The sequence below is a fragment of the Zosterops lateralis genome (assembly GCF_965231275.1).
Source record: "Zosterops lateralis genome assembly, chromosome: 7".
In the NCBI taxonomy this organism is placed as follows: domain Eukaryota; kingdom Metazoa; phylum Chordata; class Aves; order Passeriformes; family Zosteropidae; genus Zosterops; species Zosterops lateralis.
In genome coordinates this window covers 26,223,728-26,473,460 of record NC_139767.1, presented here as the reverse complement: position 1 = coordinate 26,473,460, position 249,733 = coordinate 26,223,728, and the positions used below count along the sequence as shown (strand labels likewise).

The 249,733-nt window shown below is 38.6% G+C and overlaps 3 protein-coding genes and 1 long non-coding RNA gene across 8 annotated transcripts; 1 reads left to right on the top strand and 3 right to left on the bottom strand.

Moving 5' to 3' along the window:
• Positions 1-34,857: 34,857 nt before the first annotated feature.
• Positions 34,858-50,344, top strand: LOC310911681 (leucine-zipper-like transcriptional regulator 1 homolog). 4 transcript variants are annotated; one of them, XM_083865492.1, is made up of 10 exons: positions 34,858-34,882; positions 35,472-35,579; positions 41,354-41,443; positions 42,572-42,804; positions 43,559-43,638; positions 44,432-44,510; positions 46,022-46,068; positions 46,831-46,951; positions 47,862-48,048; positions 48,387-50,344. In XM_083865492.1, the coding sequence occupies exons 4-10, from the start codon at positions 42,663-42,665 to the stop codon at positions 49,051-49,053; spliced, it is 1,323 nt and encodes a 440-aa protein (XP_083721618.1). In that variant the 5' UTR covers positions 34,858-34,882; positions 35,472-35,579; positions 41,354-41,443; positions 42,572-42,662; the 3' UTR covers positions 49,054-50,344. The 4 variants fall into 4 exon arrangements, with proteins under 4 accessions (XP_083721618.1, XP_083721617.1, XP_083721620.1 ...); XM_083865491.1 differs by lacking the exon at positions 34,858-34,882 and having other exon boundaries at positions 35,370-35,579; XM_083865494.1 differs by lacking the exons at positions 34,858-34,882; positions 41,354-41,443 and having other exon boundaries at positions 35,370-35,579.
• Positions 50,345-57,404: 7,060 nt separating this feature from the next.
• EPB41L5 (erythrocyte membrane protein band 4.1 like 5) lies at positions 57,405-106,019 on the bottom strand. The gene is made up of 25 exons (XM_083865340.1): positions 105,832-106,019; positions 95,359-95,463; positions 90,869-90,911; positions 89,679-89,757; positions 87,178-87,222; positions 86,816-86,868; positions 84,182-84,302; positions 83,684-83,771; positions 82,977-83,065; positions 82,736-82,805; positions 81,911-82,080; positions 81,338-81,444; positions 80,639-80,666; positions 78,341-78,383; positions 77,928-78,043; positions 68,394-68,560; positions 67,802-67,896; positions 62,618-62,746; positions 61,980-62,041; positions 61,254-61,364; positions 60,596-60,689; positions 59,581-59,664; positions 58,702-58,737; positions 58,177-58,310; positions 57,405-57,517 (listed from the first exon to the last, which is right to left on the bottom strand). Exons 1-25 carry the CDS (start codon positions 106,009-106,011, stop codon positions 57,460-57,462), a joined length of 2,307 nt encoding a protein of 768 aa, XP_083721466.1. The 5' UTR covers positions 106,012-106,019; the 3' UTR covers positions 57,405-57,459.
• Positions 106,020-109,288: 3,269 nt separating this feature from the next.
• PTPN4 (protein tyrosine phosphatase non-receptor type 4) lies at positions 109,289-220,768 on the bottom strand. 2 transcript variants are annotated; one of them, XM_083865005.1, is made up of 27 exons: positions 220,704-220,768; positions 179,900-180,054; positions 173,247-173,354; positions 170,352-170,394; positions 170,177-170,255; positions 166,425-166,469; positions 166,126-166,178; positions 163,962-164,082; positions 162,794-162,881; positions 161,805-161,893; positions 156,341-156,404; positions 149,992-150,164; positions 146,152-146,220; positions 139,268-139,402; positions 137,888-138,046; positions 133,263-133,422; positions 130,271-130,354; positions 130,129-130,185; positions 128,676-128,832; positions 127,049-127,215; positions 125,516-125,606; positions 125,368-125,429; positions 124,455-124,601; positions 122,039-122,167; positions 120,474-120,622; positions 117,277-117,412; positions 109,289-116,018 (listed from the first exon to the last, which is right to left on the bottom strand). In XM_083865005.1, the coding sequence occupies exons 1-27, from the start codon at positions 220,714-220,716 to the stop codon at positions 115,932-115,934; spliced, it is 2,820 nt and encodes a 939-aa protein (XP_083721131.1). In that variant the 5' UTR covers positions 220,717-220,768; the 3' UTR covers positions 109,289-115,931. The 2 variants fall into 2 exon arrangements, 1 of the variants encoding a protein (XP_083721131.1); XR_014590518.1 differs by lacking the exons at positions 109,289-116,018; positions 117,277-117,412; positions 120,474-120,622 and adding an exon at positions 122,772-122,890 and having other exon boundaries at positions 122,076-122,167.
• A 1,943-nt stretch (positions 220,769-222,711) lies between these two features.
• On the bottom strand, positions 222,712-227,027 carry LOC310911400. Its single transcript, XR_014590507.1, has 3 exons — positions 226,928-227,027; positions 224,766-224,949; positions 222,712-224,211 (listed from the first exon to the last, which is right to left on the bottom strand). It is a non-coding gene; the product is annotated as an uncharacterized lncRNA (long non-coding RNA).
• Between the last annotated feature and the right edge of the window lie 22,706 nt (positions 227,028-249,733).

Here is a 249,733-nt window from a genome sequence, read left to right as displayed (position 1 = left end):
AGAAAAAAAGGTACTTGTGTGGCTCTGAGAAACAACTGAGTACTTCAGGACTGCATAAAAAGGAAGTATCTTCTGAATTTTTCCTCTTTTCAAGGAAACACCATTTTCTATGTTGTTTGTAAGTAAACAGGATTTACATCATCATCGTTACATCATCACCAGTTTCTCTCCCTACCTCAGACTGGAAACCACCAGATTTTTGTTAACTCCTTGTGAGGAAAAGTAAAATTATGAAATTAAGGTATTATGAAAGGTCCTGACTACAGCAATTCTTTCCCTCTGCCTTATAGATTTTATCAGAACTGCATCAATATTCATCCTGCACTAGAAGCTGGCAGACTGAGAGCTATTTGCTATTTGATGCCATCCACGCAGAGAAAGAATAAGCAGAGAAAAAAATATTGCCAAATGTGAAGGAATCCTGTTTTACAGCTAACACTTAAATTAGCCAATACGTGGTATTTCTAGGATTAAACAGAAATGGTTTTTAATATAGATTTTGTACACTTTTATGTGGTCCTAAAAACAAATGAACAAGAAGACCCAAGCAAAAATTAATTAGCACTGTTTTCTATTTATTAACTGTCTCCATGGCCATCTTTCATGCCATGTGGGCATTGTGGTGGATTTCAGCAAATTGTATCCACAATTAAAAACTGCCAAGAACCTGGGAAGCTGAGTGTTTTCAAACTGAATGCAATACAACTCTCCTGCACATACCACAGTGATGACATTTCCCCTTTCCCCTTGCAAAAAAGAGGGTCAAGAAATGAACCACATCTACCCCGCTTCTGAAAATTGTTTAGGGGAAACCTCCTTCTTTGTAGTAATCCACTCATGACAAAGAACATTTGTGTGATGCCACATTTTGAATTATTATGCATGTTGCCTGGTATAATCTCCATGGTTACAGATATATTTTTTGCTTCGGTACTTTAGGAAGAAAAATTGTATAGAACAATTTAGGGGAGAAAATTCCTTTTCATTGTCATTTATATTTCATTTATTTTATTCTATGTGCTTTCACTTTCTAAACAAGTAACATTTCAGTAGAGATGGAAAAATTTTTCTCCGGCTGTTGCTTTATCCTGCCATAACATCATTTAAACTGCAAATTCTTGGAGATGGGGACAGTATTTTTTATGCATATATTTAGTTTCTAACCCACTAAGAATGTAACAGGGCACTGTGTGTCACTGCCAGAGTCATAAACAACAGTAAGTGTGGTGGGATGACTGAACAGTAAATATTTTTTCTTTGCAAAGATTAGGATTCATGCTTCCCTTCCGAGCAGTTCTAAATAGAAATTAGTCGAAGTTAGTTCCAGAAACTGGTGATGGGAAAAATGTAAATCCCAAATATTTAGCTCTTTTCCTACACCATTTGCACACCTAGTTATTCTTTGATAGTATTCATAGGGGAAGCAGAGGAATGGCTGGGGAACAGAAACACCACCACCCCCCCCTGTATTATCTGGAATGCTGTGATGTCCCATTTGTTCCCAAAATACACACTTTTTTGTATGTGCAGAGCTGAGCTGCCAGAGTCAGTCTAGGCTCAGATAACTTGTAAGAAGAGGTACATGTACATAGTGTACCCTCAAACAGAGTTTGTTCTAAATTAAAAATAATGTAGTCAAAAGTGATTTTCTATTTGGGCACAGATAGCCTAACAAGAAGTACATTTTACAGATTATTTGTATACTTAAGAGAATGCAGCTGACCTCACTGTGATTTATGAACTTCAGCTTTCAAAAACCACAAAGCAATAAACTAAAATATATCTGAAACAAGCAATAGTAAATGAAATATGACTCTGGTTTTGGTTTTGGAGGAGATTATGGTGTTTTGACTGTACCATTCACTTTATTTTTGTTACAAACAGCCAGAAGTCACCACACTAAAATAAAGTTCACTGTCAAATAACCTTTCCATTTCAGATGCAGCTGGGATTTGTCAGGATCATATCACAAGGTCATTTTTAAGGAGATTCTCACTGACATTTTGTGAGGTAAGGGATTTCACATTCCAGTTTTACAAGTGTTACACTTCTGATCGTCATGATTATCAACACCATGACAGATTTAGGGCCTGATCTTGGAACTTTTACAGAAGGAGCTAAGTTTATTTTAAATAACTTGATAGCCAAGAATCAAAAGAAAATAAAGGATCTACAAAGAGTTAGAAGAGGTCATTCCATGGCCCAAAGCCAAGATCAGTTACACATATATAATTTTTGGCATGCAATTTTTTAAAATGCAGATAAGATTATGGTATTATCATAGTTTGTTTAAAGTACAGGACTACTTTATCATAAGAAAAAAAAAACCAACAACATTTACCTTAACTGTCACTTTCTGCAAATTAAGCGTATTAATTTGTTGCATACTGGACACAGCCATGAGATTTTTTTTCCCCTTTTTTTGCAGGCGTATGATTAATATTCAAAAAAATCATTACTTTTTTCATTCTTTATAGTTCTTTTCCTCTTGCAAATAACACCTGATTTTGCAGTTGTTTTTGTAGGTCATGTTTCCTACACTCTCCTTCCCCTTTGGACTCCCTCCAGCTGCCCCATGTTTCCTGAAGTGTACTGCTGAAGCAGGTACATTCAGTAAAGCTTTACCTGTGAAATGTAGATTAAAAAGTGTGCTCTAGTGTCTTATAGATCACACTGAAGCCAGTTTGGTAAAAAACATGAATTATTACAAAAATAGATAAGGCAGGAGATTTTTTTCAGAATAATAAGCAGCTAACACAGTTGAGGATTTACCTTCCTGAGTTGAACAGCACTGCCTTGTTGAACAGCTGCTGTTGGAAGGTGATGTGAGCGTACTTGAAAAAAATTTAGCATGCTAATTCATGCTAAAAAAATTCATGCGATCTTGTCGCCCTTATTTTTAAATCAAAATTTCCAGATTAAAGTATTGACAAATATATTACATTAATAATGAAAATTACTGGCTTTTATAGCAGCCAGCATTCTAGCAGTGTGGGAGCAATACTTCAGGAAGAAAAAGATTTTTCAATTAAAATTATATTATTTTTAAGTATTTACTTCTATCTACAATCTCTAATTAAGTTGATATGACTTAGAACAAGGTTAAAATGTCCTTCTGAAAATTAAACCAGATAATTTTTTATATAAACATATTCTGACCATGAAAGCCCTTAAATTTTACTTTACTATCTTCATTACTGTAAGTGCAGTTTTCCCTTTTCCATATTTAATCACAACATCTTTTGCAAATGTTTGGAAGGTTTGATGCCCCTTCACTGTTTAAGTGGCAATAGAATTTTTTTTTTCCTAAAGCACCTCACAACTCAAGATCTCAAGAGAGATCTTGGCAACTGAATTTTGTAACAGTTTTTGTTATGACAGTATTTTACCTATTCAAGAATAGCACTCCTTCTAGAATAAATTCTGACACAACTCAGGTAAAAAATATCAGACTTTTCTTGCACCTACAATGTAACTTTGCACTATTGTGCTGGGAAATGTCTGATTAAAGAAGATCTAAATGGGAACTTGAATGGAAAATCTCTTCTGGAAGTTCCGTACGAAATTGTTTGGATGGTGAAACAAGTGACTACAAATTTTGTCTACAAAAATTCCTCTTCAGCTGCACTTTGCTACAGATACTACTCCTTAAATTTACACCATATAACACTTCACTGTTTATTAGTTCTTGTATTTAAATACAGAGTTGAAAACCTTTAAAAAGTGGGTAAACTGGGTAGTAAACCTGTAGAAACTTATTCCACCAGTGAAGTTTATGAGGAGGTATGTGTGCCTATGAACACATTAATGTAAGTATCATATTGTTATGGCATTGTCCTTGACTAGAGAGCTTGTTAAGCACATAATACAGTCATATGATAATATTGCTGCATTTGAGAAATTTTCATTCTTGAACTGAGTGTTCATATGTTAGTTTATAAAGCATTCTTTTCTAGAAAAGACACATTACTTGTGGTTAATAAGTCTACAGTCTACAAAGAGCCCCTCCTATTTTTCAGTGTTAAATTGATAAGGATACAATATGCTTTACATTAGAAGATTAAGGAAAGCAATTTCAAGATAAGCATGCATTGTATCCTGTAACATTTGGGGTTTTGAATTGTTTTTTATAGTTTCAGTGAACAGTAACACACACTTAGGATCTGTCAGAATAGTCAGATATTAACTTTTTAGAAAAGACTATTTGCTAATATGTCACTATAAGCTAATTATGTCACTAATAGCAAAATGTGATTCAATATATTAATAGGTTTAATAGGTTTAATCAATATTCAATCTGCTAACCCATGAAAAATACATTGTAATTTAAAAAAAACCCCACTCCATTCTGTCTTCTGATGTCACAGTAAATCTCTTACTCCTTTGGCAAAGCTTGGGAGGAGCTGTGCTGGTTTGTGGGGTCCTCAGTCTACAAAAGTAATGTACCTTGGCCAAAATATAGGTACAGGACTCTCTCAGTTCACATCCACAGCATAAGCTTCTCTTCAGTCCTCAAGTTTTGTTATTTCATTATGATGCATTTCTGGAATACTATAAAAAAATAAAACAAGGGCACTGCAGTAAAATGAAGACTAAAAAAAATGCCAAGAGCCAGGAGGTTCTGAGTTGGGACTTCTGATACTGTGGATAATGTGAGCAAACAAAGGGGAAATATAAGGAGAAAGGAACCTATGAGGGGAGAGAGAGATATATATCTATGTGGGTATATATAAATTTCTAATTTAATAATTGAAACTGTTGTAATTTTGCCCAACTAAAACAGTGTTTAAGGGTCAGAAATATTGCTTGTGCCCAAAATGCATTGAAGCTACGCAGGATTTGTAGCACAAGAGAACTGCGTTATGTAGTCACAAGCAAATCCACCCACTCTTCTACCTAGCCTAATGTCCTCAAAATAAATAACTGAAATCCCAAATTCATCTCATATTTGCAGCCTAAAAGAAGCTGTTTACTGGAAAAGAGTGAATATTTCCTTTAATTTAGTCTGGCTTTTTCCTTCCATTGCAGAACCATGTTTTAAGACCTCACAAGTTGTGTTACAGATTTGGCTAGAGCAGAACGGCCAAAGATTGGCTTCTTTGGACATTTTTTGATAAAATACAGTTTATTGAATAGTATCATCTCTTTGCTTTCTCAAATCTTGTTTTCTTGTTTTGACATTTTAATAGATGAGCGTAGAATCTGTGTGTATCATTTACTGCAAATCTGCACCTGTACTACTGCTGAATCAGTGTGTCTGTAATGCAAATGCTGAACAAATTAATGCAAGAAGTTCCATCTATTCAGAATAAAAACCTAAAATTTACAGTAAAAAATAAACCTATGTCTGCATCTTCTAAAGGTCCTTGAGAACTATGATTGCCTTTAATCATACAAACCACTTTTGTGCAACTTTGAGATCTTTAGTAAGAAGCTTTACACAACCTTTCAGAGAACAATAAATCAAACTTTGACTTTTCCAAATTGCTTTGCTGTACTCAGGCATGAATTTCATCTTAAAGCTGGATTTCTTGAAGGGCAGCAGCAGACCTTTAGCCTATTTTTCCTGATCTGATTTTCAGTAGCAGAAAATGAATTGGTTTGATCTGGCTCACATTACTACAGTTATTTCCTTTATAACTCTTGCCATTTTTAGGCTTTCCCTTTTCTATGCAATAGTTCACTAAGATTTTAAATGGAATTATAACCAGGTCATAAGACATAAAAGCCCTGCTTTTCCCCCACGTTTTTTCTCCTATACCAATTCCTGTCTGTGAAAACATCTGCAAAATTCTAAATGTCATTTGATACAGATTTAATCACTAGAAAAATGGTCACAATGTGGAGAGGTGGCCCATAACCATTTTTTTTTCATTCTCTGGAAGCAGTGCACAATGCATCAAAATGAATGTGGAATCTTCCTTTAGTCCTTTCCAAAAAAAGCAGTCCCTTATGCTCTTTGGAAAGCAAGAGTGCCATGGATTTGGCCATTGTGGCTGCAGAGATCCATCATGTCAGATGCAAAATGCAACAGTCATGTCACGTCCATGCTAGATTCAGCTTGATGTAGTTCTGCCTTTTCAGTTTCCTTTCACAGAGCCTAAGCAATGTGACCACCTGCTGAATCCCTCTCTTTAGCATGTAAAGAATCCTTTGTTTGGATCAGCTGGGCTTCTTTGACTTCTTAGCTCAGAAACAGTTTCCTTGTGGCTTTTCTTATACCTCTCCAAGGGTTTCCTTGGGGTAACTTGGGAAACTTTCAATTCAGGAAAAGATGGTAAATCTCAATTCCTTTTTCACTGAATTGGGTATTTTAGTGAATTATTGAGTCTGCTTCTCAGAAATGGGTATAAATCAAAAATAATCTTTCCTGTCAATTCCCAATCGCCATAAGTGTAAAAACAAGGTGTGATTGCCATGATTTGTCCTTGGTTGCCGCATCTACAGCATCAATTTCACCAGCAACTTTCACCTTCTCCCTTCTAAAAGCTTTTAATAAAAGGGCTGCCCTCTTACCATGTTAGTTGTTATAAATGCAGCTGTCATAAAGGAGGATACTGCCTGATTTTACAGATCTCAAGGTCACAAATCAACAATGAAAAGGGCTGTAAAATTTATGTCTCTAAAAAGATGGTTTCCATCTCCCTCAAGCTAAATATAAGTTTCTTTTGGCTATGGAAGAAATAAGACTTTTTGTGCTTTTTCAGACAGCTAATGGAGAACCATGCTCACCTATCCCTTTAGAGACCTCTTTCAGTATATAGCCATAATTAACAGGAAGACCAGCCTTTAAAGCTGACCTATAAAACGTCTCTCATCTTTTTAAGATGCACATTCCTCCTCCATCTAGCAAACTTCAACAATGTGTCACAGGTTTGGATCATGGAGAGGCTCTAAAGTTGCTGCTAGAAGAGGTATGAAAATATGCTAGTCCAGATTAGAAAGTGCTGAACAGCAGACAGAGTTACGATACATTAGAAGGCACCACACTTGTGGCTACTCCTGATCTTATTTTAGATCCACACCACAGAGTCATTTCTTATTTGTATTTTGGTCCATGTGCACTTTTAGCTCTCTGGGAAGCATACTTTGTGTTCCAGCAGATTTTGAGTCAGTTTTTATTCTTATTGACCAATATTAATTCTAATTCCGTTTTTGTTAATTCCAAACTTTTGACTATTCATTTTTCAGGAGAGTGTCAATGGCTCTTTGCTCCAGGACATAACTCATTTGTATTCTCAACTCACTAAAGTAGACTTTTCCAGCCTGCTGGAGACACAGCTCTAGTTATTTAGGCAGCCAGAGCCCTCATTCAAACCTTGGGTTTTGAGCTGAACCTTTTTCTCATATGCTCCTAATGTTTTCCAAATCTACCAAACCAGTCTGCTGGCAGCCTTGTTTCAGTTGTATAAAAAGTGTTTTAGTTCCAGCTCTTACTCTGTTCCATGTACAACCATTTCATTCTAATTCTGCCAAAACTTTGCCACCCTTGTTCTAGTTCCTGTTAATAAAATGCAGTGTTTCCTGGTCTGCATCCTGTTAGTGCTGACACAGTCTCCTCATATCCAGTGTGGGTTCATCCCACCAAGGACAGGAAATGTGCTGCTTTGCTGATTCAAATCCTACCAGAAATAATGTGGACAAAGAAACTTTTAAGAGGGATAGTTTAGGTAAGAACATGACAGTTGGGAATGTAACAGTCAAAGTTACAAACTCAAAGGGACAAAATATCAGAACTGTCTTGAAAGGCCTTGATAAATGGTAACAGTAATAGTAATGAAACAGTCTGAGAATTTAGCCTAATATCACCTTTCTTCTTTGAGTGTTTTTCCCTAAGGTTTTTGCAGTGGCTTTTTTTTATCTGTTTTGGTGTTTAGTTTGGTTTTGGTTTAGTTTTTTTTTAATGTATTCCTGTCTGTGTTAATTTGTTATTTATACTGGTTTGAGCACATACCAATTTAAATTTATATTATTTAACAAATGTTCTACAAGGATTTTTGGAATTTGATGTTGCTAATATTAACTTTGTGTGGAATCACCTCATGAGGTTGACAGTTTTAAATCTGCCATTTAGGCTGCCATTTGTGACCAATTGTCCAAAAAGACAACCAAATCCACTTCTAAACAGTTAAAGCAATAAACTGTGTGATTAACTGTGGTGGGTTCTTGAAACATTAATATTATAAAAACTGCCTGTTGAACTGGCAATTACTAGGCAAGAAGTGAAGGATTATTTGGGCACAAGAAGCTGAACTCTGAGGACTCACCTTGGCTTAGGGGATATGGAAGTTCTGCGTAAAAAGACAAAACATTGTTATTCAAACTCTGCTACTTAGTCACACTAAATATATTTGAATTTCACAAATTATCAAATGGTGTGCAGTAGTTGTGCTGCTGGAAGAATGGAAGTTCTCAGCCGAGAATTTAAAAGGGATGTGGCATAAATATTTAAGCCAAGGCATAGTACAAAAAAGTGAAAACTGAGCAAATGTGCTTGATAAAGGGAGACAAAACAAAGACAGGTAAGCCCTCAGGTTCTTCATTTCACAGCTCCCTTGAGGAAATTAGAAAGTCACAATGTAGGAGAGTAAAATTTAATGGGCACTTTGCACAGGCAAATCCAAAATCATGGCTTCTTTTTCCTAACTAAATCTGAATATCTTTCTTCTTCAGCAAGGTTGGGTAAGGGATTTGCTGTGTTAGTAGAGACCCTTTAGCTGATTTAGCATGACTAGGCAGGATGCTCTCCTTCCGCTGAGATTGCTAACGAGTGTCAGGAAGTATTGCCTTCCTTCCTGGCTCCAAGCTTGCTACCTCTACAACATCCTATGCCTCTTCTGGCAGGGCTTCCTTGCCAGAATACAGAGCAGGCAGATATGCACACTATTAAAAAATAGAGGATCCAGACTTTTCTGGTGGATAATCTACTTTCTTCTCCTCTATTGTATAAATAACCATCATGTTTTATCTAGTAGTGAGTTTTTCAGTTGTGAATGACCAATCTGTAATTAACTTTGTGATGATAATTATTATAGCAATATAAAATTTTGGGCATATAGATTAATTACTGTTTTGGAAAGCAACAGTTTTGACACCTTTGGTTTAAAATATGCTGTATCAACAGATTTGGGTGTGTTCAATGCACCTGCAAAATTTTGAGTATGTTCAAAATACCTACAGTTGTAGTTATTTTCTTTCAATTCTAACTGTCACAATCACATTGTAATATGTAATTATGTAATATGTAATAATCATCTTTAATGATGGATTTTTCCTAGTGATAACTCAGAGGAAATAGTTTCTCCATGCAATTTTTCATAGAGTAAATCACAGAAATTTTCCAAAGTTTTCACTGAAAAAAATGCTACTGTAGAGCAAGAATTTAATGCAACCCCAAATAAATATGAGCCTAAATACGTGACCAAATGTAACTTCCTGAAGCTGTAACCTCACTAGAATAGTGCCTGGTTTGGGAACCTTTTTACACTGTTACATAGCAGATGTGCACTTCTGAGCTTTATTAACAGCCTATGACACAAGGCAGCACAGACTCAGCTTTGTCTTGCAGACTAAGCCTTATTTAATGTTTGCATAGTCTAAGATCTGTAGTATTACTGGCTCCTCTCCCCTTCAGTCCTCTCTGTTTCAAGAGCTAAGACCATATTCCATTCCACTGACTTCAGCACCAAATCTGGATATACATTGAGATGGCAGAGTAGAATTTGACAGCTATTCAAGATGGAGCTAATTTGTACTGTAAAATTGCTTCTTGTTTCCTTCTCAATCTTCACTATTAGCTCAGCTGATAAGAGTATGGTACTAATAACAACAAGGTCGTTGTCTGATCCCCATATGGGCCAGTCTCTTAAAAATTGGACTCGGTGATCCTTATGGGTCTCTTCCAACCCAGAATGTCCTGTGATTCTGTGATTCCAGAAAGTTACAGACATAAATGATGCCTTAAAAGGCATAAATGGTGCTTAAAGAAAAATGCCCCTTCCTTGTGGAAATTATAACCAACAATAAATAACAAAACCACAATATAAAGAACTACTGCCAGGAGGCAATAGATTCTTTCCAGAGACTATGCTTTCCTATGGGACATGCATGCACTTAGTCATTCTTAATCTACAATCAGTCCAGATAAAGTACTCTGTTTCTTTTAAAGATGTAAATAGCAACGCCTAGTGGATTAGCATAGAAACACCTTATGGAAGAAATGCATCTTAGGAAGGATTTGAATGAAGATAGTTTTGAATGTGACTTCTTCCAGAAATCTTATCAGGAAAGATTTTACATTCAGAGAAGAATAGTTGCTGCCTTTTCATCACAGTTATTTTCTGAAAAACAAGCCCTGAAGAGAGATAAGGAAACTTTCTTTTAGACTATTCCTATTATCAAATAGCAACTTCGCTCCACCCTTCCCTTGTATTTGGCTTCTTACAGAATGCCTGGAGCTGCTGTTTTGTTCCAAGATTACCTTCAGAAAAATCCCCTGCCACTATCAGACATGCTAACAAAAGAAAGACGTGTATACTCCTTCCAAAGAGGAAAAATGTAATTAACTGCCATGGATCAAAATCTGGAGAGGTAACTCCCCCCTCATCCCGTTAACTTGACTGAGATGACAATCAATAGCAGTTCAGGACTGTGATTTCATACCTCCTACCATTCACACTGTCGTACTTGGGCAGTGAATCTGGCTTGAGGGGAAACTGGGTGGAGCGACAGGCTGCAGGGGAAAATGACTGTCCCTCGCTCCCTACTCTGTGTCCCATCCCTCTTCCCCACCCCCCAACAATTAGCAAATGAGAACAACAGTGGTGGAGAGGTGTTGCTGTTCTTACCCCCTCAGCAAAGAGATAAGGCAGCAGGCCATCTAGGAGTGTTTCTTTAGCGTGTCCAAGCACTCAAAAATCATTCAGACAGAAGCACAGCAACAACTTCTCTGTATCAGGGCGCTACCCTTGCCCATTTCCTTCTCTTTGGGATGAGGCAGCAGCTCATCCTGAGAATAACCATCACTCCTTTCCTTCTCTTTGGGAAGAGGCAGCAGCTTGCTAATTGAGATTTCCATAGAAGAAGTGTTTCAGACAAGACAGAAGATCCTGCAGACCAGACTGGGCCCAGGGGCTGCATTTTGAACCATGCTGGTCTAGAAGCTCCAAAATTCATCTGCGTCAGTCTGGCTGCATTCACTGACTGTGCTCTGAGTTAGGTCAGTGTTAAGAGCTTTTGGAGATCACTGTTTATATCTGGACATAAAGACTCTTATTCCATCCTCAGTCTTTGTGCAAACCTTCTCTTTGCAATAGGACACTGCTAACAGCAGGGCTACACAACCCTTTCAGGATAGTCTCAGACACTGGGCAACATTACAAAGGAAATTGTCATCACCCAAGAACTTCACACACAGTTTGTGGCTTTTGGAGTCATCAGTCCTTACTAGAAACAGAGACCAGTATGAACAGGCTGAAGAATTATACTGAACTCCTAATCCTGAGAGTTGTAGCCAGTTTGATTTTTCCTTGGTTACCCCATTTGTTGTCACAACACTTCATGGGAACAGAAACCCAGTGAGCAAAGCATTGGATTAGTAAATTAGTAATTTAACTGCACCCTTAGCACTGGTCCTTATGTACTGTGACAATGGAGATTTTTGCGTAGTATTATGAGGGAAAGAGTTGTGTCACAGTGCTGAGGTGGGAAATGTACTGTTTATGATTGTGGTTGATACTGTGTTGCTGCAGCATAGTTTTAGTAAGAATAATGCTGCAACATAAATAGTTTTAGTAAGAATAATGCTGCAACATAAATGTTTATTTCAGCTGGGAATATATCTTGTTTGTTAGGCTACAGGAGTAGAAGAATTTCCAACATTCAAGCTCACAAGATGCCTTTTAAATGAAAACAGAGACTTGTCTGACTGAGACTAAGATGACCCAGACTGAAGAAGTTTGGCATTTAGACCACAGTAGTAGCAAAACCAGATGACAAAGCAGAGCTTTAAAAAGCCTCTCAGATGGAAAAGTTTGGGATGGAAAGGAAGTAAGAGGAATAGAGGGTGTAGCTTTTTAAGGGGAGGAGATAGGAAACAATGATGCTATTGTGGCAGCAGAGCTGATGAAGGTCAGAGATGATAAGCTCTGATTTGCATTCTTTCAAAACACTCATACAGAGTTAGTGATTTTTTAGTGAAAGATTAGGGACATTGTGGCCAGAGAGTTTGCTGTGCTTGTATGATTGTAATCTACACTGTTTTAGTTTTTCAAGCAAAAAACAGTGCCCTCAGCAATTTCATGCAAAGGACACCTGCTTTGCATTAGACTTGCCATAAGCCTTCTGAAGAATTAGCTATAAACCTTAAGATCTGCATTTTACAGGAAGCTCTGGGAAGGGTCAGTCCAAGTTCTGGTGTCTGGAGAAGTCACTGGAGGACATGGAACAGGCAATGAGGCTGTCAGGTCTAACTCTATCCAAGAGATACTAAGCAGAATATTTCCACTTTAAATACATGCTTTTGTGACCACCTATGGAAGAACTGTGCCAGACAAAAGAGACAAGTGTCCCAAGGTCCATAGCTGGACCTTGTGAAATTAAGGGGTAGTGATGAGGTAGTAATGAGGGGTATTCCTACAGGGGGATACATGTTAAATTTCTTTTACAGAAATTGCTTATACGTATCTATCTCCTAGGCAACAGTATTTATCTACGTTAACATTCTTTATCTACTACTAGATATATAGAATATGCCTAAGTTCAGTGCAGTTTAGATTCCCTTCTTTGGATTTCCTACAGCTTGCCAGAATGCCTGCTTCTGCAGAAACAAAGGTTAATTAAACACATCCGCCCATTAGATCAAGGAGTGAACATTATTACAATCTGGCCCCAAGCTACCTTCTTCAGCTGTCAACACTGAAAGACACTTGGAACTACAAATTAGTCCTCAAGCAAAACTAGCTTCAGCAGAAACCACTTGTTTTATTGAACAGAGGTCTTCCCCATATTTGCAGATTTGGCTTGGACTTGTCTCGCTATACCTAGTTCCAGCAAGAAACATTCTAGGGACATTTTGCAAGTTGTGTGATCCAAGGTTCTTGGACCATTATGGTGCCATGTTAACACATAATAAGGAATGTTAGGGAAAAAATCCACCTTGTCTGCATTGCTAACAGCATCTTTTATAATAATAGAGTTTAAGGTAACTCATATTGGATTTTTGCTTAGCTTTGCCCCTTTCACTGTGCTTGGGCCAGTGTAAGAGCTTGGGAAATAAACTGGCCAACTCAGTTTTTATGCATTTCTTTGCACTTTCTTTTTCCTTTCATTTTCTGGCTCTTACATTATAAGCACCAATGCTTTCTCAATTCTGTGAACCAAATCTAAAGAATAACACATTAACTATATGAACTCTTTAGAGTAGCACTATGGCCCTACCTCAGTTTCCCTCCTGCTGTCACGGGGACTGAAGTCTGGCAGCACATACCTTTCACAAACATGTACTGTTACCATGCCTGTAATCCCCACTACTTGAAGAACTGACATTCTTAAAATGTTTTCTTTCTGTGCTGAATCAACAGAACAAAGCTGCAATAGACCTGCCAGAGACCAGTGACTAATAATCCCATTACTTAAGGTAGGCAGGACACACAAGGTCTTCTCTGAAACTAAGATCTTAAATAATGTTAATTATGTAAAAAAGCACAATATCTACTTAATTGTAGAAACTGGCTTGTATCTATTCTCTTCAATGATAAATGAAGCAAGTATAACTCTTTGCATCCAAAATTCAAGGCCCCTATTTTGTCAAAACTCTTCTCAAATGTGATAGTGTATTATGATCCCCTATTCTCATTCAGATTATCCACAAGTGATTTCTGCTTGTCTCAAGCTGACTCATTCTTCATACTTATTAGCTGAATTGTTAATGAAAAGGAATCTCTACCCATGAACTGAATGTTCATGTATATAATTTCTACTGGTTTGGCTGGTTTTGATCAGACATGCAGATCACGGGGCTTTTTTCCTATTCCCAATCTGCAATAGAACACATGGGCATCTTGTTTTGAAGCCTGTTTTTCACAAATATTGTCTAATGTTTGATTAAAATTTTCAGCTTCTCAAACACTATTACCATTATACTTTATGGGTTAATAATAGGAACTAGAGATAAAAGGAGACACAAATGAAGAGCTTCTAAAAAAAAAATCAGTTATTCTTGGGTTTGGTTTCGAAGTCTATAAAAGTCACAAAATTGTCTTCTTTGCCCAATTTGTACTGGACAACTCCTGCCTGCTTTTCAAAAACCCTTTGAAAGGCAGCATCTCTGTCCCTGATAGCAGTACACAGACACATTGCTGTCTTGCAAACTGCTCATCACTTGGCATCACGATATATTCTGATGTCTCTAAGAAAAACCTCTTACTCTCTAGCAAAAGCAGAAAGCAAAGTTGGAGTGGCACTCTGATGGGTCTTGGACAGCTGATCACCGATGACACAGCCCTAGTGGCAAAGTGCAAAATATGCTCATAGCTAATATTTGAAGAGAAAGATAAACCCCAAAGGAAAACTACATGGTAAACTAGAAGTATTGACCCCAAAGAGGAAGCAAAATGTCCTTCTTGGAACATCTCGCCTTGGCATCTTACCTGAAACATTCTGTCTAGCCTGTGATTCAGTAGGCAAGATGTGACAATCTTCTTTACAAGTACAACACGTTAAATTACTTTAGAGTTGTTTCTATAAATACAGCATGCCAATGCTAACTGACTGATTCTGCCACCTAGGAGCTTTATTTGCATTCAGCAATGAAACACTTGAATTTTTAAGATATTCTGTTGTTAAATTCAGTTAAGTTGTAAGGCTGCCTACACCACAATGCCCTATTCATTGCATGTGGCAAAAGTCTTTATAAAAATCTTGGAGCCAACCACAACCGACCACTGCTTGTCTCACCCACACTAAAAATACTGTATGATACAAAGTATTGTATAAGGCTGTGTAACAGACAGCTGTGTCTGTACTCATGTTTAATAGGGAGCAAGCCACAGTAATGTTATTTCTTCAGTCCTCTTTCCTGAGCCTCTTTAAGTCTTATGCAAAGTACATATTTTCTGGGCCATTTCGTCTATCCTATGCTGAAGAACACTATTAAACAGGTAACATGGCAAGGATTGGAAAAATTTATATGTATCTTATCAGCATAAACAAATCTGTGGACTGTGCTCAGGAAAGCTCTAAAGCTGCTGGAGCATTTCATTAGCCTGAACATCGGTACAGTTCATTTAAACAAGTCTTCAAGGATCACATCTCTTTCTCAACCTGTTTATTCAGAGATGACCCAGCATGTAGTTCAGTACTGCACTTCTAAGCACATATTTCTTAACATGCTCTTGCTCTTTTGTGCTTCAGGATACATTTTCATTTAATCATGACAGCATAACCAGCAGTCTATCTTTTGCTTTCTGTGGGCCAATAACTTTAGTGTGCTCCATTAATTAAAGCTATGGGTATTATTAAGTGGAAGAGCCCTTTACTCATGAGAGGATGAAAAAAAGTTACATTGACTGAAGGAGATGCTATGAGTTTTAAGGGCATTTTCAAAGTGCACTTTTTTTTTTTTTTTTTTTTTTTTTTTTTTTTTTTTTTTTTTTTTTTTTTTGGGAGATCTGCTAGATTATATTTTTCAAGTTCAGGATCACTGTAAGCATGTAAACAAAACATATTGAGCTAATAACCTGAAGCAATATCTGAACCAGAAAGACAAAAAAGTCCTAAGCAAGGAAAACTTTTGTAAATATTTCAGTATTGCTTAGGTGATTAAAACATAATACTCCAACATGAAATTGAGAACAATTATTTTAATAGATTAAGGATTCCATTCAACTTTAGAGTTAACTCTACTTTGATGATTAAAATACAGAGAAAAAAAAAACAGAAGACAAAGTCTATTTTCAGCATTAGCACTGACTCACCATGTGATATTAAGCAAGTCACTTAATTTACTGCCTCACTCTCTGTCTCACCTGTAAAATGAGGGAGCCTGCCTCACAAGTGCTGTGTGGGATTACTTAATTAAACATTTGCTGTGCATGTAACATTTCTTGAATGCAAGGTGCTGGAAAATTTATTTTTCAAGACATATATAAAAAGGATACAAGAGCAGAATCAGGTAGTTTCTATAAAGGAAAATACACATCTCTTTCATTTGATTCATTCTTTTCTTTGGATTTTCTAAAGCACGACAACAAAATAATTAACTACAGGAACTGTTGGTAAGCAACTGAAGTGAGCTAATAGGTGACATCAATATTGGCAGCAGCCTGGGCTGCTGTGATCACACACTGGTGGAGTTTGCAGTCCCCAGGGATATGGGTTAGGTGAAGAGTAAAGTCAGGCCCCTGCATTCTAGCAAAGCAAAATTCCAGCTCTCCAAGGAGTTAGCAAAAGGTGCCCCCAATAAACTTCCCTCAGAGGAAAAGGAGCAGAACAGAGCTGGCAGACTTGGACATTTTCCACAGATTGCAAGAACTCTCAATACCCAGGGTAAGAAATCAGAAAAGGCCATGTGGGACAGGGAGGAGATTTGTGATACTCAGCATGGCTTCATTTAGGGCAAGTGGCCAACCTAGTGGCCTGACTACATCACATATTCTAGAATTTTAAAACTCTGACTGAAGTCCTTGAAATAAGCTTATAAGTTGAAAAAAAAAAAAAAAAAACAACCAAAAAAAACCACCAACCATTGCCACAAACTAGACAGACCAGACAATAAGTAGGAATAAAAATATATCATTATTCTTCAGTTGATCACACAATTGAAATACTAAGCTGAGATTTTTTCATGATGTATAAGTAAGTTTACATCTCATGGAAGAGAGTGGCAGCAATTAAATCCAGAGAAAGGAAATAGTATTTTTTTTAACCAGAATTTTTACTGAGCTCATGGCCACACAACTTTGTTGGAACCAAGGTCTCAGTGAATTCAAGAAACAAACATTTCTATGGAAATGTGAACATCTACAGTGATATTCTATAAAATGAAAGAGTTACAAATCCCTCATGTTGCACAGTACAAGCCAATTATTAACTGGAAGACATGTAAAAGTACCAATTGGTAGGTATGTAAACAATATCACCTGTGAAGCCTATTTCACAGCTGATCTCTCTGGATTGCAGCTGGATCAGAAGTGTAGAAGCATTTGATATCAGGGACAAGGTACTCTGCAAACCTGAGATATTCTAGAATATGTGGTTTTATTGCAAAGGTCGTGGGTAGAAAGGGCCTTCCCTTCAGCCTCCAGCCTCGGCTGAAGGGAAGTCCCAGAGAGAGAGAACGAGAGAGAGCAAGAGGGTAAGCTGGCAAGAAGAGGGGAGAGAGCTAGAGCAACGTGCCAGGGGTCAGAGTGCAGGGGGAAGAGAACAGAGGTAAGAGCAGGGAAAGGAGAGTGAGGTCCAGAGGGAAAGAGCGAAGAGGAGAGCCAAGAGAGCAGGGACCAGAGAGGTGAAGAGAGAAGAGCAAGGGAAAGCCAAGAGAGTGAAGAGGGCAAAGAGAGAAGAGGAGAGCCAAGAGAGCAGGGACCAGAGGGAAAGAGCAAAGAGGAAAACCAAGACAGCGAGGTTCTGGTTACAATACATTATATCTCCTTTTGTGATGAATATTCTAATTTACACTGATCAACCAATACAAGACACAAAACCCTATAGAATCTACATACAGCCTATAAGAACTACTACATTACCATGTGTTATATTTTAAACTCTAAAAACTACTCTTTAGACTTTTCTGTTTTGCTACATTGACCTTTGGATCCCTTGGCCAGCAGAAAGGTATTGTTCAATCAAAAGGGATTCTCCTTCAGCTGGCTAGGCTATTGTCTTTAGGTTATATAGTAACTAAGACTTGGTATCCTACAACTCAAAGTAAGCTTTCATTTCGATTACAGGTTTCATATTTTCAGAATCTTTTGCTAAGCAATCATATTTATAAGGTTTCCCTGATTCATCTTTCCCAACAAGAAGCACCTGGTACAGGTCACTGTGGAAGGCAGAACCTTGGAGGAGGTGTTGTAATGGTCACCTCTGGCACAGCAATCTCCATGCTACTGAGGCTGAGCAGCACACAGCACATCTTTAGCATCCTGCTACTCTTATCGTAGCCACGTTATAGACAATAATGTTTGTCAGGTTTGTTCTATCATAAAACTAACTACATCAGCATTTTTTTTAACCAAAGAGGAGTTTTTACCACACAGTGCAGTTTAGCAGACAACAAAAAGCAATGCTTTTTTACTAGCACTGTGCTGTGACCCCTTGAAGGAGCTGATCAAAACCACAGTGAGCAAATCAAAAACACTAAGTAATGTGATCAATGATGTATGCAAAGGTTATGTGTTTCCTGTATAGCTGCTCACATCACCAAGGACTTTTTTGAACACAATTACTGTTACCTTAAATATTCACAAAAATATTACTGCTGCTTTCTGTGAGTTCCATCTAATCCTAGACTGAGGCCTTTATGTAAAGCATGGTCCTAAGTCCTTTACAGCCTTGGAATGAAATTAGTGGTTGGTATTCTACAAGGAAAACAGACACAGGAAAATTCAGATGCTCTATCCTTTTAAAAGCAACTTTCTAGGTTAAATAAGTTCTACAAGTTTATTTGGTAGATATAAAAGCATGTCATTTATTTACTTTCATTATAACATTTTTTATGTGCTGAAACATGGTTCATACTACCTTACTAGTACATATATTAAATATTATCATAAATCATATTAATAACTATTTTATTGATATATTTACCTAGTTTCTACTAAATTATCATGTCAGAGAGATGTAGACAAAACCTTAGCCCCTCCACCAATGGTAGCAGAGCCTTTAGCTCTGTGTTTCAGAGCTACAACCAAGATGGAAAAATGCAGCAGTAACATCACCACAGGTTATAGTTATACTAAAAAGAGTCAATGACTCACTGTTAATGTTTACTTGGTCTGCATGCTTTAGGGATGACTGAAGATTATTGAAGACAATTATTTCTTTTATTCTCCTTTTATTTTGCTTATTACTAGCTAGTACTACTGCATTCCTTATAAGAAACCAGATTAAGAATAAACAAGAGGTGCTTGTCATCCAGCATTAGTCCAGTACCATGTGCTTGGGCACAGCTGCTTGTATATACATTTTAGCCACTTTTTTTTTCCATCTGTCTGTCCATCCACAGCAAATAAGTATGTTGCCTGGCACAATACATGTACCTTTTCTACACCTAGCCCACACCTTTAATCTGATATCTGCACCCTGAGAGCCTCCCATCTTGCTGCTGTTCCTTTTCTCACCCCAGCCGGGCCAGGGAACTCACTTCTCCACTTCAGTGTCAAAGACCCAACAGCAAGTTTTCCTTTTACTTTTGTGTCCCAAACTGCACATAAATGTAAATACACAGAGCAGTGATCATTCTCTGATGCAAATTTACAATCTGGATTATTGTTTGCTTTCTCAGCTGATACTCACTGTGCTTAAAGGGTCATTTGTCCTAGAGCAGCAGTTTCTTAAGGAGTATGAATTAGGCAGGCAGGAGGTGGCAAAAAAAGCTCCACTACAGTTTCACAGGCCAGTCCACATGATGACTGTAGCTGGAGACTCCTCCTAGTGCCTCAGAAAGTTACAAGAAAAGGGAAGGGCTCAGGATATGATATCATGCACTCATTCTAAAACAAGGAAACTGTTGTAGATAATTTAAAAAGTAACAACTTAAAAATCCTGAATGGCCAGAAAGAGAAAATTACTTTTCTAATTCATCTTTCGTACCCTTTCCAGTGAAAGGTTTCAATAAATAAAAATTACAAACTTAGAAAATTATGTTTGCATTGTTAGTAGGATGAGCCTAAGAGACCTGTTACAACTGAGCCACCTCAGAGCAATGCTTGCTGCTGCCTGTGTCAGAGCTCAAGGCTCAAGCTGGTTACCAGCTCTGTTGAGGCAAATGTTCCCTCCCAGCCCCAACACAGCTGGCTCTGCAGCCACAGCTGGGGCTGTGTAAGCAACAGGGACCCACGTGTATCCACTCCTTGGCAGTATCCTGACTTGTGTATTGCCTTTCTCAGCAGATGTAAAATCTTCTAAAGCATCTAAGTGATTCAGGAATCCAATTAATATTTTCTAAAGCAATATAAGCAAACAGTTTTTCTAAATCTCATGAAAAGTCAATGTGATTTTGTGCAGATTTGCAGGGTTAAGTTTTATTCTTTAGATCCTTTTCTAATTGCAAGTCTGCTTCAGAAATAATAATCCATTTGCAGGGATATATTACTATAAATTTTTTTACCAAGTCATTGTCTACAGCTTTTAAAAAAGAAATTGGTAAACATTTGAAGCAAAGCAGATGTCCTAACTTAGCACAATTGTTCTTTACCTGGATTTTGCTTTGAAGTTTTCTGGTTTTATTTCAGATCTGAAGCAGCATTTGCACACTTGGAAGCTTCTCTGTCCTTTCCAGCTTTATCAATTCATCTACTAAGCAACTCATTTTTCTTTCAAGTTGTCAGAATAATTTTGTTTCTGATATAATCCCATAAAACATATAAATCCCATAATCCCATAAAATTTTCATAGGAAAATTTAGCCCAGATTTCAAGCAAGCAACATTTTAATGCTGTGTTAGGAATTGCTACATTCTCTATTATGGCCATCATTATGCTTGCCTTTAAAATTTCTTCTTTTTTTATTAAATATTTCTAGTGATTTTGTTCTCATCCAGAACTCAACATCCCAGACTCAACATTAAGGCCACCCATGAGTGACATATTATTGTTTATCATAATTTTCAACCTCCTCTATTGGTTTTAGTTTAATGGCTGGGATTTGGAGGACCCTTATCATATTAAATCAGTTTAGGGATCAGGCCTATTATGCTTCAGTCTTTGTCACTACCCTTCTACTTAGCTGCACAACAGGGTGTTGCTCTTGCAGCTCTATTGTTAAAGAAGAAATATTTTGCTGCCAGATTTCTTGTTCTATTTGTGCCTTCTGTTAATGGACTTTCAATTTCAGCAACTTGTTCTATTTAAGAGGATAAGGGAAGAACAATACTTTATAAATTATTATTTATTAAACAGAAGCTGGTATCATCAATGCTCGTTTAGCTGGTGGTGATGCATCTCCCAAACAAACCAGCAGCAGTAGTAAAATAAACCAGAGCACAGAACCATTTTCTTCATAAAGATTCTGGGGACTTTTTAACTACTTGTACTCCGGAATGAGGATCTGGGAGCAATGACTTCTCAAATTGTTTATGAGTTGGAGGAGTGTGATTTAAGATCATTAATACATTAAATTTTGTAGAATTTGGGAAGTCCTTCTAAAAAACCTGTGACGGAGTATACATGTATATTTTTGTTTCTCTGCTCTCATCTTGATTTTTAGTAGTACTATAAAACCTATATAAATGATCACCTGGATTTGAGAAATTTCCTAAAAGACTTGTCACAGCTCTGGATTTGATTTTGACATTTCATGTATTCACACACTGGACTGCAAATGATACTTTTTAAGTGTTCATAGGACGAGGGAGCTGGACCTGCTGCTTGCCATGAAGGGGGCAGGGGCAGCTCTGGTGTTCTCCTACTCCTCTGTGGCCCCAAGAGGGTTAATCTCCAGTGAACATCTGGCTGCAGCACCTGGGTCATTGCTCAGCCCAAGCTCTGAGGAGATGGGTACTGCCTGCATCATGCTCCTAATCTGAATCTGCAGCAAATAAAACAGATGGTGCATTGGAATATTCCAGAGAATATTCTGAAGACAACACACCTATTTCTAACCAAGCTTTGAGGTCAAACAGATGAAATAAGCCTTGGTTAACCACAGCCACATTGGTGTTCATTCTCTTCTTGATTCTCTGCAGATTCTCTGCAATCTCTGATTGCATCCCGAGTTATTTCAGTGTGAGCATGAAAAGCAGAATAACTAACTGTGCACAGCTCTGTTTTGTTTTGTTGTATTTCATTTGCTTCTTGCCAGAAAACAATTTTTTCTTAAATTCTTGTGTGTTCTCCCTCTTCCTCTTTTTCTTCAAGATTTAATTAGAATTATGAAATAATTTTGATTAAAAGGAATCACTGGAGATAACCTCATCCTTTACCCACTCAAAACAGAGCTTTGTTAGGCTCTGTTACCTAACCTCAAAGTTAGGTCAGGTTGCTTAGCACTTTGCCTGGTCCAGCTGTGAATATCTCCAAGGGTGGACATTCCAGTCTCCCTGGGCATCCTGTTTAAGGGTTTGACCACCCTCACTGTGAAGTCCATGTGAAGTGTGACTCATGTTCCTCTGTACATCTATAAGGCTGGGAGGTTTCCTTACACTAACATACAGCATCTGGTAGAAAACAGGGAGGGGAGGGGAGGGGAGGGGAGGGGAGGGGAGGGGAGGGGAGGGGAGGGAAGGGAAGGGAAGGGAAGGGAAGGGAAGGGAAGGGAAGGGAAGGGAAGGGAAGGGAAGGGAAGGGAAGGGAAGGGAAGGGAAGGGAAGGGAAGGGAAGGGAAGGGAAGGGAAGGGAAGGGAAGGGAAGGGAAGGGAAGGGAAGGGAAGGGAAGGGAAGGGAAGGGAAGGGAAGGGAAGTAGTTTCAATCTTGGGAATGAGGTGGAAAATATTTATAGCATGGGGAAATGAGGGTAATCCAAGATTTTACATTTTTAGTAGGAGAGACAGTGATGAGCAGAAGTAAAAGGAATCATGGCAGTGAGGGAGAAATGCAAGGACTGCTTCACAGGTCAGGCAAGGTCATGTGTGGGAGGAGAACTTGGATGATGACAAGGCAGGACCATAACTGAAGTGGTCACCACCCCCAAATTTGGGTACCTCTTACAACCCTAAATTAATCTTCAAGAGTGTGTCATAGCTAAAAATATCTTGCCAGTTCTGGCATGAAGTTGATTGCAGGAGCTTCCAGAGTATTTTGCTCTCTTGGCTCCCTGTGCAATTCCAGTTGGATAGCACACTTCACATTTAAAACAGTGCTGATGTTTTGGTCTGCTGCTGTTCTGTTCCAGAGAAAGTTGCCTTTTTGAAGAGCTACAGGTCCTGCAGCATGCAAACATAGGCAGCACAAAACATTTATACAGGGCACTGTTTATAGATAACTCCAGTTTCAATCACAGTTAATTCTCTAAAAGCCTGCTGGACTAAAAATGTTTTATAAATATATGCAGATATTCTTCTTCATAACAATACCAAGGAGTTGGAGCAATGATGAGAAATTTTAATAGTCAGCAATATGAGGTAGAAGACATTTTCCAATACTGATAAAAAGGAGAACAGAAATTGAAGAATTATTTTCTTTTGTTGGTTATTTAATTGTTCAGGAAAATACAGTGTGATTGCTAAAACTGCTCTCAGGTGTTTTAAAGCAATACTAGCAGCAATTGCACTTTGCAATAGCAGAATGCATAGAAGAATATAGATGTGTGAAAAGAGGGAGAAGATCTTTAAGAAGGGTGAGATGAGTTTGTGTTCATAAGAACCGAAGCCTAGGTGATTTATAATAGGAAATCACTTTTAGTGATGTAAACATGTTAACTGATGATTTCTCCCAACACTGTTGTGAAGCAGGGAAAGATTATGCCTTGTTTTGACAGATGGAGAAAAGGCTAAGTTCTTACCAGGAACTTTGCCAGCTCCTTTCAAAGTAGTTTCCAAGGAAGATCTTTCCCTTCAGAAATCTTGAAGCTACAGACATCTCTCAGAGCTTCCCTCCGTTACCATGGGAGAGCAGAGATGGTCAAGGGTGTTGAAGGTACTGGCCTGGCCTTTTTGGAGCTCTGACTGGATTCAATCTGAACAAAGAACAAGCAGAAACAACCTTTTCTATATGATGACTCACCCTGCCAGGGGAAGATTAGTCAATGGAAATTTGTGTGTGGCTGTGTTAGTCAGTAAATATGTACCCATCCCTGCACAGGGCCAGGGGCAAAGCACCAGGGCACTGGGAGTGGAAGCCTGAGTGGAGGAGTCACAGCTTTTTTGCTGGTGGCACTCCAGCTCTTACTTCAACAGAGGTAAGAGCAGAGGAGTCCTAGGCTGATTTCCAGCAGTGTAACATGTGTAACATGTGAAGGATGTCAGGTGCTGAGTCTCTGCTCTCCCATTTATCCCTTCTGCTCAGAATCTGTCCAAGGCATACTCCAACCTTTGCCCAAAACATGCTCTTTTCACCTCATCTGAGGTCAGTACAGGACTGTTAATTTTCCCAGCTCTTTTCACAAGGAAAATTATTCACTCTACAACTCAGGTAATTATAGGTTCATTTTGTACTGCCTTATTAATCAGTAAAGTGGTAATGTGGTAACCAGAATCTCACAGTGGTGAAAGTAAGTAGAGATTTAAGACGTTCTCATTTAATAAGTGTTTGTTTAAAAGCCAGTCTGATTCTTTTTCTTTCTGGTCATCGACCACACTTGCATCAGGATAGTTCATATATATGGTCAGGTGTACCTTGGCTTTGTCATTCTTTCCCAGAAGTTTCTGAAATAGAAAGAACTATTTGTTAGCCAAAGCAACTCCAGCTCACATTTTCCTAAGACTAATTTGAACATTGCCAGCAACATGGTATATCCATGTTCACATCCTAAATGTAGCCTTCACTAGAGATCCAAACAGAAACATGCCAACTTGTCTCTACAATGAAGTATTGTTGAAACAAATGTGGAGATAAATGGAACCCCAACAACATTACTTTTTACCTTTTGATTCACCTAAAATTTTAAGAGTTTAAAACCTGCAAATTCAATCACATAAATAAAGGCTGCTAATAACTTACTGTAAAATATTTTCATTAATCTTAATGATTATAAGATCATTCTGCTCCCATATTCTCTCCACTACTCCTCAATTGTAGGACATTAATAAAGTTCCTGCTTCCACTGTATCTTGATGAAACAATAACCAATTACAACCCCCAGCAACACCAGCCCAAACCACTGGACCCAGTTTCCAAGCTCCTAAGGTGATCTGAGCAACTTTAAAAATAACCGTTCCTGTATTATTTCAATGGCACACATATATACTGAGAATCCCTTCCTGACCCCTAGCAGAGGATCTTCAGAGGGGAGCTGAGCTGGGAGAGCCCTTTGCCTATTTATTCATTACTTCCTTAACTTAACTACCAATGCCTACAAGCTTCTAGTTTAGTCTGTTTAGAGGGGAAAGGGAAGACAAAATCCTCTTGGTTAGCAAAGGATTTTCTTTATCATCACTCCTTACTCTTAGAAAAAAGTTCCCAAGTTACACATCTTTGCAAAATAACAAGTCATTTGTCTTTTCTCAGTCTACTCTCACTCCCATGGCTTCCAGGTTTTATCAGCATTTCAGGTGAGACGGAATGCCTCCTGTTGCTCTCTGCAGATTATCTGTCTTAATATTTGGCAACAATTCCCACTCATTTGCAGAGAAGCCTTCCTCTTTATATGCAGGCTGCCTTCCTTAGTTATATGCCCCAGCTGAAATACTCCAGCACTGTCTGCATCAATGGAATTTGGGTTTTTTGTGGAGTTAGGATGGGAACAAGATATATTCAGAGATTACACCCTTGACTGCCTGACATTGGTCTCTCAGTTTCAGATATTGCAGGCTGAGAGGTCTGTCCTGGTCTGAGCATCACAAACGACTTAATCCATATTTTTAGTACTGACTAGAAGAAGACAGAATGGCAAACCAAGCACAAATGGGCTCACAATACAAAACCAGTGTATAACTCAATGCAGATTTTTTGCTTCTCTTAAGTGCACTTCATCTCTCATAATAAAAGCTATTGGGATGACAGGCAGTTACTGCTTAGGGTAAGAACAAAAGGGAAAGAGGAAAACATGACTCAGAGTGGGTTACTTGTTAAAGAAACTCATTATTTAAATATTAAAATAGGAAACACATTGTAGAGAAAGAAAAGGTTCCATTTAACTGCTTTTCACATTTATTTCTTGTAACTGAAAGCTATCAGGCATCACCTAGTCTAATTAATCACATCCTGAATTGCCATGCATAAAATAAATTTGTTCATTCGGAGGATCAAAAAAATATATAAGGCTGTGTTGTATGACTTCCTTCTGTTTCTTATCCACATATCCTGTATCTCAACTTCTCCTAATGCAAAAGGATGTCCTGTCCTGAAATTAGGTACCAAACACATTTAACCAGTGTAAGTTTCAATGCCAGCCCACCTTTTCAAAGAAGATAGAAACACAAAAATAAAATTCATCACAGATTATTTGACTCTTAGCTAAACCAATTGCATATATTAAAATTAAAATTTCAACCACCGAGACAGTCTTTAGCTTAATTTTCACTGAACTGTCTACTTTGCCCAACAATGTACCTTTTGGGGCAGAACATCTTCCTTGGCTATGTTCTGTTGGGCCACTAGATGTCCCTCGTTCCTACGTAAAGCTCCAGGTAGGAGACAATCCATGAGGAAAAGTGGGACTCGGGTGGAACTCAAGCAGTGCAGAAGCACGCTCGTGTTCACATCATGCAGGAGTTTTCTGTAACAGGTGCTGGTCATTTGTATCACACCACTGAGTGTGATTCTGTAAGTCACAGCATTTCCAGATACTGGTGCTCCAAACAGACAATAACATGAACTGTGTTCAGACAAATTACAAAATCAAGAATCACCAAGGTTGGAAAAGGCCCCCAAGATCATCAAGTGCAGCCTTCAAACAAGTATGACCATGCCTACTAAACCACATCATAAAGTGCCGTGCCTACTTGTTTTTTGAACACTCCCAAGGATGGTGACTCCACCACTTCTCTGGATAGACTGCTCCAACTTAACTCATTCAGTGAAGAAATTCCTAATATTCAGTCTCAGCCTCCCCTTGCACAAGGAAGTGCATCTATGGAATTACAAAAATCAGATGAGACTGAAGAAAGCAGATAAAGATAGCGTTGAGGAAAATAGACTAGAAACCCAGACATCACAGAGTAAACTGCATCATTCCATTCCAAACTATACTTTGACAACAGCATTTTCCATACACACATTATTATATTTTTTGCCATTCATGAAGTAAAATGACATAGTCTCTCTTGGCAGTCAGACTAGTTCTTATTTAATGAAAGCATACATTTGTCTGTGGTCTAGTTGGGGTTTGGAAGGTTCATATCACCATGTAGATTTAGATAACTCCAGTCTAGCCAAGGAATAGTTATGTCAGTATCAGACTATGAATGCTGGGCAATATAAGCAGAGATATGGCAGAGATAACAGCATTTGACTTACACTGGCAATGATGAAAGCAGAGTCAAACACTGCTCTGGAGGAAACAAAATGTTTCACCAAGTAAATAGCATGAGGAAGCTGCTTGCAACTGCCCACGAGTTGTACAACTCCCTTTTCCCTTCCTGCACCCTATCTGCCTTTTGCAAGTTTCCTGATCCCCATCAGTTAATTTATACCATCAGCACTTTGCAAGACCCTGCCACAGAAAGTGCTGCATCTCCAATTCTGTTTTGGAAACTCTTCCTCAGATTAGGACTCACTTCCTCGGTATTTTAAATTCACGAAGTGGAAGGGAAAGGTCACATCTAAGGAAAAAAAAAGAAGAAACCCTTCCTCTGGATTAGCTTTGCTTTTTAAGTCTTCTGAGTGATGCCAAATTATATCCATATAAGAAACAGGACTCCTATGGCCTGTTGGCTTTTTTATGTCACCAAAATGTTCCTGACAGAAGGTCACAACATGTCCTTTTCCAGTTGTTTTCAAAACAGAGGTGCTGTCATTTTTCTGTAAGGATACATATAGAGGGTTCTGCCAACTCGGTGTACTTGTTACCTAATTTTAATGCCACTGACCGAATGATATAGATTTTCATTGCTAATTAAATATCAGATCATGGTGCATAATCTCAATGTTATTCATGCTTTTAACACCTGATTATTTCAGGGGGGGCATAAGCAGCTAAATACATTTATGAGTCTTGATCCTATTCTTAAAAGATGAAGGGGGGAAAAATACACAGTCCTCAACATTGTATTTGTTTGTCCAAGGCATTGTCAAAGCATGGAGAGCTGGGAATGTAAGAACTTAAACCTACACAATATGCTTCTGGTCTTCTCTACAGGAGGTCTTTGAATTCTTCTTCTGATTCTCCCTCTCAGCTCTTCTCAGATTGACTCCACCGGAGTGAGTGATGGTTGAAAAGATGGTTATATACAACCATTGCTGGCCCTCTGATTGCTGCATCCAGTCTGGAGCTGTTCAGATCAGAATTAATAACAGTTGCAACCAATATATTGTGTACTGGTGACCAGTTTCCACCAGACCATCTATCAGCAATACCAGAGAGGGTCAAATCCAGAGCCCAGTGGCCATCAAAGTGAAATGTTGTTTTGTTTTCAGTGGGATTTGTATCAGATTTTTATTTCCACTGATGAAAGATAAACTATTTGGAGGCTAATAAATCTTACAGCTCCACATAACCCCTGGTGTTCTTTCCAATGCTTAATAGCTCTGCTTTCACCAGTTATCTAACTCAGTCTGAAGCTAAATGGATTTTCACAGGCCAATACACACATTGCACAGAATCTCCTTTCCCCTCCTGTTTACTCATGTTGTAGGCCATCTTTTTAATAGGAAACTGAGAACTAAGAAATTCAGAGAACAGAATGACCTATTGAACCAATTTTGCTCCACAGCAGAGCTGACAGGAAAACGGCTGCCTCAGCTCAGAGTTCCAGGAATGGAAAAACAGATGTTTCTTAACTGCATTTAACAGATGCTATTCCAGCTTGAAACAACATTTTAAAATGCAGATCTCAAAAGTTTTATGTGTTTCCAAAGTATTCAAAGAATGGGAAAATAGAAATTTCTTGCAAAATCTTCAAGCAGTGCCAAGCATGCCTTTTATTCTTTTTTTTTTTTTTTCCCAAACCAATTTTTCCAGTTTAGCATTCCTGTGGGTGATACATGCACCTAAATATGCATTGGTGCCTACATGCCTTAGATAATCAGATCAGGTAGATTAACACTGCCACAAAACTTGCATGTGACCTTGGGCAAATCACTTGATTTCCCTGGATCTCAGTTATCCACTTGTACCACCTAGAGCTTGTAACTTTTCCTTGAGAGCATCTCTCTCAACTATCAATATCTACAATAGCTAGTACATAGAAACTACAAACAAGAACATAGCCCTGGGAAATTGCCATGAAATAGATTTTAAAAATTAAATTAACTATCAGCTATTAAGTGAATGGCAAGGGTACATAAACCAAAGTGGGTGAGACACAGGATCTTTGTAGGGGAACCTGTCAACTAGGAATGCTCTAAGTCCCAGAATCAAGTATAAAGATAGAAGGGCAGGAATGTGAGAGGACAATAGTTTCCAGCCTATTCTCTGAATAGATTCAAGTTGCTGTGTTATTCAACCATTACAGTAAAATCTTAATTCAGAATTAAAAAACAGGGAGGGAAGGAAAGGCGACCTGAAACATTCTTACCCTGAGCCCATCAGGTTTGCCTTGGAGTACATTTAGCCTGTGGAAGGAACTCTTCTGTCAAGCATCACAGAATTTGTGGGTTATTATTCTCATATGACAAACAGAGAACTGAAGTGACAGCAAGGAATAACCAAAACCATACAATAAAGATCGCAAGTCCATGGAATTATGCATTTCCCAAGAATAAGCTTTAGCCCATATTTACACAGTTTCCTTCTTCCAGTTATGCCAAGTAAATCACAAGAGCTGGCTGTGATAAAACACTCTTGAGCACTTCCTTTCCTGGCTGAAACCAGAGATATGCTACCAGCGCCGAAACAGAAAACACCTCAGCTTAAATTGGTTAAAATTGGTTACCACCATGATAGTTTTGTTGAAAGTGAAGGTAGAGAAGATGACTTTACTTCCTTCCTTTCAAGAAGGAGTTCTTGAACTTGTCAGATATCCCTAATGTTTAGAGTGCTGTGCAGTCTGGGGTTGAGGAACTGAAGCTCTTAATGGCAGAGAGTGTCACCTTCTGTACCAACAGAAAAGGAGCAGAAGCACAAATTTAAGGAAGATATTTCCCTGATGTTCAAATGTACTTGCAGAAATTTCCTGGTGTTCTCCCATACACCCCACTGATACACAACAAATATAGAGAACATTAAACTAAATGGGTTACCTTTACTAAAGAGTTACTGTGAATAGGATTATACTCCACTAGAGAGCTAAAAAATCACCATTTTTTAACAGTGCAGATTTAGTCCAAAATTGATTCCTTTTCAAAAAACCTAAAGACTTCCTGAAAACAATGTTGACTTTTACAGAATGATTATTCTGTGTGGGGAAAAAAAAAAAAAAAAAGCCATTATTCAAATATTTCAAAATAAAAGCATAATATTTGGGATTAGAAATTATTGAAACACTCTGCAAACATTTTAAATACATAGACTGGAAACCTTAAAACAAAGACTTCAAATGTTGACTTTCAGAACTAAGGTAACTTCTTGTTTTAAGCCAGCCATAGTAGAACTTTCTTGTACCTTTAAAGAATACTGTGTATCATATAGCAGCCTTAAGGGTAAAACCACTGGTTTGTAACAAGGCATTAAAAGTTAGTGATTAGAATGTAGAGTAGAACAACTCTAGTAGAACAATTTAGAGTAACAACACAGAAGAACTGATGCTGGGTGCTCTTGGTCTTTCATGGTCAGAGCCTTTATTCTTGCTTCTTGTATTTGTGTCTCATAAATTGTTCAAAACTTTATCAATTGAATTAACAGTCAAAATAGCGCTTCTCAACATCTGGTTCATTTTCTTGTCCCAGCTATGCTGGTGCAACTCTAAATTAAACTAAATACCTTACGTGGAGTAACTCTAAATTTATGATGGTATTCGGAAGAAGTGGACTTGGTTCCTAGTCTTTAAAAGATGTCTGTGTTTGCAGCCAAATAAAATCACACGTGGTTACAGCCTCTATGGCACAAGATTGCCATCCAGTGGTAATTCCCAAACCTGTATTTGCTTGAAGGCATTCCCGGAGAGTTGACCAGCAGCCAGTGCTGCTTATACCTACCAATCTGCTAGCTGCAAATCCAAACTCTTGAGTAGCTATTGCTAGGCTGAGAGGAACATTTCTGTTAAATATTGATAACTTACCTCTTTAAAAAAAACCAGCTTTCTATATTGAAATAGTTTAGACAATGAATGTAGATTTTTCCTTCCTTAAGAGCAGGATCATGCTGAAGGGGGAGGTACAGCTGTATTCAGAGGTACTACCACCATCCTAACGCTGCATCTCAGCTACTTTTCAGCCCCCTCTGCTGGCATGGCATCAGTCAAATCTGAGAGGAACACGTTAGTGCTCATTTAAACATCCTTGTACAGAGCTTCACCACCTGCTCTGGAGTGCCAGGGCAAGGGATGGAGTTGAGACTGTGAGTGATCAAGCTTTGAGGCTGGGTTCATGTGGAATACTTTACATACCCAGACATCAATATGGCTACTGGTATCTCTGATCTGCAAAGAACAGGCCCTGAACTCAGACCTTCCACTTCCTGGATAAATGCTTTACCTGCTCGAGTAGATCACAGAAATGTCTTTTAGAGGGAACAGGTACAGCTGCAGTTGTGAAGACTCAGCCTGACTGGCATCTGTTAGAGGGGTTTGAGGATTGCCTCTTGAACTGAGCCTCCCTGGGGAACTGAATAAAGCAACACAAAGCTTTTAGTTCCTGATTGAGCTGAGATATGAAAGAGTGCCAAGCTGCTAACCCTGTTGAACTGGTGAGATCTAGGTACACAGAGAGGCTCTATACAGCAGAATATAACTTCTGTATAAACAGGAAATGTGGTTTGGGAATCTAGGCGTGATGCAAGGTCAGACACAGCTCACTGGGGTTTTTCCACCATCTCTGTTTTAGACTTAGGAGCTCAAATTCTGCTCCAAACACTTATTTTTTGGACTTGGCCTATAGCCAATAAAAAAAAAATCTGGTTAAAACCCCCATGTATTTCATGCCAATTGTACTGATCTACCTTATTCTGTTTCACCCTCCCCCCACCTGTAATGTTTTCCTTTGTATTTTACTATCTCTTGCAACGCAGATGTGTAGCAATGATTATGAATGATTCATGGATTTGTTTGGCCTGATTGCCCACAGATTAAATAATTTCATACAATGTTCCCATTAGCATTACAGGCATCTTACTTCTAAACAGGAATTAAGTTATCTGGGGTTGTGGAGGCACCAGTGATGTTAATACTTGCATGGCAGAGCTCATCCCAATGAGCAGCTGTTTCTGCCAGGTCTCTTTAGGAGATGCAGAAACAGGAAATACTTTTCTTTCTAGGTAAAATTCCATTTTGATACATCTTTTGCAGTAGCATGTGAAATTAGATGCTGAAGGTTCAGACTCCTCCTAAGAGCAAAAGGACAATGGAGTTTCTCCCTCTAACTTCTAAAAGAGATCAGTGGGGTGCACATAAAGCTGAGAATTTCACATTATTTTTATGATCATTTACTTCTACTTCACATTTCACTCTGTTCAAGAATGACAAAGTATACACTAAGTTAGTACAAATAAACTATTTTACCTAGAATTTGTCTAACTGAAGTAGTAATTTTGAAAATTATCTGAAATATTAACAAATGTGGAAAATATACACAAACATTTTGCATTGAAGAATAAAGACTCAAATGCTGAAAATGAGACTCATTCTCCTTGACTAAAATGAATGTGATTTGATTATGAATTTAGTGTGGTACAATTGCTTTGAGACAAGGAAAGTGAGAAACTGGTAAATCAGCTCTTTGTGTGCTTTGTAGCAATTATCATATAGATTTGTGGTGGAATAAAACAAAGAGTAATTGATGTGTCTTAATTCCACAGCAGGTAAGTCAAGAACAACAACAAAAAAGTATCCTCAAGCATTTTTCAAAGCAGTTTGATTAATTTTCTGCTTATGAAACCCATGCTGCAATCCACAATTCATTCAAAATTTAAAAAAAAAAAAAAAAAAAATCAGAAAAAAAGGAAGAAAAAGAAAAAACAAAACCAGAAAAAATAAGTCCCCTCTTCAAAACAAAGCAGAACCCAAATGCTTATTATCAGAAACACAGATATTACTTTGTGTCTATGGGATCGATACAGTCTCCTCACACTTGTCCAACAAAACAGCACAAATATTTTTCTAGTCTTTTCTTAGGTAAGCTGCTTTCTCCTAGATAAAATTTTACTGCTGGCTCCTGTACACAGGGAAAAGAAATTATCTTCTTGAAATGCAAGTGCTTTGTCAGTGCAAAAGGCTGCATTGGGCAGTTGCAGCACCAGGATTAATGACTTCCTGGCAAGAGAAGCTTTGGAGCAAAGGTGGGATACAGAAACAATCACAATTTACATTTTCTGACACCTTTGCTGGGGTTTTCTAGTCAGGAAAAAAAAATTGATTGGGGGTGTCTAAATTTAGTGAAACCTTCATACTGTTCATATTTGATCAGACTAGAAATGAAAAGACAACTGGCAAAATCTCACCCTTGTAGGGTGCAGAGCTCCAAGGAAGAGCCAAAGACAAGTGCAGATCTGCCACCTCCTGTTTCTAGTGTGGACAATACAACGACGGAAATAATTAGCTAATCTTTCATTTAAATAAAGCGTTTTGGGGGAAAGGCTAAAAATAAACACTGATTCATTCCTTGTCAGGGAAGTTTCTTCTGTCAATTATCACATTGTTACTGCTGTTTTTAATCTAGTCAGATGGTGAGATTGGCAATCCTTTCTGCAGGGGCTTCTGGGTGTTATTTTGTGGAGAATCTTACTTGAAGGACTGATTACTGCTTTTATGGGAGCCAGTGGGAGTTTGGCCACAGTCCTTCACGCATGTTAATTTGAGGGACTTCCAAATGTTAGCTAATGATCTCAGAGTTCTTTTTATGAAGTATGTGTGGGTTTGTTTTGGGGTTTGGGTTTTGTTGTTGGGTTGTTGGTGTTTTTTTTAATTCCTAGGAGAACACAATTAACGCTGGAGAAAGTGCTGCACTGTAGCTCTGGGCTGGCCTCCCAATAACACTTGAGTTCTAGAATGAAAAAATTCAGACGCACACATCACTACCACAGTCTGATATATAATACACAATATATTAAAATCAAATGTATTTGTATTATTTACATAGTCCATACCATATGCTTTGCATTGCTATAGACTGGGTGTATCTGTTTGCCTTCACTTGCATCTACCTAAAAAATTATTCTCTTTCTCTTTTTTAGGAACGATACTAAGGGGAAAGCAGTAGCCTCCGCCTCAAAGCAGGGAAATATGTCAGCATGGAAAATAGATGCACGTGTGGGTGGGGGAGTTTCATTCCTGTTTTTTGAAGCCTTATGTAGCTGTAAACGAGAACCAGGCGAAAAAGAGAGCCGGTGGCAGCTGAGCAGAAAGCCAAGGACACAAGTCCGAGCAAGCGCTGGGGCTGCGGCTCAGCGAGAAGCGTGCAAAACCATCTCTGGGCTGAACGCTGACTTGAAAGGGCTTGGAACGGAGCGCACCAACAAACACCGCTCTTCGTCCTCCCCCTCCCCACCGCCGCTACCACAGGCGAAAAAAACCCAAAAGTTATAGAGATGTTTATTTCTGGCTGCGTTCAGGTCAGAAACGAGATTGTGCACTTTCCCCATGACTAACAGGTCAGTTAATGCCTACGAGGCGTTGCTCCCGCGGGGCACACACCCCGCAGGGCACACATCCCGCAGCACTGGGCGCATCCTGGGCTCGGCCCCCCGTGCCCCAGGGACAGGGACAGGGCTCGGCCCCGAGCGCGTTCCCACCCGCGGGCAGCGGCGCCGCGCAGGCTCCGGGCGGGCTCCGGGCGGGCTCCGGGCAGCGGCCGCGCCTCCGCCCGCGGCGGGGAGGGGGTAAGGCCCGGGAGGGCGGGGAGCCCGGCTGGTGCCCCGGGGAGGGCGGGGGATCGCTGCTCTGGGCTCCCGGCAGACGGGCCGGGCCGCTCCGCCCGCGGCTCCTGCGGGGCTCTCCCCCCTCCCTGCCCCGCCGGGCTGAGCGCCTGGGGCGGGGGCTCCGAGGGGAGGCAGCGGGCTGGGGGCGCCCCTGGCACAGGCCGCCTCGCCAGGCTGCTTGTCCTTCTTTCCTTTTCCTCGCCCCCGTTCCTGTGGGGACGAGCCCAGCCGTGGGGGGGCTCGGGGGGCGCTGAGGCCTTGCCCGTGAGCGGGGGCACCTGCGGCAGCCCGGGCCCGCCGAGGGGCAGCCCCGGGGGAGAAGGGGCGTGAGGGGAGGCGTGAGGGCACCGAGCAGCCCCCGGGGAGAGAGCAGGGGTATGAGGGGAGGCGTGAGGGCACCGAGCAGCCCCCGGGGGAGAAGGGGCATGAGGGAAGGGGTGAGGGCACCGAGCAGCCCCCGGGGCACAGCCCGGCCGTGGGGCTGCCGGACAGCGGGGCTGTGCCGCAGCTGTGTCTGTGCAGCTGTGCACAAACTGCCTTTCGCTCAAAGGTACCGACAGAAACAAAGCGCAGGAAAGGAAGGAAGCGCCGTCAGCGCTGAGCAGCCCGGAGACCGCTGGGGACAGGGACCCGCCGCTTCCCGCGATCTGCGCTGGAGGTCTGTGGTAGGAATTGCCAGAGCTCTTGCTGCCCGCTTCCACTTTAGGAGATTCACCACCCTCCTTTTGCTCAGTCCCTTTTCCACAGTCAAAGAGCATAAAGCACAAAATGCCTTCTATCGAGCAAAAGACAAACAAAGAAATGCAACCATCCAAAACCCAAGCCAAAGTGCATCTGGCTTGGGATGAATGCTGGACCATGTCAGCTGGGAGTGAGAATTTTTCAGGAGGCTGGACTCCACTCCAAAACGGACCCTGTCATTTGGAGTCTGAATATGAAAACAGCTTGCAAAACATTTTTTCAGGCTTCTGACAAAAGAGTTGGTCCTTCTTTTGCTCTGGTATCTAGGCTACATTGTGCAGGCTCATGCATATCACCGGTTTTATTCACATGAGTAATTCCATTTGAATTTGGAGCAACAATGCGTATGTGTAAAGTTACTCATATGCTTTCTGTCTCTTTTATATATTGAAATGATGTGGGTTTGGTTTTTTTCCATTTGATGGTACAGCCCAGTAACTATTGGCATCAAGGTTATAGTGAACCATCACAGTTATTATTACTGTTTGTCAGCTGACACCTTTGTTTTCCTTGCCAGACTAAAATGGAACCATTCCTGTCTATGCAATCTATTCCAGCTATGCAATTATATCATGTTTTTGCGCAAACATCTTTCACCTGATGGTGTAAACTCATCTTCCCCATAAAAGAACTTTTTGTACTCAGCTTTTCCTCCAGTCATGACTTACAGTCATTCCAGTTGTGCCATCTGAGTCTTTCTCACACAAGTCTCTCATGACTTCTCCCATACAGAATAATCTAAATTCATACTGATTCTAACAGGATATCTGGATGTTTTAATATCTGCCAGCTGGAACTTTTTATTATTCTCATTGCCAAATGCTCTCTCTTTCCTCCTTGATATTTCTTCAAGCTACAGTTTCTGCTATTCTCATAACCCTGTATGTCTTCTCTATCTCATTGCTGCATGTTTGTCTAAGGGCAAAATGTCACGGGGACAAGAAAAACACAATGTCTATCTTCCATGAAGTGTGGCATTAAGTTTTAAGTGTGACTGAGTGTTTTATTAGATGCTTCTTTTCCTCAGTCAGGGCATTTAAAGAAAAACCAAGTAAAATTCAATGCAGGCTTTTTGTTTTTAATGGAAGATAATAGCTTTTCACTGATATACTCTCAGCTGTCAGGTATATACTCTAGTACCTTAATTCATGCCTGAGGAGAGTAGTCAGGCTGAGCAGCCACTGACTCCTTTGTCAACCAGAGTCTTTCTTCCTAACCTAGAAAATTTTGTGAATTAGTGTGAGTAGAGTCTCCCTTAGGAAATAAAGTATTTTGAAGTTACTTCAGCAGCAGGTCACAAGCTGTCAAGAAGATGCATTCAGTCACACCTAAGGACAGATTTATTAGATTCAATCTCCAGGGCACCTGCCTACTGCATCTTGAAAGAATCCAGCTAGTTAGTTTTTGTGAAATCCCCAAATGATGCCTTCTAGGAACACTGAGAACTGCTATTTCTGGGGGAAGGGTGATGACCCGTGCATCAAAATGACCTGCTCCAGCAGTGACAGTACAAATTACTTCCAAGGAAAGGGTAAAAGGCCAAATACATCTTAAGATTGCCCTGCAAACATGTTGGGAATTTCTCATTTCTTTTATCATAAAGTCTGAGGACCAGGAACTGTATTTCCTCCCTCTGTCATATCTAGAAGATGCAAAATCACCTGTTTGTCTCTGGTAATTTCTGAAGAGCAGCTTTGCTGCAGCAACATTTCACAGTCAGGGTGTCTGTTCCATTTAGGTGCAGATCCCACAGCAAAGACTGAGTTCTCCCTAAGGGTAGAGTCACCAACAGCACCCTAAATAAGATTTGAAAAGCAGATTAGGTTCCAGAAGTAAATATCCTGTTAAGGACCATAAATAAATAAAACCCATACACACATTGATTTTGAGCATAAACTTTTGATCGGACATGGCTGCTGCTGCCCTGGGTTTATATATCCATAACAAGCTATATTTGTGCCACCCATGGATGTGTATTTATGGAAGCTCTTTCTCAGAAACTTCATTCAGAATTGACATCCAGTTAAATGATTAATTGCAAATGTAAATTGTAATTAACAGATTACCTCGGGAGATCTACTAATCAAAAGTATATATTCTAATTTTTAGTTTATAAAAAAGCCCCATTCTTAAAAAAAAAAAAAACAACACCAAAAAACAAACCTATCAAACAACTTACAAACAAAAACCAAACAAAAAATCCCCAGCAAATGAAATTTTAATTTACTAAGGAAACTAAGGTGGCAAAATGGTATTAACTTTCATCTGTACCATAAAACATATTTAAATACAGTGGAAAAGGCAATTTCCTCATTCATATGCTAGAAGTGTATATAAAAATGTAACAACCCCAGAAATACTTTAAATACTGAATTTCTTTTTTCCAGATACTTCTTCCTCCACCACATTTGGGAAATAGAATAAATATTTACTGTATTATTCTAAACCAAGTAATTTTGTATTTTTAAACTCACAAATAAGAAATATACCTAGCATATAGAAAATAAAGCTGCATATATTTATATTTATTTAATAAGTTAACTGATTACTATTTAAGAATTCACTTTGTAATAGAGATTAAATAATGCTACAAAACACTAATGACTAAAGGATTTTCATTTCTGGGTGAAAGCTTATAGAAAAAACCAAAAGACAATACATTAATAATGTCAATTTGAAAATTTTAATTTTGGAATGATACGCAAACATAAATTTATTATGAACTTCTAAAATTAAAGCTTTAATATTAATGTGATCTGAATTAAAGAAAAGCAATATCTTGCCTGCAGAGCTCCAGAAACAGGCAGTGAGCTTTTCTCTGGGAGAGATCAGTGAGGTTCTCATCTGCTGTGCAGTGAAGGTGCCAATGCCCCTGGTGCTGTGGCTCTGCTCCCTCCAGAAGGAGCAGTTTCATTCAGAGCCTTACAGAGTATAGAAACTGTCATTATATCTGCCTGTTTCAGAAGAGTTGCCTCCTTTAAAATACCTGTTTGTGTCAAAAAGCATTTTGAAGCACTGAGCTATAGCAGTGATAATGTTTAAAAATACTGCCCTAAACTTGTTAAAATTCAACTAAGAGTTACTCAAATAAAGACCTCTGTTTTTCTGTCAGTTTTAGTATGTCTGCTCTAAGCTTTATGCAGACAACAGGGTTGTTATTGTTTTACTTCAAAGTACCTGTCTTTCTTCTGAACCCTGAAATCAGGATGGAGCCATGTCTTCTGCTTTGATTTGTCATTTTACAAACCCCCTTTCTGTCCTTCAGCTTCTCCCTGTAAGAAGCAACACCTCTTTCTGTTCCCTTCCTTTTGTCTTGACTCCTGCACTTGTAAGCTCAGTCATTGCATGTTTTACAACACGAGGCAAAGCCAGGCCCTTATTTCAGTTCAGAATGGTAATAATACAGAACTGTCATAGACACCCTACAGTCCTAAGAGCCATTCACACTTTCAGGTTGAAGCTCTGAAGCCGAGCATCTCTGAAAATTACTTGCTGTATTTTGAAAAAAAAAAACAAAAACAAACAAAAAAACCAAAAAAAAAAACCCCAAAAAATCCACAAAACACCAAAAAAATCCCCCCAAAACAAAACAAACCCCCCCAAAAAACCGAAAATAACCCAACAACAACAACAAAAAAACAAACCAAAAAAACCCTCCAAAAACCCCAGAAAAACACCCCCTCCCCCCAAAAAAAACCAAAACAAAACAAAAAACAAACAAACAAACAAACAAAAAACCACAACAAAAAACCAAAACCAACACCAACCAAAAAAACCACCAACCAAACAAACCCACCACAGAAACAGTTCAGGTTATCTTGAGTTTAGGAAAAAACATAAAATCAAAAACCAGAGGATACTAAATTTACCACACACAGTGAAGCATTGCAAGTAAACATGATATACTGAAAAAAAGTGCCTTTTTCTTTATTCTAAACAAGTTGGGTTTGCTTCTAAAACTTTGTAAGGGCCTTGCAAGTCTCCAGAGTTTCCTCATTCATGCAGGCAGTCCCATTAAAACAAGACTTACAATAAAACCACCTCTAGAGCCAAGGTTTCTAGGATAAGTACAAATGGGAAGATGTGTTATTATTTTTGAAAAGCAGTAAAACATCAAGTTGCCTAATGAGAAAATGCAGTGTTCTGCCTGAAAAGGTTCAAGGCTTGAGTTCAGAAAACTGGGTTATTAACAAAAACCCTCAAAACAGAACAAGTTTTCCTACTTGGGCCCCTCCCCATGTGAGTGGTTTCATATCTCATTATATTCCAAAAAGCTTGATCATTTTAAAAATGAAACTTTTCTGAGTTTATTGAAAACAGATGGAAATGAATCAGGGGGCTGAGACAGAAAAAAGCTTTAATGAAGATCTATTTAAGCAATACTTTAAATAAATAAATCATTTGTCTGAGAAACCACATCTCTCAGAAATATAAATAATTATATAATGAACATATAAACTACATTTCCTGAAGTAATTCCTGTCTTGCTACATTTCCTGAATTATTTGTATTATGAAACAGTAGTGGGGCGCCATTAATTGATACACACTCAGTGCTATAGTTACTGCAATAATTGCAGCTCTCCAGGCCCTCGACTCAGCTCCTCCAGCCCTTTAACAATTGGGATTGATTGCACAGGAGCTATTTTTAGAATGGAATGGCAGAAGACTTTGGAGAGCAGCAGACATTTTTGTGTGTGCTACAGCTGTTTTGGAAAAAAAAAAAAAAAGTTGAATAAAAATGTTCAGAGTTGTCTTTGGATTTTTTTTTCTGAAGTCAGAGCTTCCTATTGGATAACTGATATTGTATCAAGTTGAAACTGAGGTCAGTGGTGCAGACACAGAGGACAAGGCTCGGTGACATTGTTCTCAGAAGAGGAGCAGCTTTTCTTTGGAAATGGGATTGCTAAAGTTGACAGTAGATGAACTCTGGTGGGTTGGGTTCTATAGACAGGCAATCCGGGAGTCAAATTTGCAGTTTAAAATACAATTATGAAAGACAAGATTCATGATTGATTTGGTGGGGTTATCTCCCCAGCTCAGAAGGGGAGCAACTTACTGATTATTGGGATTGTAGGTCTTGCTTCCAAGAATGCTTTAGCTGAGAGTGAATGGCCGAGATTCACAAGGGTCAGCCGATGCTCGAAAGGTGTGACTGGGAGGAGACACCCATTCAGTTCATCCCAGCTCGGCCTTTTGTTATCCCATCCTGCTCACCTGCCTTATGAGAGTTCAGCTGGGCTAGATAAACAACTGGACAGGACTCTGGTGCTAATCTGTTCTATGAAATCAGGGCTGTCATCAGCTCTGAATGTTTGTACAATAGGAGGCAAGGCTTGGAGGAAGAAAAACAAGCAGAAATATGTAGGAAGGAGGATAACCAGCTTTATAACTGAGGAAAAAAAAAAAAAAAAAAAACAAAAAACAACAAACCACAAAGGAACAAGCCTGTTTTACCTTTGTAAAGTATTAGTAACCTATCACCCTTTTCAGAAAATGATACCAATACCAGTAATACCTTGGCACTGTTACACTGCACTGCATCAGCAAATTTGAAGTGTTGTACTAAGGAAGTGACTGTCCCCATTTAGCTGTGGAAGTGAATGATTTGGCTGTGGTTGCTCAGAAGCTTGGCAGAGTTAGGGAGATAATCCCTGTTTCATGCCTTCAGCTGCTTTTCCCTTTTCAACAGGATGCCAGAAAGCATTATGGACTTACACACCTATAATGTGTCATTACTTCATATCTGCTAATTCCCCTGGACATGAGAATTGCACCCTTAGTAAGTGCCACCCATCTTTGTATTCCTTCAGAGAAAACATACAAAGAATATACTTCAGTTTCTACAGTAATAGCTTACAATACTGGTTTGTATTTAAAAAAAAAAAAAAAAAAAAAAAAAAGAAATTGAAGTAGTTAATCTTGCCTGAATACGCTGCAAGAGATTCTCTAGCATCTTTTTGTCACTGAATATATTCCAGTCTTAAAAGGTAAATTTTAGAGATTATTGGATGATAAATTAAGTTAGGTACAATGATTTCATATTAATATGAAATATAACTAGTTTTTGTGTCTAGCTTGTTTTACTGTAATCTTTGTTCTTCCTCAAGGTAAGTACAACTTGCCCTGGACTTGCACATTACCATTAGGTAAATGACTCTTCCCTATTGATTTCCATCCTGGCTTGTCAATGCAGCTGGAATCTGGCTTCCACTGAAGAGTCTTGGAATTGGGAGACTTTGTCACCTCATTTGGTGATGTGCCACCTCAGACACATTACCAACACAAATTCCAAAATTTGGTCTCATGCTGGTGGGGGTGGGGTGTGCTTTGTAAAATAATTTATGTTAAAATAAGCCACTGTTTTGAAGAGAATTAATAGAAGAATGTTTTCCTGGTACTTATGTCTTTGCAGAACACAGTGACATCTTGTGGCATGGGAAGGGCTGGTGTAATTTTTTTTCCAGATGCATCCTCATTTCAGCAGGTTTATGGATAAAAGTCTAAACAAATTCTGAACAACTGCTAATGCATTACTTCCATCTGTAATATTCACTCTTTCCAAAGAGTGAATATTCTTTTTTTAAAAATACAGGCTTTTCTAAAGTATTCTTTTAGTTGTGAAAAAAGACTAAGCCCTGGTATTGTAAATATAGTGTGTTGGAGCTTCATTTCAGTTCACTGATATTCCTTGGAAAACTTTCAGCTCCAGGAATGTTCCTGTCCCAACCTCACTGATACAAGAATCTGAGTCAGAATTTCGGGTGCCTTACTCAAGTTAGTGTATTAACACAGATGGACAAAGTTGTCCAGTGTTGCTTTTGATGGGATTGAAAAGAAAACAGCAACATTTTATCATAAAGTGGAGACTTTTCTTTTTCCCTTTTTTGTCTTTTTGCATCCCAAACAGAGTTTAGGCCCTGTCCCTGATATTTTGGGCCCCTCCTCTGACATGGCTGCCCTTTGCCAGCTGATCCTTGGATAGGAGCCTGGTTATCAGCATGAAAGGAAGAGCGGCGGGCGCGCAGCAGCCGCGTCCGTGTGACCGCTACAAACACGCCTGTGCCGCCTGCGGGGGCTTTGTGTATCTCTACGGAGGGCGCGGCTGCACCACGCTGGGGGACTTCTGGAGGTACCACACAGGTGAGCTGCCCCTTCTCTTGCATGGCAGGGTTAAAGCCATTCTACAGCCAGTCACCGTGAAACTGAGGATGCTCTGTACTCAGCAGATTAGCCTCATTTGAAGCCTTTCTGTCACAGGGATGGATAAACTGCTTTTTGGGCAGATGGGGGGTATTTGCTTCTCTTGCAGTATCCCACAAAGTTTTGATTTCAGTTCAGTTCCTTTTGGTTTTGGGTTTGTTGTTTGGTTGTTTTTTTTTTTTTTCTCCACCAGAAATACTGAGTCATTTAAAATATCCTAGTTCTAGCAGGGGATATCAATGAGCTTTCCTGACTCTCTAACACAGCAATAGTTCTGCATGTAAAAGTGCACAAAGGGAACATGTGAATACAGTACCTTGTAGGTTTGTAGTATCAATGCACTATCAGATACAAGCTTTTGTATTTTCTGACTTGATGTGTGGCTTTCCCTGTTCAGTTGTTGCTGGAATAAATCAGAATTGTGCTGGGGTTCATGCTCATGGAATTGTCAAGTTTTGACATAGGTAACAATTAAAATACAAGCAGTGACAATTATTATATTTAAATGTAACTATTACTATTTAAATTTGCTAAATAGAAAAATGCATATATTTAATTTTTGGGAGAGCAGAGGAAAGATGACAAAACACTTCATTTTAAGCAGCACAGCCACATGCAAAGCCCACCTTTTCACTTTTTCCTACTGTTTATATATTGAGTGCACCACTGTCTTAACTTCAGCTTTGGTTTATAGTGAAAAATGAATGGGAAATGTTGGATTGCTCAAGAGATGGTCCAGAAGAACTGGAAGAACATTCAATGGTGGCTTATAAGGTAGTAGACCAACCAAGAATATATTGTCCCTATCCTCACATTTTATTTCCTATTCTACAGTACAATAGAATGTCATAGGTTATTATTTAGTAAAATACTATGCCCAGAAAGCAATTTTGTGTTGGTGCAGTTCTGGATGTAGCTGTACCAATGTTTGGGAATCTTTCTGAACAGAGTGACAGTAATTCAGCTCTGCAGCAGCCCCCTGGTTTCCTCAGTCAGTGCTCAATAAGTAGCAGTAATACCAGATAAAGACCCTGGCAGCACATTCTCTGACTTATCTGTGCAGTTGTAACAGTTGCTCTGAATTCATTTGCATGATCAGCTACGGCATAAAAACATTCACTACAGAACTGGCATAGAAGAGGGACGGGGGAGTGAAGGAAAGTAAGATTTCCAGCCCTGCCTGTGAGAGGAAGACAGAATTTAGGATATTAGGAGCTACGTCACAATGAAATATTTCTATAAATGTGCATAATCCAATATTACCTGAGCAATGCCTCAAGAGAGCTCCAGATTCCCAGCCCTGAAGCTGCCCCAGGCTGGCAAGGAACGAGCGGTTCTGAAACGCCGTCCCTGTTAAACAGCAGAATGTTCTTCAGGGCTTCCCACTGGGAGAGAATAAAGAGAGAATAATTAAAAGTTGGTGGCTTTTTGGGATTAGTTGTTAAAAGATTATCATATTGTTAACTATATTTTGCTGATAGCAACGTTTGCTTTTAAGAATTGTTTTTAAAATTATTTTCATGCTATGTGCTTTCCTGTAAGTGACAAATATTTGTGCATTTTGCAGGGCAGCCTGTATATTTTTGGTGGGATGGTGGATTCTGCTTTCACACAAGCAAAAACTCCTCTCTGGATATATGACATTGGTATGATACACAATAGCCAGTCTTTTCCATAGGACATTACAAGTCCCTAGGCAGTATTAAATAGTAAGAACCAAACTCTTTTCTGCTGCTTGTAACAGAGCCTTCCCTAAGCTTTACAACAAGTCATGTGTGTAAAACTGTGTGCATATTTCCCCCTCAAAATTAGGCTATTAAACTATCAGAGACACAGGTCATACTTCAATTAGAGAATATTTTATGGGAAAATTTTATGTATTTTAAGGTTTCAGAATTTCCATTTTTCCCTCTCTCCTTCTGAAGTTTATTATTTAATCATAAGATCTGATCATTTATATATTATTTAATTTTTATTTTTTATGCTACATGTATTTTAAAAATCAAGCTCTTATGGAAGAAAGTAGATCAGTAAAGTATATCTCATTTTGTCGTTTTACTGAAGAAACACATAAACTAGAGCAAGAGAAATCAAATATAATTAAATAAGAAAGTGGGAAATTAACATCAGCATTTTATAACATGAACTTTTTTCTCCTAAGAACAGATATTTGGTATCTCAAAAGTGTGTATTCTAATAAAAACAGTGCAGCATTTGAATTTAATAGCAATGTCATACACCATGGATTCTCCCTTTGGAAATCCTGTGTACAGAAATGGCTGTTATTTTGATGTCAGATCGGGAGGGGGGAGAGAGAGAAGCTCAGTTCTTTTTGAGCCAATAAATCTTGTGTTAAGACCAAGATTTAAGTTTCCTGGCTTCTTTTGCTACTTCACTATGTAACCTTAAGGCAATGGGGTTTTTTCAGTCCTTTCTTTGTATTTTCCACCAGTTGTCTGAGGTAACCTGCTGGAAGAAAGAAAACCCTCAGAACATATTTTAAACGAGAAAGCGTCTTATTACTCACAGTACCTACCAGTAGAAATTGGAAATGAGTTATTCAACATTGGTTTGAGTCTAGCTGTTTCATAGTTATTATTTAAAATCTTTTGGCAAGAATGGCTTTATGTAATGCAAGCCTGCACTGATTTCTCATTGTACCTCTGGTGCTGGGTTATCTGATATTTGCTCTCCTTCACGGTGATCCCAGATCTGTGATTGCTGGCTGTTATTGGAGGGCTATTTAATGGGCCTATGAAAAAAAACAAGAAAGAGTAAGTCTGCCATAAAAAGGTGTACGTGGTAAGCAGAAGGAGTCATACATCCACAGGGAAATCTGGGGTTCCTACAAGTTCAGAAAATGATGAAAATCACAGGTTACTTCTGCATTATGAAATTTAGCTTTAGGAAACAGGAATACAGTGTGGTACCTGTGTGATTCTGTATCAGATAAGGATAGAGGGAAACTGTTCAAACTGTGTCTCCTGCAAGTCTCTCAGTGCTGCTGTCTTAGCGGGATTTCTTCAGCCTTGTCAGTAGAAAACACCAGGACGAGACTTCCTTGAAAATGAGCTGTGCAATTTGAACAATTGCTGCGGGAGGAGTGTCCCCTTGTGGTGCGGGATCTAAACTGCGCTTTATTAACTCAATCCCCCAGATTCCGCAAGATGGACAGAGAGCTGCAACGAACCAGCAGAGACGGAGGTAAGGAGCCAGGAAGTGGGGAATGTGTGAATCAAATGCCTGTTGCTTTGTTGATTAAACAGATTGCTTTGAAATATGTTCCCCCAAACAGTTCCAATCTCATCTCTTCAGAGACATGTGGCTATACTTTATTTCTTTGCACTTTCAATAACTTAAGGCTTTTTCCTTCTTCAAAACAGTGTTTAAAAATACTGCTCTTAAATTTTAAGTCCTATATAAGAAGTTAAGTCCTCTCCTCTGCTGCTACTTCTGTTTTTCTGAAATCCTTATCAAGAAAACTAATTTTAAATGGAATATTGCAACCATACGTGAAGCCTGTGCTTTTAAAAGTAGGGTTGTGAAAACAGATTGGCAGCCACGCTAATACGTTTTGGAACGTGAAGTGCTGCAGCATTTTTCATTTCTTCAGTGTGAACACGTGGACTCACCAAGTTACTGCCACTTCTAATTGAAACCCGAGTGGAAACGTTTATGGCTTGGTCTTTTGAGATTGGTTTTGTATCACTACACATTAAGAATCACTCATTTTTTGCTTCTGAAACTTCATTATCATAATGCTTCTATACCTTGAAATTACACCCCAAATTTTTTTTAAGATGTGACACAGTTACCACTTTGCTTACCTGTGCTTGATGGAAGATTCAAGAGAAAGTTTAGGACTGCAGGGTCATTTGTGGGGAAAAAAGAAAAGTGTATTTCCAAGACAGATACTGCTGCTGATATGACTTTATAGGGTTTTGTCTTATTTTTGAACAATTCTAGAGCTCTGCACCAGCTAACAGAAAAGGTCACAGTGCAGTTGTGTACCATTCCAGCATGTACATCTATGGGGGATACTTTGGCATCAAAGGCATTTCTCAGGAGTTTTGGGAATTCCATTTTGGTAAGTTAAAAAAGCAGGATAAGGTTTTGATCCAGTGTAAAAACAATGACTGCAGGAGGAGAGCATGGCTTCCTCTGCTAAGAAAATTATTATCAGTAGAAATGCTCTAAGTTAGTTTTGGCTTCTCTTCTACAACATTTAGTGATAAATTGTGTCAATTCAATTAATTGCTGGCTGAAATTAATTAGACTATTACACTGAAGTAAGTTTTGCAATATCTGCCAGCTTTACAACTAAAAATCAGGGAGAATGTTTGTTTGCTAGTCACTAAAATTCTTCAAGGATTAGTAAAAACTTTCAGATACAGCAGAGACCCTGATTTCAGCCTATTAATGCCATTTTTTTTATCTCAAATCTCCAACTGACCACAGGGAGCCAAACCTGACAAGAGATATTTTATTAGAATATTCATTACCAGTCTGATTGTTGCAAACCAGATGATTCCCAGAGATTTCTGAAATGCATAACTTGTTATCTGATGGCCATTCTGTCACGATTTTGAAACAAATTATGGGTTTATCTCATCCTTCCTTCCCTTATAGGAAGAATAAGCATAAACATTAATGAATTAATGTTTTTGTTGACTGATTTTCCTCCTCTAACAGGCAGGAAAGTATCTTTCTGTCTCAGAGTCAATGAACTGACAAAGCTGTAGGAAAAACTGCTCTGTAAATAAAATTTCTGTGGCATCTGTCACACAGCATCTGACATTTTCATTAAAAGTTTATTTCAAAACTGATTTTTTAAAATGCACTTGTTCAGTGTCAGAATTGAAGCTGTTAACTCATAATAAGCTTAAAGCAGAAACCCTTATTCTCCCACTGAATAGTTACCTCCTCCTGGAAGTAAATCCTTTCTCAAATAGTCAGGATGAATTTGATCCATCTCTAAATCAGTATTTTTGTTGCAGATACAAGGAAGTGGTTGTGTGTCTCCAGCCCCTGTCCCGGCAGTGGCCCTGGGGCTCGGCACGGCCACTCGGCAGTGGTTTTTCACACAGCCATGTACCTCTTTGGGGGGCTCATGGGGCTCACGGAGCAGAGGGACTTGTGGAGGTGGGACTTTGGAAGCAGCAGCTGGTCCAGCATCAGAACAAGGTAAACTGTTCTATTTGTTACACTATAAGAGCAGAGAAAGAGAATTAATCTTACTCTCAGATACTGTGTGTGGGTGGAGAGGGAGACGATGCCCTCTCGGTAATTGTAGGGATTGTTCAGATCAGGATGCAGTGCTGCTGCCATCCCTGGGGCTCCACTTGGCTTTGCTCGGGAGAGCTGTTGGCAAGGCGTTGATGCAGCTGTCAGCAGTGTAATTTTGATGTCCCAATGCAGCTGTTCAGCAGTCATCCTTCTGAGTCAAAAGGAAAACAGAAGCTAAAATCAGCGCTAAGTTTCTTGTTGGTCTCCCCTTAACTGCTGGTTTCTCTTACCTTCAGCCAAGGACCTCCTCCGGTGGTAGGTCATGCTTCAATAGTCTGCAAAGACTCTATGCTGATTTTTGGTGGAGGGATTTCGAATTCCAGCCCTAATGATGACCTCTGGAAGTATCATTTCCATACGCAGACATGGAAGAAGCTTACTGGTACTACAAAGGGAAACTTTTCTCCTAAAATGTATCACTGCATCTTAGGAATTGGTGTGGATTTCCAAACTACCTCAGATTTCACTGATACATTCCCCAGTCACTGTATGAGTGAGCAGAAGGACCATCCCCAGCTGGTGCCCATCCCGAGGCTCTCTGGCTTTTGCAGCTACTTCTGCCCCCAGCCCAAGGAGCAGAGCAACACCATCGAAATGAAAACCTTCAGCCTGCCCCTGGAGCCAGCAGAATTCCCTGCCTTCCAGACCTTTTCAGAGACAGGACTAGGCCCAAACAGAGACAGGAGCTGTTTGTCCCAGGACAAGTCTCTCCATCTGTTGGCCTGTTCAGGAGAGGCTTTTGCTGCTGCTCAGGCTGTGGGTGAAGAGGAGAGAACCGACTGTGGGCGTGCAGCCACGGAGGGTGAGATCAGCAGTACCAACACACTGCTGCTCATCGGGGGCAAACCTTTGTCCAGCTTCTCTGAGATCTCCTTCAGGCAAGTGGAGTTTGATTGCTTGTGATTGCTTTGCTTGCAAAGTGAAGGAATAAATTTCCACCACCGTGGCAGTAGGTGGAAAACCAACTGCTTGCAACTGTCTTCAGCTTCCTATCAGCACGCTGGGGAAAAAAAAATAATTAAACCTTCTCATACTTGCTGCGAACAGATTTTTTACAATGTTAACAAAACCCGACATATATTTAAGTCACAACTTGCATGTAAGTTGTGATTTCTGAGAGGAGCTTGTTGGAATGCTGCTCTTTTTGTTACTTTTCTCCTGGTCACTTCATACCCTTTCAAATTGCAATGGCCGATGCTGCCTTGAAAATTAGAACTGCAGTAACCCATACAAGATGCCATTTCAGGGGCAAAGCTTGCTCATTTTGCACTGGCATAAGAAAGAAATAGAGTCACATTTGAGGGATTAATTAGTCTTAATAGGAATGTTCTCTAATATTTTAAAGATTTTATATTCTTGAGCGTTCTTTGCACAATGTATTTGCAACATGAGATAGCCTATGACAAAGGAACCCAACAGACAAATCAGCAGCTAGAAGATCCTCAAGGATTGCACGTAACCTTGAGGAAGTGAAACAATGATTGCCTCCTGAAAATCATCAGCAAGGACCAGAGAGGGCATTATATCTGTAAAACAAAGGATGTGCCAAGTGAGTGTTGGCTTTAATGACCGAACACAGAATCAAAAGGGTTTGATTTCCCACAGCGGGGTGGGGAGAGAGCAGAAAGAGAAGGGCTTGACAGAGTGACACAAAGCATGGGCTGTTTTGACCAGTAACTCATGTTTTAGCCACAAAGGGACTTCTGCTTTTCCAACTCCATCTCTCTTTTATCACCCTACATAGTATTTGTGACACATCTCCCCTCTGTATTTTTAAGTTCTGAGCTCATATTTGGTTTTTCTGAAAAGAAAAAGTGCTTGTTTTGCAAGGTAATATTGTCCAGCGTTCAAAGCATTTATTTCCATAGAAGTTACTAAACACTGGCCTTCTGACAGAGTATCAGCTGTCTGTAAGAGCTGCTGGTATCTAAAATTACCTGAAAGTGTAAGTTAATACTTAAAAATATTTGAAAAGTTCACTTTTCAAAAGTTTCATACAAATAATGACTTTCAAGTCATTTACGGATTTCAAGAATATTTACAGATACTTTCATCATCTCTTCACAAGTAACTGTCACATGAATTGAACAGGAAAATTATAGCTGGATTTGCAAAAAGCAGCTTAAGAGTTATTTGGACCATCCATGACCGTTACCTGGAAATAGAGAGGATTGTACATTGCCACGTGAATAAAACCTGCTCCATTTCCTATCACTGTGTCTTTATTTTCACCTTTATGAGTGTAAAATATGTATTTTCAAACTGAACAAAGAACTTACCTTTCTGACCAAGGAACACAATTCTGCAAGCCCCAGTCATTTCCTTGCACTTCAGCCGGCTTTGAGGACTGCCTAGGCTTTGAATTTCTCTTTCAAGAACGAGAATTTCCCAGTTTGAGGAGGTTTGTTTGGAAGGGACATCAATACAGCAACTGAGCTGAGCATGTACTCAGCACTGCAATCTTAAATCAGCAGCTTGTTTTCCTTGTGCTGACTGACATGTCTGTTTTGGCATTATCCTGAGAGCTGCCGAAACATACAGCCTTTTATCTAGGATTGACAAGGGAAGGAAATTTAACTGGAAAGGGCAACAATAAACCAGTGACTTTTCCAAGTCACGCGAAGGCCTCCTGGCAGGTAGCAGTATCCTGGGGATGTGCAAGAGCCCCAGGAAAATGCCATCCAGCCTCTGCCATTCCTTTCTTCCTGCCCCCTCAAACTCTCTTCCCTTTGGCAGCCCCACGAAGGGTTTAACATTTACTCGGAGCCAACGCAGACGGGACACGAGCCAGCCCAAAGGCAATGGCTTGGCACGGGCAGGGAAAAGCAGCTTGGAGTGTGCCCATCTCCCCTGTTCCCTCCCCTGGGCTCTGCCCGTGTGCCAGGTCAGGTGGGGCAGCAGCACGGTCAGCACCACGCCCACTCCCTCCCCTAAAAGATTCCAAACCCCTCGGGCCAGCCCTAAGCGCCCCGCAGTTCCCTGTCCAGGACACAGGAGAGCAGGGGCTGGGAAAGGCCGGGCTGGAGGGATGGGGCTCAGGGGAGGCTGAACCATATTTGGGCCCAGCAATGCTGTGCAAGGGGAGACAGCCCTGATCCTGAGGTGGGGCTCTGTGCCACAGCAGCTTTGCTAAACCACTGGGGGCTCTTTCTCCCCTTGTGGCCCATTCCCAGATGTTCAAAAAACAAGAGTGAGCTCAAGCTGGAAGGGAAGGGGGTTGGGGTTTGAAGTGACTGCATCCCACACAACTCATATTTCAGGTACCCTCCAGTCTCCAGACCTGGGGACACAATCCTTGCTCACACCAACTGTGACACTTCCTGGGTCACACTCCCTTTCAAACCTCAGCCAGTGCTATCAGCTACACCAAAAGAGTTCTCAGAGCACCTCGCTCCTCTTTTCCCACTGCAGTCACCTTTTCCGAGAGGGAGGAAAGAGCCTTTGTGGATATGCTTATGATATTTCTCTGTAACTGTAGCAGTTAATGAGAATTCATCCCGGGCCCAAGCGAGTGACTAAAAGCTGCCGCCATCTGAAAGCTCGGCAGTGGCCTGCATGAAATAATGAATGGAATTACTCCAGCTAGTGGCAAATATTTAGAAACAAAACAAAACACACCATTTTTGGCTGGGACTGAAGGGGCTGCCATTGAAGTTGGCTGTTTCAAATGCCTCTGAAAAGCAGGGAACCTTGCACGTATCTGATATACTCAGAGGAATTCAATCCATAGAACAAAAGCAAAAGGATGCAGCATTCTTGGCAACCTCATCTGAGACACAAGATGTGCTGCTGTATCATAAATTGTATATAAGGGAACAAATTGATCAGTGTTAAACCTCTTAACAAACTCATTGTCTTTAACTGACATTTGGTTTCTGAACATAGTATGAAATGCATGAATGGCAGAAATATTTTCTTATAAAATGCAGATATTCAAAGAAGGTTTTTTCAGTTAATAATAGAAAAACCTAAAAGTTTCATTGTTTTGAGTTGTAAGTGGATTTGAAGAACAATTCAGGGATGTATCAGTGGGATCACAGTTCGACCTACACAACAAATTATGCCACAAGAGAAATTATTTTCTATAAAGTTAGTCATTAGGATGGAATAATTTATTTTCCTTTTGATACTTTCCAAATAGTTTTTGAGAAACAAAGATGATCAAAGGGTTTAGTTGCCCTTTGCTGCCTTCTTTAGCATTTAGCCAAAGGCAGGGTTTGGGAGTAAACAGTTTCCTTTAAACAATCATTAGTGGTGCTGTACTTGAAAACACAGCCCAGTCCCTTGCTGGAGACAAGAGTGAGGGTGCTCAGTTAACTGGCCTGCACTGGAACCACACTGGGCAGCTTGGGCTCCCCTTCTGGGCACACGCCTGCGATTGTGGACACCTGACAGTCCTCCTGGCCAACCTCAGTTCTGCTGGAAAAAAGGCATTTCATTCTTTAGCATCTACCTGCAGCTTAGGTGCTGTCGTAAGTTATGCTTTAACTGACAACAGGCTAAGTTTAGAGCAGCAACCCAGTGTCCCAAGCCCCAGCTGACCCACCCTTAGAGCTGTGCCGGGGTAACACAGGGAACTTAAAGATGACTCTGCAAGACTTTCGCACTGACATAGTGTATTTAAGACAAAACTATGGTATAAACATTCCAAGACTAGGTTGAGTGGACTACAGATCTATTTGTTTCCATGTACAGTTTCAATACAGATCTCAGTGCAGTGCCTAAGACAGTTCATATGTCACCAGTGTTGTGAAACAGAAGCAAGAGGGTGCACTTCGTTTTATAAAAAACTGAACAAATAAATTATACATTGAGAGCTATTGCCAAGCTTTACATATAAAAAGTAAAAATACAGTAGTTAGTGCAGCTTTAACAAAACGAATCTAGCTAAAAAAATATTCTTATATACTTTAAAAATAAGTTTGTCCAGTTATATAGGTAGGGTGTATGTGTGTGTTTATGGAGCAGAGTGCTCAAGCCAAGCAGTCTTAGAGTCAAGGAGGCGAATTCTGCAGAAGAATCCTGTGGCTCCCGGCTCTATGGGTGTGGCAGTGCTGCTCCTCAGGCCAGCACCAACCCGGAGCCGGGACTGGCTTTAAGGGGCCGTGCAGAGCACCCGCATCTCCTTCCCGCACTGCCAGGAGGAGCCACTGCAGCTCCGCCTCTGCCACGGCACTGGGAGGAGGGTGCTGAACTCCTCTGTGCTGCCAACACCTGCAGCAAACACACCCGGGTCACACCTGTGTCACTGAAAGGCCATTAGCATATACTGGTGTATTTTTTGGTTGAAAAGTTATGATTGTCCAGCTGCATTTGGAAGCTGTGACATTACAGTGTCTAACAGCTACATATATATATATGTATATAGATACTACAACTTCCTAAACTCAGAAACACTATGTGCCCAGACAGAGCTTTAAATGCTAACTGGCTGTGGAACAGAGCTGCTATCACTTCACCAGTAGATTTGGATTGTACCAGAATATGTTCACAATGTGAAAAATAGTGCTGTTTGTGAAGGACATACTCATCCCAACAGCATGTCTTTGCTTCATGAAACGAGAAGGAAGGAGCAGGGTGCAGACAAAAGGAGAGCAGGCAAGGACTGCAGTTTGTACAGAGACCCACACATAGCAGCACTGTCCACCTGAGCTGCTCTAACAGGGCTGCAAATTTTCTTGCTGAAGTTGTGTCAAAAAATTGTCCAAAACTGTCTTATACAGCTGTCTGTGTTCAACAAAGTAGGAGTAAAATTTAAGTTTAAAATCAAATACATTCAAGCTAATTCATTAACCATAACTCATTAACAGGTAATTTATGTCATATAACTTATATGAAACTCTATTACCACTGACCTAAGAAGAGATTCCCTTAATTCTGGTGTAAGAAAGCCTCAGCTCCCACATTTTAATGCCCATTTCCTAAGCCTGTAAATGCACGTAGCACATGCAGACTCTGATGGTCTTAAATGAGTGAGACTGAAATGCATCTCTTCCAGGTTAATGAGTTTGAGATAAAGGCTGGGATGCGGTTATTATAAACACCAAGATTTCTATAAAACCTTTTACTCCACAGAATGTGACTGTAGTAAAATCACTTTTACTTTTAGATCCAATCACTTAGCATTCATTCATTCATTCCTGTCAACTCTTACAGCTTTTAAGTGGGGGGCAGACCTGCCAACATCCTGACACTAGATTCACACAAAAGTTTTATTTATAAATCTCTTTGAATAAATACTGAAAAATAGACTTTAAGAAAATACTTGGACTCTACAGGAAATCAATCAATAGCATAGCAATGGTAGGAAAACCCTTTTTTTTCTCAGTAGCACACAGGCATTTACTGATACTTTGTAACACTAACTGTAGGAACTATTATCCCAATTGGTGTTTGATAAATGCAGGTGATGAGTAATGCTATGTTACCTGTTAGTCAGTCATGTTGTAACACAGTACCTCTAGATGCAAAGCAGAGCAGTGATGCCAAATGAAGATGTTCACATCACAAACCTCTGTCACCTTGATCTCGCCAGGCCCCCTATATAAGCAGTGATTTGGTTAGCTAAGCAAGCTACATCAAGATAAATTGAGTGAATATTTGCTCCAAGTATCAGATATTGCTGGGAAGAGTTGGGTTTGTAGCCCCAATTAGATATTGCAGATTCCCAATTTACTAGTTGAAATGTTTGCATTTTTATGTGAAATTTCAAATATTAGTCCTCTGAAAATTGAGGAAAGCCTCACCTCTTTGAATTTTCTCTGTGTGTGCATGTGTGTAATTACAACATTTCCCTCCAACCACTGCTACCTTGACCATGGTGAAATAACAGTTGGTTATTTGCAGCCATTTAGATTTTAGGAGACACACTCACTACACGGTATTTACTTGTTATTTGCTGTGATGGCTTGGGAGGAATCTAAGGATGGTATTCAACACGCAGTGCTGGAAAACTGTAAACTTCTGTTATTCCAGTTTTGGGAGGGATTCAAGCTGACAGTTCACAGAGCTCCTGAACCCAATGGGAAGAGCCAAATATCAAACATGCCTAAGAAAATGCTACTGCATTCTGTCTATTTACAAACCCAACACATGTAGCTGGCGAATGCCAGCTCAGCTGCTGAGCAAACAGATGAATAGCAAGTGCCAAGTTTCCACACACAGTCCTGGCTTTGTGCAGGAAGCAGACTGTTGCAGCCATTGCTTCCCTTTTCCTGCAGGAACTTTGCTGGCAACTGCATTATTAATCCAGACTAAGACATTTAATATTCGAATCAGGAATCATCTAGGTTTTAATAAGCAGTAAGGCTCAGATTTAAAAGTATAAAAAAAGCCAATACTCAACTGGTACAGCAATGAGAGAGCTGAAGGGCTGGGAGCAGGAACCCTGTGCCTGGTCGTCCGGCAGTGCGGGAGCGGGACGTGCCCACTGCTGGCTGGAGGGGCACCCGCAGCACCTGCCACCAATCCTGAAATCCTGGTTCCTGAGGCACTGGCTGCCAATCACTGCCTGCAGTCACTCTGGTATGCCAGTCCTAGCAGCTTTCTCTGGTCCCTACATTCCTCTATTAAGGCCTCAGGGGTTTTGAGAAGTGCCAGCAGGCCATCTGAAATCCACGTGGCTTCTCCCTTAACTTGCATTCAGTATCTTACAAAGAGCACGAGAGCAACAGCAGCATGAACACCTTGGTCTGAATGCAGCAGCCTTGCTGGGCCCAGCTTACTTGCAAAACCCAGAGTGGTTTGGTCCAAACCTTTGTTTACACTGAGACATGTGCACGCAGCCAATGGGCAGAAATGAAGTTGTGCATACAGGTTCCAGAACCAATTTTCACATTTAAGTTTGTTTCTAAGAACCACATGCATGTAAGTATTTACAAACAGCAGCACTATGAAGAAAATACTCTCCAACCTCAGTCATATGTACGAACCTCTCCCTCAGAAAGAAAGACCAGTTTAATCTGTGTTTCCCTGCTAGATGTGGGATTCACCATCTTTGTTTCTCCTCCCTCTGACTCTGCATTACTTTTTTCACAGGCTATATCCCCAGGGTCCAGGTGATGATACTGCTGCCCAGAGCTCAAATGATCTCTGAACTGTGTGCACTGTATCCCAAACTTCACCTGAGCACCCAAAGACCTTCACCTGCTCTGTGAAGTGTGTGCTCTTACCTTCCTTCTACAGAGAAGTGAATTGCTTACAGGAATTTTTCATCCTTTTTTTCCAATTTTCACCCTAGTCTTTCTATTGTTTGTTCCACATACAACTATAAGGTGACATTTGGAACAGGATTCAAAGTGGTGTCAAGAACTGATCTAGTTGTACCTCATGCTGCAAAAATATCTGGAAAGTATTCCTAAAGCACAGCAAATGGAAAAAACACTCAGAAACTGCATGAAGAGAAATGAGAAAATTATTTTCCTTTCTAGTCCTAGAAGACAACAATACTAATCAATAAGCAGCTCCTGAATTAATTTGCACTCACACCTTCACCTGCTTTGGCTTTTAAAACATACATATCTCTAGTCTAAAATGCATGTATTTGAAGCATGTAGGAAATGAAATGATCAGTATCAAATGTGAGAACCTCTGCTGTATTCTGCTAATGTTTGGCAGGTAATTTGCATTTTCCTGGTTGCAATGAGCAGCAGCTGAAATCCAGTCTACATAGCTGGTCACTGATAGGACTAGATTTTCCTGCTTTCCAGGTACTGTAATAGGGTGTGCAAAGATTATTTAGGGGGTTAAGGCCAAAAAGGAGAGTATGTGTTGGTAAAACGAAGGAGAAACAGAGGGAATAATCACACAGAAGAAAATGTCCTTGGCTGTAGGGGACAGTCACCAGCACGGAGAGTCCTGTGCAGGACACGGCCACGAGGTGGCCCTGCGAGTTCTCCTCATGCCTGCTGTTCATCATTCCACAGCCATCAGGGCCCCGTGCTCACAGCCCACAGCTCTGCAACACCTTCCAGCAGCACCAGAGCCAGCTCAGGGTAAGGAACAATTAACCCAGCACGACCAGAACACAACTGTTTTCTTTTCCTCAGTTCAGAACTAGCTCCAGTGTGACACTTCACTTCTCCCAAGGCAGACCAGATGTGCATGTGGTTTTACATCCCGGTTCAGGCTGCAATTCCAGTTAGATTGTGATAAATGTAGAAGTCTCTTCCTGGATCCTGGCAAACCAGCCGACTGTCTGACTCCTGTTCAGCACGAGTTTCATCCCAAGCAAGTTTTTGGAAGGATCCCTTGGAAATATGTTAGAAGATTTGAGTTTTTACAAGGTGAGAGTTCCAGAGACTCCTTCTTCTAGAGCTCAGTGGTGAGTAAACATTTTGTTCTTATTGTAGCATCCTCAGTAACTGGGCTAAAAGGGAGGGAAAAAATAAGGCTCTGTAAATACAGTCCTCCAAAAAGGTCTGCCATGATGGATTACAAGAGAGTATTGCTTCAAGGAGCACTCATGGCTGTTCCCCTTGTATCTTAATGAGGCCAACAGACAAACCTTTCTAATGGACAAGTGCAGAAGAGCACACTGAATGAAATGTAAACCAAGTAGTGCCACTGTCATTCTTTAAAGAGGGTCACTGCAAGGCCTGATCATCACTGCCATCATTCTGCCTCACCAGCATTGCAGAATGGAATAGCAGGGGAAAAGGCTTCTACCAATTTGGTTTTTTGACACTCTTATAGCTTGGAAATAATTGGGGGGCACCCCTCTCCACCCCCACCAATCCTCTGGCAAGTACTGAAACATTGTAAAGAGATTTCTCAGAATTTTTTCTGTACCATAACTTTAGTCCAGCATTAGAACATGTCAGCAGATAAGGAAAGGAACTGAAGTGAAATTATAATACACACACATCGGTTTATCTGAAATATTTCAGCTGCTATAAACTGAGACAGAACTACAGTTTATTAGCACAGCAAAACAAGGCACTGTGTCTAAATGGCCACTATGACTATGTCAGTGGAAGCAGTGAGAGTGCCCACACAGACTTGTGGAATGAGCTGAGGAGAACCCACCTTGCAAGGACTTCGGGTGTCTGCTGGGACGGTGTCAATCCAGCTGAGGACATCAGGGTCTCTGTGCTGCCTTTCACTGCCTTCAAAGATAAGGCAACATTATTTCCCAAAGGCCCGTTGGAAATCAGTCCCGTCTGAATGGGGAAGAATGAAACAAGAAACTCAAACACCAGCCAGGACAAGACAAGCTAACTTTTAAAATATGATTTACTTATAAATGGCAAAAATAGGATTCAATAAACCCCAGCCTGGGCTTTACTAAATACAAATTCTTTAAGAAGTTTTATGGCATTTATCTGCAGTAAAATACAGCAAAAATGAAGTTTAGCTATTAACAGGGTATGTTGTCTGATTTACTCCAGCTGAATTAGTTTGCTTTATTTTTGGTCTGGAAGACCTTACTTTATAGACCTTCAAACTATTAAAAATTATTGTATTTTATTATTTAACTTGAACTCCCATTTCTTAATCATGACAAAAGCTTTCGTGTTTTTTTCTTTGTTAAGAAATGGACAAGTAACTCACTGGCACTAACCACCTCGGTGTTACAATGGGCTGAGACACCTACAAAAAGCAAACAAAAGCTCAATTAAAAGGTTGAAGGTAGCTGAGGTAGTTGTCAAAATAGCATTGCCTCCCAAAACAACACCTCCCCCAAAACAATCTCAGATATTTGCCCCTCGTTAGCCTTTGAATCGCGCTAGTGATTAGATGGAGACGCGCTAGTGATTAGATGGAGACGTGGCACCTACTGAACACAGAGCCAGACACTCACTCGGAGCAGTTTCAACTCACTGCTCCCTTCCAAAGGAAAGAATTCATCATCTTTTAGTGCTTTGTGGATAACCTTAATCCAGAGCACACTACTGTGAAGAATTTAAACGTCCTCCTTCTTCCCCCTTTCTCTTGGTGCATACAATGTAACTCCACTTTGCCAGCACAGATTATAAGAGATTTCTTTTTATCTATATAAAAGGCTTGATTAGTACTACAAGTTTACTTTTCAAGTATTTGTGTGTTTATCCATATTTATACAGACATATAGACATGTATATACATATTCCCATATAATTTCTGAATCGTGTATTACTGAACCCTTATGTATCCCCAAAAGTGTGAGAAGCAGGGTGGCACTTGCAGCTCTGCTAAAACAGAACTAGATGACCCTGTGGCACACATACAGGTTCACTCTTCAGGTTCCTTCATTTCCCCTGCAAAGCTGTAAAGTCTACACCCCTACAGCAGCCACCCTGCAGCTGGGGGCAATGTGAACAGTGATCCCTGTCCATCACTTCTTTACACTGCTGCAGATCCAAGCCTGGCAGACAGACACTAAAGCCAAAGAAGAGTTCATGAGTAAAAATCACTGTTATGTGCAAAGGAAGAAGTTTGGGTTTGAAATACATTTACCCGAGGTGTGGCTTCTGTAAAGTCAATTAGATTCTCTGTCTGTGATGTTAAGGAAACGTCCTGGTCATCTGGAGTGCTCTATGGAATAAATCAGTTTTGAATTGAATTCCCAGTAGTAACCACATAGGTCTACTGAATACTCTAGTGTCTTCCTGAGTTATAGACCAGTATCTTTAATGAACACCACTTTTTATCAGGCCTATTTTTTCAAGTGTTTCCATTTACCTTTTTTAATAGCCTTTTAATTTCCCTTATTCTCAGTAAAGTACTGGAAACAACATCATTGGCCTGTAAGCAAGCAGTGAAACCGTCCCTTCCCCTCTGCAAAGGTGGGGTACTGCACCATTCAAAAGGTCAGCAAGGTCTGGAGTGGAGTGTTTGAAGTTGGTGAAATTCATGATTATTCAATGGATCAACTACATAATACTGGTCTAGAGGCCCAACAGCTACAGGGCAAGGTGTTTTGGTCATCCAGAACAACCTGTCAGTCTGCTCAAGTAAAGGCAGCACAGGTCCAATGCTATTGGACTCTGCTTTTCTTTTAGAGAGGGACAAAAGGAAGTTTAATCCCCAACTTCGAGGTCTTCACGGAATCCAGTTAAAAATTACCTTAAGGTAACTAGAATAACAAATGAGCATCTAAATTTAAACTTTTCCTTCTGTGGTTCTTTTGATGGGAACTGCCTATGTCAGAATTTCATCCCTACTGTCTCCTTACTGGAGCATAAGAATCATTGGGATGTAAGGGGCTCCCCGCCAGTGTGAGAAAAACAACCAGTTTAGAAAAATTAAGAGTTACGCCATGAACCGGAAAGGACAGGCAGAAATGGCCTTTGGAAAGATCTGTGCAGTGTCCCTGCCTGCTTCAGAAAGCACTCTCTGGCATTCCCCAGGGCCTGGCATTCACAGAGTTATGAGAGGCATGCAGCAAGGTCTGCTGGGCTTGCCTGGAGGCATCGGGAGCTCAGAATGTGACACAGAAACCTTCCAGGCTGGCAGGTGGTGATACCTTTGAAACAGCAGCCTCCTCAGCTGGAGCCAGATTAGCTGGAATTAGCAGGTCCTCGTGGTTAGAGTCAGCATTGTCCTCATTCAACGTATTACTGAAAGGGGAAAACATTCTCATCAGCACCCTGCCTGGATAGCATGGAACAGGAATGCTTCCCAGATAGCTCAAAACCTTGACACAAGTTCCACGGAGGCAGATAAAAGACTGATGTTTGTATGTTAATGTGAATGCCTTCCAACTACCTCCACAGATTCCTGCTCTCTCTCACAGTGGTTCCAGCTACAGCTGTGTATAGACCCAGCAGTATCGACATGTTCTATCTCAAAGGAGTTTCTTCAGCCCTTGTGTCTAATTTGCCTGAAGCCTTTCCTGTCATCCTCTTATCTCCCTCTTTAGAGCCAGGGGCAGCAGGATGTCAGGAATCTCAGTCCTTTCAGAAGATGAGAGAGATTCACTTACTGCTTGCAAGGATACTCACCCCAAGGCCTGGCCTACACTGATTAACTGCTGCAACAGTAATTAAAAATGCATCCATAAACCTGCTTAGTTAGATGTAGCCTAAATGCTCAGCAACTGCTCCTCATCTTTTCAGGCTTTTTCATCATAATATCCACGTGGTCCCCTCACCCCAGAAACACGTTTCTCCAGAATCACTTACGGAACAAAGGCGTTTGAAGCAGGGATTGCTCTCAGCAGCTCTCTTGGATCTTGAAATACCGGACTGGTTGCTGGGGGACTGCTCTGTGATTTGCCTGACAGGATAATGCTCCTGGCACAGACCAACAAAAAACAAACAAATAGAAAACAGGTACAACCTTCCATGGAAAGCTCTTTATGAATCACTTGTTACAACACAGTTTAGGGACTGCTAATGTACGTTCTATTTGTACATTTTATTTGCAGTATCACCCTCTGCTCTTTGAGGTCTGCCACATGTGCATCTTCACAAATGCTCAAGAAGTCAGACGTAACCTTTTCAACTTTTTCAATGCCTGCAATATTTTCATATTTAATAATTCTCAGGAAATTGTCATTGTCAGGGGTTTATATACTTTTTTTTTCTCCACTAGTAAACATCTACTGTGAACACACCCATCCCCTCTCCCTACACTGAAGCTGTCCACATTTCAGAATAATTAGTGATTGAAATTGGTCATCAAGTATAGGAGAATAAAGAGCATCTGTATTATCTTGTATATAATAAAACTTAGCAGTTATAACCCTGGCTTTCATCTCAAAACTACTTCACACTCATGAGGTTAAGGTACCTTATGCAAGGTAAAATGAAAAGACAACTGAGCCACTGGCAGACCACACTGAACTGCAGGTTCTCAGTTCTGTAGTGGGGTAACTACGCCATGTTTCTTACAGAACTATTCACTACCTGGCAGCAGCTTCCTGAATATTGGAATTCTTGACACCTGTCATGCTGTCTTCTTTTCCAACCTGAGAGGAAGAAATGAATAGAGACATAAATTTCTGATAACCTGTTTCCATCTTGTGTCAGTTCTGAGATTCACAGTAGAACTGAGTGTCTCTATCCCAGCAAAAAAACGTGCTGTTCATCTACAGCTCAGGGACTTAGAACATCAATTTCATGTGACAATTTCAGTGCAGAAATAAAAATAATTCACCAAAGGCAAATAAAATACCATTATTTGCTAAGGAATTTACTACAACATGCAAGAAATCCAGTCTTAGTGACAGAATAATTGCTTGATTAGAAGGAAACCTTTGGAGGTTACCTGTCTTGACCTCTCAAACTAGGGCTTGCACAGAGTCTTTTCCTGTTACCTGTTGAGTACCATCAAGGACAGAAATTCCTCCTTGGACAATCATTCTAGTATGGGACCATTATCACTGTGAAGAAAGGCTGAAAAGCCTTCTGACTCTGCCTTGGACAAGGCTCTTGGAACACCCTTATCTGCACGGGTAGCAGACCTTTACCTTCTCCAACATCGGGCAATTGAAGAGAAATAAAACATTTGAGAATGTCACAGCTCTGTTCAGTTGAGTATTTACCTTGTGCACTGCTTCTGCCTGGGCCTTCAGGATATTGCTTTTGAGATCTGCTGGAAGCCACTTTGCTGCTATGATTGGGCTCTCAATTGCATTGTTAAGACATTTATCTGTCAACTTCACCACTTCATCCTAGACATGAAAACATTTTAATCAGAAGCAGTTTCCACATGGACAAGTCTGGGCTGAAGTTTATCAACATCTCTAAATAACAAGGCTCTGAAGACAGACAAAAGTCAGCAGATTCATACTGAAATTAAAAAGCAATTTTTTCCTTTATTTTGGAACTCAGTTGTAATGCCACAGCAACACAAAGTAAAAAAAAGCACAATGCTTAAATGTGGATATGCAAACTGCTGTGCTAAAAATACAGTGTGCAAGAAATGAAATGCATCCTAAAACTGCAGCCCAGTTTACTGATAGGAGATCAATATCACAGCCATTATATCATGTCAGTGCAGCCTAAGTAAAAGTTGGTAATTTACTCTCAAATGCAAGTTGGAAAGATTTTTAATTTAAAATCCACTTATAAGTTAGACCAAGAGTTTAATTAACGTGCTACTAACTACCTCTCCCACCACTGATTATATCAGAGCAAACTGGCAGCCAGATACATAATGAAGAGAAGTAAGAATGAGATACCTTTCACTACAGTATATTTCATTATGAGAACTGCGTTTCTTAATTATAAAATGTTAATTAAGCATTCAATCTACTAATTGCTATTTGATTAGTGGCAGAAGTTAATTAGCTGAGTGAAAACTAAACCCTGTGACCTTCCTTCTGAGGGTACAACTCAGCAGGGGGAGACAGAGTCCTGCTTTCCTCACCATATGCCACGGCCTAGGGCAGGCTCTTCCCGGGAGGCAAGAGCTGCAGGACTGCCTGGAGCAGGGGCAATCCTGGTGCACTTCTACCCGCACCAACTGCAGCGTGCCCAGGAGGAATGAAGCCCAGTGCAGAGAGAGAGCAGAGCAGGAGAGTTAGAAAGAGGTGAACACCTGTCCCCCCACAGTTCTCCATCCACCTTCAGCTTTTTATATTCCCTGGAGACACTGGTGAGAACTTGCAGTTATTTGATCTTTAGAGAGGGGAAAAACATTTACTTTTTTGGCCTCCCTCTAAATCACCTTTTGAGATATCCAAATAGGATCTTAGGAGACTATCTAAAGGAGAATACATTTTCAAATTTTGACCCCATCAGCAATGAACTTCACAAAATATCCAAGGGTCACTGTCAACATAGAAAGCTATAAGGACCAACAACCAAGTGCTGCTAATGACTATTGCCAGCAGAGGTGCACCTTCACATAATTCATTAAGATTAACAATTATTAAACATTTAAGTACTTTTATTTTAGAGAAGCTGCTGGAATTGTCAAAAGGAGTAATTACAACTGAATTATCGTTATTTGTACAGCTGCAGCAGCCAACTGTGATAATCTGTAAGTCTTTACACTGGACCTCACTGAAGCAGATGCCAGGTATGACAGTACAGTACCTGCACAGCATTTTGAATGCATTATTCCACTAATACAGTAAATCTGATCATTTTAACTGAGCACAGCAGTACACTGGTGCTTGAAGTACCATTTTATTGTTTAACTTCCTCTCAGCTTCTTCCACCTGATCAATTTAATTTGGTCACTCTAGTCTATTAACAATTAGACTCCCTACTTTTGAATACTAATACTAATACTTAATACTATCACAGAATATTCTAATTTACCAGAGTAATAAATTTCATACTGCCAAGGAAGTATTTTCCTCAATATTAATGACCCATTTTTTTCAACCCTATTTTGCACTTGAAAAAAGCCTAGGTGTCTTACAGGTTTTCTAAATGAAAAAAAGCATGTAGCTAGAGGGAAAAGCATCCAACACCTGCTAATGCCTCAAGACATCTAATTTACAAGACATTTTAGTTTTTCACACAAAATGGTAAAGCTGCTGGGGTTTGTTGTTATTCTAGCTCATTAGGAATATTTGTTGTTCCCATGGACTAGACTAACTACACTTGTACTGTGTTCTTCAATCAAAACATGGAGCTAGGCAGTGATGCAAAAAGGCAAGGAAAGATTAAAGGCAGTAACAAGGCATGTGATCCCAATCCTTTGTGCTTTTGAGTTGTGTTCCTGGTGCCACTAAAAATCACTTCGTGCAGGAAGATGGAGTCTAATACAGGCACGTTTTTGAGCATCTTCCATGTATTTACAGATCACAACAAATTCAGAAAAAGTAAACCCTCATGTCCTTGCATTTCTGACTTGGGAGCAGACTTCGAACACAGGCAAACAGGGTGAACCTTTATTGTTCATCTCCCTTCAGAAGCTGATGAAAGCAGAGCGTTGGGGTATTTAAAGCTATTTGCTCTCTTTGTCAGATCTGGTCACTGCACTAGTGAAAGCTGGGAAAGGACAAAGTCTCATTCTTCCATCCCAACAGATTTTGGCAGTGAGCAGCAGAGAAGAATGAAGCCATTCATTCCCTCCCTCGCTTCCTCTTTTTCTCCAGAAGAACAGGGGTAGCTGGATAAATATTTCCCTATCAAAGAAATCAATGAGGATTGATTGATTGAGAGTACAGAATTACATAAAGATGACTGTCAGGCCATCTCTGTCCCCTGATAGAAAACAGTTAAAGATTTTTAATTAACAAAGCCGAAGTGAGTTGGCATATAACAGTGTCATGAAGTTCAGGATGCAGCTCTACCTTCATAAGCAGAAAGATAACACTTTCCCCCAATGCATTTTACCAAACCTCTGTAACAGTTTCTACATGTGCTGAAATTCGTAATCACACACCTTCAGAGAGAATGCTGCAATACTGCATTCCCTCTGAAATAACAGTAAGCTCCAGAACCTAAACTTATTGCAAGGTTTTAGTGGATATATTGCAGTCCCATGCAATTCTGCCAGAACAGGATACCACAAACACTTCTTTTACTAACAGATAAAGAAGAAAAGTAAGTACAGGAGAGGAGCCCATAGGTATATTTTATAACAAACACCATAAATGAAAGCTTCTGTGTTTTCAAAAGTAGCCTTCAAAGGCAGGAAAGAAAGTATTTTAACAGTGACTTTCAGGTCACCAGTCTCTTAGGACTGGTTTCCAAACCATTAAACTTCCTCTCTGAAGGGTGTGCTCATTTGGTGCTACTGTAACCTACATGTCTTTGCAATCTGAAGCATTGGGAATTTCAAGTATGCAGAGAGTCTCTAATATTTGTCTATCTTTTTTAAACAAACACTCTCAAGTGACTACTTGGTAAGCTACATCATAGGCAGAAAAGTTTTATTCTATCTCTTCCACCCTAAAAAAATTTCCAATTATCTACCCTTACATTTGCATTCCCTTCTTGAAAGCTGAACTGTGTTTTACCCACCTATTGGCATACTGTTGATCCATACTTCTCTGTTATGCAATTGTTGTTGCTCTCTAATCAGGTTACTGTCCCCCCAGTATCTCCAACCTCTAAAGTTACTCGGCACTTCATGTGACAGCAGCTGGATGTCTGTGACTGTTCTGTATTGGGATCTGTTTGTTAGATTAGCTCATTACAGGAATCTCAGCTTGCTTATTATAAATCAGTCACTGAAAAAAAAAAAAAACTGAAACAGTTCTGGTCCATTCTCTTCAATGAACTAATTAAATGTTTTTCTCCTCTCTCTCTCTGAGCTAAAGTGGAGCTAAACACGCCAAAATATTCTAAAATAAACTGTCTTCATTTGCTTTAGCTTATGTAGAAGCAGTGTTGCAGCATAACAGGGCCTACAGTCTACTGACTAATCTCCTTAGAGACGGGGTAATCTTTGTAATGCACTCACCAAGCAGAGAGGAGCACCAGGCAGCCCTGAGAGCAGCCCTTAAAGGGGACATGAGCCAAGCAGGCTGCAGCACCACCCACAGCAGCAGCCTTCCCTCACATGGAGGTGGAAAACAAACACTTAGGAGTGGGCTTAGGTCAAACACACACTGCTACACACCTCCTCCTGGCACCTGGTTCTGTTACTATTGAGGGAGCAAGAAAAATCATAGCTGCTTCACTCAAAGTTAGATAAATCCTCCGGCCTCCCTGCAAGGGAGGGTAGCTTAAACAAAGATAACACTGTCAGGTGTTTCACTCTCTCTGCTTACCCAAAACACAAAAATCTCCCAAAGCTTTTGCATCAGAGAAAGCAGAGTAATGGAAAACTGAATTTCATTTTTAAAAGGTCATTAAAAAAACCCAGAAGAATATCCTGTCTGGGGGCAGTTGTCTGATAACCAGTGAATCCATCAAAGTTCACAGCTATTGTAAGGGAGGATCCTGGCCTCTCTATCCCTTCTAGTAACACTACTTATTTTCACCATGGCCCTGGCATTTCTTTGATCCTTTCCCTGAACCTATTTAACTCACTATTTACCAACTTAAAGAGCAAACTGAAAACCTAAAGAAATCCAGCACCTCAACAAAAAGTTCAAAACAAAGGCAGAAAAAAAATCGCTTGTCAGTTTGTAGATACATTTGTTCACTGAAACCTGCAATGATTCCTGGCAGTGAAAGAGGAGAGAGGGAAGCTGGGGAAGAAAGAGTGAAGAGGAAGGAGGGAGAAGAGAGCTCTCACCCTGTCCAGGGCACTCAAGCTTGTACTTTGGCTCAGCTGCCCGTGAAGTGCTCAGAGGGATTTGAGAGCAGTAAATCAAACCACATCACCGCTCTTTGCGTAAACACAGAGCACTAACACCTACATCAGAGAGCAGGTACAAACTGTTACTTAACAGGAGGGATGGATCATCAGCAAACTTGACTCAAAACAAAACGTCAGAACAACCTTCTCAGAACTGAAAAATGCCAGGAAAGCAGCTCAGCCCTTCCAGAAAGAGGATGAACCATCCAACACCACACAGGTAGTAACCTACAGATAAAGACAACTGAGAAATATTTCAAGCATTTATGCCTTTTACTCCCACTGATTTTAGAAAATCTCACCAGGCTGCAGTCTGCACATGTACCTCTGCCCCCATCTTTCTCTCACTGCCCTGTCACACACAGGTTTATATATCATAAAGCCTTTGTATTTCCCTGTATTACTCGCTCATAGTCTTAGAAGTCTTGCAAACAGGCCAAGGCAAGTGGAAGACTCTTCAGAATGATCTGAACAAAATTCAGGACAGTAGCAGGGGGAATGAAGGCCAATTAATTACCTGTACATTTATGTTCACGTTGGGACGCTCAGTCGGCACGGGGCTGCTGCGCTCTGTCTCCAGCTGTTTCAGTTTCAGGAATGTGTCTTCAAATGCTGAAAAAGACAAGAAAGATATCATCTTCCTCATGTTACCATGGAGTTACTTGACTTGTAACTTGCACTATATTCCTAAATACAATTACATAATTTTGAAGTAGTGCCAAAAAGCACAGGGGTGGGGGAATCTACTTGCTGAAGCTCTGATGCAAATATCAATCCTGCAGATTGTGTGCATCAAATCACAGCACTGCACTCCTGGGAGCTCCTTTGCCCAGCCATCCTCCCAGGGAGCAAACAGAGAGTCAATTGCTTAGATAGTGGCACTTTATTGTACTTGTGGAAAAAGTCACATCCAACAAAAAACTGACTTTTCCCTTGTATCTCTGTCCTTGTTGTTCTAGTAATGAGTAAAATTGTCCTTATGCATATAATCTAAGGGAGCTTCCTAAAACAGTTCCGCATTTTTAGTAAGGAAACAATCTCATATCAACCTAATTATTTAATCGTGGTCTCACACATCATAATAGGGAAAAATCTGTCAATTTGCTTACGATCAGAGTCTGCTTTTTCTGCAGCAGTTTCCTTTGTGCCAGGAGGAGGGCAATTCACAGCCTCTTCTGAATCTCCCGTTGCCAAGCCAACAACTGGACGGCCCACGGCATCATCCACACAAGTTTCTGGCAACTCTGCGCTGTCTAGCAAATCAACAAGAGGTGTGCTGCAAAGGCAGAAAGATGGGCAGAGAGATGCAAAATCACATTACCACTCTTCCTGTAACAAGAAAAAGCTTTAAGACATGCAATCTCTTTCTTCCAAGCTGTCTTCTGCTGACCAGTCACAATCTAGAAAAGTAGTAACTAACAGACATTGGATTTCAGCAAGCTTAAGAAACATGAAAAACAGAGCACTTCATGTCTGTATAAGTGACTTTGTAACAGAACAGGTCCATGTTGCCTGCTGTGGCATCACATAGCAGTGGAAAAAGTGAAGAGAGAAGGAGGGAAGTTTTTATCCATGAAATACACTTTTTGGAACAAACACTTGAAGTTTTTCTAGGTACCTTTAGGATTTTCATAAGACAAAAAGAAACGTTAGGGGGAGGGAAGTTGGTATCACACAAAGCTGTTTGTACAGTACTTCACCCAACACTGGTAAGCAGAACAGAGGGCAGAAGGGTGCACTGCACAGGACTGCACTGACACTTACTGTCAGGCATACCTAGAACCAGTTCAGTTTTGTTAACTTAGGCAGAGCCATGAATGAAACCGTAGCAGTCACAATGTTTCAAGAGAACCACAGCATGTACTCTGTACTCTGTCAGGATCACTTGTTTCACCTCTTTTGGTTTCTGGTGGAAATGTCTCCTTTTAATTTTGCCCTATGAGCTGCATTTTCAATGAACAAGGAAAAACAATTATAAAAACAAAAATATTATGATGCTTATGTTGTGCAAGCAGTCAGGAATCTCATACATTCCCCTAGAGCTTGGGAAAAGCTAAAGCCATGCTAACAGCAAACTAACACACAGAGAAATCACTGCTGCACAATGCAATGGTTAATCAGACAGCCTGTGCACAAAACTTCAGCTTTACAGCTGCCCAGTTCAATCAACAATCACTCTCACAGTTTGGCTGCAATATTGATTTAAGAAGAAAACCCTATCTATCAAACCCTTTTGTAAATTCTGTCCCAAACAGGGGAACAATGATATCAAGCCCATACCCACCACAACAGAACAGAACCTACTCTACAGACAAGGGAAGTTTTCTACTTGACAGTTTAGACCAGCTTCTCCCTAATCCCTACCAGGTTAGTGCCTCATGCCTTTCTCCAGCCCCTGGAACCTGGAAGCAATGCCATGTTGCCACTACAGAGGCCCCAGGAAAAACTCCTTCCCTTCCAGCTCAAGCACACAAAGAACCTTTTTAATGTTAAATATATACCTCTGAAACACATTACAGGATATCGCTGTTCTGGTGCTAATAATGTACGAATCATTGTAAGTCAATTAATTGCTGTAAGGCAAATTGAGGTCACTGGCTTGATTCTCTTAAAGCAGTGGAATAAGAAGGTACTAGCAAAGCAAATAACAGGAAAATTTTTCAACCTCCTGTGCCATCTCTCTCTGCACCACTAATAGGAAAAGGCAAACAGCACACAATCTTGCAGAGAGGGAATGATGGATACAGAGATTAATTTTCAGAACTAACAAACAGGAAGACATGCTCTTCCAATTAAGGCAACAAAGAAAGTGAGACTGAATTCCATATACCTGCATTTACCCCCACACAAAGGGAACTTTGCATAGTAAAAAGTGCTGGGCTTTATGTCTTCAGATCAACTTCTACTATCATATTTTAAGAAATACCCTCTGGGAAATGCTGATGAAAGATACCAGGAGTTCCAACCATATAAATAATTATGAGTATAGGAATAGTGAAGGATTGTAGTGCATGTGAATGTTTGTCAACCCATTAATAAGTCATTGCATGCTCAGGGACCTCACACAGTTAAGGGAGTAGGTACTGCATTACCCCTTCTTTTTGCCTGGCCCATATATTGGTATAAATATGTACCACACAGCATTCAATGTATAACATAACTGAGAAAGCTCTCAGTTAAAAATGGTGTGGGTTTTAACTTCCTAGTTGAAAAGCAAAGCAATACCTCATGCTAGTTTGTGAAATACAATCTTCAAAATACAGTAGCCAAGTCCTACAAAAGAGGTTGTTCTCCTGGAAACAATCTGATTTTCAACAGCATGAAGTACCATGAAAGATCATTTATTTTTTCAGACTGGTAGTGACACAGAATAGTCTCTCACATAGACTTTGCAAAGTAGGACAATAGCATGAAATTCTTTGTTAATTTTCTTAGCTTTGGGGCAACCAATGTTGTATGTGAAGGTAAGAAGAATAGTGAATTTGAGCCTTTTCAAATTGTTTTTGCCTAAACAAAAATGCACATTAAAAAAAACCCCAACAACAACAAACCACACACATACACAAAAAAGCTCCCTTTTACAAGTGAGGAAAGCAAAGGAAAAAGCCCTGGGAATGCAAGATCCTAGAAAAGGAGACAGCTCACACACTGAGTTTGTAATCAAGTCCCATATTCCAAGATTTCTGCTGTCTCCCATTTGTTCAAAGATAATTCCAAATACTGACATAGCGTAATATATACAAGCCAACAACTACAGGAAAGGAAAGGAAATGTGCTTAGGAAAATGTGCTGACTGCAGAACCTTTGGGCATATTAAGCAAAGATCTGCCACCACAGAAAAACATCCATGTGCTTCCTCATTGCAATTCATAGAGGACATGACCTGATCCTGTAAAAATGCAGCTTGGTGGCGCTGGTTTCAGTGTGATACAATTTCTCTGTCTGCTCTTGACAGCTGTCACCCACCCTAATAGAGACCAGGATAACAATTCTCCCCAAGTCATGAAGTCTTATCAAAATAATCCCAGCACACAGGAAAATGGGCCCTCAGGATGTATGCAAGAGTCAAAGCCACGTGGCAAAAACATGCAACAGATATCATACTGAAATAAACCAGTTCTAAAGGCAGATGGGTTTCAGGCTGCTTCCCCGTTCTGAATCTGTCATGGAAAAAATTTGCTACAAAAACCTGAGCTACAGCTTTGATTACCAAACATGCTGCAAATTCCAGGGCAGTCCATGATCATCAGCAGGGTCACCAGCCCTCTGCTCAGCACTGGTGAGACACCCTGGAGGGCTGTGCCCAGCCCTGGGCTTCCCAGGACAAGAGACACATGGATATACTGGAAGGAATGCAGCAAAGGGCCACAAGAACAACAAAGGGTCTGGAGCACCTGAGCTCCAGGTGAGCCTGAGAGCTGGGACTGTGTTCAGCCTGGAGAGGGCAAAGATCAGGAGGATCTCACCAATGTGTATAAAAAACCTGATGGAGGGAGTAAAGACAACAGTCAAACTCTTCTCAAGGGGGCCCAAAGAAAGGACAAGAGGCAATGGCCACAAACTAAATACAGAAAATTCCACTCTAAAATATAACCCTAACCACAAGAATAAAACCCTGACTTTTCTTCCCGTAAGGTTGGTGAAACAGTTCTCTGGAGAGTGTGAAGTCTCCATCCTTGGAGATACTCAAAACCTGGCTGGCATGGTCCCAAACAACCTGCTCTTACCATGGGGTAGACTGCCTGATCTCCAGAGCCATCCTCCAGCCTCAACCACTCTTTAATTCAGCGACAGCTACACAAAACTTCTCTGACACCCAAGGACTCAGTCACTACTTGCAGTGGCCTGACCTTGACAAAAGCACATCTGAACTTAAAATTGCAATAAAAGAGTGATTTGATATTGCAGCAGTGTCCTTGCATTTTAAATACAAAACTATCCCAAATTCCTCCATTCAAATTAGTGGCTTCTTCTCCCTCAACTATATAGAGATTATATGATATTGTAAAATTAGCTAACTTATTTTTGTTTGCATATTCTCATTTAACTTTATAAATAAGAAAGAAACAAATGGGTTTGCTTCACTCCAGAAGTTTACCACATCCAGCATTCAAAACCTAAAACTAAAAAAAGCATAAGAGATTGTTCCAATCAGCTTGGGAGGTGTCACAGATCTTAAGTTTACAGCTTGCTCATACTTTTTTTTTTCAGCAGAGTTGTAAAACAGATTCATATTTCATTAGCAAAACTCTTTCCCTCCATCAGATGTGGGGGTGAGGAGATGAAAATATCTCAGGCAATATTAAGTTATGTCCTGGCTGACACTTCTTGCTTCTTCAGGTCAGGATATCTGAAAATGTTTTTTTATTTCTGGGTTCTGTGGCAATTTGAAACATAATGAAATAATCTGAAAATCATTCAAACAACTTCTTTATCCTAAAAGCTTAATATAAATTAACTTTAAAAGCCCTCAGTTACAACTTTTCCTCCTTTTTTTTAATAGGAAAAGACTATTGCAATTTAAAAGCAACAGACTTCAGAAAACACAGTGTGTTCAAGGGTAAAGGATTGTTCTTCATGTTGTGAAAGCCCCCGAGAATACCAATGAGCCATGAAGCTTGGAGTCTTAACCTCTGACTTAACAATTAACCTCCTGGATCATATGGTAGGAGTGGTGTTTGTCAGGAAATCTTTGTTTCTTTTCAATTGCACCAGAGAAGCAAAAAAGAAAGAAAAATCTGTAAAAAGCAAAACCTTATAATAAAAAAAAAAATTACTCTTTGCCTTTTTGACAGTTCTGATAAATTTATTCTTTAAAAATTGAAAATAATTCTATACCATTTCCAAACAATAATTCTCAGAGAGTCTTATTGAGAGAAAAAAAAAAAAAAAAGGTTAGTTTTCAGATCAACCATGTATCTTAGATATTTTTACATGATCATGGTTCAAAAGTAGGGGCAGTTACATCCTCTATTTCTTTTAGGCTTTTGAAACCACATTATAACCCACCAGTTGCTATGTAGTTTATAACAAATGTGACTTCCTGCATGGCTCTCAAACCCAGCTCAAAAAAAAAAAATAAAAAAAAAATCAATCTTTTGGTCATTAAGAAAAACTTTACCCCAATTTTAAAAATCTATCTATACACACACATAGATAGATATATATTGTTTTTAAAGTAAGGCTGACGTGTGGCTTCTGGTCTATCCATGTTTTTCTTTAAAGACTCAACACCAACAGCACAATCTGCAAGGCCTTGGTAACAAAAGCTTTTCCCCCTGTGCAGTCAGCTCCGTGTCCGTTGTGGTTATCCCGGGTGAGCCCGGGAGGCGATGTCCCAGCCCCAGCCCCGGCGGGGCGCGGTCAGAGGCTGGTGATGGTGGCCTGCACCGCGCAGGTGGCGGCGCCGCGCAGCCCCGCGTTCCTGGCGTTGCGCTCGTGGACGAACGCGGGGCTCGGCCCGCCCGCGGTGCGGCTCCTCGGCGGGGCCCACGCCTCCCACGCGGCTCCACCACGGTCACTGCGGCCGGCGGCGTCGGGGGGCCTGGAGCGGTGGGGAGCGGGAGGGGAGAATTAGTCAACGGGCACGGAGGAGGAACGGGGTGGAGAAGTAAAGCAAAGGCGAGGATGAGAGGATTGATGCGAAAAGATGAGGAAAAAGGAAGGTGAAGAGGCATGCAAAGTACACGTGCACATGATGATGCTGCCAAATAAACCCCTTCCTGCACAGCATCGTGCACCTTTTTGTACAAGTTGAAATTGACAAGTGAAGCTCTCTCATGTATATGTTGCTTACACTCTCCAAATGTAAAGCACTTAATATTTCAAAAGGCTTCACAGAACTAAGCAAGAATCATGTGAGTTTTACAGGTGGGAGAAAACAATGTGATGGAGGACCAGATCTCAAGTACACAGCATATTTAATTTGCAGAAAACAAGTTTAAGTGGCAGCTCTAAATGTACACCTGAAACAAACATCTATAAGCAGTAACAGTTTTCAAAGTGACTGGAAAGTTCAGATTCTAAAGCAAATTTAAAAAAAAAGGAGAAGAAAATAGAAACTCAGAAAAAATGAGCACTACTGTGCAGGAGCAAACAGCAGAGGAACAAATCATCCACAATTTAGGTGACTAAGGGATTAATACTATTGAAGAAGTTGCCTGCAGCTATAACTTGGATTAATATAATTTAGCTGGATAAGAACTATTTTACAAGATGTCACAACACAAACTCAGACCTCACTTTCTAATTTTGCATATGAAGGCATAATGGTCTGTAATTTTTAAATTTAGAATTCCTAAAATCAAACCTACAGAAATGCCGTGTTACAGTTACGGCCAGTCTTTGCCACAATTGATATAAAGTCCTCCAAAAGCTACAGAAAGGAGCAAAGGAGAACGCTCATCACTTTAGACAGCGTTTTGAAAAATACTATAATGCAGGAGCCCCTAGCTAGGAAGCTGAAAGGCTTTAAGCACAAACATCTCCAAAGCAGCAGCGTTAAGCAATTAACTGAAAACAGTCACATTTTAAAATACTTAAAAAATGAACAACAATCTGTTCGCTGTTGTCTGTGTAGCACTAGGGTGCTTCACTGGTATGTTTTAAGAAAGGCTGATAAAAGGTATAGTCACATATCAAAAAAGTGCTTGGAAAAAAGCACTTCATAAACTACTGACTAAGGAAATTCCTAAAACAAAGGTATTTCTTCAGTTTAATGTAAAAGATTCGACTTAATGAGCCAAATCTAAACAAAGTAGAAGGATTGTTGCTGTTCACACAGAGGGGTCAGACGGCCTTCAGCTCAAATTCCACCTTCTCATGTTCCAGAACAGCCAAGCAAACAGCTGAGTTGGAAGATCACACGTGTTAAGGCAGGCAAGCAGAAAAGCATGCAGGATTCACAACAGTGGTAAATGATTAACATTCAGGGATAGTCCTCCTTTAGAAAAGAGACAGGATTTATACGAAGGTCACCCATGTGTAAATTTAGAATTTTGGTTTTTGTGAAATACACCAAGGAAGTGACCCGTGAATACCGAGGGCTCCAATCCCCAACAGTTCATTCCTTTATTTTACCATTTATCTCACGTATGTGGTTAAGGGAAAGCTACATCCACTAGCAAAACCCCCCAAAAACCTCCTTACTTATCACACAGTGATGAAGTAAATATTATATCTTTAATCTTTGTCTGCTGTCCTAATGTAGGAGAAAAAAAAAAAAAGCCTCTTGGGGAAACTTAGAAAGAAACTGATCACGTTTTAGGTTTCCCAAACTTGCAACTAATATTCCAGATCATTTTCAGATCTGCAGGTCAGTACAGCTTTCCTGTACTGACAATTTAACAGGAATGAATCAAAGTTAAAAAAAACAAAACAAACAAAACAAAACAAAACAAAAAAAAACAAAACAAAAACCCAAACAAACCAGAAATACTAAAATCCTTTGTATCTGGCAAAGTACTTTCTACAATCTGGCAAAATTGCTGTTGGCAGCTGCAGCATTAACATTTTAAATTAAAGGAAACACTAACACTAGGAAGGGATCTAAGTTGCAAGGTAGCCAATACAGGCATCTGCCAAGCAGAGTACAGAAACCCAGGAGGTCAGGACCTTACTTCTAAACCCCTTCAATCTAACTATCTACAAAATCCACAGTCCAGAAGATTTTGGTGTTCTCAACAATCTTTGGCAAGCTCTTTCTAAAAGAAGACTATTTTTCTGACAGAAAGCAAAGATAATTCATGCAGAAAGAGGCCAATTAAAGACAGTAGCAGTTGAAAGGAGATCTTGTTAGCAGCACCGAGACACCCTTGCAGGCACAATAGCCAAGTCACAGCTCCCAGCAATAAATATGTATGTTCTGGCAATTACATTAACCTAAACCCACTTCCCATCTAGGAAACCAGAAGGTAGCTCCTAGCTCCACTCCTGACTCAGCTCCAAACTGTTGTCTTTTTCCTACAGCTGGATTTACCCTTTATTACAGGCAGTACTGTTTCCAGTGAACACAGTAAAACCAGAAGACAGCTACTTTCAGTAACAATGGCTCAAAGAAACGTAACACAGACACAGTAGAAGCACTGCACTCTCAATTAAAATGCATGATTTGCCAAGAAGCTTGTTTTCTTTAGGACACACTGTTTTGGGATACATGCAGGTGTATTTTGCATTCACTCCCACTCTTCTATACAAACACTACATCCTGCAGCAGCTGGCATGTAAGCTGAGATTCCAGGACAATGTTAAGACAGACAGGCTCAAGTTCTCAATCCTAAGAACAGGCATAATAAACCCAAAACTGAGTGGCTATAGAGCCCTCTCTGCTTCAGAACCAAAGCAGAGGGATTTAAGTAAGCAGCAGCAGCCTTGCAAACATGAGCAGGAACATCAGCACAAATCAGGTACCCAACATCTGGAGCCAAGTCAAAATTTCCACCAAAGGAAATACAGGTGTCTAGCAATCATCTTGCAATTAGGCCAAAAGAATTAAAAATAAAACCATATTGAGAATGCTGAAGAATAAAGACGCCACCACCTTTCACCCACCACCACGGAAGGAATCGAGCGATCAACAGGATCCCACCATAGACAAGCACAGATTTCAGATACTAGATAAATCAAGGGCAAAAGAAAGAAAAACAGCATTGATCATATGTTCTGATTGAAATGTCAATAAAATGCAACTCAAAGTAGAATTACCATGCCCTTTATCATTCAGAATTGATAGCGTTAAAAGTCTTCAAATGAATACAATTTACAAAATTAAAGTACATTTGTCACAGCATCATTAGAAACAGGTATCATCTACTTGTAAGAGATACTGAAGCAAAGCAGATTCATACGCCTGACAATGGGAGAAAGACCCTTCCTCCCGAGGGCTGAAACTGCTTAGGATAAGAGCTTGGGTGTCACTCCATTCCACCATGACTGCCCCTGATGAGTCTGGCAGAAACCAGAATTTGCCTTCTTGGATAAACCATAGGCACTGAGGCCAAAGAAATTAAGATAACGTGCACAAATACTGGGTTGATATATGCCAGTTTTGGTAGAAAATAGCTTTGCAATTTAGAATTAGTTTAAGAAAAGATAAATGACATGTACATTTATCTATCTTCAAACAAATCCTCTTCATTTTGAGATGCATCTAATCCATAAAACAAATACTCTGATTACATGAAATCAAAGCTCTTATCTTCAGCTTCTGTCATTTTCCTCAAGCTCCCATTCTATACCCAAGCTCATGAGAAAAGTCAGTTTGCCTATTTCAGAAGGTTCAAAAGACAATTTACAAGGATACCAGTTTACAAGGTTCTGTATCATCCTAAGGATCAAGGTAAGTCCTTGGACCCCATGATACCAAGCAAAGGGTTACAGGCTTATGGCAAAGGACACAGCTGTCTCCAAGACTTGAAAATTGTCCTTTAGCCCCTGAAGAAATTTTCTTTTGGTTGGCAGTGACTAAGCCTGTTGTCCTCACCTCTCACATGCAATTCATAGGAAGAAATCAGCTGCATCATTCCTAACTTGATTGTCAACTTACATTAGAGATACAAGGATGGCAGCTTATTTAAGTACAGATAAAGGAAAAACTACTTGAATCATGCATAAGTGAGCAGATTTCCCAGCAAAGCTGAACATACCACTTCTTATCCTGCTGGCTGGCTCCTGGGCTCCTTGGGAGGTTTTCTATTTCCACTAAGACTGGCGCAGAAGGAACTGCTGTTAGGACAGGAAGGTTTGGCTTGGCATTCCAGCTCTTTGGAGACAGAATATAAACAAGTTATTTTACACAAATTAATGAAGTGATGACACATTAAAGTGAACAAAACATATCAATACTTCTTAAGCATAAAGCTAAAGCAAGGCCATTTTCTTCCCTTACTTCTCTAGCACTGGGTGTCTATGCCCAGTCTTTTCCAGCACTGTACACAGTTAATAGTTAACTGTAATATTCAATTACAGGTCAATCACTGCATTTCAAGAGCAAATAACAAAATCTTCAAATCTGTTGAGACACATGAAAATTGCCTTTAGAAAGAATGAGAGTGCTTACTTGTGATCCATTAGTTTGGCTGATAATAGCATTGTTTGCAGCACTGAAAGACAGAATTTAAAACTGAATCAGATCAACAAATTGCTTTTGCAGGCTGGTAGAACTGTAAGGACTTTCAGAAAGAAACAGAGTCTAAGATATTTCCAAAATATTGATCTCTTTTCACAAAATCCTTACAAACTTCTGCTTTAGGTCAGCTGTCTCACTCTAGGTAACTAAGGGTATCAAGCTTTTTTTTTCCTTTGTTCAAGCTGTAGTTTATCTGTAACTCATCTGTTTTTAACTATTCCTTTCCTAAACCAGTTTGGTTTAAAAAGTTTTTGTGATTCAGCAGCAAGATTTCTAAAGCAAAAGTTGTATCATTTTAGTTAAAACACCCAGCAAAATGTGACATTGTCAGAAGCTCACCTACATGCTGTAGATAATATGTTTGTTCCATACCTAGAATCCTCCTGATTTGATGTTTCACATCACAAAAGTTTATCAGAAAAAAAGTTTCTTCTGCATGCAACCTCTAATGGGCTTAAAAGCAGCTATTCAAATTTACATGCACAGCAAATCAGCACAGCATTAATAATAATTTTATGATATTAAATATTTACTACATTTGATGAATTAAATAAGACCCATATCCCTATTCTTGATAGTTTCTGAACCCACAAGAGACATTTCACATTTTTGAGAGACTTAAAAGCAGTAATTATGCATTATAGATTCCATGCAAAGCAAACTTTTTCCCCAGACATCTAATCTTTTAAAAAAGGTTCCCACCTCCTATGACCTGTTACTTTTCTGATTTATGGTCTGGACAACAGCTACCCAACCTGGCAAGCTGACAATTCAAATAGATTTCTGTATTTACTTCAGTGACTCTTTAGACTTATTTAAAACATCATTATGTCAACACTGAACAAGCTGTCCCTTGCCTGTTCCCCCCTTCACCCTCTCTCTGTTGAGAGAATGTGGAGGCTACCCCAGAATTACCAGAAGTATTAAGGAATGCCTTCTGACTAGCACATTCCCCTGTGCTGGGTTAACACAATAGAAGGGAACAACATAAATCTTTCATGATGCATTTCAATTAGCAACACTGGAGTGTAGAGTTTCAGAAGTGGCATAGCTTGCTGTGGAGACACAACAGTGCCACACCTAAGTGCAGATCAGGAGACTGCAGTCTTATCAGGACGAGAAACTGCACATGAAGTTTCTCTTCCCACTCTCAGAATGACCTAAGCAACCTGAAACTCAGAGAAGGGCACGACAAAACAGCATGACTAGAGCACTAATTAATCAAACAGTCACATTTTGCATGCAGAGGATTTTAACGACACCCAGTTTTGAAGATACTTTCCCATTATATAGAAAGAAAAAACAGTACAAGAAGTCACACTGCAGCCTTGTCCCCACACTTCTACACTTCTGCTCTCATGCAAGAATCAGCCCTGCTACTACAGACAGGAAATATTGGGCTGTATTAAGCATGTTGTTTTGAAATGTTATTTTGGCATTCCTTACCCACCCACTGTGGTGCTTAATATCTATGAATATCTATGAATATCTTTTTGTAAATAAATTGGTTCCAACTGATCATTGCAGTGTTCACAAGTTATTAGGGCAAAGGACAGAAACCAGAACTGAGTGACCTAAGTTTCTTCACTACCAGGCAGTTCCTTTTAACATGGTTTCCTCTCTTCCCTCAAGGAAGGGTATGAAAATTGTGTGATTCAGACACATGAGTAATTTACATTGCAACAGCAGGAATGAACCTACACATCCAGGAAGGCTTTTGGTAGATAAAGATAGAATCAAAAGGCTTCCCTTTCAGTGTTGATCATGCATAAAAATAAATGCAAGTGTAATAAAGAATATAAACCCATCAAAAATACTTCAAATATATTCATTTCACTGTCTTTTCCCTGTCTTTGACCTTCACTGAACGAGGTATTTCAGTCACGCAGCTGGAGCAGGCAGACTTCAGGTAGAAGACCTTGTCAACACACTTTTACCTGATCTCTTTACATGGCAGCACATGAACTACAGCTCATACCCAGCAAGAATCACAGCTAGTAATAAACAAACTTCTCTGCTAGCTAGTGAGCAAGTCTGGCAAAATTGTCTGTGTGACAGCAACACAGAAGCTTTGCTTTGAACACTAACTTTTACATAAAGCAAACAAACAATACCCGTGGCAAAACCACAGTTAACAGGCCAACCCTATATCCTCCTTCTGCAGACTCGTGCTCAAATACAGGTGTCAAACATCAAAGACAGAAATTCAAATGCTGGAATGCATCTTACCTTGCTTCTTCCAGTTTAGCCGTGTATGCTGCAAAAATAGAAACCATTAATTAAAATTTAATTTATAATGAGGTTATCAGTTAAATATTAATTATATGATTAATAAAAATAGCCTAGCACTGCCTAAAAGTAGGCAACCAAAAGAGCAAAAGTTGAACCAAAAGTTGCACGCATCTCATGCATAATGAGTGAAAAACAAAATGTAAATCAGAAAAAAAAAAAAAATCTGAAGAGCAACCCAAAGCCAGATTTAAGCAGGTATCTGAAGGCACAGCTGTCACACTTGACCTATGCAAGAGTCAGAGACATCTCACATGCTGTCAGATCTTGAGAATGAAGTGCAGCTCTTAAAAACAATGAAAAAAAAAACCAACAACAAAATTTTTTACCTCAATTCATAAATTTAAAATACTATCATTAATATATCACTGTTTCCTGGACCCAAGCTTTCCATCTTCATACCAAGACTACTGTGTAGTCTTCACAGGTATTTTACCTTCCAGGCAAGCTGGTTTAGACATGCTTTGGACACAAACTTTTTCTGATAAATATGTGAGGTCTCTTAAATAAAAGAAAACCTAATTTTGAAAATTCAAGAGAAGGGCAAACAATGACAGAATTCCTACCCAGAACTTTTAAAGCAGATTATTACCTGATTCTCACATTGGATTATATTTCTCAAAATGGAAGTTCTTTTACCTTTCATTTGCAGTGTTCTTCTTGAGTATCTCTTGCTGGGCCTTCTTTCAAAGGATGCTGATCTCCTGGCTTTGTTGGTCTTTGTGGTTTGATATTCTGTTTTCCCACTAAAAACACCATGTAATAGAGCAAAGTAGTAAAATGAATCACTTATTTTTAATGATGGAACAGAGATAATGCTCATAGAAACATCACATTTCTATTTTAAATTCATAGTTTACTATCCCATGTTAGTTCTAATAAAACATCCCAAACTCCACATCTCAAAAGACCTTTCATAAAAGAGGGTAGGAGTTTTAGAACCATTCTCTTCTTCACCTGTTTTCTCAAGACAAATGGCAGAAGCAATGACTTATTAAACATTAACTTGATGATAAAAACATGCTTGGCCTTTGCATATTTCTGTGGTCCCCGTGCATGAGTTTTGGGAGAAGTGGAAAATTCTGGAAGAGTATAAATCTTAAGTAATATTGCCCAAAGTCACAGAGAAAGCTGATAACAGGACTAAGCCCCAGCATGCAGGAAAAGCAAGGAATGGCAGGAGGTGCATGCCAAGTGAGAGATGACACTGACCTGTATCGGAAGCGAGACCCCAGGCGAATGAAGCCAGAGCGACTGGAGCTTTTCTGGACGGGCCCTCGCAGCCGGAAGAAGGCGTGGTGCTCCACTGCACATTTCCACAAGTGTTTGCAGGCTTTGGGATGATCCAGTCTAAAGACAAAAGTGTGCTCCTGCTCCTTTCCCTTAAAGCACACAAAGCACACTGATGACTTACTTACAAGAGGCTTGAATATGTCAAAGCTAAAATTCCATGTAAGCCAAATAAAATTTGGGTTTTATTATTCCTAATATATGTATTTTAAAAAACGTTTTAGGCAGAAAAATCAACCTTTTCAGAAGCTATAATGAACAACTGCTGTATTGTGTAAAGTTGAAAAAGCCTGGAGTCCCCTCTGAATAAATATACAACAGGAAGGTACTTGTTGATGAGGCTAACACAGTTTCACTTCTAAATCTAATCTTCTCAAATTACCAATGCTCACTTTTTAATTGTCTCAGGTGCATGCAACTTCTTCCCTGTAGGAATAATCCTGAAACTGGCTTAAGTAATTCGTTCTGCTAAATGTGATATGTCAATTTTTCTTTTTAAACTTTCTTGCACAATGGACACTGTTTCCAAAGTACCTGCTCTAGTTTCGCCAGGCAGTCTCTTTTTAAAAATGGATGAGAAAAAAGTTTCTCTTTTACTTAAGTCCCTTCATTTCCCTCCTCCCCCCACAAGTCACAATCAAAAATTTTTCAGGCATCCACATTAATTCTCAAAACTTAAGGAAAGGAGTATGTAAACTAGTACTGTATAATCAAGACTGATATTTAACTAAACAGATATTTGTCTACCTGTTCATCATCTTCAACAACAACCAGAGTGAGTTTGTTCTTCTTGAAGTCAAGCCTTGTTATCTTTGGCCTGCCAGATGAACAGAAAGTGCAGATTACATCTAACTTTCAGTAACTTACTGAGAAAGTACCTCATATTCATGGTGTTCTCACAACCCAAACAAATTTTTTTTTGCTACCACAGAAGAAACAAAAGAACCAAAACCAAAACCAGATTTTAGTGTACAATCATGGAGCTTACCAGAAAAACAAACCAATCTTTGTGTCTCCTTCAAAGACAAGAACTCCTGTAGGTGTTAGTCCCAGGCTGTAATCATTTCCATCTCTTGCCTAATTGGGACAAAATAAAAATTATATTCATTCTGGTGTTTGACCCTCCATCCAAATTACTAGAGTGATTCATGCAGTTTGTCTGCCCAGTGTTATAATTACACACATATCTGCTATCTTATACAACAAAACTCTTGTGTTTCGATGACCTTATGCAATGGATTTTTCTTGTTTGCAACCCTTCAATAAGGCTGACTAAAGAGGAAAATTAAACTTTCTTGATTTTTCTGCGCAATAAAGACATCCTTATGCATTTGCTGCACTTGTGTCTCCACAAGAGATCTATACTTACTTGTAGTTCTTCAGCTGATAGCTGATTACACCCCAGCAAATTTGAATTACTGATTTTTCACAAAACTCCTAAATACAAACTGTAGTATGTACTTCCACATCAATCATACATTTAACATGGAGCAGATCTGCCTGGACTCAAGTTGTACCCTCTAGAAATCTTCTACTGAAGAGTGGAATGTTGACACAAAGCCAGATCACTTACTACATAGATTGCATGAGAACAATATTCCTTTTCTTCCTCCCTTAAAGCAGAACCAATGTTGAAATGCAACACAAAACTAACATTATCATTTCCAAAGATCACCATGCTGTGGTTAAACATACCTTGACTATGTGCATGTCTACACCATACATTTCCAGCCACTTAGCTTTGTTTAAGTAGTTAGTTTCAGCCTGTGCTGGTGTTTGCCCCCTGAAATAAAATTTTTGCTGTTAGGCAGATGCCTGAAAAAGCACAGAAAGGAAAAATTGGTATATAAGGAAACAGGAAAAGAACTTCCTGAAAGTTTGTGAAAAATGTAAACATTGGTGACGCTTGTTCACTTTAATGAAGATCAAGGTAACTTTTTAAAGTTTTAATCTGAAGATGCCGCTGCAAAAATTATTGTGTTTCAACATTTTGTACCTCATTATTTTACTCAGAGCTTTGAAAAGCTTCGTTTTTCACATTATATTGTTTTACAAAATAGGTCAGAACCATATTAAAATTCTATTTCTGAACAAGGCCACAGAAGAAGTAGTCAGCACTATCTTTTTAACAGACTCTCTTCACAGAAAAATCAATGCAAACAGCTGGGTAGCATTCACTGGAAGATCTAGTACCTGCATTCCTTCCACTTCTCAAAAACGGCTAATTCCATCTCTTCAGTCTGAGTGGGAACAAACCTGAACTCAGACACCAGCTCAGGGACATGTTCAGCAGGATCATAGTCTCCAAGTTCAGCTACAAAAGAACAAAATTGTTAGGCACTGTTCTCAATATACACAGTAGATATGTTTGCATACAGAGGATTTTCTGCACTTTTCTAGTTAGTCTAAAATACTAAATTTCTTTTTGGGTTCCTTCTTCTCCTTAGGTCTCCTCTAACCATTCTGACAGGGAAATTATGGACACTGAACAAATTGCTGTGTTGTCTGCGCAAAAGTTTTGTATTAACCTTTAGAAAGTATTACTGACATATTCCTTAAAAAGCTTCCTATAAAGGGAATTTATTACCATCCTTGAAACTCACCTTTTCTCTTTCTTGCAGAGAGTTTTCAACATTTTTATCACAGAAATATCTACTGAGATGACAGCTGACTAAAGTTACAATGGAATTTTGCCTTAAAGAATTAAAATAGTATCTCTTGAGATTCATAAAAAGCAAAACCAGTTCTGACACTTTTCATGAAACTGTCCATTCTACAAGTCAGTTTCTGGTTTTATTACTCTATATGGCCCTGTCCAGCTAAAATTACTCTGTGTCAGGGCACAATCATGCAGCTATTATTTGTTGCTCTCCTTTTCATCTAAGGACATATTAAATGCCCTCCTGGGTCGGTCAAATGGCTCAAGTCTACTGCTGCAATTCTCAAGGGGCACTCAGAGATGCCATGTAGAAAACATACCAGCCAAGGGTGTGCCACATCAAAAACACAACTCCATCTCCCACAGATGCTAACAAGTCCAATTGTAAAGACAGATAAATATCTAAAATGCTGAAACTGACAATTAGAAACCTTTACAAAAATGTACTGATTTTCAGAGTCACTAAGCACTGGCTCCTCCTACTAATTTCAAGTGGCTTTTTAATGTTCAGCTCACAGTCAAAAAAATAGGAATAGTTCTGTAACTTGGACTTTGGAAGTCTGATGCAGGCCAATAATTGCTCTGTCTGAAAAATGAAACTACAGATGTTTATATAGAGAGAGACAGAGACATCACTGGGAAGACCTGGAGAAGCCAAATAAATGCCAATATTCCACAGGTACAGAGATGCCACATGATATAAAACTCCATTTCTTGGATTCTGAATGCTGCAAGCATAATACAGTCTTCTCACTCCCTCCTTTTTCTTTTTTTTTAAATGCTGACTGAGGAAGTCTGTAGTTCTATAATAATTTACTCCCACTAAAATGCCCGCCTCTGTTGAAAGGAATGCTGTCAAAGCCAGCTTAGGTTCCAGCTGATTTAAATAAAAGTACACAGCTGTCAGACAGTAAGATTAAAGCCCTGCTACAGGCCTCATTGTAGAGAAAGGAAAGAAAGGACCACCACAAAAAGCAGTGGATATATGGCCTAATTAGATCACTTTGTTCTTCCAAAATCTTATTTACTGCACCTGTATCTTAAGGCTCTTACAATGTTAGTATTTTTAACTGTGGAATGTATTCTAACTGCTTTCCTCCCACACAAAAGAGCAGGTTAAAAAGGCAGGTGTCTTCATTTTAATCCCAGCTCTTATACCTACACACAATTTAGGGCCATTAGCGCTTCCTGCATGAAAAGAAGAAAGTGTTTTGAAACATACTTGTAAGAGAACCGATGTCAGTGACTCAGTCCTACCTCATGCAGAGTAAGTACAACAGATTCATAAGATGAATGTTGTGTGGAGAATTTGTGTGGCTCAAACCCACGGCACATCAATTGGGTAGAACAAGGCCATATATCCATATATCTGTACCCTCCAATAAGGACCCAAAAGCCTCCTCTAGCAGGCATTTTTAAAACTTCAAGCCTCCTCTCCTTTTGTGAGCTCCTCTGCTTGAAACCATGGGAAAATTCACATTCGCTAACATCACACCCTCATCCAAACAACATATTCTCATCTGTAATAGTAAGTTAACAACAACTGATTAACAAAATCTCAGATGACTCAACCACAGTGCTATATAGTTGAGAAAAAAAGGGTAGTCACATCTTGTGGCTGAAGAAGGATCTGAAATACCAACAAGTGCAGTTCAACCAGGAACGCTCAAGTACAAGCCTGAGACACGGAGCATTAAGATGTTCAAGCAAGTAAGATGAAATTAAAAGCTGGTATTTTAAACACAGTGCAAACAAAACCAATTTTGTAACTGATAACTAATTTGGACAACAAAGACAACATTTGACAGAAACTATATGATGAAAAAGAAGTGAGCTCTGTTACTACATCAAAGTGATTCAGGAAGGCTGCAGACCTCGTACCTTCTCTGAAAGTGGACAGATTTGCACATAAGCACCTGAGAAAACAACTTTAGGGCAAAGCTGTTTATGTTCAGAACCTCCTTGTCCTGTTTCCTGAGGAACTGAACAATGTTCTGTACATACTCTCAGCACAAGTACAATCAAAAAGATCTGCATTTCACACTGGATCACTAATGCCTGGGCAGAGTCTTTTTTATGGACATAGGAAGGACAGACTTTTTAGAACAGTTAATAGGAGTCTACACAACACTGTGCAACTTTACCCTTCCCGTCTTGCACCTACTCACCTTGCATGTTATAAGCTGCCAACTGGACAGCTGTGTCAAAAGGACATTCCAATCTGCCAAAAGACAAACGCATTGTTAAAACCTGAACTGACATCATTACCAGACAACTTACGGAACTGACAGTAAGAAAGTGCCAATGTCTGGAATAAGAAAATGAAAAAGTATTGGTAGATTTTCAGAAAATTATCAGGAGATAAGCGCAACATTATTTTAGCATTCCTCTCCTGATATTCATGCATAGGAAAGTAGTATTTTAGAGAAAAAAAAGTATTACATTACTAAGCAAAACTTATTAATTATCCAAATATAAATGTAATAAATGCTATGCTAAACATACTGTAACAGTTTAAAAGGCTGCTTACTTTCCACTAAGAATATCCAGTTTCAGCTGCAGAACAAACAAATACCTGTAGGATTAAATAAGAAATAAGTCATTGAGTAATAGAGCTAATGTGTGAACAGGAGTAAGTTCGAGCCTGACAAATAGAAATGTTTTCTACATTAACAAGGGTTTTCAAGACAAAAGAAACTGCACTGTGGCCTTCCAAGGCTTTATCAGTCAGGTTTGTGTGTTTTGCAGGCATTTCAAATGAAGCAAACCCAAAAGCTGTCAAAAGCAGAACTACAGTGTTGCATGAAAAAATAAAGAGGATACCCAAGTAAATACATTTTTTCTTCTCTTCTGATTATACTTGAGCAAAGAACAACTCGCATCTTCCACATTTCCTTCATTATTCATACACTTACCAATCTCATAAAAGAATGGTTATTTTTAAGTCTTGCAAAAAGAAAAAAAAAGTTTCTACTATGGATTGCTTAGTTAATATCTAACCTGGAATGCTGACTGCAAAGTGACTAAAAATAAACAGCAGGCTGCAGCCTTTTCAACCTGTTTACCCTTCAGAGCCAGACTTCCTTCACTGCCTTGCATATTCTCTACTCTTTTTGCTTAGAAATGGGGCAAATATTGAATATGAATCCCTTTGGTGTGCAATACAAACTCTTCTGATCCAACATCTCTGAAGAGCAGCCCCTTTGCTTCATTAGGGTACACAGCTTTCCTTTAGCAAGAGAAGAGGTCTCAAAGTATAAAACACTGGCATCTGCCATGGTATCCAGTCTGAATTCCAGCAGAGATTCCCAGATGCCTTACACACAACTTCTGCTTCAACATGTGCCTGTGTCTCTTCACACTTTCATACACAGACACAAAACAGGTGCAGGTGTTTTCCCTACAGGTTCCACAGAAGTCCACAAGTACTTTGCCAAACCATTTATTATCCAAAGCATTTTGAACACTAGCCTCTGCACGGGGAATAAATTTGGTCGGTACTGACCCCAGATAAGAAAATGAACACAGGCCTCCAGTGTGTAGTGGGTGAGATCAGTCTGTGCTTATCAGCTACATAAGGCTTCCAAACAATTCAAGCACTTCCCATGCTGTGTTACATGACCACTGGCTGAGAACATGAGCAGCTGCACCTGTGGAAGCTGACAAGTAGCTCCAGCTGGGTGTCCTGCTGATTAAAGGTGGAACCCTGGGAAAGCCCCTGCCAGTGACACCTATAACCCACAGCAAAGCTCTGCTTCCCACTGCTTCTGCTACTTTAAGGTGTCACATTGTCTCAGGACAGAAGGACTACTTGCTGCTCTCCTGTTCTGGGGGATTAGCTAAGCAGGCAGACTGTTTAAAATCCCTCAGGTTTCAGGTCTGCCCTGCTAAAACCTGCACAGCAAGGTCTGACTGGCAGAACTCAAGTCAAAATGGATGAAAATGTTCCATAGTGGTAAATACAGATATAGGTCTGAATTCCGCATACAGTTGCTGGTTTTGAAGGTAGTTAAATGTCTATTCGAGAACATGAATGGGGAGGTAAAACATTCTTCCCAGATCAGCAGGAAAGCATTAAAAAGCAGCAGTTACCACATGTAAATATGAAGCTGCATAGGGTACATATGGCTGGAAGGGGTAATGCTACTGTAATCTTCCTGGTAGCACTCCAAGGGATTTGGCTAAAGTGCAGATTGAAGATCCACACAGACATAAACCTGAACAACAAACAAATGCACTTCACACCCTTACAAATGGCTGAGCTATGAAATGTCTACAGCTATCATGAAAACATAACTTTGCTTACTTTCCAAAAGGGATCAGCAGCAGCAGTAACAACGCAAGGAAATGTTGCCTTTTACAACAGAATTACACTCCTGACAGATGGCAGGTTGTGCTCTTTTACCAAGCACCCCCAGTAGTCTCAGCCCAATTGGAAATGCAGTTCTGTGAATACATTTGTGAAATGCTTCAATCAAGAGGAACCACTGCTCACCTGATACTACAAACCTACACTTATAGTAGTGTCAACTCAGCTGAACATGGCAGTAAAAGACTACTTTCCTTTTCCATAAGCTTTTTGAAGACCACATGCAATGAAATGCTAACTGAACTTCCTTTTTCCAAAGAGAGCCTCTAACTTGGAATTCAATGCTTTTCTGCCTGGAGACAGGATTGACTCCATGCAGTTTAAACTAACAGCTTAAGAAAAAAAAAAAAAAGACAGAGGAATGATGTCTGCTCTCTTCAGTGAAAACCTCTGTCCATCCTGTATAAGCTACTCAGATCAGCTGCCAAAATTGCCTAATGAAAAATGGTGCATTAAGTAATATATAAATATTTAGATCTCTCTGTGTCACAGCACATTTATGTCCACACACAAAATAGCCACTTTACAAAAACAAAACTACATTTACAAAAAGCCAAGTAAGCAAGCAGTTCTAAAGAATTCTCCAAAACATCAGAATTGTTTAAATAAATACCACAGAAATGTTTCCCTGGCCTCATTTGGGTGCCCCTCTCACACCTTACCTTGTTAGCTCTTCACGTAGATTGTTGGGCTCTGATGAGTAAAACTTTACACGAAAATGCAGACAATATGGGGGGCCAACTGCAAAGCAGAATTCATTCAAGACAGCAGTAACAGTTACTGGATGAGACAGGTTATTTATTTATTACACAGAATCACATCACAAAACTTGACTGAAATTGGTTGGCTATGTTCTACATGAGGTCTTAAGGCAGGAATTCCTTTATGCCAGGGAAATCCATGAAGAACATCAGGGTGAAAGGACACTTAAATATGCACACAAAATAGTTTTATGTGTTACAAGTCAACCCAATGGTCATATCACATTAACTTGATTCTTCCTGCCAAGAGCACATGAATCTAGGTTAATCCCTATATTTAAGGGCTCTATCCATCACCAAGAAAGCTGTGCATCTTGGCTCTACAGTTGATTAAACCTTCAGGCACCCTTTTGGTCTCTACAACATCTTCCCAGGGCTCTGGGAAATACTCACTGCTGAAAACTCAAGCCCTTCTATTTCTCAGAAGTTTAGACATACTTTATGGGAATTTAAGAGACCTTCTATGGAAGAATCATCTCTTCCGGAAACCAAAGAGTTAATTCAGCAAAAGGGTGGATTAACAGTTCTTTAAAAATGTGCATCGCTCTGCTGATTCCTGCATTTGACAGGAGGAATTTTCTCCCTCTGACTGCTTCCAAAAATTCTCTTCTATTAAAACAACACCACAAATCCCTGAAGACTTCCCACAGTGCAGAGCAAGGAAGCTGCTAAACAACATCTTACCCAAGCACACATCACTGCAACAGCCAGGCCACACCTTGCACAGCAGGTGAGGACTTGGTGGACTGCACACAGACCATGCAGAACTGCCCCGTGCATGAGGCTCCAAGACAAGCTTTCCTATAGCCAGGATAATGCTCCATAACACTAGAACATCTTCAGCTGCCTTGACTCCACTTTAACTGTAATTAATGAGCCCATAACATGTTTAATTAAGAACATCAGAATAAAGTAATAAGAGCTACAGAGGGAAGATGCCATTAAATAATCAGTAGCACCACACAGGGCTTTGTGTCACTTGCCACCTCACCCCCTCAACTGGACACTGCCCTCCCATGACCCATTTCAACTGGCTGTGCTTCCTGTATGTTAAATAAAAGGTCCCAAGAGAAAATGGAAAGAATACTTACTTTTAACTTGCTTTTTAATGCTTTTTGTGTTGTCCAGCCAATGCTGAAAAATAAAATAATTTCACTGAATCAATACAGAAATCTCCCAGGAAGAACAAAAAAGGGATTGTTAGTGAGGACTATCTTGGAATTACAAGTAGTTTGTTAAAAACAATCTAATTCAAAACTTTTGCAATTCATAGCTCTTTCTGTACTCAATGAAGATCCTTTTGCTCCAAGTTTATAATGCAAAATGTCAGTTTTGAACAACAAAAACATCCTGTAGTATTTAAATCAAATCTTCAAGACAGCACTGTCTACTTAAAAGAAAAAAAAAACACACTAACAAACCACTTTACTAGATTTCCATCCTGTCCAGACAAACACTTAATTCACACATTAGTAGGTCAGCCAGTGACAATGTGCCAGAGAAGCATAAATCATAGCTGAAGACTGGAACTCAGCCCTTGTGATGTTTACTTGGGGCAGGAAGGGGAGAGACAAAATAAATATTGTTGGCTTTCAGGCATTTTCTTCAGATGACTCAAGTGCAGTTAACAGCAGAGCTGTCAGTGTCCCAACATCAGAATCAGCTCTACCTAATTCTCAAAAATCTATTCACAGGTGACATTTTAGCAACTGTCACATGGGAGGACAAGTTACTGCCTCACCTACTAACGCTAATTATAAGCTATATACTGGACAAGAAGCCAAAATAATTGCTTGACTTACACTGTGTACAACTTACACTTACACTGTGTACAACAGCATGTGAAAAAAGCTAAACTTGGCAGATTGAAACACTTACACGTATACACTATGCTCCCCAAAATAACTGCACATAATCACACTGCTGAGGAGTTTTTACCAGAAGTTAAAGCACACACCTAGCGGGACAGAGCTCCTTCCCAGGGCTGTGTATGGCCAACAGCTCCCTCCTCCAAAGGAGGTGACACATCTGAACAGGAAACACAGCACCCTGACCAACATAATTGCCTTGACTCAACAGCCAGAGCCAACTACCTGACACACCATGTCATGCATGGTTCACCATGCCCAAGGAACAACACCTCATCAGATCAATCCCAAATGTCACCTTGCAACTAATACAGGTGAATTATATACTTAGCAACACTCCTTTTGTTAAACTGTGTGACATGAAGTTCACGGTGAGCCCCAGGGAGGACGGAAAAGCAACAAGGGTATGGAAAAGAACCAGTATTTTCAGGTTGCACTGCCAAGTGCAAACACATTCCTGCCTCCAGAACAGCCCTGCCTTCTGCAGAGAACTCAAGTCAGCCTGTAACACAGCCTGGCTGTGACTGATTGCTGTATTAGCTGCAGATGAGAATGCTTAAACCATCTGCTGCTGCTGTGCACACAGCTGAGAATGCTCTCATTGCCTATTCAAACTAAGTAGCTACAGAGAGCTACCTGAAATGTATCTAATACATTTTTAAAATAAAGCAGGAAGCTTAAGAAGGAATGAAGCAAATATTTACATAAATTTTGCTTACACTACCAGTGAAATGGGAGTTGAGTAATTTTTTTTTCTTCAAGGAAATAATATAATATTTTTTCCTATTCTATAAACTCACTTGCTGTAAGAGAGAGTTTACTTACTCCTTCCTCCATCAAAAAAATATAGAAACTACCCAGCTGGAGGCTTGCAGGTGATTTAGATACAGGAATGACAAGGAGAGCCCCTTCCAGGCTCCAGGGCTGGCTGTGCCCCCCTGTTTCATCTTCCTCCTGTTTTCTCTCATCTCCTCCACATTCCATGGGAAGGCAACAGAGAGGCAGCCCATGATAGGCACGGATAGTGTTTCACTCTGCTGGGCTCTGACTGCTGCTGCCCACAGGAGCTCTGCTCAGTGGTGAGGGTGTGCAAGGGAGAAGGGAAACAGAACTGCTTTTAAGTGGGGGTGAGAATGAAACAAAAAAAAAAAAGCCCCAAAACCAACACATGAATGGACAGACACAGACGTCAAGAAACTTGAGATTTATTCCAAGTGATTAAAATGGAATTCAAGTGGACCTGGAAAAGAAGTTTACTTTTGATGAGGGTTTGTACAGCACAGTCTCTGATTTTCAGCAATAAAGTCTGCTACCAGAAGACAACACAAACAACAGACTGTGCAGGGTCCTTACTAAAACAGTTTGCTGCTGCAGAAATTAAAAACCAAACACACACAAAAACCCCTCAAATCCTGACCCAGCAACATTTCAAGAAGTTTGGGCAAATGAAGTTTGTTAAATAAGATTTTTGAGGCTAAAACTGGTCTCCTTCTGAACAGCAGACTAGAGTGAACACAGAAATCACATGAAAGCAATAATTCTTTTACTTCACTAATTGTTTCAAGAATGTCTTTAAAGAAGCTATTACTTGATTACTAAAATCCAAAATATAAGGAAGAGTTTCCCTTATCAGGGTTTCCCCCACTCCCCAGGAAATCTTTAACACCCAACTAGTGATCACTTCAGCAGCAGAAAAGAATGAAAAAAACCCAATCCTTCAGTTCTTCACAATAATTTACTGAAAACTTGTAGTTAAAAAAAGTGTGGGATTTCTAAAACTTTTATATAACAATGTGTTGCTAGTTTGTACCAGTAAAAGTAACTAGCAAGTACAGCAATATTCTTAAATTTAAATTGGGTAACAGAAAGATTATCTCCTTCATAGCCAGTGGACAATTTTGTGTACAGAAAGAGACTGGATTCTTACACTGTTTATTTAACAGGTCTCCTGAATAATCTTGGACAAGTCACTTGATTAGTCTCTGTTCTTTGTTTCCAGCTGCAGATTGGGTTTCTGGCTAGAACTTGCCAGCTCCTTTTGCAGGAATTGCTGCTATCGCAACAGTTCTTCATTTCTTAAAGCAATTAATTATCTCTGGCTGTTGCATTCAGGTCTTCTGGCAAAATGTAATCCTTTCTGCTTCATTATACATAGTTCATCATTAAGGTCCAGTTTAAACAGATCATTATCTCTACTCTGCTGCTTTTCACTCACACATAGTTAAGAAAAGGAGGCAAACCAAGTTTGAAGTCCCCTGTACCTGGTAGATTGTGCAGTATCAAATATTCAATCATATGCTCTCTGGACTGGCAGTAATAATTTGCTAAACAAAAGCAAGGCATGAGCCACTGCTGTGGCAGAAAAGATTAACTCTTATGAACACATTTCAAGATGGAATGGCTTTATTTGCTAACAGATCAGGAAGAGAAAAAAATTATCATATAGATAATTCTACCAGTTAAAACTAACCCACTGTGAACTCTCATGAGATCCCAGAGACAGCAAAATACATCCGAAGTCACACTGCAGAAGCTGAGTTAGGATATCTTAACCATACAGACTATTGTTTTTCTGAAGCAAAAAGATAAATGCAATAGAGTCCTTCACTATCAATACTCAGCATCCTGGACTGCACATGCTGAGCACAGCTAATATGATTTTAAGAAATATAAAGTGGTATGCAGTAGGCTGTTTTCTCATTTCTGTTGGTCTGCATGGTTCTGGATGCCATCCATCTGTTAGTGTAATGGTCTTTTTCTCCTTAGTGTTAAATGTCTCTGTTCTACAAGGGGTTTAAGACCACTTTCACTACTGGGAACTACAGACCAGCAGCAGCTAATCCCACTGGCCATGAAGTTTGCTTCAGATGCTGAACACCAACGATTTTCTCTGAGGAGAGCCTTCTCTACAATAACATGCTGAACATAAAATTCAATCACAGTAATTTTGGAGAGAAGCTATCAGGTTATAAGTGCTTTGGGGTGGAGTACTGTGTCCAAAGCTATCAGCTTCTTTCAAAGGTTCAAGTTCATGGAATTTTTTTTTTTGCCTTTGCACAAAGCTGCAACAATTAAGAGATCACCTTCCAACTGTTCTGGACACAGACCTTCACAGAAATAAAGGAATATAAGTCACTACCTCCATTTCTGTATGCTGACCTTGAACTATTTGGATATTTAGCTCAACTGTTTGTGCCTCCCCTCTGCCATCCTAAGCATTACATAATTCTGAAGCAGCCTTGAAACACAAAAACAATTAGGTTACACATCTAACAAGTAAGACTGACATGCAGCAGGAAAAAACAGATCTCATTCTACTGGGGAATGATGGGTTAAGTGAATACAAGTTTAAGTTCCAGGGATGCAGGACAAAGAAAAAAACGTCCCTTGCCTAAAGGCTCTCTTAACTTTTTTAACTTGGAGCTATCCTCTGCGGCAGGATTAAATACTTGACTATAAGAAGTATCTATATGAAACTGCATAGCCCACAAGTGAAAGAACTGTGGTTACATCTGACAATGCTCTGCTTCTGATTTGAAAACCTGTTACATTTTTAGAAACACACAGTAAAACACCAACAAACTGAGGCTTGGAAGAACCATCTACTCGAACTGATATACACAATACTCCACAAAAGACAGCTTTCTTATAGCATTTTTGTCAATATTAGGATTTAACTTTTAGACTGTTGCTTAAAAAGGAGCATTACTCACTGCCACTTGTGCTGAATCCATGAACCTTAATCCAAAGTAGTCGCTTTCTATAAGGTCCAGATGATACATGATTTGTTCAAACAGGAGCTGGCCTTTGGCTTTTTTCTGAAAAGATAACAGGATTTAGAACACAGCAGGTGGATTTATTGTAGCATCTACCTTTCTCTCTGCACACATTATATTCATTAATTCCAAAACTTTAGTTTCTGAAAATATCCTGTGGACAGCTTTCTTTCCTCCCCTCATAATTTTTGATGGCTGTTCTTCTCAAAGGCAAATGTAGACCCCATAAGAAACACACAGAATATCCATAAAGAACTTGCATAACTCCTTTTTTGGAAAATGTCAACACCGACTTGGCCAACAGAGTGTTAAAATGCTATTTTATCATTTTTCCTTTTAGGCTTTCCTTACTCACTGACATTCAATACAATTGGAAACACAGCCAGTACCATTGCAATAACCAATGTACTGGAAAACTTTAGGAGCCAAGTACAGCAAATTGCTTATGAATTTACTACTGTTTGGTATCTAGGCCAGTTTAGAAGCAGGTAGCAAAGCCTATTGAATTAGGAGATAGCATTCCATTAGCAAGTGCTTTTAACAACTACTAGGAAACAGTCTGGGGCAAGCAACTTGAATAAACAGCACTTAGATATCACATATAAAAAACTAAGTTCATAAAAGTAACTTCTAGGTGCAAAAAGCCAACTCATATGCTCATACATAATTTCTGAAAAAAACAGCTCTGGCCCCAAGGAAACATCGTTTTTACAGTGATGATCTAAAAGATTAAACAGCTGTTTTTAAAGAAAAGGCACATAAATAGCACTGAGCAGTTTCTACACAACATATTTTTCATGCTAAGAGTGCCTTTATAACAATAAATGGAAATAATAGCTTAAGAGTTATTACACCTAAGATGCTTAAATGTAATAAAATAAAAAGAAAGTTGTTAATACATTAATAAATTATTATATGAGAGTAAAGGTCAAAGTATTAAAAAAATTTAAATGCAAAGAAATGTAGACACTATGCTTACTCTGCCAGCAGCTTAAGGGTCTCTCTATTTCTGTAAAGCCACCATCTTGCAATCTTTTACCTCAATATTTATACATTCACAACAAAGAAATGGGATAAATTTCTAAGCATATATTTAGTATGTTAGTAATTAGCAGATATAGTACACCTCTCAAAATTCTGGGCCAGACAAATTTTTATTCTCAGAAATAATCTGGTTTGATCAGTAAGTAATATCTAAGTCAGTCAAGTTGCGCGCCATAATTTTTGCCACCTTCCTCTACCCTGATCTTCAAGTATTTCATATTCAACTTTGTAACCACCATCATTGGTTTACTTGATGTATCAGCTAAATCAAACATAACATTATCACAGCTCAAAGAAAAAATTTCAGAAAAAGTTTGTAAACTGAGCCTGTCTAAGCAAATTCTCAGTTATTTCTTTCCAGGTACTGGGGAGAATAGCAGGAATGGAAGGCATCGGGGCCAGCAGGCAACTTCAGAAATACACAGCATCTACAAAACCTTGTATAATGCAAATACTAAACATCAACCTCATCAAATTCATTCAAAGTGTTTTCTGTTGGTCTTAGGAAAAAATATTTCTCAGGCAATAACAGATTTATTAAACACCAGCTCAAACAGAAACCTTAAGGCTAACCATCTATACATACAAACCCACACTTTTCTTTCATTAATTGAGTCTGTAGCCCCAGTCTTGAAAGACCAAGGCATTGAACTGTTGATATTTTTTCTCAACACAGGATATCATCTACCTAAACATTAATATAATCATACAAGTGAAATTAATTCAGCACCTGCAACAGCAGATCTAGAAAAACACTCTATGTTGCGTGAAGCTTTTGGTAGCTTGCCTAAAACTAGTGGAAAATCTCCCCTTACTGAGCAGAATATTTGAGATCCTTCTCAGTTCCTCTGTAGGTCATCTTTAAAAAGTGCAATTAATTAAAAGTTATCTCAGCCAAATTCCCTGCCAGTGACAGAAGCACTTTGACTCCAGCCTGGAATACTACACATACTACCTCAGACTACCCACGAGCAAAACTTCAATTTCTGCAGTGTCAAATTAGTTTCCCAGTGTGTTTGCCATTTCAGAAATCTCAGCAGAGGACTGGAAGATTAACTGGACCCAGAATGACTAATGTGGGATGAAGTCCCTGAAGAAGCAGTGGAGCAGCTGTGGAAAGATCTGCAGGACTTCTGGTTGTTTTCTGACTTAAATCCCCAGGGCTGTCAACATGGAATTAATTATGTACTACTTTGCATACGACTTAAATCATCAGCAGCTGTATTTGGTGCAAGTCAGCAGAAGTGTCACACATGCTTTATTTACTAAAGTCCTTCCTCCTTAAACAAATGGCAACCGAAAATATTAATGCTTTGTAACCAGCCAGCTTTTCTGAATCAAAATTAATTTCTTTGTATTCAATAAAACAGCAATCTCAAGAGTTTTATTACATTTTATTACATTTTCTTGTGAAAAATTTCCCTAACTTTCTAACGGCAACAGTGGTGCTAATAACACCAAAATTGTGTGTTCAATCCCCGTATGGACCATTCAGAGTTAGACTCGATGATACTTGTGGGTTCTCTTTCAACTCAGAATATTCTGCGATTCTGTGAAAGTGACATTTTTATCCTGCTGCTGTCCCACGCTTTCCCCCCCCCCCAACCTTTCTTTCCCTTACAGCAGGGCTCAGGTTACACTCATGGGACAAATATTTTCAAACTGTTTAATGGTTACTGATGAACCATTAACAACTCCACTCACAAGCAGTCCAGTGAGTGGCTAGTCCTCCCTCCAGGGCACAAATTAAACTTCTCATGGGTTTGCAGTTCAGTAAAACCCGACTACTTGATTTACAGAGTTTGCTATTCTCTCTAGGAAACAACAGCAAACATCTCACAGCAGGAGAGTCAAAAACAGAAAAACGTAAATAAAATATACCATATACACAGGGCAGGAGCTCTCCTGGTTTTGCCCCACTGGATAAAAGCATCTCCTGATCACTCCGGCATGAATCACACGGCCCCCGCTCCCCTCCCCCCTTTCCCCAATGAAAGGGATGCTCCCAGCTAATGACATCTCCTGCTGCTCTAATAACTGCAATTGCTGCCCGAGTGGGCGTTACCGAGGCCGGGCTTAGCCCCGGTAGCTCAGCAACAGGGCAGGGTGTTCACCTCGGCGGGCTGGTTTGTCCCTTCCCTGCCGGGTAAGGTGATCCCGAGACATTCTCCCCGGCTCAGGCATCTCGGTCATGCCTAAAACCTGAAAGGCAGCATTTATACCCTCTTCTCGTGGTCTCAGAGTATCGGCTATTTCACGGACACGCATCCATGAGGGTCAGTCAGCCAGGTGCTCCAAACCTGCCTGGTATCAAAGGCACCTTCAGCACCAGAGCAGCCAGTACAGACCAGCAACAAGCTCTCACAGTAACTGCAGAACTTGTGCTGGGTGAGCACCACCTGAATGGCTCACTCAAAGTTTTTAATCACAGCAAAGTAGTTCCTTGTTGTCCAAAACTTGAAAAAAAACCACCCAAGACCAAAATATCCACGTAATAAATTTACTAATTAAAATACTTATCAGAAAAAAAAATTCTCCTGTTTATTTCTTTCTTTGTGAAGAAATGGAAGGCCTTATACAAGATGAACTTCGAAAAAAACAGATGAATAAGCATTACCTTCATGGGACTTACTATTCCTTGTGTTTTTTCAGCTGTACTTTTTGTTCAGACTTCAAATGATCACGTTAACATTTTTATTAACAATAAGTAACTGTAGCTATTGTCTTCAATAGCTACCAAGTGGCAAAAACATCCCTTCCTGGTTTTTGTCAGCCCCTCAGGACGGTCACCATTCATATGCACACGAGCTGCCTTAGAAATACACCATTTACACACACACACACAGAGAAGGAACGGATCCCTATTCAGGATTTACACTACCCAGTTGCTAGGATGTCATCTATGCATGTTTACAGACCACAGCAGCACAGAAGCAGCAGATGAGCCTGTCCATTTTTTTTAATGAAGTAAATCCTCTTCTCGAAACCACAGGTTTCAAATAATTAAGCCATGAGAAAGCTCCAACAGTGAGCTCTAAAGGAAGATTTCATCTCAATATCATGCAAACGGTGTCTGTAGTTAACACCATTAAGGTTTGCTAAAGAATTGGAGGGTTAAAACCCCTTATCTTTACAAAGGCAGTGTTAGAAATACACATTATTTGTATCACCCTGATCTTCTTATGGCTTTAAGTACTGACCTACAAATGGAGCTGCTCCTCTCCTCAAGCTCCAAGCACCCATCACTCCTACCAATAACTTTCCCAAACTCTCCAGTCAATTTTCTCGTTCATCTAAAGATGCCACTAGCAGCAAAACACTAGTTCTGCTTCTCCCTCTGGTTTATCCTCAGTTTTTGACAACACTGCCACACACACTTGTGAATATAAAACCCTTCAGGCTGGAGAGAATTTCTACCTCCAGAGACACAGGTTGTCAATTCTTCTATTTATTCAGTGTCTCACAAATACAGGAAGGTAAGCACTTGGGATTAAATATTATTATTTTATTCTCAGGAGAAAGAAGGCATTTCCCAAAAATCTTCATAACAAAGAAATTATTTCAATACTCATCCTAACTGTACATTCATTAGAGTGCTATGCAGAAGGATTTTAAGTATTGTGCACAGCCTTAGTGACCCTATTACACCTATTACATAAGAAGACAAAGACTCAAAACATTCATACCTGTCAGTTTGTTTTGTGGAAATCTGTTTCAACTTCCTGAAAGCTTTTATCTTCCAACTACCAATGTGATTTAACCAATTTTTTAATTCTTTCTGATACAGAATATATCAAAATTGCTTGTTTAGCATTAAGGTCTACAGATTAAACTCCTCCCTCTCCCCATTATATTGTCAAACATCTCAGTTTTGTTTGGTTTTCCACCTGCAGGTTTCTCACGAGCACTCTGATTAAGAGCACCACAGGGTCCAAAGCCTTCGAGCTCTTTGCTGAGGCAGTTCAGCAGGAAAGCAGGACTTCAAATAAAATTTGCTCTGAGTTAAGAATGCTCAACTTTCAGGTAACCAAACCAGCCTGCAACACCAGCCCCAGAAACACTCTGGCAGCACATTGCAGGCCAAACAATCTACTCTGCAAGCAGCACAGACTGGTGCCAGCTGCTCCCTTCCTCCCTCCTTTCCAGCAGTGCCAGGGCATGGAGCATTGCACCGGGACTGGAACACTCCCCTGCCATGCCCTGAGGTGGCTGGGCTGCCAGCAGCACTGGGGGCAGGCACTCTGTGCTGCTCACAGGGGCACAGCAGCTCTGCATCCCCTGGCTCGTGTTCCATCCCACCACGAATTCCAGTCGGGCAGCCCAGGAAGCACTGGCTCACTCCGTGCTTACAGCCAGGCCCCCTCACTGCACACAGACAGCACCTCTGCTTTGGAACACACGGCTCATTCCCCTAGAGAATTACAACAGCTCACAACTGACTCTGTCCAGTTCCAGTCCCCTTAAAGTCTTTCAGTAGTTTAAGCAAACACTCAAAAGCATGTCAATACTTTCAGACAGAAGATCACGTGGGAAAAAGAGTTTTAATCCAAAACTTTATAGCCTTAACACACACAAAAAGAGGCATGCTCAAATATTTATATTACTACTTTTGTCAGCTGAGCTTTATTTTGAAACTTTAGAGATCAGCCTTGAACACTCAGAGCACTCACTTTATTTGATGACTGATTTTCTAACATCTTTAGCAGCATTAGATTTTCTTGTTAATCAGCACCCATGCCAGGAACAGCATTATATATTTTATATTTACATCCACAAATATTCAGCAAGTGGCCATAAATATTCTACAAGATTTTTAATAAACCAGAGCAGATTACTGAGTAACATCAACCATCGCAATGCATCTCTGATGCTGTAGTTGGATCAACACAAAGTATCTCTCTCCAAACAAAGTCACTGGCAGTCCTTAATGATCTATGCATTCCAGATAGTCTTCTTAATTTTATTTAAAATAATCACTACAGATACACCCCTTTTTTATCTTATTTTATACTCCAAAAGTCTAAACAGCTTAGTTCAATCCCACATTACACACAGCCCCTGGACTGGTCTATACAAGACTTTGTTTTCTTCATTATCATAAGGACAAAACCATCTCATTTTGCAACCTCCACATCAAATTTCATGCATGTGTAAGTAAGGAATATTCCAAGATAAAAAACTACTCAGAGAGCATCCATTGTCATAATTTATGTCTTTCATCTTAAACCACCAGGAAGCTTTTACCTAAAACTTTGCACATACAGAAACTGGAATACAATTAACACTCCATTATCCATGAGAAGATTATGTAAATTGTGGGTTAGTCAGGGTCAGGTTTTTTTACTGAAACACCGCTGGCTTCCACGAAGTACAGTTCTGCTTCTGTAAGACCCTATAGTTACTATCTGTCTCTCTTGTAAGGCTGACCTTGCTACCCCATAGAAAGCAATCCAGAATTTTTTTAAAAGGTGCACATTCCAAGTGCATGTATTTATATTATTTATGTTATCACTTCTCCCCCATCTACATTATCTTTTCCCTCTCCCCATTAGTACTATGGATAGCATAGAACTTACAAAACAAATAGTCAATTTTAAAATATTTTGATTTTAAAATCCTCTGGAGCTCTCTGTTACTCAAAACGGAACTTTATTTCAAATTCTTGACCAACATTTTTGTTTCCCAATTATAGTTGTTGGTGACCCCAGATAAAAACAGCTTTCAAGCTCCCCCTGACCAACCTGTCTTTCCTCACAAACCACAGCACCAGGAGAGCCAGTATTCCAGCTGTTGAGGGGTTCCCCTGACAGACCAGACTGGTATGACTGAGCTGATGGAATCTTCAGGTAATAAACCAGGGCTGTTCATGGCTTTTGAGCTCTGGGAATTCCAGAGGTGCAGCGGGGGAAGATGTAGTTTAGTTTTGCATGGGAACAGGATGAAAAGTAAGATAAGGGATGCCAGCAAAACAGAGCTCTTGTCCTCTCACCACTCATACTACTCAGCAAACATTCCACCCACGGATCTTAAACAATTGGAAGAAAAAGCATAACCTAACTTTTGTCCAAGCTGAACTCAAGTTAACAGAAAAGCAGAATGTATAATGAACAACATCAACAGCAGCATTTACAGACCACATCTATTTTGTAAAAACTTTTAAAAGATAAACAAAGTAACAAGGTTCTTAGTGTTTCACTAAGCATCTAAGTCTGTAAAAATGGCTGAATGCATTTGGAGAAGCATAAAGCTTCAGAAGAGTGGTAAGAGATGAGGAAAACTACCAGGTCAAGACACAACTTTAAATTGGAGATGAAGCTGTGGGAAAAACCCCTGACACCTTTTGATCTGCCCCAAAAGAACACTGATAACTCACATTAAGTCCGTGCCTCCCATGTGGAACATACCAAGGTGTCAGTACACATGACACTGACATTCCTCAGCCACTGACAGAGCTACAAAAGCAGTAGATTCTTGCGAAGAATCCAGTCTATGTACTGTGTGTGACTGCAGCTTTGGTGAAAAGTTCAAGTCAGGCATTTTTCTAATTAAAAACAGAAGACATAGAAAAGCAGAAAGATTAAGTGGCTTGACAGACACCTAAGATAAGATCAGTGGACAAAAAGCAGAGTTACTGCTCAAATCCTGGCTCTCTGTCTAATAAGTTAAATCTCAACTGCATCATTTACAACCTGACCCTTCTGTCTCATTGTCAATATTCATAAAATATCAGTCTTTGCTACTTAATGACTCTGAAATGCGTTTGGCTTACATGGCAACATCCCTTGTGACTGCTTCTTGTTGTTGTTTTTGCCTTTCCTTTTTTTTTCTTGATTAATGAAAAATTCAACGATCTTGGGTTTAACTATATCAATGGTTGTAAATCCAGAATACTCTTCTCAGTAATAAATTCACTGTAAGGATACATACAGTGAATAGGAGACATGCTCAACAGCATTTTGAGCAAACTTAAGCCTGGTATCACCTCTAAATGCTTCTTCACCACATTTGGGGAGGCACATGGGGAACCAGATTGGAGAATCGCTCCAGCTGGAAACTACATAACGAAATTATACCGATTATTTTCAGCCACAGCATTTTCTTGACTTAGCTTACTGCCTGGCTGCTAAAAAACTGTTTCCTCTGCCAAGGGGTATGAGAAAACAAGGACAAACGCAATAACGAAAGCAACATCTTTTCTTCCTGTGGCAGCAACAACTTATGCCACTGTAAAGTATTTGTGTAGCCATGGATTTAAAAAGGGGTGGCATTCATTCCTGCAAAAACAACCCTTTCTCTGGCTGTGAACTAACCTGTTTGCTAAATGATTCATTCTTAAGAAAAGCTTTGTTATTTATATTTTTAATAAACAGTTTCACAGTGCTTAGGTAGCTAATGTGACTGGGCACAAATGAACTGGCAGACCAGGGGGGCACCTCTTTGAGAGAAAAAGTTCATTTTAAAGCCAATTTACTGCCAACGAAGTAACAGTATCAGTCTTGGAAAAGATCTTAGCTCAAAGAGCACAAAGATTCTCAAAGAAAGATTTTGTAAAAGAAAAAAAAAATATACACATGTATTTTTAATTTAAGTTTTACATTTGAGAAAGTGATGTTATTTTGCCAGGATTCTGTACCCCTCCACTTCATCTCCTGTGCCCCTACCCTTTTCTCTTTTCTTTTGAAGAGTTAACCCCAAAACATGAATGATGCAAGTGGAGAAACAAGAATAAACACTCTAGGAAGTCTGAAATGAAACATTTAATTTACTTTTAATTCATTATGTTTTAATCACTGAAGAAACTGGTACATGTCAGTCACTGATGATGCACTGTAATTACCACATCTGGCTACATTGATTTAGCATATTTGGTTACTGTTACTCATAACTTAGAGGTTCACAGTCAAGGATCTATATTAACTTTTAAAGGAAAAGGTCTGGAGTGAAAAGAGTTTCTTGTAGAAGTAAATAGTTACAACTGCACCCTGGTCTGAGATTTATAGGCCAGGTGGCAGGTCATGACACCTCTTCAGGTTCAATTTATGCTCCTCCAAGCCTTGGAAATGTTCTTAGAGCTGCCAGGAATTTGCCTACAGAGCCAACTCCAGCTCCAAAGATTACTGCCCTGGTTATGCACGGCATAATTCAGTTTAAACTTGAGTACTTTTTAAGTGTTAACTCTCGCTATAAAGTGTTTGTGGGCATTCCTGGCTCCAAATCAAACATCCTAGGCACTAAGCAGCAGTGGATATATTCATTACATTGCTTCAGAGATTTACAAATTAATTTTACCACCCTCTATAAACACCTATCTGTACAGTCATTTTGCAAATAAAGATGCCAAAAGGTTCCTCTAACTCTAGATTATTTGGGGTTGGGGATATCACAAGAGTTATTTCTGCTCACTACACCAACAACACTGCTCAGCCAAGCCAACTTATTTGCACCACCTAAACACTCCATGACTGAAAAAGAAAGGGAAGAAAGAGCTGTGTGGAGCAGCCAGTCTTGAAATGGCTTTTCTTTCTAGTCAGCAGTTCCAACACCAGCACAACTGTGATTGCAGCCAAAATCCTCTGGACCTAGTCAAGTCTCAAAGATCCACACCTTCCTAATTTCCTAATGCTCAGCTCTGTGAGCTTAAAACAAGTCACTAACAACTACAACACATGGTAATGGAAAACCAGAGCACATCACTTCTGGTGCTACTGCTCATCCTATTGGCCAAAACCAGGTGTATAATTAGGCGAGCAGAACACGCACGTGCATATTAAGGAAGCTTTAGAAATGTAAATCAGTGGCTAACACCTCACTCCGAATAAAGCACCATGTTATGAGACAATCCCTACTATATAATCTGCCCTGAGGAGGGGAAGGAAGTAGATTTTTCCTCCTCCCCTCCCCTCTCAAGTTAGCATCAAAAACTGCATCCATCCCTGACACAAAACCAGACCAAACCCACACAGAAATTCCTGCTTAGTACTTCTGCTCATCCCTCCTCTTCAGCAAGTTACACCAAGAGATTCACCTTCTTTGTCAAGACAGATAGCCCACCAAAAAAGAACGCCCAATTCACCCCACAGGTTGCCCTCTCTAAGTTAAGCCTCGGCATAACAACTACATTAAAACATTAGAAAGCGTCCAGCGTGTAAGACGAGATGACATCTAGCAAAACTCTCTCAAATTTCAGTGAATAGCGGAGTTATCTGTTCTTTCATAATCTTTTTATGAGCAGTAACTTAGGGGACATCAGTCACAGGGTGACTGCCAGCAGCAAAGAGCAGTGCCTTTACCTAACCTGCAAACACCAACCCACATCAGAATAAACAAACCAAGCGTATTTCAGAAACACGCTGGGATCACTCGTACCGGCAGGTCCACGCTGACATCCGTCCCGTCCAGCAGCGCCACCCGGCAGGTGATGATGGATTTGGCGTCCCCGGCCGCAGGGATGTGGGTTGCAGCCCTTTGGGCTTCTCTCAGCCTTTCCTTCTCCGCATGTTTCCGCATGGACCGGCGCCCCAGCGTGCGGCGGAAAAAGCTCAGCATCTTTGCTACTAAATCCCAGAGAGAATATGAACAGGGTTAAGGTTTTTACAGAAGAAAATCTCCCAAAACAAAGCAAATAAACCTACCTACCTCAAATCCAAAGAGAAGAAAAAAATGAAAAAGAAAAAAGAAAAAAAAAGTCTGCAACAAAGTTCTTAGAAAATCCCAGACTTTGATAAAGAAAGAGTCAAATGGGTTTTCACTTTGATTTAAACACCCACAGTCTTTGGCTGTGAAAAACCTTTGAAAAAAAAACCAGCTCAGAACTTTGCCGACAGTTGGGTGACTTTTTGGGACTCCACAAAAGTACCTTTAAGGAAGAAACCAGCGATGGCACAGATTCACCACTGTTGCTCTGCAATCTTTCACTAACACAAACGCCACCCCGCGTTTCTCCTGATCTTCCACAGCTGGGAGGCCACTAAGGCTTCACACCGCCGGCTCCTTCCCTGGCTCACACCCCACCTTTCCCATGGAAAACAAGCGATAAGCGACCCTTCCCTTCCCGCCCCGGGGCCGCGCTCTCCGTGCGGGGACGGGAACGGCTCCGGCAGGGCCGGGGGGCGGCCCGGGCCTCACCCGGAGCTGTGCGGGGACAGCCCTGAGACCGAGGGGCGAGACCCGGCCCGACCCCCGCCCGCGGTGCCCCCGCCCTTACATAACGCCCCGGCCCCGCGGCGGCCTCGCTCACCTGCCGGGCTCACCTGCGGGCTGCGGGAGCGGCCCCGCGGCGGCTCCTCGGGCCCCGGGGCGGGCGGGGGGCGGTGAGGGAGCCCCGGGCAGGGCCGGGCCGCCGGACATGGCGGAGCGCCGTGGGAGGCCCTTAAACGGGCAGGACGCGCCGGGTGTTCCCTCCCCCCGCGCTCACTCACCTGGCGGCTCCCCCGGCCGCGATCTCCTGCTCGGCGGCGGCGCGGGGATGGAGGCGGAGGGCGGCGGGAAGGGAAGGCAAGGCGGCGGGAAGGGAAGGGAAGGCGGCGGCCGGACAGGAGAAGGAACGCTCCGCTTCCCGCCGCGCCGGGAGCCCATCGCCCCTTTAATGGGGCGGGGCCCGGTGGAAAGGGGCGCCCCCCCCGTCCCGTGCCAGGTGGTTTCGCCCGGCGGAGGGGCCCCGCGGGGGGCGGAGAGCGCGGCGCGGACCACGGGCTGACCGGGGGGGGTGGAGCAGAGCCCAGAGCGGCTCGGGGCCTGGGGCGGGGGCCTGTCCAGGGGACCCGGCACCCCCGGGAGCTGAGCCTTGGGGACCCGCCTCTCCGAGCGTTCCCCAAAAGTTCTGGAGTTTTTGCTAATGCGGCGCGAAGGTTTCCCCTCAGTGGTTTGGCCAGGACTGTGAGCAGCCCTGGGCTCCACAGCGGGAATGGAACCTTTAGGCAAACGCTCTTAAACCATAACATTTGTAAGAAAATCGTATCTTTAAACAGTGCCTGAAAGAGCAGCGGCGGCAGTGTATTAAATAAAGCCGAGCCGCCTACAAAGGAGCGCTGTTAGTATTTATACAGTGAAATAAGGCTGCGATAACAAAAGGCAGGTTGTATACAGGCCCTGCTCCATCGCTGTCCCCAGGTGTCACCGCAGCCCGGGACAGGCCCCGCTCCCAGGTACACAGGGCTGCACTTCACTGTGCTTTTTTATTACATAAATGTTTGTGTCCGAGCCACTATTTGAGGAAAACCTCAGGAAAGGCAATATAAACTCTGTGTGCAATGCCAGCCAAGAGTGACACAGCTGGGAGTAAAGGAGCTCCAGACACCTCAGAATCCCAGGATAACAGGGAATTCAGTGCCCGATAGTCTGGGAGAGCAGATACTGCGGCTAAAGATAACACGGCATGTTTTATGCTCAGCTCTGACCCGCGGCCTGAGATACCCGGTCAGAGGAATTGTCATAATGAAACCACATTAATACCCCAGCCCCAGTGCCTGGATCGAGTTCCTTCGGTGTCAGTGACTGAAATAAGGGGAGAAATTTAAAAAGCTGCCAGGTAATTGCCCACAATTTGCTGACGAAGCAACAGGCTGATTTTATGAAATGTTTGTTGAGAACGGATCACTCTCCTGCCGCTGGGAGGAGCAGGGTGAGCTTTGAGGAAAGGTGAGATTCACGTTCATGTGCCTGTTTATTTATTCAGAAAGGTGAGTCACAAAAGGGGGGGGGGGAATTTAGATACCTGCTTTTTATCAGAGGAGCAGGAATTATGCTTGCTGTCAAGAGCCTGGCATGAAATACCTGTGGAAGCTCGCAATAAAAAGAAACCATACAAACCAGCTTTCCCAAAGAAAAAAACCATACAAAATCTGACTATATTTAACATGGAAAAATAATTTATCATGAGGGTTTGCAGATATCGGATGAATTCTCAGCGCAGATCAGGTCACCAATGGTTTGCATAACAAAGATACTTAGTTTGTAGTGGAGATGTGTCAGGTAAGTGGCTGGCTATTAAGTCTACACCAATTCACGTTCTCCTACACGACAAAGAATTCTGGGGAATTCCCTGATTCTTGGAGGTTGTCCCGAAATTTTCTAACCATCTTCAACTATTCCTCAAATTGAGCTTCTTTCCACTCAGTCATTCACAAGCTCCCATGCTGGCACCAGGATTATTTCCTTCCTGTAGCTTCAGTGACACAAACTTAGTTGCTCATTTTTGCAATTTCTACTTCACACCACCCTCTTGCTACTGTTCCTGTAATTACAGTCTACTCCCTCCTCGCTATTTGCTACTCAGATACAGTCCAAGTATGTACAGTACACATTCAACTGTGTTATCTGTCACTTGCTTTATATCCAGTCCTCCTATTCCAGCTTAAACAAATTTCCTGTTGGAATACCTCTTCTTAGATCTGTTTCTTTCCTTAAAGTGCTCTCCCACTAGTTTATACTTTTATACTTAAAATCCAAACACTCTGTCTTCACTTTTAAGTCCTGTATTTATCAGTGGAATTAAGAACATATGGAGGTCTCAGACACTCATCTCTCTGAGATTTTTGTCTTGCCTCCTGAGTCCTTTCATCATCTTGACCCACTTTTGTTTTGAACATCCCCTCAGTTTTTAGCAGCAAATATTTAATCACAAGCTTCCATCTGGAATTTTTGTTCTTCATACCCTCATCTTTATGATCAGATTATCGTCTCTACTGAACACCATTTCCAATACACTCATTGTATAAAAGGCAATTTAAAAGTTATTATTCCATTAGAGCAAATCTTGCAGTACTTGTATTTTTTTTTTCAGCCAAGCAATTTAATTCCTGATCATTTGCATCCTCTTCTAATGCACAATCCATAAGGATGTATTTATGTCATACAATGTCAAGAAGGAAAATACAAGTGGAACATTATCTGGCATCGGACACATAAATGTAGCACAACAAAATCATGTGTAGAGTAGCAAGAAAATCACAAAAAAATTTAAACTTTAAATTACTAAAGCACGTCTTTATTTTGCAATTAAACAATTAAGATCCACAAGTAAACTATATATATATTTTCAAGTCTGTACCTAGACAACTATTTGTCAACTGAAATTAAATATATCCACAAAATATGCATAACAGCATTTTTTCACATAATAGAATGAAATTTTACTTAAGACTAAAACAAGACTTGTTAAATGTTAATTAGCATATTTATCCTGGGAACTGCTGGTTTTCGGTAGAAGTTAGTGTATAATTTTAATGGCAAGAAATTTCATTTTATCAAAATGAGGACAAATACATAAGGCCCTTTAAAGCATACAGTAGCTGCAGTGACAAAAGCTGAATTTATTTTCATATTGTCCAGTGTTGACCAATTTCAAGTTTCCATCGTTTTCCATCAACTGCCCTGGCTACTTAGCCAAGATGGAGCATTCAGGTTGTTGGTTTGGTTTTTTCCCTCCCCCTCATGTGCTTTTAAACAAATTTATAGGCAGAAGTCTACTTATGGGAAGAGCCTTTGCATCCCCCCAATATTAATAAAGATACACAGGAGTTAGTCTAAACAACAAAAGAGCTGTTCAACTCTTGAGATGATTTACTCCACACTTGCAGTCCATCATTCAGCAGTATGAAACTGAGATGAAATTTGACAACTGAAAGCCACAGCTGGAAATGCAAATTAATTACCAGAAGTAACTGGCAAAAATATTGCCACCACCTGATTGTTAATAATAATCTAAATAATACTCTTCCCTTTGTATTTACACATAGAATAGCACCTGCTACAAAAAAAACCCCAAAAACACCCAAACCTTACACAAACAGCCCTGCCAAATTGACTGGTTAAAATGGGATCACTGGTAAATGAAGCAAACCAAATGGAAAACAAATCTGGATACACTGGATAAGATAAAACCTTCACCATCTTACCTTAATTTTCCAGTAAGTTTATTGTAGGCTGTTACTATGGTGCCCCAATGTACTGAGATAATTGCACTGGATCATTCATAGTCTAGTCCTTGTGGATATATTATAGTTAAAGAATAAAACAGCTTAACGTAAACTGTTTAACCCTTTCACTCATGTCTCAGGCCCCTGGCCTAGGTGCAAAAGGGTGACAACTTCCTTAAACTTTGTTGTGCATTATCTTTACTTATCAAAATTCAAATAAGTTAAGTAAAAAAAAAAAAGAATAAAAAAAAAGAATACTGATTTCCAGGTAATTGATCTAATGTTAAAAATAATGCTTAGCAGAAACATTTACAGTAAACATAGCTAATTTGCAGCTAGCTGAGAGAGATCACAGAGGTAAATTTACAAGTACCCTGTAAGTTTCTATTTGCACCTTTTTTTTTCCTTTTTTGTGGTTTGTTTGGTTTTTTTTCCAAATGCAGGCTTCATATTTGTATTAAGACAGGAAAACTGAGATGATAGACTTATCTTATTAATATCCATTTTCTGAAAATCCCTCAGAAACACATGAACAATCAACAAGAAATGTTTGGAACAACAGAAAGCGTTCGTACCAGGGTGTAATCCGAATCATCTCCGTACAGAAACCCATTAGTATCTCTCTCCAAATCCGATTTATTTTGACCAATAGTTCAGTCAGTAGTAAGCATGAGATAAAGTGCTACTATTCAAACATCAAAACACTTTGAAAAAAATTATCCTTAAAAATGTGTAAGCTTGCTAAATATGAAATACCACAACCAACAAGCTGCCAGCCAGTCTGTGAACCACTGTTCTTGCTACAGCAGACTAGAATCAGATATTTTAGTGGCTTTTAAAAATTATACTATTAATCAAAATGTCTACATTTTTACAACTGAATATTTCAGCACCTTTTAAAAGAAAGTCGTTTATCTCTCCTTTTTACCATTGAGATCTCAATGAGCAAAACATGCCAAAGCCAATAGCCAGAACTTACAGCTTATGCACCAGATCTTGTACTTGTAGCAGGAGAAGCCCTATGAAAAGGCAGACACCTGTGGGAGTAACAAGTAACAGAGGTAAAATCCAGTGATAAGGAACTAGCCTTCTTTGCAGACTTTTAAACCAACAAGTGACTAAGGGCAGTGGGATAACAGAGACTGGACAGAACAGTTACACTGAAACAAACCAACCATTTCCTCCTTCTAACGGCTTCCCAGTCACCACTCATTATAAATCCCTGCATATACATGCAAGATCCACAGTTAATCAATGAGTATGTTTTTACCAGATCTTAATACTGGATCCTAGCACTGGAAGTAGCAATGGGAAAGAACCTTTTCAGTCTCAAGACAAAAGATGGGTACTAAAATTGGCAAATACACCCAACTCAGCCAACTGGGGACGTGAGATGTGAGCTACAAAAAGACTTCAACTGATATTAGAGGACACCATTCCTCTACTTGGCGGAAGCCCAAATACACAAAATTTTTATATAGACCATAACCAAATCACTCCTTTTTTCCTCAGGGCTGAGGGGCTTGCTGACTGCCTGCACAGTGGCTCTACAGTCACAACTACAGCATACGTACTGGACAACCTTCTTTTGCTTGGAAATTGGTGGATCTGTAGAGCTTTTCATGCTCATGCTAATTCCCTGAGCCATCAAACATCGCCCACACACCTGCACACACACTGCATAAGCATAAAAATATCACATAATTCAGCTCCACAGCATACCTGGAGCTCCAACATCTCTATGCCAGACCTTCCCTTCTCCCTGTTTCCTGGGGCAGCACAACTGCAGCATGTCCGCTGCATTTTGGCCCTTCCACGGTTACCATGAAGCTTTTTGGAAGGTCTCCACGGAAAGTTGCCAGCTACACAAGTTCCATAACAAATTCCTCATGTTTCTTAATGTCCCAACTGCATTCTCACCCTTTTTTACTAGATGGTGTGCCAGACTGTAATCAGATATTCTAGAAGAAGTGTTATTGCTTTATCTATATGGCACATAAGCTTTTGAGATTTCACAGAGAAACATGGAAGAAATGTCAGCTAACATTAAATCTACTGAGAAAAAAACCTCAGGCATTCTCTTTTTCAGAAATGGGAGAGAACAGATAAAAATGAAATGCATAAAAGCAGTATTTTACTGCTTAAGACCTGAAAGTATTGAAAATACCAATGCTTCCAAATTCAGGATAAATGATTTTTTCAGCTCTCAGTTATCTGGGCTATCTAATGCAGTATTTCTCAAAGTGGACTGGCTGACAATTTGTAGGCGGTTTATTAAACAATACCTGTATCTTATTTCATATTTAGCAAAAATAAAAAATGCTCCCAAAAACACTCAAAGCCCCCACTAGAGCCCCATGTCTTTCTACCAAAAAACCTGCCCTTCAAATCCATTTTAAGCAAGAGATGGTAGTGGTAGTTTTCAATCTGAACCTAAAAGTAAAACCAAAAGTCTTAACATTTTACATTGGCACAAAATTGTCATAATATTGCTCTTATTTACAATGAAAACTACTTTTTTCTTTTTTCTTTAACTGGATTTGTATCATGGAAGTGTTACAAACATACTCTTTCCCACACCCACCCAACACTTTTCCTAACCAAATGGTATGAAAATAATTATTCATAAAATCCAACAGTCATAACACCAATCACATATAGGTCTATAAGTCATTATGTCTGAAAGATACATTCATGTTTTTTACAGCATGAAACATACAAAAACTTCTTTAAAAAACTCTTAAGGATGATACAGATCTTCATAACCCAAAGTAAAATATTAAGCAGTTTTGCTTTTTCTGGCCATATAAAAATATTTTAAAGGCCATTTATACCACAACAGGTAGAAAAATTAAATTACTGATTTATGGTGCAGAAAAGCTTCAGTGCTATTCTCTTTCCCTAGCAGTTTTTGGTTACCTTTATCCTGGCTTTGGAGAAGCCAAAAGCCACTGAGTGCTGATGCCCAATTAATTAAGAATAGGTACTTTGTTCCAATTTTTTCCCCAGTGCAGATAGTTAATAAACTACAAGTCAGTGCAGAGTAAAATTTTGAGGAGACCTATTATTCTTGCCTGTGTTTGTAATCAAAACAGTAATTACAGATGACAAATACATATCCCACACTTACTTGTGGTATAAATGGGACTTTTGAACTCGAACTGCTATAGCAATTTTACATAAGAATATTTAAATATGTGACATACCAATGCTATTTAATGCTGCTATAACCTCTGTTTCTGATTTCCCTCAGAATAACAGGGCAAATGCTATTTTTGTTTACAGCTTAACCATGAAGAAAATTTCTTTTAGTATAATGGATGAATTATTTTTCTTTTTGGACATTAAGTGCTGAGTTCAATATAACCTTCTAACTAGCCAGCAACTCAGCTAATAACCTTATCACATGGAAGTTAAAGAATTATAAAAAAGAATTTTTATTTGTTGTAAATGGCTTAAAATATAACTGAGATTAAAGCTACCATATTACTCTTTTTCAGTTCAGTTCAGATACAGAGATTCTTGTAAAATTTGTTTTTCACTGAGGGATAACATTGACTTAAGCATCAAATCTAGAAATATAAGTAACAGAGCCACAGCCCACCTAATAATATTTTGTTTTCTAAAAATATTTAAAACTCTCTCTTCCATTTGGCATTGTGATTCTTGTTCATTACTAAGTCATAAGCCAGGATTTCACTTTGAATCCCTTTTCATTTAATACTTCATAGCTGATCTGTTTCAAATGTCTATAGAACATAGTATATTATACAATATAATTCTTCAATAGTTAAAAATTATTTAGCGTAGAACTTTCCATTTCAATTCTATGCTGTATATATAGCTTACAACAAAATTTAATGGATAAACATTTTCAGGAAACCAATACAATAAATTAAAACTTTTAAATAGAGGGCACAAAGTTATGCTGTCACAGGGCAGTCAAGTAAGTGACTGGTTTTTTTTTACAATATATTACACTGGGTACCTTGCTTCTGACTTGGTTTCTCCTATAATAGAAAAATATTTAAAAATGGGGACACTTATGCATCTTTAGAATGAGCTCAGATACTGTATCAGACAGACATTTCTTACAAATCTTCTACCTACTTAAATAACAGGCAACCCATACCAACTGGAACAATTTTGCACAAGCATAACAGAAGGTGACTGGGGTCATTATGAAATTAAAATTAAATTCTGGGCTAACTTCATAGTGTTCTCCTCTCTTCTCCTCTCCAAACAAAGAAAAGAAAAGGCAGACCTGTACGAACATGGCTTGAAATCAACTATGAGGACTTAACAAGTTAGTTAGAAAGTAATGGAATTAAATCACATCTGATTGTAAGTTCAACTTAATTATCAGTGCTATTAGTTATGTCTAATCGAGTAAAACAGCTATTCTCAATAAAAGGATAAAACAAGGTATCAGTTTCTAATGACCCACCAGCATTTCATAGTAAGATGCTAGTAAGTTACTAGTTGGAAGGAATGTGTCAGATTTTTCTTATAATTACAACACAGCAGCATACAATGCTCATTCATTAAGTTGGCAGAGGTGCTTTTGCTACAGAGAGTAGCATACAGGTACTTGTATAAGGAAAGAGGGAATGGTATTTCCGTGACCCCTTGTGGTAACACATTCCAAGCACCAAGGGCCATTTTGAAAATCTGAACCCATTAAGATAAATATGACAGGACAATACCACCCCCATGGAATCATGAGTGCCTTTCACTGGATGTACGCTGTTAGTCTCAAGGCACTTAAGGGGTTAAGACATAATGCATGCAACTAGTTCCCATCACATAATCTGAAGTCACACGAATCAGAATACACCAGTGTATGACACACAAGCTGTGCCAAAGAAATGCTGTTTATTTATATGTTGGTTTTTTAAAATTTTTATTGTTATTATTTTGTACAAGATGCTGGTAAGTGGGCATTATGCAGCTACTGCTGGGTTAACAGACACCAGCTCTCCTCTAACAACCAGCTGGTCTCTAGTAAGGGTGTAGGACAAAGTGTGCTGCATCAGTAGGCAGTGTGTATCTATCTAGTATTGGCAATATTGCTAATGTTGTAAAAAACAAAACTGTGAGAGTCTGTACATAGTAAATAAACCTAGCACTGGAAAAAAGACCATGGCTTAGTGTATTTTTTCATTTGTTTTTCATTTTAAGAAACATGGGTGTAAAACAGAGTGAAATAATTCCAAGCCTTGTTTGTAGCAATTCAACCAGAAGCGCAGTATATGGCACTACAATGAAATATCGTAGATTACCCTGAACACAATTAGTTCTTTCAGTTTATGGTTTGTTCGGAGCAAATCACGAAAATAAAGTCTTCAAACAGATGAAGGTTAGAAGAGTTTCAGAGACTGATTTTGTTTCAACGTAAAGTGCAACAGTGCTGAAGTTTTCAAAGTCCTTTGTCAATTCTTTGCTGTACTTCACTATCATTTCCTGCAAGCAGTATTATGGCACAAAGAATGTTGCCAGTTCATTACAGAGGACAGGATTCCTCAATTGATATCATAGGTTTTTTGCTCTTTACTTATGCAGTGATGCTTGTAAAGGTTTAATAAATCCTTCTTCATACACCTTCAAAATAGCTTCACATACAAATCTGTACTGACTCTGAAAAGGAAAATAGATTCAGTAAATTGAAAACAAATGTTATTTAAAAATGTCATTTGGAAACAGAAAAAGCCTCTAAGATTTCCCCATCCCATTCTCTTGACAGGCCAGGAACTGTGCTTCAAAGTTAGTTTAGGAAACACAATACAAAAGGAACTTTAGATGAAAGCATTTTGTTTCTCAACAGAAGAATAGGATGAATTGTACTTTGAAATATATACCGAAAGTCATACCCAAACCCCCAGTACTATTATTACTACATCACCTATTTAGTAATTTTCTGCTCTTTATTTCCTTGCTGAAATTTCACCCACCTGAAGTTTCCATGCCCTTGGATTTAGAAGCCATAGTTACAAAGTACTTTTTCATACTTATATTAACTCAGGTATGTTACTGGCACCTCCCTGTCAGAATTTGATTTAAAAGAAAATTGTTCCATGTTTTAAAAAGCCAGATCTCCTGTTTCTTAACATTGTATAATGACTAACTCTTCAATGCATCCAAGTCTAGCACCTGCATATACAGAGGTGACTAAGTTTGTTGTATACAAATAATAGTTAAAAAACCTGGCAGTAATCAAATTAGAATATAATGAAAACAAACGGAAGTAAATGCAAAGTGCCACAACTCACATTGCATCCTGCACCAATGTGTCTATGCTGGTCAGAACTCCAGCACACCTGCACTGTCTGTTGGGGAACAGTCCTCTCTATGCAGCAGTTCGTAATGTCAGCTCTTAAAAGGGAACATTGACATATCTAGCGCCAGAATCATTATTTGCCATCCCAGTGCGTGTATATGGAATAGTTCATCTCTCTCCATTTGTGTAAAATCTGTGTTTGTCCCCAGCGCCCTCCTGCGGAAAAAAACCCAACTTCGTCGCTGAAGTTTTTCCTTACATGTCTTGTGTTTATCTTTTATACTACTCTCATTCTTAACACCTGGAATTCCGTTCCTGCTTTCTTCTCTGAGCGATTTTTACACTACTGAAAATTGACCCTTTCTGTCATTATTTGCCAGGTATCCCTGAAACAGCTGCTGCTTTTTTTTCAAGTTTTTTTTCTGTAGAAATGTAAAGAATTGCTCCTTTCCAACGGCCTTAGATATTTATTTTTGCAGGATCCAAGGCTACAGCTACACTGGGTAAAGGTGATCTCCGCAAAATGATCAACAACAAGTACATTAAAAATCCATCCAATATGACTGGATCATAGGACATTATTGTTCTGCAACACAGAACAGCAGGGATGATACTCACAGGTGTTTGGATCATCATGGCTCTTTGATCTCTCATGGTTCTTACAATATCTAGAGGATAAACAGGCTGATTGCACTCAATGAGACACATCGCTGTCTCCATCGTGATCAGAACCCCTGTCCGTCCAATCCCAGCACTGGAAAAGCAACAACAAAACAAAGTGGAAAATTAAATCAAGTGTCTGGAAGTTCATACTTGAAGACCTTCCTTCTCCTGGATTCTCTGGGTTGATCATTATGATTCCCATACTGCTGGGATTGAACTGGCTGTGTCTGTGTCTGGAAGCAGCCCCTGTCCCACCTGAACACAGCAAAACCCATCAGTACAGAACTGCTGCTCCTTGCAAGAGGAACTGCCTCACCCAGCCATTCCCCTGAGCAGAATTACAGAGATGTTTGTTAAATCACACTAACACCCAGAGGGTAACAAAACATCAGCATATGCTAGACACGTTGTGTCAGTTTGACCATTACTGAAATGATGATTTCTGGAATGTTGGGCCAATAAAATAATATTCGTGTCCTTCAAGTGATAAATACCTTCCTATTTCCAAGTAGGGAAAAGAACAATTACTCAAATCCTCTGTAGGATGACATTAAGGATTGTTTTCTTGTTATCAAAAAGTACAATATAGATCTAGATTGTATAGATTGAAAAGGAATACATAATAGCAATCCCTTTCAAGACAAGGAAGTACCATAACATACACATCTCAGAATGACAAAATTATCAAGAGAACTTAAAGACAATCTTTTTTCCATTAGAAATAAAACAAATCTGAAGATTCATCTACCTTGGTTTATATATACATATGCCTTTCCAGAAGTAGCAAACCTTAAAGACTTAATATTTAACCTTGAATTCAATGAACAATTTCAGATTTTTCAATTAATGTTGCACTTCTGAAATAGAAAACAGATGTTTTCCCACTCTGGAATATAAGGCCAAATACATATTTTGAAATGCCAGCATTATCCCAACTCATACAATAAATTGAAGTATCTGGCTTTAAATTGATTAATATAAACATTTCAAACTTTGAAAGTTACTTGTTCTGATTTTAAAGAGTTACTTCAAATTAAGTCTGGATAAACTACTATTTAAATCTTTGTCCAGGAGGTGGCATTAAAGCTACTCTATATTTCAATAATGTCATAAGAATTTTAAGACAAGATGTAAATGTGCTGGTTATATAAAATGATTCAGTAGTATTTCCTATTTCTAGAATTTATACATATAGAACTTAAATGCAGAATGCTTTATCAAATCCAAGCAGGAACAAACAGTAACTATCAAAGAACCTAATGATTCATTTTACAATTTCAAAAGATTCAGAGGACAACGACAATGAAAAATGTGATAATTTTCCTATGACAGATATAAGGGTAGGATAGGACTCTCCAGCTTAGAAAAATAAATCACTGACTGATGGAGTAGGACACTGAGACAGGGCATGAAAATCATGAAGGGCATGGACAGGATGGGTGGTTCCTCATCTCATCTAGAACAAGAATTAGAAACTGTTCAACAAAACTAGTAAGCCCTTGTAAAGATAAAAATAACCACATGACACAACATCAGAAACGAGTGGTTTATGCAGCTCAATATAACAAAAACCTTTCCAACTCTTAAAGGTCCTTGTTGTCTTATAATCTCTGTGGGTTTGAACCACTTTGTTTTTAAATTATTATTTTACAAAATAAAATAAATTTCTATTAGCTACTCAGATTCCTCACACTAAAGCTGGTGGTTTAGTCCTGAAAACAAATTTTGTTGCACTAATGCCCTGTCCCATCATATTGAAGAAATGTTAAAAATAGAGTGCATGCACCACCATATGGAGGAACACCTGGGCTCCTTCTGCTTGACTCCCTGCTGGAATTTGGTTATACTTCCCAACAGCCACCAAGTTGGGCCAATTAAGTAAATTATGTTCAACTGTGATATTCCATCTCTTTTCTTCTGTGAAACATAATTTTTTCATACAAGCTTCAATTACACATTGAAGTTATCAGTTTGGAGCTGAACTGAGGCCTCCTTGAGATGAATGAAACTGTTCCTACTCTCCAATGTTGTTTTTCCAGTGTTTCTGCAGACTTGCCCACTTAATATCATAGGGGGTGTATTTGGCTGCCATTTTCACCATCTTTTCACAAACATATTAACCAAAAATATATCAACAATGGAAGCTGAGAAGCAGTATCAGTTAGGACACTGGTATTCTGGTACTAGTTTCCCTAGTCAGTAAGATTCACCCCGACCTGTATAAAACAGAACTAGAAAGCAGAACTAATGAAATACAATTCCTGATACACAAGGTGTATTTTTCTTTTTCGTTCATCTCCTTCAATAAATGTCTAGTTTACTTTTAAAGTAGTCTTTAAATTTATTTTATGCCTTTTACTTCTCAGCTTCTCTCTGAAAATAACGCTACACAGCTGACTCAGGAACACTCACTCTCTGGGGAGTATTCAGAAATGAGAAGTCAAATATTATTCACAGAACTGTTCCCCAAGAATTGTGATAGCACAAGTTCATTTGAAAACTGGCATTATTCTAGTTTGCTAATTAGGTGTTTTAAAATGATTAAGATATTGAAATTCACTACAGGAATGGAGAATGCTATTAAAAAGCATTGCACAAGAAAAAGAAAAGTCACATTTCATGTGTATGTAAAGATCTAAACAACAGTTATTTTAATTCATGACAAAGGTAAATTGTTGAGAAAAATGTCTCATCTTAATGTATGTATCAAAATACCACATAGCATAAGACTGCAGACTTGAGAGAAAATGCCTTTTAATTGATCTTTTAATGAACCACCCACATTTTCCACTATGGATCATTTACACAGCAATTCTAGAGCTTTGTGGAACAGGAACCTATTCCTCATGGTTACCAAGTATCTTTTGCCATTTCTCTGAATTATGTAGATTGTTACCAGAAGCATTTAAATTGCACACAAAACAAAACATCCCAGTAAAATGCAGAGATCAACACATGTTGCTATTTAAAATTTTGCTTATTGAAATGTGATTACCACGTTAAATAATTGTTTTATTTCAATGTTAAGTTTTCCTGTCATCCCCAGAGCAGATACTCTTAAATATTTATTTCAAGAACAAAGCACAGAACAGCTGTTTGATGATAAAAAGTTCACTTTGATGATTTAATAAAATCGGAAAAAAATTTGATACCTGCAGTGAACAACAACAGGCTCTTCTCTGCCAGCCCTCTTCTTTCGCACAAGACACACAAAATCTAGGAAATCACTGGAATCATCAGGAACCCCATGATCAGGCCATGCTATGTACTGGATTTGGGTCAGCTGGCGGCTTTCCTCTTTCTAATCAGAAACATGAAATTTAATCAAGGGTAATTCAAGTCCCATTTTAAAAAAGTGCCAAAAATAATAAAAAAATCAATAGTACATTTATAGCAACTTGTCTTCATAATCAAAGTGGCTTCAGGCAACTAGCAGTGCTTAATTAGTGTTAACCATTGGTCATCCTGAATTTTATAATTACTTTTTTTTTTTTTTTGCATAAAAGGAAAAAAGGGAATCCACAAATGCTTACATCTTCAACAGGTGAAAAAAATTACTGAGCATATAATAGCAAAGCACTTCAAGAATACCAGCAATTTAACTGAACACTAAATGTATAAGAAGGTGGTCATATTCTTGGCAAAGCAAATTTAACCAAGAATGAGATAGTATCTTACAAGATCAAATGACACAGGTGGGGTAGGGAGGGGAGATCGACATAAAAGCTTTTCATCAGACCCTGTGTGAACAGCAGTGTTTTGGCTCGATTTGCAGCTCCTACACCTAACAAGGCACAATGACTTTGTTTTCTACTCCCCTCGGGCCCTTGCTCTGGTATCACAAAAATAATCAATCGGCCTCTGATTAGGGGAGGGGACAGCCTGGGCAACCAGAGTCGAATTTCAAAAGAAGAGGAGCTGCATTTTAAATAGCCTTTAGGCACTGAATCATTTACAGAGATTCCACGGCTGATAGCAGATGAGCAATTGTCTCAACAGGACACAGGGCAGGAATTTTAACTGCAAACTGACTAAAAGGCAGCTCTATAAAACTGGCTTCTCAACCAGTAACCCGAGCAGCGAGAAGTAAGTATGTGAACCAAATTCCAGATACTCATTTCCAAACATTTCTGAAATTGAAATGCTGGCTGGGGAAGCTCTGAAAACTACACATGCCCTGAAAATCATGCAATGCATATTCAAAAAGGTCCTTGTTTACACGTAGTCACCACTCCAGATTCATCTCTCAGCAGGATTTATCTTCCATCTTCTTGCACATATTGTTCAGGATGGAATTATTAAGAACTGTTTGCCTCTACAAAGACTTTCAGGTGTGATGATGAAACACCTCTAATGTCTCATGTTCTGAAAACATCAAGGGAATAACAAGTTTCTCAACTTTTTTTTTTTTTGGCCAGGTTATGAAAGACACCAGTAAAAACTTTTAGGATAAATAATATGTCCTTCATGTGATCCAATTAGTATGTTTATGAAAAACGAATCTCTCTGATATTTTTGCTTATGAAAGGTTATCATTCTATAGACAGAATTTCTCCTAGGAAAGCACATGACAATGAGTAGTTTTCTAGAGGGTTCTAGAAATAAACAGTTCTATTTACATGGATATGCCACCAAACTGAAAAGAAAATCTACGTATGTTTTAGATAGTATCCAAGGATTCTGCAGATTGATACATGAAATTATATTAAGATTTTACCTCCAGATTAGTCAATGTCATTTCTCGAAAGACGTAAGCAGGATTTCCTTCTTCTGAATGGCAGGTAATCTGAAAATTCCCATATGATGAGCTTCCTGATGGCTCTGGCCAGTACTGATGGCATTTAACCTAAGGTCAACACATTTTTAAAGATGCCTGTGTTTAAATTCAGAGTATTATTTTCATTTTCTCTAGTTTTTATACCTTTGTTTGTTACAGATTATTTTGATCATTTTGTAATCACTATTTATTTACTTACCAAATAGACTTCATTACCTAGTTACTGTTTATAAAATAAGGTATCACAGAGATTTCCTGTTTCTCTTTATAAGAAGATACATGCACCAGCTCTTGCAGTTAGTTAACTGAAGATGGATGCCTTTAACTTTCATTACAAATTTTTAAAGAGCTTATCTATAAATATTCCATCTTAACACTTGAGTGACAAAGATGCTGCTTTATAAACATTTCTGATCTCCAAAATCCTAATCTGATCTTCTCAAAGTACATTTATATGGGAAAAGGACAAACAAAAAAAAGGAAATACGCAACAAAAAAGTTGCTAAGCTAATGCAGAAAATAGGGGGATGAAGATGGTAGACTTCAAAGACTCCCAATCAAGTCCTCAAATGTGAATGAAAACTTCAAACACTACGATCTTCTGACATATGGTTTAAATGCCTAATTACAGAGGTCATTTCAGCTCAAGTGTACTTTTGCATTTCCAACCCACCTGGCGAATCTTTAAGAGCAGCCAGATTTGCAGACTTCCTGCTCCACTGAGACATCCCGGCATGCAGTGGGATAGTGATGTCAGAAGCCTCATGATCAGCTTTAGAGCAGGGAGTCTGCCTATGGGTATAAGACAGATAAGTCCTTTTATTTCATTATTAAGCAGCTCTCCAAAGAACTCCACAAATATCATTATTGAAGGGGTGGGGGAACCTCAGAGAACTGCTATTGCAAGTCTGTTCTTAGCAGATCTGCAAAGAAAACTCAAAGTAAAAGGGCACTTGTACTGAAATTCCCTCTAATCCTGATTATTTGGGAGCAGGCAGCATCATGCAAACACTGAATCACTAAAAAATGGTTTAAAAACACTGCAACTTTCCTTCAATAATTTTAATTGTATTTCGAATCCTGACCTCACAGAAAATATATGGTTATTAAAAAGTCAGAATCTATACAGACAGCTGAACTACAGTCCAAGTTGATCAGAACCGCCACAACCCACTGTAAATCCATCTTCAAAAGAAATCCAGATATGGAGGAATTCCACTACACTATTATTCCAGACAGTCATTTCTGTCCACACACTTCACCAGCCAGTGCTACTGTGAATGCTCCAGACTAAATCAAATAACTCTGGAATCACACTGTGTATGACCACACTTGATTGTTTTGCCTATCTCCAAAGGATAAAACTGCACAACATCCAAAGCTATTAAGGAGAAACTACAGCTTAAACCAAAACCAAACAAGCCACAAAACACACCTGAGGCCTTTTACAGCACCATACAGAATTATTTTTACTAATTTGAACTCTAATTAGTCTATTATTAGTATTCTATTTTAACACGTTTTATATACAAATTAAAGGGTAATGATTACTTCACATGATTAAACAAATCTTTACAGCCACAGAATAACATTATATGAAAAATTTTAGAGTTCAACTTTTAAGAAAATCCTTGATAAGACAGCCGTCCTGGCATGGGATATTAACACTATAAAGCTATGTTAGGCTGCCTTAAAAATTAATCTCACTACATATCAAAGAAGTACTCTGTGAAAACTGATGCAACTTCTTGGCATTCCTTCATTTGAAGTTTAGAGAAAAAATTCTGTGAAGGTAAATTCTAGATGCTTTTTACTTTACAATAAAGAATCAAACAAAGCAGACTGAAAGTATTTTAGGAAATATATGAAGAGTTAAGTGCATTTCAGGACTGAATAGAGTTTAAATATCAGCTGCATTAACAACACCAGAAGATTTAAAATCTAAGACTCTTCACTGCAAAAGAACTAAAAATGCTCTACTCTTACAAAAATCAGCTACAGAATGATAGAACCATTCTGGCTGGAAGGCACCTTTAAAGGCCATCCAGTCCAACCCCCTGCAACGAGCAGGGACATCTCCAACTATATTGAGCCCCATCCAACATGATATTCAGTGTTTCCAGAGATGGACGTTCACTGCCTCTCTAGGCAACTTGTGCCATTATTTCACCATCTACATTGTAAAAATTTCCTTATATCTACTGTACCTACACTCTTATAGTTTAAAACTACTTCCTCCTCTCCCATTGTCATATTTTTTGCCATCACAATATATTGCTCTAATCTTTTAATGGCTAATCACTAACAGTTTTTTAGAAGATTATGGAAGTGGTATTTAAGGAAATGTTTTACTTACTCTGCCCCGTTCTACTTGAGTTGTTAACATCACAACCATAGAAGAGCCCTGCTCCCAAGTCATCTGCCAAAAATCAGGACAAGTGTTCGGTAATGGACCTTGACAAGCAATGTACTGGTTTATTATTGTGGAAGAAGGGATTTCCATCTAAGAGAAGAAAAAGTCATTATTTCAATTCCTACAGCAAATGGAAGTCAGGCATCAGACATTTACAGTTGAGTAACTAACTTTCTTTAAAAGTATCCATGACATTAATTCTATTTCTTAAAGGCTAGCAAATACAAATTGACACAGATTAAAATTCTTTAACTGTTTCACATGCAAAATTACTACAAAGATTCAAATACACTTTACATATGAACTGACAGTCATGTAGTTGGCATAATGAAGATTAATGGTTGAAAAAAGAAAGGACAGAGCAGTTGGCAAATAATTCAGGTGTAAATACTTCTTGCTTTGTGGATTTTTGACACTAGCTTTCAAAACACAGATCTCAGAATTTAATATCTGGGGTTTTTTCATTGAAGTAAGTAGCTGTAATTTTGCTGCTACTAACAATGACAAAATCAAGATAAAAAAAAAAACGATGCCAAATTAAACTTTACTGTTGTTGAACACAACTGTCAGAAAAGTAATCAGAAAAGAAGAATTAATTGCTTTGGAGAGGGCTTGCTTCAGTTTGCATTTTTCCACATTAAATGTGGGGCTAGACTTTGACATTTATGAAAAGATGTGCCATAAAACATTAGGAAGCAAATATATCTACAGGAAATTTCAAATCACCTGACTAGAGGTTTAGGAACCATTCTAGCCTGAACTAGATTTATAAAAAATAGATTTTTAAATTAATTTTTTCCCTGAAAAAATGTAGAATTACTTCATGTCAGAAACACTTCTGAAAAATACTACTCACATTTATATAATTTGCATTGATGTAATCTTCATTACTTTTTAAAATAACCCGTGTAGCATCATCTGAAAAAAATTTAGAAAGATGTTACTTATTTACTAACCACAGACTAAAATACTTTTAGAGTACATATACACATAGCAATACTTACAAGGCGAAATGTCTCTGTATCTATTTTTGGAAATGTTTTGAGGTAATCTGGCACAAGACATTGTCATTCCAGGCTTTTTCCTATACAATTGCTAAAAGACAAAGCTGATGGTCAGAACAGAATAGATGCAATAGACTCATTATTATATTATTTGCCTAAAAAAGAATTTGTTCTACAAAGACGTGCTTTTTAGAACATATGGAGCAACGGTAGCTTCAACAGACATGAAAATAATTTTAAAAATAAAGCACTATAAATTTACTTCTGCTAAATCACTGAAAATGACCAAGATGTAGCCAAAATTTGTTTAAAGACAAAGAGAACACTACATTTCAAGCTTCCATTAGAACATTGATCCAGAGAAAAAGTAGTATGGTATAGTGGTAAGTGAATTTACTGATATTGACATCCCACTTGGTCATCTGGGGCAAGCAGATTATGTTGTGTATAGGCATCTACCTACATTGCACTTGTTTCAGTTAAGAGTTTTTGGTTTTTTCCCCAGATGTCCTTCCGTATTCCAATAACTGCAGAGCAAATCCTGGTTACCTTGCACTTCTCCTGCACAAAATTGCCTTTGAGAGGGTCCTGCCCTTTCATGCCTTAGTCATGCATTACCACAACCTTTGTGCTACAAAAAATGTCAGTGAAACGATCCGTGCTTAAAAAAAGCAGTTTAAAAATCTTTTACACATTGAACCTGCTAAGGAGAATGAAATCTTATATTAAAGCAGAATTTTAAATAACTCAGAAAAATCTGTTTTTTCTAAATATAAAAGGATTTTTTACCAAAGTTCTTAAAGAATAGTATATAAAGTATATTTTATAAATATATGTTGCAAAACATAATGCTAGGTCTCCATTTGGTGAGGAATCCAGAGAATTTGCACTATGTTTTATAAACCTACTGTTTCCTGCTTTAAGCCACTTGATCTCATGCATTTAAGATAGATATCACCAAAGCACAAGTCAGTGCTGGATAAAGACCATGGCTATCAACAGCTTAATGCCCTACAGAAAATGCACTATTGCTCTGAAATATGTTCATAAATATCAACTATTTATAAAATACACAGTTACTTTCACCTTTAGCATTAGGGCAGTATTTTCCATTGTTTATTTTACTTTCCCTCATTGAGAATGCCCATAGAATGTCAACAGATCAGTGTCATTCAGTTTCTACAACGACTTAGGTATGGAATGAAGGCCTAAGCACAGAACACATATTTTAATAGACATTCTTCAGACTTCATCTTTATGAAAGTATTTTATTAGCATGTCCCTGATAACCACAAAAAGCGAAAGCAATCAATAAAGCTATTTGTAAAACTAAAACTTAGGATTAGGTATTCTTAAGTTGACACATACAACAGGATTGATTTTTTTCCTTGACTATTTTTCTTTTGAGAATGTAAGACAGTTGTTTTGCTAAAGGATGCTGACTGTAGTGAAATTTAACTGAAATTTGCTCTGTTTAAAATAACTCCAAAAGACTTGGAACTTGCACCCAGCTCCAGGCAATAAGGTACTTACATCAAACTGAGCCAAGACAGTTCCAGTGATAAGCCCCTCTGCCAACTGAATCATGGATTCCCTCAGAGCATTATCATCTTGATGGACACCATCAAGTGGAGATTTCTCAGGGATGTACTGAAAATCAGGCTCGCTCTCCAGCTTCTCTTCCACAACATCATAGACAGCTAGAACAAGCAAAGGTGTGAATGCTCTGAATGAAGATGCTGTTACTGAAGTTAGCTGTAAGTCACTTACTTAAAATAGAAAAACCATCACGTTTCTCCTGTAGAAAAATCCACATTTATTAGCACATTGATTTTAGTTCCCATCAGCAAGGACAGGTAACCTTTACTGATCATTATAATCCATGATAAAACTTTTTTTTTTCTTTGGTGGAATAGTAATTTTAAGTGAAAGCCCATCACTGACAGCTAAAATTTTGATCAAAACTCACATTATACCCTGCCTTGCCTGATATAACTCTCTAATCTCAGATTCTCACATTATGCCTCTGATATCATTACAGCTTCATTTACATTTTACTTACAATTCACTTAGAACTCATTTTAGGCTTCAGTACCACCTGAGAAAATTGCATTTAATACATGGCATTATAAAGCTATCATTGCCTTGCCTATAAACTCAGAAATAATATGCATCTTCTGCTACACATAACAGGCATATGCTGCTCAAAAGCCTATTTATAAATTATATTACATCATTACAAAGAAGGAAACTGACAACTCCTCACTTCTACAACTCACATGTTTTTATCCAGAATACAAAGATAATCAACATGCAAGGGGAAAGACAGTTTGTTTTAGAAAATTTGCAAACAAAGCTCATAATTTTGTCTGAAAAAGAAAGTAAGCACACAAAAGCTGCAAGAGAACTTACACACAGAATGACAGCACACATAAGTGGGGAGTGCAAATTAGTGAATAAGGGAAAAATTTTATGAGATGGCTGAGGTACTCTGCAAAAGTAATTTCAATTCTTTGAATTAAGCATCAATATTTTTCATTTTGCTTTTGCCTCTCCAACTCTAGTATAGTTAGGAGGTGCAGCAGAATTAGATCCAGTGCCTGTCTGCTGGCTATGATCCAACAGTGTATTTTGTGAATACACTGCATAAGTTTTTATTTACACTGTACTTTAGCACTTCTACTGAGAATCCTCAAGTAGAAATGTTACCAGTGATTTTGGATAGTTTTAAAAATGTATGGAATGATTTTGTATATATTGTCTATACCACCAAAGTCACCCAAACACTGAATATTTGGTGAGAGTTTTTTTGTTTGTGTTTGGCTTAAATTTTCCTTAAGGGAATAACAATAACCTTATGAAATACATTCAATATCCATATAGCTTTCTGGACATTTTTATTAATGAGAATGAGAACAAAATTATATTAGCTCTCTGTTAAAAATATTTGATGTGTGACTTTTTTATTAGTTTTCAACACTTAGTTAAACACAGCTCCTTAGATTATGGGATCAGTACACTGCGTTGTCACAATTCCTTTTCAGGGAAGGGAGTTATTTCTCACAGGTTAGACGATCCATGCCAGGACACAAAATGGAAGTTAGAAAATGAGAGCAGAGTGTGGATTTTTATTTTTAATTATGACGTACAAGCCACTCACCATTGGGTCGAACTAGGAGCACAAGTTCCCCTGAGTGTCTCTCACAGCTCGCTTTAATAAACATCACAACCTGGTCGTGGGTATGCTCTGCTATATCCCTGCCATTAATCAGCACAACCTGGTCCCCTTCATTCAAACGAGGGACACACAGATCAGCCTGCAAGGTTGGAGGAAAAACCAAAACCATCTGTAACACAAGCCATTACCAATTTCTTACCTTAAAATAACAACTTAAAGTAACTATACTTGGGCTCTCCAATCCTAACAGCTCTGTTGCTATGGTTGCTGCACTGTGTTCAAATGATAAATCCAAGTGTTATACAATACACAGGCAGTGCCATTCCCTTTTGCAGCTGGGAGGTGACTGGCACTGTAACGTGTCTTTCAGCAGCTGTTACTCTACCCCTCAGCTGACGCAGAGAGTTCCTCTGTTTGAATCACCCTTTGTATAGGAAATTAAAAAGCAGGATCTTTTTATCTTTGAAGAGAGGGGAGAAACATGGTAAAACCATGTCCAAATCAATTTCACAGGCTTAAATGCTTCAGGTCTGAAATGCTGCAATGGTAATGGCAAAAAACAATGCACAACTCCCAGTAATCTCAGAGAGAGGAATCAGGTGTTAGAAATTGTTATTATAATCACAGTCTAAACATTGTTGCAGAAAAGAAAGAGCACAAGCCGTCACCAACTATCTTCTTTCTACAGAGTGAATGTTTAAAGCCAAAATTATTCACATTATTAAATACTTCAGGGAAAATAATTAACAACATACAAGAACAATGATTTTGGCAAACATTTCAATACTTTCTAAGAGTGGGGAAAAAAGCAAATAAATCGTTAACTCCACTCTAACACTTACGGACAGAGCTGACCTCAGTCAGCTGAATATTGGGTCAGTATTTCTGGCAATAAATTGACAAATATTGTGCCTAGTTTGAAGACACTCTTATAGTCACTAAACATCAGTAACAACACGCAATCAGACCTGATGAATGATTCATAATGTCTGGTTTTAATCTACATCTTGGCTTTACTTGGCTACATCTGTCACTAAAGTAAGACATTTGCTATTTTAGTTATTTTTAACACTTTTTCAATATGTAATTTATGTGAAATTACCGAATGTCTATATCTAAAAAAAGCAATAAAGTAAAAGTATTTTTAGGATTTCACAGCTCAAGCACCAGTGCATACTGAGCATCTGTAATGCCCTGTAATTTTCAGAAATTAAACTTTGTTTCAGTAGGAAAAAAATACTTTTGAGGATTGAAGAACTTAAAAAAATACATTATACAACCTCATCAAATCCTTACTGCATGTAATTTGCTTTGTTCTGATAATATTATAGCAAAAACTCATTTTCATAGGCAGCTATGAAATAACTTCTCATTTTCAGTACATCCTTCAAGAAACATAGATATTGCTACCAAGTCTCCTTTTTTGATGACTTACAGGTGTTCCTGGAGCTACCCTGGACACTATTACCGGCATCTTCTGATCATATCCACCCTTTAAAAACAAATTAAATCAGTAAGGAATCAAAAATATCAGAAAATAACCTTAATAAATGTAAAAGGAATAGATGTATTGTTACCTTTACATTGAAGCCAAACCTTCCATTTTCATCTGGTTTCATTCTGATCATAACAAGATTGTCATGGGGGACACCACCATTGGGCTAATAGACAAAAGTTATATTATATTAGTATGTATTTTGTTCATAGTTAGATTTTAAGGATATTGTATCTAATAATTATGCAATTTCCTTATCAAATAGTTGCTCCTGGACACTTGACAAATTATCAATCAAGAACACAAACGTCTAGGGTTTGCATAAAAGGGAAAAATTACACATTTAAGAGTCTTGGACATAACTAAGTTAAAGTTCTGTTCTTTCAAGCAAGCTCAAAGTAAGAAAGAACATTAGAAAAGACTAACTGGCTTCAAAACTCTAATAAAAGCAGCCTACTAAATGGAAATTTCCTAAATTCATTTTAATTAAGACCACAGTGAAGAGCTGCAATAAGAGTGTAATACAAGGAAAAGGAAGATAATTGAAGGCATCCTTTTGTTCCTATTAACAGCAATATGCCAGCAGTAAGCAAGGAAATCCTGGTTCCCTATCTCTTACTCCATTTCCAGTCTGGTGGAATATGTGGTGTGATATATGCTCTGCATTGATTCAACTCTGAAAATTTTAGCTGCTTTCTTCTTGGTTTTATTTGGATAACAACACTACTGTTAAAAGAAATGCCAATAAACTGAGGAATACTAGCTACCTTTTTAATCTGTAAAATACCAACATAGTGCCATTGAAGTGATTTTTTTGGTTGGTTCCCTTCTATATTTATTTCACAGACTGAATATTAACTAGTACTTCTATAGTTCCTACGGCGAGGATACAAAGGAATAAAGCAATGTGTTTCAATGAAGTTTTCAATGTTACCAGCTACAGCAAAGCAGAAGACTCATACTCAGAAAAATAAAAAACAAACTTAGAAAAGCAAATATTTTTAGATGTAAGAAAGTCCAGAACCTGGAGTTTCACTAGGTTAAAGAAGTCTGCATAACTTGACTCATTAGAAGTTAATTCAGTTGCAGGTGTCTTCAGTTCTTGGTTAAAATGAAACAAAATTCACCAATGCATCCACAATAATGAAAAAGTGAAAAATTTGGGAAAGTAATGGCACAAGAAATCTTAGTGAAAAGGAAGGGTCTTAGGAAGCCTGACTATTGCCAATCATTTCAGCCTATGCCCACTGGCAGAACGATGTTCAGAATTCAGACAGAATGAACATCAACCAAGTGCTCACCTGCAGCGTTTGGCAGCTTTTGTGCTGATGCATTCCCCAGTCGGAAAGGAAATGCCAATTTTCTGCTTTAAGATGCTATTTTGAGCAGAAATTTATAATGCAAAGTGTGCAGAGAGCACTGTATGCCATCATTAATGTGTTTGACTGTAGGGACTGACCACACCTGTTTTCAAGTACTTCTGACATTCTCAGACTGGATACTTAGGAATTGCAGATGGAATAAAAAATTTCCATTCCCATATATGTCCTACAGCCTTTCTACACACTCTCCATACATGCAACAGACAAAGGAAATTCAGTAGCTTTATAAAGTCAAAATAGTGAGGGGTTTTCTTTAAAATATTTGAGATGGAACTACATAAGATTTTAGTGGTGCAGGAACCTGAATTCTGGTCAGAAAAGCAATTTTGAAACAAAACAACATCCAAAAAATTTCAGTCATGCTATGTTCCTTGTTCTGCAATCCCCAAAATAAAAAGTCATCAGCAGACCAAATTAGATGTTCAATTACAACAGTGCCCTGCCTTCAGCGAGACAGCATAAATGTGTCCCACTGGAGCACAGCAAACAATCACACTGACAATGCACACAGAAAAAATAATCTCATTCATGCAGCTGTGTTGGTTTTGCAGAACTAAAAGGAGTTAAAAAAACACGTGAAAGTTATTTTTGCGAATTTGGTAAAGATAACTGAATACAGGGCAGAAAAACTTGATGACTAATGTCATGTTATCTTTCAACACAGAACAGTACTTTAATGTGACTCAGGTAAGCATTGGCTGAAGACAAAGCTGTTACAAATTCTGCTTCATCATTTAATTAAAACAAAAAAATTTACAATATTCCCAAAACACTCAAAAACTTCAAATTTTCACTTTTGAATCTTTTGTTAAAACCTCAGCTATGAAATTAATCAGAGGTTTTATGGGAATTTTAACTTTGTTATAAAGCCTGAGAGAACACACAGGGTGTTTACAGTTAACCTAGGTTTACAGTTCAGGATGCCAAAAAAATAAACTATTTCCAAATATCAATTTGAGGAGGTGACTTATAATTTCGAATGCTTGAGGTTGACAGAACTGTTTACCCAGTATTTGCTACGTATCGATGGTTTCCCTTTCTGCAACATGTTCCTTGTCCCATTTACTGTTCACATCAGTATAAAATCTAGAACCACTGGAAAAATTTTGGAAGGACAAAAATCACACAAATGATCAGGGAGATTTCTCCTCAGTCAGACAATCAACGGACTGCCTTATTCATCTCACACATGCTTGATTATGGAAAAAAACCTTTTGCTCCTATTTTAGTATTTGCTGTCACAGTCTCTTTCTTGGAAATTCTGATGAGAAATGCAACCACAGACTCAAGAAGCTTCTCCTGATAAAACCACTCTAGAAGTTGGTAGGCATTTTCAGCTTTACCTTTTTAGCTAAAGCTGGTTTAAACACCTGCAGTATTTTTGAAACTGATGGCAAACAACTTCTCAAAGAAGAGGTTAGGTAGAAATTTCTGCATGTGCTGAAAAGCTAATGCTCAAAATGTTTGCATAACCATCCCAATGTAGTGATTTGTTGTCAACTGACAAAGCACTACTCCAGCACCTGGAGTAAAAGCAGCAGGAGCCAGTGAAGGGACGGTATGGATAACAGAAATGCTGCAAGGTAGCACACAAACACAGCAGCTCTGAAATGCTTCAGAACCAAGCTCATGTAAAATAGGACCATCATTCTGATAAAAAGCAAAATGGTTCAACTGGATCAAAAAACTTACAGTGGATTTTTCAGGTGATGAAGGAATATCAAACGTTTCATTAATATGGTTATCCAGTTCTTGCTGTGAGTGTGAGTGATGAATTTGGTTCCAACTGTTCTTTTTAAATTGTTTGGGTGGTAATGCTGGAGGCTGCCCATCTATAGGAGTCTCTTGAGATCTAAATACCAAAATAGAAGTATGAAGGAACAAGCATGAGATATTGACAGTTGTTTCAGGGTTGCAAATAAACTGAAAACATTAGAAGAAACTCAAGAGTTTGAGAGATGACTATCCGTATGTATTTTTATAACCTCAAAAATGTAGTGCAATAGAATATAGTCAGCCTATGTTTGCACCCGTTGCAGCATTTTTCTTGACAAGTAACTCCACACAGAACTAGAAAGTTCATCTTTTACCTATGACCTTATAAAAAAATGGTTTTAGCATGCATAACCCACTACTTCCTACCTGCAAGCACTTCATTCTAGATTAATAACAACGTTCTCTGTGTTTTTGTATAATATGAAGAATTTCCTTTTGCTAGTCCTCTTGGAATAAAAGCTTAACTGTATAATTTGTATTACATAAATATATGATTCATCTTTCATTATATGAATTTATATTTAAGAATTAAGAAGAACATTTGGAAAGGCTCAAAAGGGCAGCGAGCTCACAGTTGCCATAACTTGGTTTGAATGCCAGGTTCTAAATACCAGCAGGATATGTTGTCCTCCACAGGCTCCCCATTAAAAGGTGCTATTAAGTCATTTAACGATTTCGAACAGCCCACTGATCCCAGATCCATAAACCATCAGGAATGAACTTACAGGTTTATAGCTAAATCTAAAGAGAATGCTACCACCAAAAATAGGGGTGTCTGTTCTTTCACCCACATCCCTGGCTGCTTCCTTGAAGAACTGGGGTTCCTCCCTTGGCTAAGGCAGCTTACACCAAGCAACCAAAAATACTATTTTGGACAAGCCTGAGTCCTCTGGTTTATCTCAGGGCTGGCCAACATACAGAGAGGGAAGGACACTCCCAGAGCCAAAAACAGGCAAACACTGCTCCTTTGGTTATCAGCAAGCTGTAGTGGTAACTCATCACACAACTCCCTCCAGAATGCACAGGTAGCCCTGTGAGGAGCTCTTCTGTATTTAGGAGTCTCACCTCAGTAAACTGTTAGCAGGGCAAGAATCTCAGTGTGACACTGCACTAGCTTTCAAATTGCTGCAAATCTGCAAACCTAAGGCACACATCAAACTCCACAACATGTAATTTGGCTCCATGCAATTCAAGAAAGGCACTTCTCAGATACATGTTCAAAAATAAAACTCTGAGCAAAACTAAGTATACTGACTTTAAAAAAAAAAAAAAAAAAGATGAACCTCTTTCAAAAATATAAAAACTGGGAAATAGAACACTTCACTTTTAAATGCCAAACATTTTCAGCCTCAGTTTAAAAAAATTAATCAATATTCTTAGAAAACAAAACTGGTAACATTTTTGTCAGTGTATGAAAGAAAACAGCACATTCGAAAAGATCTCAACAATATTTTTCTCTATTTTTCTGCTTTATTTCAACTTTCAGAAAATATTTTTTTCATGAAGTGTTAAGAGAAAAAAAAAAGGTACTAATTATTCAGTCTGATGCCTGAAGAACCTCATGTTCAAAACACAGTTGGGAAAAAAAATAGTATTTCTTAACACTTTTCAGTGCAAGTAACAGAAAAGAGCACATTTCATTTTTCAAGATAAGCAGCTTTTCTAAATTCATTTTTGTGGAGGGAAAAATATGATGATTGTCAACATTTGCAAAACAAATCTGCAAGGCAGCTATACACTATTTAGACTTACAAAGGTCACCCAGAGATTTTTAGCTGCCTATGCATTCATTCAAGTCTGGCCAGCACAGATTACTCAGTCTTTTAAGTTATGTATCTTCCTGAAAACAATTACTCCTGAGAATTTAAAACCAAACAAAAAGGAACAGAATACATGAACAGAAATACAAAGGAAGCTATTCTGATAAAAGCAGAAGATAGATCTTATGTTTGACTAGATGTCTGTACATATATATCAACAAACACAAATAAATTCCAACTGAACACACAAACTTATAGAAAAGATTTGAAAAGTTACTTAAATGAGCATTTTACAAGCAGCAATGCAAGTACTGTAATATATTAGCATAAGGAATTGTGAGAACTAACAATCAAGCCTTGGGCATAAACTTCACTGCTTTATATTTGCCCAGTCAGCTTTGAATTTCCTTATGAATGCTCAGACAATGGCAGTGAAAGCAGCCTATTTTGCAGGCAAAGCAGCTCTCTGTTACTGAATTCAGCAATTTACATAATAATAAAATAACACACAAACCCTGGCACTGGCAAGCTTTGGGTATTTTTGTTACAGATATCCGGTCTGATCTTTTTAATATATTTAGCAAAAATTCCATACACACCCCCACAAATTTATTAAACTAAACACTTATCACGTGCTGTTGGAATTTGAGGTTATAATTACCTCAGGAAAATACAAGCACTATCTCTCAATTTAGTGTTGAAAAGGACATGCAGATGGAGAAAAGATGTGCAATTAAAGGGTATATTAGCTAAGCTATAATATCCTTCTGAACTGCATGGAAACTGTTAATTTCTTTTGCTATCTTGTTTCCAAACTCAAAAAGATAACTAAACCATTGCCAGTCAGGTTAGCCCCTCTTTTTCACACATATAAATTTGATCAATAAATACAAGTTTCTGACAAATTAGCACATGGAGTACTATAACCTTTTCAGCTAGAAAGGTCAAATTGGTTAACTGATAGCTTTTTGGACCACAGAACAGTATAGTTTAAAATTACATGGCTAAAATGAACTTCTTGTCTACTATTTTACTCCATAAATCTTATAACATCAATAACGTCACCTTAAAGCTCTGAAAGACCTTAATGGGTTCATATATTTTTGAAAGTCAATGTCCTCATTCTTTAAAATATCTTATATTAGAGATCTATACTGGGACAATAAATTTTAGTTTTAATCTTCCAACAATAGGAAAAAAACCCAAAAACTGAGCCCTCAACACTTAGTGATGGAAGAGTGATACTTTTTCTGCAGAAAAAGTGCAAAAACATGAAAAAGAACCGCCAGAGTTGTACAAAACCACTTCCTCTCTTTCTAAGACTCATTTCTATGGTGACTTACTCAAGAAATCAAGTACTAAATAAACAAATCCTAGTAACACTCGAGAAGATCTTGTACAACTTCGACTAAAGGCATATGAATAAAAAGAGAGTATTTAAAAGTGGTGCTTTCTTCACTGTCTCACTCATTCAGTCATTCAGTAAGGGCTTCTCATAACTGACTTCAGTTGGAAGCTTTAGAACAGAAGCAACCTGACCCTGTGTGGCCTTTGGACAACAAAACTCTAATATGAGAAAAGATTCACGACTGTCCCAGTTCTGAGAGTCCTCTGACATATGAATATGTTAAAAAGTCCAGCAAAAAAAGGAGAATTTACATGATTAGGTCAAATTAATATTACATAACCCTGAAAGTTAAGTAACTAGCTGAGGGTCAATATGTAACTATTGTAGCCTACTGTAAAAAGCATCATGTGCTAATTTATGAAACTTTAAAAGTATTGTATTCTATTTCCCTCCTAACAATTACACATAGCTGTTAAAACTGAAAGGACACTCAGTCTAAGCAAGGTTTTAAAACTGTGTTTAAATAGCTTCCCAGAGTAATTTTTCCTGAGACATACTGTGTGTTTATAAACATGAAATTAGGTATGTGCTGTTTTACAGTTCTCAATTGGTTTTGAAATCGTGAGCACAATCTCCCTGCTAACAGAGATTTTTATACCAAATTATGAGGGCCTATCTGACATTATCCATACAGCTATACTAAGAGGCTACAGTGGAAATGATAAAATGGTATATATTGCAATATTTTTCCCAAAAAATCTGTACTCTGAACTAAATTTATTGTGTATTTCAGTATCTTTGAATAAGTCAATGGGTTTTTGTTTGTCTTTCTTCTGGACCCAATACACAAGAATAGTTTTTATTTTGTCCATTTTACCTTACAGTAAGTAAGCTTCCCATATAAAGAAGATTCAGCATAATTGGAAAAAAAAAAAAAGCCCAACAGTGTCGGCTTAAAAAAATAAATTCTGGAACAATATACAAAATACACTAGCAATGTCCAAATGCTGGGGTGCCAAAAATGTATTTTGGTTACCTAGTTTGTAAAGCTCACTTCTGTGCTTTGGCAAAAAACAACATTTCCAAACTTGTGGGAATTAAAATTTTTCTTCAATTCCATCAAAAATCCACCTTTTGGTTCCACATCCAGACACTGATGGTCACGTTACAGCAAACCCACAGCTTGGGTTGGTGAGGATGGTATTGTAATCCTGAACCTGAATATGTCAGACACAGGTCTTCAGCTCTGTACCATCTAGCTCTTTCTCACATTACAGCCTATACTAATACTCCCTAAATAACAGCCACCTTTTTATTACATTGCCTGGCTCTCCCTGACCCCACATTTAACAGTAAGTTGTTCAAGGCCAAGATTTCTGACTTTTCTTGAGAAGCTCTGCACGCTACAGTGGCGTGGTAAGAGCAGAACTTACGGGGATGATTCCAGTATGATGCTGTTGGCCTGGGTGGAGGATGGAGACCTGTGATTTACAAATACTTCACTGGGGGAGGAGTGAACCACATGATCCACTAAATGTCCAACTGATGAGGGTCGTAACCGGGCTCCTTCTTGAGCGAAGGCAGAGTTGCGACTAAGAGGGAAAGCAGAGCAGTGCAATGTAACAAGAATATTGTTGTTAATATACATTTCTGATACCACCCATTAAAATGGGATGCTAAAAAAATTATTTCCTCTCAGCACAAGCACATGTTCATACACTTAGTTTATTAAAATCTCAAAAATAACTGAAATAATTATGTTGTCAGATCAACATGTACTGAATTTTTTTAAGTGTTCAAAAATTATTTTAATAAACGCTAAGGGCTGTTTAAAATTTTTATTTACTTTTTATTAAAGAAGCCTGAAACTATTATGGTCCAATGAACAAGCTGACAGCCCAGTGAACAAGAAGAAAAATGGACTCCTAAGAAGACAAGTCGTGACTTTGTTCATGGCAGAACTTAACCTGAATTCATGAAAATGAACAATTTATCCCCTGCATCTTCTCCTAGAAGAATCACAGACTTTGCACTGAGAGTCTTATTTCTGGAATCCAGTATTTTCCCATTTGAAAACTAGCACAACAACATTAAAATTCTTTTGAACATGCATGATTAGGTTTGTTATGCTTTAAGCATCATTATTACAAAATCTTTCAGTAATTTTTAAATGCTACAGGTATTTACAACATTAATCTTGTGAATAATATGCTGCAGAATCTTAAAATCTTGTCATTTATGTAATACAAAATTGAGTAATACTGACTCTTTAGCAAGTTTCAGCACACTGAGAAAATTGGTCACCTTCCAAAAGAAATCAGGAATGTTTTTTCACTAACTTAAAACAGAAGGCTCTATCATGTGAAAAGAGTGAACATTGAAAGGAAATGCAGAAAAATTGAGAGGAATAAACCTGCAAGGATTTCCAATTAAGTAATTTTCCCCAACGTTTTAAAAAGTGGTGTTAAACAAAATAAATTATTTTTTAAATATCACATAGATTTTATCATCAGGGTCTTTTTCTAACCAAATTAATAACTTAGTTTTAACCTGTGCTTGAGAAAACTCAAGCTCTCAAATTTGGGGTAGTGTGATACATCCTACACTTTTAATAGGTCAAGTGAGAAGCACATAAAACTCACCTGTAAAAACTCTTTTTGAATCTGAAGCTAAGTGTCACAGAGAATCATTTGGCACAGATTTTTTGAAGCTATTTGTCTACATAACACATTAATCCTCCTATTACACAAGTAGGTCACTCACATTAGAGGTACAGAATCACTTGTAGGGAGAGACAATTTGATGCTACTCACTGATTTGGAGTTCCAGGTGGAGACCGTGACGGGAGGCTCTGGGTTTCCAACCTATCATCAGACAGTGAGTTCCTACTCACTACTTCCCAATCCATCCCACTCATTACTTTCCGTGCCAAGGGTTTACTGGGGGATCTAGAAGAAGAAAGTAAAATGACTAACCAAGAACTGTATGATGTAAGAACAAAATCACATAAAACTCACCACAATGAATCTGATGTTCTATCATAGGAAACCAAATGATATGTAAGAACGGAAACGGAATAATGCAAAGCTGTATTTACATGGGCAGTTTGTATTTTCTCCATCTGCTGTACTTCATTCACTGTACTTTGAAAAGAATGCCATTGAAATAGTTATAAACTAGTGTTGGCTGTGAGGGAGACAGGCAAGACAGAGTCTCAACTCACTAAACTTCTAATGCCTCAAAGACAATCTGACTCAAACAGCATAATCATTGAGAGATTTAAACTTAGAAAATGTAGAACAAAACCAAACAAATAAACAAGCAAAAAAAAGCCCCTCTAAGTAACACAACTGCTTAGCCACCTCAGGAAAAATAAAGCAGTGAAAACATCTGGCCAAAAAAATCCCCTAAGACTTTGAAGAACTGAAAGTGAGGTATTCAACAACGTGGCAACAGAGTTACAAAATTTTGTTTAGACATCAGGGATTTGCATCATGACATGCTTTCTCCCAGAATGTGCCTTGTCACTTGTCAGGCAGATGCAATAATATTATTTAACTATTTAAACTTCTTTGTGGGTAACAGAACTTAATTTGGTTTTGTGCCAGAAACGTCCTTCAGGTCAAAGGTCATTCTCAGCAGTACTTTTCTACAACGGGAATTCTATTTTCTACTTGTTGCCCTCTCTTAATATTAACAAAACTTTTTCTTCCCATTCTCCAGTCATTCCAGGATGTCTACAAGCTGCTGCTGTTTCTTTCACCTATTTCTTAAGCACAAATAAAACCATACTTGTAATCTCTCATGAAATATAACATTTCCCTTTTATACTGCAAAGCATCAAATGAATCATCTGTGGTTGTTTTTTTCTTAGCATTGCATTGGATGGTTCAGTCATCCTACAACTAAACATACCCAGACTTTCATGGTTTATTGTTTTCAACTGAAAATTCTTCAGCTAACAACAAAAATACTTTTAAATAATCAATACATGTCCTGTATAATTTGTGTTATTGGGTTTTTACTATACTTCTACTGCTTTGATGGTGCTACATAGTTCAGATTTCTCCTCTATCATTACCCAACCCTTTCTACTTCCACTGATACTTCAATCTTTTGTGACATGATAATTTCATTTCCATTTGCCTCCACATTCTATCACCAAATTCTCCAGCTTTGCACAATGAGGTGACAGTGTATTATTGTATGAGCAGTACAACTCCGTACACCCATATCCAAAAAATAATTTCTGCCTTCACTTCCTTGTGACACATGGTAACTCTTCTTCATTGTTGTCATTGTAACTGGTTTACTGAAAGAGCAACTCCAGAAAGGAACTTTGAGAAATTAAGGAATTACCTGCACACAAACTACATCCTCTGAAAAGGAGAAGCTTGGTTACAAATCTATTTTTGCTTCTCAGAGAACTTAAAACTCAATGCGTCACCACCTTAATATTATCAAAAAAAGTCTACAACAAAAACCAACCTAACACAACACTGAATAAGCTTCACATATAGAAATAAGTAAGATGTCAAACTGCTTGATACTAGTAGAGTGGTGGTGTGCTTGTAGATGGTGTATCTTTACTTTTACCCCACCAAGCAGTTCTAAACATGTATTGCATTCTGCTTTGCTGCTCTAAAGTCTTACAGAGTAAGAGATGACAAATTTCAGACAGTTAAGCAAGACGGGCTATACTAAATAATACTATTTCAGGTGTTATTCCACCTGGGGGAAAAAAAAATCTAATACTATATTGATATTTGAAAAGAGAGAAAATAATTAATTCCTCAGGAGAAGCACATCCAATTTCTTAGCATGCTTCACTATATTTAAGGAGTATTAATTTGATTTGAAAAAGAATTTGCTTGGTATCCGATCAATTAAAGCAATATTCCAACTTCCGTTATTTGCTTCAAATGTGAGCAACTCAAACCATTTAGGTATCTTTCTTCACAAACACGTAAATATGAGCAGTTCTAAACAGGTAATATAACTTGAAACTGAAATAGCAGAACTGAAACATATGTCTAATTCTAGCCTTTTGTTATTTATTGATCAGGGCTCTGCTGAGCTGTACCCTCCTGACACTCAATTATCTGTCTGCAGCCAGCAGATGAGCACCAAGAGCCAGCTCTGCCAAGAGATGGATTCTACTACCAACCAAAGAACAGTCTGAGGGAAAAATACAGAAAAACATAATACAACCAATGCTGAATTAGAGGTACATACAGGACTGCAGGTTCAATATTTGCTGACAGACATGTAAAGGCAATTACTGAATCTCATTCACCTTCAGTGAAAAAGCAACAAATGGAACGTAGGAGAGTTGGAGGGGGGGCTTTTCTTTATTTAACATGCAACAACAGTATAAGTGCACAAATCATTGGCTGTGTGAAACTAGATAACTTACAAAGAGACACCCAGGAGCATACAGGGTGGAAAAAAACCCCAAGTTTTTCCAAAAATTATATTTTTGACTGCTTCAAAAACCCCCACTGCTTTGTATTTTAAGTCACAGTCTGTAACTATGTTTATGTAAACTTCCTCAATCTATACAACAAATGAACACAACTCCAAAATGAGCAAAGCATCACCTTCTTCCCTATGAAAACATCCAATGTCAAAAACCCACTCACCTTTTACTGTGGATAGGGTCTGATCTTTCAGAAGTAATACCTTGCCACCATGATAAACAGCTGCAGCATTTATCACCAAAGCTTCATTTCAATTATTTTATTAACAGCTCTAACCTCAGAGTCCCCACCCACTCATGTTTGTTGCCCCAATTTCCTGTCTTTGCAGAAATTTCAAAGAAAAAATTACCACATGGCAGAACTGAACTTCTTAGTGCTGTGGCTTTTTGATTTTAGTTCTCTTGTCAACACTTTGAATCTAACAAAAAGTTATTTTATTCAATTAATGTTTAAGATTTGTTGTGAAATTTTTCCTGCATCTCTGACTTCTAGCAACATTAAAATAATTTTCTCATGCCAGAGTGCAGCTGAGGAGGTGGAAGAAGGGAACTAAGATGTATGAACCTCTGAAATTTTGAATTTCTAAACTCCACCTCTGTTTGCTCAGCCTGGATGCTTCTACTGCACCCAGCACAGGGCACTGATAGTTAACAAAACAACTAACTCTCAGATTTAATTTTGGCCTACCTGCAGAGACACTCCTAAGTAAGTTGGAAGCACTCCCATCTATTTGAGTAGCAACAGAATTGAAAACTTTACCTGCCCCAAGTCTTATGAGCTGCAATGTTACAGCAAATTAAAAAAAAAAAAACAAAAAACAAAACAAAACAAAACAAACCAACCAACCAACCAAAAAAAAAACAAACAAAAAAACAAAACAAAACAAAAAAAAAAAAAAAAAAAAAAAAACCACCCAACCCGAAACACCCAAAACTGAGTAGCAGGGATGAAATTACATAATGCAACTAAAAAAAACCCCAGGACATTATATTAGCTTAGCTACAATACAGAAAAGTCTTCAAAGACGGAATTTGTCTGGCATCCCACAGCTGAAGGGCTAAAATCTTGCAGAAGCTGGGAAAGAACAAAGGTGTTGTTTGGGAATACAAGTGGGAATTTAAAAAATAACTTCTGCCCCAAAAAGAAACATAACCTGAAGCCACAGCCTTGCTTTGTATTTTGACAAGGAGTACAGGGAATGCAATTCTCAGCAAAACTGACAAATACTGCTGCAGACCAAGAGACTGAAACTATACACAAATCTGCAATGTACATCACACAAATGACATATGCAATTTAAAACACCTGAGAAAATATTTAATTGACCTGAAAAAGTGCATAGTTGAAGCAAGATTGATTTTTTTGGAAACAGAGACTGCATTTTAATGGTAGGGAGTTTGCAGACACAAATGACTGACACCCACTCAAACTCCCTTCTCTCAGTCTCCTTGCACACCAGAACTTAACAGCCTTAGAATATTTTGCAAAGACTCTAAGAGAAAGCAGTGCCCTTTAAGCATTCTCTCAATTCATTACTTGATTGAACCTTATTTTACTCTTATATCTACTTCTATTAAGTTTCTGGGAATTTTTATGGGGTTTCATGGATTGGGAATATCCTACAATTAAGTGAGGCCAAGAGAACAGCTGCTAAGAAAATGATTAAAAAACCAACAACAACAAAAATAACCCTGCAAACCCCCCCCCCCAAACCCTCAAAAACCTAAACAATTGCTGCAATAGTCTTCAGAATGCTGAACTTAATGCTGCACAAAGATTAAGAAAACAGCACCTACAGCATGCATGTAATTTATTACAGAATATATTCTTCACAGTAATAATTCAATTTCTAAAGATTAAACGTAAAAAAATGGAAAAAAAATCCTTTGGCTGATTTTAAAGTAAAATCCTGAGAATAAACAGCTAAGCCTGTTTCCTGTAGCTTGGAATTGCTTGTTTTATTTAAATGGTTGTTAAAAAAATTTATTTCCCTGTCTTGTGTTCTGCACCCCCGTTCCACTCAGTGTGTAAAGGCCAGATGGGCTGGTCATTACTTGTGGCAATCACCATTTCCCAACTTAGAACAAACAGATCACCCAAGTAACAACTCAGTGTAATTCTTTGTGTTCATCGTCTTACCATGAAATGATTCAAAGGTTTGCTTAGACAGTATTAGTTCAAATAAAGTAATTTCTAATTAGATGTTGTTAAGAAATCCAAGAGTAAATCTGGATAACTCTATTAAAAAAACCCACCAAAAACATATTTTAACTGATCTTGAATAAATCTTCCCATGTAATAATAATAAAAGCAACAGTAATTATTTAAATTTATGTGCCCACCTAATTCTCAAGAAAAAAACAACCAAAATAAGCTCACTGCCTGAGAGGCTAAAAAGCTGCTCAACACTACCATGACTTTGTCTGATATACACCAGAAAAGAGAAAGGCAGGTTCCAGGAATAAAACCCACATTATACCTGGAAAATCTTAGAAAACAAAATTTATCCTCTGTATGAATACAAAAGCTGACATCTGCTCAGTACATCAACTTAAAATGTAAATGTTTAGAAGACAATGAATTAATGTTCTTAGATTAAATTTCTTGAACAACACTGTTCTAGAAATGTCTTCTGTTTCAAGCTTTTTTCACTCTTGAAAATATTAAAGGTCTTTAAAATTGAAAATACAATAATTGCACACTGTCATAAGGAAGACAGAAGAAGCAGCTGATTCATTAAAAGCCTTTTGAGATGCATTTTTTACAATACATCATTATTTCATTTCACTGATATAAACATATATGCCTCAGACATCAGTCATCAACATTTCCTAGAAACTCAAAATATGTGGATAAATGCTCTATTTCTTAATAAAAAAAAACCAGTGGAAAATAAAATTCCTGAGGATGGAAGAGCAAAGTATTTTATTAACTAAAAAAACCCAAGATTTATGAAAATAAGAGCAGTTCCAGACACGGCTTTTGATTTTATCGACTTCATTGACTTTATCCAACTATATATTAAAAACTAGAAGTTACCCCCAGCAGCACTTGTTGGGTTTTGCTGCAAAGGGAAGAGTGCCATCTACTGCATAAGAGTTTCCGAAATTATTAAAAATATTCTTCAAAACAAAGTATCAGCTCTCTTCCACTCCTCTGACTTGCGGGGAATTGCTAAGTTCAGATAGCAACAAGAAAAATAGTTTTTAACTGATTCATAGCTGTTATTTAGTGAAGTAAAGCTCACTTATCACAGTGTTGAATCTCCTGAGTACAAAAAAAACGTTGCTCCAAGTACAAATCTGAATTCAGTCACATTTCCAAATTAAATTAAACAGAGTAAAACATGATTTTACACAGAAAAAGATGGTTTTATAAAATCCACTTGTTGAACCAGTATGTTACAGAATTTTTGCCCCCCAAACCTCATATAGAGCTGTCTATCTATGGTGGGCTGAGGTAAAACCCAAATTATATTCTAATGCACAGGGGGAAAGAAGGGATGGAGACAGGGAAGGAAATCAAGGCAGAATTCACCAGTGTTCTTGAGGCCTGTCTGCAGGCACTTGGAAAGGTTGCTGGACTTAGTACTAGAAGTTTGCAAGCATAAATTTGAACTCTGGAGTTCCTTAAGGGGCAAAAAGATATCTTGGAACCCAGTAAAAGTAGAAGCATACAAAAGGACAGAGCTGCCTCCTCCCTGCAAGGATTCTATTAATGATCAGAGCAAACTGCCAGGTGGATGTAGCAGCTGTTTTACTTTAAAAAACAGCATCATAATTTCTGAAGAAAGAATGAAATTTATGTCTTGACTCTTTTATTGTAATCACTAAACTCCCCAGGAGCCTGGAATAAAATTAAGTAATATATTCTTGAATAGCCAACTACTCTGTGACCACATACCTTCAGAAGCAGCTCACCTTTCATAGTAAAATGCCTCACAGAGGCTACAGTGATAAAGCTGTTCTCACAAGTAAGACTCACTGCACTTATTTTAAAGGAAATACACGTGTACAGTTGCAGGTTATTATCACAGACAAAAATACCCATTAACTCAGTATTTTAATGGAGTATTTTAACAGCAGGAGACCATTCTTTGTAAAAAAAACAGTACAAAGAGGGCTAAGACATGTAAAAACAAACTACATAGACTGAAGGCTATTCTGGGTTTGGAAAATATATAAAGGGGGAAATATTAAAGAATGCAAATTACTTACCTTGCAAATACCCTGTCTTTATTTGCTCTTTCTTTACCATACTGCACAGATTGGACTTCTGTTCTCCCACTGGAAAGCAAAACAAAACCAAACTGCTAAATCCAACATGATTAAGTGACAATTTCTTGTTTAAAACTGAACCATCTCAACAAAATACTTAATTTCTGTTTTCAGTCATGCTCAAGCAATTGCCCCAGCTTCAGTACACCTGAAAAATCCCGTGGTAGAAATCTAGGTCTTCTTTCCAAATAATTCTAGATGTAACAAAAACTTCCCTGTTTGCTTTTTTATCCAAAGCAATAAGAAATCTCTACTTGGATCTTTGGGTAACACTTAACACCTAATATTTCCTGTTATAGCCACTGTCAAAAACTTAGTGTCTCTTTCATACTCTTCCCAAGCTATTTCCTGAATTGCTAATAACTTAGTTTCTACTTAGTTTAGCAAAATGCCACAAAAAATTACACGATAAGCACATCAGGATTGTATTCTTCTATGCAACTTGTCAAAACTAAGTTTAGATCTTGGAACTTGCTGACTTTTCATATAAAACCAGATGTCTTGTGTCAAATCAAAGATTCTTTATAATATTTCCTAATTTCTCTTCTAGAAAAAAAAATGCAGTTTTTGAGTATCTATCAGCACTTAAGAATTGGTGACAAGATACCAGCAAGACTCGCTCTTGTAGCCACTTCCCCATTAATAACTTCAGAACAAGCTCAGTCTCCTACAGAGGTATTTACATTATGAAACCAAAGAATCAGCTATTTCCACATTCGTATTACGGAACTACTGGATGTGTGAAGACCTGAGAAATGGGTCAGCTGGGATCTCAACTATTTCAGTGAAGGAAAATGCAAAGACTTGCAACTGGGGAGGAATAACCCCATGCACAGGCTGAGTGTCAATTGGTTGGAGAGCAGGTTTGCCCAGCACAGGTGAGAGCACATCTGGAATGCCTGGTGGAGTTCCAGAGCTCTGCAACTCAAGCAAAGGGCCACAAAGACAATTGAGGGTCTGCAGCATCTGATGGATGTGAAAAGGCTGAGAGAGCTGGTACTGTTCAGCCTCAGGAAAAAACAGGCTCAGGAGGATCAAATGCCAGAAAGGGAAAGTAAAAAATACAACCAGACACTTTTGAAGGGAGCCCAGAGACAGGACAAGAGGCAATCAGTACAAACAGAAATATGAGAGCTCTTATCAGGGCAGGCAGCGAGGACAGGGCTACAAAACAACAGCCTCACCACCCACCAAAACAAAACAAAGTTTTTCTTTGAATACAGTGTAACACTGAACCAGGTTGCTCAGAGATGGTGCAGTTTTCCTCCTTGGAGACATTCAAAACCTGGCTGGATACTCTCCTAAGCAACATGCTACAGTGGACCCCGTACAGGGCATTGGACTCCAATGTCTCCATTGTGTCCAGAGCTGCCCTCCAACCTCTGCCATGCTGTGATTCCAGGGAAATTCTCTTTCCAAACATGCTGCCAGCTAAATCGCTGGGTTACACATTTTTAACTCCAACAAACAGTAATTTGGCTGTATTGGCCTCTATTCCTTTCCAGTAACTATCATTGCATTTATCCTTCTATAACTGCTACTAATAACTGATTTAAGGTTTTCAGAGAATTGATGCTCCTGCTCTTTTTCTCTCTCTGTGTATTTATTTTGCATTTTTGGGCACTGAACTTGATCTACTATTTTATTGCCTACTCACTCTTTATTGTGAAATACCACCAAAACTTTCTACTGTTGACTTCAGATTTTACTACAAAACTCTGTATCACTTCAGTAGTAACTTCTCTGTTGTGAAGAAGGAATCTACTTGTTTCCCATCTGGTTAAAATGGATGCTAATACACATCTAAAAATCTTCTTTTTTTTTTTTTTTTTTTTTTTCATCAGTATTTGGTGAGGAATACTCTAAGAATCACTTTGAAAAATCCAATGACAGTGTACAGAAGTCAGCCTTTGCTCACTAACAGTCTGCTAGATCCCTCATCCCTCTGGGAAGCTTTTTTTTTTTTTAATACAAAAAGCCCCCCAAAAAATTGATTTAACATTTGATGCATAGAAGTATTTTAGACCAATGGAAATAGCTTATGTAACAACTTATTAGTTCAACAATTTCACATGCCTGATTCTTTCAGAAGTGGAGATAACTCCATCTAGACCTGCCAATTCTGTATTTTATTGACTCCTTTTAATCATAAAAATGTTGGCTACAAGTCTCTAGTTCGATCTCCTGCTAACACTAGGTCACCTGTGGCCATGGCTTTGCCTAGCTGACTTTTGAAAGGCTCCACTAAGAGAGATCCCACAGCAAGTCCAAGTAACTTGTTTTAGCAACACAGCTCTAAAAAACCTAACACTTTCCCTCATGTCCACCCAGAATCTTCAAGGTGAAATCTCACCTGCCTGTTACCAGTACCTTTGGGTCCATCAGTACTGACATTACCCTTGAAGTAGCTTTAGGATTGCTACTGAATTCCCCTTAGCTTTCTCTTCACCAGATTAAACAAGCCCAGTGCCCTTAACCTCTCATTGTGTGCCATGTTACACCTCTTGTTACACCTTGCCTCTCAACAAGCTCTCAAACTACTTGCAGAAATTCCAGCCTTTTGTCTGTTTCAGCAACTTTAATGACCTCCTTCATTTTTATGCAGCTTCCCTTTTCATCTTATGTTAACTTAAGTTGAATGACATCATCAAAGAGCTATTCTGTAATAGTAACCACAATGATTCAGATTCAAAATCCTTACAGAAAGGGAAAAGCTGAAATTCTCTACAGCAACACTGAGTCAAGTCTCAAACTGTTTGGGATCATAAAATGCTGTTTCTCAAATGGGTACTGTGAATGCTGGTCAAAAAACAGATGCTATAAACAGTTAGCCACTGAATTACTTTCCTCTTTATACATTTATGCAATTCACAAGTGTGACAGAAATAGCCTGTTATTGTGTTTTCCAGCTTTTCATCATGTCCCTTTGTACGTCACAGACACTGCTGCCATTCTAGATGGATGATTAGTAGTAGCTCTGTTATTCTCTGTTTCAGGCACCATTTAAACCACTGGCATTATGCATTACTTGCAGAGACAGTTAATTCAGTCACCGAACAGATTTATTTTTTTTTTCAATAAAAAGTATAAACCAGCAAAACACAACACCACCCACTCCAGCTTTGCAGGGATTATAGTTATTGCAGTCATTCTGTGCACCTCCAAGCTTTTTGTCTATTATTTTAAGTTCATCCTTAAAGGTTATGGATTTAATTTCCTCCTTATTTTCTAAATGTCTTGTTTTGATACAGAACATGTATGTCCTTTGTTTTCACCTAATTCCTATTTGTATACATGTAGATAAGTGGCCTTTACTTGTACAAGCTTCTTTTCAGTGATTTGTAGTTGGTATTTATTTAGGTCTGTTTTGTTGCTGTTGCTGCACGCAGTATCTGAGACTCGACAGATTTCAAAAACACCAGGTCAAAGACTTTGAAGTTTTGAGACAACATCTTTAAGATAAACATAACCCAGCAGGAGAACAGGCCAAGAAATGCAGCTTGGGAGACAATCTCAGAGCACTAGTGCAATAATGAGCAGTAATAATACAACAATTGTATTTTCAAGCTATCTTAAAAAATTAAATAGCTTGAAAAATAAGACACCTTTAACACTATTAGTGATATTTGAAACTTAGGCCAACAGAGCAGGGGAACAGTTGCAGGACCCAAAACCTACTTGAACTACATTTTAATTCAGATTTTAAGTAACTCTCTGTGTTTATTGATGAGCTGCCTACTCAATCATATTCTTTCCCATGTATTTCCCATCAGCACTTACCAGTACCGGAACTTGGAACCCAAAGTGAAATAATGTGCAAAGAAGTTTTTCTGAGGCGGGAGTGGTCTGTCCAAACGGAAGAACGTGTGATGCTCAACACAAGCTTTCCACAAATTCTTACATGCTCGGTAATTCACCATATTGAATCCCAGTAATGTTTCTCTAGATTCGTGCTAAAAGATGAGAAAAACGTATTTCAGGTAAGAATTATTCCAAGTTATTTTTGAAAATAAGATAAATATAGTTGGCTTTGAGGTATTTTTTTAAAAAATCATGCTTTTAAAGTGGTACTCTAATTTTCTATTAACTTTACATACAACAAACCCTTTTAAAATACCTTTACAATTTCTTTAAAGAATTTTTTTGTTCCCCTGGGTTGTTTTTTCTTTTAAAGAGCCTGCTCAAAGTTTAAGTCTGTTTACTTATATAGAAACAAGTCAAAAAGGTATGACCTAAATTACATGAAAAGAATTCCATTATTTGGGAGCTCAAAGACAGTGTGGCTCTGTTCAAAACTACAGCTAAGTAATTCCCATGCACATGTGGCAGTTGGAAATTGGGAACAGGTATCAATCTCAAGAGCAACTGACAGTTCCTACTTCTAAATGATTCATTAGATTCCTGGGAAAGGCAAAAAAACAAAATGCAAAGGCAAGCTAAGTTATTCTGCCTGTTGAGAGAGCTTGATAACAACCTCTGTAGGTCCAGAAGTATCAACAGCATTCTTCTTTCTCTTCACAGTACTAAATTCTCCCCAACATTTTGCATACCTTAACTGATTTCACTTGGTAGTAAAGCCCTTTTCCAAGCTAAGCTCTTGTTGGTCTGCACATCTTCAGATATGCTGAGAAACCAAGGCAGAGAGACCTGCACTTCTTCCCCCAGTATTGTATTTGGGAACAAGAATGACACTGTATTTTCAGCCACAGGACAATTTTACAGCAAAATAAAATGGATTTAAAACAAACAGCAAATTCTAAGTATTTACTGATGTAATTTAAGAAACTATATTCAAGAAACTAAATCTTGATATTCAATTACAAAGACTACTTATATCTCTGTTTTTAATTTCCAAGTATTGCCAACTGTTCCCTGTATTTTCTAGACAAGTGAACAGAACCATTTAAAGATTAGAAATCAGAAACAAGATAACAGAAATTAAGTCCGCTACCTATGCAGTTATAAAAGGCTTTATCAACAATATAAAAGTCAAACAATATAAACAAGGTAGATTACTATTCTGCAGGAGAGCAACCATGTACAATTATGGACTGCCTTCATTTGGATCCAGTAAAGAATGAAACAGCTAAGATTTTAGATTTCAACAACAAGTAGTCATGATGTAGCAAATTTTCATGTTCTGTCAGCCTTTTAAACAGTTGGAAAAGAAAATTTGACAAGTTATATGAGCTGGTGATCATGCATTTTAATGTCATTCAAAGTATTATAATTATGGGTTGGGGAAAAAATGTAACCTGCTGTTCCCCCTAGTTTGTATTCCAGGAAAGGAGCTGATCTGAATCTCATGCCACCATCTGATCAGTAGATCAGACATGAAGCATGAAGGAGGAGCTGGTATGGCAGGATAAGAAGGAGCTGCAGCAAGATCAACTTAATTGTAATGCGAGACAGCACTTTCACAGGAACTTGGTGTGCTAGAGCTTTAAAGGTACCTTTACAATAGTTCTATTCATAGCTTTTAAAGCTTTCATTGCAGTGCAGGGAGAACTGATTCTCAAACCCTACCCTTCATCTCAATTACAGCTAGGAAACATTGTTTAAGGTACAGAATCATATATTATATTGGTTCCTAAGTGCGCTCATCCCCCCCCTATTAATCCTTGAAGGTTCTGTAATATTCTAATGTAACTTGGGCACTTGAAATTCATCTTAGCTGATGATTCTGGGGTGGAAGATCTGGTTCTACTGCTGGATTTAGAACAAGGTTTCCTCTATATTCCTTGAAAAGAGCAGGTTTGAATCAATGTGGGCTCAGCACAAGACCCCAAGGTGATATGTGCAATATCCATAGTACCTCAGCTGAAAGCACATAAAGTAACAGGACAGTTATACTGCAGCCCATGGAATGCTTTTACAGCACAAGGCTCCAGCAAGATGCAGAATGCTCTGTGGTCTGATAATGACATGCAGGCATTTCAGGGGATTATGTCTGTTGAGATCAGTGTTAGAAGACTACCTCAGAGAGTCACAGCAGGATTCTGCTCCAAAATTATTATCTTACTAATTTTGTCTGTGGTTTTTATTAAAGAGAGGAAAACAGTCTGCTTGCTATGAAGAGTGAAGCAGCTGGGATGCAATTCTGGTAATGAAGCTCTGGGCCCCAGCACAAAACTACAGTAAGACAAACAGAGGTAGGGTATAGTGAAGTCCAAGTCATCTTTGTGATTCCTATTATTAAAAATGCAAACCCAAAAATAAAGCAGAGTGCCCAAGTACATACTTGGATATTGGTGCTCCTCGTACAGAGAACAGCTCAGTACTTGAACAAGCACCCTTGAGTGGGACCATTCATTCAAACCCACCTTTGCCTGCCTTGAAACAGTGACTCCAAAGCAGATCTCTTGCTGCTCAGGAAAGAAACTGGGTTGAAAAACTTATTCTCTAATGAAACCCTTTAACTTTGACTAAACAAGGAAAAATCTCAGAAAAAAAAAAAAAAAAAAAAAAAAAAAAAAAAAAAAAAAAAAAAAAAAGGACAAGTTCCCTACCTCATCTTAGAGAGACAAAAAGACTTATGCTTTATAATGGCAGATGCTCCCCATACTCAGCATCTTCCAGAAATAGTGGGCCACAGTCCTGCAAAACCCTAAAAGCAGCACAGATACTTCTGCCAGCAGTATTTGCTCTTTGAAAAAAAAAGGCAACACACGAACTTTGATAAGATTAGGCAGCAATCAAGTAGGCATCTAGTGAATGCCAGGGCTACTTAAGATCAAGTATGTACTTGGGCAGATAAGCCCATGTGTCACCTTGTGATTTCAGACCAAGTTCTTTCTAAAAGTCAGTCAAAAAAAGTCAGACAAAATTCAAAGCACAAACTTCAGATAAATGATCTATAATTAAAAGAATAAAATCAATTATCTTGGCCACTCACTGAAGCCAGGTTTCAGTTATGGTCAGAAACACGTATCATTTAGTTCCAGACTCAAGTAATTTTTCAATGGACATCTGGCCTCCAAAAGAGCAAAAGAAAACTTTGAACAGCTTCTTTGGCTGTTGAAGAATCAAGTTCACAAAAACATTTTGGATGGCATTAAGAGCTTGATGCTGGCTCTTGATATTACTACAGCCAAGGGTGCAACTAAATAGAATCAGAGAAGTTTAGGGTAACATCTAGAAAAACTGAACTACTGAATTATTCTCTAACAGCTTCAAAGCATGTAAGGGAAGCAGCATACAGAGCAGGCAGAACAAGGTAAGATATGGTGGAAAAACCTGCTATTGAAGTAATGGCTCAGGGGGCTTCTAATGTTGGATGAAGAAGTCCTACATATAACACACTCTTTTTTTTTTTTCCCATAAAAAAACAAAGGCAAAAAAAAAATCTACTCCAGAGGATATACGCTCCACCCATATGATTGACAGAATACTTCACCAGCTTCCACTCAAGACTGTATTACACTACCACTGGAAAATGACTGTGACAGTCAACTGCTTCATCTCATTTCATTTAAGTGATTTATTTAAACACAGATAGAATCTAATCAAAATAGGCAAATAATTCTTTACTTATGTTGATGCCTTTAAGCTATGCCAAGTCAGGGAATAAATTTAATAGGCGATTATGAGATAAGGCACTTGCACTTTTGAGGACAGTTGCAATTAAAAGCTCTCAACACTCATTAGCAGTAGTTGAAAAAGTATCTTTTTAGGATTATATAAATGTCTATGTAGCTCAGTTGGGGGAAAAAAAACAGTGGAAAATTCCTTTCCCAAGTCCACTAACTTAATATTCTACAGCATCTCATCTTTGCATTCAAATATATGCAGTTTCTCAGATGTACAATTTGTTATATATTTACACACCAGTTTGAAACACATCATCAGCATACCATGAATGTATTCCCCCTGCCATATTGTAAATAGGTGATTTAAAACATGCACTCAAAGCACTAGACCAGAGATATTTTACACACCAAATGTGCAATCACTGAGTCACTTCACCTAGTTTCTGCTGCCTAAAGAGAGTCATTTAGGCTCCCTTTATTGTTAATGGGAGTGAAAACAAAAGCAAAAATAATATACCACCAGAGAGCAACTTCATCCATCCTAAAACATATTTCCTGTTCATGCAAGATGTTTCAGCCTTTGCACCTTTGTATGTGATTATTACAGGGGAAGTCTAATGATGAGTTTTGGTGAACCAAGTACCATGCAACAGAAAATATGTTCTTTTTAACCCAAACTAAACTGAATATAGATGGGATTTATCTTATCCTATGAATCTAATCAGGGGAAAGTAACTCTGGAAACAATAATTTTAATATTAGCTGTGATTAAAAAATTCGTTTAAGTATGACTTCTTTGGAAGCCAAATTTGAGCTTTGATCTTAAGATATTCATGACTTGGAATGAATGAAAAATAAGTTCTTGCCACCACTTTTCATCTGATACACAGAGTTTAAAGAAAAACACTACAAGGCTTTTTAATTTGTTGGCTTGGATAAGATGTCTCAGAAGAGAAATTACATTAATTATATAAACTACATTCTCATGCAAGTAACAATATGTAGAGTATTAAAAAGCACAGAGAAAGAAGAAGAGAAAGCTATCTTTGTATTACCTTCTATTATAAGATTTCTTTTCTGCAGAAAATAGAGGAAACACTCAAGTACACAGTACCCAATCCTATTTTATATCTAGGTATCTTAATCTTCAAAGTCCTGAACTCTGCTACCACAGCATTTTCATCAAGTTCTGATCCAGAAAACAACTGCAGTTCATAACTTCTGAATTCCAAAAAACACTCAAATTCTCATCTCACATGCAAATACAACTTTCCTGCAACTATAATGGAATTACACACACTGGTATCAAGAAAAAAATTGACCTCAGCCTGCCTTTGAGAACAAGCCTGTAGCTCCAGTGAGGTTTTACAAAAATGCTGTGTCACCCCCATACAACATTCACCCTCCACCCTTTTTATATCACCACTTTTCTGCTCAAGTTGCACAATTTCTGCTCACATTGACAGACGTTCCCATTCACTTCATGATTTTAAAGGATCTGCTTTTAAGACACCCCTGTTGTACACCCATATGACTCTTGTTTTGAGCACTAGTAGCAGTCACCAGACGTTGGTCTGAGCTGACCATAGTCTCAAAACCTGGAACAGCCCTGCAGTACTCAAGATGCATTTCTGCCTAAAGTCATCTTTAAATCTACTCTGTAACTCTGCATTTCAGCTCTTCAAATCATAGAACATTAAGGGTTGGAAGAGACCTTAAAGATCATCTAAACCCACCTGCCATGGGCAGGCACACTTCCCACCAGAGCAGGTCCTTCAACCTGCCCATGAGCACTGCCAAGGCTGGAGCATCCACAACCTGTTCCAGTGTCTCACCACCCTCCTACCACAGTAAATCCTTTCAGATGTAAGAATTGCACAAAAGCTCTTAACTCATCCGACAAGTTAATCATGTAGTCATATTTTTAATAAATTCCTCCATCTTTCTCCAGTGCTATGTCTGTGATGTAAGCTCAGAACAATCCATTTCTTGCGGAATTAAATGTACAGTGGTCCTGTGGTGCTCCACAGGGTACCAAATGCACACCTCAAGCAGTGAAACATTCAGCTCCAACCTTTTCCACAAGAAATTCAGAAGTAGGCATAAAAATTTACCATACGTAATTTAGAACTACAGAGGAATTCTTATCTCTTCTGTTTAAATATAAGTAATAAAGTAATCATGTATTACCAAATCTGAATAATACAAATCAACATGTTTATCAAACATTAATTTACAAGCATATATACAACTGAAGCAGCATTAAGCACTACCTTTTTTATGTACCTGTTTTCCTATGAAATTTAAATTTAATATTTACTTTCAACCTTTTCCACATTTATCTTACAGAAACAAGTTACATTTCCTGCATAAAAAAGTAAAACTAAAAGTATCTAAAATATAAGGCAGATCAAATTAAAAAGAAAATGTATAAAGCATTGTAATGGTCTATTTGAAATGTGAAACAACCAGAATGTTGGTGAAACTGGACTATAAATTGCAGACGAAACCAAGAATCAACATAGTATCAGTCAGTATAATGCAGACATGCAGTAGAAGAAATTTCATTGCTTTCAGATCAACTTTAAGACAGTACTCACCAATTCTTTCCTAAGCTGAATAAAAAACTGCTTGCACTTGAAAGAAATTTTTACAATCTTCAACCTAAATGAAAAAAAACCCCACAATATTAACGCATTTCATATACTGAATCATGGTTAAAGGCTTAAATACACCTACTGAAAATATACTTTCTAGAGAGAATAAATTTCATTTCCATGGACAAAAAATAAGATATCAAAGATCATATAAAATAGTTTGTATAATTTGAAATTAATGAGCTGCTTATTTACATTATCCATCAAATTCACTTGTTTACATCCTAAACCCAAGGCAGTTGCTAATTTTGGTATCTTTTCCCCATTGCAAAGCCCAAAGAGCTCTTCTATCCCCAGGCCATGCCAGGCAGATGTTCTCTTTTCTGAGGCCGCTTTCATTATCCCTCAGAATATGAAAAAATCCTTTGAACTTCACCTGATCCCTGAAAGATGTTCTTTCTTTTTCTCTACGTTCTTACATGTCTTTAAATATAACCAGAACTTGTTTTAGTAAAATAGCTAAGATAAGATGTAAGCACAGAGATAGGACTCACAACCTTAAAAAAAAAATGATCACATTGTTAGGAGGAAAAAAAACATTTACAATATCACTTGACATGGAAAAATCTGTGTACAGAAGTGTTCACCTTTCAGGTTATCTATAAACATATGAAATACTGACAGTAATTCCAGACTGTTTTGAATGGTCACTCTAATAGCAGTTATACAAAATGGTAAAAAACAGGCTGTATTTTCATCACAATCTAATGATACATCTTTTCAAAGAAATGCAACATTAGGACAGTCCACGTATTTTAATAAATATACAGGAGTATCACTTTGGTCAAGAAAAAAGTGAGGTTCAAATTGTAAAGAGAAAAACATTATTAGTTTTGTTACTTGAAAAATGAACAACTGACACAATACTGCAAACTGACTGGAATTACTACTTGCATATTTATCACTCGCTGAATAAAAAACCCTTTAGACCAGGATGGATGAGAAGCAAAAACATTAACAGAGACCTAAGTTGGATATCTATATATAGAAATTATCTTTTTAACTAAATCAAATAAAGACATTTTTCTCCAGGGCATTATTCAGAGCAGGAACTTAAGTGGGATGTATTAATTTGTTGTGAGAGTCTTTATCTGCAGTAACATAAAGACACTCTGTGAACATTAATGTTTGAATTATGCTTATTTACATATTTTTACATTTCCTTTTTATTTCCCAGTCCTGCTATTAGTTTAACAGTTAACAATAAAAAAAAAAGGCAGCAGCAATAACTGTCCTATTTATTATCAGAGTTCATTTCTTAAAGATTTGAAAGTTAAAGGGGAGTTACATCTTATCTACTGAAATCAAATTATTCCCTTGGCAATGCATCAATCTTCTTAGAACCTCCCATGAAAAAACCTGCTTAAGGGTAATGTAGGATGGGTCTTATATTTGCTGGATAGAACAGACACTAGTGATCATTAACAGACCAACTGTGGGAAAAACAGAAAAAAGAAAATTTGACTATTTAGACTGCAGTTAATCAACAAGCATGTTATTACTAATTTTTCTAATATTTTGGTGTACAGTGCAATTAAAAGAACATTCTAATATATACCTTTTATAAAAATGGAGCTCCATACACTTTGCAACATATCAGATTTACTTAGCCATTATTCCATTTATAAAAACATTTATTATCTTTCACTCTTTGGGGTTTCCTCTTTTGCTAAAGAAATTAATGCCCTTGGTGATTTACAAACTCAAAGAGAATAAGAATAATACATACAGGGTTTTAATCTCATCCCATAATGTAGGCTCACAGAGTGAGGTCAGCTGACTTTTAAGCCTGAAACCATTTGGAACAGACTCAAAGCTGTAACATTAGCCAATGAGGTCTAACTCAACTCAAAAGAGCCACCATTCAAGTACAAAGAAATGACTCAGAAAAGCTGATTTCCCAGCTATTTCAAAAAAATACAGCAGATAAGAGAATTCCTATGCTCTGCAAATACCCTGCTAGGCACTGAATGAGCACATCCATACTCAGCCCAAGGAAAAGGCATGTTTCTTTCTTTCTATGACTTCTTTCTCTGATTGTTGGCAATGCTGCAAATCCAAGGAAAAGCATAAGAACAGACAGGCACCAACATTTTCCTGGTACGATTTTCCTGTCTACAGTCACCTCAGATATCCTAAATAATAAAATATATATTTTTAAATGAAGAGATATTTGAAATCCTAGTCTAGAATGCAGATTGTACTCAAACACGTGGAAGGAGTCTTATGGTACCAAGGCCTGATTCTCACAAGGGCTTTGCCACCCCAACCCTTGGAAGAGTGGTAATGCAATGACCAATCCAGCAAATTGCTGGAGCAAGACCTCTTGGACACATGTTCTGGACCAGTCACCCAGGGAAGATGCTCCTGGTAGCCCAACTTACAAGAAAGGATTGTCCAGATTTAGAAGCCAAAGACAAACTTGGCTCCAGCAGCTGAGACATGGCAAAGCTAGAGATCTGAAAGAAAGTGGAGGCAGGCAGCAGACTAGACCATGGGTTCAGGAGAGGGAACTCCAGTTTGTTCAGAGTTTTGGCAGGCAAAATCCTACAGTAGCTGCCTTTGGGTCACAGGAACAGAGGACAGATAGTCAGTCTTAAAGGACAATCTTCTCAATCCAGAACAATCCTGACGTGCTGGAAAACATGCAAACATGAAGAAGAGGCTAGCCAAGATGCACTCAGAACTGCTCACTGGGCTCAAACACAGAAGGAAATGTACAAGATGTGTAAGAAGGATCAGATGACCAATGGAGGAAGACAGTACCACCTAATCATTCTGGGATAAACTAGGAAATCCACAGCACAGCTGCAGTTGCAACTGGCACTGGATGCAAAAGTCAACAAAGCTTTCCAGAGCTACATCAACCACAAACAGCAGTCTAAGGAAAGCACATTTCCAGCTGCTGAACAAGTGGTGTAGTAACAAAGGAAAGGCTGACATGCTCCATGATCTCCTTTGGTCTTCAATTTCCTTGGATTCCCAGGTCTCTCTGCCTGGTAGCAAAGTCTAGGGAAAGGAAGATTATATACAATACAGGAAGATCAACTTAGGACACATGGGATAAAAGGCAGTGTCCTTTGTTTTCCCCTATTCCTCACTTGTCTTTCTCCTGTTTCATTTCTCCCCACGATCAAAAGGTTCATAATGAGCAATTCAGATATAATATCAAATTATGAGTGCGAGGGCAAAGACATTTTACTTGATTCTTCTCTAAGCAATACAGTTGAATCTTTATTTCCTCCCACATATATGCATTTCTATCCTTCCACTTGTCTCAAAACTCAGGAGTACTGAAAAACAGGTATCCAAATATCTACTAAACCCATAAGGCACTGGAAAGACATTACACAGCTCCAGTTACATAGGAGCAAGAATAAGTGGAAGCAAAAAGAAGACGTATCAGTACTAGTGGCACAAGAGCAGTAGCATGATTATGGATAGAAAGAAAGGGTAATAAGTCTATTATTGAGCTATATTGTGGAAAACTGGTATTTCAAATTATTACTCATAGCAAAAGAAAGCGTCTAACAGTGTGAAATGAGGAAGGGTGTTTCTTTTTTCTTTCTTTTTTTTTGTAAAGACCAATTATGTTGGTAACTATAGTCTTCACAGCAATAAATTAATATCCCTGGTGTCAGCTGATATGGTTGAATACAAAGAAGAACTGTTTAGGTAATTACACACACACAAAAAACACACTAAGAATTTAGATCAGCATCCCTGGCATGCAAACAATATGAAGCAAAACTCACAGAAACCTCCAACTTCCATTAGGGACATGTAGCTTAATTATGACTTAGATCATACGTACTCAGTAATTTACCAGTGTGCTTTACAGAACCTATTTCTACTATTGCTGTTTTCCCAAAAATAACAGCAGTAAAATCAGACTGAAGTAAAACTTTCCTGATTATTACAGCATTCCATTTATAAAGCAGCCTTAGCCCAGAAATGGCTCCAACATCTCGAAACTCACCACACGAAGGATATCTTTCCTGGAATATGTCACTATTATAAGGGCAGGTCTGACTGATTGCAACAGTAGTTTCAGGTTTATCATTGCAAGATCCAGTTTTAATTTACCCAATAACCTTGAAGACTGGAAATTGACATGCTTTGTAATTACTTTTCTTTTAAAAAAAATAATAAAAAAAAGACTTACTTTTCCTCAAATGAATACAGGTAAAATATTCACCATGTTCAGTTGTACTGGCTGCAGATAACACTTAGATATAGCTTTGTTTTTTCTTTCTCTATAAAAAGCAACTAAAATTTGACCAATGACACTGTTTCTCAGCTTGGTAAACCACAAAATATGTAACATCCTACAATGAACCTTGAGATTAAGCTTAGCATAGAAAACCAGAATATCTCAGAAATTCACAGGGTTGCAGAAAAGATCAAGCACATCAGCAGCAAACAAAAATGCAAAATCAGTAGTGAAAGAACAGTTCTGATCATTTCTCCAGAACAAGCAGCTTTTGTGCCTGGTGAACTACTGTCTGTTATGATAATCCTGTATCACTGACTTCACCCCCTCAGAATGCAGCTATAGCAACTCAGTGACACAAGTAATAAGGCTGCCAAAGTGGATTCCAAACTGGCAAAGGAAACCAAGGGAAAGGTTCCTTCTGTGGAACTACGAAAAGCATTTTGTAGAAAGGTGATGTAACTTCTACAGAGCACCTCAGAGCTTATAGAGCACTTCTAAAGAGCATTGCAGAAGTCACAGCACAAAACAAGATTTCTCATAGATACCCCTGATCTTATATGAATGAAGAACAGGATCCCAACTTCAGACTGATAAATAAGCTAGGATATTTATTGGGAATAACTCCGTCTTCACAGAGCAACTTTAAAACTATTTCAGTTAAGAGAAGGAATAAATGACAGCTTTTTCTGCAGTAAATGCACTTGTTTAATCATAACATGAAAATGATTATTTACAGATGAAGAGATGACAATATCCTGAATGATCCACCTCAGTTATTCACAAGTACCATAACTACATTAAATTTCAAACACACAGTACAATTAATTTATAGGTCACAAAACAGGTAAGAGCAGTCAATCTCCAGGTTACTATTTTTCCATTCAACTGTTTCTTTTAAGACTGTAAGCTAGATCATCACACTGGCCCTGGCTATATAGTTAATTAAATGTAAAGTATGCTTACAAACTCCTGAAGAAAAATAGTATTGAAATTCATTACAGTTTCATTAGACTTTCAAAGCTGTTTAACAGCACAGCATGCAGACCAGGAAAAAACCCCACCACAGAATTCCCCATAGCACATAAGATAAATAATTTCAACATGATATGATACAACTTAAGTTACAGTCTTTTTAAGAGTGGTAAAAATATTTTGAAATAGCAAATAAAAACATCAAACAGCTGTACTTACCACTGAAAGGTGTTAATTCGTACTCTGTTCTTAAAAATTAGTATTCCACCTGACATCACTCCAATCATTATTTCATTGTTACTCTGATCCTTTAAAAGAAAAGAGAAAAATACTTGAAGAACAGTATAAATATCTTTTGAAACCTCATATTCGTTCTCATCTCTCTGTAAATACACAAATTAATGTGGAAGGAAATATGTTTTAATAAGACAAATAAGAAATTAAATTATTCCCTCCTATTTAGGACAAACCCAAATATTTGCTCTGAGTTTCATGTAAGCTACCACAAAATTTTAATTTCTAAAGTTAGATCTTTTAGATCTTAGTTGGTCTTTTACCAACTTTGAAGAAATAAATATTTCTGGTCTATTAAGAACAGCAGCACTAATAGACAGGCTTGACATTTGCTACACTAAAAGCAACCAGCAACTTCAATTCCTACCTGAAAGGAAATTGCAATCTCAGAATACAGAGAGGAGAGATTCTAAAACAGACAATATTGTAAGCATATTTAAATAGCACATTTTTCTTGGAATATCTTTGCACTCTAATCAAACACCTGCTATAGAACTATCAATATGTGTGCAATAGTCAGCAGTTAGGTGGGGTATGTTTCAAATTAATTCCAACTTTCTAGTTGGAACCAAATAAAATATTTTTAAAGCTGACAGATCCTTAAATATCAAATAGACACTTAACAAGCACATTTTTCTTATTCACCAGTTGCCAACTGAACTGGCATTCAAGGCAACAAAGCTCAACCTGATTAACACACATAACTAAGCACAAATTTAAGCAATACCCTCACTAGAGTGAAACAGTGGATATTCAATCAGTAAATCCCAGTTAGGCACCGAATAAGATAATATTTTTTTTATTTTCTCTTGTAAGCAAAAGCTAGGAAGGCTCACTAAAAAGAAAACTGTATTTTTCCATAAATCTCAAAGGAATACATTTTTACATTTTAACACTAGTTCATCCAAACTTACCCTTGCATAGTGCAATTCAACTCCATAAAGTTCTAAGGTACGCGCTGTATTGAGATAATTGAACTCTGCTTCTGCAGGAGACAACCCTCTGAAAGAAAGCAGCTAAATCAGAAATTTTCTAACATGAACTCCCACATCAGGCTCCCCAGGTGAGTGCAGACAGAAAATCTGCATTCATTTTACTACTCTATCCCCACCCTGAAATCTGAATTTCCTTTCTCATAATAAACAGACTGTACCCCAAAAATTTTAACAGGAAAGAACTTATGTTTTCAAAAGAACAGAAATCTTGACAAGAGCCCACAACACATTTTATTTTAATGCACTCTATCATTTAAATGTTAGTAGAGCCCTAGAATCTGGAAATTAGTTTTACAATCCTGTATTTGGCACTGGTAATTTAAACTTAAATTACCATCAACTCACTCAAATGTCTTTACCCCAGCTAAGAGAATTTTCTAAGCCTTAATCTGAAATTTCATATAACATTCTGTAGTTTCAAAAGCAAACAACATGACCCAATCAAGCAAATGTTTTATACATATTGCTTACATTTTGTTAACTTTAACTGACAAAAGGCACTTAAACTCTAAAATAGGAAGGAACCATCAATGGAAAGTACTACAATGTTACATACTGAAAAAAAAATATTTTCCATTGCTTCATTGCCTTTTCCTCTTTCTGAAAGGTCACAGACTCGCACACAGAAAAGATCAGATATTGAAGAAAAGGACTTTGTTACTTCTAAAGTAACTCTTTTACTGGTGAGAGCATCATGAAAACAAAGCCCTTATGCTCAGAACATTCCCAAAGACTGAAAAAAAAAACTTAAAGAAAATATATCCGGCTAAGTTAATATCCTACATAATAGGCACAAATACTGTTTTCAGAGTACCTTTAACATAACCTGTTCATTATTTTGCTAATTTAGATACAGATATTGTGTACAGACCATCAATGGTATTTATTATACAGGTATTTAATCTACAAAAAAAAAAAGAAATCACATTATCTTAAAAGAAACCAAAACCAACCAATCAACCAAGAAACCCAACACCCCACCCCACCCCAAAACCTTTAAGAAAAAATACTATTTTGTTTTATGTAATAGCACAGCATCAGCAGTCAGGATTTGACAAAGTCAGTATCTTCTGATGTAAATCCTTACATGTGCTGCTGATGTAATTTTGCTATTTCTTTTTCAAAGTCTTGAGGCTGGCTAGGGATGAAAGAATATTCTGAGAGGTAGCCTGGCAAGTTTTCTGAATGGTTGTAGTCTCCCAGCTCGGCTAAAATATTAAAAAGAGAGGTTATTGTTTATCACTGATGTGCTTGGCACTGTGCAATGCCCCCAAATTCACACGAGTCTGCTCCCACATAATTTATGATCCACAGGAAAGAAAAATAGAGAAGACATTTCAACTCTTGTTTTCCTTTTTGAATAAACAGTCATATTCTCAGTGAATATCATGGAGATTATTTAGAGAGACCTTTGATTATGCACTTATGAAGGAAGTTTGTAAAGTCTTTAATTTTTAACAGACAAATTAATCCATAAATACTGTCATTACAGCTAGCACTAAGTAGGATATATATATATATAGGATAGTATTCAAATTTTCTCTTATTATTTTACCTTTGCTTGTTTTCATGTGATTACACAATTTAATTCTTTTAACACAACTGCTATTTTGTCATTAAGATCTGCAAAATCCAGCCACTCATTCTGCACCAAGATACATTCAGAAGCATTAGAAAAATATTTTTTGCACATTCAATTGTATGTATGGAAAAAAGTACACATACATACACCCACATTGAAACTACTCTACTGAAAACTACTAAAAAGTGTGTTTACATAATTTGTAACACTTTCCTAAAATTACAAGAAATAAATTACAATCACCTTTGTCAGAAAACAACATATAAACAACATGTGCTGAAATTGTTTGAGACTTTCTAACTACAGTAAAAAAAATAATTAGCTTTAAATATCTGCAATCCATGTAACATATCTACAGTGATAGATAAGAAACATAAAATGAAAAGTGAATAGATAACAGTAATATATTGTGATATAGGATCCTGGGCAGGCCTAGTGGCACTGACAAGGAGGATGAAGGCACTTTATGGAGCAGGAGGATGAGGAAAAGAAGGGAAGGTAGGAAAGAATTCTTGGTCACTTGCATCACCACAAACAGATCGTACTCTGAATAATTCAAAAACTAGAAAATCGAACCAGGTTTTAAAACAGAATGCACTCCTTGCTGAAATCCAAGAGTGCATGACTGAGATCAGCTATTTACATGTATTTATAAAGAATCCAGGAAGTTTATTACTAGGTAGGTTCAGGAATCATTATATAGAGCTTCACACACTGAAGAACTTCATGGCAGCAGGATCTCATGGATAAATGTAAATACAATGCACTGTGCATACCCACCACTTCTACAATATTTCAAAAAACCCCATATTGCATTATTAGTACCCAAAAATGTTATCAAGTTTTCATAGTTCCTGTTACCAAATACTTTATCTCTTCTAAGACAAATCCCTATGGCATGACAGCATTTGCAATACATATTTTAGGCAGCTTAAGTCTGTGAGTTTTGTTTAAGAGAAACTATTCATTGACCTAGAAAAAGGTGACCACTGAGCAAAACCATGCATAAAATATGACATTAACATTACTATATATATTTTTTATGAAAATATTAACATGGACACTATTTCTCTGATATGTACAAAGTATACAAAGTACTAATGTGGATGTAAGTTCTTTGACAGTAGAAAAACCAAATGAATGTGAATGAATATATCAGAATTGATTAATTTAAGCTTATGAAGAAAAACTGAGTGAGGAAGGAAACTAAATCTCAGTTTTCAAGACTCATCTACTCACCGGATGACTTAAAATTGCCACAACGGTTATTGAAGTTTTTGGCCAGATAGGACCAGAACTCCCTTTTCCACAGCTATTTGGAGGTTCATTGTATAGTACATTAAAAAGGTTTTAATGTCTTAAGAAATACTTTTTAGTATCATTCTCAAGGCAAAAGCCACAATTGCACACCTCGGAATACACAGGAATAAAAGAGTATTGATTTGGGGTTTTCTAACAGCGTGGCTTTAAAGTTTTTTTTCCATATCCAATTCAGCAAAACATTCTGGGGGAGGACAACCAATCAATTTCCCTAATCATGAGAAAATTAGAACCATGCCCACAAATACCACAACATAATGCTATACAACGTACAGTCTTTAGAAACTGATCAATAAGACTTTTTACATATTTCAGTACTAACAAGTACATGAAAACTAATTATACTTACATTGAACAGCATAGGAAGCCAGAAGAGCAGCAGTATTATAAGGACAGGGCAATCTGTTTTGTTTTTAAAATGATAAATAAACAAAATTACATATTTCATATGACATTTAGGTGTTTTGAAAACCCTAGTCTTTTATAGTCTATGGACAAATTTGACAGGTAATTATTATAAACACTTCTACTTGCATACACAGTGATTTATTCTTAATATGTTTTTATTTTTGCAGGCAAAATCTCTCATTATTAACTTTTTCTTGGCCAGATTTGCATTTAATGTTTAACACAAGAAAAATGTCTTACCTTCCAGTAAGAATGTCCTGCTTAATTTGCAAAAAGTACTGGTACCTTATTTAGAAAAGCAAACAAAGAAACACTATAATTAAAAATAAAATTATTCCATAATTTTTCATCAATTTAATGTAATTTGCCTTCAGTTAGTGCGAAACTAACACTTGACATTTTGCATGCTATTTCCTAATCTCTAACAGAAAAGAAATGAAAGTTCACTTAGTAAAATAATAATACAACTTTCAAATTAAATGACCTACAGGCTATGAAGTTATACATCATATTTCACTAAAAGGCTATGAATTTCACATTCTTTCTGCTTTATACAGCAATCCCAATTTGAAGTTTGCAGCTGTGTATGGAGGTACCCTCATAAGAATGATTTGTACTCCAGGTAGACAGAACTGATTTATTCTGAGTATTTAGTTGATACTGTTGTATCAAATAAATTAATATATTAATTATTCTTAGTATTTTGGAATTACATTGTTATTAGAAAATTTTTAGACTGTATTATATCAAACACCTCTCAATTAACTTCCCTTGAGCTTCTAAAGTTTTCTTTTAAATATGATGTTAAAAAAGCTTGTTTTAGCAATTCATCTAGTTTTTCCATGCCCACTCTTTCAAGTCAGGAAGGAGATGGATATAATGAAAAGAACAGCCAAACATTTTAAAACAAAAACTATTTCCCACCAAACAAGGGCAGAGAAACACCATGACTTAAAAACTCCAACAAGCCAGAAAGTACAAACAAATTTCCCTGTAAATTACTTCCTTTGTTTCTCCAACAAAACCCAAATATTTTGTTAACGTCTCAGAATGAATCTTTTGTTCATTCAATTTAGTTCCTTCGTATTTCAGTCAGAGGTTTTAGAAAATTTTTAAACAGTGTAACGTTTACAGCAAGTGACAAATCACACCTGCTACAAAGCTTCACTGAACTAGAGATTGCAGTGGGGTGCCAAACAAGATTTATCAAGGTGGCAGGATGTTAGCAAAAGCTTAAACTTTCAGAAGAAAAATCCTTGTAACAGAAGATAAAAACTGCTGTAGAATTTGTCTCCGCTGCCTTTTATCTTTTTTTAATCAAAGAGTCACTGAGTGGCAAATTTAAACATCATTCCTGGTTTCTTATAAATTTAAACCCTACATTATTACTATTATAATAATCATCTGGTTTCCTTTGTGTAGTTCTGATTTAAAAGCTGGGCTATACCCATTCATTATGAACATCAACATTACTAATGAAAAGCACTGAATATTAACTATTTCCCAATAACAACTTCAACTAAGAAATAAAGCCAAAATATATCACTTTATTACACATAATATGACTTCTCACAAATGTGTAGTCTTTAGAAAGTGGATTATCTACCACTTGAAGGTTTCCACAAAAATTTACAAATACACACAGAGAAATCCATTTATTTACAAGCTATGTAATAGTAGAAAGGTAAAACATTCCATGTTTGTAAGAAAATGAGGGAAAATATTGTGAACTGACAAGCAAATATTAGTCCATGTGCTCAACTCCTACAAAACCATCTAGAGATTCTTTAACTGACCAGAAAGGCAGGAAACTTAGTTTAAAAGGCATTAACCTCAAGAAGTTAAAACTTAGACATCAGCCAGGCTTTAGAGATCTCAAAATACTTCAAAAACTTAAAATGCATGTTGAAACAACAACAAAAAAAAAACATAGATAAAGCAAATTTCTTCACTGATTAATAAATACAATAAATTACAAGTTTACAGTTTAAATTTATATATTAAATGGATATGCTTCACATGCTCTGCTTGAGCATCTCTGCTCAAATATACAGCTTCACCTCCATTTTATTTGCCTTTTTTTTGGTATAAAGCTTTATTAAAAATATTTCATGGTACTTAAAGGACATCTTGATTAAGGGACACCAAGCAGAGTTCATCTTCTGCCCACTGTTCCCAGTGAACAGAGAGGTTAATGGCTTATTAGCCAACCAGCCCAGTTTGAACACTGAAGCCTCACATATTATTGAGCAAAATGGGAAATCAATAGAAGCTTTAGCAAAGCAGATCTGCAAAAGCCTGAACAACAGACTCCACTAAAGCAACAAAGGCAGCACTGCAATACCATGTTTTCATCTTGCTTATATAGCTACAGCTAGAAAAGGGCAGGACAGAATTATTGCTAATGGAGTCAACGTTAATAAGCCATTCTTCCTGCTAGGAGGAGCACTAATGAAGCCTCATTCCCTCCCCAGACAAGCTCCTGAAGCGAAGCTCTCCAGCACACACTGAGCTCCTGCTGACCTCTCCTGACCTGGGGCACTCAAACTTGCTTTGCTCCTATGAGAGCACAGAGGTCTAAGAAGACACGAGCTCGCACTGAACCTTTCCCTGACATCTCCTCATACTGCTTCACGTGTCAAGCCATTCCTCTGTTCCTATGGAATTTGTAAAAACTGAGCACTTTGGAACAGTCTCAGCTGCAGGGGAATTGTCAGAAGTTTGCACTTTCTTTTCTTTCCCTTTTTTGAGGTGGGAATACGTGAAAGGATCCGTATTTGTGACATGGTATCCTAACTTCACTCCAAAAAAGCCCACAGATAATATCACTCTCTTTATAATAATTCCAAATACAAATGAGTTTTCTCAGGGGCAATTAGGCCTATTAGCAAAAAAGGCAGAGCTGACCTAGATACAGAAACCATACATTATTTCTCATTTAAAAGAAGCGGTGTTTGTAGCTTTGTATTTAGAGAATAGCACTTCTCCAGTTTTCTCCTTTACGGTTTACTTCGCAGTGATCAACATTTATCCTTTTTTTCATCTCCTCAGGAAAATTACATATTTTCCTTTAATTTAAAAAACATGTTCTTCATTATTTTGATAGAGTAAATTGCCAATTTTTCCTAGAGTAAATATTTCTGTAAAACAAAGTCTCATCCAGGATCTCTGGGACTCATTTTAGTGAATTCTGTCTGCATAGAGATGTGCAAAATTTTGTCCAAAATATGACAAATCAAAGGAAATGATAAACAAATGTGGACTCAAATTATCACAGTTTTGGTACTTAGGTTTCAAAAGCTATCCTCAATAATCTTTTTTGAATGGGGCTGACCTGTTTTCAGAATGGCCGACATCCAAAAATTCCAATCTGTCAATTTATGCCATTTCTGTAGAGGGCCAGAAGTAATTAAAAAAATGGAAAATTTGAGGCATTTCTTCAGGGTCTAATTGCAATTCACAAGCCTCTGATTTTTGATTCACACTGAGCATTTTCTTCAACAGATTTCAACACACTGCTATCAAAATAAGCTTACATGATTCAAACTACAACTACAACCACAGAGAGATTAATTTTATTAGTACTAAGCAGAAAATTGGGGAGGAAGGTGTAAAAAAAATGTAGAATGCTCAGCAATTTTTTAGTCACAAATGAGAACACAAGAAAGGACAGAATTAAATTAGTAGTTATTGGTAAATACTGATATTAAGTTTTTCCTCTTTTCTCTATTTTCCCTTTTCTGTTTCTATTTTGTAGTATTTGCTTCATGTAGTTACTTCACTTTGCATATAAATTCATAAGTTTATTCACAGAAGCTTTTTTTTGTATTGATTTGGTACAACTGCATAGTTCATATCTGTAATTATTAGACAAAACTTAGAAGTTTGTACATTCAACAAGAATGAGTTAAAACAAAATCTCCATGTTATATCTTAAAGAAATTAATGACTGTTCTAGAGAAGTAGTTTATTGACAAAGCAACCAGACCTACCTTGTATATTCTTCTTGGAGTTTGTTTGGGTCACCTACAAAAAACTTAACTCTGAAGTTCAGACTGTGAGGAGATCCTCCTATGGTCAAGAAAAGTTATTTCTAATTAATCAGGGCACCCTGGAAAAATAGCATAATAACAATAGATGAATTGATGAAATACATACATTACTCACTTTTTAATTGTTTCCTGATAGGTTTGTTTGGATCCAACCACCTCTGGAAAGAGACAAATTATAACACCATCTTCAGAGAAACAAAGTACAAATCACAGCCTTATACATCAAGAAACTAGAGCTTTTCTGTTACTTTTTACTTGGTCTTTTACCCAAAAAGCAGTGATTCTCCATAATAACTGGTACACACGTGTATGCCTCACTGGCATACATAGGCTTACTACTGATTCTGGAGACATCAACAACTGCTACTGCTCTTCTTTCCCCAAGATTAACCTATCTTGTCCAGATACCTGTTTCACAGCAGTAATTCTACTTCAAGTTGCTTCTATGATTGTCACAAGAGCCTGAAAGAGGTCAGAACCCAACTATGCCGTGTTTAACAACTGTCAGCTACTCTTTAAGAAGTACCTATGGTAGGGAAGAGCTATAAGCAGGCTCATTTACCCTACTCAGAAGTCAATTTGTTGAACTACTTCCAGTACTTCTGACTCTAGATTTTGTGTGTCTGGCACATCCAGGAAGTGATCCCACTGGCTCAAATTGTTGGCCTGAGTGTCATCACTGGCACATCACTAACTGGATCTTGGAAGCCAGAGACTCAGCACTCAGCCTCCTGGAATAAGGACTACAGAATAATTTTACTCAACAGTGCCAAATCTCAATCATTTCTACAGGAGAACACTGTTGTGTACAGGCAAAGCTCCATAAAAAAATCAGTGTGGCAAATTTCAGATAAAAGTATGGCTGCCTGGAAAGTTCTGCAAGTTGTTTAAACCACTGCCCATCAGCAACCCAGCAGTCTGTACACACCAACGTAGCCCAGGTAACTCCTAAGTATCTTTGGTATAAATACTGTTCAATGCCTTGTGCTGCCTTGCAAGGCAAGTCCACAAGCCTCAGGAAACTGTTACATGGGCACAGTTCCTATGGAGTGACAGACACGTAATCCAGTACAGCATACAACTCCTTCACACCTATCACAGGGCTTTTTCTTTTTTTCAGGTGAGGGAGGAGGAAGCAAACACACAGGTACCTGAGCTACCTGATGCACACTGTGGATCTGAAGTTAGTCCTGTGTCATTTTGTTCATGAGGAATAACAAATTATGATAACTAGATCCACATTCTGTATCCTTGTAGTAGTTAACTCAAGAGAACGTAAAGAGACAGTTTGATACAGCCTCAAAAGCATGGTTATCTAACAAAAGAGCCTTGTACAGGACCAATTAACTTTTATGACTAAATGTAAAAGCTTAAAGAACACTCTAGTCAGGGTGTCATATATATGACCTTTTATACAAGAATCTTTAAAAACATGTTGAAAGATACTTGATTTCTACTTTGATAGTAATATTATAAAAAACCACAAACGTTCTGCAATTCATGAGATCCATGTTTAAACACAATGCTAGAGGTTTCATACTCAATTAGAAAAAAATCCCCTTTTCCTCATCATCTTTATCTGCTGCTGCATTAACTATATCTTAGCAATATTCTGCTGTGTTATTTCACAAGTAACTAGAATATTTGTTAACCCAATATGGTTTCCTTGTCAGAATGAACCAAGAGTAAAAGTAAACGTGTATCAAAACCTGAAATTAGTCAAACCCATCAATTCTCCAAGCTTGCATGACTACTATTGGTAATATTTGTTTTTAGCTCTGACACATTGTTTTCATGGCAGCTAGATATGTGCTGAAGAGGCAAAATGGTAAGAAACAACAACAACAAATCTTTAAAGTGTGTGCTTGTATCAAATAAATTCTAAAAATAAAGTCATTCTTTCCAACTAACCCTTAATCAGATCCTTGTATTACAGTGTTGTGTTCATCTGCTCCCAGACAGATAGACTAAAAGAAAGAGAGCTTAGAGGTCAACCTTTTGGAAAGCCAGATAAATTTCTGAATGTTGAGTGAAATATTGAGCAATGTTCAATAAAATACTTCTTAAATAAAGCTGAAAAATATTTCAACATTTTCTTCTGCTTGCCTATGTTTCTTCAGCCTGAAAAAAAATTACAGAGGCAGTCCACCAATGTCTTAACAGAACTGTCAACAAGGGAATGTAGCTGACTTTGATGCAGAAGTTGGGAGGTAAGCTTTGACCCCATCACTGTGCTACACATCTAATAATAATTAGGTAAAGAACAGTCTTATAAGGAATAATTAGGTAAAGAACAGTCTTATATTGCATTTTTTAAAACAAGCATTGACCATTTGATACTTAAAAAAGAAAATATCCAAGAAGTGTTCTTTAGGCAATCAAGATCCCAAAAGGACCACTGTAACTAGTGCAGTGAATGTTCCATTTGCATCTCTTGGTTTCAACTTGTGATTTACAAAGTCTCAGTTGTGTAGAATTTCCTTTCAATTAAGCCCATGAAGTACCGTAAATATGCAGTTCCAAGGGAGTCACTTCTTTGTTAAGGTGATGAGATGACTGCCTTTGTCAGATACTGGACTGTACAAAGACTGTACTATTGATATCACCAGATATCTGGGCTAGAAACAGAAACTCCATACATGACAATCTAAAACCCCCTCATTTTTCCGTAAGTCCTAGTGACAAAAACAACCACAAAACAAATTTAAAACATATTTACTATTTTTGACAACGATAATGCAATCTAATAAACAGATACAATAAAACAAGCAAAATCCTTTTAAGATATTACTTCATAAGCACAGAACTCAGTATTTTACTCCAAACCTGTGACTATTTACATGTAATTTTATCATAACTAAAGATGATACAGACCCTCACAAATGACAGTTGGGGAAGGTGGCACAATCTTGCAATGGTTTCTATTTACCTCTCTTTAAACAACACCAAGTGCAGGGACGAACATGATGGTGAGTTTTAAAACTGTACTTATAAAACAGAGTCAACTTACAGGGTTATCAGTAGATTCATCAGCCAACTGTAAACCAAAGTAATCTCTCTCTGTCAAATCGAGATGCTTGAAGACTACGTCCAACAGAACTTGGCCTTGATGATGTTTCTGCAGAGAACAAATACAGACCTTTTCTTTAATCAGTAAATATATATAACTAGACACATAGATTACAGGCAGGTAGAGCACATATAAATTCTTTCAGATGAGCTCTAGCAGCACTATTTTAAATATCACAAAGTGTATCCCAGCAGCACTATTTTTAAACTAGCTTCATCTCTTTTTGAAACATATGTAAGGAAATCATTTTTCTTCTCAGTCATTTTCTGACAGTAAGAACTTCTCACTTCTCAGCTAGCTACATGATTATTTCTGAAAGCCTTTCATTAGCCAAATCTGATATTTAAAAGGAGCACAGAAAAGGAAGAAAAAAGTTCAGGAATTAACACAGAACTCGGTGCAAACAAGAATCTTGTTTGGGTCACTGAATCAAAATATACAAATTATCCTTCCTTATCTGAAGATCTATCCTGACTTTAAATGAACCAGCATATTGAAAATGTTTCCAAAGTTTAATGGCAGAGACAGCTGAAACAGCCAAATATCTAACCAACAAGTGTTATTTACATACATTCTAAGATAGCACTTCACTCTAAATGAATTAACTCAAAGTAATTGAGTAACAGCAACACTTCCCTTCAGAGTCAAGTGAACAAACTTGATTTCTACTACAGGGACAAATGTTACCCACAAACTGATATAAAAAGAATCTGTAGTTGCTAGTACTTCGCAATTTTTTGCCTAACCTGAAAATACTGCCAACATAGTAATTGAAACTCTGAGGGTGTCATTATGACAGGACTCAATAAATACATTTGGTGAAATCTGAAGGGAGTTTCCCAAAGAAGTTAGAAGTGTCATAGCATCTTGAAATACAAAAGACAAGCAAAATTCTTCAAGAACTGTCAAACAAGAAGAAATATGAAAGAGATGATTGAGACATTTTTCACCCAGATTTTCTACTTTTCTGTCACCAAGCAGAGAAGCTTCTAATAATCTTCTAGGTGCCAAGTATTATTGCAGCTACAGCAGATTTGATACATCTTGCCTTGTTTACTGTGGGCAATAAGATATTTTAGGGTTTAAACCACCCCGTCTGCTGTTTTTCTCCCAAAGGACCCTGTTTCACACAGAGATTACATAACAGTTCACCTTTACAGCTGTTAAAATCCAAGTATGTAACTAAAAGATGAAGATACGGTTGTAAGAATTTCATTAATATCCATACACGAGAAAAATCTACAAATCTACCTTCAGACATCTGCTAATATCTAAGAGTATCCTATTAAAACTAACTTTTTTGCTCAGATTAAATTACACTGAACTTGAATAAACTGTCAGAGGCAGTTCTTTCAGCCTAAAAACTCCAAGAAGCATGGTAATTTATTTCATAATAATAAAAAAAGAAGAGAATAGTTATCCACAAATTATACTTGAAATAATTCCAGGAGGACAATCATACCCATAACTCTGCAAATGTCTTTGAATTGAAATTATGTAAGGGATATATTTCAGGTCCCACACAAATTTGGCTAAATTGAAGTGACCGAAGAATTCCTGTATTTACTTCGAAAAAGACCTTATTTTTTTTAATGATGCAGAGAAAATTTCTTATGAAATGTAGGAGGACTGTTGTTAAAAAGTCCACCACTGAAAAATTTGCTTTACAAATTTCTAAAAACAAGCAAAGAAAAAACCAGATGTTAACACAATAAATATACAACAGCATAAATGCATAAGGCATTTTTTAATATACAATCCAAATATAGTCACTTTTATTTTTACTAAAATAGGACTGTTATATTTTGAACTAAATCAATAATCAGTACAGTTTTTACAGTAAATAAAGCTAATTTTAAAATTGCATAGCAACACTAATTGCCTTTTGGCATTTTTCCCACGTAGATTTAAATAAGAACACAAACTAAGAACTTATAACAGTAACTAACTACCAGAAAATGGGAGATGCCTGGAACCTAAGTTTAGACCTGCAATTACCACAGCTGATATGTTACTTCCTCTAACAACATGCAGATACCATCTCTGTAGCTTTCTTCCAATCCAATCCTGCCAATGTATACTATTTCTTAAATACTGAATAGCTGTTTCCAAATGAAAAAGCTTGGAATTTGTTGGTAAGTTTGAATTAAGAAATACAGAACATCATTCCAAGGCCACAAAGAAGATGTTTTTCCTGCAATTAAGCAGCAACTTTGGTAAGAGAAGACAGGTTTCAACATGAAGCATTTGTTTGGATCACAATGTTTTACTTTTTATGTGCAAAATAAAGATAAGCATCTAGCAAAACCAGACCTTAGCTTAACCCGTCTCTGATATTTATGTAATGATGTTGCAGCTTGCCAAAGCAGGTGAAGGTCACAATTCTGCTTGTTGAGAAAGATCCAAAATATTTGTAATACTATCATGACATTGAGTAGCTGTTCAAAATTATGAAAAGTATGATAACAAGTTTAAATATCTGATTTTTTTAATAAAAAAGCAAGCCAAATAAGTGTAGATGAGCATAGAAGGAAACTTGCTTTGTTGCTACAGACACACGTTAAAATATATGTTAAACATTATTTCCTCATAAAACAAGAAATAATGAAAACGTATGAAAAATGGGAACTATCTAAAACAAAACCGCAGGAGTTAGACATAAGAAGGTCCAATTTTTTTCTCTGAATTGAAGAATGAGAGGGTTATGTGTACATACTAGTCATTGCTGGAGGCAGAATGTCACACAAATTCTGGCCTTTTAGGCAAATTTGACATAAACACTAGACATCAATATGTTTACTGCATTTGATGAACTATTTATCATCTAATACCACTAGATATATACAGATTCATTTTTAATTGCAGAATGATTGTCACTTTTTCACAAACACCATGTGTGAAAATTTAGGCAGACGGCTGTAATTACCCAGGTTTGATGCCTGCTCACCAACTACCACCCTCTCCTCAGTCTGCATTACTGACATGCTGGTTTTGCTGCTGCCAACAGAACTGGCTGCACACACAGCAAACACCACGAGACTGCTGCCATGTCAGCCCAAAAAAATTTGGACTTCTGATGACAGAGGAAGGGGATGACAGGTTCTGGGCTTTCCTGGAGCAGGTCACAGCTCTGCTGCTCACACGTTTGAGGGAGGCTGTGCTGCTCCTTCACCACTGACAACACAGAAACCCTTCCCCTTGCAGCTCACCACAGTGCCTGGGCTGCTGATCCAGGAGCTGCATTCCCTAACAGTGCACAACTGTCCCTGTTCCTAATACACCTGACGCTATATATATTTTATTTTATTTTTTTTTTTTTGTCAAAGAAAAAAGGGCAAGTATCTAAGTAATGCTGAAGATTAAATTACTAAAAAATTTAACTCCTAAAATTACAGGGGGGTGTTTTTTTTTATTTTGGTGGGTTATTTTTGTGGTTTGCTTTTTTTTTGTTTGTTTGTTTGTTTGTTTTTTGGTTGGTTTGGGTTTTTTTGGTTTTTTGGGGTTTTTTTGGTTGGTTGGTTGGTCTGTTCCTTTCTTATTGGGTTTGAGTTATTTTACAGGTTTTTAGATTTTTACTTCCATTAGACTGCAAATTCATTAAGTTTAAAGAGAGTTCTGAGGCTACAAATTGAAACATTTGTCCATGACCATTGACCTTGCTCACAAAACAACCCACCTCGCGTATCTTGACTTAGTTTTTCCTCAAGTTCAGTATTATCCCCACATCTATCTATTGGCTTTTAGGGAACAGAAGTAAGCCAGCCTGCACAGAAAATTCATAATTTTAGGTATTCAAACAAGTAATTAAAACTAATTAAAGTCATTTGATCTTGAAGAAACAGTTTTACAGTAATGCAAATCACCCTGATCATGTCGTTAACTCACATCAGCCTCCTTTCTTCCAGCTACATGTTCTACTGAAGTCTGCTTTTGAGGATTGAAGGAGGATTTCTTCATTTGGTAAGCAGAGCATTTTAGAGAAAGGGTTTGTACTGCTCAAATACATGCATAGGTTAATTCCAACTGATTCTTCTGCCTGGAACCAATGCAGCCTTTCTCTGGCTCCAATCCACAGGGATTATCTGGTTTGATTTGTTACGCTCTCTACAAGATAAGGCTTAGCACAGAGGTGCCTTTTTGCAGATCAATGGAAAGGGCTGGTTGAAATGTGAACTTAGAACATCACATAAACTATCAAGAGACACTGTCTGTGATCAGCACTTTGCTGTTGGAGAAGAAATAGCATTTGAGTACATTTTTATTAACACACCACTGCATCCTCCAGATGATTAATTTTTACAATCATTAGCATACAGAATACCTATAGCAATCACCAGGAGGAAAAAAAAAGGTGCTAATTTATTTGATGTTATCTTTGTTCTTCCTATTTCGAAAACAAGTCCATAAATATTTATGGCTTAGTATAGTGTCAACCACAATAAAGTAAAACAAAGCTATAAAACCTGAGAACCTGTAGAGCATGTAGGTTACATTTGCTATGAATGAATACTTTATTACTCCCTATTTGTGAAAAAACAGATTGAGGCTAAGACATGAGATCAAGATGTTCAGCACCAAGGAACTTTTTATTCCCAAGACTCAGTTTTAATAGACAAACTTGCAGGCTGATCTGTATAAGCAGTAAAGCATGATCCATGCAACTAAAATATTTAGTACACTAGGGAGGTGGTAAGAACATATTACATAACATTTTCTTGGAAGAGACAGAACAGACATTTGAGGCTTTATAGCTGCTTTTCTGAGAGGCACCAGTATCCTCTAGAAACATATAGATTTTGATCACCTAGATCGAAAAGAAGCACATCTCCCATAGCTACTGGCCTACTACTCCTTATTTTTCCCACTTCTTATTTTCTTCATAAGAAAAAACCACAAGACAGATACTTGAATGAAAAACTCATGCACCTGAAAGCAAAGATGACAACATTTACAATTTCTTATGCACTTCTAATGCTTTATAACCAGCTACATTTTGCTTCTTGGCAGGCAGTATAGACTGGGAAACTGATAGCAAGGAGTTAACTGATAGAGAAAAGGGGAAAGAATATAGAAAAAAATTATCCCAGAAGGGAAAGGAGGCTTGATGTTAATAAATTAAAGTCTTTAAAAATCTGTCCCTCATCTCCATCATCCAAAATTCCCACACTTTACTACTCAGAAGAAAAATTAAGTATTTTTTGAATGAACTACAAAAATGCCTCAAGAGAATATCCTAAACCCTTCCATCTTGACTGACATAGCTAAAACAAATAACCACCAAATCTGCCTCTGAACCTTAAGCCTCTGGACATTGGATCCTTTCAAGTTTTGGCCAGATAACAGATTTCACTTCTGATCAGCAGCTGCAGGCTCTAACCACTGATTACAGAACAGAAAAAAGCAATCCCTCTCACAAATCTGCCCTGAAACATTCAAATATATCAATATCCTTGCTGAACACTGCATATCAGAATTCAATATAATTACTGAGTGTTAGAACTTTTTCAAATGGTCTGAATTAGATTTGTCCACATAGATTTGACAATTGCTTCACTTTCTCCCTCACTTCCCATCTGAAGTCTCACAGCCTTATATGATATTCCTACACTGCATTTGCTGAAGTTCAATTTCCTTCTGAAAAAATTTAGTTATTATGCCACCTGTTAACTTTCACCATTTCTGCATCTACGTCATCAATTCTATAGCTTTTAAAGTAAAAGCAGAGTTCTACTTCCACAGGAAAATCTACAGCTTCTTTCCTCTGGAATTCTGGTTGTTCTCACACAGAGATGACTTTAAATGCTTTAATAGTTTCTTGTGAGGTCCTTGCCTATTCTTCATGGGGTTTTTTTTTCCCTCAGGAAGCTGAAAGAAAGGGTTGCACTTGTGTAACATATACACAAGACCATGTACATTTTCATTAGAAAATAAAATGAATAACCTATTTTAAATTCCAGGTTCATGTTTAAAGATGTTGATTTTTTCCCATTAACAGTTCTCAGTATTAAGCAACCAGCTTTCCATTTTCCCTCCTGTCATTCTTAATAGTGTAGTTGAAGATGGTGAGCTTAAGTGAGGAAAATCACAGAACAAGAATATTACCTGAGAAAAGCAAAGAGCAGGGAGATACTCTAAGATGGCAGCTGTGACCAAGAATAACCATACAGGTGATTAAACACAGTCAGCTACACAGCTATGCAAGGAGCTCCCACTCCACCTCACTTGTGCTCAAAGTACAAAAACCAGAATGCGGCAGAACAAAAGCTTCATTCAACTCAATAGCAAAACTGTCCTCCATTTCCACTGGACAACTTTAATCCATGAAGAGAATTACTAGAAATAAATTATGCTTTGTACATTGGATTTTGAAATGAAGATGTTAGCACCACAGAGGATGCCAGAATGACTAAGTTCCCAATAACACTGTGCACGTGTACAAGCATGCCTGCCTGAACACAACTTCCCCTTTTATTCTCTAATTAACCCTGTATGTAAGGCAAACTCCAGCCAGACAAATGCAGCAAAGGAAAGCAAGCTGGTGATATTGATCTGCAATAAGCCAGATACTGATTTGCAATAAGGCCATTACTTACATTAACTCTGAAAGCTTGTACAGTGTTATCCAGGAGAAGAATGTTGCAGACCACCTCAGTATGCTGCCTGTCTCGTGCAAGCTCAGATGCTCGTACATTGTAGGTTCTGCCAGCAGGCAATCGGAAACGTGCGGTCATTACTGTCCACACAGGGTCTGCAGGAAAAACAAACACTACATTTAAAGAGAGACAAAAAATGCAAACACAAGACTGTCTCACTTCAAAGAAAGGTGAAAACACAGCAAGTCCATTATTTAAAAACTCCATTACAGACAAAAGAAAAATGAATACTAAATTCACAGTAGCCAGTAACAAGGCAATATCTTGCATGTTAAAACACAACCTTATACCAAAATACTTGGTCCTTTACTTTCTGCCAATTGTCCACACCCTCCCTATTTTAAGATTGTTTTGTGGGTTTGCTGTTTTCTCGTTAGTTTTTTTGGTTTGTTTTTAAAGATTCACAACATTTTCAATTCAAGAGGCATTGTAATTGCTGGACATCATGGCTACCAGCTTCCTGATATTAGATGCAATTAAGTAACTAATTTCAGTGCAAAACAGTAAAAAAAAATTATTACATAAAAAGCTTCATAGAGAAAAAAGAAAACAGCAAACACACAAGACCTTGATGCATTATTCTGCAGGAAGACCTGTACATTCACTGTAAAATCATAAAACATGAAAATGCACAGTGGTAACAAAAACATTAGCATTGTTTATTTCCCCCGTTTTTTTAATTACAACATGAATAATTTAATGTTTGTCAAACTACTGAATCTTCTATGTCAATTTGATTGGATTTACACACTTAGTTTGGGAGCACAAACAATTCTCACCCTCTCAGTAAGCAACCATGACCATCACAAGTCTACGCCCTAAGCTGAGAGTCGATAAATAATATGCAAGAATTGATTTTCACTCTTGAGATCTAAGATCTGATGATTATCATCCAGCCCCAGTCCAGCAAAGTCCTCATGTGCCCCCCTGAAGCTATCAGCTCTATCCAATGATACCAGCTACTTTCTCAAGTGCCTCACAGGATCAGGGCCTGTGATTCACTTAATTACACACTCAGCAAACTATTTCTACATCCTTTGACAAGGGCGTAAGCAAACAAAGTTTCATAACTAAAGTACAGCATATATTGAGACATAAAATTAAAATACCCTAAGAGTAGCAAAAGAACACAGGTATATTCAAAACCAAATAGGAAATGACTGATTTTCCTTATCTTGTATAAGATTATGAAGCCCTCAAACACATCTACACATCAGTTTCACATTTGAGGAGGGGGAAGGCAGCATATGATGATTAAAAAAAGAGGAGAATTTAGCAGACGACAAACATCTCAGCAGTGATTAGAGAGCTTGCATGGATCATAAGAGGTGCCTGTGCTCCAATACACATAAAGGAAGAGGGAGGGGTAGGAAATTAAAGATCAATCCCTCCTAAATAGCTGGTAACTTAGATACATGGGCTCTCATGGGGAAATGGAAGACCAAGAACCAAGCTGTGACTTTGCGGCTCAATCATCTTTCCACTGCCAGCAGACAACCTCCTGAGCAACTGCCCTAAAAATCCCTGAGCTACTTTGCTTTTCTAGATCATGTCTTTAGCTCCTTGAGTATGACCACACACCTGAGACATCAAAAAATCTGCTTGATGATCATTTATCCTTGCAAAATGATTCAGTTTTGACTTACCCAGCATTTTCAGATTAACAAGTAGTTGCTTCCTCACCTGACAGCTTTTTTATTTTGGCTAGTCAGTCACTGGCTTCAGAACTGAAATGCTTTATTCATGTAGAACTACAGCAAGTTTATTTTTATTTTGCTAAACCAACATGACAAACTGAATGATACAGACACCAGATAAAGCTACCAGCTGCTAAATTAATGACTGTCTTAATGACAAATTTATGAAAAATTGTGTCACAAACATTAAAACTCTTAAGTAAAGCCTATAAACAAAATCCATCTGACAACTCCTCATGGAGAGGCTGCTTCTGCTATACCTTCTACTGATGTCAAAATTAAAAAGCAGGAGAAAACCTTTAAACACTGAAGAGGAATTGAACCTCCATACCAGTGACCTGGGCCAACCACGTAACATTTCAGTGTTTTGCCACATAGACACAATCTAAAAGCCTTACTAGTCATAATGGCATAAAGGTTGGCACTATCAGTGGAGATACACAACTGATAACCAAAGCCAAACTTTTAGGATGGTATTTGCTGCTGAGCTGAAACTCAAGAGGTTTCAGAAAAGCACACAATTTGATTAAAACCAGTTTCTTCATACCACAGAAACAACCCCTTGACAGGTGTATCATACAAGGATTTGAAAAAGTAACAAACTGACCAAGAAACAGTGAGTGTAATCTTCATCACATACACAATCACTAGTGCACAAACAACTGTTCAGCTTTCAAATAAGTATTGCAGTCCTCACAAATCTATTTGGGTAGTGAGCTAGGAGAATCTAACTCAACAATAGAGTTTTGCAGCAGAGGGGAAAAAAAAAAAGACTTGTTAAGAGCTAGAAACCATCATCTTTTAAGAGAAGAAAAAGGTAAATCTCACTTTTTCTCCTGTTCTTTCCTCTATTTTTGTCTTATTTGCTGATCAAGACAAAACCAGCAATACTTTTCCTTTGTCAACACTGACTTAAACTAGACAAAAAACTAGGTTTCAGACACAGTAAAAAATCTGTAAGAGTGAGCAAGGAGACAATCATCCCTTAGTGACCCTCAAAATCCTTTAACACCATGAAACCATTCACTTTGTCCCTTCAACAGACCCAACCTGCAGATCTATCAAAGTTCTTGCTGTAACACGTACCATCTTTGCTCCAGCCAACCAAAAACACTGCATAGTTACAGACAAGAACTGAATTTCATAAATGAAATGATCAAATTCAAGAAAGAAGGCACTGTATATGAGTTTGTTATGGAAACAGGAGCAGTTGTATAGGGCCAGAACAACAGTTTCATGTTCTTTGCAGGCTGGAAGGGCAACACCTTCTCCACTCTCTTTAAGGAAGAAACAAACAAAAATAGGACACACACACTTTTCATGCTGTTCCCCAGTCTGGAGTTTAGCATCTTTCTGGTGTGAAGCCCATAGTCCCACCATGCTGGACATCAGTCATTCACTAATGTTTTCTTCATGGACTTAAAAAACTGCTTTCTACTTTCAGATTATGCAATGAAAGATTATATTCCATGTCCCACCATAAAATACACAGTAGTTGGAACCACCATCTCATAGCAGACAAGTTTCTTGCATGAAACTAAGAGATTTTTGCAACTACAGAACACAGTTTTACAAGTATGACTAAAATCCTGAAATGTATCTACAAAATGGAAATAAAACAGCCATGAAAGTAATAGAGAGGAAGGTGACAAAAGACTGACTGTCTTCTGCAACCCACATTCAAAATTCCTCTTTCCATATATGTCGGCAAAGAAACTATGGAAGTATGTAGGGAATATGTTAAAACACCTTCACCATCACATGCACTTTCAAAAATACTCCCCCTCCTAAGATCTGCCAGGGTTATTACACGGAACTGCTTTGTGGCCAAGCGTGTGCACATAACCCATATTTAAACCTCTATCAGTACATGTGCACTTAACAAAAAGGATGCAGTTGTTAAGCACAGATAGACCCTCCAATTACTGGTTTTGCTTACACTTGTTTTACAACATAATTGGCCCCAAACTGTACCCGTATCATCTTTACTACTTCTTTCTTTCAGAAATACATGCACCAATAATAGAGACAGATAAGTCTCCCAAACACATATTGCCATTCTTGCTATAATTTTGAAAAATATTGGAAAATAGTGAGATGGCTAGTTATTTCCTATAAGATTACAAATTACAGCTGATTTCTTAACAAATATTGATATATAAAATGAGAAAATCTGACAGAAATTCAGCTACACTCATTGCATACTTCTGCAATAAAAATATTATAGCTAATGTTAGTATGGAACAGAGGACTGCTTTAAGCTCCAACGTAAAATCTGCATCCCTAAAAGAAATAGGAATAAAAACAAAGGCTGAAACTAAACCAAAAAACCAGTTTGAAAACAACTGTCTTAAACAGCAGGTTAACTTAAGGTACTACTGTGTGTGCATATCCATGTCACGGGCAGTGCCATAGCCACTTAACATTAAAATATTTTTATACATGCAAGTGGATTATTTAAACTGGACTTAATCTTCACATATAATTAAGGTTTTTTGCTTATAATTTTTCAGTGTCTCCTGCTAATCATGTAATACTTAGGTATGTGAGTTAACAATCTAAAGGACATGCTGCAACAGCAACTGGAGAAGGACAGAACTCTTTACTGCAAAGTAACTCCACTTACCTCTCAGGTCTGTGGAGGGAGTAAGTTGTACATTTCCTGCCTGAGCTCAGGTTTCAAGTGGTGAAGCAATTCCAGGGAGTGTTCCCTATCAAAGGGCAGAACATTCCTGCAATACTGGCTTGGTCAGGGCACTAAAGAGCATACAGGAGCTTCACTAGTGAATTTTCGGCATCCTTTATTCTTTTATGTAAATGTATACAGTATAGCGACAATTTGCTTAGGCTTACAATAAACTAACTGATTTTAAGCAGCTTAATAAATAAGCAGTTGGTTAAGCAGGTAATTAACTGAAATTTAATTTATCCAAGTGTGCAGCCAATTTGCTGACTTGATGCAAACTTTCTTTAGGAGAACTCTTGATGTAATGTACAGAAAAACAAGCGCCTTAACACATTACTGTATGCATGCAAGGACATGAGAAATTTCATTTTTCATGGCTCATCTAAAGCAGCTAAAGAAGCTCACGCATTGCCAGATTTCCATTTGTTTAGAAGCTTGTATTTTAGCAACCCAGAAGGCATGGATTTGCACTGCAGCCCACCTGCTCATTTGGGTCCAACACAGTACATGAATTTCCTACAAGAAGTAGAAAAGTAGGTCACAGACTCACAGAAGACCCAAGTCCTCATAACATGATGCAGCGTGAATATATTAAGTAAAATGCAGACCCCATTGTTACTAAAATTATCCAGACAACTTAATTATATATATAAAACAACAAAAAACCACCCTTTTTTAAAAGTACAAAGACAATTTGAAGGTTTAAACACAATAATATTGCAATTCAGACAAACAGTGAGGTACAACTAGAGTTCATCTTCATAGAGGTTTATTTGAAAATACATTAGTGACACTACATTAAATGTAAATTAAACTAGTTTGAAAATGCTAAACATTATCTGGTCATGCACTTTTCTGTGGGAATTCCACATTAAGTCTAAAGAAAAGGTTCAAGTTTTTTATCTTTCAAAAATTTGTTCTGAAAGCTTTCAGCAATTCTGATGCAGTACACAGCTTCAGGACATTGCTTATAAATAAAAGCAGAGCAGAAATGCATTTTCATTTAAGTGAATCGACCCATGCACTACAACCCTGAAACTGTTCCAATGAGAGTTGGACTCAATGATCCTTGTGCGTCCCTCCCAACTCAGGATATTCTATGATCTGTGATTCCTTCATGCTGATCAAATAATGGAAAGTATCTATCATTCATTAAAGTTGATGTGTAAACACTGACTTGTTTCACTTTGCAGTCACCAGGTGCAAGGCTTCCAGCAAGACTTCTAGCCAGGCAACAGCATCATTAATGATTCCAGGCTCTACCAAACCCTTTTGTTTTACTTCTAACTTTATTTAATATCAGTTATATATAAATTGGTCACATTCATTAAGGAAGATAGTATACCCCTGAGAAGTTATCATATAGCCACTTACTAAACTTTTCCTAAAACTTGACTGAAGCAGAAGGATATCACATCTTTACTGTTGACTAACTGGGTCAGTTACTGTGACCGTACAATGTAACTACAGCCACTGGTTCTTCAGGGCTACTACGTTCCCAGACAGTCCTGGAAAGAGAGCACTGTATAGATAAAAGGGGATACTGGCTTTGGAAGGTGGGAAGCTGAAGTTCCCTAAACCTCTACAACTTATCTCCACTGGTGGGTAACCAGACTGTGCTCTCTTTAGCCGGGTACCTGCATGGGGCTGGCAGCTCTCAGACTCCAAACTCTCCTGCTCCTGGCTCAGGGATGCTTGTATCCTTCCTTACAGCCTGGCCCTGAGCAGTCTCCACCCTTCCTGTGTGAAAACAGAACACAAGTTTAGCTGATCTGCAGCTGCTTCTATACATTCCTCCAAGATCTCTACTATCTGCAGACACTCAGCTGCTTGAGCAAATCCCTCACGGATGCCAGAAGTATAGAACAGTAAAGGGAAATCCTATTTCACTTCTGAAAGCCACAAAGAGAAACACACTCATGTTCTCAAAACATCCATTATCTCACCTGCATTCCAATGAATAAGCTACTCTTACATCCTCCTTGTCCACATCCTCAGTCATAGGAAGAGCCAAATCTAACATAAAACCCATTTGTTCTTAATGTATTACATTTTCTGAAACAGTTTCTCTACAGTTTCTGAAAATTTTGGGCCCAAAGTTCAACAGCTGAGAGAAAAGAAGTTGAATTTAGCCCCTCTCCTCCACTGTCAGCTTCTCCTTTACATGAATCAGTAGCAGAGAACTCATTCAATATTCTAGCCTCTTACTCAGATAAATTTCTAAGATTGTTAATGCATCTCATGAACACAAAGATTTCATGGGGTTGGTTGTGGATTTCAGTGTAGTCTTGATGCCTAAATTAATAAGCATTCTCAGTTAAAAAATTACTTGAGGATTTTTTTAAACTAAGATCTCCTTAAATAATGCCTTTTTATCTGCTTCTCTGAAAAGAGGCTTCAAATTTGAACAACTGCTCTGTGATATCAAGCAAGATTTTCACTGTTATAATCACATAATTACTGATAGAGACAAAGGTTAAAGATACAACACCTTGCTCTGTCACTCCCAGACTGTCATACTTTCTAACATAAAAATAATAATTAATGAGTGTTCAGTCACTCTGCATAGGATCTGTTAGAGACAGCTGGAGGCTGTACAGCCGAACACAGCAAACTAGTGACATACTACTGTAGCATGCTAGTCTTTTCTCTGAAAAATAAACTATTTGGGCAATTTGACAATTCCCTCCCTTGCTCCTCCCTGCCCCCAAGAAGAAGGGCACAGCTAATGGAGAAGCCAATTATAAATGACACTTCTATCTAATTAAATGTCAATACTCATTATGCTTGAACTGCATGCACCACATTCACAAAAAACTTCTCAAATTCAACTGATCCCTCTCTCTGTTTTGAGTATGAACTAGGACAGTACAGGAAGGCTGGTATTTACTTTGCTTCACTCCCATATGCAACATTTCAGGAAACACATAACAGCAAGATAAATTTCATTAGTTTGAGATTACAACACCTACTGGCAGTTTAGGAGCAATATTAATAAAAAAATGGTTCTTAGAAACCATGCCATCAACACTGACAATTATTTTGAACCTAAACCCTTTTTGTCCTCAGTCATGTTTCAATGCAGACAATAACCTTTCCATCTTCGCTATCCAGGACTCTAGATGAGATAACAGCCTGAGAAGATATTAAAATTTCTTCAGCAAGGAAAAAAGAAGTCAGAAAATAAAAAAGGCAAATAGACTGATAAATTCCAAACAGCTCAATATGGTTCATTTTACACTCATTTTTAAGCTTCAAATTTAGTCTTAGTGAACACCTGTCCAAACCACATTACAGTTCCAGAGTGTCAGAGAGACTGAAGAAACTCAACCAATACACTAAAAATCTGCAGCCAAGAAGAGTTAGAATTAGACCCTTCCCCTCTCTCCCCTACCTCATCAGGGCCCCCATTTCCCTTTTCACTGCATCAGTCTTACAGGCCAGAGTGTGAACAAATGCAAAGACAACAGAAACCCTCCTTCCAGCTATTCCTGCCAGCTCATGGCTCAGTACCCACTGAGCTGATGATAACAATACTGCAGAGGAGACAGGACCTTTCCATCACTTGCACATGATGCAAGAAAAACGTCCAGAGTGCATGTGCCTTCCAGCAAAGCTTCACAGTGAGCAAGTGTGGTTATTCACAAGCAACACAAACCCAATTGTCCTGCAGGTGACACACTGAAGCCACAATCAGAGTGGAAACACCATATGAATTTGTGTAGCTGTTTTGTTTCTGGCCTGGAGACTTTTCATTTCTAGGTGGTACTCAGGGGTTAGGGAAGTTTTATGGAACAAGTCACACAGACATTTGAACAAGATGTGTGAGGAACCTCACATGATGTTTCAGAGATTACTTTGAGCAAAACTGTAGAAAATTTCTCAGTAATATGCAATACACCCAATATACCTTAAGGACCAGAAAAAACAGCACACCATCCCTCTGTTCAGCAATGGACTACAGTTGATCTTCAGGAACCACCTGATCACAGTGTGACTGGCTTTACAGAAGGGTTAAGGGAAGCCACACCTTGGTGTGAAGAAACAGAGAGAAGGCAGCTGAGGCTAGAAATGTCTTTAAATAACAACATTGGTATCACAGCCTGTTACATGAAAACACAAGCTGATGGCAAGCACCAGCTAGAGCAGTGCCAGCCTGTGAGGCAGCAAGGCCACAGAGAGGGAAGAGGCCCCAGGGGCACAGCTGTGGCCACGGTCCCACTGCAGCAGGGGCAGGCAGCAAACACGCACAGGCACCGCAGCAGCAGCAGCAGCCCACACTCTGCAACGAGCCACTTAAGGATGGAAATGGCAAAGCTAGCAGGGAAAAAAAATTAAATCAAACTTTATTTTTAAAAACGCCAACCAATCCCTGTGGAAGGGCAGATAGCTGAAGCAGTCAGTAAAGGATATGTCTGCCAGGAAAAACAAGAACAGGAAGAGGAACACTGTTTAAATATCACTAAATGGTGACTTCAACTATCCTCCTATATTTAAAAAATATTATAAATTAAGCAAATATGCAAATGCATTTATAAGAAATAAAACCTCCTTGTTTCCTGGTGTGCGGCTGTCAGTTCATGACATTTGGAGGTGTTTATGATGTGTAAAGATTACTAGCAATAAATAGAAAAGTTTTCCAAGTGAGTTCCATCTCCATTATTTTAAACTCGATTCTATCCATAACTTGCCCTTGTTTGAAAATAGCATTAAAAATGGTAATCCATGACCTTCACAGAGATGATTACTACATCTATCTCTTCCCATTCCTGGAGCTGGATCTCTTATTCTTGCTTTTATGACTCAATGCTATAATAAGATGTAACAAATGAAGACTATAACGAAACATTACTAAAATATCTTGATAGAGACTTCTCAAAATAAATCTGCAGTACTTTTTAAAATGTGTTTTTCAACTAGGTTAAATAGATTTAAATAAATCTTTCATTAAAGGGAAATCTGGCTCTGATACAACTGTAAGATCAGGAAGCCTAAATATTTACCTATCAAAAGAAAAAATGGCTGAAATCAGTGCAAGTTCAGAAAAAGTACAGAAGTACTAACTAGGTGGTAACAATATTTAGTATCTTGCTTAAGGGGGGTGGGGGAGGGAAGAACATACACCCTCCCACCTCAAAACCCCCCAAATCTGAACTTCTTCCTACAGTTTTCCTCAAAAGTATCAAGGCATAACTAAATTTGATTCCCCTTTGCAATATGACTTAAAAAAACATTTCTTCACCTATTAAAGAAAGGACTTCATGGTTCTCTACAGACTCAACAGAAAACAAAAGCTCCTCAGTATATAAAAGGAGTCTTTTAAATTTTTGAGCTTTTTAATGACAATGCACAACTGCCTGTAGCTAGAATAACCAAGTACAGTCCTTTCATGACACTAATTATTAACAGCTCTAAACTTGAGCAACAGCCCAACTACACATACACACCGAATCGAGGAAATTTAGCAAGTGAAAATTAGGTTTTGATTTCAGCTTTTTCATCAACAAAATAAGAGGGTTTTAAACAATTTAAGAAATCAAAAAGAAAAAGTTATATGCAAATAACAACTGATGGTCCTCAACAGTTGTGCACAATTAAGCAGATAAAACAGATAAAACACCAAATGATGCAAAGTTACACATTCTAATCTGGTGTTACTGTAAATGAACACAAGTCCCACATTCTCTATGTTGTACAAGCCTCAACCACAATTATCTGAAAATAACAGTGACAGAAAACATATGATGGAGAAATCTGTGGCTTGCCATTAGCCACTTGAGCACCCACGGATCAATACTGCTGCGTGCTGAAGGAGCCCCAAGTCCAGAGCAGCCAGCGGAACTGGCAGCTGTAGTTCCAGCCAGGGCATCTGTGTTGTGAAGCCTTTGAAATTAAAGGCAGTCTGAACTGAAAACAAACTGGTAAATTCAGAAAAAGCTTTTATTCTACCCATAACCTAGTTGAATTCTGGCTGGCACTAAAGCTGAGGTATTAGACAGGGGGAGGAAAAGTTGTCTGTGTATATTTTGCTCAGAGTTGCTAAACCTAAGCCAAATTATCTTCAATTTAAACACAGCAGATGCTAATTATATGGCTCAGTGTAACCAACTGGACATTTTCCATCAAAATTAGTTTTTAATCAGAAACACCATTTCCATAAAATAAAAATTTTCACGTGGCAAATTTCAGTTTTGCCAAAACCCACTGATTTTCCACGGGAAACACTGAAATAATGCCTATCTGGCTACCTGCCTGGAAAACGCTTGTCAACTCCGCTTCTTCCTCCAGCAGAAAACAAACCAAGGGATGTCTCCTGGCAGTGCTGCCCAGAAAAGTGACCTCACTCCATCCGTGCCCCCGGCTTTCAGCCACCCTGCCTTGCCCTGAGGCACTCAGCCTCTCCCCAGCGCTGTGGCTGTGGCTGTGACTGGCAGCAGGTCACCTTTTGGCTGGTCACGGGATGTGCACATGAGAGACCCCAACACACACCCAGTGGGGAACTGGAACAAGGAGCTCCCCACAAGAGGTAAAATCAGTTTTGCTGATGCACCTGCCCAGTTGCAAAAGAACCATCCTATTTTACGTAGGCCCCGAATTTAAGGCCTCCTTTAGTTATTTCTTCATTTACTATATTTTACAACTCCACCTCAGCTTAAGTATCCTTCTGACTTACCTCTGCCTCCTCTCAAAGGCTTTCTTTATAGGGAACAATTTTCATTTTCAAGCCAGTTCAAGATTAGAAATTCAAAATTATCTGAGCAAATGAAAATATCACCCATGTCCAAACAATCCCATCTTAAAATTCCATTGCATGTGAATGATTATAAACAGGAAATATAAAATCACAGTTTTGTGGGTTTAGTTTCTTTAGCAAAGTATCTTAAAGATGTCCATACAGATTTGTAAATTGTACAAACCCACTTTGTAACAATTGTATCTGTACTTCTTATAAAGTGAAACTCCAAGCCAAATCAAAAGTTTTCCAAAACTGTGGCAAACTGACCTCAACAGTCACACCCTGTCAGGGGTTATGACACACTGAAACATTAAGGGCAGACTGCAGCCCCCCGGCATTCATCTTCATGCATTCAGAGTTTTGAAAATTGTTAAACTACACTCAAGTTTGGACATAAATAAGTTAGAAGATGAATGATCTTCACGCATATTGCTAAGAGCATCTAAAAATACTCTTCCTTTTGAGATGTATTTCCTTCTCTTGAAAATAAATGGACAAATTTACAGAAGCATCTGTAAAAAAACATGGGAAGAAAACACAATGCAAGAGGAAAGACAAGATCCAAAATTACATAAAAGTTTATAATTCTTACCAGGATTCATCAAACCAAACTTCCAAAAAATCCTTTAAGTTTTATTTTTTTGTTTCTGAATATGACTGTTTTCTTCCTTTTAGCTTTTGTTCTTTAGAGAATTACACAGTAATACTTGAAAGTTTCCACAAAATTAACTTAATAAAAATAGCAGACACTATTAATGGTGTGAAAAGCAACATAACACTGTCAAGGCTAACTATGAATATACTGTGGGGGGAGGTGGGGAGCAGAAATCTCTACATTCCTAAATCCAAAAAGTAAAGGCACAAAGTTGAAGGTATACAATTGGAAAAAGTGGAAGAGCTAAAAAGACAGAATTTATAATGAACTACAGCTCCAAGAATAAAGACATCATATTACCCAAGTGAAACTAAAATTCACTGACAAACTGTACTTCTGTATTGTACATCTTATCTATTCAACATCAAATCTTTTATTAAAAGTTAAATTTCTTTTACGAACATATTAGCAAATCACTTGCCAGGTATAGGGTATACATTTTCTATAAAGAAAAAGCCCTCTAGAGTATTTGTATTTAATAAAGTATCAACTGAGAAAAATTACCTGACCATTTTGCTTGGAGATGGAAACTTCTATAATCAGCTGCCATTCAGAACCAGCAAGAAACTCAGTTTAGCTGGTTTGAAATTAATTAAATTAAATTATTCTGTTATTTAATTATTTTAATAAGTTTATTTTTAGAAAACCTTCTAATTTTTAGAAGGAAAACAACTTCTACCATCTCCTCTAATGCATTCATGTTCAGGAAGACACAGAGGCTTTATTACTTGTTTATCATATTGACTCAGTTCAGTATCAAGTTTCACATCCGCTGAAGAAACAGGAGCATAACCATGGTACAAATCAGTTATTCAACTAAAAACAAAGCAATAAAAGAAACATCACAACTCCAGTGGAATAAAACATTACCAAGAAGGGCAAATGAACCCACACATGCAGAGTTTGTGTGTGCTGAAGTTACAGAGCAAAAGGCTATTAAAAGGAAAAAGTACTACAAAATTATAAAAGGCTATTTATAGGCTTCATGTCATGCTACTATTTAATCACACGGCTATTTACTCTTCCTCTCCTGCATTTACCACCTCTAAGGAAGAACAAAACCTCAAATTCAGTTTAATCACCTGTATGTCACAGGGTTCAATTGCATTTACTTAGTTCTCTGCTGCTCCCAAGAACGAACTTTCATCAGGCCAAACTGATTCCCTGCTGGGCACAAGCACCGGCCTCCTGCCACAAACCCATGTGGGAAGGGCCCGTGGGCCCTGACGATGCCTTGACAGTAACCAGATTTTATCCCTTATTCTCCCTTGTAACCAGAGGTCTGGAAGGACCTGTAAAAATACATTCTCTTAACTAAAACTGCAATATGGTTCAACTCCCCACCCTGAGCCTCTTCACTGTAGCTACTTCTGAGAGCACAGTCTCAGGGCAAGCTCAGGTTTAGACTTTTTCCTCTAGCACAACTCTAAATGCCAACTTGATTATAACCACAGCACAATACTGAAGTTCACACGTCATCAATGCAAATCTTCTCCAGCTTCTGGTATGAGAGACCAGACCAAATTTTTTTTTATTTCCCAAAAAAGCCTAATCCTAAGAAAATCATGCTGCCAGGGATGATTACATATCTAGTCACTAAACTCTGGGTAAATGTAACACAAATGAACTTTTCTACTGTATTGCCTATAACCGACATCTTCTTCCTCATAATAAAATAATCCAACCACAATAGCTGCTCTCAGAAGTTGTCTTAATCCAGTGATTAATTTAGCTTTCTATGCCAGAGAAAGCTTGCATACTGCTTGCACAGAAAATTACTGTTAAAAATGAACTTACACTACTTTACTGTTCAACTGTGTACAGGAAAGACCTCCATGTTCTAGCCTTTAACAATCTTTTCCCACCATAATAAAACTAAGGACATAGCATTTTTTTTTCTCTCTGAAGTCAAGGGACTAAAGCTGTAGACTTGATTTAACAGTCTTGTATGCAAACTCTTTTCAACACACAGCAGCTGTACAAAATGCTTAGCAAAAGTCCCACTTGGATAGTCTCTTCCACTATATTGCAGTTAACAGAGATTATTTTAAGGGAACAGAAGCAGTTACAGCCCCTGGGCTGTTGGGAACCAGAAGTTTTCGGGGCTGTCCCATTTTCCCTGCAGTGAGTTCTCAGCTGCCCCAGGCAAGAACTCAACTCCCAGCCCCACCTCTGCTGAGCCAGGGGCTATGCAAGACAGCAGGTCTGAACGACAGATTCGAACCAATTCCCTCAGTGCTCTCAGTTCTCCTTTCATTCTACTGAAAAAGTACTTTACGGAATAATGTGTGATTATGTTATTTGTGTCTCTGTTTCAATTTCCTGACAAACATTGGAAGCCTGTGATAACCTACTGAAAACCTGACAGCAGAGACCAAATGAAAGGCTCAGTGAGCCTCTCTGCAGGGAAGTTGCCGTGCTATGAATACCAGACAGGAACTTCATAGTCAAAAAGGTAATGTAAACCTGCAAGAAAAAAACAACATCTCACGATTTCCAAAAGCATGTAAGGAAACTTCAAGCAGCCCATCTGCAATGACAGCGTAAGAAACAGTCACAGTATAAAACTCACCCTGGTACCATATTTGTTATTTTTATACAAGGGGCAACATTCTGACTCCAAAGCTACTTGAGAAGCACGTCAGTTACAGAAGTCAATGTACTTTTATGATAGTAGACCTTCAACATTTGGAAATTCATACAAGCTTTATGCAGATATGCTGATGTTAAACCGCTATGGAAGACGGCAATAACTCCTCGGTCAGAACTCAGCAGAGAAACTGGGCTGCAGTCCTCAAATCTAGGACAAAACTACATCCTCAGGTGTAATTATGGCTCAAGCCTAACACAGCAGAGGACCTGTCAGTAAACAAGTTTCTGCCCAGCATTTCAGTTCTCAAGGATGCCTATGACCCATGGCAGTGTGAACTGGTTTGTGGAGATGCAAATCTCTGACAAACAAACTCTGAAATTCCTCCAAGTCTGTAGAGCCAAAAAACTTCAAGTCTCTTGACAGAAATCATAAATATAAGTGCCCTTACACAAAAAATGATTTGCAGAATGCACCCAAGTTTCCCAGCTTCTTATCCTTTTAGTAAAGGTGAGAATAAAGATTTTTGGCTGCTGTCTATAAAAACAGTGGAAAGGAAGCTGCCAGCAAGTACAATCACCACTTCCTTAAATACCTTTCCTTTAAATCCATCATTAAACACTTTTTTTCTGCTCAACTGCCAAGCAGTCAACAATCTGGGACAGATTCACTTCTCTTTTCTAAAAGGAACAGAATGTGGGAGAAAAAGGGAAAAAAAAAAGCCACAACCTCTCAAAAAGTAGAGAGCACAAATGACTATGTGTCCAGCGTTGCCCTCTGAATAATGCCATGTGCAGAGGCTGTTGACAGCCAAAGGAAGGAACACCTGGAATTCAACCTGGGGTCAGCCTGGGCCAGCCACAAATTACCAGCAGTCCTTACAAGAAATGTCACCATTAGATCAGGTGTGATTATTCACTGCTAGTGCTACCTTGAACAAATGAGAAATCTTACCTGTAAGAACAATTCAGTAAGCAAACCTCAAAAATAATGAATGAAGCAAGTGCTGAGAAAATTCTGGGTCAGTTTTTCAAAAGCTCTAAAAGAGCCTTCTCAACACATTTTTGTTTTATATAAAGGAAAATACAATTCCAAAACTTCCCATTACAATTCTTGCTTATGTTGAGAGTTCATTAAGTTACAATATAAAGCTCAAAGGTATCAACACAGATTCACACAGAAATGAAAACAAGATACAATAATGAACAATTGAGGTATTTTTATGAATACCATTACAGTCAAAAACCAGTCCATTAAGTTGATAATATAAAAAACACTATTTTTTTCAATGTACTTTCTTGTTTAATAAAGACACATGGTCTCACTTGAGAGAATCGTTCTTTTATAAATATTTGACATAGAAACCAAGATTTTTTTGTCTTTAAAAATGTTGTGATTCCTGACAGAAATAACAGATAACAATGGACAGTGGAGATAGCACAGTGTTAAGTTGAATATAAAACATAAAACTGTTAAGTTTACACTTTCGGACATTTAAATGGAGCCCTTTAAAAGTCATTAGGCATCATTAGATAATTAAATATTACATTAATTAAGTAATTTTAAAATAGCCTGGCTCTTTCTCCTGTTGTTTTCTCTGGAAAGGCAGGTACAAACATGGGTCAGATTCACAGGCTGGTGGTTACTGATCCCCAGGTTGATGAGGCAGGTAAACTACAAAGGTAATAATTCATTACTGAAACCATCACTTCTGTACCATTCACTTCCTGCAAATACTCCAGATCTCTTCCATGTATGTTCTTTCCTTCTCAAGGCTCTAACAGTCCCCTTTCTAACTGTTCAATTTCCTTCATTAGTCAAATCTTTCCCTACATTTAGTCCATTTCTCTAATCATATTTCAGCTTTCCTCTGGCTTACTCCATGCCCTATTCCTTTGGGGTGGGTACAGAAGATGGAACAGCAACAGAAATCACAAGAATGTCCCAAAATGCACAGAAAATCAAACAGGTTCCACCTGGAGGCAAGAAGTAAAATTGTAGCCAAGGGACAATAACCATGCCCAAGTCTGCTCCCAAGGTTAATACAGAGGTGCCAGCTGCATTTATAGAGTAACAGCACAGGTGTCTGATGCATTCTGCTGAGATGCTTCCCATGTGGTTATGAATGGAAGGGATGGATGGCAACATAATCACCTATGCAGCATTACCAAAATTCCTTAAAAGGCTTTTAAATTTCACACATTTTAACATGAGGAACAGAAAGGTTTCCACACCACGGCAAAAATCTATGAAGAACCTGCAGAGTCAAATTATTTCACCCTAACAGTCTCCTACATACATACATTTTGACTTAAATCTGTGTTTTATTTATCATCTTCACTAACAAAATTATTTCAAGCTTGTAATGCTTAGGGACAACCTCCTTCAAAAAAACCAGATTTTCAGAACAGAAGACCCAGAAGGAAAACTGATTAAGTACAAGTTTATCCTCAACATGCACAAACATGTTGACAGTGACATGAGTAAGTCCAGTAGGTAAGTTTTCTGATACATAAAAAGAGAAGAAAGCTTTTTATCTATGAAGCTGGAGCTGGATATCTAACTGTTGGACTTGATGATCTTTAGAGATCTTTCCAACCTAAACAATTCTAAGATTCTAAGTGTGAAGAGACACTCAGATGATAAAATACTACACTCATCTTTTCTTAACAGTCAAAATATTGTACAAATTGCACTGAGAAGGAACAGTCTACCAACATACAAATGAAGATTGCATTAAAAGGCGACAAGCTCTCTGAGTCAGCACATCTGCACTGCTCCTCTTGGGAACTGTGTTTAAAAGCTCTGTTCATTCATGTGTCCCTGCAGTCAGGCCCAAAGGGCTTTCTCACACCTGCTTCTTTAGGCACTCTTTTGTAAGTAAACTCAGCTTCCCCAAACTCTTTACATCTATAGCATCCCAGAATTAAAAGGCTACAGAAGAGGGACATATGGCAGGACATGGAATGTGCACACTAACAAAGAAAACCAAGCAACTGGCTTCTGCTATTTTTCAAGTCTATTCACACGCACTTTTCCCTGCTGGCAGCTCTGCAGCACATCCCAGGTCCCCTAGAAGCAGCTGCAGGAGCCACAGGTGGAAGCAACAGGAGTGTTGGTCTGCAGGGAGGGTCTCTCTGAACAGTGGTACTGTGCTTATCTGAGGACACAAAGCTCTTCCCACGCTCCCAGAAATGCTCAGAAGAGATATTTCCCAAAACTGAAGACGCTAGTATCATAGAAGCAACAGCCACCACACTCACCAGTGAGACACAGTCACTTTCTCTCTAAACAGCAAGACAGATTCATCAGAGTATCACAGATCAGATTCAGTTCTTCTGAGGACCCAGGTCTTTCACTACAATAAATACTTTAAATTGAGACCTTAGGAAATTCAGTACTTTCAAAACTGCATTGGTAGATCCAGTTAGCAACAAGCTTCTTCCTAACAAAGATGTACAGGACAGCTCAGAATAGCAAGGCTCACCAAGTTCAGAGCACCAAACCAAAACCACTGGCTTCTTAATTCAATTTTCCCAGTTACGTCTTTTCTGAAACAATCAGTGGATCAGTGACAGAGATGAACAAGCTTACTGTATTATGAAGAGACAAAAAACTTCAAGTCACAAAAAGGGAAGTATTCTTTTCCCATGACAGGTTAAACCTGGGAACAGACATAGAACTACATTTTTTAACAGAATAAAAAAATGGGATCTGAAACCACTACACTTGCATTATGATTATGCAGAGCACTCTGTTGACAAAGTCCAGATTTAATTGAACCTTCTGAACTCCAGCCACTACCCCAGCAGCACCAGCAATACTGACTCCAGAACAAGTGCACTTGAGCAAGTGCCGGTTGCCATGGATAGACACATATGGAGTAGTCACCTAGGCACAACCATGCAGTTGCTGAAATGGGATGACAACAGGAGAATTCAAGAGTCTTAGAACTGTCAGCACACTAACATCAATGATAATGCACCATGAAATTGTTAATATCTTCTGTGGAAAGATGTGATAACAACATACAACTTGTTGCTTAGACCACATGAAGCTGCTCCTGGTGACCCATGACTGCAAATGTTTCCGTAGCTCCAGGAAGTCGCAAAGGGAGTAAAAACAAACAGATGAATGAGCCCCTCTACAGTCCAATTAAGGTTTGCCAAGTTTTATCTTTGTCCAGTGCTGTAAGAGGTCCTCTCCTCAAAAGTCAGTTTTCATGGGTCCAAAGCTAGAGTCTGAAACCAGGGAAAAAGTGATGCAGCTCCAGAAGGATCACACAAGGACTGAACTGAGGCTGCCAGGAGTATGCACTGCCCATGGAACAGCTGGTGGCCAGGGCCACACACCATGACTCCTTCAGCGTCAGTCAATGGCAGGGCATCTCAAGCTGAAGAGCATCTGAAGGGTTCCTCGGTTCTGACTATTCAGAGGAGAGAAATGTATCAAGGCTTCTCCTTTCCAGATGCAGAAACTGGTGTCAGGATGCTCTGGCAACTTCTTAAGAATGACGAGCATGACGCTATGTACATCACAGAGAGAGGCAATGGTAAAGAGCTTAATCCCACCAACACATTATCCTTACGGAAAGTAGCTCCCACTCTCCAAGAACCAGCACAGCATGCTTATTTACCAGGTCACCCAAAAATTTCTGAGGGAACTTCTCAATAGCTAAGAGTATGAAGAATCTACAACGCCCATCTGAGATTTTGCTGTTCTCAAATTCCTCAAGCTAGACCCCAGAGAGCAGAAATCCCTGTTATTTAACACAAAATCAGCAAGAAGCTTGTGTCTGCTACTGACAGGCAGGCAGACTGCTACGAGCTATTCTGATTCTTCATGAAGGATGCAACATGAGCATTATTAAATAACAGACGTGTCCATCTGTCCTCTGGAAGTATATAAAGAGAAACACAAATTAGAATTTCTTCACAGTCTTAGATCATCCGCCTTTCTGTAAGAAAATCTGCTGAAAAAAACAGAGAGAAATGAAAAGGTGCCAACTAGACTGAACAAGTGCTGACAGAGCTCATGAAAGTGCAGAAAAATCTCATCTAGCTCTCAAGAAATCCAAAATAAGTAACTCAAGAGCACATACACCCAAACCTGTAGCTCATGCATACTTTGTGGTAGGCTGTTTTTTAACAGATATATAGGCTACACTACAGGTACATGTCTGTCACATGGTGGTCACTATGGCAAAATAACTCAAAAAATCTATGATGGACCACTAATATTTTTGCCACTATATATTCTATTAAGCCAGTTGTAAGATTACTGTAATACTCCTCTGAAACACAATATGGGAAGATGTTGGTGGCTGGAGTAGGAGTAGCCATGCCTCCATTACATAGCAAGTTTTAATACCACTACAGATCTGGTTCTTACATCTCACCTTGCAGTTCTATGGACTGATGAATTTTTAGTCTCAACCACAAGGGATGAGAAAAGTGTTAAAATTGTAGGTGTTTGAACATTTATCTAGAATTCACTTTTGTAGTTAGCTTGTTTTCCTACTTTGTTGGCTTCACTAAGAAGTTTCTTTCAATTTTCTATTGAATATGGTTTAAAGTTTAAGAGAATAAAAAATTGCTTTCCAGAGTAACTATATCAGAGTTAAAGATGATCAAAGAGCTATTACTTAAATGCCTGTTTTCAGAACATTTACAGATAAAAACACAACATCTATAGAAAGTATATGAAACATAGGCAAGGGAACAGGAAGCAAATAGCTGAAAATTTGTCAGCAACATTAAGGTAAAGAAAACACAACAATTGCTCCACTGGCAGCAATTCTAGAAAAGTATTACCAGAGAAATCTGAGAGCAACTCCTGAATGAAGATCATGCCTTCCTTTCAGCTGGGAAAAAAGAAGATCATTCAAGGGCTTATAGAAAAGAGCAGACAGTAGGATCCACGTTATCAGCAGGCACCAGCAATACAGAACTGATACAGGCTAAAGAGACATGACACAACTACTGAGAACAGGAAGAGGATGATGGAAAGAGCTCCCAGAGGAATGCTGCCAGCCTGATGACACAGGCATTAGATCCCCAAGGGTACACACAATAAGGCCGTAGGATATTTTGGGAGAAGATCTACAGAAGAACCCACAAAATGTCATATTGATTTACACCTTATGTACTACAGACAGTTTCCTTTCCATTTCCAGTTTGGGATTATACTTCAAGACATTGCCACGTGGTGGTTCACTTTCATCAGGGCAGTGCATCAATTCCTTGTATTACAATTTGGAAAATGACCTATTTACTGAAAAAAACCAAAACTGAATGGGCATGTGTTGCCTGAGTGAGCTCATGTGTGTTTCAGAGCATTAAGCTCAGATTCTTGTTTTACTTCATAGCTCAATCTGGGAAAGAACCAAACATTGATTCTTGTGTGCTAGAAACAAATGGAAATTTGGAAAGCCAATAATTGGGATTATGACAAGCAGAAAGAAGGCATGGACAAGACAATGAACGACAGCTCGTATGAGTGACCAGAGGTAAACCAGTATCATTCCTTTCTGAAAGGTGGCACACACCAAGCTGCAGAAATTGTCTCCATAGTGGCATCACTGTTAAATGATGCCACTTCTTTATTTTTTTCCAAAGAAGTACAGGAATAGAGGGAACATAATATATACGAATTTTTAAGAATAACAAAAAGATACTCTTACATTAGTTGAGATGTTTTGAAACTTTAACACATGCAGATACACCATTGCATACAGGCTTGGAACAAGTCTACATACATGGGAGCATGCACAATTGGATTTAGAAGGGAATTCATATTTTTGTGCACTGTAACCTAAGTTCAGGTTTGAAAATTACCATATTTGCAGGTAACTTAAATTCAGATGTATATTTCACTATTTCAGTATCAGTTTAATATCTGTAGAATAAAACTCACATGCCCCAACAAACATAGAAACAAGAAAAAAAACCAAACACTTTTATGTTGCTTGTTAATAACTTGACTGCAAAGTAATGAAGTGCATCTTTGCAGACTTAGGAAAAGGAAGGGAGTATTTAGTGCATTTGCTTGACAAGAGCATCTTGTGATTGATTTCAGGGACATGAAATATCTTGTTGTCAAGATATCCAATCACTGCTGGAAAGACACTATGAAAGACGCTTAGTTTGCATTACATTTTTTTTTGTTACCTATGATTCTACCAAAATGGCTTAAGTTTTTCAAATTTCACAATAAGCAGGTACCATATTGTACTGCTTTGGACAAGTACTGATTTAAATAATATTTTTTAAACTTATATGTGTCTAACGCCAACAGCTTATCAGTGTAAACCTCACCTTAGTTATTTTATGGGTATGTACAATGACAGTACAGGTTTAACTAATGATGCCCACACAAATGATTCAAATAGGAGGTTTTCAACCCATCCTGAGGGCAACAGGCTCCACCTCCTGTGCACACTGAGAAATGGAGGCTTTCTATTGATGTTGTTATTGATCACTTATTCTAAGAAAGAGACAAACAAGGAGCTTTGGAAAATATGTTAAACAGTGAGGGGGAGAGGTAGAGAGGTTAAGGAAAAAAGCAGCAGAGATCAGTATTTCCAGAAGTAAGATGTGACAATATCACAGACAACCAGACTTTACTCTGACACTCTTTTTATTTTGACATAACCTGGCAGTGTTAGCTAACACAGCATCCCTGACCCACTCCTGAGTCTGGCCTCTTGCTTCCAGCCTTGCATCATCCTCTCCCTACTGCTGACATAGCCATTTGTACAGCCATATGGTAAACCAGAGTGGGGAAATAAGAAGCAACACAATTTTGGCAAAATTATTGTTCAGTCAGACCAATTCGCCAACATGACTCACTGTGCAGTGGCAAAAGCGCTACAGCAGCACAAGGAGGGCAGCAGGTGGCCATGGGGAGAGGAAGCCTTTCTTCATGGTCAAAACAAGGAAAAGTGTAAAGGTATTATCACCCAGCCAAGTGAATATCATTCACTCATTCATTTTGTTAAAAGCCATTTCAAGGAACGAACAAAAGGGTGGAAAACAGTGAAAAGGTGAGGAAAGTGTGAAGATAAATTCAAAACTGAAGTTTTCTACTGTTTATTTACTGAATCTGGGGCAGAACACAACCAGATAAAATGGGGTGACAGCTAGAATCCTCTATGGGATTATTTTTTTTTTAATGATGAAGCTAGAGCAAGTATTTCATGTGATGAAAAAAATTTAAGAAAATGAGAAAATTAAAAAGAGATTAAGAAGGATGACAAATGGAATGGAGATAAAAATGCAAAAACAGAGGGGCAGTCACGGAAAGAGACAATAGCACATCCTTCCTTGAAGCACTGGAGACCAGAAATTTCATGTATTCTCCAACATTTCCATAGCTACTTATAGAGTATCACAATAAAAGTATGACTTTACTAAAAACAAACAAAGCACACATCAAACCTGTTAACTTCCATATGTCATAATGCCTTTGAAATTAAACAATGCCTTTCTTTTTATGTTTATTTAAATCGTCTTATATATACACACCTGAAACTGTTGCATCATTTCCCTACTTATCTACTACAGACCTCCCTTAAAGCTTCCTGCATTTATTTAGGTACCTTTCACCACAGAACACACAAGGACTTGCTTACAATACACCAAACAATGACAATGAAGAATCACTGGGAAGAAGCAAGTGGCATGTGATTTGTTTTGTGGTGTCTGAATCATTAATTTGTATTTTGTTTCAGGAGGTGCCAGGGGAAAGATTAAGACTATAGTGTTAATGGAGACAATTCTGAAAAGGTCAAGTTCCCCAAAACATTGTGAAAATTCAGTGATAAGATGCGGGCAAAGACATACCGTGACTGAGGTGATGGAGCCTGACAGAAAACTACTCTGAAGGGCTCCCTGTGCTGTTTCATCTGAAGGCGGTGCAACGTCTGGCATATCAAACAAAATGGAATGGTAGTTACCAATGCAGACACCAGAGAAGTTTTATTGAAGCTGTACTTAACTACAAAAAGAATCTGAACAGAATAAGGCCTGAAGTGCTAAATCTGACCTATACCCCTATTTTTGTTAGCGCATTAAGAGGTCTTCAAAAGTACAACGTGGCTTAATACAATCCATAATGAGCAGCAAGACTCATCCTACTCTGTCTGTACTGGTAAAAGACTTGCACAGAACCTGGTATTTGCTGCACTTTCTATCTTCAAATTTATGTACTCAGTAGGCGTACAAAAAAAATCTCCTTTTATCCAACGATCTCAGAGTTTTACTGGGAAACTATTTCTCATTTATAAAGGAATAGAACAAGATGCAGAAAACCAAGTAATTTGCCTGTCATTACACAGTGAGTCAGTGGCAGCAGCCCACACTGGTCATACATCTCTTGCTGTTCTTATCAGGTACTGGCATTAGAATAAGGTCTTTTATAATAGTTACATCCATATGTATCAACAACATGATCCTCACAATTTCAAATTTATGCTCGTTCTTTCTCTTGCTCAGAAAATGAACACTATTATACAATGCACTCTATTTAAAAGATTACACATTAGTGCCTTCCTTTTTCAGCCCAGTATTTCTTTGACTGAAAGATACCAGAAATGCTTTTGTGTTTGCGTTTACCATGAACATTTAAAATTAGTTAAATATTCTACAGAATAGACGTTATAGCTACCAGTGCCAACAGGTTAAAACTACACAAACCTAGGAATGGATTTATAAGCAGTTGTATGTGGCTACGTTAAGGAAGGTTCACTGTATACAGGACACGAGTCTTGTACGTCTCCATGCTATTCATCACTGTCGGGATTACTGAGTTCCGGATCTTCTATCTGATCCAAGAGCACACTCCTATTCTTATCTGCAGCATGTGCTCTGCCAGCCCTTCGGATGCAAAAATTTTTCTCCCTGTGGCATGAAAAGTGACTAGTGCATGAGGGGTGGGGGGAGAATGAGGATGACAGTGCAAACAAACAAGGAACAGTAACACAAACAAAAGATGAATTGTTAGGAAAAAGGTTAATTTATGCAACTCAAAGAAAAAAAAACTCCTCTAGTTAACAAGCAATTCTTAAAAACCACAGAACTTGGCATAAATTCTATGATCCCTTTAGCATATCATCTTTGGCACACAATCACAGGAAAGACTGGATTTTATCTTCATCAATGACTTTGGCAGACCTTTCCAAAAAGAAAGATTGTTGTAATTGGTGTTAATATATTTTCCTACAACTAGTCTCTGCAGCAGAAGTTTCACTTAAGTTTCTTACAGTGCATTCAGTTTTACCATTTGCCAGAAAATTGATAGAGTCTAAACTTTTAATTCACAATTACTTTTCTTGTCCTGAACATGTCCAAATCCAGACAGATAAACTTATATTGGAAATAATGATTGCCACTTTTGCCAACAAAAGACAAACAATGCTATTCTGATGTATGGAAATACAGAGGCTGTGCTGTGAAGAGTTTCATGCCAGTGCATCCAACATAACTGCCTTAAAGCTTTCAGCTCAGGCAGCATTTGGGTAGGGTAGGCAAAGCCAAGTTAATTATGTAGCTGCTTGATACATCTTCTCCCACCTGAAAATGCCATGTAACTGTACAGGGACAGACCCCAAAGACCTGTTGTGGGTAAAGCAGAAAAGCACCAGCAGCTGAAGGAAGAGAGAAAACAGGATCTGCTCCTTTCTTTCCAAACATCTGTTATTATTGGCTCTTTCAAACAGCTATTTAAACGTAGCATCCTGGATCTTGAGCCCCTGTGTGATTGTTTCTGCTATACCATGCCAATCAAAAACCCTATCAATCCACACCAGCAGTGAGCACACACCCCTGTCACACCCTGGTGACAGAAGATCATGACACGTACTGAGGTGGTGGCACTGGACTTCAAAAGGCAAAGGCAGCTGGATGAAACAACCTCCCTCCAGGAACACTGCAGGCTCCCACAGGTGTGGGGAGCAGCCCCACCTGTACACGTGCTCTTACCCTTCTGGTGTATGAATACAACTCTTAAGTTGCCAGTGAATGTATACATTCCCTTGAAAAGCCAAAGTATGCATAACATTTAGAATAATTATATTTTTAAAATGCATTTTGGAATCTTCACAGCCATAGATAACCTTGTTTACAGGACCTGCAGTGCTCAAGGGATGTATTACTGCTATAGTCAATATCAGTCAATAGAGCAGTGAGAAGAGCTGAGGGGACATGGGCTTGACTATGCATGGCTAAGCTAACATCCTCTGGGAAGTGACTACCAGGCATCAGTGCACGTCTTGGAACAGTAACTGCTACAGAAGAAAAATATTTATACACAGTAGCCAATGTTAAATTGGGCATAGAGAAAGGAGAAGGTATATTCCTATATATATTTTAGCTGTACTTGTCTATTAGACAGCTTAGTTAGCTTTAGGTTACAAAAGACTTTCAGAGAGTAAATTAACTGATCGGAAACAATTAAACTGATTTAGAAACCAATGTTTTCTTTCTAAAACATAGACTGACACTGAAATAGTATTTTTAATTTACTTTTTGTAACATAAGCTGTAAGTCCAAGTCATGTATAAGTTTTTAAATATCACATGACATGTATTAATTTCTTACCTGTTCAAATATTATGTCCCATACATATTGGTATTTTCTGCTTCCCTCTATTTTGATACATGAGATACTTAAGATGCATAAAATGACTCCACAAAATCTTTTTCCTCAAGAAATAAATGGGCCTCTCTGAAAGATCAAGGCATATGGCTTCAGATGTTCAGTTTTCAATCCAGATTAATAAAAGATAACACAACTCTTTCTTCCTCTCTCTTTTCTTCTTTCCTTCTCTGACAACATCCAAAACAACATCCATTTTTTCAACTGTAAGGCTGCCTTTATTTCACTTCAGAAGAGAATTCAACCAGAAGTCATACTGAATTGTCTTTCCTTCACAATCTGTTTCTTCTTGTGTTTAGACTCATCTAAGCTTACTCAGATCAAATCTATTACAAATCAAAACCAATCAACAAAAATCAACCCCTAAATAAACCGTGATTTGTCTACATAGACAAATCTTGCAAAATAAAATTCTGCTGACAAGTAAAATCATCATGGTGTAACACTCTTCTCTGGCTGTAATTATTTCTGTGCTATAACTTCTTCTTAAATGTTATCACAGAGGCGTCACCACCGTCTCTGCCGGGCCCAGCCCTGGCCGGCAGCACATACCTGTGGGAGCCACCAGGGATTGGCCCTGCTGGACACGCAGGGAGCTCCCAAAACCCGGCCATAGAAACACTGTAGGCACTGAAAAAAATGCTTCAGACAGTCAGACCAGTCCACAGAATAGATGTATTAAAGTCTCTAAAGGACATTATCTACACCTCACAATTAATAAATTACATTGGTTGCTCAGAAACAAAGGGTTTCCCCTTTAATTTTCCCCCCAAATTTTAAGTATAAATATATAGAGCATAACAGACTGATAATCTCATTCTAAATGCTGTAAATCTGAACAAGGACACAAATGTTAAGAGTGAGCTGTAATTAGTGGTATTGCCACATTAGTTCATTTGGCAGTCAGATCCAGATGTTCCTGTTGATCAGCCTTTTGTCTGTCCTAATAGGACACCAGTAACAACATTCTTTTCCAGAGAAACCAGCCTCAGCTGGTTTCAGCATAAACCTCTTCAAGTAAGAGGCCATTATTTCAGTTTGTTGTCGTAAGGTCAATAAATCAAGATACCAGTATATTAAGATATAATATAGATAACTGTTAAAACTGAGTTTCTAACATTGACAGTAAAACTTATCTGTGTCTTATCAGTTGAAATCCAACTCATGAATTTTCTTTTTAAAATCAAGACTTTTCAAGGCTCTCATAGAATGCTATTTCTTTTCAGTTGTATTCTCATACAAAAAGAAAAGTCTGGAAAGAATTGCACAAGAGAAAATGTCTTAAAAGACTGAAGTATTTCTTAGAAAATAGCTTTATAAGTACATTTGGGAAAACAAAATCCATGTTCTATAGACAGTAATGAATTTGACTCTACCTTGACAAGGTTACCAGACAAAAAAAAATTTCAATTCTGCCCTGAAAGTCTTTTCCCCAGTATAGTTGCAGTCACCCCTAATTTGTGCTGTGGGTGAGACTTTCAGAGCTGCTGCTCCCCTCAATTCTCTTCTGTTATCCAGGCCAGTGATAAAGACCATTAGCCAAGGCAAGAGTGGGTGCAGAAACTGCTCTTGCTCCACACTTGGCTCTCTGAGTGAACCACAGAAAACTTTGAGGTGGGTTATCCTCACTTGTGCTTTCCATCTGGAGATGTTACTTACATCCCCATCAGCATTCCCAAATTTCTTTCCTATTCCCCCATTTATGACTCCTAAATTCAGGAAGTTCTTATGTCTAAAATACTTGATTTTTTATTATCAAATTATATTAATTTTTTGAGTACTCAAATCTTGAGTTTATCTTATTTTCCCTGTGGGGTAATCCAGTCCTCTGATACACTAAAATTTTTTTTGAACTGTGTTATCTACAGTTTTTAATAAGAAGAGACAAAAATGAGATAGGATTAATTTCAAGACTCATTTTTGAAGAGCATGACTAATAACGCTTTTAGAGTATAACAGTTTGCAGGGTTCTCTTTGGTCAGCCTCTGATCCAATTTATGGCTTTCTCTACTGATCCCAGTAGTTTTCACAACCCGTTATGGACACTGTATCCAGTCATTTATGGAAATTTGCATTAGATCTACTTCATTCCCAGTAACACACACTTAAATTTAGCAAAAAAATTCCCACATTTCTAAAGTGGGAATCATCAGTGTCTTCAGAACATAATAACAACATTTATTCTTAAAAATTAAGGTGGAAAACTATTTTCTGAAAACAAATTTCCTTCATAAGTTTGGACAAATCCTTTACTCTATCAAGCAGGCACAATTCACTGCAAAAATACCAAAATTGCATACAAGGTGGTTATACACCAATTCTGCTGAAAAGGATCCTAGAAGGTAAGTGGGAAGGAAAGAGAGTATTTTTAGTAGGTCATAAGATACAAACATAAACCAACTATGTCATGCTGTTGTAGAGAGGGAATTCCTCATATGAGGATACTGAGTCAGGCGCACAGCCCACGGGACAGATGAAGGTCCTCTCTCATGATTCTCAGTATTGCAAAACCTCAAATGGATTCAGTTTTAAGCTTCCTAAACCAGATGCAGGTTAAATAAGAACAGCCAAGAGACTGTTCCAATACCAAGCACTACCAAAAGAAAACACCTGAAAAGGCACAATAATAAACCAGAAAGAATTCATGTTATTTAATACAATACTGCAGAAATTGGATATATTTCAGCTTTTATCCATACATAGCTGATGGAATGCTTATTAAGGCTCTCAGTGTTACATCTACTAGATACTAGATTTATTTAAAAAAATAATGGTATGGAGGAGTGGAACATACACACAGCCCCTGCCTTGTCAGAGGAAAGCACTTCTGTAAAAGGGATGACAAGTACAAAACACAGTAAAGTGGTCAGGGAAGGCTTTAGTTCAAGTTTGGGACTATAATTTTGTCCCTGAGATAAATTTTTAACGACCTGTTCCACAAATAAGGAATATACTTATATATACTTTGAAATAACGTTCAACAGAAGGGATTACCTGGCAGTGGGGAGCTCACACTATGCTCTATCAAGCAGTAACTTCTTTCTTGCTTCATATCAATACTATATTTTATTATATCCATGTTTCAGGTTTTCTGGCATCTACTTGCATGAGCTGGATAGATTCCTGCTTTCCCAGTCTTGCCCATGTCCTACCCCTTTTGGTATTTTCTGGGGGTTTTCCTGCTTCCATTTCTTCTTCTTGCATTCAAAAAAAAAAAAAAAAGATACAAACATTTGATGCAAAATGTATCAAAATGTTTCTGATACATTTGAGGTTGGCCGCCTAAGACCAGCAGTGCCAAAGAGGATTGATAATACCCACAAACATTTGACCCACGTCAAATAAAACATGAGGTATTGGGTTTGCCTTGCTTACTGTCAAACTTTTTCATAAAGAAGCAGAAGAGAGATAAACATAAAAATACAGAGGGATCCTCACTTTTAGACAGATCTAAATTTTTTTTTCTGCCCTTTAGCAGAACCAAGTTTCCCTAACTAAACTATTTTTAGATGCCCACTATTATTTCTTCCAGCTTATAGATTCGTTACATTCAGAGTACCTACAAGAACAGAGGAAGGGCAAGAATGTGTTTTAGGAAAGAAGAAAAAGTCATGTTTAATAAACTTTAAACATTAGGCTTACAAATCGTGCCAGCAACGTTCCATTATCTTGTTTCCATAAATGCTGAACAGCCTGGGAAATTAAAAGAAGCTTCATGTTGCAGTGACAAAATTAAGATAGGTTTTGGTGTACCTATCAGTCAGTTGAAATGCAGACATTAACATTCTAACTTTGTGGATCCTTGAATGACATAAGTGTCAAGATGAAAGCAGCTGACTCAAATGCAATCTGAATTAGACAGAAGTGGAAAAGGAAATGGGGAAGAACTTGTAGGAACCAACAGAAATTCTAACTTCACTTTCTTTTTTTTTTTTTCCATAGGTAACACAATGACAGGATTTAAATCCTAAACGCATATCATTCCAAATGGCAACACTGAACACCAATGGCTCTGCAGCTCTGGTATTGTCTGTGTTACCAGCCTTGCTCCTCACCATATTCTACCCTCCCTCTCCTTCCCCTCATCACCAGCAAAACACTTTACAAGGTGCAGTCTAAGTTTCATCTGAGGAGTCTTTCCACCCCAAGTGTTAGGACAGGGAAGGGCCAGAGACAGGCCATGCTCCATCTCCACCAAGCTGAGATTTCTCAAGGACCAGAGCAGGTGAGGAGGGGACTGTGGGTCTGCAGCTCAGGGTAACCGGGCTGGTGGCAGCAAGACTCGGCATCAGTTGGTTCTCAAGATGAAATTCCACAAATAAACTCTTAACACCTCCTTCTCCTCACACAGAACCAGACTGTCTGGTGAGCAGGAATTAGGAGACTGGGAGGATGGGGAAAGACAACTGTCATCTATCAGGCCCTGCTGGCAGCTTGACTTGGTTTTCTGAATTATCAGCAACACTGAGAAGTAAAACAGGAATACAGAAAAATCCATTAATCTGAGTACCCTGCTGATAACAAGAACAAAACTCTTCCCTTCTAGATGTGCCCCCCACCCCAGTGGTAACACTGCACCATTACCTGAGGGAAACTGCATGAGCTGCCCAAGAGCAGCATCACTCAAAGGGTTCATTTATAAGGCAGTAAAGCATTACTGAACAGAGTGCTGTATTTCACATCACATCACCTTTGGACTACTTCAAAAGAAAAACATCAATTTTCTAAAGCTTCTGGTGTGCTCAAACCACCTCCTTGGAGATAATCTCACTTCCTAGAACCCACCTAAAAACTTCAGGATCAAAAGGACTGTTGCAGATGACATGGCCTGAGGTGTAATATGAACACTAAAAGCTGCAAGTAATTCCAGCATAACCCCACAGGATCACAGGTTGGTCACTTCTGTGGTTGTCAGCATCAGAAAATTGAGCATTTTAGAGGAGAGTATATGCTTTACACTGCATGAGTTGAACAGATGAAAATTAACCAAACAACTCCATTCTTTGAAGACTATTTTTATTTTTTAGGAGATTGTGCTTAACATTTGGTTGACCTCTGAGGAAAAATCCACCAGTGAATATTTCACTAACAACCTTTGCACAGTGCACAACATGCAAAATAACATGAATAGAGCTTGAGAGAAAAGATAAAATTACACTGTTTTAGAGTGCCAAATGTAAATACATCATTTTCAAATGAAACTGTCAAACATCTTGTTATGGTGGTAAAAACCAAATCACTATGCAAAATGATAATACAAGAAAAGTCAATTGTATGTTTCTAATAATAAATGCTCTTGTGGCTTTTGAAGTCACAAAAAAACTCTTGGCTGAATTGAAGCATTGATTTCTGTAGTTATTTATGTGCAGTTCCTATTAGAATTCTATTGAATTCCTTGAATGGTGAATGGAAGTGCTTTTGAAAACACACACAAAAACTGTTAAACAAGGGACAAAATAAATGGAGAGTGTTGTGTTGCCAAAAAGTTTCAAAAAGTCAACAGAACATTTCAACATTTTTTGAAGTGCAAACATGTATGACATGGTTTGACAGAAAATAAGTCTAACACAAAACCAATATTCAAAATACATTTCCCCATCACTCCTGAAGAGGAAGCATAAAGGCTGATATTTGCTTCTCAGACATTATTTCTAAATAATGTCTAAATACTACTAAATACTAATTTCTAAATAACTTCTAAATACTCCTCAAATATAATCTATAGTAAAACATAGCTTTATTTTACAGAATTTCAAAATGCTATCATTCCATCTTTTTGTCCACTACATACCCAATATGATGATATTTTACTTACTATGCATACAGATATATCCAAAGTGTACAATATATGTTAATCATGCTAAGAAAATAAGGATATTTATACATTGCCAAAAGAAAAGGTTTCACTGTGGGTTTTTCTTAGTTCCAAGGAAAATGAGACACCTAAGCCCGGAAAACAAATTTTTAGAATGTAGCTTTCTGTTTACAGCAGAAAAATAATAACATTAAGAAGTTTATCTTCAGAACTTTTGTATCAGCCTATTTTTATTTTAACAGAAACCACATTTGTTTTCTCATGGAAATGAGCACTTTTAAAACAATCTTACCAGAGTGCTCTTCAACAATTTAAGTAGTATCTTATTTTGAAGGAACTTAAAATTATTATTATTGTAGCACGACTCAATACCTATATTATTTTTTTTTTTCCTAATTACTCATGGCACACTCATTCTGCTGATCTATGGCAACTCCTTTGAACCTGCAGCTCCCCATCTTTGTCCCTAACACGATGACATGATTTGCCATCACGCGCTGCTCTCCAGGGATGGATCTCCGGTCATGTAACACATCCCAGCTGATTGTACACAACTGCTGGAGCACACACAATTATCATGGCACACTACCACACAAAATATATTCAAATGAATATGAAATACTTCAGTGGAAAATGCTTTTTGCAGATGCTGGAGTAGCTACAATTAGCTAGAATGAATCTGACTGGAAGACAAAGAAAAAAAATACTGTAACGAGGCGGATTGGAATATGCTTACATCAGTGTAACTTAGAAAACAGAGATTTGACAAAGTAGCTTTACTGGCAACAAGTTCTATTCAAAGGTGGCTGAACATGAGCTGAAGTTTCAGATGTTAATCAGGTTCCTCTTTCAAGCTACTCTCTCACATACATTTCATTAGTATAATTTCTACAAAGCACTTTTATTTCTGTTTTCTCAGGACTGTGTATGTGCTTCCAATGCCAAAGAAGTTATTATCCACATCACCCTTATTCAGAGAAGGATGCTTTTTATGAAAATCCTGCAGAAAGCATCCAGCATAAATGAGCTCCCATATAGCTCTCCTGTAAAAGGAGGGAGAACATATGTAACTGGGGAGGGGACAGCAGCACGATCATTAGGAGGAGGCAATGCTTCTGCGAGTAACTACAACCCAGTCTTTTAATTGCTTACTTCAGTTTTATTAAATAGCTTACAGCTATCTAGAGAATTTCTAATCTTTCATTTAATTAATCTCAAGAATGAAGTTCTCCTGCAGGAATTTCCTCTTGGAGGATTTTCTGTCAGATGTTCATTTTCAATCTATTTTCTAGTCCTCTACTGAGGAATTCTGTTCTAAATGTAACTGTATATAAACATCCTTGGTGGTTACTCACACCTCATTTTCTTACTGTATGTCTCTCAATCTTTCATGTGGCATGTTTTTGAAAGCAGTGATATTTTAATTAATATCTTCATTATGTCTGTTATTCAGTTTTATAAAATTTACTTAACTATTGCAAAGCTTGAAAAAATAATACAGAATTTCTGAAAGCATGGGGATTGTGGAAAGTCAAAAACAGCTCTACCAAAAGAACCCAGAGTAGATCCCCCACATTGCATCTCCCCAGGCACACATCACAGCCACTTCCCCAGACAGATCCAGGAACTGCAGAACAAAACACTCAAACCTATACTATGAAAAAAGGGAAGAGAAAATATCACCAATACCTTAAGTCTCTTAAGTGATAGCACACCTATTAGGTGAAGGTGCCAAAATATTGTAACCACGTTACACCGCCCAGGAAAGCAAAGCAAAAATAACATTTTCCCAACAACAAACTAGTCCAAACTTGAACATCTGAAGGTTTACAAAATTCAAGCCACTTGCAGCCTGAGTAGTTTACAAATCTGACTTACATGGTATGTTTTAATATATGATACAATGAAAGGAGAAGCAAAATATTAATCAGTGAAGGGCTAAGAAAGGTAAGAAGCTTTTGCCACCATTAATATTCTGTTCCTCCTCACCTATCTGCATGTATAACAAACTCCAGAAGAGATGACAGAACCACAACTAGCAGCAAATATATCAGCCCTTAATACAGAAGAATCTGAATCAGCAGTCTCATTTAAGCTCACAGGAAACAAGTAAGCCAAATATTCAAATCATTTGGAGATAGGACCCCATAATACAACCATCTGGTGGGTTTGTTCCAGGGTAATACCACTTCTGCATTTCAGTTTCTCCCTCCTGTGGTGGTGTGTACCAGACTTATTTCAGCACAAACTTCCCAATAGGCCATGAGATTTGTTGACATTAAAAAAAAAAAAAAAAAAGAATTACTTTTCCTTATTCATTATGTTTACCAAAACCCTACACATTTTAAAATCATTGCAGGGCAGCTTTCCTTTTCCTCTTTCCCCTCTCCTCTACCCTGACTTAGACAAAGGTGATACACTCCTTCAGTTTTAGAGGCATACAAATTTCAGTTTTTCAAAACCTTCTTTTCATAAACATTACATCCTCCCAAATATTAAAGAGATCTGCTCCATGGAAAGCAGGTGCACTTGGATCAGCTAATAGGATGCACCGTGTTCTTACAGAGTCAACACACAAGCCTAAAACACAGTAAGTGGGGAATTAGTTGTAGATTAGGACTCCCAAGACTCATCCACAGCCTCATCTGCACTCAAGTACTAAAAACAGACTGTGGCATCAATCCTAACTGCAGCCTGCCTCCAAAAAAAAAAAAAAAACAAGAGCCTCTTCCAAGGTATGTCTTAATAGCAGCTCACAGTTTGGAGGTTACAGGCCATAGATTTAAAACTCAAATGCCAAGTTCCATAAAATTTCATTTTTAAGTCAAACAAATTGATACACACCCCCTCTCCAAAAGTAAAGCTTTTCTAAATAGGGACACTCTATAACTCAGGAAAACATTTTAAGAGCAGTACTGAGGCTATAAGCAGTTTAGAGACACAATATAAAACTGGCACATGCAGGACACACACACAAATCACATGGGAAAAAATAACTTACAATGCAACACACCACTGGACATCAGCATTGGTCATCTTTAACCTTATTTACACATCAAAAGACAAAAATATGTCTCACTTTTTCAGATGACACTAAAAGCTTGTTACATGTATCAAGACAGACAAATGCAAAGTGACATATGCTAATTTTAACTCTCTCCAAAGCCAATTTTCCATGGGAAGATTGCAGGTTTTTTCCCCCCAAAAACACTTCTGAATTCACTGACAAGGTTAATAGAAACAAAACAAACCCAGGTTTATTACGCAATCTTCCTCCTAAATTGTCATTTTTTTAAAGCAAAAACATTGAAATCATAGCTGTAAAACCTGAGAAGCATTTTTTTTTATATACCAAGAGAAATATATTACATTTTGGATTTTTTGTTGTTGTTGTTGTTCAAATCAGTTATAATAGCTTTAATTGCAATTAACATGTTTTGCCACTTCCTGGCTTAAGAAAATATAAGCGAAAGCACCATCAAGAAATTCTCTTGGCCCAGATAAAACCACGCTAAATTGAAAGTTCAGAGATCTTGAATAGCAGCAAGTGTTGTTCACTGACTGGTGTATTTTCCACGTTCTCTTACTGACCATGTGGTAATTTCTCCACCTGAAGGACAGGAATTAACAACATTTCTAGTCCTATTCAAGCCTGAGTTAAGTATGAAGTTACTTCAGCGCTGTATCTGTTGGCACATACCAGAGAGCACAAATTCTGGTGTGTCACACTTGAATCTCTCCTTTTAAAAACACAGCTCTGCAGGGTTATCAAATCCACTTGCTGCAAATTCCACCTTCCACTGCGAGCAGAAAATACAGGAATCTCACTCTCGCTTGTTAACCTCCTCCCAGACAAAGTCTGCCAGCACATCTCCGAGACAAAGGAGCCACAGCAGGCTCTTTCACCAGCTGCTGCTCTGGTTTACATGGACAGCGATTGCTGCAGATACAGTTTCAATTTCTGCTTTTAAATCTTACCGATACAATAAAAAAAAAAAAAGCAAACTATTTAACCAAGAATTGTTTTCTCATCTAAGAAAACACTACTTATGTAACTTTGATTGCACTCAATTGACACAAGTTTCAGAGCAGTACTAATGTCATTTGTTTCCCGTGTCTGTCTTTTGCAGCAGACATAAAACATTCTTTGGGGGTTTGGTTGGTTGGGGTTTTGGGCCGGTGGTTTGTAGGTCAGAGATGTTGGTACACAAATGCAAAAATCTCACTAAAGGACTCAGGAAAAGCTAAAGTATACTGAGCTTAAAAGTTAATATCTTTTTGGAGACAAAATGAGGATCATTTGCTTAAGCCAAGCACAGTTAACAGCAGAAAACCAAATCAATTAAAATTGTTACTCCTAGCAAACACCAGAAAAGAGCTTACATTTTTTTGTTTCCAATTAGCTTATTAAAACTATCAAACAAAACAGCAAAATCACATAGAACTCAATCCCTTCATACTTAAACTGATGTTTCCCAAGAAAAAGCACCAGTCAGAACAAGGTTTTGACTGGCAGATATTTAGCAATTTTTAATTTAAAGTCTGAAACCCAGGTTAATAAGAGAACTGAATACATTCTCCTTAAATCTAATCTGCAACATTCTAATTTAAAAAAAAATAATAATAAAATCCAAGTATGAAAATGTTGATCTCTAGCAGCACTACATTTGATTGTCATTTAAAGATCTGGGCTTTTGTTCATGCAGAATAATTCAGTTATTATTCTCTAATCTAGTTACCCTGGAAAAGAAAAGAAATACCCAGAAAGGCCATGTAAGAATGCACATGCCAAAAGAAGTGGATTGTCTATTTCCTCCTCATCAATCTTAGGGTCAGACTGAAAACTGTGAATGAAGAGCTCACTTCACACCACAATGAAAATATTTCCCAGAGCATTCTTCACTACAGATCATAAATACTCATAACTAAAAGACTGTTTATTTTTAAATGAATATTAGCCATTTCCCCCTTCCTCCTGTAACTGTAGAGATGGCAGTGTCTCATAAACCACACAAATGGAATTACATTTATCATCCAACAGTCACAGTAAACTTGTCCAAGAAGTAATTGCAGTGTGAGACAAAGTACTGTGCCAAGAGAGGTCTAATTGCATCTCCCTACCAAGTCTTTGTTTTGAAGGTGCATAAGCTGAGAAAGGAGAAACTGGTTCAATTCTCACATTTCAAAGATAAATTCGTTGTTATGTTTGTGTGATCTACTGAGAATCTCTGTGACCACCAGCTGTAACATTCTGTGGCATGTACTGGGACACTGCATAAAACCAGCACAGACTTTAGTGTGCTGTTAACCAGATTATTTTAACCAAAACATCTGGACATTGAATTCTGGTATGTCAGTACATCAATAAAACTTCCATGAACCCTTTAACTGCTGTAAACTTAAAGTAATTGATTTTGTAAGTGGCAAACAGCAACAGTTTTCTAATTCTGAAATTCTCCAAAATAAAGATGGAAATTTTAAATAAGTACCTGCACATATAATACTATAATAATTATATATATATATATAATTATAGACTTAAAAAGAACACCAAAATTTTAGAAATTAAAGGTTTTCAAAAGCCTAGAGAAAATTGTTTTTGTGCTACTTCAATGGATTACAAGTCCTGAAGGAAAAACAACCTCTGTTCCCAAACAAGCATATATGAACAGCTGGTCCAGAGAGCAAAGACCTGCTGTTGTATCACCAGCCCTCTGCTGAGCTCCTGGGGTTTTGTCTCCTGCTCGGGCCATTCTCCCCTCCCTTTGCTCTTCCACCTTCACAGTTCCCTCTTTCCCCCATCAACAATTCCATATTATACACACACACAAACCATTTTTACAGTTATTTAGGTTGGAGGACATTAATACCCATGAGAATTTTGTCTGGCCATTTTATGAAAAGTGACAGCACCAGAGTAAAAGTGTGGTATTAAAAAAAAAAAAAAAAAGCACATTCAACCATCTGCTGAAAGATTCTCTTGTTTGACCATTTTATAATTGGTGAGAATGGAAGTGAGGTGACACAGAAACAGGATGTGAAGGCATGGGATTCATATGATCTTGCACCAAATGTAAACTCAAACCAGGGGAGAGGAGGAGCAAGGCACAATCATGATGAATCAGAGGATCAAACTATTGGTAGTAAGAAGACAAACCACAGAAATGTGCTATTTATCAGCTTAAGGAAAAGAGTCTAACATTCATTCCAACACCAAAATAAACCCCAAACCATGCACATGTCTACTGTTTGCTTTAATTAAAGTTTTGACCAGTTGAAAAGTTAAACCAGAATATTCAATCCACTGTAATTTTCAGAAGACATTTACCCAACCCATCGACTACATCTAAAGTCTAAACTGCCCCGAGCAAGCTGCTCTTTTTCCCACAGACAGGTGAGCTTATGGCTGACCCATCCTGGCTGCCTTCCCCTGCAGTGTAACTTCCCTCAGCTCTCCAGAACACACTTGCAGAGTGTCCATCCCACTTTTTACATGCACTCACAAACCAATGCACAAAACTCATGTACACTCCACAAAATCCTTATGAAGTAACAACCATAAATAACGACCCAGCGAAATGGAACCCCTCCAGATGCTGCTCAGGACCTTTCAGCAGTGCTGTTACAATGTGAAAGCAATGTTTAAAAGTCCCTTTATCCCGAGTCATCTCGTCACACAGTACTGTACTGGGCTGCCAGCCCTGGAGCTCTGCACGCCCAGGAGCCCCTGTGACATCACCCAAACACACCCAAACATTCACAGCAGCAAACCCCAAACACAAATGACAAACGCAGGCCTGACCGCTGAACCGAGGTCTGAGCTCAAGTTCCTGCAGCAACTTCTGTGCAGGTGGATCCATCTGCCCAAACAGGGGCCGCTGCTGGATCTGAGCCAAAATCATGTACCCTGAGTATTAACATACCATATATTTCAAATATGCTAATGGCAGTGACATGTAAATAGTACTGCATGAACTCTGCTCATTAACAGAGCTGTCATCCACTCCACAGAGCCATTAACATTGCTTCTAAGATTACGGGACTTTGGGTTTTATTCGTGCTTTACAAATACAGCTGCTAATAATTAATTAATTCCACTCACAGAAAAACAGTATTGGCTGAACTTTCCTGCTGCTACAGTGTAAGTGTACCCAACCCTGAGAGTATTTTTAGCAAGGGTGTTCAATCAATACTGTTATGTACAACCTAAATTAGACATAACAGGACATGAGAATTGTAGTGCATGGCAACAAACAACACATTTCACGGACAATTTTGCTCAACAAGAAGTAACCATCAAAGTAAACTCTAAATAGGTAAATCTGATTCCAAACAAATTCAACTGCAAACATAAGGAACACATACTGAAAGGTAAAATTATTTTTAGAATTATTTAATACGTTTTTGCTTGTGAGGAAAATGCATTTGTATTTCAATGTTTAATCTGACTTTAAAAAACTAAAATTAAAAGCACACACATCACCTAAAAATACAAAGAAAGTGTAATGACAACAAAATTATAGCCAAAAAATCAGACCAACTGTACATTTCTGTGTTTATAAAGTATAAACTTGCCTGGGAAACATATTGACACACGTGTACATACTTGTAAGCTTATCATCCAGAATCATATTTTATTAACATGGTGCAAACCAGAGTCATGCCAATATGTAAAAACAACTTTTTAGGTCAGTGAAGCAAGAAATCCATTGTCAAGAAAATGGCATCCCTAAGATTACAATACTGAATATATTATGTTCAAGCAACGATCTGGAAAACTTTCCTACAATATACATATCTAATAAAAAATGGGTTCACCAATTCCAACGTAACTCATTCCTGTATTCCTGCAACACACATTTACAGTGTGACGAGCACACAATGTCTGCACGCGTGTGAACACGCCGGTGGCTCCCAACAGCACCGAGCACTTATTTGCCAAAACAAGCAGGCAAACAAACGTGCACTCACAAAACCCCCTAACACTGAACTCTGAGTTTAGCTCAGGGCAAGAGAAATGCCCCGTGGGTGAGCAAATGTACGTGCACACTGCAGTCCAACAATTATTCTTCAGCTGAGATCCATTACCACTTCTGTAATACATAAATCATATAAATATTTTCTATCTCGCACTTCAAAAAATTGTAACAGCCTGAACACTCAAGTCCTGGATGGGTGTAAATAGCAGCATAAAGTTCATTCACGTGTATTTTACATCTGAACGATGTATATCCTCCGAACAGACCACAGGTGGGAACCTTTCACGTACACTGGCAGCTATCTAGTTTTAGCTACGGGCTCTCGGAGATTTTTGAAAGGAAAAAGACGTTACGTCTCTTCCAGCCGGTGCTGCAACAGCATGCACGAGTGAACCCATCACCAGGTACACGGAGAGCCTCTGTCGCATATAGACACAGCGATTATACAAGCCTGCTGCTCGAGGGAGACACTAAAAATGTACCAGAGGAATGCAACGACAGCATTCAAACCTATTTTCCCTGCCCATAACCAGGGCAACGCGCACATGTGCCTAGAAAGCACAGGATCGCAAAGTTTTTTTTTTTATTAAACACGCTAAAATAAAAATCCGCTCCGGGCGGATTCGGCAGAGTTCACCGCATTTTAGAGACCACGACCTTCCCCCGCAGCTCGCTCCCCTCCTCACCCCCCAGCTCCACACAGCCCCCACGGCAGAGGGGAGCCGGCTCTCCCGTGTTTCGGAGGGGGGAACCGGAGGCAGAGCGCACACACACACACCCCACCCTCCCCACCCCCAGAAGGGCTCAGGGCAGAGCCGCTCCCCGCCCGCGGCGACCTGAGCGCGAAGTTGCAGGAGGCGGGGGGGGGGGTCACAGCACGGGGACGCGGCTCGCAGCACCCCCTGTCCCCCCCGGCCCGGAGCCGCCTTTACCTTCATGTACCATCCACGTCCTGGGTCCAGATGGAGCGGGGCGCGCGGAGGGAAGAGGCGCGGGGGCTGCGCGCTCCCGCCGCTGCCGCCCCGCGCGACCCCCAGCCCGCCTCCGCGGGCGCGCGCGCCGCAGACGCTCGGGCACGCGCGGCGCCCGCGCACCCCCCCCCGCGGGATCGGGATCGAGACCGGGATCGGGAGCAGAGGCGCCGCTCGCCGCCCCCCCTCAGTCCGCCCGCAGCGCCCGCCCGAGCCGCAGCCTCGGGAGCAGCGACAGCAGCCGCCCCGCGCTCCGCCGCAGCGGCGAGCGCCGCATCGTACTGCAGCGGCTGGGCCGGGCGAGCGGGGGGAGGAGGGGGAAAAGAGCCGGGGGAGAAGAGGACAGAGGAGCCCCGGGGGGAAGGCGGAGGACACCCCCACCCTCCGGCCTCTCCTTCCCCCCTCTCCTCACAGCGGCCGGCCGGAGGGGCCGCACGGGTCGGGGCTCTCCCTCACGGGGCGCGGCGCTGCTCCGCACGCAGCCCCGGCCGGGAGGCAGAGGGGACCGGGGGGAAGGTGGAGCGGCGGGGCGCTGCGGAGGCGCCTTCCCTGCCGGCGAGCGAGCGAGCGGCCCTGGGGGAGGAGGGGGAGGACCCGCAGCCTCCTCCCCTCATCGCCGCCCTCCCTCCTTCCCTCCCGCCCGCCTCACGCGGGCCGCATAGCAACCAACATGGCGGCTGCGCAGTCACCCGGCGGCGGGCGGGAGGCGGCCCCGAGAGCTCGCGAGAGCCGAAGCGGGGTGGGCACCGCGCTCTCCGTTCTATTGGTCCGTCGTGTCTGTAAAAAGGAGGGGGAAGGCCCGAGAACGCACCTGGCAGCCTGATTGGCTGGGCTTACCATGGCTGAATGTGACGGTGAGCACGGATTGGTTAGCTGGGCCGTTACTCACGCCTGTAGCGGTGCGCTGAGGCGGGCGGCCCGCACCGGCTGTCGCTGCTGGCTGTGCTCGGTTCCCAGCGCTGTCCCGCCGCCCTCACCTCGCCCGTGGGACGGGCCCCGCCTGAGGGGGGCTGTGCCCGTGGGAGCCGCAGGCTGCTCTTCTGACCCGCTCCGTTCGGGGGGAGAAATGAGCCAGAGCGGAGCAGCGTCTAATGTCATAACCCTCCGTCTTGGTCACATGGCCGCCCCGCCTCACCCTGCAAATGTCCCAGAGGGTCATGACTGCCTGTGGGTCCTCGCCGGAGCTTTCCACAGTGTGAGATGTATTTGCCTCTTGGCCACATAAAAATTTTCGTTTGTGGCCTGTGGGAAGGTTTGCGTTCAAAGACGTGGTTTAAACACAAAGACGTGGTCCTTTGATGTACTTACTCTGTGTATGAAAGGGTTTGGTTAAAAATGTCTTTAATGTCCACTTATTAAAATAAACCTCTCACAACAAGCTCTTAGCCTAATAACAGACACATAGAATATATAGAATCATTTAGGCTGGGAAAGACCTTTAAGATTACTGAGTCCAGTGTTTGGGAATGAGTTCTTGGATTTCACAAATTCCTAACCATAGCAAGATGTGGAGTAATACTGAAGGAGTTTGCATGTTCTGTTCTAATCAGGAAGCTTTCTAAAATCTCATTCGTTTGATGTTTGCAAACCTTATATACATTTCCAGTCTAAATTGTTCTTGTGCCAGTTTTGCACTTTTGCTTAAATAGTCCTTCTCTCTTAGCAGTGTTTTCCTCCCATTACTTTTAGTAAAGCAATTTTACCCCTCCAAACCTCCCCCTCCCATTTCCCCAGTGAGGATTAGGATACACAGGACACTCCTCACAGCTTCTTTCAGGAGCAAGTTTGAATTGGGGGTGAGAAGACTGAATTTGGGAAAAGCAGTCAAGCAGAAATTTCAGATCACAGTCTCTGAAGCACTTTTTAATAATAGACTTCTTCATGATAATGAGTAGAAATCAGTTACAAGTTGCTGAGATACACATTTTATTAACAAAAATCTAAAAGATAACAAAGCTTGAATTGTGAATGATTCCCCTGGATTGAACAATTCCTAGACTGATGATTTCATAAAGCCCCCACATAATACACACAGCAGCAATAATACCATTCCTTGTTGCCTTCCTGTTTCTCCAGCTCTTCCTCAGCATCTCTGTAGTTACATTGACAGACTGATTGTGGTGCAGAGTAGAGACATCCAGGAACTGCATCCTGCATTAGTGAGCTGCTGCCAGCCTCTTGAGCAGGGCATGTGTTCTCCTGTGCATTAAAGGCATCCTTGGCTGCAGAGTTGTCTTGGTTTCCTGATAATTCTCTTTCAGATTGTGTCAAATTTAATCACGAATTGCACACATACATTTCAATCCATTTGCACTTAAGATTCCAATTCTGCCTCTCACATATTCATATCCTTGTGCATGGTTTGTGTTAAACATATAGTTATCTGAGAAGAGCAATAATTAATACATTACTTTCAACAGAGTGTGTGATGGAGGAGCAACCCAAACCACTGTGGTGACCGTGGAACTACACAAGATTGTTTTGGCAAATGTAACCTTGCAGTGTTACAAAGGGATTTGTTTTGCTGATCTGACACAAAATTGGTGACACATACAGATATATATACATTCTGAAGTTAATTCCTTGCAACACATTGTCTTTTCTGAATTTTGTGGTTTGACTTGATTCAAAGCCCTAAATCAAGGCAGTGGAAGATTCCCACCATGTGCAGAGTACTTCATGCCAGGCCTACATGACAAGAGAACTAAACAGATATTGACAACAAGCAAAATTGCACTGCAGAATGTTTGAGTGCAGATATTGCTCAGACCTTACAATGCAGAATTCAGCAAAAAGACTTACTTTGCAGAATTCTGAGTTACATGTTATATACCCTGAGCAATCACTTCCCAAAATAATGAATGAAAGAGAGAAAGCAAACTGAAATGTCACTTTGTCATTATTTACTCAAAAGAGCACATTCCTTTCTCATGTAAAATGCATTCAGCTCAATTCTCTTTCAGGAGTATAGCTCTTTCATAAAACAGGAAGTTTCTGGCTGTTGTTGGCCTATGCAAGTAAGCAATGAAAACTGTGTTTTGTGAAGATATTTTGCATAGTAAGAGTTTAATTTTCAAACCAGTGTATGGGGATTTATCTGTACTCTCTTGATGCATTTTGGGGAGGATATATTATCTTGTGGCTTGTTGTGTCCTGCTAGTAAAAAACCAGTATCTTAAACTGTTTTGTACTAGTTAAACCTCTTGTGTAAATATAGAAGCAAACAAAAGCTTCTCCTTTACCTAACAGATCTGTGGTATGTGTTTGTGCCAACAACCTTATTACTCGTGCAAGACCTGCCAACCAAGCTGTGATAATTTATGTGAGAAAAATGTATATTAAAAATGTGAATGGGATTTTAAGCCTCTCGCTGAAATACATGCAAACTGCTTTGTGGCCAAGAAGATGTACTTAAACACTGCATTAAAGCAATTCAAGATAAATTACTCTTGCCACAGGTGGAGTTTAGCTGTGAAAAGAGGAGACAAGGCACTTAATCTTAACGCTAAGCTTGATCAAGCATAATGTGTGTTTATTAGCAGACACATTTTCTATAAAGTAAGGTCCTAATTCACCAAAGCCCTTAGAACATACACATGCTCCTCAGGGAACAACCTTAAAGTTGGCCAAATCCCGTGTGGGAAGTGCCACTGCTCAGCATAAATGGCAGAGAAGTTTGTGCTGGAACACTGCTTTGGGATCACTGTTAGTATATCCATAGTGCACATTATGAACATAAATAGTGAACATGAGTGTTCAGCAGTGTCCTAAGCTATGGGGACAGAAGGATTTTGCTGCTCAGGACAGGGACTCACTTTCTCCTTAGGTTTGTGCAATACCTGGTGCCATAGGGCTCCACAGCACTAATTTTTAGAATACTGCAAAATAGTAATTTGTGGTAATAAGCTTGTTGCAGCTACCATCCATTCTGGAGGCTGGCTGTATCTCTTTTATAAATATATGTAAGAGATAATGCTCAGAAATGCACTGAAACTGAAAGATAATGGAAACATCTGTACTTACAGTTTCTGGACCATATTTCACCAAGTCCTTTTTTTCTCCAGCCAGCCTTTGACAAACTTCTTTGCCTTTAATGCACTTCAAAGTACCACAAGGTTGAACTTCTAGATGCCCACTGCAAACAGCCAAGTGATTTTGTGAAGTCCACTTGTGCATTCACTTGTGGAATACTGTTTATTTTCTGCTTCTGTCCAAAAGAAGAAGCATAAACTCTGTAGCAAGTAGCATAAACTGGCAAAAACACCTTGTAGTAAACTAGGTTAAAAATATTTTGAAGCATAAATTTATTCCCAAACATATTAAGCGCAGAGAATGTGAGGAACTAGCAGGCAACAGAGATGTAACAGAAGCATTCAGGGAAAACAGGAGAAAATTAAGTACTTTTTTTCCCATCACTGTTCTTTATGGCAGATTTTGAGATGATTGCCACAACAAAATGTTTTTTAGGAGCATGTTCAGAAAAAACATATTTGCAAAAGTGGGTACCTGTGGTTCTGGAGCCAGTCAGTAAACTGTACAGTACTTGTCTGCCAGGACAATGTATTTTTCACCCCAGGGTTCAAAAGGAATTTGGATCTGAAATTGCCCAACTATTAATTTTGCTTTGTAATTTATGGTTTGGAGTGAACTCAGTTCTGAAGGAATAGAAATTTTTAGACAAGACTTCAGAGAAAACAGAAATGACAGTCCAGTCAGTCTAACATGTGGCTCATCACCATGTAATGAGAAGAAGCGGAAACTGCAAACCTGGTAGTGCTTTAAAAATGTCAGTGAAGTCAGCAAATATTGATAAAGAGGAGCTGGCTTATGCAGACTTTGTATAAACACTGGGACGCTGTGAGTCTTCAGCCCTAATCAACTCCCTGTTGGAAGAAGACCAAGTTTGTGCCATCCTCTGCTCTTCTGCTATCATCTTCCTCCTCTCCTCCCAGCTTGCTTTTACTCTCAGTCTAATTTCCACAGAAAGGAAATTCAAATGTGTGGGACTCAGGGAGACAAGAGCATGTTTGGGGTGTCTTCCCGGTCTGACCAATAAAGGAGCTGTGGACATGATGTGAAGAGCATTTAACATGCAGCCTGGATGAAGCAATCACATATAAAGATTTCCCCAAACAGGTTTACAAAGCCCGGGAAGGGAGCTCTCTTTGTGATTGGTACCTGCTTCAAAGGGAAGATGGATAGGCAAATGATCACAAAGGGAGTAACCAGTGAGATTCCAAATGCACCTGAGCTTTACAACCTGTTCACAAGTGGTAAACGAAACAGGACTGGACAGTGTTTTCTAGGGATTCACAATTATTCAGGAAACTGCTGACATAAAGTAGCCAAAAGAAAGAAAAGACATCATGATAAAGATGGAGTAGGTGATAAAATAGCAGCTAAAATGCAACGATCACGTGTCAATGAAAGGAAAACAAAAAAATATCTACTTAGCAGGCTCTAATTAGTTCATATCAGTCAGCAAAGATATTTTCAAGTCACTGTGGATAGTTTTCTGAAATTGTTATCTCAGTGCTCAAAGAGGCAGTTAGGACTGATAAGGACAGAAGAGGATGAAAAAGCAACAGTAAAATAAAATGCTACTGTATAAATCTTCAGGAATTATCTTCTTTCCTTTAATACAGACAAAATTCTGCTTATAGCATCTTATCATGTGGTACCATCTTAAGCATTGGAAAAATGTGAAAACACAGGGAAAAAAGTGACCAGGTTGATCAGAAGGATGGAATACTGTCTAAGACAAATCAATTACTCTGGAACTACTTAGAAAATATATGAAAAATGGGAGATGTAATACAGGTATCAAAAATCAAGTCTGACATGGGAAAGGTGAACAGGGGAAACAATTACTCATTTCTTATGAGAATAACGATGACTCTAATAATATTTTTTTACATGGAAGTGTAAAACAAGCAAAAGGAAGTACTATTTAAACAACATCTGCTTAATTTGGATAATTCATCATCATGAGATCTTTTAGATGCCAAAAATACTTAGAGCTGCAAGAAGTTCCTAGACAAATTTGCAGGAAAGGCAGGCTGCTTTGCAGAGAAATGGAGAGAGCCTCCAATTCTACCCTTAGATAGTAAGAGATTGAACTGGTAAATAGGAGGAGAAATTAAGCTGCTACTGCCACTGTAGGGAACTGCAGGGCACCAGGTTACCTGGACCTTTGGTGTGACTCAGGTCAGCCTTTCTTACATTGCAGCTGCAGCAGAAAGACATCCCCACCTCAGACCTCTTGCTTCCTGTGGGGACTGAACCTGAGAAATCCCAGTAAAACATTTAAATCAATGAAACATCTAATGAATGGTTTCAGAACCTTAAAAAGGATTTAATCAACATTTTGAGATGAGATCCAGTGGTCTTAATTTAGCAAACCAGTTGCATAGATACAAAGCCAAAAATGACAGTTTAGTTAGAACTTCATTTTTACTTACCCCAAAGAACCTCACCCAGTAATTTCTGCAACAGGCCTATAACTTTGGTTTGAGCGGTGTTGGATGTTTTAAAATAGTTTTTTTTCTTTTTCTAAGTCCATCATTAAGCAACCCAGCACTAACAACTGCCACTAAAGCCTTCTGGATTTGGAACTTTTCAGAAAATTTCTGGAGTGTTTGGGAGGAGAGAAAGATACATGCAAAAAGCAAAGGGAGTATAAGTGGGCTCCATTTGTGAGGAATTAGTTCAATTCTACTATTGATTTAATTTTACAGTGATAACAAGATTCAAGTGATATTTGAAATGAGCAGCTCATTACTGCCTGTGGAATAAACTGAAACATACAGGTTTCAGTTCCACAGGCTTTATTTTTTTTTCCCCTAACTTTACCTTGACCTGTATTTGACTGGATTGTTGGTAACTATCAGGAAAGTAGACAGTTTTCTTTCAAAGATGAAAGTCAGATAGCACTGGTTCTAATAAGAATGATGTAAATGCACAGGTCGTTGTGTTTTGTACTCAATGCTATTTACATTACTGTTGCTAAGATCCCTGAGTGAAGGCCACAGCACTTTATTCTCTTAAGGTGACACAGCAGCTTGTGTTGATAAGCAGTACACACTGGACATTGGTAAAGAAGTTGCTTGAGTTGGTTTTGCTTCCTTGATCTACAAGGCAAACACTGGAACGAGCTCACGCTTTCAGATGGGCAGTTTCATATTTCGGGCTTGTTCTCAGTAGAACATCAGGAAACCTTTTGAAAAATACCAATACATATAGAAGAAGGGAGTAGAAAATGGCCTCTCTGTCATCCATTCCCTTTTTTTTTTCTTTTTTTTTTTTTTGCTTCGAGTTTTAAAAAAAAAATACTGTAATGCTTGGTTACTTCAGCCTTTCCCAGGCTTCTTTATGAAGTTTGCAGAGAACTCCTCACTCATGTGAGACAGAGCAGAGACCGCGTGTCACCTCTCACTGCGCCACAGTTTCACAGTTGCGGTTTTGAGGTCGGCATTGTCTGCCAACAGCCAGCAGCATGCAGGGCTTTTCCCCCGCTGGTAAAACAGAGCCAGAAATGCAACCCCAGTCCTGAAAATGTCTTTCTCCATTGCAGTATAACATGACATGTTTCCAAAGTAAGTGTTCTTTACAAATACCTCTGAAGAGAAAAATAAAAGAGCGTTTATTGACTGTTGTGGTTTGCTCAGACCTTGAATTAGAGTGCGGTACAGAAAACTGCCTAATTTGGCCTGTCCTAAGAAAAAGACAAAGATGGCACAACAGCAACACAGCTAAACAAAACACATGCGCAAAATACTTCTGGTACACACACATTCTGGCCTCCCTGCAAAAGAATTGCCAAGATAGATTTTTTGGTTAAGTTCCTCCAGGAACTATGCAACCTGTTCTACATTTTTGATTCGTAGAATGTTCACTTTCTGGCTTCCTGAAGTAGTTCCAAATGTCTATGTCATAACTAGAAAATATTCTAGAGGGCTTGGGCTGATCATGTACAAATTAGCCAGACTAATTATAATAAAAAGCATCAACATTTACAGAAAATTCAGCTCACTGTATTTTCTAGTAGGGCAGAGAAATATTTTCAGATCAAGAGTGCAAAATGTTGTATGTGTTCCTTTTTATTTAAAAATATCTGTATTCTAAAAATTGTATGGATGGAACATACCAGATGACATCTGAAACTTTCAGCAAAGACAGGAGGACCAGAGACCCAGCAGAAGTTTTCAAGCTATTTGCCACTTAGTGAATAGAGCCCTGGAAAAATGCTTTCACAGACATGAAATTGGCTTCTGGCTTACCAGGGAATAGAATAAGAGAGATGCCAGTAAAGAGTGAGTTGGCAGCCCTATGGACAGACAACATTGAAACCAATGAAGCGCAGTATTGCTCTTACACCTGCACCTTCCTCACTCAACCCCAAAGGGACCACACATGGAGGACAGGATCTCTCAGTGCTTCATGGCTCTGGTGACACCACCACCAAGGCTAGCACTTAGTTGCACATTTAATGTGGCTTTTATCTGATCTAAAGCAGGTCTGTAGTGTTACCCACAGCTCATAAAAATTGCTTGTTATCTAAGAATCTTAGCTTTCATGTGCTAGTGTTACAAACAGCCATGGTACTGATTATAAGAGTGATAATGACTATGTTTCTAGTCATAATAGTTGTAGGGACTTGGAAATATGAAAGTTGAAGCAGTCAGAAAAAAAACTCAAAGAACAACAGAATGAAAATTAAAATGCATCTATTTTATTTCACAGTCTTGGAAACAAACTCTTTTTTGAATTCTCAGCTTTACCAGTAATATTGTTACTGATACTCCCAAGTCACCTTTAGGAGAGTAGAAAGTGTGCATGAATTCCTCTCTGTGTAAAAAGGTAAAAATCTGGAGCTCTTTCTCTCCAGCTCCAGACTCAGTCACTGGAACTGCAGTGAGAGGGTTTTTTTGGTGGTGTCTGCTGCCCTTTCTTAAGTACTCAAAGAACAGGACAGTTCCTCATTGCAGTGAACTTGTTCTGGGATCACAGGACAGTTCGCCCAGCAGTTCAGGGGAGTAGGAAAACATCAAGTAATGATGGGTTGGGCTGAGATTAGGATAGAGCTGAAAGGCACTTTAGGAGATGACCTGGGAGGCCTTTTGGAAGACAACTGGGCAGTCCCACTGCTTGCAGGCAGCACTATCAGCTCTACTCTTTGTACCAAGGTAGGAAAACAGCAATTCCCCCCTACTTTACACTTTCCAAAGTGCTAATGGGGATGAAGGAGTGAGCAGATCTGATCTATCTTACTTCCAAGATTTAGCAGGGACAAATACAGAATGGGGAACCCTCGAATTTGCTGTCTATTGGTTAGTGCCACAAGGCTAATGCAGATTCTTCTGTAATTGCTTGCTGCACATATGTGGCAACATACAGAGGTCTCATGAATTGCAAAGAAATTGTATCTCGGATAATTTTGGATTAATCACAGTGTTCTCCAGAGGTACTGTTAATGAGGGACATACCCTCTACTTTGTATTCCTGCCCAAGGCAGCACATTTCCATGCCATATCATGAGGAACTGGCTCTACAAACCCATCATTAATTTCATAGCTGTCTCCCCTCTCTAACAGTGGAGGACTCTCCACTATGAACTGTGCCTAGAGGCAGACTCTGGTGTATGGATTTGTGCTTCTTTGTTCACCTCTCCATAAAATACTAAAGACATTATGCATTGAAAAGTCACAATAAAGTTTAAAGAAAATAATTATAAAACAATCCTTCTATTCTCTACTCTATTAAGGTCACAGTTACTGAAAATTAAGTTTTCTTCTCTTTTACCATGGATATGCTACTCTAATTTGTTTATAAACAGGATATAATAATGACATTCAGAAAAAAAAAATTAAAAATGTTACACTAAGGGGTTTTTTTGCTGCTGTTAAATAATTACACAGAGGACCCCATTTTTCAGGACCTGCTGAGATTTGGTATGTCTCAAAAGCTAAGCCCTTGAAACCCAGATTAAATATGCAAAGGCAGTGGGAACAATTCCTGCTTTGCTTTTGCATTCACAACTTCCCTGAGCCCTGCAAGGTCTGGCTGAACCACGGGTCCTGGACTAGTCCTGAGCCAAGTCCCCTGTGAGCCAGATCTGGCTGTGGTGTTTCCAGTGTGACCAGCTGCTGCAGCAACACTGACATCGTTTGGGTTGTGCAAAGGCTAAGTCAGGACAGAATCTGGGGAACAGCAGCTCTGGCTCTGTAGTTAAATTGGACACAGTATTAGCATGAACTCCAAAAACACAAAACTGACTAAGCCAGGACAGAGACATTATTGCTGCAGCAAAAGCAAATTTAAACGAAGTAGGGAAGTTTCTAAAGAACAATTTGCCTTTGTAGCAATTATGTACCTCAGACACAGAGACTCTCCTGAGCTGAATTCAGGCCAGTGATACCATACTGCTCTGCTGGGCTTATAAACCCAGCACTGTACCCAGTTAACTGCAGCCACTTTGCAGAAACTCTCGAAGTGCTCCACTGAATGATTTGAAGGAGTATTCCCAGTATTTCCCCTCCCCAACGGGGCACACTTCCATCCCCACTGTGTACCAGGGTTAATGGCCCTGTTCTGCTTTGCATTTTTTCTGTTATTTACCCTTTCTCCACTAGATGCTACACTGAGACCATCAAACATTTATTGAGTCAAATAACATAAATTTGAAGACTCAGCGCAGAATAGTGTGTTTAAAACGAAACAGTGACAGCATTGCTCTGTGTGGTGTGAGGGTGAGACTCGTGCATTTCACATTCGAATAACTGCTCTGACTTCATCAGGGCTTCTTGCTTGGCACTGCAGGAAAGAGGGATAAAGCAAGTTTGTGTTTCTTGGCATTATTACTCATTTGCAATTGTATCAAGAAATTACCTAAATGTGTGAAATGGTTTACCCAGAGTGCCACAAAATCTAAAATTAACCAAACAATATATGTCAATACAATGAGCTAGTCCTTTTTTTCTCTTTATATCTTAGAAATTCAAAATCACATGCTGAGCTGGAAAATTACACTAGATTACATTTTTATGAAGCTTCTTCAAATAATATCACAGATACACATTACTTTTCTTGATGTTATGCAAGCCTTTGACCCAGGCAGCTGGGGAAGTGCTATGCAGTGTGGCTCCCACAGAGCCTGCCAGCCTGGTTTTAACTTGTGCATTGTGCAACACCTTCTGGTAAACAACCTGAGATCCTCTTACCTCTCAGTGCAGGCAGGCCCCACCAAGCACTGCTGCACAGCCCTTCTCATGTGACAAGTTTATTGGAGAAATGTGTCACAGCCTGTCTTGGAGGCTCTACTTGGACAGAGCAAAGCAAAGGTCAGAGACTGTTCCAGCTAATTAAGGTCTTCAGGGCTGTCTCTCTATAAGGTCCTGAGTTACCCCCTGTTCCTAGAGGTCTGCTTAATGTGTACCACACTATTCAGAAATGTGCTGTGTGCTATGACCCAATTAGCAGCACCTTTATTGTTTTAGGAGAGGGGTAAATATAATTTGGGGAAACTGCAATACGACCTGGTTAAGGTACATCATTGGTGGCACATGTCTTTTCCAGCAAAAATCAAAACACAGCTTCAAAACCCTGCTATGTTGGTCTATCTTGCCATGACAGGCTTTAATTTGCTTATCTGGACTTAATCTGGGAAAAGAACTAGAACAGAAAAGAATGGTTTCTTGAAGCTCAATAGGACCTCATAGCAGTCAGATATTTACTGTTCAGGAACATAATCTGCTGCTGGTGTGTTGAGGTTCAAAACATAAATTATATACATCAGCTGAGGATCTAGGCCAGATGCTCAGCAAACTGGGCCCTGGCCTGCTGATTGACCATTCACAAGCTCATCTTCAGATTAGTATAGAGAAAGGTGGATTAAGAATGTGGGGAATCTCCTTTTTTGTTTTTCCTTTCTTCCTGTAGACATGCTTAGGCTTAGATCCATTCAGCCAGTGGCAAGATGCAGCGTTATTCTAAGCTATGGAGCCTTACAGTGTTTCAGGCCAGAGGTTTAATTTTGGCAGATTTCATGTACTACTCTGCAGTGAGGTATAAGACACTTCATCAAGGTTAGGAGTAAAAGCAACAGTATTACAAGGAAGGGCCCTAAATACTTTTATATTACACTGGTTAAAGTGAGAAGCTATTAGAAATATTAAAAATAAATTATTAAAAGTATTTTTAAAAATGCTTATCCTCTGGTAATTAACTTCCTATTTACTCCATCTGAAGAGTTAAAAACAAGCACAAAACCCAGCCACAAAGTAGGTCATAATTATCTGAAAAATCAGACATAAGGTCATGACCTAAATGAAATAGAGTTTGCTTCATAATGATCCTGGGAAAGAAGGGATCGGCCAGTGGTAGGGAATCAGCACGTTAAAGAGAATTGTAAATGGGAGCTTTGCAGAGCTTCTCATCTCTTCCAGATGGGTTCATCTCCAGCTCAGGTCAGTATTGATTGAAAACTGTTACTCTGCACAGTCTGTTCAGTGCCCAGTGACTCTGGGAATTGAATACTGTTCCCAGCAGACAAGCAGTTGCATCACGTAAAACCACTGCCAGACCTGAAATTAATTTCTAATTTTGCTGGCAGCCTTCCAACAGAGAGGTCAGGCCAAGGAGTAGCTGTAAGGATGAGAATTCCTCCTGGCAGAGCTGGAGGCATATGGGGGGCTCAGACCACAGGGAAGGGCAGACGTGGCAGGGCAGCAGCAGGTTGGCGTGTCTGCTCTTCAGGCAGGGACTTCTGAGTGCTGGTGGAACAGAAGTTCAAGGGCTGCTCCCAGGTCTCCCCTGTGAGAGGGGATTCATGGCAAGAGAACAGGCTGGAGAGGGACCAGCACAGCCAGACATGAGAACCTGCTGGTAAATCCCGGCAGGAGCACACAGGTGACTCCGGGAGTCACAACAACACAGGCAGCGTGACGAGGGGTGACTTAGAGAACTCACTCTGTGGCACGTTATTGGAGGCACGTTATTGTGGCACGTAGTGGGCGGTAGGAGGAATGCAAATTTGATAGGGTACTACAAACATTTAAATGATCTCATGTGTGCAGATAAATATTGCTTTTTATGCATGTACTAGGAAAGAAAGTAAAAATATCCCTGTGTTTCTTTTCCACTTCTCCTGGCTTCTGTGTTTGGGCAGTGTCAAACTATTTTTGGGTGGAGAAATTTTGCTTGCTAAGGAACACCAGGGAGGAAGCATTTAGTTTTCAAAGTCCCTGGGTTGGAGCTTATTCTTGCCATTTGTAAGGGGAAACCCAAACATTATGTGGATCTTTTTTGCTCCAGTTAACCATACAAGAAACAGCAACAAAGCCAGGAAGAGTTGCGGTTTGCAATATTGGAAAGCTTGCTTAAAAAGAAATAGTAATAGGAATTACTGACAGCAAGGAAGTAATTTCTGGAGTGAAATTTCTTCAACACATTTATATTTCTATAAGATTAGTTAATATTCTTGCAGGAGATTCTTGCATGTGATGAATCACACTGCCCCAAGCCATGTAGAATGATGCACTGCTGATACTGAATAAATTTAACTTATCTTCAAATCACAATTGAGTGCCTCACTTTCATTTTATGGTAGAACTAATCCCAGGAAAGTCTGGATGAGTGATACCACTTTCAGGTATCAAGCACAGGAAAATGCATGCACACATAAACTGACCCTATGATATAAAGTCTCAGCAGGTTACCACTTTTCTATTTAGCACATTCAAGAAATACTGTATTGCTTTTGCACTGTGCTGGCTTGGGCTGGGGTAGAGCTCTGTTTCTTCACAGTAGCTACTATGGGGCTCTAGTTTGGATTTGTGCTGCAAGCAGTATTCATAATTCATGGTGTTTTCATTATTGCTGAGCAGGGCATACACAGCCAAGGCCTTTTCTGCACCACCCACCAGTGAGCAGGCAGGGGGTGCACAAGGAGCTGGGAGGGGACAGAGCCAGGACAGATGACCCCAGAAATGACCAGAGGGATATCCCATCCCATCTGACATCATGGTCAGCACACAGAGCTGGGGGAAGGTTGATGAGGGGCTGCTGCTCAAGAACAGGCTGAGCAGTGGTCTGTTGGTGGTGAGCAGTTGGGGTTTTTTTGCATCACCCGTCTTTCTAGGGTTCTGTTTCTCTTTCATAATCTTATTTTCATTACAAATTCTTATCAATATTATTTTATTTTGGTTATTAAACTGTACTTATCTCAACCCAAGAGTTTTCTCACCCTTCCAGTTCTCTTCCCCATTCCACCAGGCAGTGAGTGAGCAGCTGTGTGGGCCTTTTTTGTTAACTGGGATTAAAACACAATGTACAGCAACTTATCCCCTCTCACTCTCCTCCCTGCTTCTCTCCCCATTCCACTCTATCTTATGCTAACTATTTTCTTGTCTGAAACTCCTTGAACTTGGGCAAGGTTTTTATGTGTCAAAGTGATTGTTTCTCACACCACTGAAATACCCCATGGCAGGGCAGAGTACAGGTTTTGAGGCTGTTAGAGGGCAGGCACTGAGGCAGCTGTAACAAGTGACAGATTTTTATATCCACCCACTGAAGCACTGTTAATGCATCATACATGGAGTTTGGTGCTGTAATGGGAAAAAATCAATGCTAGGATCACACTTCTACCACAAGTGAAATGGCTTGTTGTGCACATCAGTAATTACACTTCTTGGCATTTTACACAAGGCTCACAGTATTTTTTGTGGAGCTTTTTATCACTGTATATTAGTGATTTTGCCAAAGCTGAGCCACAAATAAAGAGGGAAATATAGTGCTCAATTAAAAGCAGCCCAGGTGCAGTAATATAATTTGTATGAGGCAAATTTACCAACTGCAGTGGGTGTAGTTCTCTGATGGTGGTCAGGTTGACTGGTCCATGTAGCCTCATCTGGCGCCAAATGTTGGAATAAGGTCCAGACAGGGAGATGCTCTGAGCCCACCTGAAGGCTCCTCACTTGTGATTTCTACATTCACAGCCCACCTTAGGAGCAGAGTACAGCTCTATGCTATCAGCTTTGACATGCCAGCAGTACTGCCAAGGGACTGCACATCTCAGAGTAGCCTGGGGGGCTGCCCTGCCAAACTAAGTGTAGAAGTTTGGCCAAATGTGCCTCAAATCTATTAACTTAATTTCACAACTAAAGGTCAGTTTTGTTAATACTTATTACACACCATGCTGTATCTGGTGAGAGTAATGAGGTCTTGGCTAATGCATCATATAATGCTGTTAAAATTTTGCTGAAACTGCCAGGCTGGGTTGTTGTTGTTTTTTTTTTAGCAGCGTGAACATCTTGGGTTTGCTTGAATGAAATAAAGAATTAGATCTTGCTAGAATAAAATTTGAACATAGTTTCTGAAGCTGAAAAATGGTGCTAAGTTAGGTCTTCTCAGTACAAACTAATTCAGGTTATTATTGCATGAATAGCCTCTCAAGAGAAAATATAAATGGAAATTATATATTTAAGATAAAACTGCTCAGACATTCAGCAAAATAGATATATTCTTGTTTTTACATCACACAGTCTGTTAGAGCTGAGGTGACTAAAACACCCCCCAGAACCGTGACTTGGCCTACATAACCTCGTGTCAGAGCCTGCTCAGATCTGCAGTGTGAGCTACCCTGGAGCCTGGTCTGAAGGCACTCTGTCCTGTCTCAGCATGGAGGCTGCAGCTATGTAGTCCTGAGGTTGCCAATAGCACCTCATTTTTTCCTAGAGGGGTCTTCAGAGGAAGCCAGCTACTTACCAAGCAAAGCTTTCCAGAATGAATGGTGCTGAGGGAAGGGAGGCAGTGTGAGGAGCCAGAATACATTAGCCAGAGGCCAGATACCAAGGATATAAAGGAAAATAGAAAAGTGGAGGGAATTTTGCCTGTTTGAAACAGGTCCTTAATGAACATGCTAAGATTTGATACAGCAGAGATCAATGATTTCCTGAAACCACAGACCGCTTGTGTGGATAACATCGGGTATAACACAGGGAAAAACCCCAAACAGCTGAGAGGGCATGTCTCAGCGTGTTTAAGGGTAACTCTCTCATTTAGAATAGCATGTAACACTAGCTCTCAAAAGGAAAAGGAAAAGCAGGTCAAATCTGGAAAAGCAGCAAGCAGGTCTCCAAATGAAAGAGTAATGCCTGTAGCAATGAGGTGTCAATAAGAGCTGAAGTGTGAAGTTAGGCTGTTTCTGCAGGTTGAAACTTCTGTCTCAAGGGAGGGGTAAAGCAGATTTGCCTTAATGCAGAGCCCTGTGTGATCCCAAGGGAGGCTGGCTGCCCATTACCCACAGCTGACATGCACTGTCAACTTCTGGTGGATCAGAATCCTGCTGATGTTATTTCCTAGTCAAATCTTTTATTATTACTTTCAGAAGAAGGCAGTCCTGGAGTTGTAATATCAACCCTGTACCAAATGTCTGCACTAAAGAATCATTTCACAGATACTGTTTTGCAGAACTGTCTACAGATAAAAAATGTGGGCTTAAAATGAATCCTTACAGGATATCCACTAAATGGATTCATGGCTGATCATTCACATTTACTGCTGTCTCCTGAGGGGATGCTGCTTAACAAGCTCACTGGATGGCATGGCTGATTTGTAAGTCAGTGTTTCAGCTTTGTCACTTACAACATGCAGCATCTTTTTATGCAGCAAGAACATCTTTAATTTACATACTCAGCATCATCAAGCTGTTCAGGTGTGACCATGCTATAAAACCTACATGATTCTAGTACAGCTTTGTGTAAACATTATTTATTTATTTGCTCTATCAGCCTACGTCAGCACAAAATAAAAGTGGGCAGAAAAGGTACATGAATTTTCTTTACCTTAAAAATCAGTCACAACAATCTTGTTCCTACAAAGACCATATAGGCTCTAAACCCATATTTTATGTCTAAACATATCTGCTTCTTGCAGTCTTTTCCAGTGATTTACAATGCCAATTATGCTAGAATTGAACATACAGAATGGCATCATCGGGGATGATGAAGGTCTGCAAGCTTTATATGAAGCAAAGGTATTTTAAGCAACACAGCAGTTAGATGTTGGTTTCCCAAGAAAAACCAAAATGTACAGCTTTCTGCAGCCAAATTAATCCTAAGCCTCAAACCAAATAAAAGCAATACATCACTAGAGCAAATATAATGATGAAATAATTTTACATATGCATCCATAGAGGATATCAGAGTGATCAATTTGCATACCCAATTCTGAAATAAGAGTCCTGTGTGACCAGTTGGTTTTGTTACAATCTTTTGTTCCATCTACAGGAGCCTCCACCTGTGCTGCCAGCCAGCTGCAATAGGCTATTACACAACACGTGTCCCAGTTAGGCTCTAAAACTGGTTTCACGCAGCTCTCAAGATTTCATTTCTCATGAGAAAAGTCATTTACTACTTGTGATGTGTATTTAAGGCCTCTGGTAATGTCCTGTGCCTTCAAGGCCCTGCTGACATCGTTTTCCTGTGCTCTTGGTGGCCTGCACTGTATTGCCCTGCTTTTCTTCAGTGAACTTCAAGGCCTGGCTTCCTGATAAAATAACTCATGTTTCACTAGCACAATGGTGCATCCCCACTCTGAGGTCACTGGATAGTTCAATGTACAGAGAGATGGTCTGTTAGGATGTGCATAAAATAAGCAGAGAGATTTAAATAGGTATAACTTTCTTAATGTTCTATTATTAATATATCTTCATTATAGCAATGTGACTGCTGTTATCAAAACTGCTTTACAACAGATGCAAACTTTTAACCAGGCATATTGGTTGACACAGTCTAGAGAGTCTTTGAAGTCAGAGGGTGAACAATTGAACCAGCTTAACTTTAAATCCTCTCAGAAAGCACACAGTTTTTGGAATCAAGCAACTGCAGTTTGCTTTAGAATGATGAGCTTTTAAAAAAGCTAAATCTAAAGGAAATGTTATTACAGTTACACAATCTATTTTTATTTTTTCTCTTACACATACCTCATATACATCTCTGTGGCTTGGAACATGGGTTTGTTCATTGCCTGTCCAGGGCTTAACAACAGGATGCCAGATTCACAGCTATTTACATTGCTTGACTCCCACTGCCTGCCTAAATGTCAATTATAATGAAACAGAAGTAGAAACATGGTGGGGAGATTTTTCTGAGTGAGCTTTCTTTTACTGTGCCTTGTTTTTCACAAGGGTTTGTCATCTTTCATCACAGTGTCCAGTAATCAGTCTTATCCATCTTTTGGTATTTCCCATCAGCAATCTGTTCAGATTCTAATCAGCCTTAAAACACTGAACTATATCCATTTAAAACATGCCTTTTGTATTGATAAGAAAAGGATGTTTAGGGGGAAATGAATACACACAGAGCCCTACAGAACATGTCCCTATTTTGGGCTGCTGCATTATCCCTCCATGCCAGTCCCAAACAGCCTCCCTGTGACTAACATTGCCATGGCCTGATTTACACACAGATTTAGTATCTGCAGCTCATTATCATATTTTAACTTCTGGGTGGCTCAACTCCTCTGAGAAATTGGATGTAATAGCATTCTACACAGAAAAAGATATAAGTACCTATTAACCTATAGCAATTTACCACAGCATTTATAAAGATGAATAATGTGCAGAGTCATGCACGTCTTACTAAATGCAGACTGAATTATTCATTGCAAAGCTGGGCAATATTTTTATCAAATACTTATTAGGGATAAATATTTTCCTTATTCAGTACCTTGATATATGTTTGAATAACGCTTTGCAAATAATTCTTCATGCAAATGTTGCACTGAAACATTAGCACTTTCTTCTTTTGAATAGTTATTTCCAAATCAATTTCCTTTGTGTTATTTATTCATTTTAAATGAATAATTGTTATTCATGGAGTTTGTTTCTCTCTAGGCTAATAAACTGACTTGGTGTTAACCCCCAAGTACTTGTAATTTCAGCTTCAAACATGCAAGCTCTTGCACACGAGTGGATCCCTATGCTATCACAGTATTTCTGGCATCAACATGGAGATAAAAGAAACAGGAAACCAAGGAAAAGTGACTCAAAAGTTCAAAATAGAAACTCATTGCATTTATATCAGTTGATACGTCCTTATTCCATTGACTGTCATTCTTTATGTTGGTTTTGATCTTTCCTTTTCTTCCTTTAATGTCTGAATACACTCAATCTTGTATTTTCTTGTCTATTTTTTGGACCAATTTACATTTGTTTGCAATTAGTCCCCAATTTCTGATCAAATGCTGACCTTGCAAGACTGTAAATACACAAACTCTATAAATAATTCTCCAGCCATGCAAATATTCTTCAAGACTTAACCCCAAGAGATGTAGGTGCTCCTTTTGTCTCCTTTCCTTAAAATTTCAAATATAAACACACCATCACCATGAACAAATTTGTCATCGGTGGCCAAAATAGCACAGTCCTGGCATTTTGGGTGTAAAACCTTGTGGACAGCCTGCACGTCCTAAATTTCAGGGAAAGTATTTCTTCTTATAAATTATAGACAAGATGTGCATACCATGAAGGAAAATGTGGCCAGTGATTCCCAGCTCCTGGAGGCACAGGCTGGCTTGTGTCCATAATGATCAGGGCTCCCTCCCTCTTAGAAAGGTCACACACACATTACAGGATGGCCCTTCTTATTGTGAGACATCATCATTACTATCCTTATTACTGTAATTACTGCTACTATGGTAATGCCAACAACAAGGAACTGGCTTTTTTCAATTGCCCTGTGTGAAATATCGAGGTGGCTGTGCTGCAGCCCTCTGGAGCAAGGCTTTTACTGGTCATGCTGTTGGCCTGGCCTGGGGTGTGCAGCAACATGGGGGCTCTGGGGTGACACTGGATAACCAGCCAAGGTGGTGGTGGGGAGTCAGACCCAGCAGAGTTAGGAGAGATTATTCAAAATAGTCTAGAGAGAAACATTTCAAAATCATGCTCCTGAGCCAAACTGAAATGCTGCTGCAGGTGCACCCTACAGTGTGTGCACAGATGTTACTCTCCTGCAGCAGATCAAGCTCCCTTCTGCTAGAATGAAATGCTACTTAAAAATTGCTTCTAACTGCAAATTGGCATTACTGCTTCCTCCCACTAATGAGGCTTTGGCTAACCATTTACTAGCATTACAATTTACCTGTACTCAGCTTTGCACTTGCATTTGCTGATCACTGCAGCTGAAGCAAAATAAACACATTGAACGCATGCACACATTACTTAAATATAATGCAGATTACTGCATTGTCCTCAAAATGAATAAGAAAAACGGAAAGCAAATTCACAGAACAGGGTCTCCGTCTACTCTGCCAGCCACTAAAAAGTCTGTTGTGATCTCTGATCAGCCAGATAAGAGTCAGATATTTATGACTTTGTAATTCTTGAACATAGAAAAATGTAATTCGTAGCTACTTTTAAAAGAAAACACTGGTGTGTCGAGAAAGAAAAGATAATAGCAGCACAGGTTCTGGCCAGCTCTAAATCATCCCACGTGATGTAGAGAGAGAGGAGATTAGGATAGGATCCTGTGGTCCAGTGACGGCCAAAGTAAATGGTGATCATCTGGTTCCAGTTCCGGCAATTTTCCATTCATCTATGTCATGTCTTTTAGAACAATAACCATAGGAATTATTTAACATTTTTATTTACTGCCAGCAGTTCTGCTTACAGCAGTTACCATCATGAAACAGGACCATATGGCTTCAAGATCAGAAACAAATTTGCTAAACCCTGACTTTATTATTTTAATTCCTATCGTGATAATGAAACAGCAAATGAGAACAGAATTCAGCCTAAGAGATGAGGTGTCAGAATAATTTTATATCTTGTCACTAGGTAATGACTGTAATGGTATCTCTTACTTAGGTACCTTCATTAACAACTTAATGGTGAGAGCATGTTTTAGCAATTGTGAACATGTGGAATACTCCATGTTCTGGGGCAAAAGATTAGCTTAATGAGGAGAGAGCCAATTTCCTGAAGAAGTGCCTTATATAGTTCCTGCTTTTAAAAGAAGAACAGTAATACAGATAATTTATCATTACAAGGTATAAAAACACTTAACTTCATGGCTTGGTGCATTTATAGCACTCCTGCAGAGAGGAGAGAGATTAATAGATTTTTCTCACGTGGTAAAATAGGTGGAAATCTGTTCTTCCAAATCCTTTTGCTCAGTAGAGAAACATTCATTACCAGGAGATTGGGTTCAAAGAGCAAACTATCACTTAGCCTCTAAGTCACTTCATGTTTCTCTACATGTTTATTATGTTTTTAGGCACCTTTGAAAATGTGGCCCACAGACACCCAAACCCTGTGAATAGAGCTTTGATAAATGCTCATATTTTTCAAATACAATGTACTTTATTTTGTCATAAGCAAGTAGCTTTAACTTCAGTGGTCAAGAAATAATAGCAATAAAACCTCAAAACAACAGTGCTGCTATTTTCAGCAGAAGTAAAGAAGCTGCAGCAAGGAGCAACCATGAAGATTATATCATCTAGTCCATCTTGCCAACAGATGATGTTTCTCTACAGCCTTGGCAAGCAAACCTCGTAATTGGGCTTGCCAAAATAAAAACTGGCAAGAGCCTCGATACCTGATGTTTAAAGAAAAGAAATGAGTACAAACCTAGTATTTACTTTGTCTGCATCTTTTTCAGAATTGAAGCAGAAAGGCTTCAGTGTCCTTGAATATTCATGCCCAGGAAAAAGCTGAACTAAATTTGCTGTCTTGGTATTTTATAGTTCATGTCATCTTGCATTTTTCCAGTAAGTTTAAGTAGAAAAAATCTGACAGGGAAGGTTTAATTTTCTTTTCCTATTTGCTAAATAGAAGATACACTATTTACCAGCCTGCATCTGTAAGTTATGACAAGCTTACCATAATATAAAAAGACTGTGAGTTTAGGGAACTGAGATTTAGCACATTAAAAGATTATAGTTTTAGACAGTCTCAAGCTCTCTTACTGTTTTGCAGCAAAACCCTTTTGTCTCTGAGCTCTCAAGCTAGCAACCCTTCTCCAGTGCAACCATTCTGCTTCTTGTTGACTCCAAATAACATACTTGCATAGGGAAAGTGGATTCTGTCTGTCCAGAAAACTCTATCATGTTAGGGTCCTCTGAAAGATTAAGACAAGAAAGATTAAATAAGCTGGACAGACATCAGACAAACATCTCCAAATAGAAGATCTCTTTGTCCTCACATAGGAGTGAAGTTACATGAGATACTTGGAAATTTGGATGGCAGCAAGCAGTTTGGTGATGAATATTTAACTGGACAAAATGCTTTTTCCTATATTATTATTTTTTGTTAACACCAGTCACTAAACAAACCAGACCAAATATGGGATCTTTAGGCTGATGGTGCACAAAACCCATTCTGCTTTGAGGTCGGGGGGACTGGAATAGTGACTGCCAATTCAATTTAGATGAGCTGAATTTCTAGTTCATAATTGAAAACTGTGACTTGCTTCTAACATACACACACGTGGAAATGTTGTCATTTCAGTATTTTACTGGAAAATAAGTGTTACTCATGATTTATGCCCTACAGACACACAATAAATGTGTAAAACAAATGAATTGATATTGCATTATTTTAAACGAAATCTTCCTTTTTATAATACCTAAGTTTACATGAGTTGTGGCACCACATATTCTGACTTCTCTTCACTCCTACCCTGTCACTTTTGGTTATGAAATATCAGAGTTCTCAAATACCAAACTGGGTGTGGGAAATCTGAACAAAAAAATATTTTCCCAATATGAAGCTGCTGTTCTCAGAAAATCAATAAGAAACAGAAAATGTTAAATCTATGTCCATAGAATAAAACTATCTGAAAAAAGCATATACTTAATTTTACCATACACCAGAACCACTTGTCCCTTCTGATGCCCCTGCCTCACTTCTTAGCTAACTCTTACACATTTATGGTGACTGCCAATAGAGATACTCACACATCAGTATTATTCCACCACAAATAGTACAATCATGGTAATTTTAATCACCTGAAGATTTCAAAAACATAGTGCTTGTGGCTGGGGTTATACAACAAGGCTTTTCTACAAAAAAGTGATGCTTTGCTGTGATTTCTTGAATTAGTAAACAAAACAATGATCAGAAAATTAATATAATCATTTTAATGGAAATTTATATTCTCCTAGCAAAGATCTGCTTTTGAAGAGTAAGTGATCAAGGGATGCCAATCACTGAGAAGCTGACTCAGAGACCAAAAACAAAAAAGTAGAAATATTTGGTAATTTTTCTATGTCACATAAGCTTGATTGCAAAATACTCCTATGTAGTATAATAAAATCAATCTGCTTTGCTAAATTTATTAATGAATGAGTAATGAGAGAGTAGAGAAAATAATAATTTTGTAGGCAGGAAAAAGATGAGGAAAAAAAACCCCTCAAGTAGAATCTGACAAAACTACAGAGTGGCTCTGTTAATGAAAATTCCCATAAAGATGTATACTAAAACACACTTCAGACCTGAAAGGGGGTATTCACCCACAATACAGGTTTAAAAATCCTGCAGGATTGCATTTGTATCTGGTCAGAGAAGTCAGCAGGCTCTGCTCTCCAGAGGCTGCAGATACACCCACCACAGTCTGGATGAAGGCACTGGGTCAACCTAAGCATTACCAGATTGATCAAGATATCAGATTGTTTAAATATTTTTTTCTCTTTCTTATGTACTTCTCACGAAAAACATAAACCACTGAGATCTCCTCTGTTATAAGCATTTTCTGTAGCAAGTGGTTAAAACCCTGTTGTTTTCAAAATGATGCAGAGTAAGCACAAACTGAGAGCTGCCTGAAGATAATCTGCACATCAAGCCTACAGTTGGCCATTTCCTTGGCCAACAGATACCACAGAGTAATAACAATGCTGTGCTCACCATTTTTTAAAATTGTTGACCAAACAGAAAATTTTACGGACAGAACATGGTAGGCACCTTGGAACTCTCTATTTTTTGAGTGTCAAACCTGGCACAAATAAGTCTTGCCTCTTAGAAGAGGGTCACTCAGTTCTTTCTGAGGGACCAACATGCTGCTAAAGGGCCAAAGCCCCATGAGAACAAGAAAATAGCTCAGCTGGCAAGACAAGACACCTGCTGCATATGCCTTACACCAGGCTTTAAGCAAAGCCAGATCTCTGACAGCAGTATCTAGCCAAACCCTCTTGACTCAAATGGCATCCTGTCCATCTGTGGTGACTAAATAATTCAGAATTGCTGCAGTGTGGAGACTTCATTTCGGTCTTATTAATAGATGACAGCAACCTTGGGCCAGTCTCCCTTCCCCTTGGTTTGACTCTAATTAATCAAGCCCTCAAGCCAGATACTAGTTTTCCTACCAGCATGGCCTTGGCACTTAAAAACCCAGGATTATAGATGGCAGATGTAACATTAGGTGAACCAAAGAATCTCAGCCTGCGACTCAATTCAGCCTTCGTTAATTCCAGGAAAAGCAGTCATGTCCTCAAAGTCTTTGTGCTTTGCTGAATTCCTAAAAAAAGTTCTCTTGCAGAGAGAATGTCAAGTGTTATCCCCACTGGGCAGGAGTTACTCAAGCACATATGCTCATCACTGATTTGCTGCCAGTGCTCGTGTGACTGCCTGCCTGCCAAGAGGGACACAAAGTGCACATCTGACACACAGAGCCCTACCCTGGATGTTCTCTGCCTGCCAAACCACTGCTCTTTGGTCCACAATATTATTTATTATCATCACAAACAGGGCAGGGGAAAACTTCTGAATTTGTGATTTTCCTTAAATTATTTATAGGGACATTGAGCAGAACGGAGTAATTTTTAAGCTAGGGAATCACTGTTTCATAGCTGACAGCCCGTGAACCCATCCACCAACTGCAGGGTGGAAAACTTTTAATAGCTGAGTTACAAAACGCGCGATGAGTTTATGATGGCGTGATTGATGCACACATTAAACGCCAAGAAAATAAAACAGCTACAACATGATCTGTATTTTACACATTGCTCTTCATGGAACCTGTTCATGCAATAAGAAATTTATATTGCATGCTCTTTGATAGCCTGGATACAAACTAACCTAAAGGAAATTACAAAGTACTAAAAGGTACTGTAAAGATGGAAAATTGTAAAAGACACGAGATGATAATATTTCTGTGCCAAAGTCTATAGAAAAGAGGTTTTTGATCATAATGAAAAAAATTAGCAGTCTTTTTGCTCTCCATAACCTACTGAGTAGCAATGAAAATGTTGGTTTGATTTTTTTTTTTTCCTTTTCTAGGAAGCCAACATAAAAAGAAAACCCAAAGCAAAATAAGACTTGAGAAGGAGGCAGAGGGGACACTGTTCCACACTGCTGAAAATAATCTGTCCAAGGAAAACCCAATTAGTGCTTTGTGGTTAGGTCATCCACCTTGTGGGATTACTTGGTTTCAGTCCCTTGTTTCCCAAAGAGTTAAACACTTTCCACATTAGCTATAATGAATGTGATGCAAACGTTCCTTGGATTGCATGATTCAAGTATCTCAGTCCCCTTTCTGTGTAACCTACCATAATATTCCCTCTGTCTCTTTCTCTTCCAGGGCCACAATTCCTAAATTTCCTTCTGCACCATGACACAGGGATCGCCTTCATCCATTCATGCCTGCAGCCCCTTCTTTCACATAATCTCCAGGAGATTATGGTTTAAATCTACAAATCATAAGCCTGAAGAGACGATTTAGCACAGATCTATATCCTTGACATGCACGCTAGCATGTTACACAACACGGTGGGCTCAATGTCACCTCCTCCAGCCATGTGTTAAAAGGACACTCCAGATCTCAGTGGAAATGGGTTTGATCCTAGCAGTGAAGCTTTGGGTGGCTCAGAACAGTCTGATCCCCCCACAGAGCCAGCAGCAGTGACCCAGTGGCTGAGCAGGAACCTTCACTGGTCAGCAGCAGCAGCACTGGGTCACTTCCAGACCCTCACTGTGCTCTGCCTGCCAAGTCAGCAGAGCTGCTCCTGCTGGGCTGATGAACCTTTCCTAACTTCCAATTTGTATCACATCATCAGCAATGCCTCCTGCTGGTTTTAGGCCAGCACCTCTGTTGGATTTGGCCATTAGTACTGGCTTACTCTATACCATTCAAAGCAAAATTCAGTGAAAATCTTTAAGACTAAAACTAGAGCAACACCATGAAAGAAAACTAGTGCATAGTAGGTCTGTTCTTTTCCAGAAGCTTTTATAGTTTCAGCTGAAGCCAACATGCATCCAACACTCATAGAAACCAGCCAAGGAACAATTATTTCACACCAGGCTTCAGACTGGAAAGTCCAAAGTGATGATGTTCAGTAAAAGGAGAAAAATTTTGGACATATCTGATCCCAGAACATGCACACACACATTTTTGCAGAGCTCAAAGCTGCAGCAAATCTTCTTCCAGCCTCAGAATAAAAGAAACTTCAGAGACAACCATGGTAAAATTTAGGAAATCTATGCTACAGGTAAACTTCCCTTTGATATTTCCACATAACACTTCTCCAATGCAAGCAAATTTTTTATCTGAATGAAGGAAATAATAAATGTGCATGCCAGCTGAACTGCTTGTTCAGAACATGGCACCACATTTGGTTACTTTTTTTTGGCTCACTGCATAAGCAGAAAAAAAATCTGGTCACCATGTGACTCTAGAAGAAAATGTACCTTTTTTGATTCATCTATTGTGAGGCTTCAGCAGAGATTTTTTTCTTTAATACTAACTGAAAGAAATCCCTAATATGTAGAAAATCCCAATTACTCTTCTCATTCAGCTCTCAGATCATTTCCATGACTTGACATATCCAGTTCTGCTGCTGGAAAGTAAGAAAAAAATTGAAAGAAATGTTTTTTGCAGTTCAATTTGCAATTGCTAAAGCATGACTTCAATTTGCAACACATAAACTAAGTTCTGGCCAGAAAAGCGAGAAAAAACCTTTGCCTTTTCACCTGCTTCACAAGTGTAAAGCCATCATACACATGCCAAGTTTTCATCCAGCCATCTGCAACTGTGCCACAGCTGTCTTCAAATATGATACAAGCAAACGTTATTAGGATCTCTAAACTGTGATTGCAAAAACACTACAAAAACAATTTATAACTTCCATAAAATGATGGATTCAGCATTTCCTTTTATAAGGTGCTGCCATGCTTAATAAAAACTTCAATAAAAAGTTTATCTGGTTCCTGATTTGATTTTTTCAATATTCAATACAATATCTTTAGGTTAAGATGAAGAATGTGGAAATCAAAGGAAAATAACTGTTAAGGGATGAGCACAATTTTCCAAATTGCTTAAAATATATATATATATAAATTATAATCTTTGGGATCACTGGCTTTTATTTTCCTATGGCAACTTCTAACCATCACAGGCATATAATGAATGTCTGAACATTAAGAATTTATGTGTGCTGCCTTAGATGAGCATAATTCTCAACTATTATTAATGAGGAACTATAAAACACACTTCAAGTTTTATGCCTAAATTACATGAAGTTTCCAAAAACCATAAATACATCTGTCTATGGGTATCTACAGAGAATTATATAACATGCTTTTAAAACACGGTCACTGAGGCAGTGAAACTCATCCCAAATGAGAAAAGATCTTACAAGGAAAACTTTCTACAGAGTAATTCTTACCCTGCTCTGTTGTCTGAAATATTTATATAGATGCCTCCAGTCTAGTCAGAGTAGAACAAAAAAATGGGCAAAAAAGATCCTGTTTTTTTCAAAACCAGGCTTGTTATTTACAACATGGCTTGATCCTAATTTTCAATCTTCCCTGAGAAGTTGATCCATTGTATAGCAATTGATTTCATTGTATAGTAATTAATTTAAGACTCAATGTAGCTTTAAAATAGTAATGCAGATTATAGTTTTATCTTTACTTCCACATAAGTTAAATCTCTTAATAACTCCAGTGGTGTAATTTACTAGTTTTCACTTCTAAAATTCCACTTTTGATTTTTATATCACAAATTATGGCTTCAGTCTTAGCCAATTCACATTGATATTGACAATTATATTTGTGGTAACAGAACTCTGCAAAATTCCATTTCCTCTGGCTGGAAATAAGCAGTAGCATGGACCTTTTGGATCTGCATACCTGGTAGAGCGAGTATGGTACTGAACTGCCAAATGCTGCTTAGGGCACCATCACATTAATTTTCAACTCCTTTGAATCGGGGCCTGCTCCAGTGAAATCTGCAGTGCCAGGGCAAAGGAGTGGTCATGAAGATTAGTTTGGGTAAGGGAAGCAGAAGCTTTGTGTTACCTGGAGAACCTGGAACAGGCCTGCATACAAGGAGCTGGGAAGGCATGGAAAAGGTGCCACTTGAGGATGCCCTGAGCAGACAATCCAGAAATCAGATGCAATTGGTTACAGAAGTGTATTGCAATTTTTGGGCAGTACACATCTCTGTAGCAACATCAAGACTTAGAGTATGTAAGGAATGTGGGATTATTTTCCTTGGTTTTGCCTACGCTTTTCTCCCTCATTCCAAACCCCTCATCCTTGCAAGACTCATTGGAAATATCTTGTCAAAAATAAGTGTTCTTTTCAACAGACAAAACCCAACAGACCCCTCTGCTTCTGCTCAGTGGCAGGTGATTAAAACCCATCTACAAAGAGCTCAGTGTAACTGGCAATATAAGCAACTAAGAACCCACAATTCTCAAAGCCAGCACATGGATGTGCCTGAGCTAAGTCACAAAGTACAAGCAGCTAATAGCACTACATTAGTTATAATTTCTCAGCTCACAATACCTCACCTAGCCAGAAGTATATGAAATACCCTGCAATCTTCAGGAACAGGAAACAAAATTTCTAAGGGAATAGCAGCATCTTAAAAGTTACAGAGGCAAAATAAGATCAAAAGTGAAATAGGTGCCATAGACAGCAAATAAGAAATATATCTTTTAAAAAGTAATGCTAAATGGAAATTTCAAAGGTAACATTAAATGCTTTTCTTGTGGCA

Coding starts and splice junctions, on each gene's coding strand:
- LOC310911681 (XM_083865492.1), top strand. CDS start 42,663: ATGAAAGGAAGAGCGGCGGGCGCGCAGCAGCCGCGTCCGTGTGACCGC. Junction 44,511..46,021: donor TCTCTGGATATATGACATTG/GTATGATACACA, acceptor TCAATCCCCCAG/ATTCCGCAAGATGGACAGAG. Junction 46,069..46,830: donor ACGAACCAGCAGAGACGGAG/GTAAGGAGCCAG, acceptor GAACAATTCTAG/AGCTCTGCACCAGCTAACAG.
- PTPN4 (XM_083865005.1), bottom strand. Junction 170,395..173,246: donor ATGAATCTACTGATAACCCT/GTAAGTTGACTC, acceptor GTCTCTTTCCAG/AGGTGGTTGGATCCAAACAA. Junction 125,430..125,515: donor ATACAGAGACATTTCGCCTT/GTAAGTATTGCT, acceptor AATTTTTTTCAG/ATGATGCTACACGGGTTATT.
- EPB41L5 (XM_083865340.1), bottom strand. CDS start 106,011: ATGCTGAGCTTTTTCCGCCGCACGCTGGGGCGCCGGTCCATGCGGAAA. Junction 78,384..80,638: donor GCTAAACTGGAAGAAGCAAG/GTAAGATGCATT, acceptor TCTGTCTTTCAG/TGCTGCAAACAATGCTATTA. Junction 58,311..58,701: donor CACCGAGGTGGTTAGTGCCA/GTGAGTTACTTG, acceptor TTCCCCATTCAG/ACGGGACTGATTTCCAACGG.